This window comes from Protopterus annectens, chromosome 12.part0 (genome assembly GCF_019279795.1).
Source record: "Protopterus annectens isolate FY-2018-M chromosome 12.part0, PAN1.0, whole genome shotgun sequence".
Lineage (NCBI taxonomy): Eukaryota > Metazoa > Chordata > Ceratodontiformes > Protopteridae > Protopterus > Protopterus annectens.
In genome coordinates this window covers 197864305-198152662 of record NC_056746.1, presented here as the reverse complement: position 1 = coordinate 198152662, position 288358 = coordinate 197864305, and the positions used below count along the sequence as shown (strand labels likewise).

The 288358-nt window shown below is 39.5% G+C and overlaps 1 long non-coding RNA gene across 2 annotated transcripts; it reads left to right on the top strand.

Moving 5' to 3' along the window:
- Positions 1-79712: 79712 nt before the first annotated feature.
- On the top strand, positions 79713-259262 carry LOC122817324. 2 transcript variants are annotated; one of them, XR_006367201.1, is made up of 3 exons: positions 79713-79824; positions 183884-183943; positions 259195-259262. It is a non-coding gene; the product is annotated as an uncharacterized LOC122817324 (long non-coding RNA). The 2 variants fall into 2 exon arrangements; XR_006367202.1 differs by lacking the exon at positions 79713-79824 and adding an exon at positions 143051-143107.
- The last annotated feature ends 29096 nt before the right edge of the window (positions 259263-288358 follow it).

The following is a 288358-nucleotide window of genomic DNA, read 5'->3' as shown; positions in this document are numbered from 1 at the left end:
AATATCATCACTATTGTACTTTACAATTTTAATGCAATGTTATTAGCCACAGGTAGCATGCTTACTATTGATGTAGGATTGTAGACGACTGTGGGTTCTGCCCCCACAGCATGTAGATGGATTGCTGAAACTGTGTTGTACTTTAAGTGGAGTGCTGCAGTCCTAAGTGTGTCCTTCTTTGGACAAGATGTCTAGTAACTATGTACCTGTTATCAGTTTGCCATCCGTTCCCTATTGCAATATTACCAGTTTAACATTTGTTTTAATATAACATAGGCAATTTATTTTTCAAGGGCAACAAACACTGAAACACTGAAATATAAAGTTGTTTGCTAGCAGCAACCTTTTCATTAGTTACAGTTCTTTTTAATATTGCATTACTGAGATGACTTTTACTTCTGCAGAGATTGTGTATATTGACTGATGTTGGTGGATTGTAATGGCAGAAGTTTGAGTGGCTTTTTTTGGTTAAAATGTTCATAAATGGACAGTTTGGTCATAATTGAGTCATACATTTTATTTCATTGCTTACTGGAAAAATGATCAAAACTACAAATTTAAAATACACTCTAACAAGTGGTGCTGTATTATACAAGGAGTATAACTGAATACAATCAGGAAGGTGAATCAAAGTACACATGCATGTATGCATGGTCCAAAAAATATGTACAAGGGGCCTACAGTTTGAAAACAAAGCAAAGATAAACTTTATCTGTCACTGGCCTGATACATTTTCTCTGAATGTGGGTTTCAATGAATGTGAGTTTCAAAGGTAGAGAGGTTTACTATCCCTGCTAAGTTTGCTTTCATTGTGAGACTGTATTATTTTATTTAGCAAATATATATCACTACATGTGCTATAAAATCTGAAATAGCAGTTTTAAATTAAATCCAAATATCTATAATCATTATAGAAATAAAGAATAAAATGGTATGCACACTGAGAGGTTTAAATAGTGTTGTGGTAAATGTAAAGAAATAGCCAAGTAATAGCACACTGGAATGGGTGAGAGAGGGATGCTGCATGGGGGGCCCTGATCTGTTACCTTGCCTAGGGCCCCATTTAACCATGATCTGCCTCTGGGTACACTTGTGTACAGTCTGGGCTTTGTCCAGACTATATAAGTAGTGGGTGTACCTGCCCACTGCAGGAATATGCCAGCCACAGGTATACTTTTTAAAAAAAACATATAGGTGTTTTTGAGAAAGAAAAGGGTCTAAGCTCAAAAGAAGATAAAGAGGAAATCAGGAAAAAGTTTACAGAACAAAGAATGCTAGAAAACAGAAATTTTCTAACACAATGAATGCAAAATGGTTTTAATCAAAATGATACACTAAATTTAGTAAAATCCATCAAAAGTAGTCTAGAACCAGATTTGTCATATTTCCCAAAGCACAGCAAACCAGACCTGGAAAGACAGAGCATAAAGGTACTTGATGGGAATGGCTAATTAATTACCTGGGAAAAGTTTTAGCTGCCAAGCAACTGAATGGTATGAAGGATGGCCCTCCACATGTCAGATCCTATGCTACTTGAATGCAGAACTGAATGGTATGAAGGATGGCCCTCCACATGTCAGATCCTATGCTACTTGAATGCAGAACTGAATGGTATGAAGGATGGCCCTCCACATATCAGATCCTATGCTACTTGAATGCAGAACTGAATGGTATGAAGGATGGACCTCCACATATCAGATCCTATGCTACTTGAATGCAGAACTGAATGGTATGAAGGATGGACCTCCACATATCAGATCCTATGCTACTTGAATGCAGAACTGAATGGTATGAAGGATGGACCTCCACATATCAGATCCTGTGCTACTTGAATGCAGAACTGAATGGTATGAAGGATGGACCTCCACATATCAGATCCTGTGCTACTTGAATGCAGAACTGAATGGTATGAAGGATGGCCCTCCACATATCAGATGCTGTGCTACTTGAATGCAGAACTGAATGGTATGAAGGATGGACCTCCACATATCAGATCCTGTGCTACTTGAATGCAGAACTGAATGGTATGAAGGATGGACCTCCACATATCAGATCCTATGCTACTTGAATGCAGAACTGAATGGTATGAAGGATGGACCTCCACATATCAGATCCTATGCTACTTGAATGCAGAACTGAATGGTATGAAGGATGGACCTCCACATATCAGATCCTATGCTACTTGAATGCAGAACTGAATGGTATGAAGGATGGACCTCCACATATCAGATCCTATGCTACTTGAATGCAGAACTGAATGGTATGAAGGATGGACCTCCACATATCAGATCCTATGCTACTTGAATGCACATACCTTCTTCTCTCTCCTCTCCTTTCTACTCCTCAGCTGATATACCCTACCTTACCTTTACCCTTCTGCCCCCCCCCCTTCTGTCCTCCACAGTGCAGTGTCCTTTGTATCCCTGTGGAATCACTGTCTTCCCCAGGTGTTATCAATAAACATTCTAAGGTATAGTCCCCAAGAAAATGAGGTGCTCACCCGATGCTGGGTTCATACCAGGGATAACTTGGGTATGGGGAGGTTGTGTGTGCACAGTAATCAGGGAAAATAGATGAAGGGCTAAGTGGGGCCAGGGTGAGGATGGAGGGAAAAGAATTGGGGATGCATTTGAGCACAATGGTGCTGCTCTTTGATCTATTATCAGGAGATAAATTCTAAATTGCATTGCGTACATGTGTAGCTGTAATTAGAAAGGAGATTGCAGCTAGTAATCCATTGTTACAAGTAGTGCACGGTCGAGCATCACTGCACTGTTAATGGACAAGAAGAAAGATACACTTTACCATCTAATCATGTGGCCGTGGCTAAAATTAGTACTTTGTTTGGTTTCATTGGCAGTAACGTTGTGCTGTGAAAGTTGTCCATTGATGTTGTCATCTGGTGGAAAACTGTATTGGCAGCAGATTAAACATCATGGATGTGTGAGTTTTTAGGCTAAATAAGGGATATTATATGTCATTTCAGTTTTTTTACTGGGACTTTTCAAGACTGCTTAATACCAAGTGAGCCCCATATTGCACCAACAAAAAAATCACTTGAATGAGCTCAACCTGAACACAACCTGCTAACAGAACAACGAAAACTCCAGACTGCAAGTGTCAGCATTACTCTTCATTGGAACAAGACTGCCGGTGATACAGACAGCTAAATATATAGTTTTCCATGATAGAGTGATGAAGGCTACCAATCTCTCATCCACAGATCTGTGCCTCTTCTTGCATTCCCTTCTAAATAAAATCAGCTGTGAGGCTGATGTATTACAAAATTAAAGGGACATACTCCTCGTGTGATGGTGTTAGTGTATATAAACATTCACAAAAACATGCGTATGTATATATATATATATATATATATATATATATATATATATATATATGTATATATATATATATATATATATATATATCTGTGTATATATGGGTCTACCTGATAACACTGACATGCTAAAACACTGACAACAAAATCACCGACACCACAAAACCAAAACTTCAAAAACATGAAACTTCACATGCCTGACAAACCACAATCCCGACAATCAACAAACAAAACAAATCATCCCCTGTCCAAAAAGCACACGCACAACACAACCACTCCAAAAACCTTACAAACCTACATTAAACCTTACATACACAACTATCAATGCACTAACCTTAACCCAAACCCTAACCCTAAGGTCCGCCACTATCGCATACTCACCTAACCCGCGCCCTAACCCTAACTCACTTAACCCGCCCCTAACCCTACAGTCTGTCACTATCGCACACTCACCTCACCCGTGCCCTAACCCTAACTCACTTAATCCACCCCTAACCCTACAGTCCGTCACTATCGCACACTTACCTTAACATGTCAGTGTTCTCAGCATCGGGATTTTCAACTGTCGATTATCTCTGTTGTCGATCTTCCGGTGTCGGTGTTCTTGTCGTCAGCATTGTGGACTTTCAGCATTATCAGGTATATATATATATATATATATATATATATATATATATATATATATATATATATGTATAGACACACATACAGACACACACGCACATACACACACACACACACACACACACACACACACACACACACACACACACACACACACACACACACACACACACACGCCACCACTACAACCAACAACAATACTAACAACAGCAACAACAGAGACCCTGGCTACTTTTTCCCAGAAAAAAATTACATACACTATAGGCAAAAAACAGTGATTGTCCAATGAAAGCTAGTTTGCTGCATGAGTCTGGCTAAGTGACACGTTCACTACTGAGCATTCAGAGAATGTTGCTTCTCTCAGGTAATTTTCTGACACAGTGCTACAGCCCTGCTGAGCAAGATCCTATATTCCAGTGGAGAAAGGGTTACTTAATTTTCTTTATGACATTTTTGGCTGATGGTTAATAAATGAACAGATGGTCAGTGACAAGAAAGGAGGGAATATGTATGAGTAACTAGTTCCTTGTAGCATTTGTATCATAAAAAGTTAGAAAAAAAAGCCGAGCAGCTCAGGTTTCAGTAATGAATTCTGAGTCTGATACATTCAGCTGGTCTGAGTTTTGAACCTTAGAACTTTTATTCACATTCTGTATGATTATTAAGATGGGCTACTTCCATTCACCCTGTAGATTTCTGGGTTAACATGATATACCAGTCAAGAGACTTAATGAGATAAGAGAATAAAAACTTACATCTGATACATACAGTTACCAGTAGGCACAGACATATGCACCCCAGTCCATAATAAAATTCACAAAAAAAAAAAGAGAGAGAAAATCAGAAAATCAGCACAGAACAAACACTTAAGTCAAGGAACATACATTTGTTATGCTATCTGCATGCCTTGCTCTTCACTGGTACTTCATCATGGAGATTAATATATAAAATGCAACAAAAGAAAAACCTTCAGTTAATCATCAAGAGCCACCAACATTCAAAGGGCTTTGTCGGTGTGCTACTATTTTCAGTAATTCGCTATTTAAACTCCCACCCAGATCTTATCATTAATACATGATAACACAGAAAAATGCAATTTGCTACAATGTTTTCAACAAACAGGTAGTACATCGGTGCCCTTCCCACGGTATGTCCCTGAAACGTTATGCAGTACATTGTTTAAAGGGCCTTGAACTTATCCCAGTATGAAACATTGCAGGGATGCTGTTTTCAAAGTATACTTAATCAGATGCACTAGGGTAAAAAAAAATCAAGTATCTTCAAAAGCGCACACTCATCTAATTGAAGAAAATCATGTCTCCATAATAAAATTAGTTAAAACAACATATCAGCCCCTGGATTAGATTTGAAAGCACAAAAAAGCCTTGCAGTTGAAACCTTCTATTCTTCTGTCCAGAACGATGATGCAAATTGCACTTGAGTTGCATTCCCTAGACATAATCTTCATTATTTGATTCTGACTGAAAGCTGCCACAGTCATGTATCCCAATATTCATTGTACAAGGGTAGTCCAACAAGCCAGACAGTAACCGCTGTCTACAGTACATCCAATTTAAAAATGCCCCCTTCCCCATTTGCCTCAGGAGTAATTTGTATTAATTTATCCTTTGTTGACTGGGTTAGTCACGCTACACTAGTGACTTTTTTTCAGGAGTGACCCAAGATGGTATTTATCCTGCTAGGGGAAGTTTTGCCAGGGCATCCAAAAAATTTCCTGTACTCTATTTGATAGCTGCCATGGGATCTTATACATCCACCCAAATTACCAACTACTCAAGCAGGTGTGACCTTGTGATAGGAGTACAGCACCCCTCTTTATGCTATACCAGTGTCAACCAGCCATGTACTTCGTGTGTAACTAGAACCCAGAGCCTTTTATACCAAAGGCAAGTATGCTACCTGTTACACGACTGACACTGTTTGTCTGGTTTACAGAACCATAAATCAAGCATACATTATGGCAGAAACAAGTTCCTTGGATTGACTATGAGCTATATCTGGATGCATTGTGGACCCCGTGATGATATAGCTGAAACAAGGGTCTATATTAGAACATCGAAGTTTCAAAACTTCGAATGTTCTAATATCAACCCCTATTCAGCAAAAGCTGAAAATATCGAAGCAACAGAAAACCAAATTTTTTCCTAGGGAAAGAATTTGGTTGTCCGTTTCTGTTGCTTCAGTATTTTCAGCACTGTGGTGGAAAGTTACGGGTCGGGTTCAGGTAAGTGTGTGATTGAGTGTGGGTTAGGTTAGTTAGGGTTAAGATGCGGATTAGGTATGTGTGTGATTGTGTGGACGTGAGGGTTAGGGCGGATTAGGTGAGTTAGGGTTAGGGCACGGGTCAGGTAAGTGTGCGATTGTGTGGACATGAGGGTTAGGGTGGGGTAGGTGAGTTAGGGTTAGGGAGCGGGTGAGAGGAGTGCGATAGTGACGGACCTTAAGGTTAGGGTTTGGGTTAAGGTAAGTGGATAGTTAGTGGTGTGTGTATAGTTTAGTGTAGGGTTAGGTGTAAGATTTTAGGTGTATGTATGTGGATTGCTGTTTGTTTGGTGTGTTTGTGTTGTGTGTATGTGTTTTGGAACAGCAAATTTTTTTCCCTAGGAAAAAATTTGCTGTTCTGTATGTTCGATGTTTTCAGCATTCGCTGAATAGGGGTCGATATTAGAACATTCAAAGTTTTGAAACTTCGATGTTCTAATATAAACCCCTGAAACAAGACTTACAACAACTGTACTGCTTTGAAAATATAACCTCCCCTGTCTATTTTTGGGATCACCAATATCATCTGTCGAGCTGAATTAATGGAGCTGCAAACAAGCTAGTTTCATTTGTTCTACTTTAACTAGTGTGCTGCTCCCCATGTAATTAGATGAAATGCAATATAAATTACATGAATTTATGATGCTCCATAAAAAAATGTTTAACTCATTTGGCTGTTTTCCAGAATCTACTTCCTGTGCAAAGAAAAAAATCCCTGATCACTAAACCACACTGCACAATTCATACTATTTATGGCTTCATTAGTGAGCTCCGTAACTAGTGCTGAATGGGGTAAGCTATGATTATAATGCCCCGTGATTTAATAGTTTTAATGAAGCAAATAAAGTTTTGTTAAACAAAACTAATGTTGGTCTGAAGTGTTTCTAATGCTGGGTATATTTTGTTTAGACAGGATTCAGAGACAAAAAGGACACTTCGGTGTTGTGTCATAAGCATTAACAGACACTCAAATGATCACATCAATGCTAATTACACCAAAAGTACACTAAAATCAGAGCATAATAGTTGACTTGGTGTGCAAAGTACAAATTAATTTTGATTACGTATCCATAACTCTATTTAGTGTTAAAAAAAGACAAATGCTTCGCACTAAACTCATAAAGTTGAGTACATCTATGACATGGACAGACTATACATTTAGTTATTCAAAGAGAAACAAGAGTTTTAGCAATAATTAGATATCAGGGCTATTCTGTATTATGTTTGAAGAAACAATAACTTTGTTGTACACGTTTATACTGACTGTGAGAATTAGAGTTGTCTTAAACTTGCACTGTGTTATTTATTTATTTATTTATTTATTTATTTATTTATTTGACATTTGTTAACTGGGTTGGTCTGACTGGGCAAGCCCTTTTTCAGCAAAGACCAGAGGAGAAAAGCTCCAGTATTACAATGCATAGACATTTACTAGCACAGACATTTGTTACAAGTTACAGGTCAACTAAAAAAATGAAATAAAATGAGTAAAATATGAATTAAACAATGCACATAATAATATGAATTAAACAATGAATAATATTTTTTTGTGGGAGATATTATCGTCAGGGACTAACCTGGATAAATGTCTGATGGTCATTAATAGAACGTGCTGGAGGGACAGATTCATCACCCAGAGACTCCATATGCTGTGGAACAAAATCCCGGTACATGTGAGGCAGAGCACCTCACTGGCCTTGTTCAAGAGGAATCTTGACCAATGGATGGGAGATCAAACTAAAGGGGTGGTAAAGCCACATAACTATGGGCTAGGCTTATAAATGCCCTTGGGCAGATAGCCTAGTATGAACCTATGAACCTATGAACCTATGATAATAAAGTAAGAACAGTTATAAGTAGATTTAGGAAGTGACCTTGTAGAGAGGGAAGGAGGTGTATAGAGAAATAGCAATTAGTAAAGAATATATTAGGTGAAAAAGTATCAAGATATATACGGCTGATGCTGGTAAAGTGTAGTAGACAAGCAGTAAAAGACGTATGAGGAGTAACAGTTAGGAAGAACAGAGGAGCAGGAGGGTCTGTAATATGCCTGGTATGATATTAGCTACAGGGGGAGCACTCAGTGGTAGTGGAGGTGGCTTATGTTGCGTCCTGGCAGAGGCAAGTCCATGATTTGTGGAAGTATTCTTTCATTGCTATTTTAAAGGAGTTTGTTTCAGTAATACACCTGACATTGTGGGGTAGTTTATTCCAGGCATTTGCAATGGAATAGCTATAGAGTAGTTTTCCAATATTTTTATTGGGCCTGTATACTGGGAGAAGGTTCTGTTGTGAGCTGCAGAGGTAGTGTTTGGGAGTATAGAGGGGGATGAGAGTGGAGACAAGGAAAGGAAGAGGGTTGTCGAAGAACTGAATGAGCCAAGAGAAGTTGTGGTAGTAGGATTTGGTGATGAAATTCCAGCCACTGCAAATTTCTTAGTGCGATGCAATGGTGGGTCTGGTAAGACAGATTGTAGACAAATCAAGCTATTTTGTTATAGGTAAGTTTGAGTTTAGTAAGGATATTGGATTTGAGGTGTGTTAGAATAGGGGCTGCATAGAGGAGAGTGGGGAGTAGATAGGCTTGTGTAAGGGAGTCTGGAGGTATTTGTAAAGTATTTATTATGTCTATAAAGCAGACCTAGTTTTTGATGTGTCTTTTTTATTCACTGCTGAGTGTGAAGGTTGAATTTGAGATGGTCATCTATTATAACACCTAAGAGTTTAGTGTGGGGTTCTGGTGAGATGGTAGTATTATTCAGGAAGGAGACAGAGAAGGAAGATTTATAATGCTGAAGGGAGGCTGGGAGAAACAAGAGGAGTTTAGTTTTCTTTGGGTTTAGTAGAAGTTGGTGGGAAGTAAGCCATCTTTCAACAGAGGAATTCTTGGGTGAGGGTGTGAAGGTTTGTGATGCTATCAGAGCAGGAGATAATTGTAGAGTCGTATTGTATAAGTGTAGAGAGAGGACAGGAAGAGTGGAGATCATTAATAAAGATGTTGAAAAGAAGGGGACCAAGGATGGAGCTTTGGGGTACCCCAGCTTGAACTGGAAGAAAGGGAGAGTAGTTTGATAGCCATCTCTCAGCCTGAAATCTATTTGAGAGGTAGCTGGAGAACCATGATACAGTAGAACTTGAGAGGTTAAGAGAGGCAAGTTTGGATAGTAGTAGTCTATGGGAAACAGTATCAAAAGCATTGGATAGATCTAAAAACAGGCAAGAAGTTTATTAATTGTTATCAAGTGATAAGGTGATAGAACTGATGAAGGATGTCAGAGCAGTACAGTACTGTGCTTTGGCCGAAAGCCATGTTTTGTGGGGGTCAGGAGATTTTCTTGGAGAATATGATTAAGAAGCTGTTTATGGATACATTTTTCGAGGATTTTAGATAGGGAGGATAAGATGGAAATAGGTCTGAAGTTAGAGGGGTCATGTAATGGGATAACAAAGAATTTTTTTCCAGATATCAGGTACAGAGCATTCCTTGATGGATCTGTTGATTAATATAGAGGTAGGGAAAGCAATAGAATTAGCAGCTAGTTTTAGGAAATAAAGAGGTGAGTTTTCAACTGATGGAGAGCATGATTTTAGTTTGGTCAGAAGGGATTTTATATAGGATGTGGGGACAGGTTTAAGGGTGAAGGTGGTAGGACTGGTGGTGATTTGTAATTAGGGGGTAGGTAACTGTATTGGTTTTGGTGAGGTTACGGATGGAGTTAATGAAGTGAGAATTTAGAAGTGTGGCAGACTCAGTGGGGGAGCTGTTTGGACTGGGATTAGGATAAGATGAGCACCCAGGGTGTAACAGATTATTAACAGATTTCCAGAATTTTGGGGGGGGGGGGTTAGAGTGTGGATTGTTAAGTAGTTTATGGAAACAATTCTGTTTCTCAATGATGACTTTTTTTGGTTAAATTGCGGAAATAGATTTGGATTTGTTCCATTTTTTTCCAGGGACTATCTCTCTTACTCATCAGGGTTTTGGGGTCTTGTGTGAGCCAGGGAGCATAATGAATTTTAATCCTTAGTTTTCTGACAGGGGCTAGGGAGTTGAGTGTATCTAGGAAAATGTTAAAGGCAAGAACAACATTCTCCAGGGGCAGCTGTGTATAAACTTGGACAGTGTATACACAGCTGCCAAAGATGGTATACTACAATTACATTTCAGATATGTGAAATGATTAAACTTAGATATTTTCTTCCTATATGGCAGGGTACAAGTACAAGCAGTCAGTGCCCTTATTTTAAGTGATATAACATACAATACATACTATAATAAAACTGAAATGTAACTCTACTTGCGAATTGAAATACAGTTCTGTGTCTTTCACAGAGTTGCTACATGATCACTGCTTAACTTTGATTTCTAGTTATTTTGTGAAGTTACTATGTTTATGGATTTTTTTGTCCAACACCTATTGTTGTGGTCCTTTCCACGGATCCACAACTATCTCTGTAAAGAAATACTTTCAGACGTCTTCCCCATCCTTTCCATTAACATTTCCTCAGCATGATTTTAAGTACTCATATAATGCTTTACTTATTCCTGTAGTGAAAAGAGCCTTCTATTTCCCCTCCATCCTATACAAACTTCTAGTGCCTTTTGTCTAGACTCCTTAAAGCTGTATGATGTCCTTCCTTTTCTCTGTCCTTTAGAAGTGAATGCTGTATGCAAGATATGACCTGAGAGAGCTGGTAGAATATCAGTGTCACTTTTATTTCTGGAACCTCTCTCCTGAGGATTCCATTTGCCATTGCTATGATCTGCTCACTTTGCTCCTAATTCACTCCCACCAACACTACCAAACCATTTTCTGGCTCTGAACTCATGATTTATACTCCCCCAGCTGATAGTTCACACTAAACGTGTTGCAGCCAATGTGCAGTAGTTTGCATTTGTTTGCAATGAATTTCATCTGCCACCTTTCAGCCTTTCCAAGCTATGCCTTACAGTATTTTCCCGCTATCCACTGCTATACCTTTGTTTATGTCATACATTCAGCAGCCAACGTTATGACCAACTGGCTTTCAAGAAGCTTTAATTATTTTATTTTACATTTGTTAATCGGGCTGGTCCAGCTGGATACATGTCCATTTTCAGTGGAGGCCCGAGGAGAAAAGCTCCACTATCTACTACATGATAATTAACAGTAAATTGTCAAATACATACACATATTCACCCATGACTGACAGTATGATACAGAATATTTAGGAATAGGCAAGGAAAAGCTCTACTATCTACTACATGATAATTAACAGTAAATTGTCAAATACAAACACATATTCACCCATGACTGATAGTATGTTACAGAATATTTAGGAATAGGCATGGAGAAAAAGTACACAGTGTAATGGATATACAAGCAAACACAGAACTTAGGACATTTGTATAAGATAGAAAGAGGAAGGTAAAAGGGATAGTGTTGTAGATAGAGTAACAGAATAGATAGAGTAATATAGTAAAAGTTGGTTATTAAAAAGAGGCAATGTCAAGTCGATTAGGGAAAAGGTACAAGATAAAGAGGGCATGTCTTAGTAGTACAGATAATGTTAAAAGAATAAAATTGGAAAAAAGAAAGATATGTTTATAGGAGATGGGAGCCATGATAATCAGCTTGGGTAGTCACAAGAGCAAAGCCAGTGGTTGGTTAGGTAGTGTTTTAGTTTAGTTTTAAATATAGAGATGGAGGTTTGGGATGTTAGGTTGGGAGGAAGTAGGTTCCATTTTTTACCAATTGAGTTGGAGAACATAGATTCTCCTGCAGTATTCCTTGATTGAGAGGTTTGAATTAGAATTTTGCTCGAAGAGCAAAGGTTTTTTAGGTTGTTATAGGGCTTGATAAGGGTGGAGAGCATAGGAGTGTTGCCAGGGTGGTGCAGGGCTTTCTGGGCTATAGAGAGCTGGTAGTATAGAATAAGGTGAGGTAGCTCTAGCCATCCAAGATGGCGTAGGTTTTTGCAGTGGTGTGTTTTATATGGGGAGGATGTGGCAAATCTGGCAATGTTATTATAGGCTGATGTAAGTTTATTGATGTTATATTTAGTTAGGTTTGTGTATATAGGGGAAGCATAAAGTAGCGTAGAGATGAGATGCGTTCTGGCTATGGTAGTTCTTGCCTCAGAAGTAAGGAAGGATTTGATTCTATACAGTGAACCTAGTTTTCTATTAGTTGTTTTTATGGTTGACTTGATATGTGAGTCAAATTTGAGTTGGTTGTCAATAGTTATGCCAAGGAGTTTGGTCGTTTCATCTGGGGAGATAATGGTACCATTGTTTGATGTAAGAGAAAAGTTAATAGGGGGGGATTGGTGTGTAGGTTTGAAGAGAAGCAGTTTAGTTTTCTTAGGGTTTAGAAGTAAACAATGATTAGAGAACCATTGTTCTATGGTTGAGAAAGTTTTTTGGGTAAGGAGGTGTAAGTCATCTTGGTTAGAGGCAGAACAAATGATGGTAGTATCGTCAGCGTATTGAATGCAAGTAGATAGGGGGGTGACATGATGTAGATCATTGGTAAAGATGGAAAATAGAAGGGGACCTAGGATGGAGCCCTGAGGAACCCCTAGGGAGGATGGTAGGAGCTCTGAAAGATTATTGTTCCATAGCACTGCTTGTTTCCTATTCTCAAGGTAGGAAGTAAACCAGTTAAGTGCAATACTATCGAGAGAGATGGATTTAAGGCGGTGCAGGAGTAGTTGGTGGTTCACCATGTCGAAAGCTTTAGATAGGTCTACAAAGAAGGCTGATGAAGGTAGATTGTTGTTTCGGTTGTGATTAATGGATTCAATAAAGGATAGTAAGGCTGTGGTGGTGCTATGGTAGGGACGAAATCCATGTTGGCAGTTAGCTAGCAGATTATTTTGAAGGAGGTGATTGAGTAGTTGTTTATGGATACACTTCTCCATTATTTTTGCAATGGGAGAAAGAAGTGCAATAGGGCGGTAGTTTGAGTATTCAAAGGAATCCCCACCTTTGAAGAGTGGGATGATGTGGGAGATTTTCCAGAGTGAAGGTATGGTACTTTCTTTAATGGTTCTGTTAATTAGTAAAGAGATTGGGTATGCAACTGCTTTAGCTCCAAGCTGGAGATATTCTGCTGGGATTTTGTCGGCTGAGGGAGTGGAAGGTTTAAGTTTTTGAAGTAGGCGTAGTATACAAGATGTGGGTATAGGTTTGAGATGAAATGGTGGTGGGGTACAGTTAGAGGTGTCTAGTAAAGAAGGGTCAGGGTTTTGCTGGCTAGCTAGATTGAGTATTGTAGAGGTGAAGAAGTTATTAAAGGCATTAGCAGTGTTTAAGGGCGAGTCAGGGTGGGAGCCTATTGGGCTAGGAGTTTCTATTTTGCCAGGGGATAGTAGTGAGTTTATTGTATTCCAGAATTTCTTTGGCTGGTGTTGGGAGGAATTTTGTAGCTGGATGTAAAATCCTTTTATCTTGTAGGATGGCTAGTTTAGTCAGGTTTCTTTTTTGTTTGTAAGTAAGATGGTCAAGTGAGTTTCTAGTGGTTCGCCATTTAGTCCAGGCTTTGTTTCTACTAATCATAAGTTGTTTAGTGTTTGTTGAAAGCCATTTTGCCGCTCTAGATTTCATGCGTATAGAGCATGGGGCATGCTGATCAAGAATGGTAAGGAAGGTGTGGTTGAAGTGGTTAACAGCGTCATCTAATGGCAGGGTTTGCAAAGGAGACCAGTTGACTAGGCTTAGTTCATTTTGAAACTGAAGGGGATCAAAGATTTTTTTGTTACGACAAAAACGGATGAGAGGTGGTTTGGCTAGAATAGTTTTGTGTCTAATTATGTATGTTAGTGAGTGGTCACTAAGGTCATCTGGTAGTGTTCCTGAAGTGTATTTTTGGTGGGGATTGTTTATTAGGATCCAGTCAAGTATGGTTTCTTTATTGTTGGTTTTATTAGTTCTAGTTGTAGAATTTATGGTTTGATGGAAACCATATAGGTTGATGTGGGTAGTTGGATAAGTTTGTTTACATGTGTTCCAGTCAATGTTAAAGTTGCCTAATAGTATAGTTTCTTGAGGGAGAGTTGTTGAGAAGCAGTTCAGTAGGCTTTCTAATACTGGAGGGTTGTTGCCTGGGGGAAGGTACGCGCAGATAATATTAATTGCTTTATGTGGATTGAGGGATAGTTTGGCTATTATAATGTCTATGTTAGTGTTATCTGGAGGGGTATAGCTGGTTTTACATATTTCTAGTCCAGTTTTGTATAGAATGGCTACTCCGCCTCCTTTTTTCCTAGTGCGGTCTTGTCTAAGGATGTTATAGCCTGGCGGAATAATTTCATTGTCTTTTATAGTGGATTTAAGCCAGGTTTCAGAAAGGCAGAGGATGTCATATTTATGGACTTCTAGTAGGGCGTGGAGGTTAGGGATTTTGTTACAAATGCTGCGGATATTGAGATGAGCTATAGAGAGTGATTTGGAGTTTGAGTTCTGTAGAGAAGTCTTGGATTTTGTCTGTTGGGAATTACTGGGAGTAGTGAGGGTTACAGGGCCTGGGTTAGGGTGTATGTCACCATCTCTCAATGAAGAAATTAGTTTGGGTGAGGGGTCATAGAAGTTGATGTGCCTAGAGTGAAAGAGAATTAGATATTTAATATGAGAGAGACGATGGTATTTTGGTTCCAGATAAGAGTTATAGTATGTGGCACAAAGATATATAGTGTGTGTGTTTGGATGGTTAATTTGTGTGTGTTTGTTTGGAATGGTACATGTGGAGAGAAGAGGATGCTCATAGTAGGTTAAATTATAGGTGGCAAAGAGAGTAGCTAATGTGGATAGTAGAAGGAATGGGTGGTGTATATGGGGCATGTTCTGTTAATTAGTAGAGTATGTTAATTTGAAGTATGTTGTGGAGGGAGGTGGAGATAGTAATATTAGTGGGTGGGGATAGGAAGAGTCAGTGATTGGACTAGAATATGTTGGGAGGGGTTTAGTGGGGATAAATGTAGAGGTTCCAGGGCGGGTGGGATTTGGGGGCAGGGAGGGGAGCGGAGTGAGCCTGAGGGCGAACGGAGCGGGATGAGCCAAAGGAGTAGAAGAATGCTGAGAAAAACAATCAGCCAGGTGGAAGAAACAGGTATGTAAGACAGGGATAGTATGAGTAGTGTGTTACAAAACAGATATTCAATGGACAGTGTTTATAAGGAGGAAGGTAGGCTGGTGTAGAGAGGGAGGAGGTATATTAGAAGGGAGCTGAGTAGTAAGTAATATAGTAGTAAGGGAGCTGTATAGTAAGTAATAGATCAGAAGCAGGTTTGTAGGGGGAGATATTGTGAGTAGGACAGAGCGTTGGAGTGAGGAGAGCAAGGGCTCAATAGAGTGAGAAGGAGAGATAATGATAGAGATGAGTGTTCAAGGGCACTAAAGGAAGGAGGGTGTAGATCATAAGATAGGAACTGGTGATGGCTGCTGGTAGTCTAGGACGGGTTGGAAGGCTAGGTACGCAGTAACAGATTATTGGGTAATAATAGATTTTACATACATAGGTATTATTTACTGTATTTAGGACGATGGACACCCTTAATGTCAGGTTGCGGCTAGTAGGCAGAGATCTGGATACAGTTCAACTCCGCCAGTAGGGCCAGGAGTCCTATAATAAAAGTCGCTTGGTCCCGATAGGAGGGGAAGCAGATGTTTGATCTCATCATCACGAACATGGGATCACAATGTTCAACACCGGAAGTATACCCCTCACTGGTGAGATCAGATCATAAACTAAACAATTTAATGTTATAATACTATGTTAATATTTTCCACTTCTCCTACCTATTATGATTATTTCTGATGGAATTTAATGACTGACTTATTTTGATAATAAGGGGAGGCTTATTCTATATTTTTGAAATAAGTGTAATGTATCTGTTACATTTTCTTTTAGCATTAAAATTTATTGTTTGTATTAGTTGCCCTATTCTGGTATCAGCTCATTTCATTGGTACATCCCAAGCGCAGACTTTCAAATAGGTCTGCATCAGACACTGCCTTAAAGACCAGACAGAAGTCACCTCCACACAATCTATAAAAACAGAATATAATGTCAGTTCCTGAAGTATTTCAGACTTATTCCGATTTTCAAGCCCTGTCTTTGTTTCTAGTAAGGAGTCGTTATACCTTTCATGCTGCTTCACGTGGCTTGTTTGAAGTGGCGAAAGCCAAACACACTCTGGCTAGGCTTATAAATGCCCTAGGGCAGATAGCCTAGTATGAACCTATGAACCTATACATAATTAAGAGATGTATATTCAATAATGCATCAGATTGGTGAGTTACAAAGTAGTGCAACCATATTCTTGGCATGAGTAGGTGTACCATTTAGAATTAAATGCGCTGCAGAATGTGCTTTCTGACTTTGGTAGCTACATACTGGACAAAGTTTAAATTGTCTGTTACTGTCCTTGGGTTTTTAGTGATGGTATCATTGTTAATAATATGACCATCAAGTGTCATGGTGCTACTTTTTAACATTAACTATGAGGCTGTCAGTCCTGCAACAGGTATGTTATTTTTTCTGTCATCTTGGCAAAGTTTGGCATCTTTTTAAAGTAATTATTTTATACAATTTGAAGACATAAGCATATTTGTTGAACTGCAGCCCATGTCTGGACATGGCTGAGAACCCCAAGGCTCTCTTCAGGAAATGTACGGAGTGTGGCCATAAGCTCTCTCTAACGGATGGCCGCACTTTGTGTGTAGTGTGTTTAGGAGTGGCCCACCTAGCTACAGCATGCTGTATTTGTGCAGGTTTCAATCCTAGAACCCACAAGGACAGGTGGGCTAAACTAATGATGAAATGGCTACTGCCTGCTTTGGGGATGGCTGTCCCCACTACTACTACTACTATGACGTCTACTACTGTTTCTGCCACTTCCTAAGCCTCTGGGACTCAACCTCCTGTCTTGAGGCCTGCAGATGGGGAAAAGCATCACAAGAACAGACCTAGAAAGCGGTCCCTGGACTGCTCGGCTTCGTCTGGGCCTCCTTCAAAATCTAGGACCCCTCCTAGGCTCAGTACCCCTTGGCTCCATTCACCCAGGTATTCCCCAGAGCCAGAGGTATCTAGGCCACCATCCAGAGCCTCCCCTCACTGGCACTCCTGGCCAGTGTCAGTGGCTTCCTCTTCACATTTCATCTGCAGCTTGAGTGAGTCAGAGACAGACAGGATGATGCGGAAGTTCATCCAACCCCAGATCCAGATGGGAGTCTTGCTAGTCCTCTCTCCCTCTGGAGCGGGGAGCTCATAGCCCTTTTTCAGCCCCATAGCTCCTTCTCTGATTGACCCATGGTTTTGGAGTCTTTGGATCTGAGAGCTCTTGGGGTCAGGGGTCAGCACCGATGGTACCCTGTACCTCGATGCTGGCCATTGCCTTGAGCGTGTCGGATCTAACTGGGTTGGATCCGAGCCCTTGGGGCTGTAGCCTCACCATCAGATCTGAGGGGGCTCTGTTGGCTCTGAGTTTGTCAGAGCACAGTCTCCCCCTTGGTATCTCAGCTCCTGCGGGCTCAGCTCTGACTCCCCTGTTGGATCCGAGGGGAGAGGCTCCCTTACTTGTGTCCCAGGATGTCCGCTCTCCTTCAGCATTTGATGTGGTGGAGAGGATCCCCTCAAGTAGGTCGAGACCTCTGACCATTTCCTCTAAGGAATCCACCCCAGCTCCCTTGGTATTGGGTACAGCTCCAACCATCCTGTCATCTCAGAGACAACCCATGCTTGCTTTGCCTCAGGGAGCACCCACTAGGGAGCAGCGAGTCCCCCCCAGATAGTTCCACTGAGGAGGCTCCTTGCAAATGGATGTGTAAAAGGAGGCACTTGGACTCCTTCCCAGAGTCCCTCATGGATGACACTGACCTGGGGAAGGGGAAGATTCCCCCAGGTCACCCCCTGAGGATGTCTCCTTTGGACACATCATGGAACTCCTATGACAAAGAGGGGGATGGTCCACCCAAAAAACAACCAAGGATGAGTCGGTGTTCCTAGAGACATTTGGCATGGCCCAGTTACCTCCTGGGTGTCCCCCCTTGCAGATCCACTGGTGGACCTAATCACCTCTAGAGCATGGAAGGAACTGGACACTGTGGAGTCTATTCCAAAAAGGCCAGGCAAAGTTCTTAGCCCCCCACCGGACAGGACTGGCTGGAGTAAGGGGTCCCCAGTAGATGCTATGGTGGTAGCAGCTGCCACCAAGAAAGAGCTCACACAGGGCCATCCTCCTGACCGGGAGTCGAGGACGGTAGATCGTCTGGGGAAGCAAGTCTGTGCTACAGCAACCTTCACCATAAGGGCGCTGAATTACATGGCGCATGTCATCTGACTACAGCATGACTTAGTCAAGGAAGTCACTGAGTTGGCCCTAGAGCCCACATTGATAGAGGGCAAGAAGATGTTCTCTGCAAGCAGAGCCACTCTAAAAGTGGTTGTGAATATGTCCATGTGCCTCCTTTCCCATGTCACGGAAGGAACCGCCAGGGCAGCCAGGTCTGGGGGTTGCCATGAAGTGCCACACCTAGCTCCAGCTCTGTCAGTTTTCAGAACCCTTCAAGGCATCATTTGCTAATGTCCTCTATGATGGTTCTTCCCTGTTTGGGAAGTCCATGCAAGAGACTCTAGTCCAGAGTGAGAAGTATAAGAAGACACTGTCTTCTGTCAGGCTCCGCTTCTCCATCCCTCAAAGATCCTTCTCAAAGTATTAGTGAGGAGCAAAGAAGATGTGGTTCAAGAAATCTCAGTTCTCCCGGGACACTCAGGACTCACCCCCCCGAGGCAGAGGGGGTTACTATAGATGCCGGCCCAGAGCTAAAGGGGGTCCAAAGAACTTTGGCTCTCGAGAACCATTCTCGGACAGCCCCGCACAACAGCCCTGAGAGGATTCCCAACTGCTCATTTCTTGAGGCAGTTGGGGGCCATCTTTCTTTGCATCCAACAGAGTGGGAGTCTTTTACAACAGACCATTGGGTGTTACAAATCATATACAGAGGCTACTCCATCCCATTTGTGGATTCACCTCCCCCATCAAAACTCCTCCCAGACGTTCCACCCACACAAAGGGAGGAAGCAGCTCTGGAGATAGAAAAGCTGCTAAGAAAACGAGTCATCCAACCTGTCCCCCAGACCAATCCAGATCGGGCACCTATTCCAGGTTCTTTTTAGTGCCAAAGAAAACAGGGGACCTAAGACCCATTCTGGATCTTTCCACTCTGAACCTTTCAGTAGCCAAGGAGAAATTCTGGATGGTCATGCTTCAGTCCATTCTGACCTACCTGCAAGCAGAGGATTGGATGTGCTCGATCAACCTCCAGGATGCGTACTATCATATCAAAATGAACAGGCACTCCCACAGGTTTCTTCACTTCCGGCTGGAGGCCAATCATTATCAATTCAGGGCCCTACCCTCTGGTCTCACCACAGTCCCCAGGGTATTCACCAAAGTCATGGTGGTGGTAGCGGCCCACTTGAAGCTTCAGGGAATCCAGGTCTATCCCTACCTGGATGATTGGCTCCTTGCTGCCCCTACCAAGCATCTGCTATGCCATGCCAGGGATTACTTCCTTGTTCTAGCAAACAGACTGGACATTACAATCAACCTCAGCAAATCATTACTGACTCCAGTTCAGAGCTTAGACTTCATTGGAGCTCGGCTAGACACCATACAAATGAAAGTCTATCTCACCTCAGAAAGGGTAAACAATCTGAAACTTCACATCTCTTACATTCTTCAATCTCTCCTCCCCTCAGAAGAAACTGTTCTGTGGGCCCTGGATTCCATGGTAGCCACTATCAGTCTTCCACCCTTTGCAAGTCTTGACATGAGAGTCCTCCAGTGGACATTAGCGGTTCAGTGGTCCCTTCTGGACCTACCTTTGTCCCAGCCAATATGCATTTCCTGTGCTACCAGGGTGTCACTTCTCTGGTAGACTCTCTCCCAGGAACTTGTCAAGGGACATCCCTTTCTTCCATCCTTCCCCACAACCACAGTGACCACGAATGACTCCCAGATAGGGTGGGGGAGACATTGCTCAGGAAGGACAGTCCATGGCACGTGGTTCCCTTCTGAGACCAATTTGCATATCAACGTCCTGGAGATGAGGGAGCTTCTTGTAGTGTTGCAGGCCCTTCATGCCCATCTTCCTCTAGGAACTATTGCTATTCAGTCAGACAACATGTCTGGTATATCAACAAGCAGGGTGGAACCAGATCCTACCCCCTTTGTCGAGAAGCCAGGAGAGTGTGGGAATGGGTGAGTTCCACCGGCTGCTTCCTGGTGGCAATGTAGATTCTGGGATGATCCAACATTCTGGTGGACAAGCTCAGCAGGACTATTCTGATAGCTTATGGGTGGTCTCTGAATCCTTCAGTGGTGGAACAGATCTTCCTGTAGTGGGGTCAGCCTTGCTGCGATCTCTTCACATCTCCTTCCAACGTGAAATGCAGCAAGTTCTTTGCTCTGAACCCCCACTCAGGGGGAAGTCCCCAGAAACTCACTGGTTCATGCTTGGCCTCCCAGTCTTCTTTTTGCTTTCCTTGTTACCTCTCATTCCAAAGTTTCTTCAGAAAGCTCACAGGCTGGGGAGCACAGTAATCCTCACTGCCCCTTTCTGGCCTCGCTAAGTCTGGTTCCCCTTACTTTGGTCTCACCTAGTAGTTCCACCATGGATCTTGGATCCAGTCCCAGATCTCATTTCTCACTCCTCAGGGATTCTTCACCTAGACCTGGACAGTCTGAAACTCACAGCTTGGCTGCTCCAGTTCCACTAATGATTAGGACTCCTGGTTTATCCTCTCTGGACAAAACCATTCTGGTAGTGGCTTACAAGTCTTCTGCAAGAAAGATATATCATAGAAAATGGAAACACTTCTCTATTTGGGCCTCTCAATGGAAATTAGATCCCTTTACGGCTCCAGTTCTGGCTATTCTGGAATTTCTATCTGGTATATTTCACCAAGGTGCTAGTTGTTCTACTGTTAAAGTCCAACTGGCTGCCATCTCTAACTTCCATGTGGGGGAAAACATGGCTTCCTTAGCTTTTTCCAGGCTTTGTAAGACCTTCCTTAAAGGAACTTTTCTGTTATGACCCCCAGTGAAAGATCCGACACCTCCCTGGGATCTCACCTTTGTTCTGCAAGCTGTAGTCTCCCCTCCCTTTGAGCCAGTGGCATCAGTAGATTTACAATTCCTTTCTTGGAAAACTGCATTTTTGGTGGCTATCACTTCTGCCAGGAGGGTATCAGAACTTCAAGCCTTGTCCATTAAAGTTCCTTACATGGTCTTTCATAAGGATAGGGTTTCCCTGCACACTAACCCTTCCTTTCTCCCTAAAGTGGCTTTAGAAACCAATATTAATCAAGCAATCAATCTTCCTGTTTTCTTTCCAAATTTCCAAAACAGGGGTGAATACAAGTTACATTTGTTGGATGTACATAGACAACTGAGGTTTTATTTACACAGAACAAAATCCTTCTGTAAATCAGACCAACTGTTTGTGTCCTATTCCAAACCGTTCCTAGGTAAACCAATTTCTAAAGTCACCACTGATCACTGGATTTCCCAATGTATCATCCGGGCATATTCTGATAAAGGCATTTCCCTTCTGGGTCAGATTAAAGCCCATTCCACTAGGTCTATGGTAACTTCAGCGGCCTTTTGGTCTAGAGTGTCACTGGATGATATTTGTTCTGAAGCTACTTGGTCCTCATCTCATACCTTCATATCCCATTACAAATTGGACATTGTATCCAGGAGTAGGGCATCCTTTGACTCAGCGGTGCTCTGAAATATCCTTCCATGAGGGCCACCCAGATGTTGGTAGTTGGGGACTCTGTCCCACAGGTTGAAGACCAAATGAAGTAAACTACTTCAGATAAAGAAGTTATGTACTCACCATAATGTTCCATCTGAGTAGTTGTACTTCATTTGTCTTCAACCATCCCCCCCTCCTTCCCCCTGACATTATCACTATTGTCCTATCCTGGTACATGGAAGAGGTGCACGCTAGTGGCTCTTCTGGTTATGCTTGGCTTAGGTTTGTGGGACCCTTTAGTGGTAAGATCCTTTTGGGTTATGTTTTCTGATACAGCAAACTCGATCTGAGGGAAGGAAGGAGCTAGAGGGGCATTATGGGTAAGGGGAGGAGCTTGGAGCTCAGATCAGATGTTAGTGATCTGAATACCCACAGGTTAAAGGCAAATGAAGTACAACTACTCAGATGGAACGTTATGGTGAGTGCATAACTTCTTTTTTTATTTTATTTATTTATTTATTTTACATTTGTTAACCGGGAAAATCCACTGGACATATGTCATTTTTCAGTGGAGGCCCAGGGAGAAAAGCTCCACAAAATAATAATAAAATAGTGTTAAAAAGGAAAAGAAGAGCATATACAAAAGTTAAGAACATTTGCAAAAAGAATCCATCATTTGTAAGTAGATGCAAGCAAGCAATAATGGTACATGCAGATATATAAGTTAGTATGATAAGACAAGTATTGGTATGTAAGAGTCATGATTTTACCCTTAATACAAAGACATGAGGTATTAACCGTCATAGAGTGAAGCAGGATAGTGAAAATGAAGGCTGGACTGTCCTGGACCAGTACAAGAGCAGAGGCAAGTAGCTGTAAATTGTGTTCTTACTGACTTTTTAAAGAAAGATATTGATGGCATGGAAGTTATGTGTGGTGGTAAGGAGTTCCATATTTTGGACATAAAGTTAGAAAAGAGAGAGGGATTCACCTGTTGTGTTGTAGGGTTTAATAACTTCTAGAAGGAATTTATTGTTAGAGCGGAGGGTTATTTTACTAGAGTAAGATTGAAGTAGGTTTTTGCAGTGAGGGAGTTTTCTGAGGATGATGCAGAATTTTATTAGCTAGCATAAGTTGATTGTGCTGCAAGAGATTGGGAAATTCTAGCCAGTTAAGTTGCTTTAAAGCCATGCAGTGGTGTGTTTTATAAGGGGAGTCAGACGCGAACCTGGCAATTTTACTGTAGCAGGATTTTAAGTTTGCTAAATCAGTTTTTTGGGATTGGCAAGGATAGGGGAGGCATATAGTAGGGTGGAGATGAGACGGTTATGTGATATTGTGGCTTTTGCATGTCTGGTAAGAAACTGCTTATTCCTATAGAGGGTACCCAGTTTCTTATGTACTTTCTTAATAGTGTGGGCTATTGGAGTGTCAAATCTCAAATCATTGTCAATCTCAACACCAAGTTGTTTTGTGTGTGCTATGGGAGAAATTATAGTTTTATTACTGGATATTATATTAAAGGAGGGTCTAAGGAGGTAGATCTAGTAGGTTTGAAGAGAAGTACTTTTGTTTTACTGGGATTCAAAATAAGTTGGATGTTGGACAGAAATGATTTAACTGATAGGAAGGAAAGTTGAGCTAGTGATTGGAGTTCATTTAAGGAAGATTCTGCACAAATTAATGTGGAATCATTTGCATATTGTATGACAGATGCATGAAGGGTGGAAGTGTGGAGGTTGTTAGTATAAAGAGAGAAGAGTAAAGGACCTAAAATGGAGCCTTGTGGTACTCCGAATGTGACTATAAGCAGTGGAGGGGGTTCATGCTGCCACAATACTGCTTGTTGGCAGCTGGCTAGATAACTTTGGAACCAAGCTAAGGAAGATTCACTAAGACCTATATCAGAAAGAGTTTTAATAAGTGCACTATGTCTAACCATGTCAAAAGCTTTTGACAGGTCAAGGAAAGTGGCTGATACAAATTTGCCGTTGTTTCTGTAGTTGCTTGCTATATTAGTGAAGGATATAAGAGCTGTGGTGATACTGTGAAAGGGATGAAAGCCATTTGAGTTTGTGGGTATGCAAGTAGTCCATAATTTGAGTATGTAGACAGCTTTCAAGGATTTTGGCTATAGGGGATAGGATAGCTATTGGACGGTAATTTGTAAATTCTATAGAATTCCCTCCTTTATGAAGAGGGATGATATGTGATATTTTCCATATTTCGGGGACAAAGGCTTCAGTTAGGCATCTGTTAATGAAAATGGATATTGGGAGGGCAATGGCATCAGCTGCTATTTGTAAGAATTCTGCTGGTAATTTGTCAGAAGTTAGTGTTGTGGGTCTGAGTTTTTTGAGATATTTTCTAATCTTATCATGGGGACAGGTTGGAAGTGGAATGAGTTGTTGTTACTATGTGATTTACAGACTTATAGGGGGGTTATTAGAGGTGTTTTGTTGATTTGATAGTAAAAATGTATTTTATTTGTGCGTTCTGCTTCTATGCTGTGCTGGATCCAAAGTCTTCTTAAGACACACAGTCTTGCTGTGCTGTTTACTGATGAATCAGAGACACAGAGCTTTGCATGACTCCATCTGTAGTCTGTTTAAAGCACCAAGCCTTTCAAATTGCACACTGATAAATATATTTTGCAGCTATAAGCACAGTTACAGATAACTTATTTTTATAATAAACCACTCGTACTCTTTCTGTCAGTTTGTAACATATATTTACAAAGTTTTCCTTCATTACAGATATGAATGATGACTTCTACAAAATACCTCTCTCTGTCCCTCTCTCACATAACTGAACTACTACAATTGTTATATAGAGTGCTGGTCACGCACATAGAGTTTGTTATTTCCTCTTGGTATCTTTTTTGGCCTTCTGTGAGAAGTTGCATAATGTCTGTTTTTAGACTTTTCTATAGTCCTGTCAGCAGTTCTGCTGATGTGAAAATGCACAAATGCACGCAATCAGAATAACAGAAGTAGGAAAGAAAACATCTGTTCTGTTCCTATTGAAAAACCATCACGTATTGCTGAGTTTATAAAAAAGGATGTCTGTTAATAGATATTTGTTCTGCAAACATGAGAAAATCATGTAATACTTGCTTTCCAATATTGCTTTGTTAGGCTTTTTTTGATGCTGTGAAGAGAAGCCTGTATGTTATACATATAGTATGAATGCCCATTTTACATTGCTAAACTCTATACATATATTCAAGCAAACTTTTTATTCTAAGCTTTATCTTTCAGCATATTTACAACAGAATTAATTTCAGCCTTATATTCATAGTCTCTAACAATTCCCTCTTTTTTAAACATACTCAAAACACTTTATACTGATATTTATTTTTGATTAGATCATATAGAAACACATTAAAAAACAACACTTTTAGTCTTTTTTTGATACATCAAAATGCAATTTTACACAGTTAATACAATGATATTAAGTATTACTACCAAAACTGAATGTATCTAACAACTTTTTCTGCAGACCATTCTGTGAAAATATTTTTATTAGTTATGAGCTGTGTCTGCTTTAGTTTTATTTTTTAACTTGATTAAGTTATTATTTTGCAATCACAGAATTTAATTTATGACTTAGAACTGTTCCATTAACTCTTTTCAACTGTTGAATTAGAAATAGACTAATATATATAAAAGACAAGAACTATGTGCTACTGCAAGCATTTATACACTGATGAAAATATACAGTTTCAATGTTATTTTAACCATAACATTGTGGTTATATTTCTGAACTGCCCATAAACTTTAATTGACGGTGAAATATACTCTGAAAAATGATGTTTACATATTAGTCCATTAGCTGTATGAATACAATATTTTAATATAATTTTTTCTCTAGCTGGGAAAACCAATACTAGTACAGATAAAATGATGGTCCAAAAACCAATGATAAAACTGCAACTTAAAACCAGTGATAATATTATAACTTGACAAATTACTTTTGAACTTATTACAATGTATCCTGTGCAGTATGTATTTACACAGACTGTTTGCTATTCATGCATTTCAATCTAGTAGGTACCCTGGACCTATTTTTTAAACATGTTTTTTCACACATATTCGTTGCTAGATATTAATTTCATTTGTATTGAATTCTTCTGTATTTGTACATACAAAGACTGTAAGGTACATTTAGTCTAATCTTACAAATTTACTAACATTAACATCAAGCAAAATCTTGGAAAATTCTTATGTCTCTTTAGAAGTATCTAGTGGAATTGCCACCAGAGGCAACTATGCTTTTTGCATTCCAACATTGTCTTGCCACAAAAATATTAAAAATAGTGGCCATTCTCGTTCATTTTTTTACATATCTTTACTCTCTCTTGTATAGCTGTAATAAAGCAATTTTAAACCATCTCTTGGCTTTACAGTTTAACAGGTTATAAATACAATTTAATAATAAACAATACAATAATAACTAGCATAAAATATCTTGGACTTTCAGATTTAATCTGTTTAACCAGTGTTTCTTATGCACTAATACCTGTTTTTTCCTCCCCCCTAAAAGAGTATTGTCAAGAAGGAATGAAATATCATTTCTTCCGTAGCTCTGTTTCAGACCCTTGTGCAGTATTGCTTATACAGTCAGTGTATAACTGAGAAAGTGCCCCTCCTCCTGCAGCATTGCAGTATTGTTTATTTGCTTTATTAGGTTAATAAACTATGGACCTTTGTCTGATTTGATCATTTTTTATAATGTTTTGCTGTTTATTACCACTAGTAGGTATTTATACATTTTTGCATAATTTATTTGAACTGTATGTATACTATAGCCCATTTGCTGGCTGTACTTGATGCAACTGAGTTTTGTTTTTTGTTTTTTTTAATTTTAACATTTACTTGCAAACAGATTATTAGTGACATCTATGCACAACTGTGACATTTTATTACAATTACCAAATAGTGTTGCCTGTAAACATTTTAACAATTATCCCAAAAAATACTACCAAGCACACCACGAAAGGTCCTTCCACATATAAATGAAATGTAAAAAACAAAATGGCTGGGAAGGGCCACTTATGCAGACAGCACAGAGATACAAAAAATGCAAATGTCAGTTTGTATATACACAGTACCTGTAGTCTATTGTTAGTGTCAAAGTTCGATATTTCACGCTGTTCAGCTTAAACAACCAACAATAAGCACACCTTGCTTATCAAGCGAAGTTATAAGAGAGAAATTTTCAAGATACAGTTCCAGCTATTCAGCTCCAAGCTCAAATGTGCAACCAAAGCTGCTCACAAATAGTCCTGATAACGTTTAAAACATAAACCTCCGTCTAACAATGCTTGTACAACATCAACTCCAAAGACAAGCGTTAGGGATTCTAAAATGAATTGGTTTTATTAAATAGAACGGCAAGCGATTTCGACATAAGTCTTTTTCAAGCCAACAAACAGTCTTACAACAGGAAGACACATGCTTTATATTCACATCAATTGTGATGTCATTTCCTGTTAAAAATCTTAAAGTCATACTCTCAGCAGAAGTTCATCTAAATCAACTATGTATGTGCTTTGAATGCAGTTACCATATTTAACAGTCGCACATGATATTAAATTTCTCTGCAAATCAGTCTATATACTATTTTAATACATATACTAAAAATTATTTAAAACTTTAAAAAACATTTAAAATATTTAAGAATAAAGTTAATAACTAGCATGCTACCTATCAAAGGTGCATGCTGTACTTCATATTCCAACAAATTAAAGTGGAATGTCTACTGGACTATTTGCAAGACTTTCCACTCAAACAATATGTCTAAATATTCCTTTGCATAGAAATGCAACTTCCCTATGGCAATCCTATGCTGTTTAGTATGGTATAAAATTTAAAACAATTATAAAGGTGAGAACACATATAAAACATGTAAAAAATTATAAGAAAATGTATACCCTATCATAATAATAATATTGTTAGTAGTAGTAGTAGTATTATATCTACTAATTTACAAAGTAATGGGTAGTATAGCATGTATCCCTTAGACCACTGGGTAATCAAATCATTTAGTTTAAACTGCCTATATTTGTATATAATATATACACATTTAACATACAAAATATAATTCAAAAAATATATAATTCATAATGTATAAACATATATTATGGAAGGCAACCCTTTATGAGGCAAAAACTGTCTTTGCTCTCTAACTGGGAAATAAGAGTGACGTGCAACATTTAGTACATAATATGGAGTGTACACTATATACCAAGGTATACTATATAAAGAGACCAACATTTTGATAACCAATGCTATCATATTCTCTGCCTTACGAGTTAGAAGGAAAATCCCACTTGTCAAGGGTAGATATACTACTCTAATATAAAGGCTTGATCTATAGATTTTATGATAGTCAAATGGTTGTCCATCCACTTGGGCATATACGCCACACTAAAACGTTATTGGTGCAATTATCTAATGGAATCACAACATACCAACATTATGATAAAATTTATGATATAACTGTGGTAGGGCAGACGGTAGGTTCTATACTAGTTATATGTCAATACCTAGGGTCCCATTTGCCATAGAAAATTAGCTAGTGATTCACTGTACTAGTGGATCTGTCAGCTATAGATAGTCAGTAGTTTAGGGCTATAAGACTATCTTTTTAATTTTCTAGCTTTTAAGGTAGGTTTTATTGAAACTCTATCATTTATACCTGGTTCTCGATCTGCCCTCAACCTAATTATCCACTTGGATTCCTTCTGTTCTGTCTCATTGAAAACATCTCCACATCTAATAGTCACCGGATTTATTTGAATTACTTGAAATTTAAAATTATGTTCCGTAGAGGTACTCCTAATATGTTTAGACAGAGCATTTCTAGATGAGGCTATCCTAATGTGGTAGAGATGTTCTCTAATTCTATCTCTCAGCCTTCAATCTGTCTTGCCTACATAAAATGCGGCACAGCTGGTGCAGGTAGCCAAGTATATCACATGCTCAGTATCACATGTTGCTGCTGCTAGGAACTCAAATTGTTGCCCTGTTACTGGGTGTACAAATATGTTAGTCTCTTTAACAAATTCACAGTAATTACATCTTCTGCATTTTTTAGTTGCACCTTGGGTTCTATTTACAGTCCTATTATTTAGCCTGTCCGGTCCACAAAGCATCCTATACAGGTTTAGTTTATTCTTATATGTAAAACGAGGAGATATATCTAATAAAGCTGAGATGTTAGGGTCAGTTAATAAGATGTCCCAATATTTACTATATATACCTCTAATATCTTTTAAATCTTGTGTGTAAAAAAGTGGTATCCTAACTGGACAATTCGTAGCACTAACCAAAGGTGTTACCTCTGCCTTGCTTTTTCCATCTGTAAAATAAGGTTGTGCCCTATCATTCCTCAGATTCTCTATCTCCAAGAGGCTTGCATCAATTTCTTCCGAGCTATATGACCAATTCAGGAATTTCCATTTAAGTTCATTAATTCCTGTCTGAAATCCTTGCTGATCTGAACTTAACCTGGATACCCTCATTGCTTGGCCCTTTACAATATTGCCAAATATATGATTCGGGTGCATGCTACTCCGATGTAAGTATGTGTTCCTATAACAGGTTTTCCTATGTATACCTGTATTTAATAAACCATTTGGTAGACTCTGTACAAATACATCCAGATATGCTATACATTCATATGACTTAATCATGGTAAACTTTAAATATTCTGTAGTTGTATTCATATCTTGATGCAGTTCCTCTAGTAATGCTTCTTCAGCTTTCCAAACAAGAAAGAGATCATCTACGGTTGTATAGAACAGGGCATTATCTTTAAATTTGCTTATTTTAAATAAATGCTGCTTCTCAATCAGCCATGACTAGGTTGGCGTAGCTATTGGCACATGAAGTGCCCATAGCTACGCCATCCCTTTGTAAGTAGAATTGATTGCAAAAGGTAAACACATTGTTCATCAGGACTATTTCCATGAGTTGACAAATGACTTCTATTTTGCTATCTGTATATGTACCATCTTTCTTTAGACATCTCCTGATACTAAGTATACCTTCCTTGTTCAGAATGGTTGTAAAAAGGGACTGGACGTCTAATGTAACCAAAATGTCCCTTCCTTGCTTATATGTGCTAAAGGTTTTTTTCATACAGGAGTATCAAAAATTGTTTAGTGTCCTTTAGAATGTACTCAACCTTATCTACTATTGGCCTCAGTAGATATTCTAAATACAGAGAGATGGGCTCAGTGACCCATCCCCTTCCAGCCACAATAGGTCTCATTGGTGGATCTGTTTCATGTTTGTGTATTTTTGGTATACCTTGTATACATGGAATAGTTGGATATTCAACATGGAAATATTTATATAATTCTTCATTGATCTTACCTTCGTATAACATATTTTGCAATTTACTCTCAACATCATTAAGTATTTTATCCACAGTACGCTTATTAATCTTTTTGTAGAATTTATCTTCACCTAACATTTTATTCATACTGACTATATATTTTTCCATGTCCATTATGATGGTTGGTCCACCTTTATCAGCAGGTCTAATCATAATATTCTTATCATTTTTTAATGTCTTTAGGGCTCTTCTTTGTATTGGTTTAAGATTACCTTGCCATTTCCTACTCTGGTTAGTTCTTTCATTCTCATGTAGGTCATTTTCCACCAATTTGGAAAAAGCATCAATAAGAGGATGTAAAGACGGAACATATGTGCTTGGTTTTTATAACAATAATAGTTTAGAAAAATATAAGCCACTTGTCTGGCAATCAGTCTTGTTTTTGATCTTGTTTTTACAACATTTCCTGTAACTATTTATCCAGTCTGGGAAGGTCTGAGTTCACATTTTATACTCTATAAACTATAGCTAACTTTTTTTAGCATTGTTCTTTAAATTATCTGTTAATACACTTATAGTTTGAAATTAGAATGTAGTTCTAAAACATTTAGAAATATAATAAGTATTTGTGATTTGCATAACTATGCATTTATACTACATAAATAAACATTATTTTACAATTAGCTTACATGGATTTCAGTATTTTTTTTTATTTAACTGCCCTGCCATTAATTTTACAAAAACTGTTTGACTAATACCATCTGTGATTTTATTTTTTTTTTAATTCAGAACTTTAACTGTTTGGTGTGGTGTTACTATACAATTATAAAAAATGTAAAAAACAAAATAGATATTAGCTTAACTAACACGTTTATATTTACATTATTTATATTTGCTGTTGTCTGCCTTTTACTCTTGTACATTGTACATTGTGCATGTCTGTCTTGTGACTTTAAATCTTTACTGTTATTAACTATTTTCATTTGATTTTTATACTCTAAAACTGTTGTGTACCTTTTGACTATGCTATCAGAATAGCAGTTATATAGTCTATTTTACTGTACTACTGATAAATGTATTGCTTTAACTGAATGGAAGTGTTAAACATTTGAGAATGATTTGTCCAAACATCAGATCCTACAATCCTACCATGTATATTTAACCATTTTCAAAACATAAACGTATTATAAAATATATTTCTTTTGTACAGATCAGCTGTAGTTTCCTCCTCTTTCCCAATATTCTCTTAAGCTCAGCTAATTTATTTCCTTTCTCATGTAACTGCTGTTCAAGAGTTTCCTCATGGTCTGCCTGATATGTCTCAGGAACCTGTTCTGCTGAATCTAAAACTCCTATGCACTTCTGAAAAGATGTATGTATAACTTGTCTAAGCTTCCTGAACTCATTGTGTCTGTCTTTTAGAAGTTTATTACATTCTTTTGTAACAAAATGTACTAGAGGTTCTATCAGTAACTGATTTGACTGTTGTTGCAACTCTGAAATAAACATTTTACATCTGGTGACAGAACATAACTGTCTAACATCTGAATATAATGTCAGCATATTAACTTTTCTTGGTTCTTTACCATTAAAATTTTTGTCTGTATATTCTAACCTTTGAATAGTGGCATGTACTGTATTTTTATGATATTGTACACACAATAAACATTTTTTATACCAGACATGATTTTGTTTCAGATACCAGTCAAATATTGTAATCCATGTGCATAATGCCTTACTATTAACTTTCCCTAATAAGGTTTTACGTTTGCTAATATAATGTATATACATTTCATTCTATCATTATTATTATTATTATTATTATTATTACCTCTATGGCATTCATGCTGTATGTAACACAAAAAAAAAATCTTACCAGTCAACAGATGGCCAAGCTGCTTTACTGTAGATGGTTGAAAAGTCTCTGTAGTCACTTTGTGAAGTTGGTACAGCAAAACTGGCAGTTTCATTCTTACAACTCTGCATTGTACCTTTTTTGGATAATTTATGGCACTGCTCACCATCCTGCACTGCACTCTCACTCCAGATTTAGACATCTAATGAACTGTATTGCTACAAACTGTAGAAAACTGTAGAAAACTGAAGTACTTCAAATAAACGTTAGTTACTGTGGTTTTACAGGAATGACCTTATACAAGGCATTACCCAATCACTCCCCCTGTTTTGGATACAGGCTAGGAATGTTTGTTAGGGTCACCATTGAAATTTTTATTTTAATTTGCGCTGCTTCTATGCTGTGCTGGATCCAAAGACTTCTTAAGACACACAGTCTTGCTGTGCTGTTTACTGCTGAATCAGAGACACAGAGCTTTACATGACTCCATCTGTAGTCTGTTTAAAGCACCAAGCCTTTCAAATTGCACACTGATAAAGAAATATATTTTGCAGCTATAAGCACAGTTACAGATAACTTATTTTTATAATAAACCACACATACTCTTTCTGTCAGTTTGTAGCATATATTTACAAAGTTTTCCTTCATTACAGATATGAATGATGACTTCTACAAAATACCTCTCTCTGTCCCTCTCTCACATAACTGAACTACTACAATTGTTATATAGAGTGCTAGTCACGCACATAGATTTTGTTATTTCCTCTTGGTATCTTTTTTTGGCCTTCTGTAGGAAGTCACATACTGTCTGTTTTTAGACTTTTCTATTGTCATGCCAGCAGTTCTGCTGATGTGAAAATGCACAAATGCATGCAATCGGAATAACAGAAGTATGAAAGGAAATATCTATTATGTTCCTATTGAAAAAACATCACGTATTGCTGAGTTTATAAAAAAGGATGTCTGTTAATAGATATTTGTTCTGCAATCATGAGAAAATCATGTAATACTTGCTTTCCAATATTGCTTTATTAGGCTTTTTCTGATGCTGTGAAGAGAAGCCTGTCTGTTATACATATAGTATGAATGCCCATTTTATATTGCTAAACTCTATATATATATATTCAAGCAAACTTTTTATTCTATGCTTTATCTTTTAGCATATTTACAACAAAATTAATTTCAGCCTTATATTCATAATCTCTAACAGATAGAGTAAGAATGGTGCTAGTAAAGAATTTGTTAAATTGTGTGTCTATGGTCTCTGATGTGTTATCTGTGGTAGGGGTGGGAGTACCTTTTTTTACCTGGCAAGACAAGTTTGTTTATGGCTGCCCAGAAATTTTGAGATTTGTTCTTATGCTTTATTTGTAAGTCATGGTAGTAGTTTGTTTTGTAACATTTTACTAGTTTTTTAGGTTTATTCCTGAGCTCCTGGTATGTTTGTTTAGTGGCTTGGGAGTTGACTTTGTGCCAGTGGTCCTAGGCTTTGTCCCTGGTTTTGAGGAGGGATCTGGTTTCCTTACTTAGTCAAGGTGCATTGTTAGCTTTGATTCTAATAGTTCTGGGAGGCACATGTCGGTTCAGGATATTTAGGAAGGTGGAATTAAATAGTTTTATAGCCTCATTTAGGTCAAGATGTTTTAATGGTGTCCAGTTATATTTTTATGTCTGTAATAAAGTTGTTGGGGTTAAGTTTTTTTTTAATTTCTGATTAGTTGGTATACAGTTCCTCTGTTGCAATGGGAATGCCATCTAAGAAGAAAGATTATTAGATGGTCACTTAGTCCTTCAGGGAGGCAACCTACATTAGAGGGGTGAAGTGGTCTGTTAGTATCCAGTCAAGGATTGATTTCCTGTTAGTAGCCTTGTTAGTTCTGGTAGAAGTTTGAATGGTTTGTGTAAAACCATGAAGGTAGATATGATTTGTGGGGGTGTGAGAGTTGCAAGTCAGCCAGTCTATATTAAAATCATCCAGGATAATTGTTTCCTGTAGAAGTGATGTGAATGACCAATGGAGTAGATTATTAAGGGTGGCTATATTGCTTCTGGGTGGTATATTGCATCCAACTATGTTTATTAGCTTATTAGTGCTGAGTTTTAGTTGGGCGAGAAGTGTTTCTGCTTTGTCCAGGTTAGGGAGTTTAATGTTTAAACTCTACTGTAAGATAATTTTTATAAAGTAGGTCAATTCCTCTACCTTTTTTGTCAGTCCTATCCTTCCTTAGAATATTGTATCCTGGTGGTATAATTTCACTATCTGTGATGTGTGGTTTAAGCCATGTCTCTGTTATAACAACTATGTCTGAAGTGTATAGGGAAGATAGGCATGCAGGTCAGGAATTTTATTGGAGATGCTTCTAATATTGATGTTAAATAGAAGTAGGTTGGATGCTTTTCTAGGGAGATGAAGTAAGTTCATGGGGTGGTTGGGAATTTGAGTGGTGGGGTGTTTAAAGAAGTTGGTGGACTGGGATTTGGATGACTGTCTCCAGAGCAGATAGCTTGGAGGCTATGTAGAAAATCATTTTCAGGAATTTAGTAATGACCCTGTGATATTGTTGGGAGGGTGAGGGGGAGTGATGGTAAGGTAGTAATATGTAAGGAGTGTAGTCAATGGTACAAGAATTGAATATGGCAGAAGATATACAAAAGTGGTGCATCTGAGAAGGTTACTATGAAAAGGATTGCATGAAAAGAAGTTATTACAGTACAGAGGCCTGTAGAACACCATTGGTAAATCTGACACAGACAGACAAGTAACACTGCAAACAACTTGCTGTGTCCATCAACAGAGAGGTTGATCACATTGTCTGTCCCCACAGTTAAGTCTGAAATGAATACACGCTAAAGAATTAGAGATCCAAGACAGACCCTTGCAATGCCTCACTAGTCTCCTTTTATTGCTGACATCATTCCTGTCATTCTGTGTCCTGCCTTTCAGTCCTGCTTCAGTCCACTTCCTAGGTCTCAGTCCTATACCTACACCCCTGCAGTTTCTCTTGTAACTGCCTACGCATGAACAACTCAAAGACCTCAGTGAAGTCTATGCATACCATTTCTACTGGCACTTGTCAAATTTTTCTGTAACTCATTCATAAAACTAGATTAGGTTTAACTGATATCACCATATGGCCATTAGTTGTCATCCTGAGAATTGTTTTTCTCTTGGTTCCCTCAGAATTACTTCCATGACTTCCCATACCTCTGTTGTTAGGATAACAAGTCTACAGTGAATTACATTTTTCCTGTTTGTGCCTTTCATCTTCAGTGTAACAAACTGCATCTATCCCTCTTGTGTATACCTTGCATGTACCAAATGGACATTTTCTTACTTGGTCTCTTTTATAAAGGTACATTGTCCAGTAAGACCAGAAGTTGTTAACAAGATGTGCCCCGGGATTCAATAACGCCTACACTAAGTGTACACTAACCCCCGGATTTACTATTCCTCTGTGCAGAACTAGCTTAGTCCTGCATGGAGGCAACCATTTAGGAGCAGGATGGCAGTGTGCCATGCATAGTAATGAGGCACGCTGCCTGAGCTCCTAGTCTTACATGGAGCATGTAAGAGTGCAGGGGGCATGTCTTAGAGCAGAGCTCTCACAATATACATGGCCCCACAATGAAGTACAGCAGAAAGGGGTATGAAATGAGTGAGACCGCTCATAGGTGTCCGCATATCCCCGCAACATTCCCCCACATGTACAACAGCAATAGCAAATGCAAAGTAAATGAACAAACCCTTTTTTTAGTTTAAAATCCGATTAAAGCTAACCATAGGTGCGCAGGTGTGCCCATCGCTTAGCTACGGTTAGTGCAGCTTAAATGGCTGAAGAGGTTAACAAGGAAGATATATGCAAATGAAGCAGCAAAGCAATAGTGTAGTGGGCAGAGCATTCGCCTTATCAGCAGCATTCCCGGTTCAAGTCCCACTGCAGCACATACCATTTTCCAAGCCAAAGCATGTTATGAGTAATATTTATGTTGCATAACCCATTAAATAACATATTTTTATTAACTGGAGTACTGCAGTAAATGCACATGTGAGGTGTCAGTGTCATAATCAATAAAACACTAGTAAGCAAGTTTAAGCACCAGTAAGCAGTAGTAAGCATATTTGAGCATTAGAAAGTGAGTTTAAGCACAATTGCGTGGCATAAGCAATGCCTACACTGGTTAAGCAATTCTGAAGCTAACCCTCTGAAAGCAGATGTAACGGCAGGTTAGCAGTGCTTACTGTCATGCAAACCCACACATACCCACTTAAAAATGCTCAAAAGTGCCTTAACCACTCTGTATCCAACAGCCCTTGTTCTGCCCATCAACAAAATAAACAGCCATGCAGTTCTCAAACCCAGGACCCTATACACGATAGTCACAGTAGTTAACCACCAAGCCATCACATAAGTAAAGAAGATTGAGGTATCAGCAAACAAGTCTTCACCATAGTAAAACCAAACTGAACCTGTGAAAGGAATCAGTATACAGAAATATGTGCCTTAACCCACTACATAACATAAATATGTAAACCGGAGTACAGCAGTAAGGCAAGAAGTCAGGTGTAATAATAATAGAGTGTTGAAGTCCCCAATAAAACACAAGGACCCCATACAGTGTACATACACATGAATCATGGATACCAGGCATACATATAAGGTGTAATGAATAATAACTCAATGCCAAAAAGGAATTATAATGCAAAGTCTAATGTAAGCAACGCTAAGCATTGCACAGGCCAGCTTAGGAGGTGTAAGTAATGTGTAGGCCAGATAACTCAATGTGCCTAGTGTTATACCCCTTTAAATTATGCCAACCTTAGGAAAGCAGGTTTGCCCATAGCTTAGCCTTTTCAAAACCGGCCAATCACAGAAAAGTGTGAGAAAAAGTCCCTACTTAAACCCAAGAGGTGGGAATACATCTCATAACTGGTTGTAGCTTCCCCTTGCAGGCACAATGGCAGTAAGGGAAGAAGGTGTGCACTTTTGGACGCAAAGCTGGTGCATCCAGGAGTCCAAGGTCATGGCAGGACTCCTTGTCAAAGACCATGATCAGAGACTGCTGCAAGACCAGTACCAGGGCTCCCAATAAAAGGTGGAGGCATGGGACCATCTCGCCCATGACCTCACCAGTGCTACTGGCATACCTCGAACTGGTGAGCAGGTCAGGCACCACTATGCCAACCTGAAGCGGTGTAACGGGGACCTCTTGGAGGAGTGGCTCTAAGAGGCTAGAGCAGCAGGAGATGTTCCAGTCATGTGTAAGTATCACCCCACTATGTGTGTAATAATTGCCAGCTCAGGTATATCATAGATAGGTATGGCTAAATATTCCTCTTATGTCCCCCACAGCTGCAATGAAGCGTGTCGCGAACCAGGAGGCCCAAGTCAGTTGCCTGGCAAGGTTGCGAAGTGAGGCAGGTCAGTAATACTCATGCATTTACTGTCATAGGAAATAAAACTAAAAGTAGTAGTAAATTAATTCCCTGTATAAAACCTGTATTGTTCAAGACAAGTACTGCATACACTAGAGAATATTGGCAGGAAGAGTCTCATATCGTTTGTATGTCAATAAAAGTGTAATACTCTGACAATAAAGGTCAAACCGCTGGACTGCATGTGTATACTCTGGTATCATATGGTAATGTAGATTAGCAATCTTGTAATAGTACTATGGTATTAAGCACTGTTACCCACACTGTGCACCATAAATTGAATGTGTACGAATGCGTGTATATGACAGGTGTAATCCCCAGAGGCCATTTAGTGCAACTGAGAGACACATAGACAGAAAACAGGGAAAATGCAGACAACAAAACCCGAATAGTACATGCAACTGAGATGTGAACTGTTGATTTTTTTAGCATATACAGCCATGGTTCAAATCCTACCAGTGGTAGAACTCTGCATACAGAATCATACCCCACAACTGTACAGATATGTCCAGAATGCCCAGTAAAGTGGCCCATATCTATTGCCTATCAACCTGTCTCCCTGGGAAATCAGTGGGATGATCCCAGATGTATAGGCAGCAAACAGGAAATACAACTGATTGACACACATCTATGAGAACAAAGCTGGCACACTAGCAACTCCCCAATACCTTATGAGACTAAGAAGACACGTATGTCCCATTTACACCCCAACTTGTTAAGATGTGGACAGAGTGTGTTCAGTAACAGAGTGAGATGCATGTGCATAATAGTAATGTGGAATCTGGTACTGTATGTGGGAACATTCAGGTAGTGCTAATAAACATTCCTCCCACAGGTCTGCCAGACACCAACACTGTGCCCAGGAATACAAGAATGATACGCAGTACTAGTACTGTTTACATTGGTATTGTATGGCAGTGCAACTGATGCAGTTGCTCTGAATAATGAGGTATTACACATCACTGTTGCCCACACTGTCCTATAACATATAACTGTCTACCAAATCTGTATAAGAGTGTTGTAATACAAGGTCAGAATGCAAAAGCACAGGGGATTAATAAGACAGAAAGCAGATATGAGATATACAGCAATATCTATATAGCAGACACAACTGTAATGGGCAGTGTTGAAGTTGTAGCAGACACAGCCATGGTCTGAATCCTGGAAGTGGATGTAGGCTGCGTACAGAATCATACCCCACAACTGTACAGATGAGGCCAGAATGTCCAGTATATGGGTCCATATCAACTGCCAGTCCCACTGGTAATTCTGTGGGATGATCCCAGATGTTTAGCCAGCACACAAGGAATACAAGTGACTGTCAAACACCTATGAGAACAAACCTGTCACTGTAGCAACCCCCAAAACTGTTAGGAGAGTAATATTTCAAGTATGTCCTATTTACACTCCCATCTTGTCACACTGTGACCAGAGTGTGTACAGTAACAGAGTGAAATGTATGTGCATAATACTAATGTGTAATCAGGAACTTTGTGTGGCAACAGTCAAGTAGTGCTAACAAATATTGCTCCCACAGGTACGTCGGATACAAACACTGTGCTGAGAAATACAGACCGTTATAACCTGTACTGGTACTATTCACTCTGGTCTTGTAGGGAATTGTGAGTGTTGCAGTTTCTCTGACTAATAAAGTATCACCAATCACTGTCACCCACACTGTGCTACATAATATAACTGTGTAGGAAAGCCTGTATATGTGTGTGCCAGGTCACTAAAGGTGGAAGAGGGTAATATTCTAGATATGCCCTGGCACACCAGCATGTGGTCAACACATGGCCAGAGTCTGTGCAGAAAGAGTTGGATAGCTATGTGCACAACATCAACCCAGAATCTGGGAGTATGTGTAGAAACAGTTAGTGTTAACAAACGGTCCCTCCACAGGTATACTAGGTAAGAGGTGTATACTGCAGGCAAAACCAGTTCATGGATAACGATGATGACAGCCATATCACTGTCCAAACTAAGGCTACAGAGTAGTGTAGTAAGACTTGTAAGGTACAGATAACAGCACTGACTAGGAAAGTAATGTGGACTACAGGAATATAGTAGCTGTCAACTGACATCTTTCTCTCCACCCCACCATATCTCCAACAATAATCAACATACCCACCCCAACTGATATGTAATGACACCTATGTTCTGATACTGTCCAATTGTATCATAAATATTGTAATGGTTCCCATACATGTGCTATATTGCATTATTCCACCATTGGTGGCATGGTGCCATCAATTAACCTGCATGCTGTTCTTATTACCTCTGTGGACCCATATATGCATGTGTTCTGTTTGCTATGCAACTGCTCCGTATCTGGTGTCTGGGTTAATGGGAATATCCATGCATGCTGTTATACCTAACCCTGGAATATGTTGACTATTACTAACCCACATATGATGCTGACACCTAAACACTACAGCATGTTGGGAAGGCCGGTCCCAGTGGACCCACCTGTCCCACCTCAGCTGACCATGGCACTGGGCACCAGCATGTCTAGGGCCCAACCTGGGACCTCCCTGTACATTGGTCCTGCACCACCTTCGGATGGAACTGCCTTAGGGGATGGGGCTTGCCCCCCATGGGAGAGGGCGCAAACAGGAACCCATCACCCGTCGCCAGGTCTGGGTCATGGTGCGTAGCAAGCTCAACCAGCAGCTTGGTGATCTGCTACACCAGCTGGAGGACCATGTGTCACGACTAAAGAGTCAGGCTGGCCCTGCAATTCAGCCCCCAGCACAGCCACCTTCGGGGCTGTGAAGGTGCAGTGGTGACTGCCCATGGGTGGGGACCTCAGTCCCACTGTTTCCACTAGAGGGCTCATGGGCTTCCAATTTCCCAACACCCCTCTCCATCAAGGTGTTTACTCCCCGCATGTGTCATATACCGCCCCTGTATGCGTCTTGTTTGTCTTGTCTGTTAATCTATCCAACCTACCTCCTCAAATATACCTACTACCCCTCCCCAACATCCCACTCTCACCTGGAAAAAAAAAGGGCAAGCTGTTCCCACAAAAAAAATCTCACCCCATACATAGCTGTCCATTTCACACACATGTCCATTGGACAAATGTAATCCGGTCTAATTGGCATCACAACATATTATTGTTGTCCTCACCCCCTCCCAAGGGTTTGAGTGTCCAAATCTACCTCCAAATTCAGTGTATATGCCCAGCTGTTGCTGTAGAAGAAATGAGCAGCTATGTACCTTCCCTACACCCTTCCTGCACAGCCCTGGCTATTTTCCCTAGTGTCCTTCCCTCTTTGTGCCCCTTTTTTACCACTTTCCTATCAACACCTTTTTCTTTTCTTTTAAAGAAATTAGCACAGGGGTAAGCAGGAGTAAGCACTTTTAAGCAGCAGAAAGCAGGTTTCAGCTTGTTTGCATGGGGGTAAGCAATGCCTACACTGGTTAAGCAATTTAGAAGCTAAATGAGTCTATGAAACTGTAACCAAAAGTTAGCAGTGCTTACCTCCACACAAACCCATGCAAACACGCTTACAACTGCTCAAAAGTGCCTTAGTCACTCTGTATCCAACGGCCCTTGTTCTGCCCAATAACAAAATAAACAGCATCTGCAAGGCTCGACCCAGCACCCTGGACACCATAGACAAAGTGATTTACCACTAAGCCATGTCAGATCTACATAAACCTGATGTATTCACAAACATATCATCCAGCCCAGTCATTCAACAGTACAGAGAGTATATTCAAACATGTAGGTGTATGTGTATGTGTAAATATATTAATATCTAAACAGATACAACATATCTATATATGTATATGTATATATATATATATATATATATATATATATATATATATATATATACACACACACAAATAACCGAGAAAAAATAGATGAATATTAATTAAATGCAAATAACACTTCTATGACTCCAAAAAAATAAAAGAAATGGACAAAAAACTTCCACAGTGGTGTATTAAGCTTTCATTCCTGTTTATTGTATCGGAACTTCTTCAGAATGAATCACATTACAAGGGACCAGATTAAAATGCAGTAGAATACAATCATGAATATTACAAATAGTAAAGTAGCCAATCACAACAACAATAAACAAATAAGTGATGCATAATCAGAGAGTACAGTAACTTCTGTGTCAAACTAGAGGTAAAATATGACACCTTCATTAGAAATAACACTGGCTGAAGTGATGCATATCAAGGACTCAGTGTATGCAAAGGCAGAAACTGTTTGCAGAGCAGCTCTCAAAATATATAAATAAACCAATAAATGTACCAGAGTAGTACTAAAAACTAAAACATCCCTGGAGAATAGACATAAGTATATGTAAGAGCACAAGACAAAAGGGACCACTAAAAAGTGTAAAACATGTGAGCCCAAAATAAGAGCCTGCCTCAATAAAGTACATGCAATAGCATTGACTTTACCTAAACCATTTTAAAGCACATTTGAGGTTCAACGATCTATTAAGACCAGGAAAAAATTCCGCATTTAATCTCAGTTGCTACTTCAAGGTAACAAAGTCTCGTTTGTGGACACTAACATCAGCATAGATGAGCATAATAATTGTTTAAGTCCACTGTACATAGAAAGGACACTTTTCGAAATAACTTTCTTGACTTTAATAGTTCTCATCCCTTTTGTATGAAGAAAAATGTGCTTAAAGGACAATTTATTAGAATCTCCAGGTTAACTAGTGAGGATGAAGACTTTGAATTGGAATCTGATTTTCTGTCATACCTTTTCTTACAGAAGAATCACCCTTATTCACTTATTAATTCAGTTAGAAATAGTATTAGAATGGATAAACACATCACATTTAGACCTATTTTGAAATATGTTTTTATTCCGGTTACTAATTTCCCAGATCACACTACACACTCTCCATATTCCTTAAGCTTCCCTTTACCTATTTGTAGAGATATGAAAGCCCTTAGAAGTATTTTAAAAGACAATTGGAAGATTTTGGTTAGTGACCCTAATATCAGGTTTTCTTTAGGTAATGAGCCTTCTTTTACTTTCAGAAAGACTAAGACACTTAAGTCTTATTTTGAAAACAAGGATCTCCCTTTTCTATTGTCACCTCCTTTAAGAGAGGCCAAACCATCTGGTATGTATAAATGTGGGAAGTGCATTTGTTGCCAATACATTTTCATTGAAAAATGCTATGCCTTTTCCCATTGTAATGTAAAAGTGTTTTTTCCTAGTTATTTTGACTGTAATTCTAACATGGTGGCTTACTGTGCAGTATGTTCTGAATGCTCGTTTTTATGTTGGAAAGACTGTTCGTAAACTAAGTGATAGAATTAAAGAGCATTACTTTGCTATTAGAAACAAAGATCTTTCGAATGCTCTTGGTAAACACAGTTCTACTTGTCCTAACTTTTCCTTGTTTAAGTTTTTCATTTTGGAACAAGTCAAAGATTTCTTTGGGGATGCTGATTGCAAAATTCAGGTTCAAGAACTAAAGTGGCAACTGAGATTAAATGTGGAATTTTTTCCTGGTCTTAATGAATCGTTGAACCTCAAATGTGCTTTAAAATGGTTTAGGTAAAGTCTATGCTATTGCATGTACTTTATTGAGGCAGGCTCTTATTTTGGGTTCACATGTTTTACACTTTTTAGTGGTCCCTTTTGCCTTGTGCTCTTACATATACTCATGTCAATTCTCCAGGGATGTTTTAGTTTTTAGTACTACTCTGGTACATTTACTGGTTTATTTATATATTTTGAGAGCTGCTCTGCAAACAGTTTCTACCTTTGCATACACTGAGTCCTTGATATGCATCACTTCAGCCTGTGTTATTTCTAATGAAGGTGTCATGTTTTACCTCTAGTTTGACAGGCAAGTTACTGTACTCTCTGATTATGCATCACTTATTTGTTTATTGTTGTTGTGATTGTCTACTTTACTATTTGTAATATTCATCCACATCAAGTACAAATATGACTCTGTCATTGTCCATGTTGGTGTGAATGACCTGAGAGGTACCTCCTTGGACTACATGAAAAGAGACATGGAAGAGCTCTCTGATCTTGTAGCCCAGGCAGGTATGACCCTAGCCCTGAGTAGCATTCTGCCATCACCCAGAATGATACCGCAGTACAAGGACAAAATGGTTGACTTCAACAATTGGCTAAGCTTCTGGTGTCATTCTAAGGGGATCCAATATCTGTCTGCTTGGGATGACATAGTCGACAGACCACAATGCTTTGCCACAGATGGCCTGCACCTGTTGCCCCTGGGATTCTGGATACTGGCTAAGGCTCTTGCTGCCCCTATATTGCCTTTTTTAGGCAAGGTTCAAATAACAAATTCACCACCATAACAGGAACAGGCAAGCAAAAACTGAGGGTAATGCTACTCAATGCTAGAAGTCTAAATCTCAAAATGCACTCACTCGAGGCACTTAAAATGGAGAACATCGATATCTGTGCAGTGACTGACACTTGGTTCAAGGCTCCAGATAGTACCCCTGCGCTACAAGGCTATAACTCATACCACACTTTTCGGCCATGTAACCTGGACCGAAACACCAAAGGCGGAGGTGTGTCCATATTCATTAAGGATATCCACACCTCCAGGCTAGTTGCTCAGCATAATGCATTCGAGGTTATCCAAGTGCAACTAACTCTGGGCAAAACTGCAATCCAAATTGTAGCTCACTACAGATCCCCCACCATGCCCCAGGATTCCCACTCCTCTTTTCTTGATGTACTGGAAAATATTAGGGTTCAAACAAACACCCTAATAATGGGCGACTTCAACTACCCCACCATTAACTGGGAAAACTACTCATGTACCAACTCCTTAGCTCAACGCTTTCTGGAATTCATAAACTCCAATGCCCTGGATCAACTTATCCACACCCCCACCAGGGGCAACAATATCCTAGACCTAGTCATTACCAACATGAGTGACTGGTGTTCCACACCTGAAGTCAACTCCTCATTGGTCCGATCTGACCATAAGCTAATCACACTTGACTTCCACATCCCACCACCCCCACCCCCACCCCCTGATGCCCAACCTTCAAAGAAGACATGCCCATTCACGCACACACCTACCTGCATGTCTTTAACATCACTCAACCACGGGGAGGACATGCAGAATCCACAGAGATGGTGCTCCAGCCGAGAAGAGATATGTATAGAAAGTTACATATGTAGTCGTAAAAAATTTCTCCAAAGCCAACTTTATGCTTTTTAAGACAGAAGTGGTGAACTTCATGACACCCGTGCAGATGAACAATACAGTTACAACTGCTGAATCCTACATAAATGCACTCTATAAGCACTTTGCATGGATCGTGCTATCCCAAACAGAACCAAGACACTATCCTTCAAAAAAGGAAGCCAATCTGGTGGTCCCCTGCCATAAACAAACTGTACAACAGAAGGAAGAAACTATTGCAAAAGAGAGTAAAATCCCATGAGTGGAGGAGCTCCCTGGTCAGCCTCAGTAAGAAGCTGAGATCCCTTATAAGATCCTCCAAAGCTAGCTATGAAAACAAAATTGCCACTAATTCTAAGGACAACCACAAAACATTATATAGCTATGTCAAGAATCTCAATGGCAACACCCAGATCTGCTCTGAGTTACAGCACAACGGCATAACATTTACAGAACCAACTGATATTGCCAACATCCTGGCAGATAGGTTCAGTGCTAACTTTACCCCACCCCCCACCCCCTAAAGGGCCAATATCTATACAGGAAGAATGCAGAGTCCCTGTAATCACGACTACGCAGGTAAAAGCTGCATCTCTAAAGCCAAAAACACAGCATCCATGGGACCGGACAACATTCCAGGCTGTGTTTTACATGAACTTCAGAACAAACTGGCTCCCCACTTAAGCACCATGTTCAATAATAGCCTCACATCAGGCTTTGTGCCTACTGAATGGTGCACAGCAACAGTTATCCCACTCCACAAAGGGGGAGCCACCGCTGATCCCAGGAACTACCGACCTATTAACCTGATGAGCCTGGTCTGCAAGGCCATGGAATGTATCATCATGGAACTCATAAACAAAGACATTGGTAACTTCCAAACTCTGGATCCCACCCAGTTCGAGTTTTTGAAAGGCAGATCATGCCTCCTGAACCTGATTGACTTCTTTGAGGCAGTCACAAAAGCCATAGATGAGGGTAAAGTGGTTCACATAGCCTATCTTGACCTCACCAAGGCTTTCAACACCATCCGCCATTCTGGAATTATAAACAATGAATACCAAAACCAAGTAAAAAAATATATGAAGAGGATCACCAAAGGAACACTGTAGCACTCAATCCAGAAAATTTATTGAAAAAAGTTAAGCAGTTTCGTCAAAATCACAAGTCTTCATCAGAACAAGAACAAACAGAAAATGCCATATTTAAATACCCTAACCATGACAGCCATTGGTTGACAAAGCAAACATCATTTCCTGTAAAATAATTAAGCAGTTTAAAAAGACAGCAACACATAATCACAGTAACTACCCACTACAACACACCAGCTGCCACCTACCAACCACATAGACATTAATGTGTTGTGTATTGAGGTATGATTTAAAACACAGTTCTTGAATAAAATCACATAAAAAAGCTGATTTTAGTTTTAATACAGAACTAGTGGATAACTTGTCATTGAGCCCAGGTAATTGACATGCATTTAATTTAATCTGCCACTTGAGCTCTAAATATTCAAGGAAGTCATCATCGTGGACCCAGGTCTACTTGTTCAAGTACAAAAAAATTAAAATAATGTGTCGGATGTACCTTTATATGCTTAAATAAAGCATTGGTTTCTTTGTTTTTTAGTATATCATAGTTGTCTTTATATATTCACATATAAACAGTACATTGAACCATGACACTATCCTTACTATCAGGTCCTGTATGGAAATGGTTCTGGACAACAATTTTATCACTTTTGAGGGGCATTTATTCAAGCAGGTGCAGGGGGTGGCAATGGGCGCATGTTGCACACCGTCATTTGCTAACATTGTATTAGCACAGTGGGAAGACCTCTACGTAATGAACTCTGAATTCAAGGACATGTGGGTACTATATGGACAGTACCTGAATGATATGGTCTTATTTTGGCATGGGAGCGAAGATGACCTGAACAGGTTCTTCGTTTACATTAACAACACCACCAAATTTTTGAAATTTACCATGACCAAGGACCTTGACACCTTGAATTATCTGGATGCTACTATTAAGAAAGATCACTTTAAGGGTAGGTTTACTTTGCACTTTTATAGAAAACCTACATATTCTAGCTCTTTGTTGCATTTTGAGAGTTGCCACCCTCTGCATCAGAAAAAAATCCCTTGTCAAGGGTCAATATGCGAGATTGGCCAGAATGATGTCTGACCAGGATGATTTTATTAAGGAATGTGATGTCCTAATGGGTATGTTGCAGAAAAGAGGTTACCCCTTTAACTTTGTCAATGACATAGCTGAAGAAGTAAAATCAAAAAGAGCTGGGGGTATTTATTCTACACTCTTGGAGAAGCCTGAAGGTTTGAATAGAACCTCTGGTTTAGTAAAAACTGACAGTTTTACTAGGGCATGTGTCCTGCCCTTCACCAGGGATTTTGTTAACATTAGAAGCATCATTTATGATTTTTGGACCATTTTTTGTTTGGATGAGAAGATGACCAAAAGGTTGAGGGAAAAACCTCTTGTGGTTTACAAAAAGGGTACCTCCTTGAAATTCCTGGTGGAGAGAAAAAAGTTAAAGGCAGGCCTTGGTGGAACTTTTAAATGTGGGAGGTGTGGACAATGCCCCTATATATTGGACACTGATTCCATTAGAATCAGGAGCTATGGTAAAACTACTACTACTAAGAAGTGTTACTGTTACACCAAGGGAGTGGTATATATTGCAACCTGTATGGTATGTGAGGGGTACTATGTGGGGAAGACAATCAGAGCCCTCAGACAAAGAATATATCAACACAACTATGATATACTAAAAAACAAAGAAACCAATGCTTTATTTAAGCAAATAAAGGTACATCCGACACATTATTTTAAATTTTTTGTACTTGAACAAGTAGACCTGGGTCCACGAGGGGGGCCCAACAATGACTTCCTTGAATATTTAGAGCTCAAGTGGCAGATTAAATTAAATGCACGTCAACTACCTGGGCTCAATGACAAGTTAGCCATTAATTCTGTATTAAAACTAAAATCAGCTTTTTTTATGTGATTTTATTCAAGATCTGTGTTTTAAATCATACCTCAATACACAACACATTAATGTCTATGTGGTTGGTCATTGGCAATTGGTGGGTTGTAGTGGGCAGTTACTGTGATTATGTGTTACTGTCTTTTTAAACTGCTTAATTATTTTACAGGAAATTATGTTTGCTTTGTCAACCAATGGCTGTAAGGGTTAGGGTATTTAAATATGGCATTTTATGTTTGTTCTTGTTCCGATTAAGTCTTGTGATTTTGACGAAAGTGCTTAACTTTTTTCAATAAATTTTCTGGATTGAGTGCTGCAGTGTTCCTTTGGTGATCCTCTTCATATATTTTTTATTCTGGAATTATAGCTAAACTCACTAAACTAGGTATAAATCCCTACGTCACAAGATGGGTTGCCAACTGACTCACTGACAGAACCCACACTGTAAAAGTTGCAGACTCCAAATCTGACCTCAAAGCAGTAACAAGTGGAGTACCACAGGGTTCCATCTGTTTGGTATCTACTTTTCTGAAGTACAGGCTAACACAGAAGGCCTCTGGCTAACGAAGTTTGCAGATGACTGCAAACTAGGAGCCATAGTCAAGTCCCCAGATGATGTGGACATCCTACAGAAGGGCCTCACTGAGACGGATGCCTGGTGTCAGACCCATGGCCTCAAGCTCAATGCCAAAAAGTGTCATCCTCTTTGGTAAAAACTCTGTACCCATGAACTACCACATAGGCAGCAATCTACTTAACACCGAATGTGTGATAAGAGACCTTGGGACCCAGCTGGACAGTAGTCTCTTCTTTGATAGTCATATTGCCACAGTAGTCAGGAAGTCCTTCTACATGGCACACCTCATCATAAAAGAGTTCTCATCCAGGAAAAAAGAGGTCATTGTTCCCCTCTACTCGACACTCATTAGACCCATTATAGAGTACAACACCCATTCTGGAATGTACCTCACAAGACATCTGCAGCAGCTGGAAAGGCCACAGAAGTACCTCACAAAGAGAATTACTGGCCTCAAACAACTGCCCTACACTGACCGCCTCAAAAAACTCCAGCTTTACTCCATAGCATATCTCCTACTCCGAGGTGATCTCTGCCTAACATATAAAGCTATGTCAAACCCAGAGCTGTTGGGCATGCTACACCTAAAGAAATCCCAATCCCTCTGAGCTACATGCTCTAGGGACCTAAACCTTGTCACCACAATAAACAGGACATGCTGGAGGGATAGATTCCTGTCCCAGAGACTTCCCATACTCTGGAACAGGCTACCCATCTATGTCAACCAAAGTTCTTCATTAGCACTCCTCAAGAAAAATCTTGATGAGTGGATGGGAAATAAAAAATACAGCCCAGGGATCACTTTTGTGTCTCTGCTCAACAGTGACACAGGAAAATAACTTTCTTGGGTGGCGTAAGCCAGGGAATATTTTTGGCTAGGCTTACGTAGGCCCTTGGGCCAATAGCCTAGTACCTACCTATGAACCTATGAAACTATGATTCTATTCTACTGCATTTTAATCTGGTCCCTTGTAATGTGATTCATTCTGAAGAAGTTCTGATACAATAAACAGGAACAAAAGCTTAATACACCACTGTGGAATTTTTTTTTGTCCATTTTTTTATTTTGTTTGGAGTCATAGAAGTGTTATTTGCAGATATATATATATATATATATATATATATATATATATAATATATACATATATATGAATATATATGAACATATATACATGCAAATGCCTATATCTATAGATATATATGTCTAAATATATACAGCAGACTATATATAATGGCAGCAGATATATATATATATATATATATATATATATATATATAGGCATATATGGATATACATCTGTAGATAACAATGGGGAAATAACAAAAACATATACGACCACATGCACCATTAATGGGGTTAAGAGGCCTCAAACAATATATGTCTTGTACGAATAGGTATACCCCCCAACAGCCAAACATGTCCCCCCTGCAGTACACTACCAACTGTTGCAGATCCCATAACCAGGATCAGACACAACATGGGTATCCTTGGATACATATACACAGACACATATATGCAGATACAGATATACACATATATAAATATATATATATATATATATATATATATATATATATATGTGTGTGTGTGTGTGTGTGTACACATATACATATATATATATATATATATATATATATATATATATATATATATAAAGTCTTTCGGCTTTTCCTCAGTTAGGGGTAGCCACAGCGTAACTCCTGTCCGCTAATGATTGGCAGTGGATTTTTACGGTGCCGAGTTACCAGCCTGATGCCCAACCTTCAAAGAAGACATGCCCATTCACGCACACACCTACCTGCATGTCTTTAACATCACTCAACCACGGGGAGGACATGCAGAATCCACAGAGATGGTGCTCCAGCCGAGAAGAGATATGTATAGAAAGTTACATATGTAGTACATGCACACAATATGGAACAGCCACTATTCCTACAGTTACCACCTTACCAACTGGAAACTGTATGTGCCACCCATACAAATGACATTCATTGCTCGCAACATATACCCACTGCGATATCAAAGGTTATATCACCACACACGGGAGTGCATACATGGGAATACTTTATTTGTGTACTATTACAGTTGTGTATGCTATGTCGTATAGATGTTTAGACACAGACATCCATATAAACTGAGTAATGCAACTGTGAAACAGTTATACTAATACAGTAGTCTGGTAAAGTTAAAAAGTGTTGCTGTCCAGGCCAAGGCCATCAAGTAGTATAATAGTAAAGACAGACTGGGCCACAGGATACCAAACATTCAACAGTATGTAATGCAGATGTGTAGTTCAGCATTCGCTATTTACACTTTGTATATAATCCCTAGGGGATAAACACCTCAGTGGATACAATGGGATGTAACTGTTACATAACAAGGCACAACTGACACCATCACAAGCACATTGGCAAACAGAACAGTCTGTATGGCAGGTGGCAGTAGGCCTGCATTTAACCAAGGTGAATTGTATGGTAATGTGCATCCATATACCTTAAGGCAGCTCACCCCTGATGGTCTTCAGGATTTTGGGCTTTCAGGATTCTGTAGTGCTCCCATATACATATATGTATATATAGATATATGGATGATATATAGCTGTATATGTATGCACATCCTATGTGTACAGGTATGCCTATTTATGTTGGTATATATGTAGATATCAGTAACTATATGTGCATACATATCTATTCTGATATACTTACTACTGTCAATATATATGCAGATATCCATACATACATGTGCATATGTATCGCTATCTGTATATGTGTAAACATATATTGCTCTGTATATGTAAATATCTGGGTGTTTATTTGTATATCTCAGTACATATACATATCCATCTATGTATGTCGATATGTATATGCGTATGTCTATATAGATATCTGAATAAGTATATGTGCATATATCATCACCATATGTCCTGAACATGGAGTGTAGCCCTACCTCAGCCCCTGTAGTCCCAACTTTGTAGTGCAAGAGGATGTCAGGTATGTATAGCAGGTATATTTGTAGAGTATTGCTACTGTAATAGGGATTGTTTTCACAGACATGGTGTGTGTGGGAGGTCACATCTGCTTTTAACATGTGCTAGCATGTAATGCTCCTGTGGACTACAGCAGAGATAATGGCCAATATATATGGACAGTCTGACACACTCTGGACAGTCCAGAGGTATACACATAACTCCTTAGTGCAAGACATGTGGACCAATCCAAGTAATGTGGATGTTAACAGCCATGTAGATGGGTATAACATGTAACTTCTGGTATACATGTGCACCCATAGATTATGCATTCACACACCCCTGTCTGTCCTGCCACATAATAACCACTGATAAGGAGGTGCCATGGCCACATACCACTCACTAGATATTGACATACATCTGTGCAGCATCCCACTGCTCTGTCTGGCATACATGACTGTCATGGTGGCCCAGCAGCAGTAAATCTGGTGAGTATCTGGACATTACATCTCACTGGGTAAGTACACTAAGCTGCTAGGGATGTAACAATGCACTGTCCAGGCTACAGGCAGACCGGCTCAACAGTGGCTTACATTTCCTAAGGGGGAATGCACATGTACCTGCATATATAGCAGGCTCTACAGGCATGCCACAGCACAGAGTTACATACACCTGTGTGAAGGTGCATCACCACAACCAATGTGAATACAGCCACAGCTACATATGACATGCTAGCATATTATTACAGTATATGGACTATCTGTTCAACATCAGCCTCATATGTGCCACTCACACAGTAACCCTACATATACTGGGCTGCCACACAGTGTGGTCTGCTGCCTGTCTGTTGTATGGGACATGCGCGTGTATGGTCCTACAAACATGTAAGCCGATAGGGTAACATACACTGGAGCAGCATGTAACATCAGATAGAACAGGACCAAGAACAATGACATCTACCACAGTGTGTACACAGGCCAAGATACATATTAACAATACACACACTGCCAGCAATCACCAGGAGTACACAGACCCCAGTACTGTACACATAACCACGGAATGTCCAGGTTATGTCATCAAATATAACCCCTACTATACATTACATGTGTAGCAGTCTGATATCTCACTGGCTTGTTATCAGATATAGTGTCACTAATTATGGTGTACAGTTCATATGCACTCCGTCATGCATGACATATGTACAAAGGTTGACAGGGTTGTGGCTGGAGACACTTACACAGGGCCAATATTGGCATGTTGCTGTGATAACCTCATACATTTACTGTTGTAACAGGGTTTGTTGCACTATATGTCCTATGAGGGATATGAAGTCAGTAACTGTCACAGCTGTCACAATCTACAGACTGCAATCCTCACACTACCTTCTGCAGTTCACATATAGGTGTTCTGTGGGTAACACCTGTGTGAAGATTGCAGGCCTTTTGGTAAATTGTACAAAGCCACTCTAATAGCTTAAGCCCTGGGCTATACTACCAATTGGATAATAATATTGCACAGTAATAATTAGACACCCTTTTAAGGGCCTTTGAGTAGCTGATAAATATTAGTGAGTGGTGGCAAGGGGTACTACCTTTTAGACTGGGCAAAAAAGGGGCACAGCTGGAGAACCTGTGCCAGCATTCCCCAGGAGTGTCTGCGTGGTTGTATAAAGTCTTCTCAAAGTGTGTGTGTGTGTGTGTGTGTGTGTGTGTCTGTGTGTGTGTGTGTGTGTGTGTGTGTGTGTGTGTGTGTGTGTGTGTGTGTGTGTGTGTGTGTGAGCTACCTGGGAAGGGACATGAAGCACTGGTTGGACAAAGAGGGTGCTTGAGGTTTTAGCTTGCCCACTAGGTTGAGATCTGGACCCTATGGCTATGCTAGTGGGGAGTCTTATTGGGGACCTGGGGAGCAAGGGAGCGACCAACCCTGGGCTGACTGTGATCTCTGTGTGCTCTTAAGGGAAATTGCACTTTACTGTGTGTGTTTGTTATCCTTTCCTCTTATATGAGATGCCCCTCACTGGTGTTAGTGGTGAGGATTGAGGCTTCTTGATTGCTGGGGCAGGGCATCGGCATCACAACCTGAAACAAAAGGCACCACACACTGGCCAGTCTGCAGATGGCCCTACAGATGGGTGTTCCCTCATAAACATAGCACTGACATGGCAGGTATGATAACATGTAGGACAGCCATATCCACACGCACCCTGTTAAACCAGCATTACTCCAAATGCAGTATAGCAGCACTTACAGTCTGTAGTCAGGTCAGGCACATCCCCCTCCTGTGTGTTGGCCTGTTTCCACAGTGTATGTTGTTAGAGGTAAACCCCAATCCATCTCAGATGCTGTTTGGCAAACAACAGATCGAGTTCCTGCTCACAGTAAATGAAAGACCCAATACCAACATGATGTTCCTTGATATTGGTGTGTTTCCATGCAATTGGCTATGGGAATGTTACCACAGCTGTTCCACATGCAATCAGCCTGAGGAGGTCTGCATACTGTGCAGAGGCTATCAGCTGATCAGAGCACCACTTAAAATACACATGCTGCTGCCTAAGCAAAGCAGGTGTAAGTCTCCACATCCACCAAAGAGGGAGTAAGAGAGGCAGACAGAGGCACAGAAAAGCCAGAGAGGGCTGGGAGAATAAAACATAAGCATGTCTGTGTCACACACCTACCAGTACAGGGTATCAAACCCTTGACAACTATGTAGTGCTATCACATGTCCATGCAGTTATTGGATGCGCCACATAGGTCACATGTTGTGGAGCCCTCAGAATGTATATGTGATGGTGAGTGACATCTGCAACAGGGATATGGTAGCTATGTGGTAGGTGTAGTACACGTGCCTGCCCACATGAACAGGTGTCAGTGTCAACACAGCCACACTCTCACAGGGATGCACACACATTGCCACACTTGGCAGGGCAAGGAATACAACTTATTACTACTGGGATTGCCACGACACAGTACTGTGCAGATATCACATGCACCACTGGGGTCATACGGAGGTTATATGTGCAAAGGGTATGTGGAGGTGTCTGAAATCAGACAGCATACTTCAGTATGCCAATGGGGGTTGTAGTGAGTGTGAATGTGGTCATACGCATCATACACCACACACACACAACACAGGTGCCAGTACTGACATGCATGTGTGCACTGCTTCACAGGTGTGTTGTAGTTGACGGTGCCAGACAGCTATACAAGGCTAGGTGATGGATATACCTTGGCATCAGGTCACATGACAATGGTCTGCATTGTGGTTCAGGGGTGTAGTGTCTGGAGCTGCCCACACAGATGGGTATTGTATTCACCATCCAGTCACCTGGGTGACTATTGCGTGTGTCCAACGCTGTGCATTGCTTGCCATGTATGTGTTCCTTAGTCCATGATATGGACAGTGTCTGGGATGTGCACACCTCCCACATGCATGCATATACAGTGACATGTGGAACTGTAACTGGGGTGTCTGGCTCATGTTGTGTACACAGATCGTTATCGTCAGATGTGCCAGTCCTGGCCTCATGTGAAAGGAACTGTTAATGGACAGCAGGTTGGCCCTGCACCTACATTGCTAGCATGATACCAGTATTCCCTGGTGTCAGTGGCATCTGTCCATACAGGGCGTGTGTTACAGGCATGTTATCTATGGGTGGGAGGTTGTCCTAATGGTTAAGGTGTTTATCTTACAGACACAAGGTGCAGGGTTTGATTCTCACATCGGGTAATTGGCTAGGCTTAAAATGGCCCACAAGGGCACTTAGCCCAGTACTAACTTATGAACCTATGTCCTTTGTTGGTCACATTTGATGGCACCACAGGTGTTGCAGGTGTCCAGTGGGGAACATGGGGGAGGTGCACTGTTGGCATTTACATGCCTATTGGACTGATGGACAGGGTGCCATGCCCTCTGTAGCCCCACTGCAATCACACCATGGTTACTATCAATGGGCAATATGCAAGGTACTACCAACATAGCGGCTGTTGCCTAGGCAAGTGAGTGTGTGTGTGTATGAGACATGGGTTGAGAGTGTTCCCTGGGAAATACAAGGGTTGCTAAAGTTGTTCAGCTGGCAATGGTGTCACATTTAGGGGTATATATTTGCAACCCAGCCTCTCGGCTATTTCACATCTGTCATCCCTGTTCGGTGGACATTGTGATATATATTTGACCCACCATATAAGAAGTTTGTAAAACTTGCCTCACGTTGAGTCCAGTTATTACACACTCACAGCCACCACCACACAGGATAAGAATGACAAACACAGACATACACGCACACACACATGCACACACACACACACACACACACACACACACACACACACACACACACACACGCCTGTCATGTCTGGGATTAGAGCACCTACACTACAGCACTACACCGTTATAGGACATGCCACAGAGATTACTGGAGTACTCCTTCCCCAGAGGTGTATTTCACAGTGAATGACATCAGCAGGATTGCCAAAGTAGGGCATTTGAATTGTACTGAGTGTGACCAGCCTAAAATGCATTGCTCCCTACACAGACATAGAAACCACACACAAAACAACCGCATGTGTGGGAATAGAACCCCTACTAGAGTTCTATATCACACTACAGCAGTATGCAGTTATGGCATGCACTACGGAGACTACTGGGCTACAACCTTCCCAGAGATGTATTTCTAGGTGGATGACATCAACAGCCTTACCGAAGTAAAGCATTTGAAATGTAGGGAGTGTGACTACCCTAAAAAGCATTGCTCTCTACACAGACACACACACACACACACACACACACACACACACACACACACACACACACTTGCCAAGTCTGGGAGTAGAACTCCTACCAAACTATTTTATTACACTACAGCAGTACGTAGTTATGGCACATGCTACGAAGATTACTGGGCTACAACCTTCCCAGAGGTGTATTTCTAGTGGATGACATCATCAGCCTTTCCCAAGTAGAGCCTTTGAATTGTAGGGAGTGTGACTACCCTAAAAAGCATTGCTCTCTACACAGACAAAGACAGACAGGCCCACAAACACACTTGCCAAGTCTGGGATTAGAACTCTTACCTAACTATTTTATCACACTACAGCAGTACACAGTTACAGCATGCGCGACAGAGATTACTGGGCTATAACCTTCCCAGAGATGTATTTCTAGGTGAATGACGTCAGCAGCCTTAACAAAGTAGGGCATTCAAATTGTAGGGAGTGTGACTGCCCTAAAAAGCATTGCTCTCTCTACACACACACACACACACACACACACACACACACACACACACACACACACACACACACACACACACACACACACACACACACACACACACAGTTGCCATGTCTGGGCTTGGAACTCCTACCTAACTAGTTTATCACACTACAGCAGTACACAGTTATAGGACACACCATGGAGATTACTGGGCTACAACTCTCCCAAAGGTGTATTTCACAGTGGATTACCTCAGCAGGCTTGTCATAGTAGGGCTATGGGGAGGGCAGTGTGTGTGTGCATCGGCCATAACCCATTCATCTAGAGGTTGACACACCACATGCAAGCACACACAGGATCATATTACACAGGTACATGTATACAGCTGTTAGCTGACTACTTCTTTGTACAATCATGTTGTACAGCTAGCACGTGCACCACATAGTCTGTAATGCTGACAGATATGGTGGCCAGTATCTACAGTGCGTGACATCTGAACCTCATGTGGTTGTGACCCTTTGGCTGTGTGCTGGGCAGGACAGGCCTGGATGACTCCTTGTCACAGTCACCCTCTTCCACACATGTATGTACTTCTACCTTTGGCTTATTATAGTGTGTTGTCCTTAGATATATGTCGGTATTCCTATCCACTGTGTGTGCAAAGCATGAGTGGTGCATACTGAGGAGTATCTGCACTAACATTTGTGACTGCCAGATATGTCTGGTCCACTGGTGTTTGCAAACATGGCCTTCATTTGTTTGTGTGTGAGCCTGCCCAGTATGACCTTTCAGTATATTGTTGACTGACATTGCCTTCATTTATCTAAGTGTGTGAGCATGTCCAGTATGCCCGTTGGTATTGAATGTGTGGACTGAGTCCAGGTAGTCTGTACTGCAGTGCAGACCATTGTGTTGTACACCTACAGGTAGCATACTGTTTCCGCAGGGTATCCATCAGTCATTTGGCATTGACTGTTACTACATTTCTACATATGATAGGGGAGGCACACCTGACTATTTCTACATGTCTATACAGGATTGGGGGGCACACCTGACTGTCAGTACATTTCTACGTTGGATGGGGGGCATACCTGACTGTTACAACATGTCTATGTAGGAAGGGGGGCACACCTGACTATTTCTACATTTCTACACAGGATTGGGGGGGCACACCTGACTGTTATTACATTACTACGTAGGATGGGGGGGCACACCTGACACTTGTTCACATGTGCTATGACTGTACTGGCATGTCAGGTATGCCATTTCATTCTGTATTCTTACCTATCATGCTGACTAGAGGCATACCAGTGTACTACAGATCTTAGCTTTGATGTACCTAGATATTAGTTTCTGACTTCCTACCCTTCAGAACTAAAGTCCCGCTGCCTGACCTGCTGGCTGTGGTCTGTCTGTGTAGGCTGGGGGGAGATTACCCATAGGCATTATTCAGAGGCCATAGCACAGCCTTTATTTGTGTTTGTCTATACGTGTCCTGCTGGCTATGACTGTTGTTGGGTATGTGAACCTCCCTGACTGGCATATGTGAGTCACTGACCTTGTGGGTGTCCCAGTATTGAGGGTGGTGCTGCAGGGCTGCCTATGTCAGATGCACATAGTACACTCCCTACACATGGTTGAGCACAGCTAGTGTAATGTTTGGCATCCCTTTTACTGTATGTGAGAGTCAGAGAGAGGTGTTATTCCCTTGGTCCCGCCTGTGTCAGTGTATGTGCTATGCGTTGCCTCTTTGCCAAGGCCAGGGCATACTGGGCACATCTCCTTCTGCCTACTGGGGCAGGCTCAGGTTGTTCCTCCTCTGAGTCACTCTGTGCCTGTACAGGCCTTGGCAATGGTGGGGGCTGTGTGGCCCTGCCCCATGCTGTTCCTGCTGCAGCTGTTTCCACAGGATCATACTGTGTAACATGGCACATATGAGGACAATTTGGGTACATGTAGCTGGTGAGTACTGCAAGGCTCCACCAGATGTGTTCAGGCACTGGAGCCATGACTTGAGCATCCCAAACACATGCTCTATGATAATTCCGGTCTGTGCGTGTGCCTCATTATGGAGTTCTTGTTCGGGTGTGTGTGCATTTTTGATGGTTGTCATCAGCCACGGCTCCAGTACTTATCCAGCATCCCCCACTAGGTGACCGTGAGGGGTGTCCCCATTGGCAAATCTCTGGTACAGCTGCATCAGATGCCAGATGTGGGAATCATGATAGCTTTCAGGGCAGCCAGCACACATATTCATTATTATGCCATGAGCATCACACAAGACATTTCAGATGGTGGAGGGGAAGCCCTTGCGGTTGATGTAGACCCTACCACGCTCACCAGGTGGTGCTTTGATGCATATCTGCATGCAGTCTATAGCACCCACTACCTCAGGGTATTCTGCTATTTGGTGGAACAGTTGTATATTGCTGGCCAACATTTCACGGGTGTTGGGGAAATATACATGCTCACCGACATGTGCTGACATGACATCCAGGAACTGGTAGAGTACCCTGGATGTTGATGCCTGTAAGATCCCCATCATATCCCCAGTTGGCCTTTGGAAGGTACCTGTAGCTAGTATTCTTAGGCCTACACATACCTTGGTATCCACTGGGATGGGTTCTCCTCTGTTAGTTCTGTGTGTGAGGCGTGGCCGGCACAGCTAAACAATTTGCTGTAGGAGGTCCCTGTCAACCCTATAGTGCTCTGCTATCTCCAGTTCATGTAGCCCCTGGTAGGTTATCCTGGGTCTGTACACTCTTCTCCATCTCCTCACTGTGGGTTGGTCAACAGCATTCACATCCTCATCACCCTCAGCCTCTTCCTCAAGTTGTTGTATGATAGCTATTGCAGCCCTATCATTTTGTTGTTTTGAGTAGGAAAAGTTCCACGCTTGTTTACACCGGTGGTGTAGGGTATGGGAAAAACCAGAGGGGAAGATGTTTGCATAGTTTATAGTAGTGTTCTGGGCTGGGCTGGTCTGCTGCCTGTGTAATTTGCTAATTCTGATACATTTCACCTGCCAGCTACGCTAGTTCTCCTTGATTACCTTCCTCCTGCTGTTTTCCCCTCCCATTGCCTTTCTGTTTAAGCCCGAGGGCGCGCCGTGCAAACAGAGTGCTCAAATGTTAACAGTGCTGATATTTCCTGGTTTATGCATGGATTTCTCCTGCAAATGGGGTGATTTGCATACAGGGGTTTAGTCCGTGCAAGACTAGTGCAGGAACGCTCGTGCATGCCCCTGCAGGCTGTTCCTTGATCACATGGCAGACATATTGCCTGCTAGAGCTCCTGCACTAATCCTGCACACCGTGCAAGGCATATAGAATCTGGAGGTAAGTGTACACTGTTCTGAGTAAGCAGACAACACAGACATAACTCACACCTTCTTCCTCCTAATTTTAGTTTTCCTACTGATATTTTTGCAGCTTTAAATATCAGCAGGGATTCAAAAAGGTTATTACAAAGTGTAGACTACATGTACACTTAATGTAATCTTTCTGAGTGACTAGAAAACACAAAACATGTGTAAGAATTTTATTAAATATATATTGTGTACACTTAGTGTAGGCTTTATTGAATCTAGCCCATTTTATTATATATATATATATATATATATATATATATATATATATATATATATATGTGTGTGTGTTTATCTGAAGAAGCAGCTTGGCAAAACAAAGAATAATTGCAATTTATCATTGTGATATTACTGATGATCTTGATTGCTCAACAACAGTGTGTTGAGAGACTTAGGGACACAGGTGGACAGTGGTCTCACCTTCGATAACCACATCGCCACAACAGTCAGGAAATCCTTCTATGTGGCACGTCTCATCACTAAGGGCTTTTCATCTAGAAAAAAGGAGGTCATTGTCCCACTGTACTCATCCCTCATTAGACCCATTATAGAGTACAATGCCCCATTTGATATGTACCTCACAAGACATCTGCAACAGCTGGAAAGGCCGCAGAAATACCTCACTAAAAGAATCACAGGCCTAAAGCAGATGCCCTATGCTGACCATCTAAAAAATATCCAGCTATACTCTGTGGCATATCATCTACTCAGAGGCGACCTCTGCTTAACATACAAGGCCATGTCAAACCCTGAGCTGTTGGACATGCTACACCTAAAGAAATCCCAATCCCTCCGAGCTACAAGCTCTAGGGACCTAAACCTTGTCACCACAATAAACAGGACATGCTGGAGGGATAGATTGCTGTCCCAGAGACTTCCCATACTCTGGAACAGGTTACCCATCTATGTCAACCAAAGTTCTTCATTAGCACTCTTCAAGAAAAATCTTGATGAGTGGATGGGAAATAGGAAATATACCCCAGGATCACTTCTGTGTCTCTGCTCGACAGTGGCACAGGAAAATAACTTTGGGCCAATAGCCTAGTACCTACCTATGAACCTAGTGGGATTATATAAATATTTGACATAGCTACTATTTTCCCCATTAATGCTGAATTTACCAAATAAACCTTTTTTCCTAAATGTTAATCTATACGTCCTCCACAGAAGACATATTGCTTTCATTTATTTTACCAAACCCTCCCATTGCATCATAACTACATCAGTTTTCCCCAGATTTTAATCCCTAGCAAAACACGTCATTCACTGAAAAATACAGACATGCAATTTTCACCACATTGTTCGAACCCTTACTTTTATCTTTATTCAAGGTTGTTCCCATTTCCTTTAAGCATCCATTCAGACAAGCCAGCACTTCCCTCACCCATATTTTGTTCTTAGCAACTACAGCTAAATCATCTGCTTATATCAACACTACTGGAGTCACCACCTCCATTTGTATCACATATTAAGCATCTTTAATTTTATAAGCTACTTCACTCACTATTTCATTCATTACCAGTGGAGGCAATATTCCACTTCTGGGTCATCCTTATCTTGTACTGAAATTCATCCATATTTTTGCCACCTATTCACTAACATTCTCACTCTGTTATTTTGATGTGCTGACATACACACACTTTCCTAATTCTTTTACCTAATTCATAGTTCTCCATAACATCCCACAAAGCATCACTCCCAAATATATTCAATACCTTACTAATAGCACCTACCATCCATTTTACATTCTCCCTTTTCCTTAAAACATCGTCCACAATTTCTCTCACAACCAATATCAGTTATTGACCTCTCTTCCTCGTTATACCATATATACTTTCTTCCATAATATTCATCATCCTTCTTTTCATTCGCAACTGCATTATTCCCATAAAAATATAATCTGCATTATTTTGTGTGATTGGTCTCCAGTCTTTTTATTTTGTTCTTCTCATCTTTTTTCCATGCACATTTTAATATTCCACTATATAACTCTTCATAAACAAACTTTTCCTTCAACCATTTATTCAGTAAATTTACAAAATGCTGTTTACCAGTCCACTCATTTCTTGTATGTTCCATACCCTTTACATCTGGGCCTGATACTGATTCAGCATTTATTTTCCTGAGTGTTCCATCCAATTAATTAGTAATAATTTCTTTTTCTAATTATCCTTTGACTTCTTCTGGATTATTTTTATTTTCCATCCTCACACTCATATACAGATTCTCCACATGCTGTACTACAATGGTCATAATTTGCTCTTGTGTTCTTTTTCTCTCTCGTTTTACATTTTTCATTTATCTCATTATACTAATATCATCCTTTACTATTTTATCCAGATATGCAGATACCTCCTTCCTTCTCCCCTGTAAATATTATCTCTGCCTAAATGGAAATGCCATATTTTTTTCTTGATTTCTTTTATATATTGCTCTTTCCATATCATAACATTCTTTTGTATTATTCTCTAAATTATCTAATACATTTCTGTAAATTCTCTCATGTTTCACTTTCTCTTCCTTACTTACATCATCCTTCCACTGGAAAAAAAAAACACTTTTTATACTTCTTTTTAAATTCAGTCCACCACTCAGACTGTTTTTTTATAGAAGTCCTTCATGCTTATATGATCCTTTCAAACCTGCAATGCTTCCCACTCTCCAATGTCATTCCATAATTCTCATTTATTCTTTTTATTCCTTTCCTATTTAAATATACTCCCTTTATTCCATCACCTCCATCCATATTGCTACATGGTCTAAAAAAAAAACATCACAACTGTATCACCATCTGCTAACCCCCAAATCTTCTGATAATCCAAAATAATCAGTTTAAGATCTAGTTGCCCATCTTCTATAAGTCCTTTGACTTTTGTTCCACACAGCTACTTTACTACATTTCATCACTTTCTATATTTTTATTTATTTGCATCTTTCACTTTCATTTTACATATTCCCCCCAAATCACAATTAAGTTCCCAGCAATTATAATTTTCATGTTAACCACAGCATAGTCTAATATTTGATGATTGTCTCTTTCTTTCCTAGTTCTATATGCATATAATGCTATAATTCTCTAAACACATTCTGTCCAACTCACATTCACGACACTCAACTTTTCCATCCTTACCAACATTACATTTAATATTGTCACTGTTTTTACATAACACACCAACTCCAGAACAACTTTCACTTCCTAAGTTTGTATTATATTTCCACCTCACAAGTTTTCTGTTTTCAATCTTACTTCACTTACCTTTCATCTTCTAACAGAGTAAATCCTCATCCCATTTAGCACACCATTCAAGCATCCCCCTGATTCTAACAATGCTAATAATACTCTTCACATTTACTGAAAGTACAGTAAAACTGTTTCTTTTCCTTCCTTGTAAGTTCAGGGGAAACATTTTTAAATTTTAGTTTTCTTATTTTTACTATTTCCCCTATTGCATATTTTCCAAGGTTTATGTACGAATAATCCTTGATCCTCAGAATCACATTTTTCATTGGCTAAAACTTCAAAAACATTATTGGTGTCAATCTTTTATTCTGACCTCTCTTCCTGTATGCACTTTCTTTCCTCCTTTATCTCATCCATATTTTTTCTTCGTCTTCTCCTTCTTCTACAGTTTTTTCTTCGCCTAGTTCACCCTTTTCCTCCAGCCTCTATGTTTTCTTTCCTTCCCCTTCTTTTTCATTATTTACATTTTGCTCTTGACAATCCTTCTAAACAGATCCATTTTTTACACAACCTGCATTCAGCTACACACCTTCTTTATGTATGTCCTTTCTCCTCACTGATTACACTGTATCTTGTCACAATCATTAATTAAATGAGAAAAGTCCCCACAAAAAAAACATGATTCAGGCTAACCAGTATATCTTAATATCCCTTTAAGATCAACCAGAAAAATAACATTTGGCAAATGTTTCATCATATTTTTTCTCATTTCAAAACAGCTTCCAACCTCCACTCTCCATTCTATAAGTTTCTGTTATCTCTAACTTTCACAATGTTATCAAAGGTTGCACATAAACCTTGCATGCATTTTTAACATCCTGTTCTTCCGGTTCATCAGTTCTAAACTATAAAGTAACTTTTTTAACATTTAAGTAACTTATTACAGGAAAGCAAATAATTGTTCCATGGATAAATGTCCTTTTTGATACCGTGTTCCAGAAATTTTATCATCAGTCCTTCATATTAAGTCACAAAACGTCTCTGTCCCTATATGTATGAAAGAGAGAATTCCTTGAGCTTCAAAACCCAGAACAGTTAAAAAGGGTCCCATACATAATATCTATTAATGTGTCATTCTTCTTCTTATTTTCTAATCTAATCCTTATTCTCACAGTTTGTCTTCTCTTAAAAAACAGTTTTATTTACAGTTTGTTGCTGCTCTTCTTTTGTTTTAACCACTGCATTCTCTGCTGCCAAATTATCTGATTCCTTCTCCACACTACCATCCTCAGCACTTGAAGAAAAGTTATCTGTCATCTCACCCCCATGAAACAGAACTGTCACCTGGATTATCCTGTTTGATTATTTTTAATAGAACATTCTCTGGAAGCCCTCCTGATACCAGCTCTGTTACCTGCACCGTTCCAACAGACTTGCTTACTTAATTCTCCATTGACACAGCTAAATGCTGTTCATTTGTGACATGCGCCACACAGGAATCTTTGTCTACATTCTGATACTCCATATCGAACAAGTTTTTCTCCAAATTCTCACTTTCTATCTCCAAACTCTCCATTGCTTTTTTCTCCTTTTCCATGCTGAGGCTTCCCTTAGGCCTCTTTCTTGTTGCTGTAGGAGCCCCCAGGTGCCATCTAGCAGTTCCAAAGAGTAGGGGAAGTTCGCAATGCCCTGCCAAAATTCCCCTAGCAGTATAAATACCACCTCAGGTCTCCCCTAACAAGAAGCAACTAACCTAGTGGAATTAACTCAGGCAGCAAAGGGTAAATAAATAAATACAAAATATCTATGTCTATCTGTCTCTCTCTATCTATCTATCTATCTATCTATCTATCTATCTATCTATCTATCTGTCTATCTATGTATCTATCTATCTTTCTATCTCTATCTCCATTTAACATTTTGTAACTAGGTAAGTGAGTTAGTCTAAAGGCTGTTTTCTCTCATCACCCAGGCTGTGAAGGTAAATGCAACAAACATATGTTACAAGGACATCTAACAAGAGTATTTAGAATAGTGATACAATACAATACGTATAATCCAAGAGTAAAGAAGGTATTATAACAAACATAATTACAACTATTAATATGTAAAATATTGAGCTACGAAGATGCACAAATGTATATACAGCAAACATAGTAAATAACAGTAGCAAATTAAAGTCAAAAACAAAAATACAGTGGATATAAAAAGTGTACACACCCCTGTTAAAATGTCAGTTTTTTGTGATATAAAAAAATGAGACCACAATAAATCATTTCAAAACTATTCCTACCATTAATGTGACCTATAACCTGTACAAATCAATTGAAAAACAAACAAATCTGTTAGGGGAAAATATAAAAAATAAAAAACGTACAATAAGCTGATTGCATAAATGTGTGTGTGTGTGTGTATGTGTGTGTGTGTGTGTGTGTTTCAGCTTTTCCCAGTTAGGGGTCGCCACAGCAGAACTCCGGTCCGCTAATGATTGGCAGTTGATTTTTACGTACCGAGTTGCCAAAACTGAAGTACAACCTTCAACGAAGGTATGCCCATTCACGCATGTCTCCACGCAGAAGACACTCTAACTGAGAATCAAACCGGACAGCTTCTTACTGTGAGGTGACAATGCTACTGCAGCACCACCACCGCAGTAAGCTGATTGCATAAGTGTGCACACCCTTAAACTAATACTTTGTTGAAGCACCTTTTGATTTAATTACAGCATTCAGTCTTCTTTGGTAGAAGTCTATCAGCATGGCACATCTTAACTTGATAATATTTGCCCACTCTTCCTTGCAAAAGTGCTCCAAATCTGTCAGATTGCAAGGTCATTTCTTGTGCACAGCCCTCTTCAGGTCACCCCACAGATTTTCTATTGGATTTAGGTCTGGGCTCTGGCTGGGCCATTCCAAATCTTTAATTTTCTTCTGATTAAGCCATTCTTTTGTTGATTTGGATGCATACTTAGGGTCATTGTCATGCTGAAAGGTGAAATTCCTCTTCATCTTCAGCTTTCTAGCAGATGCCTAAAGGATTTGGGCCAAAAGTGACTGGTATTTGGAACTGTTCATAATTCCCTCCACCTTGACTAAGGCTCCAGTTCCAGCTGAAGAAAAGCAACCCCAAAGCATGATACTGCCACCACCATGCTTCACCACAGGGATGGAGTTCTTTTGGTGATGCGAAGTGTTATTTTTGCGCCAAACGTACCTTTTTGAATTGTGGTCAAAAAGTTCAACCTTTTTTCCCGCATGCTTTTGGAAGACTTGATGTATTGTTTTGCAAATTTTAGCCCAGTCTGGGTGTTTTTCTGTGTAAGAAAAGGCTTCTGTCTTGCAACCCTACCCCATAGGCCAGACATATGGAGAATATGGGAGATTGTTGTCACATGTAGTACACAACCAGTACTTGCCAGAAATTCCTGCAGCTCCTTCAGTGTTCCTGTAGGTGTCTTGGCAGCCTCCCTGACCAGTTTTTGTCTTGTCTTTTCATCAATTTTGGAGGGACTACCAGTTCTTTGCAATGTCACTGTTGTCCCATATTTTTTCCACTTTTTGATGACTGTCTTCACTGTGTTCCATGGTGTATCCAATGCTGTGGACATTTTTTTGTATCCTTCTCCTGACTGATACCTGTCAACAATGAGATCCCTTTGATGCTTTGTAATCTGTCTGCGAACCAAGGCTGTTGCTGTAGCAGGCAACTGAGTAAACGTAAGGAAAATCCTACTAGGACAGCTGAACTTTATTTGGGGTTAATTAGAGTCTCTTTAATTGATGGCAGGTGTGTACCCAAGAAGACTGAATGCTGTAATTAAAGCAGAAGGTACTTCAACAAAGTATTAGTTTAAGGGTGTGCACACTTATACAACCAGCTTATTGTACGCTTTTTATTTTTTATATTTTTTCCCTGACAGATTTGTTTTTCAATTGAATTGTACAGGTTATAGGTCACATTAAAGATGGGAAACGTTTTGAAATGATTTATTGTTGTCTCATTTTTTATATCACAAAAATCTAGTATTTTAACAGGGGTGTTTACACTTTTTATATCCACTTTACATAGTTTAAAAACATTGGGGGACTGTGCTAAGTTGCAGAAGAGCATATTAGACACTGGACAACATGTGTGGTACTGTGCATACTGGGACGGTGAGCATGCTGGGGCAGTCTGTGAATGCCATGAGAGCCCACACAGCAGAAGCTATCTCATTTTCATTGTTAGAAACACTTGTGCATTGTTCATCGATCATGACAGCCTTCACTGATGTTGAATGGCTATCAGATATTTTTAAAGGCAACTTAATAGACACATACACAGACATATTCATCCATTAGGGCACAATTAGGACAAGACAGCTTGGCACATATAAATGTGATAACTTTCCTTCCATCAATTTTCAGGTTAGAAATGTCTGGCAAGCACACTGAAGCACAAATACTGTTGCAATCTGCTAGTCCAGTGAAATGTACTAGTCTTTCTGAGCTGGATGCATCAAGCCACTTGGCTACTGAGTGGCACTGGTATTTTATTGTTTCCAACACTCCTGACAAGTCCACAAAATACTAAAAAAAAAAAAAAACAAACAGAAGACAAATCTTATTCTCCATCATACACAAATGTTTTGCAAAGCATGCCTGCAATCTTTAAACATGCATTTGTACTGCCTGATTGTAACCAAAAGTGCATGGTGTATATACATCTGCCAACTCAACACACCACAGGATGCATTATGATAAAATGGCCTGGGTGGTCACAAAAAATATAGAGGACACAGCTGTACTTCTTTAGTTCTGTGACACTCAGGGGTGATGACACAAAGTACCATTTTTGTTAAATGCTAGCATAATGCGTATGTTAGTGGCCAATACACTTTCTGACTAGGTGGACTACAGAAATGTACATTTTGTTCTGCATTGCAGGTGTGCCACAGCCAGGCACTTTTTTTGGTTTTCAATGTATCATGCATGCACAGATATGGCTTGGATATCATATGGAGTACAGCACCAACTGTCTGTAGGATATTAGCTGCAGAGTATCTCACCCTTCTTATTTTTTGATACTCAGCAGTACTCTCCAATGTCTTGCAGTACTTAATAACAGCCAGCAAAGAAATCTTACTGTCCAGTACTATCCAGTGACTTGCAATACTTAACAACAGCCAGTAACGAAATCTTACTGTCCAAAAGTGTGTTTTTCCTAACAATGTCTGTTGTGGCTTTATAAACTGTATCAGATCATATGTTAGTCATTTTTTTTCTGTATCAGCGAGTTTTAAACTGCCATATAGGTTGTATCTTACTAAAGCCACATTTTCGATATGAGGAAAATAAGTTGTGGCTACATTTGCACTGGTAAATATCATTATCTGAAGCAGCACACAGTATATAATTTGCTGCAGTCCTGAAAACTGTATGGAGTTCAAATGTATTATTGAGAGCAGATTATTTTATTTTGGCTTGTAAGAAATGAACAATATATTTAGAAACTTAATTTGTATATTCCTAATGAAAGAAGCCTAAGGGAAATAAAACGCTGTTGTTAACTATTATATTTGGTGAGTTGCTAGTTTCCTAAACAGCAGAACAAATGTAAAGGAAACCAATGTTAAAAACAGATTTAAAATGAAGCTTCCCCAACTAAACATAATATACACATAAGAGATATTATTAGTTGCCAAAAGAAACCACAGTAACTGTCTCACTTCACTCTACTTTTCAGAGTTGTTGGTGAAAGCATGCCTGCAAAGACAGCAGATGGCAGCATACACATATGGATCATTGCTCAGTCCAGTACCTCTTCTATACATGATAGAAAATTTTATACTGACAAAAGACATTTATGTAATTGACAGCTACAGACAGAAACTGAAAAAAAAAATATTTGTATCTTGTCATGAAGTTCCACACTATTTAGACCAGCTAGCAGCACAGTACCAACTAATTATTATTTTTTTCTAACCCTGAATGCCTTCATGAGGGTGTACAAGCTGTCAAGATTTTGAATTTTTGAATAGCAACTTTTTGCTCATACTGTACAGTGAGGGCACAACTAATGAGATTGCAATGACCCTGTCCTTTCAGGCAACAATTGCTTTCACGTAGAATGGAAATAATGAGAAATATTCTCATGTTTTAGAATCTTCAGCAGAATGTCTGTGGCTTTTTGCAGTGACACTCACATATTTGTTACCTATATATATGTTACACCATCTGTAAAAAGTTCTTGGAAAATAATAATGAAACAACTGCGATAATATAGCCTTTAAAATGATATTTTGTGAGTTTCAGGACTTGCCTTCCTTCCATGAGTCAACCAGAGTTAACTAGTGAAGTTGTTTTCAGTGGTTACCGAAGTTATTCACATTCACACTATGAAAAACTTAATATGTTTGTCGTGCACGGAGCTCTGAGACTGTGTTTTCATATTGGGAAAAGGGAAAGAAGTTAATAGCTTTCTTACCTTCAGGCCTGACTGTAACAGGGCTCAAGGAGTGCTTAATAACTCATGTGTACCGTCCTAGCAGTCTTACAATCAGGTTTCATGTCACAGACTAACAATAGACAATGCTGGCTGGCAAAGACCAGAGACAGAAGGAAAAACAGCTTCATTTATGCTTGCTGTCCATGCTTTGCAACTGTCCCAGATATTATCTCATATTGTTGCTTTATTCCTCATAGTTTAATTTTTTTGTCCATCACTAAGGATTACAATCAGCTTTCCTTGATTTTGAACTTTTGTTCCTCCCATTATTTTTGATTTGTCCAGAATTCTTAATCAAAGAAGTTGAGTGGTGTGGTGTTTTATGTTTGACAAAGCTAAATGCTTTACTGGCTTTCAAAGCAAAAAAAAAAAAACACTCTTGAGTTCCTACAGTTTTTGAGCAGATAAAGCTCCATGCACTAACAGGAATTATAATCAGGTCACCAGTCTTGATCCTTTATTATGTGCTCTTGACATGGATAACTAGATTCAATGCTTGAATTAATTTATTGGTATTCGCATCTCAGGCTCATAATCCAGTTCTGATCAGAAACACAATCATAATCCTGTATGTGGTCTCAGGAAAGGAAAAGAGTGCAGCTTTATATGGCATCGCATTGTCAAATAATGGGGAATTTTGAGCCTAAATAGCTTTTTGAACTCAGTGGGTGTGAAGTAAAAAAAGATCTACCTTGCTGTTTGTGTTTTCTTTGCCAACAGATTTTCAGATGTGATAAGTGAGATGACGCAAGAACAAGGAAGACAAATTCCAAAAGGAAGTGTGCACAAAGGTAGCTAACTAGGATAAAAATGCCAACAGAGGTTGAGAAACTGCCAAGCCATGTCTTTTTAATATGTGAAAGTATAGGAATCACTCTCTAGGAAGGGAAATGCAAAATACATTCTGAGGAATGGAAATATTTTGTTTAAAACATAGGTGTTCTTTAAGCTCTCAGCAAATCTTCTGTTTTTTTTCTAAAAAGTGAACCATAGTGTATAAATGGAATAATTGTGTGTATTAGTGTACACAGTGGCTCTGCTGACATTTTTAAATTATCCTCTATGTGATTTGGGTGGTGAAATGAGTTTCATGAATGAATGAATGAATGAATGAATGAATGAATGAATGAATCTGCATACCTGAATGTAGCTTATCTGGAGTCTCAACTTTTCTATTCTGACAATGAACTGCAAAGAAAAATTTAACTAGACATTAGGTCTTGGTATCCCATTCTGTTTGTAACTGTGCTGATATGACTGAATGTATAATTTTGCACATTTTTTTTACAAAAACATTAACAGAAAAATAATGCTTCTAAGAATTCCATTTTTATTTAAAAGATGCAGTAGTACGTAAAGCCCTTTAAGGCAGATGGAAGGGATTGAACCCAAGAGCTGAGGACAATGATGGGTTTGTGCTAAATATGTAGAAAGGAAATGAATAGATGTAGTAAGCCAGGAGGTGTTTGTTCAATGTTAATTCAGTGTTACAGTCATCATACTGATGTAAACAGAGAAGCAATGTTTATGTTAGTTCCATCAGTGATATGGGTTTGAGACCAAGCCTTGGTCTCAAGTTTTAGAAGGATTAGACAGAACACTCTCCTTAAAGAAGGAAAAGGCATGAGCACCAAACCCTACTGCAGTCTAGAGCAGTTCCTCACCATTTACTACTAACATTTCAGTGCTCTGTTTCAACTCCTTGGTCAGTATTGTTAACCACAGTGTAGTATGGTCACTATTTGCTGTGGTGGTCACATCAACACCTATGTCCATTCTGTGAATTATGGTGTATATATTCTGATTTTTTTCCTAGAATTTTCTTTAGCACAGTATGTAAAACCCTCTTTATCTGTCTCTTTACCCATGATGCTAAAACCAGGAACAGCCATAAAACTGTAAAAGGTCCATTAATGAAAAACTGACCAGTTCAACCAGCCATTACTGCTTATGACAGAGGATCAATCCAACATCTGACAGGAATGCTGTTATCCTCCATTTTCTTCCATATGTCCACTAAGGACACCAAAATAATTACAAAACCATGGCCAGGAAGAGTAAAGAAAGACTGACAAAATTTCACAATCCAAAAGAGTAGCCCTGCTAACATGATCCAAGCTTCCAGCTGTCAGCAGATAGTGGCTAGTGAGATGAAGACACAAGGCAGACTATAAACAGCAATAGGTACCTAGCAGAGCAGTGGCTCCAACATCTGAAAACCTGGCCTTGGCCATTAAAACAGTGGCTCCAACATCTGAAAACCTGGCTCTGGCCATTAAAACAGTGGCTCCAACATCTGAAAACCTGGCCCTGGCCATTAAAACAGTGGCTCTAACATCTGAAAACCTGGCCCTGATCATTAAAACAGTAGCTCCAACATCTGAAAACCTGGCCCTGGCCATTAAAACAGTGGCTCCAGCATCTGAAAACCTGGCCCTTATAATGGCTCAGCTGATCATGATAAGCTTAAAACTTGCTGAATTTATGAAGCAGAGGTCAGGGAAAACTAGGGAACTGTAGATGTCCAGTTCAGAGTTTTCAAACCAGCTTCATAATATGGATATAGATATGACTAAGGGAAAACATTCGCTGGCAATTGTGTAGCCCATAATGAGCAACTAGTGGTCCAGCTGATGGATTTTTGAGGGCCGAATAAGGCAAAAAGACTGTTTCTTCATTTGAATATTGGAAACATCAGAGTGAACTGACTGCCTGCATTTTATTAAACAGTAACAAGCTGTTTTAACTGGGTTGCCCGCAGACCATATTTCAGAGGACATAGTGCACAGAGTGTTTGTATATGGAGTTCGGCACGGCACCCTGCACTTTCATGGTCCTGGTTTTCTTGTTTTTTTTTTTTTTTTTTTTTTTTTGGAATTAGTCCCATTAAACATATTTTTTACTACAATGGCCAATGATTTCTGCAAGAAAAGGTTATTGCAGTTGGGATGCCTTCTGCACCCATTTATGCAGACCTATTTATGAGCTATCTGGAAAAAAATATTATTTCTATAATTGCTACAAAATATTTTAGGGACTGCATTTCTTTATGGAAGTGATACATCGTTGGATGCTTTGGTTGGGTTCTTTGACATTAGTTTAGGAATTTTTTAGCTGATTAAATTGTCTTTCTTTTGATGCAAAGTTTACTTATACATATGATTTACTTGTCAACAATGTCTTGGATGTTACAGTGACCACTGTCAGGTTCGAGGTTGGTATAATGGTTAAGGTGTTTAATTCACAGACAGGGTTTGATTCTCATCTCTGAAAGGCAAATTGGATTGGCTAAAATGGCCGACAAGGGCAGCAAGCCTAGTACTTACCTATGAATCAAGCTAATAAAGGGATTTATTTTCATTTCGTAAACATGGCTATTCACATGTGCAAAGTTGCCCCCCCCCCCCCATACACAAACACACACACCACACATTAAATGCAAAATTCCTTTCTCACAGTTGTTTTAGGATTAAAATAGTCTGTAGTGATTCTGAAGTACTAGCAAGGGAGACTATTAAACTGAAAAACAAATTTCTAATTTGGGGGTACAACAGCAACAAGGCCATTAATGCAGCTATGGACTGGTAAGTCCTATCAAAATGAAAGATGTTGTAGACAGCATTAATTTTATTATCACTTATGGTACCAATAATTATAAGATAAGATGGGTCTTAAAAAAACATTGGCATATATTACAACAAGATCCGTTATTTAAGAATTTACTTTCAGGTATTTTCTTTTCATATAAAAGGGAAAGAAACTTATCACAGTATGTTGGGGTACAAGAAGGAGTTTTCTCAAAATGGAAAATTACATGGGCATTGTGGAAGTATATGCAGTTATTTATTTTTTTGCATCTGTTAATTCTTCTATGATCTGTTAATTCTTCTGGGACCTTACGGATAAGATACTTCATCACATCGGACAATGAATTATTTGTTTGGTTGCTTGCAAGCTATGCTATGGAATTTATTTACATATTATTTATTCATCAGGTTAGTCCCACTAGGCTAGTAGCCCCTTTTCAGGGGAGACCCAAGGTGGCATTTATACTATGAGTTTGATCCTACTCTTTTTTGATAGGTGCCTTGAAATACTTTACATCCACCTGAGCAATCACTAATTCATACAGATGAAAGCCTCAGTTTTATGTTTCATCAGAATGACAGCATACTTAGGAGTGCAGCTCCCCTGTATACTAAACTGCAGTATCAACATTCCATCTCAATGATGCAGGAATAGAACCCACAGACTTCTATGCCAAAGGTGAGTGTGCTACCTGTTGTGCCACTGACACTGTGTATTAGCAATGTTAATTACAAAATGGAATGGAATGCATTATATTGCCATCAGTTATACCCTTTAGCCATTTATACTTTTGTTGCTATGACTCATGTGGTAATTGGTCCTTTTATAACAAATATATAGAGACACATAATACTTGATAATAAGGAGTCCCAGTGGATTATTAATTTGGGTGTTATGTTTCCACTAGGGCTCATTGAGTATAGTTATGGGGGAGGGGTTTGTTTTGTTTTTATCCCTGGGTGGTATAAGTAATGTTGTTAAATTGTCAAACATATTAGACACATTTCATTTATATTTGTTATTTAGTTGAATATTCCATTGCCTTACCCCCTTAGATGACAATATTCCCCATTTTTAATTTTTCACTTCCATTTTCTAATATTTATTTATTTTTTATTTATTTCTCTTTGTTTATTGGGAAGTTCTGGCTGGGGTTTATCCCATTTTCAACAGAGGCCTGGGGAGAAAAGTTCCACATATTAGGCAAGTACAAAACACAAAAAAATAAAAAAATTAAAAAAAGACAAAAAAATTACCTTTTGTAAATTACATTAATTTAAATAAAAACACAATTATATGAATACATCTGGAACACATTATATAACATACAATACAGTATATAATACTCAGGCACAAAGATTAATTACTGCTTCCCTTTAGTATTATATGGAATATATGGTGGTGTTTGTTATATATGCATATACTGTTTGAACATGAACTTTGCATAATCTTTTATAAATTTAATTAAATACTATAGACCATTCAGTTTTGTTTAACTTTAATGCTCTTTGTATGGATTCACAATACATATTTTCCCAATGTTTTTATCACATGACTTGTTTACATATTTATTTAAATAGTTGGAGTAAAAATTGGTTAGCACACATTAAAAAGCCATTTTAAGTGAAACCATTGTTTGTAGTGATAGTTTTTGAATAAATCCATTTATATGGTCAACTACAGTGCTGGCCTTTTTTGTGATTTATCCTGGCCTTGGGAAGTGGGAAAACACACTACGTCCTCACCCTTTGCAGTAAAAAAAAAAATACAACATAGCTCTCTATATCCATTCCCCCGCTGTACAAATGTAATACTTCTTTAGTTTATTTTTTTCGTGACAAAATGCACATCGATGAAACACATGCTGATTAAATACATATCTCATATAGGCACACACAGATAGATATAGCTTTAACTGTCTGATGAAGCACCTTTGAGCATGAAAGTACTTACATTTTTGTTAATAATTATTTCCCTTTTAGCCATGACAATTGTGTTCAACTCTTATGAAATTTTGATAGCTTCATCTATAACTATAAATATAGATATAGATATATAGATATAGATAACTGGCTATTATATTTCACATTAGATTCAATATGGAAAGCACAAGACGGAATACTGTATCATTTGAATTTTTAAAAGTAATAAATACTCTGCATATTTTCACACATTTTGTGAATGAGAAGGAAACAGCAAATATTTCACTGATTCTGTTTTTATTCTGTGTAATTGTATGTTTTCAAGCAAGACAAAGACTGTTTACTGTGTAACATAATAGCCTTGCTTATGATGGATGATTCTTTAAATTAAGAATTCCAGTGTTTAGGCTATAGCGGTATGTTAATTATCTTTTAACATACCATTTTCAGAGTATAGCCAAGTAATGAATTTGTAGCATTTTTCTGTCACTGTTGTAATAAAACCCTTTAGATGCTCCTTGCTTCATTAATTTGGTATTTTCCTAGAAAACTGTGTTTTGTGTGTGTGTGTGTGTGTGTGTGTGTGTGTGTGTGTGTGTGTGTGTGTGTGTGTGTGTGTGTAGAGAGAGATTGACATATTAAACTACTGAAAAAGAAGCATTACTTATATATTATTGTTTTTTCCCTTATATAGTATCAAAAATAAAAGCATACTTAGAATAAACAGCTTTGTGTTTCCTGCAGAGTATTTCTTCTGTGTTGTTGTTTAGTAAATCACTGTGAAATGCTACTTATTATATATTTTCAGTTTAACTGTCATTGACAGAATATGCAAAGGCTGGCTAATCACTACAATACCAAAGCACGTACCTCCTAACATTTCAGTATAACATAAGGTTTGTGCATAGCAGTTGAAGTGTCAGAGCTAATCGTTGCATTGTGCTGCACATCAGAAGAAGTCTGCTGAAGTACCAACTCGTTTGAGACTGCTGTTTTCTAGTTTATTTTTTTATTTAAAATAGAAAATGTATATATGCACTATATTTCCTTTATATATTGCCATTTTAAACAAGATTAGCAGAAAAATATTTAAAATCAGTTGTTGATATATTGTATAATTATATAGTTAAAACACAGACACATACACAAAGGTAAACATATAGATCATATAGACCATACTATATCTACAGGTGCTGAGGGAAAATGTCCCAAATGTCAGCTGTCTGAAGCACAAGACACCAAGAAACACTGTGCCGATCATTGTTATCTTCATAAAATTGCTGCACATCCGATTTCTACAAATGTGCAGCAGTGGTTCTCTTCTTTTTGGAAATTTCACCCTTCATTAAGTTGGTGTGACTGTAGAGTTGATATATTTAAGTCTGGGGTTGTGGAGGGATTTCACCCACAGAGTGGCTACAGGGGGCAACCCCCCCTTGCAAAAAATATTCACACTTTACTTGTTCACCCGGTTGAGTTTTCAGCATTGTTTTCTCGTATTTTTGGTGCTCAAGGTTTTGCCATTTGGCATTTCATACTAGAACCTATTCTCATATTTCTATTAAAGACCGCATACATTTTTATATGCTTATAAACAAGTCTTCTAATGGCTCTTTTTGTAGAAATGCTTGTATCACTGTTTAAAAATCAACAAATCTCATTTGGCTGAAATATAATGTGAATGTGAAAAATCACAAAATTAAACAAATGCATGGCATTCTACTGATATATCATACAGATTTCTCTGAAATTGATTCAGACTCACTCACAGCATATTATTTAATCTATTATAATTATTTGTACTCCCTTGGAATTATGGTATACAGTGTTTTTCAGGGCCTTTGCTAGACCAGCATTTACTATTGGGTCTCATAACTAATACACAAGATATGAGTATCAGTTTCAAAATGTTTCTTTGATGGTTTATTTTATCATGGTAGCTTTTGTACAGCTAACATATTTCAGCAAAATATTTTGAACAGTAAACACAGTCATTTAAGAATCACAATGATAAAAAACAAAAGAATGCAGGAGTGTTTTTTTAAAGCTTCCAGTGTAGAACAAAATTGTCAATTATTATTACAATTAAGTTTAACAGCATGGCCTACTTCTTCTAACTGTAGCGCTGACAGTCACAAGTGAAATAAAGTGATTTTGACGTTCTGAAGCAAAAGGAAAATTTAATGTTTTTTCATTATGGCTTATGCATAAAATATTATAAACATAATACGTTGCTGCTCTGTGATATTGAATGACATATTTTAAATTACGGATTTGCATTCTTCTCTGCTTAACTTAATTACAAGGGCCATAAGTTTTCATTCTGTTTTTTGAGTATTTAGTGATTGCCATAATGTAAATATGAGAGGACATCCAAAATATCAAACGGTGGTAAATTTATAGAATTACGTCCTCATTATAATTAGACAATCTGAGCTAGCAAAGGTTTTCAGAGGAAGTCTAAATGAATGAATGGGATACAGAAATAGAAGACTGTGATGATAAAGTTTAAATAACTATATAGACTGCACTTCTAATACTACTTGTTTAAATAAGGTGGTCTGACAGTCTGGTAAGTATCCTTTATGTTAATATTTTTTGACATTTTTATATCTTTACTTCATTTCATGGCTATTAAAACCCTCTTAAGATTACAAACATTTTTCCAGAATTAAATAAATGAAGATTGCTTTTAAAAAACGTACTTCTATTAAAGTGACAGAAACATGTAAGATGAGGAATCTACTTCAAAGCTCAGTGAAAGGCTATTCCGATAATTACTATCCATGTTATTTATGCAATATGACTTCATAATGACAACCTACTATAATTTCATTGGTTGACAAAAATAAAATGGTTTTCATAAAATCAATTTAAGGTGCATTTTATCAGAGTTTATTAAGTTTAGGCCCCATCTGAGGAGTCAATTCCTTTAGTGTATAAACTGTGATGTGAGTAACTGCAATGGCAATATGATGTTCGTTTACTGCCCTTGATATTTCAAAATATACTCACCCATTTCTGTCAAAATAAATGTGTGACAAGATAACAAATAAGAATTCCCTGAAAAGTAAAATGAATATTAAAATAAAACTATTACATTTTATAGGCAGTTTACCTGTAGTTACAGTATAAGTCCTTTACGATCAGAGAATATTATAAATGCAAGTTGTTAACAGACTTGTGGTCACTTAATATGTTAATAGCTATACATTTTATGTATCTGTTTGGTCTAGTGGTAGGACGTCTGCCTTTGAGTAGTAGGTATGTGAGTTTGAAACTGTCCATCCCAAACTTTGGGTTGGGAGGGTGGCCTAATAGTTAAGTTGCTTGCCTTACAAACACAAGGTGCAGGGTTTGAGTCTCACAAGGGGTAATTGTCTAGGCTTAAAATGGCTCGCAAGGGCAGTTAGCTTAGTACTAACCTATGAACCTACTAGGATAAATCACAATAAAAATAATTACTTGCAAGTGTCTGTTGTTACACGCAATTGCAGTTTAGGATTTTCTTTATTTACAAAATGTAATACCTCTTAATCTGGCAGTAGCACTGTTGCATTGTCCTTGAACTGTAGAATAACTGAAATATGCTGCATTTTCCTTAGGCAGATTAGAGAAAAAAAGAAGGTTTCACATACTTATAGTAGAGCACTCCAAATTTTGTAAGAAATATGCACACATTGCTATTAAAATATCATAGTACTCACATAATATGCTTATAGCAAATTATTTTCTATGAAAAGTAGCCTGCAGTGAACTTAACTGTTTCATTGTAGAATATATTAAATGTCTTCCATTATTAAATCCATTTATACTTCTAAACATGATATAAAACATTATTTTGGTTTACTCTGGTATTCAAATTACCCTAAGTCTTTGTAACTAGGTAAAAAGTTTTGAAAATAATCTACAGTGGCAATACTATATGCTGACTGAGACCTGGGAGCTACACATTTGTTGCACCGGGTTTGAATCCTAAGGCCACTGCTAGCTTACTGTGAGACTCTATACCAGTTGCATAATCCTTGTTCTTCCAAGATGGAGCAGCAAGCACATTTTGATTTAATGCATTTTCAGTAGCCAGAAATCTGTAACTAAAGTGTTATCATGTAGATGTCTTCATCCTTACATATGGGATGACCATTTACAAAAAAATCTATATAATTAATCTTGTAAGGGGTCAAATATTATTTTAGCTTATAAATTATTTCTTATGAAACATGTAAAGGATTTTAGCAAAAAATCCCCCTTTTATAAAAATGTACTTTGACTTACATACATAGTAAGAAGATGAATATTCTCAGTTAGTACTATGTTTTCATCAGTGGTTAAACCTTTTTAAGATGAAATGTATCCAGTAGACAATGGTTATTACATAAACTACAGTACTTTTGTTTCTAAAATACTCCTTTTATCTGTTCAGTTTAGTCTAAATCTGACCAGACTGCAGAATTTATATTAAAAGGATATGGACATCATAGTTCAAAAGTGGGTGGTATTTTTAACTGCTTGATAGAGTGTTTAAAATATTTGAAGAAAACTATTCTCCTTTTAATTAGATGCTGTATTTATTCAGTGTGCGCTGACATTTTAAATTCTCTCCAAATCTTTCCTTCCGCCATGACGAGTTTTTCTTTCCCTACGTCTCATGTATGTACTGGAGTGCCTTCTAGTATCTGAAGCTGTATTCATTCTTCAGAGCGTATGCTTCCAGGTAAGTCTTTAAAAAGATGGCTTTTTAAACACATTCTTTTGATCATTGTTAATATAAATGTTAATCGATCTATTTCGAGGAGGCGCGTGAAGTTGCCATTTTTTTGGCTGAGAAAGAGATGCCACCATGTGCCAAACATACAGATGCTGCATGAACTGTGTCACCCTTGTAGACATTCCAAGCTCCGCAGTGGGTAGACATGGCAGCCTTCCAAGATTATCATGGCTTTAATTCATAGGCTTTATGACAGTGAAATAATGTCTCATCAGATGTTTGCCAACACAGCTAAGTGACAGACGTGAAGGGAGAAGTTTATTGCTTTCTTGACAATATCATGTCTTTTTTATTTCAGACATCTGTATATTTTAGAAAGTACTCTGTTGCTTAGAATTGAAACAACATATAAAGTTGCATTGTGTGTCTAAGTGACGTCACTGCCAGTCACAATCAGAATATGATGAACATGAGTGTACAGTTGAACATCACTAACTGCAGAGCCTGTGACCTGCTTTTCTTTCTTCACATACAGCAAGGGATTTTTTCACAAAATCTAAGTCATAATCCTGCCTAAGTGCCAGGACCAGAATGCTGCTACAATAACAATGTATCCTCTGTTTCATGTCCCTCCTTGACTTCTCTCCTTGCTTCATCTTGAATGGAAATTTCTCAGAGAAGTCGATCAGTTCTTGTGCATTTCTGAGGTAAATGACACTTGAATAATTAGTAATTATCTATTCTGTGGTAAATTCCTTTGCTTTAATTTGTATCATCTCCAATATTGTTATGTAGCATCTGGCCCATGATGATACAAGCATGCAAGTGACAGAGCTGAACTGCGATACAAAATAAACAGAGAATGAGACAGGAAAATCAATAGTTCGGTAATGATAACTGGCATCTTTTCTTTATTCTTTTGTTTTTTTTTTTTTTTTTTTTTTTAAAGTGTGTTGCCTCATTCTTTAGCCTTTGCTTTTAATTATTTGTAGCCAGTTTGTTCCAGTACATTTTTCATTAGCTTTGTTCTGCTTTTGTGAGACTGCTGTTTGGTAGTAGCGGTGAGGCATCTTGCCAAGTTTGCCTAATTAAGATTAAGCATATGCTGATTTGCCTTGTTTTCAACTAATGGCAACTGCAAACAATTATTTGTCATGATTGCTGATTGGTGAAGTGAAAGCCATGGGAGTGGAGCATCTTTTTTGTGTGAGTGCGGAGTGTGGATTTTTGTGTTATGTCGGTTCAGGTGGAAGAGCTGGGCATGGTTGTTACAGATCTTGCATTTGGAGTGTGCCTTTCATTTTAATTGAATTTCTACATATGCCTCCCCAGTGTTTACAGTTTTGAAAATGAAAATAAACAGCTTTTCTTACTAGCAGTACTGTGCTCTTTGGGGGGATTTCTCTACAATATCTGTTCATGTCATTATATATTCCTGTTGTTATGACAGTATTTTCTGCTGCTAAAACTGGTGAGAAAATGTATTAAAATTAGAAATAATCATATCACTGATAGCAAAAGAAGGAAATGGTATTTGGATTACAAGTTGCCTAGTTGCCAAGTTGCCTGGGAATCTTGACAGAGGTTATATTAGCACAGTGGCTTTATTTGTAGACTGTAAACCTTCAGCTTCACAGCAGAAGCCAAGAACATCCCAGTAAAGAAGTCTGGCCTCACTCCAAAAAACAAGGCTTGTGGAAAGCACTCTCATAAAAAGCTTAATTGCTTATCATTCTGAGGGGTGGCCTGGGCAAGAGACAAAGGGTTAGATGGCAAGGCTTGATCGGCTGTGAAATAAAACATACATTTTAATTTTCCGTGAAAATCTCCTGAAGGTTTGGGAGTATCAAAATAGCTGTTACTGCAGGCATACTGCCAGACTGGGTACTCCGCAGACAAATGTATGGAACTGCCTGCTGATTTCCTTGTCTAAGGAATGCTTGTGTAAGGTGCATTAGTGTCATTGTAATAGGAATGCAGTGTGTAACTTTACATATACATTAGTTTGGTTAAGGCAATACTTACAGCTGTTGACAGAAAGACATGGTTATAGTTGTTTGTGTGATGTAAAAATAAATTTGTTTGACAAATCAGAGCATATTAAGCAAAGCTGAAAATAATTCTTTTAATTATATATTAATTGCGGATTGCTTTGATATCCATATCTTCTCTTCTGCTTTTGTACTGTTATTCATAAATTATCATTTCAGCTAACTCTGATGTGAATGCTATTAAATAAAAGAAAAGGGACAAGTATGGATTTGGGCTTGGGGGAATGGGTAGTTCTGATTAAAGCAGTATACAAAGTGAATATTTCAGAGAGACAAAACACATACTATGTGCTGGTGATTTCCAGTTTTGTATAAAATTTCACTTTAGCCTCTATAGATTATGATGTCATTTCATGATATTCATATTTTAAAGATCAATAATAAAAAGTATCTTGCAGAGTTTTCTTTTTCTTTCTTTTGTTTGGTATATTGATTGCATTTCTGATCAACTTCAGGACTAACTTAAAGCTTAATAGTTTGCATTGCTGTAGCTTTGTATAGTTGACTCTTGTAAACTTTGTACCCAATAGCAGCTATCAAAGCAGCTATATTACCATTGCATTTGTATTGGATGAATCCATGCTTCTTCATTAACAGTGCTTCATTAACAGGGCGGCGCAGTGGTGCAGCGGTTAATGCTGTCACCTCACAGCAAGAGGTTCTCTGGTTCGATTCTCGACCGGGGTGCCTTCTGTGTGGAGTTTGCATGTTCTCCCTGTGTTCACATGGGTTTTCTCCGGGTACTCCGGTTTCCTCCCACATTCTAAAGACATGCGTCTGGAGCATTTCTCCCCGGGCCTCCACTGAAAACAAGATCTGTGGAACCTAGTCGGACTTTCCCAGTCAACAAATGTTAAATAAAATAAATAAAATAAATTTCTGCCTAGCAGCAAAGGACAAGCACTGTGCAAGCCGTTCATCAGCCTATTCTTAAAATTATTGAGTCCAGAAATGAAAGCCTAGCACTCTTCGGTCTCTTGTTACCTTTAACTGCAGCAGAGGTAGACTTCCAACTGTTTATGCTTGTTTTTCTGAAAAATGTAACTGTTGTTTTTCCTGAGAATGTATGAAATTCACTTGTTAATATAAATGTACTGTGATGAAGCTTTTTCTCCTGGGCCTCTGCTAAAAATGAGCTCTGCCTAGTTGGACTTTCCCAGACAACAAAGACAAATAAATAAATAAATAAATAAGGCCTTCCCTTGGCTGCCCTTTGCATAATTCAGTCGTATTTAGTCAAACATCCATTTTTGTGCACATCTGCACACATACTACAGAGTTTCTTATTTACATTACAATATACTATGCGATGGATTTCTAGCACCTTTTGATTAATACCAACTCTACAAGGCAAACTCTATTAAGAACTTTCAATTTATGTACCCTTAACAGAAAGTTTTTGCACTGAGGGACATAAAGAACATAAAATGTTGCATGTCTTTTTCAATATAATAATATTTATCTTAAGATGTTAAAGCCCTCATATCATACTAAATATAACTCCACACTACTCTGTTTTTACCCATTGGGAATGGCAGCAAATTCTTTGTGTTCACATTTTCCTCTACATTTTATTTACTGACAGGACTTGGAGAACAATTTGAAACTTAATCTGCTCAGACTGTTTTTCTTTGTTAATCAGGAAAAGACCTACCAGTTATAGGTTTTGGTTTTCAGAGATGATGCATTTTTCACTTCATTTTTTAAATGATTTCTTTAATGATACATTATCTAAGCAATGGTTGTATAAAAAACTAGGTATGATAACTTATTTTTAATGTCATCTTAGTGCTGTGTGTTGTATACTTCCAGCAAATATGCTATTTTGTTAGGTGGATAAATTTGTTTCTGTCAAAGACTCCTTTACAGAGCTGACTAAGAAAGAACGTTACTCAGTGCAAACCTACAGACAATTTTTGGAATAGCGAATCAGCCTAAGCAATGTATTTTTATAAAGTGGAAGGAAACCAGAATACAAAAAGGAAAGTGACACAGAGGTGGGAGGCAATTGCAGCATCTGCCCTCATGGTAGCTAGAGGTCAGGATCAGACTGTGGAGCCTCGGGGACCAGCCTTAAATCATTTCAGGATTAATTTACTACTTTGATTACAATACTTCAGGCTGAAAGATAAATTAATGAGTAAAAAGAAGTTCTATACTCCCAATCTGCCTATTATTTATTTATTTGAATTTGGTATCTGGGGTAGAGCGCATGTCCACATGGAACATTTTCAGGTCCTACCTTGGAGTGCATACTCAAGAAACATAAACAGCATGATTGTAGTAAAACTGTATTGTGAAAACACATTAACTTATCAGGCTAGCTATATATACTTTAAAAATATTTTGTCTTATTTATATATAACATATATATGTTCTTCACTGAGTAGGATTTTGTTGAAATGGGCATCAACTTGTGTTTTTTTTTCTTTTTATTAAACGAATCACATAGTTCATAAAAGCTATCTATAAAAAGAGATTGTAGAACAGTGGGGATAAGAAAGTCTGTCCTTATTCTTAATATTGTATAATCTCAGAGTTAGTATTCTGAAAGATATAGGGTGTAGAAGATACAGGGAGCTTGCCCCCTTGGCAAAAATGCTGTTTTTGTAATTTTTAGTTGCAGTCCATAGAATATGACATCCACTGTTTTTTCACTAGAATTAACGTCTGATAATAGTTTTATAAATGTTTACCAATGGGTGAGTGTGTGTGTGTGTGTGTGTGTGTGTGTGTGTGTGTGTGTGTGTGTGTGTGTGTGTGTGTGTGTGTGTGTGTGTGTGTGTGAATACATAATCATAGAGGATATTTGTTCATTGATTTAAAAAAAGCTAAGGCACTAGCACTAAACTCTGAAGTCTTCATTGCTGTAATAACACAACTTTTAGCTAACAAATTTAATGCACCATATCTCCACTTGCAAATTGTGCTACCCTGAGCAGTTCTAAGTCATATCTGAAAAGAGCCACTCATGCTTCATGGGCTGAACCTGTTAAATAATTAAACTAAATAAATACTTTCTCTACTAGACAACCACAATATGTACATCTGAGATGTGGAAAGCATTTTGTCTGAAAAAGTGGCAGGATATGATGATAAAATATAAAGACACACAAAAAATGTACTCTCAGCTAATAAGAGCAATGTGATGTTATGATTTTTGAAAAGCAGTGAAATCTATGAATGAGTGAGGGCAATATTTAGAGAGATGATAAGTAGTCAAGTGCCTGCAGAAAAGTCTGATGCTGCACACGATTGCCACACTGCATTACAACATGAAAATCTGACTTGGGTATATGAAGGCAATAACAAAGTGCATCCAGCTCCCACACCATACACTGCGCACACTTCATGGAACGGCAAGAAACAGCATGAGTTTGGCACACCATGAGAAACTGACTGCTGTGTAAGATCTCCAGTGAGGGTGTGGCGCTGCACAAAACAGTGAAACTGCACAATACAACACATGGTATAGTGTACATAGGATAATAATGTTTAGGCAGTGCTGTCCACATAATAGAAAGTTTAAAAAGAAATTCTGTGGCCTGAGGAAACAACGCAAAAAAAAAATCATTAAGAAAACCATAACATAAATAGAAACATGAAAAAAGTAAAACATGAAAACAACAAACGGACAACATTCTGCAACAGCAAAGTGAACAGTATTAGTGCAACAAGTTCTATGCACCAGAACAGTCTGACAATCATATCCTATAGGCACCAACAGGTAATATCAACAGCTGTGAATAGTACGGTATACCCAGATGAGACAGAGCCAAGGGCATTAGAAAGTAAAAATGATGTGAAAGGCAGTAACACTGCTACCACAATCAAAACCATGCATCGTACCCAAAGCACACATACGCCAGAGTTATATGAAGCAAACAGAAAGGCATGCCTGACATAAACTCCAGCACAGGAACTCTAGAACAAAAAATGTGAGGTACAGAAACATCTGCAATGAGAGAGACAGAAAAATGAAAACTCTACAGTTAACAAGTACCAAGCTCTGAAACACAGAGCAGTAAAGCCTTGATTGTGACCCAGATGACCCAGGATAAGTTAGAGACCTGGATGCTGGATTAGCTGGCACTGGAAGGCGGGAGTGAGTGGCCGATGCAGTGGTGGCTTATCCATGCTGTGGGGAAGTGAAGACGTTCAGCCCAGTGCAATGCCAGCATCTATCAGAAAGCTTTGTACAACATATAGAATATGGGCTGAAATGTACTCTTGTCTCTACCAAACTGCATTCTCACTGTACCCATTATTGCATGTGTGCAGTGGGCTGGAAATGTACTCTTGTCTCTGCCAAACTGCATTTTCGCTGTCCCCATTATTGCATGTGTGCAGCAGCATTTATATTTAGTTCTTGCATCTATGAAAGAGAAAATCCTATAATGTCACCTAGATGACTGCCTCCACCATGATCATAGCAGGGAGGGCTATATAGGTGTCAGGCATGGTGGCATAAAAAGTCCTACCCTCCAAAAATAACAATATGTGTAGTGTCTAACGAGGAGATGAGAAATGTTACTCTATCAGAAGAGAGAGACTAGGCCGTGCACAAATAGTAACATAAGTGCACAACATCTAATGGGAATATGACAAATATGCCCTGCCATGGCTAGATTTACATTACATAACATTTTCTTCATGGCAGAAGGAACCAATGCTTGTATCAGTTCTGCTCTTTGTGCACATTTGACATTCTACCTCGCTTCTGTCTGTATTTTCTCCCTCATCTCTTTTCTATCTGTCTTAGCCCCCCCCCCACACACACTTTTTTAAACCTTTAACTTCACACATTGAACAATGACATGGGCATACATACAGTTACAGAAAAGAAAAATAATTTTAAACATTTTTCCTTAACTTTATGCATTATAACTTACTTTTTTAAACAATTATCATTCACTCATAAATTGCTCAAGTCCTACCTTCCCTTAAATTTCATTCCTCCACTTGAGCATTATTCTGTGCGTATCTTTCTCACACATTCCATTTATTTCTATTTAATTTGCTCCTTCCCTTTTCTAAAGATACAACCTCCAACTCGTTTGCTTCCTTAAAATATTAAATACTTCATTTACAGCTGGTTTAGATTCTGATATCCATTTTCTAGTAACTGCTTTATTTTGGCAGCCAAAAGCATTAAACTTAGCAAGGCCTTATTATATCTGGGCAATTCATATTTTATATTCCCATCTCAAAAGAATGTGTCTCATGCCTTCATGAATGCATCTGTAAATTAAGTCTCTACCTCTCATCTATTAGTCCATTCCATAGGTTCACAGCCCTCTTAATTCAGAAGTACTTTTTCAGATTTTGGGAGCAGTTGCTATCTACAGTGTGCTGCCTGTGCAACTTTTTCCTTCATCGTCCTTCCTGTCCAGGACAATCAATTCATATCTCTCTAACTAGATCTTGTACATCAATATCCTTTCTGTTTCTTCTGGTTTCTAGTGAGAAGCTTTCCAAATCCTTTAACCTCTGCTCATATCTTTTTCCTCCATTCCATGCACCCTTCTGGTGTCTCTTCTTTGAACTTCATCCAAAAGCCTGATGTCACTCTCTTCAAAACTTCCTGAGTTTGGTTTTGAGGCATCTACTTATGTTGACAATAATTATAGCATCAATCTGTCTGGCTTTCAGGTGTCAGACAATGAAACTTCATTACTTAATTTTGGAATGAAATTCATTTCTACTATGTTTCTAAAACTACATGACATCAAGGTGCATTTGTTTAAGTTAACAGACATGTTGCACTTGTGTTTTTTTTGGTCAAAATGTGATGCTAATTTTTGGTCAAAATGTGATGCTAAATGACAGGCAGACCCCAAGACATTAATAGGTGTAGTTTATCAGATGAGAATTTTTCTTGCTACAGTGATGACCAAAGTAGCAATGCTTATTTTTACCTGGACATTAGCAAGATTGTCAAAAATGCATTTTTGTATCTGTTTAATAATAAAAACATTTCTGCTATGGTATCTTTTGAAACTGAGGCATTGGTGTCAAAATTTTATAAAAAAATAAACACTATTTTTGTGATTTCAGTCTAAAGCACAGTGGGTTGCTTTTAGAAATTTGGAACAACTTCTTCTTCTGCTTCTTTTGGCTGCTCCCGTTAGGGGTCGCCACAGCGGATCAACTGTTTCCATTTCTTCCAACCACCTGCATGTCCTCTCTCACCACATCCATAAACCTTGTCTTAGGCCTTCCTCTTTTCCTGTTACCTGGCAGCTTCATCCTTAGCATCTTTTTCCCAATATACTCTGCATCCCTCCTCAGCACATGTCCAAACCAACGTAATCTTGCCTCTCTGGCTTTGTCTCCAAACCTTCCAACCTGGGCTGACCCTCTAATATACTTATTCCTAATCCTGTCCATCCTCGTCACACCCAATGCAAATCTTAACATCTTCAACTCTGCCACGTCAAGCTCTGACTCCTGCCTTTTTGTCAATGCCACTGTCTCCAACCCAAATAACCTAGCTGGTCTCACTACCCTCTTGTAGACCTTCCCTTTCACTCTTACTGGTACTCGTCTGTCACAAATCACTCCTGACACTCTTCTCCACCCACTCCATCCTGTCTGTACTCTCTTCTTCACCTCTCTTCCACACTCACCATTACTCTGAACTGTTGATCCCAAGTATTTAAACTCATCCACCTTCACCACCTCTAATCCCTGCATCTTCACCATTCCTCTACCCTCCCTCTCATTCACAGATATATATTGTCTTAGTCCTGCTGACCTTCATTCCTCTTCTCTCTAGAGCATATCTCCACCTCTCCAGGGTCTCCTCCACTTGTTCCCTACTCTCACTACAGATCACAATGTCATCTGCAAACATCATAGTCCATGGGGGCTCCTGTCTGATCTCGTCTGTTAACCTGTCCATCACTACTGCAAATAAGAAAGGGCTCAGAGCTTATCATTGATGTAATCCCACCTCCACCTTAAACGCATCCGTCACTCCCACTGCAGACCTCACCACTGTCACACTACCCTCATACATATCCTGTACCACTCTTACATACTTCTCTGACACTCCCAACTTCCTCATACAATACCACAACTCCTCTCTAGGCACCCTGTCATATGCTTTCTCTAAGTCCACAAAGACACAATGCAACTCCTTCTGACCTTCTCTGTACTTCTCCATCAACACTCTCAGAGCAAACATCACATCTGTAGTGCTCTTTCCTGGCATGAAACCATACTGCTGATCACTAATCATCACCTCCCTTCCTAACCTAGCTTTCACTACTCTTTCTCATAACTTCATGGTGTGACTGATCAGTTTAATCCGTCTGTAGTTACTACAGCTCTGCACATCACCCTTATTCTTAAAAATCGGTACCAAAACACTTTTTCTCTATTCCTCAGGCATCCTCTCACTTTCCAAGATTTCATTAAACAATCTAATTAAAAACTCCACTGCCATTTCACCTAAACACCTCCATGCTTCCACTGGTATGTCATCTGGACCAACAGCCTTTCCATTCTTCATCCTCTTCATAGCTATCCTTACTTCCTCCTTGCTAATCCACTGCACTTCATGATTCACTATCTGCACATCATCCAATCTTCTCTCCCTCTCATTCTCTTCATTCATCAGCCCCTCAAAGTAGTCTTTCCATCTGCTCAACACACTCTCCTCGCTTGTGAGTATGTTTCCCTCATTATCCTTTATCAACCTTACCTGCTGCACATCTTTCCTAGCTCAGTCCCTCTGTCTAGCCAATTGGTACAGGTACTTTTCTCCTTCCTTAGTGTCCAACCTTTCATACAACTCTTCATACGCCATATTCTTAGCCTTCGCCACCTCTCTTTTTGCCATGCACCATCTCCTTATACTCTTGTCTACTTTCTTCATTTTTCTGACAATCCCACTTCTTCTTTGCCAACCTCTTTCTCTGTATACTCTCCTGTACTTCTTCATTCCACCACCAGGTCTCCTTGTCCTCCTTCCTCTTTCCAGATGTCACACCAAGCACCTTTCTAGCCATCTCTCTTACTAGCTCTGCTGCAATTACCCAGCTATTCGGTAACGCTTCACTGCCACCCAATGCCTGTCTTAACTCTTCCCTGAACTCCACCTCACAATCACCCTTTTTCAATTTCCACCATTTGATCCTTGGTGCTGCCCTCACACTCATCCTCCTCTTCTTGATCACCAACGACTTCCTACAAACCACCATCCTATGCTGCCTACATAAACGTTTATTTTTTCTAACCACTGATAATGATATAAATTTAGTAGTGATGAAGATACATTCATATTATAATATGTACAGTAGACATCTTAATAATGCACAGACTTATTTGGTTGTTGATATAAATCAATATTATGAGAGCAAATCAATGTGTAAAAGACTTAGAGAAAGGGATACATCTGGGATATTTTCAAGCTAAAAAATATTTATTTGATTAGCATTCACAATTGGCTGTATTCTGTTCTTAAGATACACAAAAATGTGAATAATCTCTCTTTTTGTCCTGCTTTGTCTACTCAGGATACTTTGCTCCAACTGGTAGGATGTATTATTAATCATTCATTACTCGATGCAAAATTCTTTAGCATTACCATCTTACATAAACTTATTGGACAAAAATTAAGAATAGTGTATTTTGTGGCAGTCTGGAATGGATTGGCTTGTCCTTGATGTTTAAAGTTTTTATACTAGCATTAAACATTCAGATGGAATGAGGACTGTGTCTAGCTTTTTCAAGATTGCTCCTTTAATGCCCTTTTGGTTGAGCTCGTTTATTTTTGTTTACATAATATATTTTTATTTGTGTACCGTTAATTGGTGGGCACAGCCGCGTATGCTTATTTTGCCTCCATTTATGCTGCTTTACCAGTGGGGACCTTTGAACAGGATTATATCTACAATAAATTTTTTTTTTAATCAACATGTGTATAGATACTACCATTACATTGACAGTTTGTTAGTTATATGTAACAGGGGGCATAGAATTGGCTCACAACTTTATTGATGGTCTTAATAAGAACAACTTTGGTTTTAGGTTTATAGAAAAAGCTTCTGAGACAATTAGTTATTTGGACGTCACACTTTTTTTTGCTTGATGATGGTAAAATTGGGTTGAAAATACACAGAATAACAATGGGGGCTAATGATTTTCAGCATGGGTCCAGCTGTCACTCTTCCACACCATTTCATCTTCAACGAATGGGAAAATGCTAAGAATTAAGGTTATGCCACAGAAAACAAGATTTTTTTCTGAAATTCAACAACTTATTGAAATTTTTATCCAAAGAAGCTATGATAAATTATTACAGGAAGTTTATCATCAGGTCAGGACCTGAGGGATTCTGAGTCTGAGATTCAGTATAATGTCAATAAACAATTTAATAACAGGGTGGTTGAAGATGAGAAAAGAGATACGCTGTATTTTGTCTCAGAATACATTGTGTTGTCTCCGCAGGTTATGAAAATTATGTTTAATCACTGGAAATATTTGTTCAATAATTTTTCATTAAGAAAAAAATTGTATATAAACCCAGGGTTGCTTATAGAAAGGGTAAAACTGTAAGTGACAGATTAATATTCAGCTATTTTGTATATTATCTGTTTGACCTTATCTATGTCCAAAATGCAAGCAGGGGAACTTTCCCATGTGATCATTATACTTGTAAAATTGTCATAAATATGCTTCAGACATTTAATGGTGTTAGTGCGAACATTCTTGGTCACTATGTATTTTGTATATGTTCTCAAATGCCAGTGTGTCATCTGTTTTATATTTGAAAAACTAAAAGACAGAACATGGGAACATCTTAGGGATATTAAAATAGCAAAAGTAGATAGCCATGTAGCTGAACATTTAGCAACATATCATAATATTAATCCATGTAATTTATCTGTCACAGTCTTGCTAGATGTTAAAAACAGATTTGGTGGGGGTTGTGACAGTTATGATTTATTAATGAAAAAAGAAAATCTAGATATTTTAACATTTAACACATTTAACCCCTGTGGCCTTAGCAGCAAATTAAGTTGGAAACATTGAATTACTTAATGGCATATTTTTTTATTGGTGTGTTTGATTGTATTTAATGGATTTTGGGATTGTTTTACTCCCCTTAAGATGCAGTTTATGCCATCAGAACTGGTCTTTGCATAAAGCTGCTGTTTTTAGTTGTTTTACTTCCTATAATATTTGTGGTTGAACATCACCTAGCTCTCACCTGCTCTTCTTGCTGGCTTGCTGCTTTCATGCTGTCCCATTATCTTTAGCCGTTATTATTTTCCTTTTTTAATTACTTTTAAATTCTATAGGTATGATAATTATCTGGATAGGTCTTTGTTATATAGGATACCTCATTGAGACCTACTAAATAAATACAAGTCAAGTGTCAACTGACCTCAGAGTGTCTTCTTTTTCTTTCGGCTGTTCCCGTTAGGGGTCGCCACAGCGGATCATCTGTTTCCATTTCTTCCGGTCCTCTGCATCTTGCTCTTTCACACCAACCACCTGAATGTCCTCTCTCACCACATCCATAAACCTTATCTTAGGCCTTCCTCTTTTCCTGTTACCTGGCAGCTTCATCCATAGCATTATTTTCCCAATATACCCAGCATCCCTCCTCAGTACATGTCCAAACCAATGCAATCTCGCCTCTCTGACTTTGTCTCCAAACCATCCAACCTGAGCTGACCCTCTAATATACTTATTCCTAATCCTGTCCACCCTCGTCACACCCATTGAAAATCTTAACATCTTTAACTCTGCCACATCCAGCTCTGCCTCCTGCCTTTTTGTCAGTGCCACTGTCTCCAACCCATATAACATAGCTGGTCTCACTACCCTCTTGTAGACCTTCCCTTTCACTCTTACTGGTACTAATCTGTCACAAATCACTCCTGACACTCTTCTCCACCCACTCCATCCTGCCTGTACTCGCTTCTTAACCCCTCTTCCACACTCACCATTACTCTGAACTGTTGATCCCAAGTATTTAAACTCATCCACCTTCACCAACTCTACCCCCTGCATCCTCACCATTCCTCTATCCTCCCTCTCATTCACACACACATATTCTGTCTTAGTCCTGCTGATCTTCATTCCTCTCCTCTCTAGAGCATATCTCCACCTCTTCAGGGTCTCCTCAACCTGTTCCCTACTCGCATAATAGCCTAACAGTTATCTATTGCTCATCTCAGAGACACTAAAAAAATTGTAGACCAACAGCTCATTTCTAAGGTAAACTCACAGGTATATAAAAAAGAAAACACTTTACACCGAATTCTCTTCAGTACTGGTCATTTTTTCCTGCCTTAAACCTCTCACCAGAAGTTTAGAAACTGATAAAATGGCGATTTTATAAACGTAAAGTAAAAGACAAATATATAATGTGCAATAGAGTTATTGCTCACCTTAAAACAATCCTTCAAAAATATAATAGATATGTTAAAAATGCTAGGCACTTTTCACTTCAAAAAGATAGAAGGCTAAATAATATGCCTCATAATGTGTTCCCAAATGTTTATGCTAAGGCCTTATAATACATTTATATATATCATTCATAAACTATAAATCAGAGAATAGAATAAACAAGTCTGTTAATGTATAATGAAGTATTCTGCAAGAAACCAGAAACTAAACTGCAAGCTGACAATTGTAAACACATGGAAATCAACAAAACAGAAATACCAAATACAAAATTCTTAATATGTAATTGATTTAGTAGTTAAAGTCCAGACTTCTTCATCTTCTTTTGGCTTTTCCCGGTTAGGGGTCGCCACAGCAGATCACCTGTCTGCTCATGATTGGCAGTGGAGTTTTACAGTGTCGAGTTGCCAGCCCGGTGCCCAACCTTCCACAGAAGGTACACACACACACACATCCACTCACACCTAGGGCCAATTTTAGAGTGTCCAATCCACCTGCAGCATGTCTTTGGGATGTGGGAGGAAACCAGAGCACCTGGAGAAAACCCACGCGACCACAGGGAGGACATGTAGACTCCACACCGAAGGCACCTCAGCTGAGGATTGAACTAGAGAATCTCTTGATGTGAGGCGACAGTGCTAACCACTGCACCACTGTGGCCACCCAGTTGAAGTCCAGACTAAATAGCTTAAAAATAATGTGCCTTAAACATTTTAAATATGCAAGAGTTAGAAGTCATTAGGTGAGTCAATCAACCATGCTTTCCTGGATTTTCATGATATGCTGGTAACCTTCCTGCCTGTGGGTCTTGGGGGGGATGGGTAATAACAGCAACTTAGCAAAGAATCCTACAGTTGCCTGCTTGGACCATGGGAGTCACTCACATTCTATGACCTTGCTAAAACCTGGAACACAGTTAGCCCTGGCGTCTCTTTTGTGTAGTTCTGCTAGTTAATTTTTGGTTCTCATCAGTGCTGAGTCCTGTCCCCTATCCCATGATTTCAGGCTGCCATTGTCCTATCCCCCATCCTATGATCTCAGGCTGCCATTGTCCTGTCCTCCATCCCATGATCTCATGCTGCCATTGTCCTGTCCTCCATCCCATGATCTCATGCTGCCATTGTCCTGTCTCCCATCCCATGATCTCAGGCTGCCATTGTCCTGTCCTCTATCCCATGATCTCAGGCTGCCATTGTCCTTTCCCCCAACCCATGATCTCAGGCTGCCATTGTCCTGTCTCCCATCCCATGATCTCAGGCTGCCATTGTCCTATCCCCCATCCCATGATCTCAGGCTGCCATTGTCCTTTCCCCCAAGCCATGATCTCAGGCTGCCATTGTCCTGTCTCCCATCCCATGATCTCAGGCTGCCATTGTCCTGTCCCTCATCCCATGATCTCAGGCTGCCATTGCCCTGTCTCCCATCCCATGATCTCAGGCTGCCATTGTCCTGTCCCTCATCCCATGATCTCAGGCTGCCATTGTCCTGTCCCCCATCCCATGATCTCAGGCTGCCATTGTCCTGTCCCCCATCCCATGATCACAGGCTGCCATTGTCCTGTCTCCCATCCCATGATCTCAGGCTGCCATTGTCCTATCCCCCATCCCATGATCTCAGGCTGCCATTGTCCTTTCCCCCAACCCATGATCTCAGGCTGCCATTGTCCTGTCTCCCATCCCATGATCTCAGGCTGCCATTGTCCTGTCCCTCATCCCATGATCTCAGGCTGCCATTGCCCTGTCTCCCATCCCATGATCTCAGGCTGCCATTGTCCTGTCCCTCATCCCATGATCTCAGGCTGCCATTGTCCTGTCCCCCATCCCATGATCTCAGGCTGCCATTGTCCTGTCCCCCATCCCATGATCACAGGCTGCCATTGTCCTGTCTCCCATCCCATGATCTCAGGCTGCCATTGTCCTGTCCCTCATCCCTAGCAGCACCATGGTATTTAGCCTCTCCAGATCTGAGAGGAGCCATGTAAATCACCAGTATGCAGACAACTAAGGCTTAAAAGCTAACACATCAGAGGTGGAGTATGTCAGGAGGCTATTTTACCATGGATGGACCTATCCTACCAGATTGATAATTATGGTTAGTACATAGCTCTTGTAAGAGGAAGTCCATCCTCTGTAATAGCAGGACAGAGCCCTGTGCTAATTCTCCTGGGCAGCATCCTTTAGGAGAATATATCTCATAACTATGTCTACAAAGAAAGACCTGGAGCTGGATATCCTATCCAGTTTGTAGCACCTTGTGAATATGTTGAGAAATGTCAGAGCTATAATTTTGATATCTATAGTTTTGTTTCTGAAAATCAGCCTTTGGAAAAAAAGAAGCACACTGTATTTAGTTTAACAAAACTGAATGCAATCAGCCAGCAATCTGACTAAAATAAGTTTGACAATTGTTGACCTATTTTTATTTGAGAGAGGAAACAAAGGATTATGAATCTTTGTAAAGAGATTTTGTCTTCTCATCACAGAACCTCAGCTTTTGTTGCATGTCCATACAATGAAGAAGATCCTACCTGTTTCTGAAGTACTGTGGAAGAAACAGATAGAGATGAATATTAAGTTTAGTCTTGGTAGCAACGTTTGGCATGAAAGAGAGTTTAGTGTGGAGAGCAACGCTGCTTATATAGAATACAAAGTATGGTGATTTGACTGACAAAGTCTGTAGCTCGGAAATTCTCATGACTGGAAGTGCTAGCTACCACAAAATGAAGTTTGTAGAGCCTGCAGGGTCAGATGGAATTGTGGCTAGCCTTTTCAAGTTAAATATAAATTTCAAAAGCAGAACTGGATCTCCTGGGTGTGGACATATCAGGATTGAAGAATTTTAGATTTTCAGAAACTAATGATGAGGTTCTAAGGCTCTCATGAAAATCTGGAACGCCAGCTCTATGCACACTGGTAGAGAATGATCCCAGAATCAAAAATCTGTACAAAATATTCAAACACTGCTGGAATGAGAGCAAAAAGGGTCTATCCATTTTGCAGTGGCCCAGACAGAGAAGCCAGTCTGCCTGTCTTTGTAAGTCTTACCCATGTTAGACTTATGTGAAGAAGAATGAATAATCTAATTACCCTGGATGAGAAAAAAAATGGACTGCTGGCTACTATAGAAATGGGAGGTAGTTAAGTGGGGGAAGTAAATGACTGGGTGTGATTTATTGGCTATATGAGTCAGCTGAGTGCTGGATGAAAATAGTGATATAGTAGTTTCCTCAAAATGTGAGGCAGGAGAAAAGGAACTATATTTGTCAAGGCCAATACAGAGCTGCGAGAATGACTTTGGACTTTTGTTTTTTGGCTTCCTGTTTTAAACGCATCATTAGAGGAAGTGGGGAGGCATAAAGCAGTTTAAGAGCCCATTCCTAGATCAGGGAATCCCTCAGGCACCCTCTGGTGTTGAGAAGAGAAAGATGTTGCTGAATTTGACACTGGCACAGAAGGGAAAAAGGGTGCAGCAAGGCCCACCCAAGTGCTGAAACAATTTCCACCTATGGGCTGAGGAACCACTTATGAGGCATCAGCAGACAACAGCTATGCTTATCTGCTAGTGAGCTGGCCTCGCCTGGATGTGGCTAGTGATCAGAATGTAAATTGGTTGTCACAGCCCATTCCCATATTCTCATGGCTTCATAATGTAAGGAATTGGAATGGGGCCCCCCTTCCTTGCTGATATACCAAACCTTCACCACCATGTTATTAAAATGACGGGTCCAAAGGATTACCCTTATTTCCAATATGATAATGTATAGTGCTGTTCCAGACACTTTGAACCATTTGTCCATTGTAATGTTCCCACTGTAATTTTGATGAATCTATGGTGACTGCTGCCAAATGAGAGTGTAGATTAAAGGGATTGCTCTCAGTTATGTTGAGAATTTGCATATGCCATCTTAGGTACACCTTGCTGACTTTGTAAATTTGCAGGATGAACCATTGAATCTGCTGAATGAGATCACATGACTTGCAAAGTCTATTATAACACTCGCATATGATATTTGGCATGGGGCATCATTCATATTGCAGATGCCATGAGACCCAGCATCTTGAGGCAAAGGAGTGCCGAAATCTTGTTAAGTATGGAAACCTAGTCCTAAATAGAATGTATCCTGTCCACTGGAAAATGTGCTCTGTATTCTACAGAATCCAAGTCGCAGTTAATGACTATGAGCAACTGGGGAAGAACTCAGCTGTGACTTTACAAGGTTCACTTTAATTCTTAGAATAATGAAACCAAGAGCTACCTAAAAAGATAATAGAGCCTGAACTGATGGCACAAGCATGACTCACAGGAGCCAGTGAAACAGGTAAGGGAATACCTTGGCTCCTTGCAACCTTTGGTGGACTGTCACAACAAATATTCATGTAATAAATACCCTGAGGGCTAAAGTAAAGCTAGATGAAAGAGTATGGAACTGGTAATGAGTTAATTCTATCTGGAGAGAAGAAATCCTGTGGACTCACTGGCAGTTTTCATGTAGAGGTAAGCATTTCCATGAAGTCCAAAACAGTACATACAATCTTCTTCAGATAAGTAGGAAACTACTGATTGCATCATGACCATTCATAAAGTGTCTATGCTTCTTTGAGGAATGAAGTTATTTATGTTTCCTGTATATATAGTATTTACCCAAGGTATATGGTCTTTTTTGGCAATGAAAAAATATGGAGTAAAATCTTAACCCATTCTGGTCTGTTTTGGGCCACCTGGATGGCTTCTTTTTGGAGAAGATAAAGGGTCTCCCTTCTGGCAGCTTGCTTTTGATAAATAGGATGTTGGCTAAAGGATAGCAAAGTGGGCATGTATATAAGGAGAACATGTACCCTCTGGATATTAGTGTCTTTATCCATCTGTCCATAGTTATAGACTCCCATTTGGGCAGGTGGAGTGGTGAATGACCCCTGAGTGCCTCCAGAGAAAAAGAGTCAGACAAAACTTCTGGGTTGTACTGCTGACTACCATTAGGTTGGCTACGGCTATCTGTGGATTGATGAGGACCCCTTCCACTAAGGGTCTATATTATAAGATCGAATGTTTAGGTGATTGAACATCTAAACATCGATCTTATAATATTGAACCTAAAACCGTTGAATGTCCCAGGGAAGCATGTCCATTGGCCAATAAAATAAAAAAATAACTTTACATCCAAACTAAGTGGTGGGTCTTTGCCCCCCACACCCCCCCAACATGGGGGTCTGCGACCCCCACAACCCCCTAACTAAATATACCAACTCCGAGATCGCTCTCCAGTACACAAAATGGCAACATTTGGCGAATAGCCAAGGGAAATCTTTCCCTGCGTTAAATCGGCCATTCGCTGTTTTTTGCTTTCGATATTATAAGATTGATGTTTAGGTGTTCGATCACCTAAACATTCCATCTTCTAATATAGACCTTTCCACTAAGAACAGCATGCCTCTGAAAATGACCTTGAGATCTAAGATTGCATCCAAATTGCTACTACTTCTTTCTTTGTTTTATTTTATTTTTATTGTATTTTACCTTTGTTTGTCAGGATAGTCCAACTGGGTTTCGAATTAACACTTTTTCAGCAGAGGCCCAGGGAAAAAGCGCTCCATATATTGTACAATCATTAAAAAATCATGAAAGTTTAAACACAAATTGAAGAATTTTATAAAGTATAATATTACACATAAAAGAGATTAAAGGACAATAAATTTCTCTGTCCCTTTTCTCCCTATTTATTGTTCCTGCTATGAATAAACAACAACTCAGCATTTAAAATATTTTAAATTGACTGTTTCTCTCCACTAGAACAGTACCTTACTGCATTGTGGTGGTTTCACTTTCAAAAAAACTTTTATCCTGCCCTTGCTGCAGTCTCCAATTCAATTTTCTGGCCAGTTGCCTCCCCAAGCTGACATCACCATGACTGTCCTAAAAACCAACTCATGCTGTGATGTCACAGCTCCCTGGTCCTTCCTCTACCCATACAGAAAGTAAAGGTTAGAACAAGAAAACAGTACGAGTCAAGTCTCCTGCTGTGAGCTGTCAATCACAGCAGGTAACAGCTCAAATTACCCTTATCACTTTGACAGGTAGGGAAGTTAAGTGTGAAGAGGATGGGAGATTAGTCAAAGTAATACAATTCAGGCTTCACAAAAAAAAAATGCAGTTTAGCCATTCTAAAAAGAAGCAGCAGTGAAAAGCACTTTGCAAGTCTGTTCTGTGGCCTTTGCACTTTTTGTGTTTTAAGTAGTCATTGACTGGCATGAAATATTACTTAAAATTAACTGACTGAAAGACAGCAGTGTATGCATGTAAAATCAATAAAGTGACAGGAGCTTTAGGAAGAAAGAGGCCTGCATGATGTAACTTTTTACAGATGAGCACTTCATTTTGGGATGCCTAGAGGCTGACTAAACAATCAGAATTACTTCAAGATGCCAGACCCCATGTGGTCAGACTCAGAAAGTAAGTATAAAATATTTAAAAAACTGTAAATAGTCCCAGAGTGGTGGCAAAATGTAGGAAACACCAAACCTTGATGGAATAAACACATTTTTTGAGTCTGTGGGTGCAGTTGTCCTTTAAGCAAAAACAAGTCACACATTATAAACTGTACGAGAATCTACATCTAACATATGCATACACACATATGAAGGATATCTTTATACAGAGAAACAGTTTATGAGCAGAAGTGAGTTTACTTTATGGGAATATATTAGCCTCAGTATAGGGCCTTGGTGTAGTAAAATAATTTTTTTGTGAAAAATTACTTCTAAGAGGAGAGAAAAATTACTTAAGCAAGCTAGCAAAAGTAAGAAAGATATTGTTGAATGAGAGAAAGAAGAAATTATTGTAGTAAGAGATCAGAAGTGTGGAAGAGTATAGCCAAAATTCTTCTACAGATGAGAAGAGATGAACTATTTTAGTATTATGGCAGTCAGCCCAGTTAGACGCAAGAGCAAACCCATCTTCTTTCATGTGACATTTTAATTGTTTTTGGAGGAATTTCCATGCTGGTCTCATTTTAGTGATAGAAGAATGGAGTTCCACATTTCTGAAATGTTGACATTTTTGAAATTATGTTTGTTTGTTTCTTGCTGTGTGTCATGCATACAATACATTTAGTCTCATTAGTGTTGAGGTGGCTGAAACTTTACACCCACAGCAGTGAGGTCCTTGCCCCCTTTATTCATATTCTCCAAGTGTGTTTTTGATTCAAGACCAAAGAAGTGTGGGACATGTAAGGGGAAATTCATGAAAGGTGTCTTAGTGTTCTCAGTAAAATCCATCAACCTGAGACACTTGTGTTGGTGAACTGCAGTACTAGATCATACAGCTCTAGATGAACCATCATCAGTGCTGTACACTACCTGCTTTATGATATTCATTGCACCGGAAACAATTCACGGCTGAGACACCACCTGTTTTATGATATTCATCACATTGGAAATAATTCATGGCTGAGACGCCACCTGCTTTATATTATTCATCACACTGGAAACAATTCATGGCTGGCACGCCACCTGCTTTATATTATTCATCACACTGGAAACAATTCATGGCTGAGACGCCACCTGCTTTATGATATTCATCACAACAGAAACAATTCATGGTTGAGATGCCACCTGCTTTATCATATTCATTACAACAGAAACAAATCATGGCTGAGATGCCATCTGCTTTATGATATTCATCACATTGGAACCAATTCATGGCTGGCACGCCACCTGCTTTATATTATTCATCACACTGGAAACAATTCATGGCTGAGACGCCACCTGCTTTATGATATTCATCGCACCGGAAACAATTCATGGTTGAGATGCCACCTGCTTTATCATATTCATTACAACAGAAACAAATCATGGCTGAGATGCCATCTGCTTTATGATATTCATCACATTGGAACCAATTCATGGCTGAGACGCCACCTGCTTTATTATATTCATCACACCAGAAACAATTCATGGCTGAGACACCACCTGCTTTATGATATTCATCGCACCGGAAACAATTTATGGCTGAGATGCAACCTGCTTTATTATATTCATCACACCAGAAACAATTCATGGCTGAGACAAGAGTTTTTCTTTTAAGGTCTGTCTAACAAATGGCCTAGCAACAGGTGCATTCATTGATAATATTCCACTAAAAATACATCATGTGGTGAGTTTTGGTGCAGAGAAAGCATTCACTAGAATCAACTCGTATTTTATGAGTGGAGTAATAGCATTAATAAGGAGGCTACATGAAAGGGTAGCAGACAAGAATTAAGGTTGGTGGGCTCTTCTTTGGCAAGCTGTATTTGAACAGAAGCACCAAGCAGGGACACTGTCCTTTACCTTTGTTAGTTGCTTTATATAGTGCTATAACTATCGTTAAACTATCATTTAACAATTGGTTGATATGATTAGAAAAACTCAAAAGCTGGAGCTACCCATATATCTAGGTCCTTAAATCAATCTAAAGTTTCAATCACTGTGTGCTCTATTAAATATTAGTTTCATAGTTTAGTACTAGGCTATCTGCCCTGAGGCATTTTCAAGCCTAGCTCTAGAGATGTGGCTTTCGCCACCCCACGTAGTGGTACTAAGGTGTATAGAATAAATTTAGAATACTGTGCCTTTGTCTAGTAGTGACACATTGAAGACCCCCTTACTTATTAAAATTAGTTTACTGTGCCTCTGTTAAGTAGCAATACAGGGGTGACCCCCGGGGTAAACCTACGATCTCCCATCCACTCATCAAGATTTCTCTTGAAGAGAGTCAGTGAGGGGCTCTGCCTAACATGGACTGGGATTTTGTTCCAGAGTATGGGAAGCCTCTGAGTTATGAATCTGTCCCTCCAGCATGTTCTATTCATGTTTGTACTGAGGTTTAAATCCTTGGCTCTCGTGTTTCTTATGGATTTTGATTTTTTGAGGTGGAGCATGTCCATCAATTCCTGGTTGGACATGGCCTTGTATGTCAGACACGGATCACCTCTGAGCAGGCGGTATGCTACTGAATAGAGCTGGAGTTTCTTTAGCCTGGCAGCATATGATATATGTTGGAAACCCTTGATCCTCTTGGTGAAGTACTTCTGGGGTCTCTCCAGCTGTTGTAAGTGCCGGGTGAGGTACATACCAAATGGGGCATTGTACTCAATCATGGGCCTGATAAGGGAGGAGTACAGGGGCACGATGACCTCCTTTGATCTGGATGTGAACCCCTTCATGATAAGATGGGCAAGGTAGAAAGTCTTTCTAACCACTTTGGCAACGTGGGTGTCAAATGAGAGGTCACTATCAACTTGGGTCCCCAGGTCTCTGATTACTTTTTCGGTACTCAGTGGGTTACTGTCTATGTGATAATTTGTGGGTATTTTGTTTTTCCCAAAGGGGATGACGATACATTTCTTGGCATTCAGTTTAAGGCCGTGATTCTGGCACCAGTTGTCTGTTTCGGTGAGGCCTTTCTGTAGGATGTATGTGTCAGCTGGTGTATCGACTATGGTGCCTAGTTTGCAGTCATCTGCGAACTTTGTCAGCCACAACCCTCCCATGTTTTCTTTCACATCTGAGAAGTAAATGCCGAGAAGAGGGGTCCCAGGACAGAGCCCTGTGGGACACCACTTGTGACTGGCTTTGAGTCTGACATGGCTCCCGCAATCTTGACTTTATGGGTTCTGTTCTTTAGCCAGTTTGCAACCCATCTTGTGACATATGGATTTACTTTTAAGCTGTTTAGCTTTTCTATGATCCCCGAATGGGGTATCACCTTTTAATTTATGTCTCATGAATGTCATATGCTTAGTTTTTGATGTATTTATCAACATATTATTCTCCTGTGTTCAAATGGTCAAGAGAGTCAAATTCTTTTGTAGGCATGCTTCCATCTGTAAGACATATAATCATAACCAGTTTACCTACTTTCAAGTCATCTGCATACAGACTGTAGAACACCTTAGATGAAAAAGATAGATCTGGAAGATACATGCCGGGATTCAATAATGCCTACACTAAGTGTACACTGTTCTGAGTGAACAGACAACACAGACATAACTCACACCTTCTTCCTCCTAATTTTAGTTTTCCTGCTGATATTCTTGCAGCTTTAAATATTAACAGGGATTCATAAAGGTTACCACAAAGTGCAGAACTACATGTACACTTAGTGTAATCTTTCTGAGTGACTAGAAAGCACAAAACATGTGATAAGAATGTTCTTGAATTGATATTGCGTACACCAAGTGTGCACTTAGTGTAGGCTTTATTGAATGTGGCCCACACTCTAAATAAGTATGGGCCCAGGAAAGAGTCCAGTGGGATACCCTGACTGTAACCTTGAATTTCACCTGTTCAATTGCTATATGATACTTGTCATGTCCTATTTGTAAAACATGCAGCTATCCATCTTATCAAAAGTACATCAGTACTTAGTTGTTCTAATTTATTGATCAATGTTTTGTGTATGACCCTGTCAAATGATGAAGTTCAACCTATATAAATTGCATCACAGCACAATTTTTCATTCATACCTGTTATTATATTGTTATAGATTATCATGTTACAAGTGGCAGTATATCTATTTTCAACATATATGATATCAAGTCCCAACCTTTCCAGTTCTGATAATAATTTATCTAATATAACCTTCTCCATTATTTTCCACTAGACAGAAGTAAACTTATGGGTCTATATGACTCTGGGTTTGTCCTACTCTTCTTTTACTTAAAGTCAGGTTTAACAAGTTCATGTCTGCAATCTTGAGGAATCTCCCCATATTTATACAACCTAGTAAATAACAAATATAATGGTACTGTAAGCTCATGATGAAATGTTCTCCGGTCATTATTACTAATTCCATCTTCTCCCTGTGTTTTGTTTGGATACAGTTTACATAGATCTTTTTCAATATATGTCACTAGAAGAATTTATCACCCCATTTGTGGAGCCAAACTGCTATTGTGTCTGAAAATAAATTATAGTTTATCAATTTGTATGTCTTTACTCCACTTCTTATGTATCTATAAAATGGTTTCCTATTATGCTTAACATCTTTATATAAATTTTCTTCAAATTTTTTTCTTGATCTTGTCTCACACTATGTTTCATTTGTCTGTCCAGCTTCTTTATTTCAGTTTTCAAAGTTGTTGTTCGACCTCATTTCCATTTCTATATTTTTGTCTCTTCTCTTAATTAAGTATCTTATTCTTATGGAAATATATCCTCAGGAAGTTGTGGGCCTAGATCTTGATGTTAAACATTTTTTGAATATGTGCATTCAAACAGTTTCTCTTTTGAAACTTTCCACACTTCTTCTGCAGTTTTTCCACTGAATATATCAGTGAGTAAGCACACAATGAGCTTTCAACCAGAAATTCCCAGCTTAGAAAGGTGAATCAGCCCTCAGCTCATATGTATAAAAGTGGAATATTATAAATCAAAGTGGAAAAGGATGATGATAAAATGGACAGGGAGTCTGGAAGATAAAGTGAGACTAGAATTTTGTATGCAAGTCATTAAAGAGATAATATCAACCATACATAGTACTGTATTCATAATATAGCTGAAAGTATTTTAAGAATGAAACCAACATAGGAATGGGAAAAGGAGATTTTATGAAATGAAATATATGCAAGTAAGGTGTAGAAAATTGGCAAGAGGGGTTTGGAATTTACTGTTTGAAATTAGAAAAGGAACCAAGGTGTTGAGAGCAAATGACTTGATATGCAAAGGAAATAGAGTGGGGCAGAGTTAATCAGAAATTTGGACTAAAGGTTAGGGATTACCTTCCATATCAGTGACTAAAAGAGACTAGGCAAAGAGAAAAAAAAGATAAATTACTGCTTAGTGAAAGATCAGCTCTGGTAGAAGTTTTAGTTGAATCTAAAAGAGAAGTTGTTGTTAATTAAGAGGTGATTAGTAGAGTGTATAAAATGTTTTATGATAATTATAAGAATCAATCAGAGGAGGTTAGAAAAGACAGGCAAAAGAGAATAAGAAGACAAATTACAAAAGAACAATGGGAAGAAATCTGCACAACTCCCAAGTATGCAATAAAGGCCAGAAGGTCTAGGATTTTTGCATGGAAGTGTTTGCACAAGTATTTTTATTATCCAAGTAGACATCAAAGGATTTTTTCACAGGAAGATAACAAATGTTTGAGATGTCATGGGAAAAAAGAAAGAAAGCAAACTGGGAACTTCTTAAAATGTAATGAGTTGGTAGATTTCAGAAGTTCCTCACACATTCCTTTGACATAAGTTGGGCAACAAATGAAAGTAAGAAAGGAGATCATGCTTTGGAACTGGGACAGAGGTTCTGAATTACCTAGACATAGTAAGACCATTTAATGAGTTTAATGCTAATGGCACCCAAAAAAGCTATCACTGGAAAATATGAATCAAAATTCAGTCCAACTGTAAATAATGTTCTGAATATTGTAATGGAGATGAAAGGGCTTGAGGTGGGATCTTTATGAAAAGGAAGGAACAAATTTCATATAAATGAATGGAATTTGTGGCAATAATACATACACAATAAAAGACAGGAGGATGAGTGAGATTTAATGAAGGCAGAAGCTATGGAGTTTATACAATGCTAGAGTGAATGAAAATTATTAAAAAGAAAACAAATATGTCCATTGCATAATTATGATAATGGAAATTGTTATTACTGTTTTTTTTCTTTTCTATTAATGCATGCGAACTCATGTTGTAACTTAAAATGTGATGATTTAATAAAAATGTTTAAAAAATCTACCAAATGCTCAAGATAGTTTAACACCTTGAAAGAAAATGTGGAGGCACATAAAATCAATTCCTTAAGTGGTCAATTGCTCTGGACTCCTTACCTGGGGTATGGAATGCTGGGCTTTGGTGAGTTAGAGCCTTCTTGAAGGAAGCTGTGAAAAAACAGGGTGTCTGGCTTGGGCATCTTTGACCAGAATTTCTACTGTCCAGGAAAACAGAGAATATGGTCAGCCTTTCCAGGCACAGGGGCCACTGCATTACTATACTTTTCCAAGATAGCATTGGTGGGCCACCTTGAGAATGTCCAAGAATAGAGGGGCTGCCCAGAACAACTGCTGGATAGAATGAAAGAAAATTTCCGGTCTTCTCAATAGAAAGAACATGGGGTCAGACTGGACCTCATCTTTGACTCATTTCTAGGAATTTCCAAAACATGTGGTGTTCAAGGGGTGCTGGAGAGTCTGTGTGCCCCTCATCACTGACAGCAGATAGCAGGCAACTCTGCAGGGGAGTCCAAGTGACTCCTCATGCACAATGTCTTCCTCAGAACCTTCAGAGTAAAATGTTCAAGGTTGAGGTCTCACTGTTCCTGCTGCCGCACAAGTGGCAGGGTCAAGACTAGTGAAAGACTGCTCCATGAGGTAGATGGTGCTAATATCTAGGTGGGACTTAATGCAGAAGGGAGCCACTGCAAAGCAGATTGCTAGTTCAGCATCAAGCTTCACTATGTTAATAGCTTGAAATAACAAAATGTAATGTATTGGCAGGTTTTGCTTTTTTTTCAGAAGTATAAAGGTAGCCCGGGGCCATTATCTGTCATCCAAGCTAAGGTCCAGCAATGAAGTTCTGGAGAGGCTAGGCACCACAATGTATCATAGGATAGGGAACAGATGATGGCAACCTGAGAAAGATTAATGTGCTGAAATGTCAGACAGCATTAGTGCTGCTAGCACTGAAAATGGACTTCATTTTACCAGAGATCTGTAAGAAGAACATAAATCTTCAGTATCAAATAGGACTGATGGAGGATCTCTTGGCCAATAAAAGTTTCTTCTGGATACCTGTAATACACCCCTATTCCCATAATGCACCATGCACCCTACTGTCTCCAGTTTTGTAGTCAGCATTAAAGCTGAAGAGGAAGAAGAAAAAGGCAGTCAGTTAGTGCAGATAATTGTAGCTCAGAGCTGTAAATGAGATGTGTCCTGTACTTATGAGTAGAGGGTATTCCAGTGTGGGTGTAAGAACTGAACAAAGATGCCATAATCTTAACCTTTGTAGTTGACATAAGCACCTTCATCATCATGCTGGGCTGTCCTACACACTCACTAGACTAGATTCAGACCTGAATCTAGCCTGTTATTGATACACTTGAGCACAAAACCAGACATCTTATATTAAGAAGGGTTCCCCTGCATCCTTGTGGCAGAAGAGTGTGGATCTGGCCTTGTCTGAGCTTGGAATTGCTGGCAGAAGGTTCATTGCGTGCTCTCCTATTGGAAAATTAGCTTAAAAGTGTTTTAATTTCACCTGTATTTAAGCCTTACATTTGTGTGTTGCAGAGCACTATGCAACATGGGTTAGCAGTGCCCTATATAGATGCAATTACCTTGAAACTCAAATTTTCCCTAAATATCTGTAAGTGGAACCTTCCCAAGCTTCCCTACTCCACTATGGGCAACTCAGTTGCACACTGAGCAGCGTTGCCACGCTTATCATCCATATCCTTCAATAGAACAAGCACGTTTGTTAGTCTTAATGCAAAAACTGGTCCAACTAGCCCACTCCCTTCCCTAACAGTACATATGGTAAAAACCTGTTATAGTGGATGGGCAGTTTCCCATCCTTTCACTGGCCAGCCTGATTGATATGAGCATCCAGAGGCAATATATACTGACAGCCACTTACTCTTAAAACAAATACCCTATATGAGAGATGTAATTACACAATGAAATTGGAATCAATTCTCTCACATAGCAATAAGCCAGACCTCAAACAGGTTGTCAGCACACGCACATCACCTCTCACACAAAATAAGGTCACAACACATAAACCCACATATGTGGAGGTACTCACTAGAAGCCTACCAAAAGATCACAGACCTCCCAAACATAAACAACTTGCACACACTGCTATGCAAATAGAAACCACTACACATAATAACACATTAACCAGTGTCTCAGCAAATAACTCCCTAAGGCAAAACACCTCAAAACCTAATGTCTTGGTCATAGTTGACTCCTTAGAGAGACACACAGATGTCCCCCTCACCAGGCTGTACAAGGAGAAGGTCACAGTCAGCTGCCTTTCAGGTTCCAGGATCCATCAAATCACACATGTACTCAAGTCACTCAATGATAAGTACAGTTATGACTCTGTCATAGTCCAAGTTGGGGTGAATGACTTGAGACTCACCTCTCTGGACTATATGAAGAGAGACATGACTGAACTCCCAAATGATGTGTCCTAGGGAGGTATGACCCTAGCCCTAAGCAGCATTCTACCTTCACCCAGGATGATTCCACAATATATAAGCAAAAAATGATCAACTTTAACAATTGGCTTAGCTTCTAGTGTCAGTCCAGGGGGATCCAGAATCTGTCAGCCTGGGAAGACATGGTCAACAGGCCACACTGCTTTGCCCGAGATGGTCTGCACCTGTCTCCTCTAGGCTTTCAGATACTGACAAAGACTGTTGCCTCCCCCATAATGCCATTTATAGGCAATGTCAAAACAACATTTCCAACATAACAAAATCCATTCAAGAAAACTCAAGGTTTTACTACTTAATGCTAGAAGTCTAAATATGAAATTGCACTCCCTGGAAGCACTCCTCACCTTGGAAGATGCTGATGTCTGTGCAGTCACTGAGACATGGTTCAAGGCCATGGAGAGCACCCTAGTCATGCAAGGCTGTGATACCTTTCACACGTTTAGACCTCAAAATGAGTATGAAAGAACCAAAGGTGGAGTTGTATACATCTTCATTAAAGCCAGGTACACCTCAAGACTCTGTAAAACCAACAAGGAGTTAGTGAATGAAGCACCTCTAATAATCAGTCAAATAAGTAAACTCAAAAAGAGGTAGCAAACACGGTGAATGAAGAAACTGATAAAACATTTTATTAAAATAGAAACGTAAGTGCTTTCGCATCTCTCAGACGCTTCTTCAAACTTTTACAAAGATGGCATAATCAACATTGCCTTTATATATTCAAATTCACCAATCAAAATTTTACCTCAATTAAATATGCAAACAGCAATTAAGAAGCAAATAGAATTTAAAGTCAACATTCAAATATAGGTACACATTGCTCATTCATAGAAATTATGTATATAATTATTCACCAAACATGTATCTAAAATATATGCATGAATGTATAGGGCATATTTCAACCTTAATAACATATAAATTATATTCTTCCTAAAATAATATATATTTTCCTACAATAATATATATTTGTATAGCAATAATTCACATACATTGTAATCACAAAAATGGCCTGCAGGCAGCAAGACTAATCACTAAAATCTATAAGTGTGTTCAAACATATACAATCAATCTACCAGAATTTCATTCAAAAACATACAAAAAATATACATAAAATATATACATACATATATGCACTATCATAAAAACAACAGTATTATGGTACAAGATAGTTAGTGTTTAAAAAAAAGGTTTCAACACCACTTTGTCATTTAATTAATCTATAGGCTTTCTCAGCCTGCATTCTAATAATCGACTGTATCTCCTTCTTGTCTGCTAGGCTTTTTTAAATTACCTAATCTAGCACTACAGTGAACAAGCTCTATTACTGCAAATGCGAACCTATGTGTGGAGCCTTTATTAAGTACATGTCCAGCCAGTGTGTTGCTCTCATCTTCTTTGTTTATGGCATATAGATGTTCTCTGTCTCACTCCCTTAAGGTGAGATTGGTCTTACGTATATAGAAAGTGGGGCATCTCTTACATGAAGCTAAAGAAAGAAGATCGCTGGTTTTGCAATCAGCATAATATTTAACTCATTCACTCCAATGGAACTCAGGAAGTTTGCATTGTAATTTCCAATGGGAGGAGCCTAAGCCTTTCGAAAGAATCAAATTATGACCTCCCATTTCAAACAAATGTTCACATCTCTGGAACCATAGCAGCTGTGACAGAAGTATAAATGGCAAACCAATCAGCACAAACTATTTTTTCACTAGTAGTATTCTTTAGGTTCTAAGTCTTAAACTGGATTTTATAAGTCACAGTAAACACAGTAACTATTACATTTGTAATATTTAATAAACAACTTATAATATCTCTGCAACCACTCAAGTTACACACATACTGTCAGCAATGTTTTAATCCTCTAGCTTGTGTTTTTCATATGAGGCTAAGGAGTACTGTGTGTGGTGTTTGTTGAGATATTTAGAAAAATGTGAAAATTATAGCTATATAAATTAATATCATAAGAACAGTTAATACCTACTTATCTGCACTAGACAAAGGTCACATATTAATGCAGTTGAGTTTGCCATTGTGTAAGCTTTAAGATGAAATCTTTTAAAACCTTGTACATGGCATGTTTTTAGAATTATTGATGCAAATATGAACAAGCAATATTTGATGCCTACAGGCATCAATAGGAGTTAACTACAGATGCACCTGGAGGTGTCACTTGGATATAATGAGTTAAATTTGTATTTAATGTTAGTTGTGGGATGTATACATATGTTGTCGTTGAGCATGTGGGAGGACTGGCACTGCTGATATTGTGCTAGACATTAAAGTGTTTTGTAGAAATGCTATGCTTAGCTTAATGTTTAGGAATACAGGAGGAGGAACATCATGCTTCAAAGAATTGACTACCTTTTCACCAGTTTTGAATCCACTTTTAGTGGCCTTTGAGAAGGCATGTAAAAAGGATTTAATTGAGATGGCTACATCTCAAGATTAAACTAAGAGGCATAATTTTTACAACATTAATTGGAATGAGCACAAATCATTATTAAGTTTGAAAAATAATAAAAACATTACAATCAGACCCGCAGATAAGGGTGGGGCTATTGTAGTGATGGACACGATTTTTTACAATTCAAAAACAAATGACATGTTGAGTGAAATAGATACATATGTTAAACAACGAGCAGTTAAAATTATTAAAGATGTGAAATCTGATCTATATGAGCTTCTTATGACAGATATGATAGGACAGGAGTTGTACAGGTATTTTTTAGTTGAAACACCTTATGTACCCAGTATCTGAGGACGTCCTAGAATACACAAAAGGCACGTTGATCGCCCCATTAGACCCATTGTTTCCAGTAAAGGATGGCTTATGGAGCCCATATCAATTTATATGGAGAGACAATTAAGACCTATAGTTGATAGGAAGCCCACTGTCATTAGAGATACAGAGCATTTTTTATGTACAATATCAGAGTATGCATTTTAAGGCAATTTTGATCCAGCTGCTTTGTTAGTTACTTTAGATGTCATGTTTTTATTCACTGCAATCCCTAATGAATTGGGAATAGATTTTGTTAGGCTATTATTATATTGTATACTACTTGAGTTAATATTAACTAATAATGTTTTTTGTTTGATGGTCAATATGTATTACAAAAGAAAGAAGTAGCCATGGGGACTCCATGTGCTAACTCCTATGCAAATTTGGTCATGGCATTCTGGTAAGAACATTATGTTTTGAATGATAATAGGTATTCTAAGCATATAGCATACTACAATTTGTTGATGATTTGTTTCTTGTCTGGAATGCCTCTGAAAATGAACTGAGTAATTTTCTGGAGTACATCAATACAACTACAGAATTTTTGAAATTCACTAGGAAATTGTCTTGTGAACTTATAGACTTCTTGGATGCCCTTATATCTAAGGATGAGGGGCAGGTTCACACAGAACAGTATAGGAAGTCGTGCAGAAAGAATAATATGTTACATCGGCAGAGTATGCACCCTATACATATATATAAGAACATTCTTCAAGGACAGAGTTTAAGGGTGTCAAGGATCACCACCTCAGATGAAGTTTGTAAACTGGCCCTAAGTAATTTAGAGAGTGAGTTTTGAGAAAGGGGATATAAACCCCATGAATGTTCCCACTTGAGAGAAGATAGATTTATTGATAGGTTTAATAGAGCGAAATTGTATTTTAGAGATAGAAGGAGGCAACATGGTGAACCGTTGACAGTAAAAACTTCACAGTCTAACTCTTATAGACATAGATTGACTATCCCTTACTCCTTTAATAATAAAACTGTACGAGATATAAAATATAAAAATTGGCAGATTTTAACCGTGGATTAGAAAATTCAAGGAATGGTAGGAAGATGTCAGAGTTTTTCTTACAAGAACAGTAAGTCATTAAAAAGACTGCTGTGTTATAACGATGCAGATAAAAGTATTAAGAAGACTTTATCTCACAGACAAGGGACCTTTGGTTGCAGAAGCCGCAATCATTGTGCCTATATGCTCAACGAATACATGTTTATACATCCCACAACTACCATTAAATATGAATTTAAACATTATGCTGATTGCAAAACCAGGGATCTTGTTTATTTAGCTTTATGTAAGAGCTGCCTCGCTTTCTATATAGGTAAGACCAATCTCACCTTAACTCATAACATCTGAGTTTCACCTCCAGGTGCACTTGTAGTTAAGTCCTACTGACGCTTCTAGGCGTCAAATATTGCTTGTTCATATTTGCATCAATAATTCCAAAACCATGCTATGCACAAGTTTTTAAAAGATTTCATCTTAAAGCTTACAGTATGGAAAACGTAACCACATTAATGTTTCACCACTGTCTAGTGCAGGTAAATAGATATTAATTGTTGCATTTATGATATTAATTTATAGGGATGTAATTTTCACATTTTTCTAAATATCTCAACAACCAAGTAACACAGACAGAACTAGCTAGGCTGATATGAAAGCTGTCAGCCAGATGAATAAAATACTGCTGAAAGTATGTGTGTAACTTGAGTGGTTGATGAAATATTGTAAGTCGTTTACAAAATATTGCAAACATAATAGTTACTGTGTTTACTGTGACTTATAAAATTTGGTTTAAGACCTAGAACCTAAAAGAATACTACCACTATAAAAATAGTTTGTGCTGAAGGGTTTGCCATTTGCACTTCTTTCATAATCCCTATGGTTCCAGAGATATGAACACTTGTTTGAAATGCAAGTACATTGATTTTGTCAAAAGGCTTAGGATCCACCCATTGGACTTACAGTGCAAACTTCCTGAGCCCCATTGGAGTGAATGAGTTAAGGGAGTGAGACAGAGAGCATCTATATGCCATAAACAAAGAAGATGAGAGCAATGCACTGGCTAGACATGCATTTAAAAATGGCTCCACACATAGATTCTCATTTTTAGTAATAGAACTTCTGCACCGTAGTGCTAGATTAGGTAATTTAAAAAAAACTAACAGAAAAGAAGGAGATAAGTGGATTATTAGAATACAGGCTGATAAAGCCTATGGATTAAATGACAAAGTGGTACTGAAAGCTTTTTTATTAGATAGACCGTTAAAACACTAGCTATCTTGTACCATAATACTGGTGCTTTTATGATAGTGCATATATGTATGTATATATTTTTTGTATATTTTTTGTATGTTTTTGAATGAAATTCTGGTAGATTGATTGTATATGTTTTAATGGTTCCCCTTCACATGACCAAATTTCTGTAACCTCAAAATTCATAAGCCCGAAACCAGAATCTCGAATTTACAAAAACCCGAAAATGGGAAGTGGAACTAAAAAAAAACCAGACACCTTTCTAATGTTTCTGCAGGGGGCTTCGCCCCCATTCACCCCCCCACACCCCCCCCTACTTAAATATTCCTACTCCGGGATCGCACTACAGCGGAGGACAGGGAAATCTTTTGGTTTGCGCTATATGCGTAAGCGCAAACCAGAAGATTTCCCTGTCCTCCACTATAGTGCAGTCATGGAGCATTTATATTTAGCTGCAAGGATGCAGGGGGACCTTGCCCCTTGCAAAAAGGTAAGTGAACTCTTTTTTTTTTTTAAGCCCTAAACTTCCCATTCACAATTTCAAGTGAATGGAAGTTCAAGATTCTGGGCTCAAGCTTATGAGTTTCGAGCTTCCATTCATTCGATTTTGTGAAGGGGAACCGTTTTAACACACTTATAGATTTTAGTGATTAGTCTTGCTGCCTGCAGGCCATTTTTTGTGATTACAATGTATGTGAGTTATTGCTATACAAATATATATTATTCTAGGAAAATATATATTATTTTAGGAAGAATATAATTTATATGTTATTAAGGTTGAAATATGCCCTACACATTCATGCATATATTTTAGATACATGTTTTGGTTTATAATTATATACATAATTTCTATGAATGAGCAATGTGCTTTTAAGTGCACCTATATTTGAACGTTGACTTTAAATTCTATCGGCTTCTTAATTGCTGTTTCCATATTTAATTGAGGTAAATGTTTGATTGGTGAATTTGAATATATAAAGGCAATATTGATTATGTCATCTTTGTAAAATCTGAAGAAGCATCTGAGAGATGCAAAAGCACTTATTTTTTTATTTTAATAAAGTGCTTTATCAGTTTCTCCAGTCACTGTGTTTGCTACCTCTTTTTGAGCTTACTTATACCTCAAGACTCTCTTGAACTACCCCATGTACAATTAACTATAGGCAAAATAACCTACCACATCATTGTTAGCTATAGGTTCCTCTCCATGAACCAAGAAAAGCACTCTGCCTACCTGGACTTACTGGAGTCACTCCCCATACAGCCTAATACCTTAGTCATGAGAGATTCTAACTATCGTTCCATCAACTGGGTGACATACATGAGCATGAACATGCTCGCCCAGAGGTTCCTGGACTTTGTTAACACAAATGCTCTGGAACAGAAAGTCTGCAGCCCCATAAGGGGAGCCAATGTCCTAGACATAGTACTCAGCAACATGGAGGGTCACTGCATTCCCACCCTGTGTGATGCTCTTCCTGGTAAGGTTGTACTATAAATCAGTTTTATTGAAAGTAACTGTTGAACCTGTCATCACCACAGGAGCACAAAAACTAAAATAATTTTCCAAAGCAAATTACGGCCTACTAAGTGATAGTATAAATAGTTCTATACTTCTCCCCCTTCCCACAATTACAGACAACAATGACTCCTATGCAGATGTGTACACAAATGTGCTGTATAAACACTTAAGCAACTGTATAGACTAGGCTGTACCTGACCGGATTAAAGCCAGGTCCTCCCAAAACAACAAGCCACCCTGGTGGACCTCAAGTATAAACAGGTTATATAACAAAAGGAAGAAACTGATGTCTAAGCAGAGGAAGAATTCCCTACACAGCCTAAACAAGCAAATCAGAAATCAAAAATCTTGTAAAGTCCTCTAAAGCTAATTATGAAGCTAAAGTAACATCCCTAGCTAAAGATAATCATAAGGCATTCTTTAGCTACGTCAGAAATCTAAAAGGGAATGCCCAGCTAGGTGCCAAAATGATAATAGGTGGTATCACTCATATTATACTAGAGGAAATTGCCAAACTGTTATCTGACAGATTTGGCGCATACTTCACCCCCTTCTCCCACCAGCCATACCCCAAAACATACCTGATACTAGTCCTCTGCCTAGTATCTGTGGAGATCAGGTAATATCTGCACTCTCCAAGGCCAAAAACATGGCCTCAATTTGACCAGATAACATTGCAGCTTGCTTATTAAGCAATCTAAAACAGGAGCTAGCAGACCCACTTGGCATTTTCTTTAACCATAGCCTGACAACTGGCTTTGTTCCAGCAGAGTGGAGAACAGCAACAGTAATCCTCTTGCACAAAGGGGGCATCAATCAATCCTGGGAACTATAAACCCATAATTCTAACTAGCCTCATCTGAAAGGCCATGGAAAGCATCATCATGGACCTTATTATCAAAGACATAGGTGACTTTCAAACTTTAGACCCAACCCAGTTTGGCTTTGTTAAGCGTAGATCATGCTTATTAAACCTAGTAGAATTCTTCGAGAAAGTCACCAAAGCCCTGGATGAAGGTAAGATGGTGCATATTGCCTATCTTGACCTATCCAAGGTTTTGATACAATCCCCCACTCAGATATTATTTAGAAACTCCCAGCTGTTGATTAACCCTTATGTCACTAGATGGGTAGCCAATTGGCTCACCAACAGAACACATACTGTCAAAGTTGGTGACTCCACCTCTACCAGCAGACCTGTCAAAAGTGGCATACCACAAGGATCTGTGCTGGGTCCTTTACTGTTTGGAATCTATTTCTCAGAAGTCCATGCTAAAGCAGACAGCCTTTGGCTTGCCAAGTTTGTTGATGATTGCAAATTGGGTGCAATCACTGAGTCCCCCAGTGGTGTTAACATATTACATGAGGGGTAAACACAGGCAAACAACTGCTGCCAAAGTCACAGTCTAAAACTAAATGCAAAAAAGTGCATTATTTTCCCCTTTGGCAAAGAGGAATTCCTTTGTAATTACAATATTGACAGCACCCCCCGCCAAGTTCAAACCCAGTGATGTCAGATCTGGGAACACAGGTAGATAGCAATCTGAACTTCAACCACCAAGTTTCCACAGTGGTAGGATAAGCCTTCTACATTGCGCATCTCATAAGTAAGGGCATCGCATCCAGGTCTAAGGATGATATACCTCCACTGTACTCGACCCTCACCAGGCCATTAATAGAGTACAGTGCTCCCTTGTGCATGTACCGCACCAGACACCTGCAGTAGTTCGAAAGACCACAGAGGTTTCTCACCAAGGAAATACAGGGCTTCCAAACCATGACTTATGTGGATAGACCAAAAGCTCTGTCACTATACTCTGTATCATATAGGCTGCTGAGAGGTGACCTGGCTTAGCCTACAGGGCAGTCTCTGACCCTGCCCTGATGGAAATGCTGTACACCTACAAGTCAAATGGCACAAGAGTCACTCACTGCAGGGATCTTAACCTAGCCTATGACCTTAACATACTGGATAGACAGATGTATCTCAAAGAGATTGCTGCTGCTCTAGAATAAACTTCCAGTTCACGTGAAGCAGAGCTCCTCATCGACCCTATTCAAGCACAACCTGGACAAATGGATAGGCGACCACAAATTCACACTGGGAGTTGCTCCCATGTCCCTCAGACAGGGGTAGTCAATGTTTATCATAGACTCACTCTGCAAATTACATCCATCTAACCAAGGACAACTGAAGTAACTCAGGATTAACATGGCTAGGCTTGTAGTAGCTCTAGAGATGCTAGCCTAGTAACCTCCTATGAACCTATGAACCTCACCTTTCCTGTATGTGCTTCCATCCATAAGTTATGTGGGCTACTGTCAATGTCTTGGGTTTGCCAAGCCAACATAAAGGGCCCTGGCTATTTCATTGTTACGCAAACCTCTGCTTGTATGGTGTCAACCAACTGACCAGAACCACCACCTTCCTAGAGTGGGCAAACTGTGACCAGCAACTCTCTGTCATCATTCTTTGCCTGGTTCTTCCAGCACCCATGTCACTAGTATCTCCTCTTATCAGAGCTCCCAAATGTGGGCTCATTGGGGAGATTGATATGAGTTGGGACTTTCATCCACATTCATCTTCATAGGAGGAGGGGGTCAGTGTGATCAGGTCAATGTGATGCATTTCACACAAGCACTCTCAAAGTCTCTTAGGAAGAGGCTCTGAATCAGAAAATTCCAGGACTGTTTTGGGAATCTAAGTAAGTAGAAAAAAATTCAAGAAACTGAAACAAAGATGGAAGAGAGACAGAAGGCTGGGAATACTACCCTGGCAAAGAGGATGGTGTAAAACTGTAGTGGGCACTGATGGTCCTAACACATACTCACTCACTGGCCTGATGGAAGCATATATAGGATAAAAGGAAGCAGATGATGCCTTCATGCTGGCCTTCTGACATCCAGCAAGCCTTCATGCTGGATGTCAGAAGGGCCAGACAGTAGTGTCCTTGATACCTGGAAGGTTGTCTCTGGAAAATACAATGCCAGGAAGGCAGAAATTACTAGGAAGGCAGGGCATATACTTAGTCCAATAATGTCTATCCACCAATACTGTTGAGACCAATGCCAGTAGGACTGACACTGGCAAAAAAAGTGCATTGCATTGCATTAACAGGTGTTAATTGAAGGAGCAGCTGAACTACAAACTGTGTGGCCAAAGAAGCTGGACCTCACAGGGAACCAATGGTCGACTAAACAGCTGTTGCCAACCAAATTCACACTTGACCAATGGGATGGAATTCATACAGTGTGCATGCTATTTTGTTTGGCTACCACAGACATCATCCTTATATGCTATATTTTGTTCAAATCTGCACAAAGTGCCATTTGCATATGCTTGCCATTCCTTCAGGGAAATACTGTATGGCATTGTAGCAAGTGTGGATAAAGTGATATGCTAGCTGTTAAGGTCTGCATACATGATATAATAATCTATCTTCTAATACTTTTCTTTCAGTAGCTGTGAAATGATGATGGCATAACATTGGTGACCCACTGCTATGTGTTGTACACCATGCTGTCCATCCTGCTTGGAGACAATTGACATGTGCTCATGCTGTAGTCCTTACAATGCAAGGCATACTACTAGATATGATACCCAGGTCATGCCAATATATAGCAGCACTGAGCATGTTGAAACTGCTGCATGTATGGATGTATGTTTAGTATCTCTTCTTGCTTATTTACTGCAGACTCTGATGAAGAGGAAAGAGAGACCTGACAGCAGGAGTTCTGGGAGGAGGTTTTGCAGATAGTTTAGAAGGAGATGCAGAGGGTCCTGAGGCCTGTCCATTCACAATTTGTAGAATTATGCCAGTTGATGGACTACATGGAGAACTGTGTCAGAAAGCTGTGACCTATTACAAAACCTTTGGACAACCATGTCATGGGAAAGAGACAGAGATGTCCTGACAAAGCCAATGTCAAGGGGAAGATTAAGCATCACTCACTGCATGGATTCCACAAGTTGTAGAAAGACCACAGTGTGCTGGTGCACAACAAATTGTGCCCCTTTATACCATCATCTGTTCTTTGCCACCATGGGGATTAAGCCAAAACAGTGGCCCAAAGACACCATTCACAGTCTGTGCTGCTATGACCTGAACTCAGTGGATGTCTCTGGCACATCCTTCATAGGTGCTTGATGGGATTCTTGTTGCATTATCCCTCCGGTGTCATCACTGTGACAGGAATATCTTAGGGGAGGAGCTGAAACAGGCCACCTTACTTCCTTCCCTCATTATCTGAACACTTCTATCTTGCCCTCTTGTAAACACAGATATTGTTTTAGCTCCTGGAACACCCATTGGAACGCTGACCAAAGTCATATGTTTTCTAATTTACTGCTGTTCATTTCCATGTTTTTATATTATTGTTATGTATTATAGTTATGATCATTTTTGATATAGCTGTTTTGCTTGATGTTGCATGTCTTGTTTAGAATTTATGAATGTTACTCAGTGTGTCAGATATTGCCTGTCTGTGGCTATGTTTATCATCTTATCATTTGCTCAGCAGCATGGACTTTTCTAGATGGTTTTGTGCGTGCGTATGTGCGTCTGTGCGTGTGTGTGTGTGCGTGCGTGTGTGTGTGTGTGTGTGTGTGTGCGTGTATGTGTGCACACATGTGTGTTGCTCCTTGATCAGGGTTCACACTCAGGATACAGATAATAATAGCAGTTCTGTTAATTTGAATCATGGCTATAAATGTGCTTTCTCTTTCTTATAGGTTGTTACTTGTATGTTATTGCACAATTCACTGCTACCATCTGATAGCTCACTGCTTCATCATTAATTTGCCATATGTCAGCAATACTCTGTGATCATTGGGCATCTCTCTTGGTGCATGATTCACAAAGGTGTCTGTGCCATAGGGTTTGGTATATGCCAAAACTAAAGGATAACCATCCTGCGAAACTTGAAGACGTCCCTGCAGCTGGTTGTTTGGCAGGCTTTTTAAAAGCTTTAATCCCAAAAGTATCTTATACATTAAAATGATCTGGGTGCTCCCCTACCTCAAAACTAAAGGATAACCATCCTGCGAAACCTGAAGATGTCTCTGCAGCTGGTTGTTTGCCAGGCTTTTTAAAAGCTTTAATCCCAAAAGTATCTTATACATGTATGTTGCTAATACCTGCCTTATCATCTTTACCTGTAATGCCTTTACTTGCTTGGTGTCCCCCTCCGTGTGAGATCCAAATGCAGACCACTACCCGCTACTCTCCATTTAGTCTTTGGTTACCTGACCTCTTACTTTCAAATTAGCCTCATGCCTACCACTCCCAGTTGCCTTTTTCCCTCTGACCACTAGATGGTAGCATTCTATCAATACATATTTTAGTATTTAAGTACCTAACCCAAAAAAAACTTTAACCTATTTTGTAGTGATAATAGTCCTACTCCCCTTGCTAAACACTTGGAAACTTCCCTAACAGCTTACTAATTTTTTCTCTCATATTTTGTTAGGATAACACTTTTTTATCCTTTTTCACCCTAATTTCTTCATTTTAAAGCCAAAACACTAAAGACATCTGATACTTTTTTTTTTCTGCTGTACTCACCATATCTGGAATCTTTTCCCATCCCCTGTTTTTCCTTATTTTCTCCTGTCACAGCCCCATGTTCTGGCCACTACCCCCTTTTATATCCCCTCCCCCTAGCTGGTTACCACCCCTGAATTTACTTAAACTGGATATGCTTTGTGGCGCCATTTTTAAACTCTTTACCCCAGCATCCTCATCTCCCTGGTACTAGGTCTGCGTTTAGGGCTGTTTGACTCTACTCATGGTAGGTTGGATTGCTTGTGTATTTATGTTTATGTTTAAGATTGCCTGTTCAGAGACTGTATTTTTCTAGTTTTTTCATAAGTACAACCTAATACAGTGTTGCCTTTCATGTCTGACTGCTGTACTTGGCCAGAGTCTCATTTGCTTAAGAGTTGCTTATTTCACTGTTTAAACTTGTTTCTAGCTTCTCATAGTTTATTTCATATTGCGACATTTGTACGCTAGATTTGGCTTTATTTTACTAGTTTTTGGTGCTAACATTAATTCATTAAGGCACCAGTAATAGACCTGGGTCAGAATTAATCTTGCGATGAACCCCTTAGATTTTATTAATCTGAGCATGGATAAAGGTCATCGTTCACAGAAATGTGTTTGAGAAATCTAGAATTCCCCTTTATAAATTAGTAGGAAAAGTACCTTTTAACCGTAGAGCTGCTACCTGGTTAAACTGCTTTGTAGCTTAACTGAAACTACACCACCAACGCTGTAACAGCACCCGATACTTCATCGGGGCTTGTGGCTGATATTTAAGGAAAAATATTTTCTACTGTGACCACTGTTCCCTGGGTCTCATTCTATTATATAAGCTGTACTTTTCTACTTTCTGCTGCTAATCTCTTGACCTGTTTAGGCGCCAAGACCCCCCATTAAAAGTTGCATTTGTTTTTATTGCTTTTATATTTACCAAACCCTAAGGGTTCAATTTTGCTTTGCTTTTCAAGTTAGGGGCCAGCAGTAATAAAGTGAAATACAGCGATACTGTTCTTGTGAACGGCCAAATAAAATAGGTGCCAAATGTATGGTGCTTTAGCAAGTGGGTTATTTTTGTCCCTAATACCCCCTAAATTGGTTATTATTAGGATAACCCATTTGTAACTCTAGAGCTTGCATACACAAGGCATTTTTGACTCTTGAGATTAGGATTGATTAGTTCTTGTGTGCGAGTGGTTCGTTAAGTTAAATAGACAGCATGTGTTTGTGGTGGTATTAATTTGTTCTTATAGAAAGGTTTTAATTCTGATATCTAGAATTGTATACTGCGAGAGCTTGTATAGGCGACAGGCTTATTCTCACGTTTTGGAGAGCTTACAATGCTGCTTGTCTAAGCGAATTGGCTTTAATTAGGCTACTACCTATTTATTATAACTTTTTACTGCATTTCCACTTCTTTTAGCAAGTTAATTTTTTTTTAATGCCACAGAGACAGCCTATCCTGCTACTAATCTCACATTTGATTTTTCTTTTTCATGTTCAGAAGAATTACAACCTATTTTAGCTTCCTTTCCTGTAATTAATATTTGGCCAGCATAGGTACTGCTCTAGTGACAATGTATTTGAATTGCATGCTCAAACTAAGATAAAAACTGCTATGGTTTTTTGCTATATCTAATTTACATTTGTTTTCCCTTGTCAATGTGTAATTCATAGGTTCATAGGTAAGTACTAGGCTATCTGCCCAAGGGCATTTATAAGCCTAGCCAGAATGTGTTGGCTTTCGCCACCCCCTTAGATTAGTTCCCTGTGCCTCTGTCCAGCAGAGCCATCAGTTCCCTGCGTCACTGTCCAGCAGAGCCATTAGTTCCCTGCACCACTGTCCAGCAGAGCCAATGCAGTGATCCCCGGGGTAAATTTTCTGTTTCCCATCCACCCGTCAAGTCTTCCCTTGAAGAGTGTTAGTGAGGGACTCTGCCTGATGTATATTGGAATCCTGTTCCAAAGCATGGGGAGTCTCTGGAATAGGAATCTATCCCTCCAGCATGTCCTACTTATCGTTGTGGTGAGGTTTATATCTCTAGAGTGTGAGTCCTCATAAGTGGGTATAGATAATTCCTGATCAGAAGAGGAATCAGAAGAAATAGAAACCTGATCTGAAGATTCATAATCAGTGCCTTGCCTAGGCCTCTTAGCAGGAGGGGGATGGGTACCCCTGATCAAGGTAATTAAATCTTCAGCCATTTTGATAATTTGTTTTTTAGGCATTGGGGCCTGTACACGTGGCCCAAGCATCATTTTTTTAGACATAGAAGTAGCTTTTGGCCTTAGTTTTGAAGATGGCATCGGTTTAATATACAAATCTATAGGCCTGAAAACACCCTCAGAAGCTGGTGCCTGCTCAGCGGCTCTGGACTCATCTAAGGTAGAGACATCTGCGGGTTCAATACATAAAGTATCTTGCAGCATACCGGATTCTGAATGAGTCTCAGTAGAGGCCTACGAATCAAAAGTAGCGGGTATCAGGGGCTGCAAAAAGCACCTCGCTGAGTACCGGCGAACTGGCGACTGGCTTAGGAGAAGCCTCGTCGGTTTTGGACCTCGACGGTCTGTCTCTTTTTCTTTGCGTTTTTAGGTATTCCGGTAGTCGGATTGCTAACCGACGACATTTCTGGATAGTTAAATCTTGAGCCAAAATATTTAGAAGCAAAAATATACAGACGTTTAATCGTGCGTTGATTAAATTGAGCACAACACCGACAGCAAGGCACATCGTGGTCAGGGCCTAGGCATGGAATACAGTACAAATGGAAATCCTTATGAGGTATTTGCTTCCCACTAGTAATACAATTATTAACTTTTACTGACATCGGTAAGTAGCAAGAAAAAGTTTCCCCAACGGGGTACTTAGCTTTTAGTTGAAGACTTCGGTTCTGAAACTCGAAAGCGAAAAATTTCAGGAGTCGGCTGACTGGCACTTGCGAACTGCTTCTGCTTCGGGCACCGTGCAGCAAGAAAGACTGATGTAATGGCATCGGCTGCATGTCTTATACCCATGACGACCTGACATCATGAAAGAAGGGACAGCAACCGACGCATGACCAAAGACTTTGTTAATCAGGCCGACTGAGGGCAACCTGACAGTTGAACTGTGCATGTATTTTTCTTGTTTAATCCTTTGCTAAACTGTTGACCTGTGATATTCCATCCCTTCCACCTTAAATTGAAGGTGTATAGGATATTGTATTTTGGGTTTGTGTGATAGTTTTAATATTTAAATTTTCTCACTGCCTACACTAATTTGTTTACTTGACCCCCAAGACACTGCTCTCTCCTTCTACCTTTTCTCTAAATAACCATTAATTTTTTTTCTCCTTTATCCTTCCAATCTCTCTCCTCTTCTTATCAGTATTACACTATTTCTAGTACTTTTAAGGTCTTTTTCTCCTAACTCTCCCCTCTTCCTCTCACTCTGCATACCCACAGCTTCCTAACTCTGTATTTCTCTCTTCCTCTCTTGTAGTAAAATGATCCAGGTGCTCCCCCCCTGCCTCAAAACTAAAGGATAACCATCCTGCAAAACCTGAAGATGTCCCTGCAGCTGGTTGCTTGCCAGGCTTTTTAAAAGCTTTAATCCCAAAAGTATCTTATACATGTATGTTGCAAATACCTACCTTATCATTTTTACCTGTAATGCCTTTACTTGCTTGGTGATCCCTCTGTGTGAGATCTAGCAGCCAAACGCCGACCACTACCCGCTACTCTCCATCTAGTCTTTGGTTACCTAACCTCTTACTTTCAAATTAGCTTCATGCCTACCACTCCCAGTTGCCTTTTTCCCTCTGACCACTAGATGGCAGCATTCTATCAATACATATTTTAGCATTTAAGTACCTAACCCAAAAGACTAAAACCTATTTTGTAGTGATAATTTTAGTCCTACTCCCTTGCTAAACACTTGGAAACTTCCCTAACAGCTTACTAATTTTTTCTCTCATATTTTGTTAGGATAACACTTTTTTATCCTTTTTCAACCTAATTTCTTAATTTTAAAGCCAAAACACTAAAGACAGCTGATACTTTTTTTTCTGCTGTACTCGCCTTATAGCTCTAGCTCACTCTGTTCGCCCTTCGGGATCACTCCACTCCCCCACCCTACCCCCAAATTACACCCACCCATAATGCAGCTAACCTTATACTTATATTAGCCACACCCCTACTTACATCATCCAATAGCTTATTCAATCTCATTACATACTTAGCACTCTACTCCCTCTCTCCTCTTTATTTCTTTCCTTCCTGCTAATCCTTTTAAATAGACCCACCCCTAACTGATGCTCCAGATACCCACATACTCTTAGTCTCTGTGAAACCCCTATCAAATTCCTTTCACTATGTCCATCCCCAGCTTAAAAACATACTGTAATCTGCTTCTCTTGTCAATAATTCTTGCCACTCTCCTTCTATCCTTCAGACTCACTTGCTATGAAGCACTACACTTTAATAATTTCCATCCCCCCTTAAAACAAACAATATCTCTCTCCCCTTTAACTTCGAAATTCCACAGTAACATTATATCCTCATCAGCCTACATTCAACCTCAGTTTCATAGATTAACCCATTTCAAGTATTTCCAAACCAAAAGAATCAACCCTATTTTATATATACTCCTGAAATGTTCTCATATCCATCAACAGTACCTACTGCTACATGGTGACATTCATCCAAACCCAGGTCCTATTACCAACAGCCCTGATTTCCAACCCTCCCATCTAACCACTTCCTGTAACCCCTCTTCTACCAAAAACTATCTTTGCATAGCCCTCCTCAACATACAGAGCTTAAATAATAAAATTAGCCAGCTACATGCCCTGTTAGATTTTTAATCTTTTGACATCCTCTGTCTAACTGAAACTTGGCTCAAACCAATCACTAAGGACAATGATATTATCCCACCAGGCTATAACATAATTAGATTAGACCATCTAAACAAAAAGGGAGGTGGGGTAGTGATACTGTTTAGATGTGAGTTGCAACTCTCTACACTAGATATCACTCATCCCTCACCTTCCAGTGTTGAGATCTTAATGTCTAAGCTTCTAATTAATGCTAATAAATCCATTTATATTATTTGCTCTTACATCCCTCCCCCCAGGTAACAACATTAATACCCTTGAAAGTATCTTCTGCTGGCTCACCTCAAACTTCCCACAAGAAACCATACTCCTTGGAGATTTTAATATAGACTGAAAATGTTGTACTTCTGAAAATCCTACTACTCACATAAACCTTCATGGCTTTTATCAAACCATCACCTACCCTACAAGAACACATAAACCCAGCAATAAACAAATGACTCTAGACTGGATTCTAGTTAACAGTAACCCCCAACTATATGAAACAGGCATACTTCCCAATGATATCAGTGATCACTCTCTTACCTTTATAACTAAACTAAAAACCTCAATTCCTAATCAAGTAAACTTCAGAACCACCCAGAACAAAAAATATCTAAACCCAGTTAACTTTCAAGCAGAGCTTAGAGCTTGCAATTGGACTCTCCTAAAATACTTACCTCTTGAGGAAGCTGCCTCATACTTTAACAATAAATTCTTACAAATCCTAGAGCACCATGCCCCTTCTTGTACAATCAGAATTAGGAACAAACCAGCTCCCTGGCTCTCAAAACAGACAAGGCACAAAATGCAACTGATAAATAAAATTTGGACCAAATGGAGAAATATAAGAAATCCAACTGATCACTTAAACTTTAGACAGCTTAGAAATGCCACAAATAAATCAATATTCCTTGACAAAAAAACTACTACCTTAAATTCCAACAAACCCAACATCAAAACCCAGAAAAAGTCTGGTCAGGAATAAATAAATTACTTCTTCCTGGTCACTCTAAAACACCTACCCCCTCTAATTTGACTCAACATTCTTCGATCCAAATTGCTGGTACTTTTAACAAATTCTTCTCTGAAACTGTCCAATCTCTTGCTAATACCTTACCACCAGTGTCAACTTCTCACCCACCTGTGTCAACGAATTCACCACCCCTATTACATCTGCAACCTATTCCAACATTCCTCATACACACCCTTCTTCTGAAACTTAAACCTTGCACCCTATCAGCTGACCTCCTTCCTGCCAAATATCTGAAATTGGCAGCTGGAGTACTTGCCTTCCCCACTTCCATCTTAATTAACAGAACCATTATAGAAAGTTCTAGACCAAATATCTGGAAAGTCTCTCATATTATCCCACTCCATAAGGGAGGAAACTCAAATGAACTCTCAAACTTCCGCCCCATAGCCCTACTCTCGCCTATAGCAAAAATTCTGGAGAAATGTATTCATCGTCAGTGCCTTAAACATCTCCTCCAAAATCACCTACTTGCAGACTGCCTACATGGCTTTAGACCATACCATAGCACTACAACTGCACTCCTATCCTTTTTCAGACAGTACAAATAAAAATTGTAACAACAACCTCCTATCCTCTGCCCTTTTTATTGACCTCTCCAAAGCATTTGACATGGTGAATCATGAACTATTGACAGATACACTTAAATCTCTCTCACTGGATATCCTAACTGTCAAATGGATTACATCCTATCTAGAAAATAGACAACAAGCAGTCCTCTGGGACAATGAACTATTCTCTCTGCTCCCTATAACTCTAGGAGTCCCACAAGGCTCTATTCTGGGACCTCTCCTCTTTACTATTTTCATCAATGATCTAACAACCTCCCTTCCACAAACCACCTGTGTACAATATGCCAACGACTTGACATTAATTTGTGCAGCCTCTTCACCTGCCAAACTTCAAACCAGGACCCAAAAAATATTTACCTAGGTTGAAAACTGGTTCCAGCAACGCTGCCTCCTCCTTAACCCTAAAAAAAAAATTACTATTATTCACTCACACTCAGAAATAACCTGCCATTAACTTCACAGTCACATCTAACAATGGTACCATAATAGCTCCTGACATAACCACCAAACTTTTAGGGGTAACAATTGATCACAATCTTAACTTTGACACACATATTAACCTAATGATTAAGTCAGTGACTAGAAAACTTGTCTCCCTTTACAGACTTAAACCCTTTCTCACACCTTCAGCCAGAACTACCATTGCCCAAACTCACCTACTTTGCACCCTCCTCTATGCCTCCCCAATTTATACAAACCTCTCCAAAAGCAATTTCAATAAGTTGGCAACATCTTATAACAACATAGCCAGATTTGCCACTGATGCCCCATTTCGTACCCATCACTGCAAAAAATCTCAAATTGCTTGGATGGCTTGAACTGCAAAGCCAGTTTCTTTTTCAGCAACTCACGATCATTCATAAGATTCTGCACCATCCCTCAAATACTCCCATACTCAGAAACCTTATTAGCCCTTATCAAAATCTTTTAACGTTAAGATCTGCCAACAGAGTACTTGTTTCTACCCTAAAATCCAGTAATAAATCTGGGGACTGCCTATTCACTAACTCTATTGGTAACTCTTGGAACAAACTTCCAAGGGAACTAACAACCCTTACATCCACTCCACTTTTCAAGAAACAACTAAGAATCTTCCTAAAATCACAATGGCTATGTCCATGTCCCAATCCTGACTGATATCACCCTTGACTGACCACTTTTTAGGTCTATAATTATGTACTCCTGATCTGTTGTTTCCTCTCTTGGAACTCTCCTCAAGCAGTTGTTTTTCCTAGGTTAAATAATAAAAATAAAACTCATCACCACCCTTGTATGATATGTTCTATGACTGTGCTGTTTTATTAGTCTGCTTACAAAATGTGTTTTATGTGTCTTGGATAATTTAGTTTAATTAGTCTAAAAGTTCACTACAATATGTTTATATAATTCGTGTTATTGTTTTTTGGAGCTTTTCTCCCCGAGCCTCCACTGAAAATGGACATATATCCAGTCGGACTTTCCCAGTCAACAAATGTAAAATAAATAATAAAATAAAAAAAAAATATGATATTGTTTGTAAATCATGTATTTTGACAAGTGGAAGCAGATGTGTAGGACCCATAACTGCAAGTCCTGTCTCACTGAATACAAAATTATGAAGAAGAAGTCTGAGTTTGTGGTACCTCAGAAAATTCCCCACTTGTAAAGAAGTCCAAGTAAATGGTACCTTAGAAAATCCCCATTACTCTGCCGTACAGAAATCTTGGAGTAAATACATATAAATCATAGTGGTGTGGATGGAACAGAGGGACAAGCCTCCTGCAAAAATAATGTAATGATACTACAGTAAATTTTATATTCATTATAATTTACTTGTTATTCATGGTATTCTATTCACAGAAATAGTTCTTACAATTATGGGTCTCATACTTCTGTCATGCAGCCTTGGTAAATGTACTATGCCTTCTGAATTTTCCCTTGCTGCACAGTTGCATACAGTATGTGAATCCAGCTACCTATAAATGTTGCATAGTGTTTAGATGCATAAAACATCAGTATAGGTGAAGGTAGAATTTCCTAATAAGAGTAACTGCCTAACAAAGAGAATATACCAAACATAAATCTTGAAAGTAGAGAAGAGATGTGGGAGGAAATTCATAGTTCTGATGCTTGGAAGCTCAAGTTGCCCTGCATAGATTGGATGAATTGCATTTTGCCAGTTTAATACAGTTCACAGTCATGCTCAAAACGCATGGCCATAGATCACTTTAAAGTAGGATTTGCATGACTATGAATCACTCAGCTGAGTAGTTTGGAGATCTGCCCTGCTGAGCACCCTCCGATTCTGTGCAAGTAAGTGTTACAGTCAAGTCAGCACAGGCATAGACACATACAGATGGTTAGTACTGAAACCCGACAGACATTTGTTAGTTAAACACACACACACACACACACACACACACACACACACACACACACACACACACACACACACACAAAGACATGTACAGATGCACACAGAAACATCTAGTGCCAGTGCACTCTGCATACATACCATAACAATAAACATCATCGTAACCACTCACACATAGTACTAGTAACCACACAAACACACACACAAATATACCCATACAAGCACTCCATTGCACTGGTTATCTGGACTGGCAATCTGAGCAAGGCAAAAAGCTGTTCTGCTTCACCTTGCTCAGATTCACCCATTGAAATGTATAGATGCACTTGGCTAAATTGCCACATACAGTGACACATTTTGTGCACTATTCTTCTGGAACTTATAGTAAAGACATCTTTAAATCACTGTACTATGTATGAACACTTGCAGAGCAGCTCACTGGAATATGCAATAGCCTAATTTAAATAAGCCACATCCCAGAATACTGTGTTTGTATGCAGGTCCAATAAGGATCACTGCTGAGTAGTGCTAGACTGTTGTATGGAGCAGTGAAGGTATACAAATCAAGACCCTATTGCACACTATACATAGCCATTTTGCACATCTTTGCAAGCAATCAATGGATTCCAGGCATGATTATGATATCACATCTAACTTCTAGCCTTTGTTCTGCGGTGGTGGTGCTGCAGTAGCGTTGTCGCCTCACAGTTAAACGTTGCCTGTTCGATTCTCAGTTACAGCGTCTTCTGTGTGGTGATATGCGTGAATGGGTGTTCCTTTGTTGAAGGTTGTGCGTTAGGCCTGGCAAGCCAGCACGTAAAAATCTACTGCCAGTCATTAGCAGACCGGAGTTCCGCTGTGGTGACCCCTAACCGGGAAAATCCAAAAGACACAGTCATCTAACTTCTAGCCTTTGATTGTTAAGTTTTTGAATTCAAATGCCTTTATATGGATGAGTATGGATAGCATGATTTAATGCCATCTTCTATGAACTGTCATAGGTTCATAGGTTCATAGGTTTATACTAGGCTATCTGCCCTAAGGCATTTATAAGCCTAGCCCAAATTTTTATGGCTTACGCCACCCCTTATATGAAAAAATACTGTGCCCATTAGTTTGTTGTGCCTCTGTCCAGCAGTGACACAGAGATGATTCCCAGGGTAAACCTACGATCTCCCATCCACAGGTCAAGATTTCTCTTGAACAGAGCCAGCGAGGTGCTCTGCCTCACATGGACCAGGATTTTATTCCACAGCATAGGGAGTCTCTGAGTGATAAATCTATCCCTCCAGCACGTCCTATTTATATCCGTGCTAAGGTTTAAGTCGCTAATAATAATATTTTTATAATGTCAATAATATTTTTCAAACAGCAAACTGATTTTAGGTTTTAGGCTAAGAAGAAACTGACCTAACCACACACACAGTAGCACAGAATGCAGTCTAGGCCCAGCCAGATACTTTGCATTCCATGGATGATTTTTTTTTTTTGTTGATGTTAATTGTAATTAAATAAATAGTTTGAACTAAGTTATTTTCTAGTCGTTACTTAATTTTCTAGATTTCAGTGCATGCGGTTTAATTTAATTAAGATAAGAGGGCATGCTGTTGTATGGGTTTGTCTAATAACTGACTAAATAATATATATCTGAGTAGTGAATGGAAATGTAGCTATTAATAGTGAGATAAAGGTTGCAGTGCCTTTCCCAGTGACACTATTTACTATTGCTAGCTGCTGAATATTGAATACAAATCACTTGTGACCTATATTCAGTGTAATTATGTTTAGCATGGGTACGTGTCAGAGATGTCTCTACTAGCACTACAAAATGTAGTTTCCTGTTTTAATTTAATTTGCATTGTTCAAACGTAATTAAGCCAGAATCATGATGGGGAGGACCAGATCTCTCAGAATTTGTAAACATTTACTTAATGAAATTCACGCAACTCAGAGACTTTATAATTCTAAGGCCAGGAATTTAGCTCTGCTGTAAATAACAGACATACTGAATCTTTTCCTTTTAGTGAAATTCAGTGGAAAGGGCTGCTTTCATTTTACATGGGAATATAGGCACTGTCCATAAAAAATGTGGGAATATAGGCACTGTCCGTAAAAAAATGTGGGAATATTGGCACTGTCCGTAAAAAATGTCATTTGCATTAAAGCTTTGCCAAGTCGGGGGTTGGCTTAATGGTCAAAGTGTTTAACTTTACCTCAAAGGCAAGTGAGTCTCTTCTAGTTCATAAAAAAAAGAAAAAATAAAGCAAAAGTAACTCTGCAAGAGAACTTGCTTCATTGTTTTCTGTCTGCACCCCCACAAGTCAATATTATTTTTATCTCAATTTATTTATTTTTTTTAGATTTTGCCACACCACTTTTGATGTTCATCATTGGATATCTGATGCAGTACCCTAAGCTATGTGGGTTATACATTGCCAAGGATATGACAACCATCTAGCTTCTAAAGCTAAAGGGTATCTTCCACACAGCCTAATCACTGTACAGCTTGAGGGGAGAGGTATAAAGTCAGCAGTCAGGGCACCAAACCATCAGGGCATTCTTGTTGTTGAGGCGCTCTTTTCCCTATGAGTTTGAGTGCTTCACCAAGGCTAGGCAGATAAGTACCCCACTAGAAAAAAAAATCTACCTTTTTATCAATTTGTCTGAAGAAAAAAGTTATTCATTTCTGTCAGCATTTATCATTAAGGACTACAGCTGATAGTTTTAGTGGTTGTCCCCCCAAAAAAATACATTAAATTTACATTTTCATTTAGTCGCCCCATATGGAAATTCCTTTCAATGTACTAATTTTTCTTTCAGAAAAGACTATGACTAGAGGTTTTGGGGTTATTAAAAATTTTACCTCAAAACTTCAAATCTCCTATCATGTTGTACCACAGACTCTTCAAAGCTGCAATACCTGCTTGTCAGGCACGTTTTTCAGTAGAGCATGGACCAAGCTTTGGGTTTTCAATTTTATTTTATTTGTATTTTATTTTCTGGGATAGAGAACTGATCTCTGTAGACCTTTGTCAGACTCACCTTGGGAGCAGTGGTTAAATGACTTGCTCAGAGTCACATAGTTAGGCAATGGATGCTATGGGAATCAACCCTTATACTACTGGACCACAAGAAACAGCTCATTAACAGCTCCTTAATCCTTTAAGAGAACTGCCAGATTACTTCCAGGATTTTTTTCATCTCCAACTCCCATCCGCTAGAAGATGAAAATTGTTTGGGAGCCTGGTTTTCAAGCCAGTCTACTCTTTGCCCCAACCTCCAATGAATGACTCTGCTATGGCCAGTTCAAGTACCTCAGATCTCTCATTGATTTCTCTTGATCGATCTGGATCACCTGTCCTCTTCATGAGGGAGCAGATGATGCTCTACTATGAAGCTGCCATAAAAGTCTTGATTCCTGGGGAAGGGACACATCCACAGGTTAGTGTGTTTTTTATAGGTGAGAAGGTCTCCCAGAAAAAAAAAACAGGCATTTCTCTTCTCCTGTTTCATATAGGATGGACAAGGAGGATTGTTTGGGTTTTGCTAAGGGCTTATTGTAATCCTTTTAATCTTTATATTCTGATTCTTCCCAGAATTGTAAGGGAAAAAGATTTTCCTCTCTGATTCTCAGTCTGATTGATAAGAATTAGATTTAGATTGCATTTCTCAAGCATCTATGCCTAAGGAGGGGGAATCAGATTCTGAAGAAAGTTGTCCTTTAGATTCCTCCCAAAAGAGTTGTTTTTTTTTCCTGTTACTATAGCCAGAAAGAATTATTTCAATGGGAGCAAAAAAAAAAATCCGGAATCCCAACAACAATATTATGACTTATTACAGGTGGATTTTCCTCAACCTGCAGCTATTCCTCCTGTCTTGCGAGTACTGGAGGATACCTTCTTGGCAGCCAGTAATTTTTCTGACAGTCAAACTCCGCTCACAAAAAGTCTGATAAATTATCTAAAGTTCTTCAGACACACATAATTTCTCTTCATAAACATCAAATCAGACCCTGCAGTAATTTCCTTGGTAAAACCATCTTCTGCCAAACATATTTTGGCAGCTAACCCTATTTCTTCTCACAACAATAGCAAGCATTTGATAGATTTGAGAAGAAACTTTCTTCTTCTTCTACCTTAGCCGTCTGAATATTGAATTGTCAGGATCACATGTCCAGGTTTCTGCTGGCTACTTCTCATAATATGAGAAAGTTAATGATTTATTACTGTTATTTGTTTATTTATCATTGCATTTATTTTCCAGGATAGTTCAAATGGGCAAGAAACCAGCCCCTTTTCAGTGGAGGCCTGAGAGGAAAAGTTCCATACATATTAATAATTGTTTATAGTATAAAGATTAAGTACATTTGAAAAGAATGACAATTATAGTGAGAATGCAAAGTAGATAATACCCAAACAGCAAAACACAGTATTTTTATATTAGAGATGGAATACATTTAAGTACTGTCGTATCTGGATTGCTCTGACAGTCAGGAGGCAAGCCTTTACTGAATAAAGAAGGAGTAGGGGGTGAGGAAAATAAAACAGGAAGACAGAAGAATTGGTATTTAAAGAAGTGATATTATAAAGGGCACACTAAGGTAAGTAAATAAAGGAGAAATTGCGTATGGCTGTATAAGAGCTCATTAGAAGGGAGACAGGAAGTAGTAGTGGGTGAGAGAGTTAAATCTGTTAGTTGCATAACGAGGAGAGTTATATGAACAGATACGTGTCTATTAGGTACTGCTTTAGTCATGGTTTAAAAGATTTTGCGTTTTCCAGTAGTCTAAGAGTGAGAGGAATAGCATTCCAGTTTTTAGAGGGACATGAGGAGGAGTACAGACAAAAATATCATGGATCAGCATAAAACCACTCCAGGGGCTTCAATAAACTCCATGTAGGCTTAGCGCGAAGCCTACACAGAGTTTACATGTTAGTGCCATGAGCAGCAGTGCTAATTGCATATGCATGTCACGCATCACGCTTACATGAATACAAGCACGGTTTCGTGTCTAGCAACAGTGTTGCTGGTAAGAAAGACACGGTTAGCAACATGGTTGCCTACAAGCAAACTTGTTCTGCGTGATCGCACAGGCAGCCACAATGATTAATATAAGGCAAATAATAAACTTATAACATATTATAAGAATGTTTAGTCAGTGCTGAGTACTGTGCAAACATGTTTTAGGCATACAGAATGTTTTGGAGGTGATCAGCAAGGGTACATAGACTAAATTGTATATAATTATTCTGGGGAAGTGTGTGTATTGAAAGGGACACACAGGAATGAACACAGAGGAAGAGGACAGGAGAAACATGGTAATGTACAGCAGATGAAGGCATGTCAATGTATTATATGACAAATAAAAGACAATTATAGCATGAGCAGTAATCATATATGTACATAATACAGTACATACTGCTGTGAACACTTCATCTGTGGGTATAGCCATATCATCACACACTTATTGTATATTATGTGACTGTCACACAAGGTGACCTATCAGTGGACAGGATTCTTAGTGATATAAGCTTCCTGACATGAGCAATGGAAAGGACATATATCAAGGATAGTATATACAATAGGGATTAGGTGCATATTCTGAAACTGTGCAAAATGAGTTGCCTGAACATGAATGTTATGTCAGCAGTGGTCTCAGTCAAGCGGGACACATAGCAACAGGCTCATGGACAGCGGTATACAGAAGCAAACACAATCATGGACAATATCAGCATAATACCACCATTAATCCCATGTCTTTGGTATAACATATGTGACTGTGAGTGATTATAGATGGTTCTGCAAGAGCACACTTGTACAACTGTCATGATTTGTCAGCAATCTATGAGGGGAATCAAGCACACCTTCCTCAAAATGTAACATCTGCCAGAGGTGTTAGGAGGGACACTGTTCCACACATACTCAGGAGTTGTGTTACATACAAGGGACTAGTCAACACTGTGGCCACATGCTGGTGGACATTCTGCATATCATCTATGTGAATGCACAGATCACATACCACTTGGTCAGCTCATAGAGGTGTGCTGTCTATATTATAGTTAACTTGTGTATTTGCTTTTAACACTTAACTAGTCCCCCCATGAGTTTTGTTCATCTACTGTGTCTCCATAGCTGTAGCAGGAATCCTTTGTGTGTGTTGATACTGTCTATATTATACCAATACCACAATTTAATTCAATGATTGTTCACAATCTGCAGTCCCCCACTTAGTTGGTTGGACAAAGGATGTGTAAGTCAGTCCTGACATCTGAGACTTCAATAATGAACAGGAAATGCATAGCACAGAGCCCTGAGGTGCAGACCATATTACTAGACTCTTGATGTAGGTTAGTTAACACACTTCAGCATGTTTATGTGTCATGTATGTACTCCTGTGGTCTACCCACTTGGCGATGTAGGTAGTTATGGCCAGTTGTGACAGTTTCTCAGTAATACGTCAGTGTGGATTTATGTCAAATACCTTGGCCAGGTCCAGTTATGCAGAATGATAGTGTCGTCATCATGTCTGCTCTTGTTGACCTTCTTGAAGACATCGAACAGATGTAACAGACATGATGTACATGACATTTGTTTGGTACACAGTTAGGATATTACCTGTGTACTTTTAGAGATGGTCCATGATGACTTGTTGGTCTACCTCACAGATGAGGAGTGTCAGGGTGGGTCTATACATGCCTGCATCAGGTGATGTCAACCCCAATCAGAACAATGCATATTGATGTCCCCCCTTCTATGGGAATATGGACTGTCTGGAGGCTGTGTCAAAGTATGGATCCAACTGTGTCTGGTAGGTCCATGTTTTGAGTCACATTATAGTCAACATGTGATGTTATTATTTACTTGGTTCTATTATATACAAGCCAGTATAGTTTGCATTACTTTTTACTTCGTTGATTGCTGTTGTCTAATTGTTTATAATACTGTCAATTATCTATTAATGAATGATGTATAAATAGGCTTAATGGTCTGTGGGTTTTAGGTCTGATGAAGCAGTCTACTACTGTGAAAGAAGTTACCTGTCACCATTAAACGTTGCTTTTCTTCATACTGTGAGTTGTTTTTTGAGTGATTTTGAGTGCCTTTGATTCAACTTTATAGTTGCCATGGTAGTCGCTGGGTTTGTTTTGTTATGTTTCAACCTGTGATGCTGTCAGGGCCCATTTATTAGTGTTATTAGCCATAGAGAGATGAGCTGCCCTCCTTAGAATAAAAACTGAGTAATGTTCGCAGGTATACTTTGGCTGATGGCCAGTGGCGACAGGGGGGTAATGTGAGAGACAAACTGTCAGCTAGCCGATTGTCTATTTCCTACAATTGTGTATGCCTTGTGACATCCACGTACAGATCTATGCTTATTTGTGTATTCTCCTTAACATTTCATATTTATTGGAATAAATGATTTATGAAAAGACCTCCAAATGCAGCCTTGATCATTCATCGCATTCCTCACACTGGTACTATGTGCACTGTCATACAACTGTACCAATGTCATGTACTTACATCAATTGCACAACATATACCAATATGCATTTCATGGGCAAGCTGTTGCCTGATGCCATACCAGGACACATTAGTGATCAGTTGTTTGTGGCTTGTGCAGAACATTTCCTGATACAAATGGTAATAGTCACACAGTGGTGCTGCTGACCACCTCAACAATCCTTGGGTATAGCAACACAACACATACAGTGAATTCCACAAGGTTGCAATTGAATCAAAACATTAATACACTGGTTGTGTATATCACAACATAAGATGTGTACAAGACAAGACTTATGTGACCATGTAATCAATATGAATTTAAATTGATGGCTGTCACAAAACATTTAATGATGGTATGTAGACACATGCACACTTGTGCCATACTGCAAGTGTCACTGTGATGGCAGAATGTGAACTGTGTAGAAGGTTGATCTTCTCCACTACAGTAGCACATATTCTAATATGCCAACAATAAACATAAAAGTGTATCATACTATGTCAACTGTTCTCAGGAGGCATATTACTGCAGCTGTTATAGAAGGAGCATGTACTGCAAGGGCAGCAATGGCCATCAAAACCTTAGCTCACATCACAGATTGTAGTACCCTCTTGTAGCCATACTTTACATCCACACCTCAATACAGCACGTTAATGACAGCAACATTGACATGCCAGCTGTTCATAGTGTCATAATAGCCAACATCACATGAAATACTGGCCATTATAGCATGTAAAAACAAATCCCTATATCTATAATATGGAAGATGGTAAGACTATTGTATGTATGTGTATATTTGTTGGATTGCATTACAGCCTGCCACTGTCTATCTGGGACATGTATACCACACCATGACAGAATTAGGAATCACACATGCGGTTATCTGGAGATGGCTTGCAGAGGCTAATGGAAGGACACTGCTTCATGATGTGTGTATGCATATTTGACATGAGAACATCCTCCACACTTCTGCAGGAAGGATTTCATGTGGCCAGAAGAAAAAGGAGGATGGTGGATGCATGGGGCTGTGTGAAAGATTCCCCAAGTGGTAGTGAAATGAATAGTGATTCCAAAGATTATACACTGACTAGAGAACTCAGTATTTAACACAAACACCATGGCACAGGTCTGACTTTTACAGTGCTGTTGGACAATGTATAGTGGATGACATCATCATTGGATATTTAAGAGAAGATGTTGGGAGGCCTGAAGGAAATGCATGCGTATTCATGTACAACTGACAAAATATTTGTACTCCATGGGACTGTATTGATGACTGTAAGATACAAAGTGTCACTCTTCTGACTATACACACACAGACCAGTTGGCCACAGTTGGATTAGAATCCCTACCTAATTAAGTACACCAACTACAGAACTCAATATTTAACACAAGTGCCATGACACAAGTCTGACTTTTACAAAGCTGCTGGACAATTTATAGTGTATGACATCAACATTGGACGTTTGAGAGAAGATGTTGGGAGGTCTGAATGAAATGGATGTGTAGTCATGTACAACTTACAAAATATTTGTACTTCATGGGATTGTATTGATGACTATATGATATGCAGTTATACTCTTCTGAAAAGACACACAGACACTCACACACACACACACACACACACACACACACACACACACACACACACATGCACACACATGCACACACATGCACACACATGCACACACGCACACATGCACATGCACACACACACACACACACACACACACACACACACACACACACACACACACACACACACACACATACAATGCCCACAGTGAGATTAGGACCCCTACCTAGGTACACCAGCTACAGAATTCAGTACTTCATGCAAGTGCCACAGCACAAGTCGGACTTTTACAATGCTGCTGAACAATTTATAGTGGATGACATCATCATCGGATGTTTGAGAGAAGATGTTGGGAGGCCTGTAGTAAATGGATGGGTAGCCATGTATGACTGTCAAGATATTAAAGTTCTGCATGTTAGCAGATTTATGAGTGTGCAAAGTGTAGTATTTCCTATTTTGTTTCCAATGTGCAGGTATACATTAAGAGACCGCTTTACAAACTACATGCAAACAATTGTCCACATTACTGCAAGTATTAGACAATCTGAATGTGTATTGTCAGTATAAAGATGTACATGGTATGCAACAAAGAATTATTTTTATTTCTGTAGTTTAGTTGAAATATTTGGAACAAGTACTGTGAGACCAAGTTTCAAGTGCATGGGTGGAGGTAACACACGGCTATAGTGTAAATATGTGTTTAATCATTAAAAAGTATTTTTACATGGACTTTAATGGGATGAAATGGGATGAAGACTAACTATGTAGTAAACATAAGTAATACATGCTAATATGCACTTTCCAAGCGGTTGGTTTGCGCAATCGATGACAAAGTGTTTGAGCATGCCGAATACACATTAATGATTCCTACTTGAACTTGAGAAGTACTTTTCCATACTGGCTATAGTAAACACATCTAACAGGTACTATGGTGTTCATAAATAGTTCATATCAGAAATGTGTCATAAATTGTCTAACCTTAAAAAAATATTTATACTGATTTCCCCATTTGTGTTTAGTTAAGCGATGAGCAAATTCTGGCCTCTGTTTCATTGATAAAATTATCAGAGTTCTACTGGTTTGCTTACCCCCATGCAAACATGGTAAGTGGAGGGGTGTGGCAGTCATCACTTTGGATAGTACTGAGAGTAAGAAAAACACCTGCTGCTTAGCTGACTCTGTGGCAGTAGGTGTAAGTGCATTGAGATATTTATTTTGAGCCCAAATGATGCAGGATTTGAATCCAGCTGTATATAATAATTTTAAATAGGTAACTGTACCATGCCATAGGAGGTGAAGAGCCATTTACCATCACTAATCACTGAGAGATGATGCCAAACTCCTCGCAAATGAGGAGGGCAAAAAGTGAAAGGCATCATTAGGGATTTATTATTTACATGTGTGGTGTGTGATTCTATTTTTTAGCCAGATTAAAGTGGTAAAATGGGGTGGATAGGAAAGTGGTGAAATGGGGGCAAGCAGGGGGAAGAACAAAGGGAAAGCAATATAAGAATGTACAGGAGGGAGGTAGGAAAGAACCATAGCTATCCACTTCTTCAACAGTGTAAAATGAAAATATGTATAGAATAGTGACTGACTTTGGACTGTCATTTCAACAAAGAGGGGTGACAACAATGCAATCATGTTGTATAACCAATTGGACTGAAACAAGTGTGTTCAGAAGACATATGTGCAAAGTGGAGAGCTATGTATGGGACAATGTTTTTTGTGGGATAGGCATCCATTTATGATTTTTTATTTCAGTGAAAGAGGAATGTTGGGCAATGGACATAGATATTTCTGGGGTCAGTTAAGTAGGGTAGGTGAGGAAGCTGATGCAAGAAAACAGGACAAACAAGGTAAGACAAAGGGAAGGTGAGGGACACAATAGGTTGGGGGACACCATGAAATGGGATAGGGAGGGGACACTGGATGCCCATCAAACATGGGGACACTGAGAATCTAGTCCTAACCCACAGAACTGTCATCATTGGCTCCTTACTCCGCTGGCTGTTGGAGTGTTTGATGTCTTTATTTATGCACCATAATAACATCCTCTACATCTGGCGGAGGCATACAACAATCCTGTTCTCCTCAACCTCACACTCCAAGCCTGGCATCTCCTTGTGTGTGACAAAATCCCCACCTCTGCCAGCTCTCCTGGAGGATACCACTGCACCAGCTGCTGGGGTAATGCTACCTAATGTGCAGGGCTGAGGTAGTGCAGGGGCAGTACAGGCAGTACTGCAAGGATGGGTGTTAGATGTACTGGATGTTGGTGCAGGAGCTGGTGGAGTGGGAGCAGGCTGAGACACAGTAATTGAACTACCTCTCTGTGCTGTAAAGTATTTTGTGAGTTGTCAGAATTGATGATATCAAAATATTGTGACCACACATATAAAAATAAAAGACAGATAAGGGTTGGGGTAAAAAAAATTAGTACCATCATATGTGATACACACAATAAATTAGTACAATATAAAGAATTTATTTCTAATTTACATTTAAGTGTACTTTTTAACAACTACAAACTATAACTGAAGATTGCTTCAAGCAATCTTTACAATGTGCACATATTGCACATATGCTTTATCAAATAATACAGATTAAGTTAACAGCATGGCATGTATGCCACTTCTGTTGAAATGATTCTGTTATATTTTTAAATGCTTTTACTATATATTTGTTACTTATGAACCCCCAACATCTGACTACAGTATTGCAACTTACTCCTACAGTTGGCTTGACTACAGACTGAAGCATGCATGTTTGATTTTACAGTTAAGATATGCATGCTTAATTTGCTACTACTGTATAGAAAAGCAATACTTTAGATACAATAATAGTTATTTTGTGCTGCATACATACCTCTTGCTTCCCTCAGTCTTTCTAAATGCACAGCACAAGCTTTCCTGTTCACTGTTATGTCCTGATTGGCTGTAGAAAGAAAAGGAGAGAACAAGAGAAGAGCATTATGCATACCAGTCTTGCCTATATGCAGCTTTCAATATAATTTAAATTCTCTTTATCTGTATACTTACAAAACTGTGAGATGTTAGCAGTCCTAAACTAATCCAGCCACTGGTTGAGTGCATCCTGCTTTCACCTTTTTAGGTTATTAAAGTGGTGCCTGCACTGCTCCCCAGTGTGTGGAATGCCAGTCGCACTGGAGACAGCCTTGGCCAGATTATTCCAAGCTTGAGATTTGTACTGCGACCCCAGTATAATCCCCTTGCAGCAGCTTTCAGCTGTGGTGCTTTACAAAGAGTCCAATACACACCCCACCATTGAGCCCTAAATTGAGCACCTTCTCTTCTACCTCCAGACATGTCCACTCAAGGCAAACAGCAACAGTTAAGAGTGTTTTCTTGCCAATTTGTGTTATCATGCTTAATGCTAGTGCGTAAACCCTGAATAACCATGCCAACCAAGTTTGAGCAACATTAAGCAGAGAGCAACAGTATCAAACACATAGAAAGGCAGTTTATGAACTAAGGAGGATAATGTGACACTTGGCATTAGTTTTTGGTATGGATGCCGCTGTATCTGTTAGTTGATTTCACTTTGCAGAAATGTATTGAGGGTATAAATGTTATGATCTGACACATTTTTGTGACTTTACATACTGATAAATTAATCTGTAGAATGTGGGATTCAAACCTATGCAACATAGACAAAACATTGATGATTTTTCATCCTTGCCATGGAAGAAGTGCTTATCAGACATACTCATTAATTATATATAAATGCACATGACAGAGTGAGGGGTTAGCCATGAATGTGTGTGACCTGACAAGTTCTGGTTTATACATTCACGTGTGTATCAGTATCATTGAAGTCTGAAGTCATTCAAGGTGAGAAAAGACAATGATAATAGCAGAAACCTAATTGTCAGTGTGCCCTCAGTCACACATCAATTCATATGAGCTCCAGTGCTATGCATATTTAGTTATAATTATGTTTACATTATTTTATTATTTTATAAAATTGTTTAAACAAGTATTACTAAAATTGGGAGTGTACTAAATTAGAACTCTGGCTATGTAATTGTACAACCATAATTGTACTGATACCCACAGTTACACATGTAATATATCTCTGAAATCCTGTGAATACTCACAGCACATGCTATAGGTAATTGTTCATCTGTGTAAGCATTTTTCTACTGTTAATTTTTATATAAAGTAAAGTGGAAAATCAGTCAGAAAAGTTTGGCCTTAGCTAGATTAGAACCCAGGCTCACCTGTATTGTTCCAAAAACATGAATCTAGAGCATTTCTCCCCGGGCCTCCACTGAAAATAGGCTCTGTCCTAGTCAGGCTTTCCTGGTCAACAAATGTTAAATAAATAAATAATAATAAATAAATATAACATTAACTTACAACTGTTGGCACAGGATCAACTAGGCAGTTGCATATTTTAATATTCATTCTCTGTATATGTGATGGCTGCTGTTCAACACCACTTAGCATGTCTGCATGGTGGCAAACCACACATGATGCAATGTATCCATTTTGAAATTGTCTACTGTCTGCTTCCTGTCTGCAGGTGTTCTGAACCCGCAGTTGTTGCTGACCGCTGCACAAACCTGCAAAGAAAAAGAGGTAACAATGTATTTTTTTTTTTAAATTGAGAATGCATGCTTCTGGTGCGGGTCATTAGACCATGGTTTTGCATAGGTAAGCAATGTGCACATGTGGCAAGCAGAGCTGCACATGTATTAACATTTAACATTAAAAGATAAATGTGGGACTTGAATCATGATCTACAGATACTATTTACTGTGTGGTTCATCGTATTTAGCTAGTGTGCTATACCCACATTTGATTCACAGCTGTAATTTATAGTCTTTGTCATACAAGTAAGTTAAAATTACATTTTAATGTATTTATCCATTTCACCATGTTTGCACTAAGCCGCTCACTGCACAAATATTAATATTATATAAAAAACACAAATTACAAAATACAGCTTAACATACATTAAAGATTTTTAATCAACTCTGGATTCAAACTGCCAGACTACTGAACATAAAACACAATAAGAGTGCCTTACCTCTCTTTGCCACAGAAAAAGATTTGCAGCAGGAATGAAAACCATTGTGCACTTAATCAAGTCCCATTTCCACTACAGTATTATAAAGACATATGACACTTGCACACTCTCAACTGTTTGCACATGTGTTGCTTACATATTTAGTCCAATGAATTATCACACAACCATTTATGAATATTGTTTTCACCAGTGCAGGTCTGTCTTATGTGTGCTGTACTCTCACACTTGCAGTCTATAGGGCATTATGTATCATTGTCCTTAAAGTGTATAATAATATTACATGACAGCAAAATACGTTTTTCATTAGATGAAGTACAGTTTGGCTATTAGTGCACTGAAAATGAAAAATGTGTGCTATTCACTTCCATTTCAAAGCATGCTACAATTACTTCTACACTTTATAAGTGTATCCTGACTGGGTCTATGGGAAACTTGTATGTAATCAGTGGCATGTTGTAGCACAGCATTCAGGAATTCATGTAGGATCCTGGATGCTGATGCCTGTGATATCCCCAGCATATGCACTATTAGCCACTGAAAGGTTCCTGTAGCTAATATTATAAGTGCTACACATCATACCTTAGTCTCCACAGGTATGGTTTCCCTCATTTTGCCCTTTTCGCAGTTGTGGACAAGAGAGGTTGCAGAGTTCCTGTAGTGTTTCTATCCACTCTGTAACACTCTACTATGTCCACATCATGCAGGCCATGTTAAGTTAGCAAAGGTCTAAATACCCTTCTTCTTCTTGGCCGGGGTCTATTTGCAGCAGCAACAGCAGCATAGGCTTGTGCCTCTTGCACATACATATGTATAAGGGCAACTGTAGCCCCTAACATTGTTTACATGTAGAGAACCTTCAGTGGCTGTATTCCAATAGGTTTTGGAATTCACAGGGAAAACCTACACAGAGCCTACATGATTGCTTTATAGATTGTTGAATAGCTACTCTGTCTTAAATTGGTTGATTAGCATACAATTCAGATGCTTACACTGTAATTGACATGACAAGATGTTTGCCATGTTTGCATGACTCTACATAGCACATAGGGATGCTTACTGAATACAAAATGGTGTGCTACCATGTGCGCATCTTAACACGATGTGTACATGGTCTTAGCGGAATGTGTAGGCTTTACTGAATCTGCACCATAGCAATACTATTCAAATAATACACCAGAAGACACATCGACAACTTGAGACTTTTACTAATAAAAAACAAAAAAATGAAGTTAAGTGCTTTCATTCAGAATAGGAACTTTTTCAGAACTAATATATCAGCCTCAATCCAATAAATTTAAATGTTTTTATTTTAAAGACATAAGTCAAACCCAACCAATAAAGGTTTGAGGCTAATTAATAAATTATTTTCAATAATATAAACATACATTCTAAAAACTAAGAATATAAAACAGTACCTTACTTGGGCATCCAATTTGTTTAATACCATATCTTATTTGCATAAAACATTGCATGAACTTACTTTTAAAATGCATTTGTTTGTTTAAACCTCATTGTATAAAAAATAATATAAATTAGATAAGCAAAGAGCTCTATTATTTAAGAACTGCAGCATATAACAAAAAGTTTAAAAAGTGTAAATATATATATATATATATATATATATATATATATATATATATATATATTTGTCATACAAGTAAGTTAAAATTACATTTTAATGTATTTATCCATTTCACCATGTTTGCACTAAGCCGCTCACTGCACAAATATTAATATTATATAAAAAACACAAATTACAAAATACAGCTTAACATACATTAACGATTTTTAATCAACTCTGGATTCAAACTGCCAGACTACTGAACATAAAACACAATAAGAGTGCCTTACCTCTCTTTGCCACAGAAAAAGATTTGCAGCAGGAATGAAAACCATTGTGCACTTAATCAAGTCCCATTTCCACTACAGTATTATAAAGACATATGACACTTGCAACTCTCAACTGTTTGCACATGTGTTGTTTTCATATTTAGTGCAATGAATTATCACACAACCATTTATGAATATTGTTTTCACCAGTGCAGGTCTGTCTTATGTGTGCTGTACTCTCACACTTGCAGTCTATAGGGCATTATGTATCATTGTCCTTAAAGTGTATAATAATATTACATGACAGCAAAATACATTTTTCATTAGATGAAGTACAGTTTGGCTATTAGTGCACTGAAAATGAGAAATGTGCGCTATTCACTTCCATTTCAAAGCATGCTACAATTACTTCTACACTTTATAAGTGTATCCTGACTGGGTCTATGGGAAACTTGTATGTAATCAGTGGCATGTTGTAGCACAGCATTCAGGAATTCATGTAGGATCCTGGATGCTGATGCCTGTGATATCCCCAGCATATGCACTATTAGCCATTGAAAGGTTCCTGTAGCTAATATTATAAGTGCTACACATCATACCTTAGTCTCCACAGGTATGGTTTCCCTCATTTTGCCCTTTTCGCAGTTGTGGACAAGAGAGGTTGCAGAGTTCCTGTAGTGTTTCTATCCACTCTGTAACACTCTACTATTTCCACATCATGCAGGCCATGTTAAGTTAGCAAAGGACTAAATACCCTTCTTCTTCTTGGCCGGGGTCTATTTACAGCAGCAACAGCAGCATAGGCTTGTGCCTCTTGCACATACATATGTATAAGGGCAACTGTAGCCCCTAACATTGTTTACATGTAGAGAACCTTCAGTGGCTGTATTCCAATAGGTTTTGGAATTCACAGGGAAAACCTACACAGAGCCTACATGATTGCTTTATAGATTGTTGAATAGCTACTCTGTCTTAAATTGGTTGATTAGCATTCAATTCAGATGCTTACACTGTAATTGACATGACAAGATGTTTGCCATGTTTGCATGACTCTACATAGCACATAGGGATGCTTACTGAATACAAAATGGTGTGCTACCATGTGCGCATCTTAACACGATGTGTACATGGTCTTAGCAGAATGTGTAGGCTTTACTGAATCTTCACCATAGCAATACTATTCAAATAATACACCAGAAGACACATCGACAACTTGAGACTTTTACTAATAAAAAACAAAAAAATGAAGTTAAGTGCTTTCATTCAGAATAGGAACTTTTTCAGAACTAATATATCAGCCTCAATCCAATAAATTTAAATATTTTTATTTTAAAGACATAAGTCAAACCCAACCAATAAAGGTTTGAGGCTAATTAATAAATTATTTTCAATAATATAAACATACATTCTAAAAACTAAGAATATAAAACAGTACCTTACTTGGGCATCCAATTTGTTTAATACCATATCTTATTTGCATAAAACATTGCATGAACTTACTTTTAAAATGCATTTGTTTGTTTAAACCTCATTGTATAAAAAATAATATAAATTAGATAAGCAAAGAGCTCTATTATTTAAGAACTGCAGCATATAACAAAAAGTTTAAAAAGTGTATATATATATATATATATATATATATATAAAATAAAAATATTTTGAAAAGCATACCTGTTAATATTTGTTGCATAAAACCTATATTTCTTAGCACACTTCACCATCCATTCCATCCATATTTTGCTGGCTATTAATGCTAGTATGCTAATCAAAAATTTTTTATCATTTCACCCTGGTGGCTGGGTGAGTTAAGTTTAATCTGCCAAAATGTCTTTCTTGATTCCAATTTCTCACCCCACAAACCATCCCTAATATGTGAGGATTTCTTCAAAATAAAAAAATACATTTTTTTATCATTAAACTTAACAGAATGTTTAAAAAGTGCATTCCATTTGTTTCTATTTTTATTAGTGTTATTGTGCTCATAAATTCTTAATTTCAGTTGTCTCTCATTCTTGCCAGTGTAAAATGAGGAACAGGTAAGGCATGTTGCCACATATACTACCCCTGCAGTATTGCAATTAAACTTGCCAGTGTTCATCAGCAGCCTTGGATATGAGCCAATCAATATGTTAGCCCCATCATAGATGAGTCTACATTGTGGGCACGATCCATATTTTGTCATCCCATAGCATTCTGTTGTGGGGGTGGATCTCTCAACAAAGTCCTTCATGTTCCTCCCCCCGTTGTATACAATATTAGGATGATCCCCAGCTTAACTTTCAACTCATACATGTCTACCATCAATTTCTAAGTTGAACTAATCACTTTATTTACCAATCAAATAGTTTCCCAAAATGGAATAATCACACTGTTCTTGTACTTCTCATTGCTGTCCTTTTCATGGGTACTAATCACCTCCTTACTTGTTAAAATAGGGGTATATCTTCCATGTTGATGTGTCACCACATCCTGAGATGTTTCTCTAATCATATCTGCTGGATAACCTCTGGCTAAGAACATATTATTAATGGTTTCATCTTCTTACAAGTCCAGCCTAGATAATCATACCAAGTTGTCCCTATAATAGGTTTGTCCCTATAATAGGTTTGTCCCTATAATAGGTTTCTTTTTGACATACTTAGATGGCAACTACTGGCTTCTGACAATCATTCAAAAAGACTGCAACTGGCAGTGGAAGCCCCTTCTTTCTTTGTAAGGGATTCTGCCACACCCCCATTTTCCTGTTTTCGCCTATTCTGGAGCAAATGCTGTCTCAAGGGGTCATAGTACTGTTACCCCAGATCGAACAGGAAAATGGTGTCAAAGAAAGTAGGAATGTGGCGACTTGTCCTAGACCTATCTTTTCTAAACCTTCATATAAAAGTCCCAGAATTCAAAATGCTCTGTCTACAGTCTTTGTTACCTCTCATTCTACCGTTCAGGGTTTTTTTGGTAACTCCAGATTTAAAAGATGCTTATCACCAATTATAGTTCTCAAAGATTTCCTTTTGAGATTTAATTGTCTGGTTTATATTTTCACTTTTCCACCTTACTCTTTGGTTTGTCTGCAGTTCCAAAGTGTTTACAAAGTGCCTGGCACCAGAAATAGCTCATTGCAGGTTGCAGGCCTTTCACATTTTCCAGTATTTAGATGACTACCTTATCTTTGCAGATTCTTTTAAAACCTATCAAGAATCTCTGGCTTGAGTAAGAAACCTTTTTCTCAGTCTGTGGTTTCAGGTGAACATAGAGAAATCTTTCATTCTGTCTTACAGGATAGTATTTCTGGGATGTATTCTGGATAAAGCCCTCATGATGGCTTTTCTTCCTCGGGATAATGTAAAATTGTACAAGGAGAAATTTCTGATATTCTCCAACCAGTCTTTGACATCTGCCAGGGAATATATTTGGATTCTGGGTTTCATGGCCTCTACAATTCCCATGACTCATTTGGCCATACTTAATATGAGGACAATTCAATGGTTCTCCAAATCTGTTTGGACCCAACACAAACTCCCCCTATAATTTCAGATTCCAGCACTGGGGTTTGTAAAAAGGGACTTACTCTGGATGATAGACCAGATATCTCTCAACCCAGGTCTTCTCTTCTTCCTTCCATTCCCTACTCAGCCTGTAACCATAGACTTTGCATGGGTGTGAAAGTTCAGAGTCTGTGGAACAAGCAGGACAGACTGAAACACATTAATGAAACACATTAATGTCAATGAAATGATGGCGCTAATAAATATTCTCAAAGCTCTAAATTATCTTTGGGTTCCAAGCCCTCTATAAGTGATTATGATGAGCACAACAGTGGTGTGCTACATAAACAAACAGGGGGGGACAGATTCTACCCCCTTTGCAGATGAGTTATTGTAGCCTGGGAACTAGAAGCTCAATACAATCTATCCCTACAGGCTACTTACATACCCTGCTCGTCACCAGAAATCTCATTTCTGACATAAAGCTGTCTGAAAATCAAAGAAACAAGCTACCAGCATGTCTCAATGGCAAGACAATGAATAAATCACCTGAATGTGAATCCTGCTTGCCTGCTGAGTAAATGGAGGCCTGACCATGATCAGACCATGACTGCATTCTGGGTCACACCTGAAATGACAATAGTGCATAGTGGGTGTCTCGCCCAATTTATAAAAGAAATATCTATGCAAGAAAACTTGCTTTGTTATTTTGTATCTGCATCCTCACAGGCCAATGTCAATTTTATGGGTAACCATTTGTCAGGACCAGTTAAAGTGAGTCTCAAAACTCACAGACTGAATGGCTGAAAAACAGACTTACATATACTAAGTCCAAGACAGCCATTTCCTGGAACATTCTGTTTTCTCCGAGGTATGGCAGTCTCAAAGTTGGTAAATATAAATTCATGAGGGTGTGGGGCATTTGTCCCCTGCTTGACCCCCCCCCCCCCCCACACACACACACACACTGCAAAAAAGAAGTTTAAGGGAGAAGAGCTGTCTTCGAGATTTGCTGTTTTCCTGAGTTTTCGGTCTTTATTTTTGGCTTTTCAGCACTCAGCATTTTGAGTGTCAACATTACAGTAGGGAGCCATTTTATCTCCATTACTCTTTCTTAGATTTGTTATGCTTCTCCTACTTTGCACCTGTCTATACACAAATATAAACCTTGAGCACTCCACAATGTAAAACAATACTAATACAGAACATACAAACATTGACCAGAACGTAGTATTAACAGGACACAGTTAAATAAAAAACAATTAGTGCTTTTGTTCCTTGTTGCAAAATGGAACTTCATCAAATGTTCAAAAAAATACTGATAATATATTTTTGTTAAAAGTATCTATCCAATCACAGGCAACTAGGAACAAACAAACCACCACATAACCCACATCAGTTAATCACATTTCACATTAGAACAACACAATATACACACCATATATAATATATATGTATCTATGCATGCCTCATTAACAAAAGAAAACACAGTGAACCATCACAAACACTTAAAACACTTTTTGTATTTTATAATTTATCAGCCTGTAGAGCCAAAGCAGTACATAAAGAAATATTTAACTATTTATAAAGTGCAAATAGTTTGGAGTGTTTTAAGTGTTTATGAAGGTAATAATGAGAAAGAGAAGAACATTCATTATAATTGCATAGAAATAAAAGGTTCCTGGTTGGAGGAATTGGATGAATTCTATTGGATCAAGAAATTCACCTAATGTGCATGTGGATCAGTAAGTAGGTGGACTTCTTTTAGTTACTAGCCAATGGAAAACAAATACTCTGTCACTTATTTCCACGAGTTTACCATATTTCCACTTTTTTTAATGTGACAGTCATCTTATCTGGTCCAAACCATACTCCCTAAATGCTATTCCATATCGATAGATACTTTTCCTAAATGTAAAATTTCCTAGATGACATGTCTATTTGGCAATATATCGGCTGTTTAAATTCATAGGTTCATAGGTGTGTGCTAGGCTAATGGCCCTGGAGCCTTTACAAGCCTAGCCCATAGGATTACCCTGGCATCATGCACCCAACCTTAGTTCCCAGTGCCTCTGTTGAGTAGAGCCACTGGAGTGATCCCCGGGGTGAATTTTCTATTTCCAATCCACTCATCAATATTTCTATTGAAGAGGGCCAGTAAGGTGCTCTGTTTGACATGTATGGGAAGTCTATTCCATAGCATGGGCAGTCTCTGGGTTATGAACCTGTCCCTCCAGCATGTTCTGTTGATTGTGGTAATGAGGTTGAGGTCTCTGGTGCATGTGGTGTGGAGGGATTGGGATTTCTTTAAATGTAGCATTTCTAACAGAGCTGGGTCAGACATGGCTTTGTAAGTCAAGCAGAGATTGCCTCTAAGTAGGTGATATGAGACAGAGAATAGTTGGAGTTTTTTGAGTCTGTCCATACAGGACAAGTGTTTAAGGCCTAGGATCCTCTTTGTGAGGTACTTTTGCGGTCTCTCCAGTTGTTGCATGTGTCTAGTGAGATACATGCCAAATGGGGCATTGTACTCGATGATTGGCCTAATGAGGGAAGAGTAGAGGGAGACAATGGCCTCTTTCTTCCTGGATGCAAAACCCTTAGTAATGAGATGTGCCACGTAGAAGGACTTTCTGACCACAGTGACAATGTGATGGTCAAAAGAGAGGTTGATGTCAACCTGTGTTCCCAGATCTCTTATAATGCCTTCTGTGTTCAGTGGACTACCATTGATGTGGTAATTCATGGGAACTGGGTTTTTCCCAAAGGGGATGACGACACATATTTTGGCATTGAGCTTAAGGCCATAGTTCTGACACCAGTTGTTGGTCTCAGTGAGGCCTTTCTGTAGGATGTCAACATCACTTGGGGAGTTAGTAATGGCTCCCAACTTGCAATCATCTGTGAACTTTGTCAGCCAGAGTCCCTTCATGTTGGCCTGGACTTCTGAGAAGTAGAGGACAAACAGGAGAGGACCCAGGACCGATCCCTGTGGGACTCCACTCATGACTGGTCGGCAGTCAAACTTGAAGTCAGCTGCTTTCACACTGTGGGTTCTATCTGTGAGCCAGTTTGCAACACCCCTAGTGATATAGGGGTTGATGCCTAACTTGGTGAGTTTTTCTATGAATCCTGAGTGGGGAATGGTATCAAAGGCCTTGGCTAGATCAAGGTAGGCTATATGAACCATGTTGCTTTCATCCACAGCTTTGGTGACTCTCTCAAAGAAGTCGACCAATTTGAGCAGGCATAATTTACCCTTCACAAAACCAAACTGTGTGGGATCCAGAATTTGGAGATTCCCTATATCCTTGTTTGTTAGGTCCATGAGGATGTGTTCCATAGCTTTGCATATCAGACTTTTCAGGGTAATGAGGCGATAGTTCCCAGGGTCTGTAGTCACTCCTTCATTTTGGAGAGGGATGACTATAGCAGTGTGCCATTTGATAGGGACAAAGCCTGAGGTGAGGCTGTGATTGACCAGGACACACAGGTGAGGTGCCAGTTCACTCTGTAGTTCATGTAGAACACAGCCAGGGATATTGTCAGGTCCCATAGATGCTGTGTTTGGCCTTGGACAGCGCTGTTTTAACCTGTGCAGCAGTAATACTGGGTGCCTGGCAATCTACTGGTATTGTGATTGGTCCTTTGGGGGGGGGAAGAGGACTAAAGTTGGCACTGGATCTGTTGGCCAGTATAGTGGCAATATCTGTTGGCTCAGTATAGGAGGCACCATTGTGCAGTAGCTCAGAGCAAATCTGGCTATTGCCGTGGAGATTCTTTACATAACTATAGAAGGCCTTGTGGTTGTCTTTACTATCTTCTGCAATTCTGTTTTCATTCCTAGCTTTAGAGGATTTGATGAAGGATCTCAACTTTTTGTTGAGGCTGATAAAGGAGTGTTTCCAGTCTTGGGACGTCACCATATTCCGCATCAGTTTCCTCCTTCTATTGTATAGTTTGTTTATGGCAGTGGACCACCAGATTGGCTTCCTTTTTTTGGAAGAAAGGATCTTGGTTCTATTTGGTATGGTGAGATCCATGCATTTCTGTACATGTTCGTACAGTGCATTGGTGTATGATTCGGCGGTCATGCAACTATTCTCCTTTTGCATGGGTGCCGTGAAGTTAGCCACCTCTGTTTTTAGGAGCGCAAATTTAGCTTTGGAGAAGTTTTTCATGGTGGTAATCTTTGTGGGGGGGGAGGAGGATGTGGATTTCCAAGGTGATTAGTTTGCGGTTGGATCTAACCATGGAGGAGCTGACTATTGGTGTAGAGCAACAGTCGTCCATGTTAGTAATGACCAGGTCAGTGATGTTGCTACCTCTAGTAGGGGTAAGAACAGCTCGCCCAGGGTATTGAAATTAATGAATTTCAGGAAACGTAGGGCATGAGTAGTTTTCCCAGTTACTGGAGGAGTAGTTGAAGTCGCCTAGTATGAGAGTGTTAGGTTGGACGCTAATATTCTCCATGGTGCTTAGGAATGTGGAGTGTGAGTCTTGGGACATGGTTGGGGACCTATAACAGGCTACGACATGAATTGCTGTCATACCCAGTGTTAGCTGCTCTGAAGTATCTCTGATGTGTTATGTTGGGCTACCAGTCTGGAGGTGTGTGCATCCTTTATGAATATGGAAACACTACCACCTTTTGAGCTTCGGTCCAAGTTCTGGGGCCAAAAGGTGTGGAATGAGTTATAGCCTGATAATGCAGGGGTGCTTTCTGCTGCCTTGAACCAGGTCTCTGTTACAGCACAAATGTCAATGTTCTCCATTTTAAGGAGTGCTTCAAGCGAGTGCATTTTGAGATTTAGACTTTTAGCGTTGAGTAGCATGACCCTCAGACTGCATCTGTTTGTAGCTGTTACAGTGGTAATTTGGTCTTTGGAATACCACCTAAAAAAGGCAGTATGGGGGGGCAAGATCATTGGCCAGTATCCAGAAGCCCAGGGGTAACAGATGCAGGCCATCTTTGGCAAAGCAGCGAGGTCTGTCAGTCATGTCATCCCAGGCAGACATATACTGGATCCCCTTGGAATGACACCTGAAACTTAGCCAATTGTTGAAATCAATAATTTTCTGCTTGTACTGTGGAATCATTCTGGATGATGGTAGGATGCTGTTCAGGGCTAGGGTCATACCCGCCTGGGCTACATAATCCGAGCGCTCCTCCATGTCTCTTTTCATGTAGTCCAGGGAGGTACATCTCAAGTCATTTACACTCACATGTACAATGACAGTCATATTTGTACCTGTTGTTGAGGGACCTGAGTGCATGCGTTATGTGGCAGATCCTGGCACCTGACAGGCAACTGACTGTTACTTTCTCCTTACTCAACCTAGTGAGTGGGACATCAGTGTGCCTCACTATCGAGTCACCTTTGACTAGTGTGCTGGGCATGCTGTTTTGCCTTAGGGGCTTTGGTTAAGTGGCACACTCTTTAGGAGAGCTATGTGTCTCGTGATTAGTGTTGTGTTATGGTGGTCGAGTGTATTTCTGCCTTGGAGGTCTCTGCTGTTTGGGTAGATTTTTACTGAGAGCCTCCACAAAGGTGGGTGTGTGGTTTGTGTTTTTATGTGAAGGCAGTGCTGGTGTGTATTCTGGAGGGCTATGTGTTCCATGTGGTGTGGTGCAAGGGTTGACCTTCTCCTCTTGATCAGCTATTCCAGTCTTGGCTGGAGACTGCGTGGCTTCCAGTTTGGATATATAAGTGCATCTCTTGCAAGTCTGAGTGTTGGGAGGTAAGCGGAGAGGGTTGTTGATGTACATGAGGCAGTTGTTACATTGCCTCAGCATGCCCAAGTTCACCAGGTTAATAGGAGATAGCACAAGGAACTGACCTTTAGACATGCCTGGAGGGGTGGCCATTAATAATAAGTACTGGAGCTATTTCCTTGTAGAACATTTAGTGCTGGTAGCACTTTTGTGTGCTACAATAATTGCTACAAGAAGTCTGGTATGGTAAAGTGCTAGACTAATAAGGTAGTAAAAGTGCAGGAGAGGAGAGAACTAGCAGATCTAAGGGAAAATTTGAAGACCAGACTTTGGCACCTCTTAGAAGCTTACAAACAATCCTGGATACAGCAAATCTGCATCTGGACTAGACTAGTTACAGGGAAGGTGGGAAACAAGTGCAAACACGGGCTTTTAAACCATAAGGTTGAAATACATGGAAAAACTGCCCAAACGGCCAATAAACTACAAATTCTGGGCCAGAAACCACTCCTCTTGTGGTAGATAGGCTACCTAGTGCTTACCACTCCCAATGATAAGCTAGAAGGCTTCTCTCCAACACAAGAAAGGCTTGGGGGGCTCAGAAGCTTAGTCTGCACTTCAATTTTTCCCTTAAGAAAGCTCTACTTTTAACAAAATCAGTCTATTCGCTTTATCATAAGCCTAGCACTTGCTCCTAAAACCTTTCTTTTAAGTGAAGCACCCTTAAACTAACGTAAAGACTACATCCACCTGCAACCCATGCTAATACCCACTTCCCTTCAAAGTCCTCTCTCTGACCCAGTTACACATCACCCCCTTATACTATTCTGGCATGTCGAGTGGTATATTACTGACGTCCTCTCCAGTTCAGCTGGTTAATCTGGGAATCCTGAGACAATGTTACAATTGTCTCATGGATACAGACAACCCTCTCCTCCTCCCAACAAACACAAACACATGTGAGAGATGCAACTATATAGCCAAACTGGAGGCTGAACTCTCTCAACACAGGACTAGCAAGACCAGACAAGAGGAGAAGGTAACCACACACACAACAAACCCAGTCTCACATAAACCAACCACAACTGCAAACCAAACACATAATAACACAAAGACATACTCGGAGGCTCTAATAAAAAACTTACCGAAACAACAGAGGCTCCCAAAGCAGACATCCAAGAAAACACCATCTCAAAACTCTGCACATGCAACACATAGTACACAAAGTCAGTGTGCCAAACAATCACAGCCCTTAAGGCGAAACACCATGCCTGATACACTATAGGTGACTCTATAGTCAGACACACTGATGTCTCGCTTACCAGGCTGAACAAAGAGAGGGTAATGATGAGCTGCCTGTCGGGAGCTAGGATCTGCCACATAACACAAGCACTCAGGTCACTCCAAAGCAAGTACAAATATGACTCCGTCATTGTCCATGCCGGCGTGAATGACCTGAGACGTACCTCCTTGGACTACATGAAAAGAGACATAGAGGAGCTCTCTGATTATGTATCCCAGGCCGGTATGACTCTGACCCTGAGCAGCATCTTGCCCTCACCAAGAATTATGCCACAATACAAAGACAAGATGATCAGCTTTAATAATTGGCTCAATTACTGGTGTCATTCTAGGGGGATCCAATGTCTGTCTGCTTGGGATGACATGCTGGACAAGCCACGCTGCTTCGCAAGGGACAGCTTGCACCTGTCACCACTGGGCTTCCAGATATTGGCTAAGGCTCTTGCCACCCCCATAGTGCCTTTTTTAGGCAAGGCTCAAAAGACAAACCCACCACTTTAGAAAACAATAAAGGAAAAAAACTAAGGGTAATGCTGCTCAATGCCAGAAGTCTAAATCTCAAGATGCAGGCTCTCAAAGCACTCCTCAGTATGGAGAGCATCGATGTCTGTGCAGTAACTGAAACCTGGTTCAAGGCTCCTGAGAGCACCCCAGCCCTACCAGGTTATACCTCGTATCATGCATTTCGGCCCCAAAACCTGGGCCGAAGCACAAAAGGAGGGGGAGTGTTCATATTCATTGAAGACACCCACACCTCCAGGTTAGTGGCAATGCACGAAGCATCGGAGTTTTGACGTGTTGTTTTCTTGGATGTCTGCTTTGGGAGCCTCTGTTGTTTCGGTAAGTTTTTTATTAGAGCCTCCGAGTATGTCTTTGTGTTATTATGTGTTTGGTTTGCAGTTGTGGTTGGTTTATGTGAGACTGGGTTTGTTGTGTGTGTGGTTACCTTCTGTTCCTGTCTGGTCTTGCTAGTCCTGTGTTGGGAGAGTTCAGCCTCCATGTGCAACTAACCGTAGGCAAAACTGCTATACAACTTGTAGCATGCTACAGACCACCCTCGCAATCTCAGGAACTCCATTCAGCCTTCCTGAAGACACTGGAGGATATGAATGTCTCACCAAATACCATCATATTGGGAGACTTCAACTACCCAAACATAGACTGGGTGCATTACTCAAGCCCCAACACCCTAGCCCAAAGATTCCTGGAATTCATCAACTCAAATGCGATGGAACAACTAGTCACCTCCCCCACAAGGGGAAATAATATACTTGACCTGATCATCACAAACATGGGGATAAAATGCTGAACACCGGAAGTATACCCCTCACTAGTGAGATCAGACCATAAACTAATAACCCTAGATATTCATATCCCACCTCCACCCCCAGCACAAAAGGCCACAGTGAGAAACTTCTCAAAAGCCGACTTTACACTCCTTAGGACTGAAATGGTATCCTTCAAGCCCCCTGGGCCAGTGGAAACCACATCCCACACTGCTGAATCCTTCACAAATGCTTTCTACGGGCATCTCCAAGAATGCATGGATCATGCAATCCCAAATAAAACCAAGACCCTTTCCACCAAAGGCAGGCATCCTATCTGGTGGACCCCAGCCTAAACAAACTTTATAACAAGAGAAGGAAGCTACTGCAAGACAGAGCAAAATCCCATAAAGGGAAGGCATCCCTGATCAGCACTAGCAAAAAACTACGTTCGCTAATAAAATCATCAAAGGCCAACTTCGAGAGAAAAATCGCTAAGGACACTAAAGATAATCACAAGGCCTTCTTCAGTTATGTTTGAAACCTGGGCAGAAACCCTCAGATATGCACAGAGTTAGTTCATAACGGCAAAAAATACACTGAACCCACAGATATTGCCAACATATTGGCAGACAGGTTCAGTGCAAATTTCTCCCCTCCCTCTCCCCCAAATGAAGAAATAAATATCTCAGCTGAATGCAACCTCCCTGAAATCTCAGATGTCCAGGTGAGAGCTGCCCTCAGCAAAGCTAAAAATACAGCATCCATGGGACCTGACGGTGTCCCGGGTTGCGTGCTATGTGAACTCCTAGAGGAGCTAAACCCGCACATAAGAATGCTGTTTAATCTTAGCCTTGCTACAGGATACATCCCTGAACACTGGCGTACAGCTACAGTGGTCCCACTCCACAAAGGTGGCACCTCTACAGACCCTGGAAACTACCGCCCCATAAGCTTGACCAGCCTGGTCTGCAAAGCTATGGAAAGGATCATTATGGAACTCATAAATAAAGACATCGGGGACCTACAGACAATTGACCCTACCCAGTTCGGCTTTGTAAAAGGCAGATCCTGTCTTTTAAACCTGGTGGACTTTTTTGAAACAGTCACTAGAGCCATCGATGAAGGCAAAGCAGTTCATACAGCCTACCTGGATCTGGCAAAAGCTTTTGACACAATACCCCACTCAGGCATCATAGACAAGCTCAACAGCTTAAATGTAAATCCGTTTGTCACAAGATGGGTTGCAAACTGGCTAAAGGACAGAACCCACAAAGTCAGAATAGCTGGAGCTATGTCAGACTCTAAGCCAGTCACAAGTGGAGTCCCACAGGGCTCTGTCTTGGGACCCCTCTTGTTCGGCATTTATTTCTCAGATGTGCAGGCAAACATAGGGGGGTTGTGGCTGACAAAGTTCGCAGACGACTGCAAACTAGGCGCCATAGTCGACGCACCACCTGACACATGCATCCTCCAGAAGGGCCTCACAGAAACAGACGACTGGTGCCAGAGTCATGGCCTTAAACTAAATGCCAAAAAATGTATAGTCATCCCCTTTGGAAAAAACAAAGTACCCACAAATTACCACATAGGTGGTAATCCATTAAGTACGGAAAAAGTAATCAGAGACCTGGGGATCCAAGTTGACAGTGACCTCTCATTTGACACCCACGTCGCCAAAGTGGTTAGAAAGACCTTCTACCTTGCCCACCTTATCATGAAGGGATTCACATCCAGATCAAAGGATGTCATTGTACCCTTATATTCCTCCCTTATCAGGCCTATGATTGAGTGCAATGCCCCATTTGCTATGTACCTCACCCGGCACCTGCAGCAGCTGGAGAGACCCCAAAAGTACCTTACCAAGAGAATCAAGGGTCTCCAGCATATGTCATATGCTGCCAGACTGAAAAAGCTCCAGCTCTATTTAGTAGCATACCGCCTGCTCAGAGGTGATCTGTGCCTTACGTATAAGGCCATGTCCAATTCAGAATTAATGGATATGCTCCACCTCAAAAAATCCAAATCCATCAGAGCCACGAGAGCTAAAGGTCTAAACCTCAGCACAAATATGAATAGGACATGCTGGAGGGACAGATTCATAACCCAGAGGCTTCCCGCACTCTGGAACAGGATACCTGTCCATGTTAGGCAGTGCCCCTCACTGACTCTAGTCAAGAGAAATCTGGACGAATGGGTAGGTGATCGTAGGTTTACCCCAGGGGTCATCTCTGTGTCATTGCTAGATAGAGGCACAGTAAACTAAATTTAATTTAAATTGTACACTTTTGTATCATTACATGGGGTGGCGAAAGCCACATACACTTTGGCTAGGCTTATAAATGCCCTAGGGCAGATAGCCTAGTACTATACTATGAAACTATGAAACTATACAGTCCTGGATACAGCAAATCTGTATCTGGACTAGACTAGTTATAGGAAAGGAGGGAAACAAACGCAAATGTGGGCTTTATCTTCTTCTGCATAGACATTGACAGATTATATTTCCTGTATTATATCTAGCTTAGATTAACATTTTACATATTCTTCTTTTGTAAATCATTTTTATTGATAGATAGGTTATCCAGTGTTTCAAATAAGTGTGTTTCCACCTGCTTTTATGGGGCTAGAGGTGTGTTGCGTTTGGATCTTTTTAACTATTGCCTCTGTTATCTATAACTTGTTATCTAAATGGATCTCTCACGCCTGCTTTCATGAAGCTCCAATTACATAGATTTCAATTCAAGGCAGTTTTAAAACTGTGCCTGTTTTTGAAAAAAAAACAACAGGCATTCAGTTCTTAAAATACAAACACATGGAAATAGAAGTTACGGGGAATATTGTTGTTACAAGATCGTTTGCTGTTTGGGCTTTGTTTCTGTTGTTAGTGGAGAGTAGTCACTTTAGAAAAAACAACAAAAATGAATAACAAACATTTTCGCCCTATATTAAACTCAGATCTTCTTCAGATTCAGGTAGTCAATCATTGAAGTCCAGATTAAACTATGAGGTGAGCATTAAGGTACAGTCTGACATGTCAGGCTGGTGGCTGCAACTGTTTCTGTTTTCAGGAAAGCATTCCAGATCTTTGTGGAGTCCCTTCCACCTGTTTAGTTGCACAGTAAAAACCGTGGGATATTCCATCTGGATTCTGAGTTAGTAACTGTAGGGCAGACCAGTTTTCAATTATTAATAAAGGAACAAATGGTGATGATACAGAAGGCAATAATAAATTAGACAGGTACATCATAATAGTAATAATAATAATAATAATAATAATAATAATAATAATAATAATTTAGGCAGCTACCAGATTTAGGAGTTATATATTGAGATGAAAAAGCAGAAATGAAACCAGAAAACTGAAATGACTAAAAACAACAGAGTTGGCTGAACCATTGTCAATAGCTTTCTCTTTGTCCATTTTAAGACTGGACCATAATTTCCATCTAGCTTCTCTTTTATCTTATCTAAATTATCCTTAATAAAAAAACTGTATCATATCCTCTCTCTCCACAATAATTTATCTAAAATTTTCATCTGTTCCAAATATATTCCATCTTCACTTATCAGTCTAGATGCCCTTATAGCTTGCTCTCTTATTATACCTTTTTTCAGACTAACTAGATGTGCACTCTCCTTGTGTAGATACATACTAGTAAACTCTGGCTTCCAATAAATACTTGAATTTTTAAATAATAAATAAGTATAGTCTAATGCTAAACTTAGCAAAGTAAAAAGTGATTCTATATCCCACGTGGCTAATTTGAATTTTTGTTGATAAGGGGGCAGGGGTGGTAATTATGGATAGTAAACATTGCAAAAAATAAGATTGTATCAAATGAGAAAGATATAGAAAATTATAGCGTTGATGTCTAGTATTGTTCAGTGACTGTCCTGCTCTCTGTTTTGTCAAAAAGTTAAATTTTCAAGGGGCAGGGCAATGTTTCACCATCAAGCTAAAATTAGGGACCTCCCTTAAAATCCGTGATAGTTGGAAAATATGCTGTAAACTGTACTTTCTCTCATTAAACCTGCCCCCTCTTTTTAAATTACTATACAGGCACATATTACACAGTTAGGAGATATTGGTGTAGACAAGCATATAACATTTATTTATTTTATTTATTTATCTTTTTATTTTACATTTGTTGACCAGGCTAGTCTAACTGGATACATGTCCATTTTCAGTAGAGGCCCGGGGAGACAAGCTCCAAGACCTATACAAAAATATGGGGAGATAAGCTCCAAGACAGATACAATATACAATATAAAAAGTTGCAACAGTCCAAAGTGAAACAGCTGTTGGTAATATAAAGTACGGTACTCATCATAAGCATAACTCATATAGTAATAGGTAAATATACAAGATATGTTACTATATACATATATACATATATTTGAATTGTCATGACATAGTCCTTGTTTTCTTAAGGATAAGTCTATAAAGGTGAGGAGTATTCATTAGTGTAAGGGAGAAAAGTTAGTCAGAGTTAGTACAAGGGCATAACCAGTGGGTATGGAGGAATAGTTTTATCTTCTGTTTAAAAAGAGTTAATGAAGACAGAGAAATGAGTTCAGTGGGTAAAAGATTCCAGTGCTTTCCAACAGCATTAGAGAAGAGGGAGTCTCCTGCCAAGTTGTTGGCTTTGCAAGTATTGATAAGTATTTTGTTGAGGAGCGTACATTCTTAAGACTGTTGTAAGGGGTAATGATGCTAGTGAGTATTGGTGTGTTGGTGGGTTGGTAAAGGGTTTTATGGGCTATAGTAAGCTGGTGAAATTCAACTTGGTTTGGTAATTCAAGCCATCTGAGTTGCTTTACATTAAGACAGTGATGTGTTCTTAATGGAGAGACAGTTGCAAATCTGGCAATATTATTATAGGAGATTGCCAGTTTTATTTAGGTTGTTCTTAGAAAGGTTAGTATACATAGGTGAAGCATAGAGTAGAGTGGAGATTAAGTGAGTTCTGGCTATAGCGGTCCTGGCTACTGGAGAAAAAAAGGGTTTGATTCTATAGAGGGAACCTAATTTTTTGTTGATTGTTTTTACTGTGCTGTTTATATGAGTATCAAAGTTAAGGTTGCTATCTATTGTTATTCCTAGAAGTTTGGTGGTAGGTTCAGGAGATATGAGAGTGCCATTATTAGATGTGAGAGAGAAATTTATTACGGTGTACTTTCGGGTTGGAGTAAACAGTAAAAGTTTAGTTTATGGGGGGTTTAGGAGGAGGCAGCAGTTTAAAAACCATTGTTCTACAGTATGGAATGCATTTTGGGTAAGGGACTGTAGTTCAGTTGGAGAAGAGGCTGAACAGATTATTGTATAGCTGTCTGCGTATTGAATGCAGGTGGTGTGAGGAATTGAAGAGTGGAGGTCATTGATAAAGATGGAAAATAGGAGTGGGCTTAATATGGAGCCCCGAGGAACCCCAAGGGAAATGGGAAGATGGTTAGATAGTTTATTGTCCCATAGTACAGCCCTGTTGTCTATTGTCTAAGTAAGATTTAAACCAATTAATTGCTAGAGGTTCAAGTGAAAGGGATTTCAGTATATTTATGAGGTGCTGGTGATTGACCATATCAAAAGCTTTAGATAAATCAATAAAGACTGCAGAGGAAAAAGTATTGTTGTTACGGTTTTTGTTAATGCAGTCTGTGAAGGATAGGAGGGCAGCGGTGGTACTATGGAAGGTCTGAATCCATGTTGACAATTGGCAAGTAAGTTATTTTGGAGAAGGTGGTTAAGTAGTTGCTTATGGATGCATGTCTCCATTATTTTTGCTAGAGGAGATAGTAGAGCTATAGGACGGTAGGTAGAAAAGTCATAAGAGTTCCCACCTTTATGTAGTGGGATAATATGAGAAATTTTCCAGATAGATGGGATGGTTCATTCACTTATGATTCAGTTAACAATAATGGAAATGGGGTAGGCTATGGCTTTAGCCCCTTTTTGCAGGTATTCTGCTGGGAGATGGTCGGCTGAGGGGGTGATAGGTTTTAGTTTTTGGAGAAGGGAGCAGATAAAGGACGTAGAAACTGGTTGTAACTGAAAAGGTGGAGGTGGGCTTGTCACAGTTGTAGGCAGTTTTGAGGTATCTGGAGAAATTTGACTAACAAGAGTTTGGATGGTGTCTGTGAAGAAAGAATTGAAGGCATTAGCAGTATAACTGGGATTTTCAGGGTTAGTGCCTTGTGGGTTAGGTGTGCTGGATTTTCCTGGGTATGGTAGTTTGTTGATGCTAGTCCAAAACATTTGTGGTTTTCTTGGTAAGTTTGCTGTATTTGGAAATAATAGTCTTTTTTGGCTAAGAGAATGGCTTTTTTTGCAAGATTTCTAAGTTGTCTAAAGGTTTGGTGATCTGTAGGATCCTTAGTATTACGCCATTTAGCCCAAGATTTGTTTCTATGAAGGATTTTTTGCCTAGTAGCATTTGAGAGCCAGGGGGCAGGCTTAGTTTTATTTCTAACAGAGCGAATTGGGGCATGTTGGTCAAGGATGACTAAGAATGTGGAATTAAAGTATTCCACAGCTTCGTTTAGTGGGAGTGATTTAAGTAGAGACCAATTACAGTGTCTAAGTTCTGTTTGGAAGAGTTCAGGGTTAAAATACTTTTTAGTGCGTATTGTCCTGAAAGTGTTTGGAAAAGTTAGGTTGGTTTTGTGCCTGATAATATAAGTTAGTGAGTGGTCACTTAGGTCATCTGGGAGGGTTCCTACTCTGTATGTTTGGTGAGGAGTATTAGTCAGAATCCAGTCTAAGGTACTTTCTTTGTTATTGGGTTTATCAATTCTAGTAGGGGAGTTCATATTTTGCGAAAAGCCATATAGGTTAATGTGGGTAGTAGTATAGTTTCTTGTGGGAGATTAATAGAGAGCCAGTTAGGGATATTTTCAAGGGTATTAACATTATTTCCTGGAGGAAGGTAGATACAGATGTTTCAGCATTATTGTCTGAAGGTGGTTTAAGGTTTGCAGTGTTGACTTGTAGCACTGCTTTATAAAGGATTGCTACCCCTCCTCCCATTTTGGCTGTGCAGTCTAGTCTAAAAATATTGTAGCCAGGTGGGGTGACTTCATTTTCTTTGGTTGTAGGTTTTAGCCATGTTTCAGATAAACATAGGATGTCAAATAGGTGGACATCTAGGAGGGCGTGGAGGTGGGCAATTTTATTATTGATGCCACGTATGTTGAGATGAGCTATATAGAAACAGCATGCACTTTTTAAAAATAATCATTTATTTTGTACAAAGAGATATCCTGCTATTATTAAAAGAATTTAAAAAGGCAATTTTATCATGGTTTATATTTATTTATTCTATCAAAAGGCCTTTTTCCCACAATGCCTGACTGGCTGAACATTTTTTTAAGATTTTTTTTGGGGGGGTCTACAGCTGTGGAGGAAGAGCCAAGATTATGGAAGCTGACACACAATTCTAAAAACTCCTGACTAAATCCCTTTAAGCGGGCATCCTCTCAGCCATCATTTACCTACTGTAAGGTCACTCTGCAACTCATAGCAGACAGTGCTTGCAGACTGAGTCATATAATGCTCCCTATAGATCACTGTTATATACCAGTTAACAATTACCATTAAAGGAGAGTATAAGATAACAACCATACAATTGTTCTCAGTGACTGTGCAGCTTGTGTGGCATCAAACTATGCTACACACCACCTAGACCAGTGCCCATTTCCCTATGCATGATGTTAATGAACTTCTTAATGCTATGCATGTGGGGAACAGGTAATCTGACATGTGGTGCAGAGGTTTAAGGCACTGATCTATTGAAATGCCACAACCTGTACTCCAGGTTTTACTTCTCATGGCATCTGTCTGCTTATGATGTACATCTGAAGCAATACTGCATAGTAGAGGCCAGCTGTGCACATCTACAGATTTCTCCACAGCCTAACTGAATGAGGAGGATGCTGGCATTGTGCTAGAATAGCCAAGAAGTTTGGCAGATGTTACCTGATTTCCTATACTCTTAGCAAGGTTTTAAACACTTGATGATTAGAACCTATGGAGCATTGAGCCTTGTAGACTCATTGTAATCTACTGCAGACATAAAATTTCTGGGAGATGTTCATAAATAAGTAAATAAATAGATGCTATATTTGTACATGTATTTCATATTATTACACCTCTCCCGCCTATAGTTTCACAGGTTCATAGTTAAATACCAGGTTAGTTGCCCTTGTGGGCCATCTTAATCCTACCCAATTTCCCTTTTTGTGGTCAAAATAACCTATCCCATTTGGTTATAGATTGGCCTCACCCATCCCTTGGTTGATAATTATGTATCACCCCTAATGAGAATAACTGGGATCGTACCATAGATAATTTGAAGGGACCCATGCATAGCATAAAGCATTTAGGAGCTGCCTGTCTCCATTAGTATTATAGGGGGTAGTCCTGGCGTAAATTTTCTGTTGCTCATCTAGAGATCTAAGTTGCACTTGAAAATGGACAGGGATGAACTTGGTTTTATGTGGACAGGGAGTCTGTTCAACAACAGTGGTATCTTTTGCGAGATATACCTGTCCCTCCAAACCATTATGTTGATGTTACACAAGAGGTTTAGATCTCTAGACTTAGTATTAATTATACCATTTGACTTACTGATGTGCAGTAAACCCATCAGTAATGCATTGTAAGATGCCTTGTATGGTAAACACAGGTCATCTCTTAGCAGTTTACAGGATACTGAGTATAGAGATAGGGCTTTGAGTTGGTCCATGTAGGACATGTTGTTTAGGCCCTGCATCCTTTTAGCAGGGTATCGTTGTGAGCATTCCAGTTGTTTCATGTGTCTGGACAAATACATGCCAAAGAGTCATTATATTCAATGTCTGGCCTAATGAGGGCTGAGTAAAGGGGGACAATAACATCCCTAGATCTAGACACAATCCCTTTGCTTATAAGTTGTGCAATATAGATGGACTTTCTTACAACAATAGACACATATTGGTCCAAAGTTACATCACTGCCAACATAAGTTCCCAAATCCCAAATAACTGGGTCAACTCTTAGGGGTATATTGCCAATGTAGTAGTTCCCTGGGATAGATGACTTCCCAAGGGATACAATAATGCATTTTTTGGAATTTAGTTTCAGTCCATGATTTTGGCACCATTTATTTATCTGAGACAAACCTTCCTGCAGGATGGCTAAGTCATTTGGGGATTCAGTGACTGCTCCTAGCTTGCAGTCATCTGCAAACTTAGTCAGTCAGAGCCTTTGGTATTAGCTTTTACTTCAGAAAAGTAGATGCCAAACATGAAAGGTCCCAGCACAGAACCCTGGTGGACTCCACTGGTGACTGGTCTCTTTGTAGAAGTAACTTCCCCTATTTTGATTATCTGAGTCCTAGCTGTGAGCCAGTTGGCAATTCTGTGGGTGATACAGGAGTTTATTCCCAGTTTATTTAGCTTTTCTACTATGCCTGAGTGGGAATTGTGTCAAACGTTTTGTCCAGGTTGAGGTATGCATTATATACTGTTTTGCCTTCATCCATTGCTTTGGTGACCTTTTCAAAAAAATCTACCATGTTGAGTAAGCATGACCTGCCCTTGAGGAATCTATACTGACATGGGTCCAGTGTTTGGAGGTTGTCTTGATTGATTAGTTCTATGATAAGTCTTACCATGGCTTTGCATATGAGGCTGGTCAGACTTATGGGACTGTAATTGCCTGGTTATGTAGTGAAATTAATATAGCTGTTTTCCATTCGTTTGGTACAAAACCTGTATGGAGTCTGAGATTGAACAGAATTGCTAGGGGTTTGGCTAAATCATGTTTCATGCTATTTAAGATGCATCCAGGGATATTGTCAGGACCCATCGATGCAGTATAACTGCTATCTTTAATCATGTTATGCAGATATCAGTATTGCAGACATTATGCAGGTCTATCTTACTGCAGACATTGCTTTAGATAATTCTAGATGCTTTGGTCTGTATAAGTGACAATATTTCTCAGTCATGATTTGAAATAATAACTACATATACACATGCATAAATTAAGTAGTGGTGCAGCAGTAGCTTTGTTGCCTCACAGCAAGAAGTTCTCCAGTTCGATTCTCGGCTGGGGTGCCTTCTGTGTGGAGTCTGCATGTCCTCCCTGCATTCGTGTGGGTTTCCTCTGGGTACTCCGGTTTCTTCCCACATTACAAAGACATGCGTCTGGAGCATTTCTTCCCAAGCACCTGCTGAAATATGGCCTTGCTCCAAGTCGGACTTTCCCAGTAAACAAATGTTAAATAAAATAAATAAATAAATAAGTAGATAAGTGTGCTTGTTTGAGTATAGGGAGTATGTCTCGGTAACCTACAAAAAACTGCTACAAAGCAAAATTAAACAAAGCTGGACAAATGACAGAAGAAGCATGCATGGTTCAGCTAAGTGAAGCACACTAAATAAATACACAGATAAGCACACAATTCAGTATAAGATACCATTCTACAACAAGTAAAAACTCTGAAACCTGCAGCATAAAAATGAAAAATGGATGCTAGACAACCACCTAGCACTTAATGCCTCTAAAACCAAAATCATGATATTTACCCCTTCCAAAACCACCACCCTAGACAAAAACACTTTCGCTATCACCAGTCAGAACAATACACCTCTTGAAATAGTATCTAATGCAAAATTACTAGGAGTCCTCATCGATGATCAGCTCAAGTTTCTACAAGTAAATATCAAAAAAAACTCGTAAGAAACTTGGCATGCTCTATTGTCACAATCGTTACATCTCTCCCTCTACTAAGTTTATTCTCTCTACCACATACCTCATCCCATCACTGCTATATGGTGCCCCACTCCTTACTAACCTGCAATCCTCCCTCAAGACAAAACTGTCCTTCTGTTACAATAAAATTTCAAAATTCACAACAGGCTGCAGATCTTCTACACACCACTGTATTGCCCTTCATAAACTGAACTGGCTAGAGCTACCCAATTACCTCTCCTATATTCAAATTATCCAAGCACACAAAATTATCTTCAGTCCCTCTCTTTCTGCCCCTCCCTTGCCACTACCCTTAAAATACATCAACCTGATAGACTCCTAAGATCTAACTCCCAAAATCTGATCGAACTGCATAAACCTTCCCACCCACCAGGCAAACATCTTCTGTTCTTCTCTCTAGCTCACCTCTGGAATTCACTCCCACCTCTTATCTGTACCACTGGCAGCCTCTCTTCCTTCAAAACTTTACTTCACTCCCACCTAACATCCCAATCAGAACGCTCCTGTTCCCATCCTACATAAAGTCCCCCAACTTAAGCTATACTCCAAGAGCTAATACATCTATAAATGTCCTCCTGTTGTTTTTAACTATGTTAAGCAACTAATGGCATTAACAAACTTTGTATATAACTTTGATTGTCTTTTTTAAAGATTTCTCTGCTTTTGCATTTTACTAATGACATTTACCTGTATTGCTGTACTTTCTATTGTTATAACTTGCTTCTATTACGTAATTTGTATTTTTTTTTTTCTGGAGCTTTTCTCTCCAGGACTCCATTGAAAACGGGCTCCTCTTTGCCCAGTGGACCATCCTGGCAGACAAACTGCAAATAAAAAATAAAAAATAACTCGCAATCTTCCACCTGCAAAATGAGAAACAAATGGACACAATGAGGAACACTACCTTTCATAATGTGCAACAAATGGGCAAAATGAGGAGCACTAGAAGTGCCCTATGTAAGGCCTTTCATAGGTTCATAGGTTCATAGGTAGGTACTAGGCTATTGGCCCTAGAGCCTATATAAGCCTAGCCAAACAGTACCCTGGCTTTTGCCACCCAAGAAAATTATTTTCCTGTGCCCCTGTCAAGCAGAGCCACAGAAGTGATCACAGGGGTGAATTTCTTGTCTCCCATCCAATCATCAAGATTTTTCTTGAAGAGTGCTAATGAGGAGCTCTGTTTGATATAGATAGGTAGTTTGTTCCAGAGTATGGGAAGTCTCTGGGACAGAAATCTATCCCTCCAGCATGTTCTCTTTATTGTGGTGACATGGTTTAGGTCCCTAGAGCGTGTAGCTCGGAGGGATTGGGATTTCATTAAGTGGAGCATGTCCAACAGCTCTGGGCTTGACATAGCTTTGTATGTTAGGCAGAGATTGCCTCTGAGTAGGCGATATGCGACAGAGTAAAGCTGGAGGTTTTTTTAGACAGTCAGCGTAGGGTATCTGTTTGAGGCTGGTAATCCTCTTTGTGAGGTATTTCTGTGGCCTTTCCAGTTGTTGTAGATGTCTTGTGAGGTACATACCAAAAGAATGTACCCTGCTATAACATGTCTTTCAAATTTGTGCGCACACACACACACACACACACACACACACACACACACACACACACACACACACACACACACACACACACACACACGCACATGCACACTCAAGGTGGGATGGAGTGGATTTTTAGGTCAGTGATATTACAAAAATTTTGGACAGCTCATATGCAGCCATATCTCTCAACTGTCCAGATTTTTGCAGAATGTCCAGATTATTTCCTCAAATCTTTGGCCTGTTCGTCACAAAATTTATGGTTTTCTGGAAAATCTCAGAAGACTGAAATCACTAAATAATATAATACATTTAAATTTTGGACTTCATATTCTTTTTAAAAAATGCATGTTAATACAAATTCTGTTATTCTTGCAACTTTATAAGTTTATAGCAATATTTAAAATCTATCCCTATTACTTTGCCCTTGTCCCAATTATTTTAGGTTTTGTCCAGATTTCTTGCTCTACTCTAAGAGGTTGAGGGGTATGTGTGAATACACTGCTCTGGTCTGATTTACAAGCTATGTGAATACACTGCTCTGGTCTGATTTACAAGCTATGTCATCCAGCAGACGTGGTCTTATATGGCCTAGGCCGTAAGCTCAGCAGTTACATTATTATGTTACACTGAGTTAGGATGGCAAAATATTAAACAATATCAAACAAACCACTTTTATGAATGCACAGATGTATACGTGTGCTATTTAAGGCCTGCTATTCAATATGTCTGATCTGACGTGGGTCTTTGAACTGCTTATCGGATCCAACTTAGTAGTATCGGTGCTCCAGCCTCGAGCCCATTTAAGAATTCTCCCTCTCATATTGCATGTCTCCCCCCTAGTTTCCCCAGATCCCATTTGCTGCATTTGTGATAAGAAGCATGATCACTAGCAGCTAAGTGCTCCATCTCATTTTTGTCTCTTTCTCTGATTTTGCTTAGATATATGACAATGACCTCCTTTTTTCTGAATGAAAAGCCCTTAATGATGAGGCGTGCCACATAGAAGGATTTCCTGACTGTTGTGGCGATGTGGTTATCGAAAGTGAGACAACTGTCCAGCTGTGTCCCTAAGTCTCTCATCACACTTTCGATGTTTAGTGTACTACCACCTATGTGGTAATTCATGGGTACATGTTTTTTTCCAAAGAGGATAATTATACATTTCTTGGCATTAAGCTTGAGCCTGTGGCTCTGGCACCAAGCATCTGTTTCTGTAAGGCCCTTTTGTAGAATATCCACATCTTTTTTTGATTCAATAATGGCTCCCAGTTTGCAGTCATCTGCGAACTTTGTTAGCCATAATCTCTTAGTGTTGGCCTGTACTTCAGAAAAGTAGATGACAAACAAGAGTGGTCCCAGGACTGAACCCTGAGGTACTCCACTTGTCACTTATTTGGAGCTAGATTTGAAGTTGGCTACTTTTACAGTATGGGTTCTGTCAGTAAGCCAGTTGGCAACCCATCAAGTGACGTAGAGATTTATGCCCAGCTTAGTAAGTTTATCTATGATTCCAGAATGGGAGATGGTGTCCAAGGCCTTGGTGAGGTCCAGATAGGCTGTGTGGACCGCCTTACCCTCGTCCACAGCTCTGGAGACTGATTCGAAGAAGTCAGTCAGGTTCAGGAGACAAGATAGGCCCTTCACAAACCCAAACTGGGTGGGGTCTAGTGTTTGAAGGTTGCCAATGTCTTTGTTTATAAGTTCCATGATAATGCGTTCCCTGCCCTTGCAGATCAGGCTCGTCAAAACGGTAGTTCCCTGGATCCAAGGTGGATTCCACCATTGTGGAATGGGATAACTGTAGCTGTGCACCACTCAGTGGGCATGAAGCCTGAGGTGAGGCTATGATTAAACATGACACTTAGGTGAGGTGCCAGTTCATTTTGAAGTCCATGTAGTACACAGCCTGGGATGTCATCTGGTCCCATGGATGCTGCATTCTTAGCTTTGGAGAGTGCGGTTTTTACCTGTGTGGCCATGATTACTGGAATTTGGCAATCCTTTGGTATTGAGATGGGCCCTTTAGGGGGTGAGAGGGGGGGTGAAGTTGGCACTAAATCGATCTGCCAGGATATTGGCGATATCCTTGGGATCAGTATATTTAATGCCATTCTGTTGAAGCTCAGAGCAGATCTGAGCATTGCCATTTAGATTCCTGACAGATCATATTATTACTAGTAGAAAATTGTTGCTGTTCAGCTTGTTGCTTCCATATAATATCTGCTTTTTGCTATTATCAAACTATCTTTATGCTCTTTTTCTCTTGGCGTTCTACCGCCACTGATTTCTTGTTCTTCCAGTCTACAGTAAGGTTTTACATATTTCCATAGCTATTTACATAGATGTTTAGGTTGTTAGTTAGGTATATTAAGTAGTTTACATGCTCTTCTACTACTTTCTGTTAATATCTGTTACTCAGCAACTCTCTTCTAGCAGTCTTAGTTCTCAGAATTTTAAGCTCATGGCTTCTTCAATTCTAATAGTAGAATTTATTCGCTTCCATACGGGAATATTTCAGAGGCTTCTTCAAGTTCAATGGTCACAGAACTTTCATACTCTTTCAAGAACGTAATCATCAAAGAATCATGCAAAAGGGATCTTTGGTAGTGGTTAGAAATCCCCAATGGTTTGGGCTGGAAGACATTTGAGTCCAGTTCCGGTGGAAACAGTGAGCATAGATGCACCTTCCCTTGGGGTGGGGGCATCACAAAAGGAGAATGGTTCAAAGTCAATGGATAGACAACAAGGCCAATCTTCACATAAATATTTTGAGTTGAGGAATGCCTCCTAGTTCTGCAGGATGTACAGGACTGCCTTCTACAGGCCATAATATCTATCCAAGTGGACAACATGATGGTAGTTTGGTACATCAACAAACAAAGCTGGAACTAGATCCTACCCTTTATGTCAAGAAGCTGTGAGAGTCTGGCAATGGATGGTAGCCTCCCACTACTTTCTGACAGTAACACTCATCCTGGGAGTACTCAGTTGCCTTTCAGACAGGCTTAGCCATGAAGGTATTCAGTCACTAGGGCACTCCCTGCTGTGATCTGTTTCCTACCCCAAACAACAGCAAATAAAGCAACTATTTTGCCATTATTCCCCCTCTGGGACAACCACCAAGGGATGCTCTGACTCAGCAATGGACCCCTAGGCTCCTTTATGCTTATCAACTTCTTCCCCAATGTCCATATTTCTACAGAAGTCTATGAGGTGCAAGGTAACAGTTACATCATTACACCCCCTTTAGCCCAGACAGATTTGATTTCCACTTCTAAGGCCTCACTTGAAGAAGCATGCTTGGCTCCTGGATCCCATTGTGGATCTGATCTTTCACCCCTTTGGGAGCTCCACCTGGACCTACATAGTTTGAAAACAACTATTCGGTTTCTCCAGTTCCAGTGATAACTAAATATGATTCTCTTTCCATGGAAGCAGTCAGAATATTAACAGCTTCTCAGAAAACTTCCACTTGAAAGATCTATCGTAGCAAGTGAAAAATATTTTTTTCTTTGGCCCACCCACAAAACATTGAACTTTTCTCAGCCTATGTATCACACATCCTATGCTTTCTTGCATCTCTTTTCTATTCAGGCTCTAGTTTTTCTACTATTCAGGTCCAATTGGAAGCAATTTCTTGCTTTCACATTGGGTATCAGGTACGTTCCACAACCTCACACAAACTATGCAAGGCATTTCTAAAAGGAACTTTTATATTAAGGTCACCAATTAGAAATCCGGTTGGTCAATGGAACCTGAATTTTGTACTGGAGGGTCTCACAAAGTCAACATCGTCAGCAGAGCCTAAATGCTTCTGTTAAAAAAAATATTTTCTAGTAGCCATTACTTCAACAAGAAGAATTTCAGAATTCCACACCTTGTTCTCCTCTCCTTCTTACTTGGTTTTCCATAAAGACAGAGTATCTATGAGGACAATCCTTCTTTTATTCTCAAAATGGCATCTGAGTCAACTATTTCACAACCCATTCACCTACTGGTCTTCTTTCCAAATTATGGAAACAAAGTAGTAAACCTACTGCATAGGTTCAGAGTTCATAAAGAAGCATTAGGCTAGCTGACATTTTGGCCATTTTAAGCCAGGCCTATTTCCCTTCCAAAGGGGAGAATCAAAGTCTGTATTCAGTGTCTATGAAGTAAAACCTTAACCATTATACCAAGCTCCAACCATTGGATGTACATTGACAATTGTGTTTCTACCTTCACAGAACAGAACAGAACCATTCAGGAAAGATGAGCAGCTTTTAATTTCATTTGCTCAAAACAAATAGTGAAAAAGTTGTCTAAGGTATCCTTTTCAAGATAGTTATCACACTTCATCACATTCATATACACTTAAAAACAAACCACTTTCTGGTAAACCAAGACTTCATTCTACTAGAACCATGGCAACTTCTACAGCCTTGTTCAGACCCTATTCATGAGTTGATATTTGTGAGGATGCAACTTGGTCATTCATGCACACTTGTATTACACATTATAAACTGGACTGCACCTCCAGGACTAGAGCATACTTTGGTGCTACCATCCTAAAGGGTCTCCTGTTATGATATCACCCAGGATCCCCATAGCTTGGGAGTCTGACACACATGTTGGATTGGATGGACTGAATGAATAGGATATGAAAGTTATGCACTTACCATAATGACAGATCCTTTCATTCCAGTCCACCTGACATGACAACCCTCCCACCTTTTCCCCTTTCCTATTCTGTATGGCCTGAAGGATCCCCTGGTTTGAGTCCATCGGGTCCTTGTCAGCACAGATTACTTGTACCTAAGTCTTAAAACATCAAACAGGATCTAAGGTAACTTAGGGTCAAGGTACATTATGGAAAGGAAAATTCTTAAAGGGGCTCACAGATGGAGTACTGGTATTGCCAAGTCAGATCTGACAAGCAGCTTGAGGACCCACATGTCAGATCAAACTGACTGGAATGAAAGGATCTATCATTATGTCATGTACATAACTTTCATTTACAATATTATTGATTGTTTTACCAAGTTGTCAAAGTTGTATCCGAATAGTGTTTTATTATTACATGCAACATTGGGAAATGTGAAATGTGACCCTTAGTTGACAATTACTGTAATTATTTAATTTTTGTTTTGGTTGTATCTCAACAGAAGTCCACAGACCTGTAAACATTTGAAATTTCATTTTGCAAAATTAATAATTAAAGATACACCCAGTACCAGGTTTGATGTTTTCTTTTGTCAACCCTGTTTTCTTAGTATTTGGATCTATAACTCAGCTTTTTGTGTGTACATGGGAGGGGTCATCAATGTTAATAATATCCATTTATTAACCAGATAAGCCCAATGGTCACATAGTCCTTTTTTATGGGGTGACTCTGCAGCATTCCTAGATTAAGTGACTTACTCAAGGTCCCACACTAGGCAGATGATGTCTGAGGGACTCAAACCCTCAACCACAGGAGCTATAATTCACAGCCTTAAACTACTGTACCAATTGGCAGACTGCTTGTAATGGCATGCCTTGCATGCTAGCTTGCAGTCTGAATTTATAGGTGTTTGCATGTTTACATCTGACACATCTACAAATTAAAATTGCCTTTAATATCTTCATTAAGACCTTACTTTCGTGTCTTAATACAGTGCAGTTTTATTGTTTATGTGAAACTGGTTTCTGGCTTCTTATGAATTTTGTGACACCACTGGGCTACTGCTAATGACCATTTCCACAAAGAACTGTTGGATTAACCTTTATAAAAGTCAGGTGGCTTACATTAAATCCTGGCATACTGTCCAGTTAGACATCAAGGCTGGGGCAAGTCATAAGCTATTGGATTTAATTACCAGCTAGACAGGATCACGTCTTCGTCCATTTTACTGATATCTATTCTACTGGATACTTTCTGACTTATTCTTTTAAGAGGAGGTTGTCTGTCCAGTGACCACTTGGTTATTATAAGCCTGTGATGTCAATTTAGTGTCTGTTCTTTTGGCGCGAAGCCTTTCAAATTTCAACTCACAGTGCATTTTGTTGCTTGAAACAATCTGCTACTTTCTGTTTCAAAGTTCTGCAGTCTTGTAAGTCTTATAATAAATTTCTCCTCTTGGGTTCCAACCTTTTCAAATGCCAGAAGTGGAATGTCTTTTTTTATTAAAACCTGAAGTTTCGTTGGGCAAAGCACATCAAAAGCCAAATGCAAATTACTGTACTACAGTTTATTCCCAAATTGAACACTGTTTTGGAATGTTTGGTTGATTTTATTGTTTCATATACTTCTAAGGTGTTTTGGCTACAGGATCTCAGTTCTGTTCCACAGTTAAAATGAATGGTATAAAAAAATCGTTGACTGAAAATTGCAGGACATTTGCAGAACACAACTGCCCTGCAAAAATAGAGACAGGTAAAAACCCTGCTTTCTTCTGGCTATTACTGTGGAGTTAATCAAATTACACTATATTTTTTCCTAAAAACAATTGGTTAACTTTCTGTTTGGATTACATGCTGCTTTATTTACTCTCTGGATTTTATATTTTATCTGTTTCAGCTTTTTCATTAAAAGCCTAGAGCTATCCTCACTTTATCCTGAAGTGTAGTCGCTGATTTTATGTATTAGGGAATACAGATAGATACTTATCTGTTTGGCCTTTGGACCATTTTTATTCTTTAATCATTATGTTCTGCCACATTAATTTTGCTCCCTTGCAATCCTTTTTTTTTCAGTTAGTCCAAGTGATTTTTTTTTTTTTTGCAAATTAGTTTAACCAAATATTTTGTTGATTTTGTCCACTGAAAACTGATTATTTTTATTAAAATGGGTACCTTCTTAATTGTCTTCCTCCTATATGATGTTCCTTGCTTGTTTTTTTTTTATTTCTATGTTAATCATTGGCATAGTGAGGAATTATCAATTGGGGGCGTAGGGGTCTCATTTTGACTCTCCCAGTTGTGTTTAGAAAAATTAGAACGAGTCACCATTTGTCACCACGTAAACATTTCTGAGATGCAGGTTCCACTTTGGGTCTTCAGAGGACAGGATTCATTTTGTCTCCCTGTGAAACCCAGGGTGAATATTACTTAAATTTATTTCCTTGTTGCAGTTACTCACACCAAAGAGCAGTGTGCTGGTAATCCAGAGAAGTGATTTTGTTCATTAATTTTGACAATCCAGCCTTGCCATCACTGCTGCCCTATTTCAACTTGCCAGAAAGTGTGCACACCTTATGCACATTTCATGTTGTTCTCCTTATTGCAGTCACATGCTGTGCTTTATGATGAAGCTTGGGCAAAAGCTGGAGCACAGATTGCAGAGGAAACACCTTCTCAAAAACAAGCATACAATGGACATCTGTTATATAGCTTACTTCTTGAAAATATTGAAGAAAAGACTGGTTCCATCTAGAGAGATTTCCACATGATTATTCCATCCAGATATCCTCTTCTGAACCATCAGTCTACAGATAATCAGAGAGCTCTACACTACATTGTGATAGGGTGGCCTTGATTACGCATGCTGTTCCTCTGGGGTGCATCCATTGTGCATGCAGTGACCCTATCATGACTGCCATGGATATTCACTGGACAAATATTTTCTATGTTTGCAACAAAGAGACCATAGATGGTTGTTCACTGCTAGGGTATATGACATATCATAGTGTAGGCTAGATTCTGAACCTACCAAATTGATCAGAGCCTGTCTAGAATCACTAGGTCCAGTTAATTTCTTTTTCATGTGATTTTTTTTGCACGACACCCATCCCCAGGAAATTTTTCTAAGTTCTCCTGTCCTGGAAAATTACCATCCCAACTATAACCTTCTCTTTATAGGTACAATTATTGAGAAAATAGCATATGTACTATTTTGTTTACACAATCTGGTGACTCGGGTTTCTTGAAACAATGTGGGAACTGAATGATTTACTGACTCAGTATAGATGAATGGGATACACAAAAATAAGTCTATATTAAATGTAAGGAGGAACATGGGAACAAACATCTGACATTAGATAAGGTTGACTCAGCAGTGGTTTGTAATATGCCTAGTGTCCATATATTCCCACTAATTAAAATTTTGAAAAAAAAAAAAAAAACAAGACAAAGAAGCTCAGACTGAGAACTCTTCCACACAGAAAGAAAGCAGCTAATTATCAGTTTGAGCCAAATGGGGAGGTTGATTTGTCTTCTATTCTCACTAGACAAAACAAGGGGTTCAAATTAACTGACACTCCTGATGAAAAAGGTATTAGTACACAAGAGGAAAAAAATCAAAAAATTCACTGCAATCATTGTGATCAAATTCTAGAGGCTGGGGAAGATAAGATAATAGTGAGTGATAGGACAACTAACAAATGTTTGGAAAAACATTGTCAGAAAAGAGCCTTCGCAATTAAATGTCAGAAAATAATGAGTACGGAAATATTGACATCAACAGGAAAAAGAGAAGAAGAAGATGGAGGAAGTAGTAGTGTGAATGCCGAACACCCTGCTATTAAATCAGGTCTGATTATAGACAATTAAGACGAGATCCTAGCGAAGAAAAGAAGAATGAAGCAGAACTGAGGGGAAATCAGATTTTAGTCATTGATGAGTCATTACTGAAAGGGATAAGGAATATGTTACCAAGAATCAAGCATAATAAATAGTATTACTGTTTCTTCCTTCGGTGGGGAAGATGGAAAACATTAGACTGACTTAAAAAAACTAAAAAAAAAAAAAAACAAAGAGATATGACATTGCTATAATTTTAGGTGGGTCTATATCAGCATTTCGAAAATGTAATAGGTCGAATCACTAAATGTCGAACTGAAATGATCGACCTATTACATTTTCGAATGCCGATAAAAAAAAAACAAAAACAAAAGGGTGTAGGCAGGGGGGCAAGCCCCCCTGCACCCCCAAAACCCCCCCGCTACTTAAATATACCAGCTCTGGGACCACACTACATTTAGGTAAATGGAAATCTCCCCTTGCGGAGATTTCTGTTTACCCATTCAACGTTCTGCCCTTTCAGCATTCTCGATGCGACAATATCAAATTCGATATTGTCAGCATTCGAGATGCTGATAGGACCCTTTTAGGTTGCCCTGACAATGAGTAGGTTACCTGAGTTGGGAAGGGACAAGGGGTTTAAAGTTTTATTTTATGACATTCCATCAGTCCCTTGTTACAGAGATAACTTGTTAAATATAAATAGACAATTTACTAACATAATCAAACAACAGAGTTTATACCTCTTCCTGCTAACATTATGTTATGTGCAGAAATAGTAATCAATGTCAAATAATTTGCCAGGCAGAAAATCCATCTAAGTCATCTAGGAGATAGATGGACTTATGTCAGTTGCTGGTTGTGGTTAGGTCTTCATTAAGACCTTGGTTTGCTGCATCATACCCTTCACAATCTGGATTCATGTCTCTTTGGGAACATTTGATCCCCCTTATTTCACTTCACCTAGTCCGTCTTGCTAGTGGGGGGCTGTTATTTATTTCTGGAACAAACCAGAAAGCTTCAGGTTGCCAGTCTTTCACTAGCTGGGAACAATTTCTGCAGAATTCACTATATTCCTGGATGTGAGCTTGCATTCATAAGGCTTCTTTTAGGAGGTCTTACCATAATTGTAGTTGCATCTATATAAATCCACATGGGGAAAGGGAGAAAGGCAAAGAAACTTAATGGTGCTTTATCAGATTTTATTACACTTGTTTTTTATCATCAGTTCACACACAGACACACACACGCACATACTCACACACACACACACACACACACACACACACACACACACACACACACACACACACACACACACAGTCTCTCTCTCTCTCTCTCTCATAAACACATGTACATACACACTGTCCCTCTACGTGTCTGTGTGTATGTGTATATTTGTGTATGTATAAATATATATATATATATATATATATATATATATATATATATATATATATATATATGTGGATCCTTATCAGAAGCTTGAGTTCGATATGGTCAATACCATATGATCGAGTTTCTGAAAACTCAAAGCTTTTGAATGCCGATCGCGGTAGAGTGAGGATCAGGGAATTTACCCTTTTCCATAGTGTAGTGCGATCTTAGAGTTGATATATATATATATAATATGCAGGTAGTATGGAGGACACAGCCCTCCACATGGGGGGTGCAGGAGGGGTTGCCCTTCTGCAAAACAGAAAAAAGGGAGATTTTTGTTGTTTTATGAAGTTAAAGTTTTTGGAAACTTGATCATATTGTCTTGACAATATGAATTTCAAGTTCTGAAACCTAAAGCTTCTGACATAGACCCATATAGGTGTGTGTGTGTGTGTGTGTGTGTGTGTGTGTGTGTGTGTGTGTGTGTGTGTGTGTGTGTGTGTGTGTGTGTGTGTGTGTGTGTGTTTACATATATGTATACACATATGTACATATGGTTATCAGTCATTTAATGTGTCTTAGTGCATAAAATCAAATATCAGAAATTAAGATTTCTTTACAGCACAATCAATACCTAAACCCCTCCACAAGAAAATCCCTAGCATCCACATACCTTCTCCCCTCTCTCATATACAGTTCCCCCATACTTATTAACATCCAAGCCTCCCTAAAATCCAAACTGGAAGCCTGCTATAACAAGCTATCTAAATTTGCAACAAATTTCAAATATTCCTCCCACCACTGTAAGGCACTTTGAACTCTAAATTTGCTGGAATTACCAAATTATCTCAACTTCTTACAGCTTACGACTGCGCACAAACACATCTTCAAACCATCTGACTGTCCATCCCTTAATTCCATCTTCAACTCCTACCTCCCTAACAGGCCCGTTAGATCAGAGAACACAAATTTACTCCAAGTTCAAAAGCCTGAGCCATGTCCTGGACAACTTATTTTCTCTTTCTCCCTTGCCAAAAAATGGAATGCTCTCCCATTATCTCTCAGAACAACTCTTAACCCTGTCAAATTTAAATCCTCTCTACATTCATACCTCTCCACTACTTGGAAGTGTACTTGATCATAATCCTATACTAACACCCCCCATAAAACCTTATAACTCTACTCTTTACTAGCCTATTAACTCCATATATGTTTGTGTGTGTGCATGTAGGTATGTATGAGAAGGCTGTATGTTTAGCTATAAAACTTGTTTAGTAAATTGCCAGGTATGTATACCGCAGTGGTACAGCGGTAGCATTGTTGCCTCACAGCAAGAGGTTCTCCTGTTTGATTCTCGGTTGGAGCCCCTTCTGTGTTGAGTCTGCATGTCCTCCCCGCGGTCGAGTTGCCTCCAAAAGACATGCATGAATGGGCGTGCCTTCACTGAATGTTGGGTGTCAGGCTGGTAACTCGGCACCATAAAAATCTACTGCTGATCATTAGCAGACCGGAGTTCTGCTGTGGCGACCCCTAACCGGGAAAAGCCGAAAAGACAAACAACAAGTAAATTGCCAGGTATGTTATTACTTTATAATGTGTTAAATACACAATACTGTTAATTATATTACTGTACTTTATGATACTACTGTCTTTGTACCATACAATTTCTATTTTACTGTGGAGCTTTTCTCCCCGGACCTCCACTGAAAATGGGCTCATTATGGCCCAGTGGACTTCCCCAGTTAACAAACTGCAAATAAATAAATAAATAAATAGATTTTATGTTTTAATAAATGTTAAATATATTATTTATTGTTATTCTTGTCCTCATTACTTAATCAATGTTACTTTTTTGTTTCTCCATGGCTGCCATGTAATGGTTTTAGTAACAGATGGCTTATTCAAAACAAGAAGAATAAGTAAAATAACTTCTAACATGGGCAGTTTGTTAATGTATTTGCATAGTTATTGCATCAAGTACAGTATTTACTGTTTCTTTAAAGTCACATCTAGTAGGAGAGATCACTTCAAGAGATAAGCAGTGAACATTTAATCATTGAAATGAATGGGATAAAGAGTACAGAAAACAGTGTGACATTTTCTCTTTTTCCCCAAAGGTAACCATTCTAGTTTCAAGCAAATAAATGATAAGCCCTGAAATATTAAATTCCTAATTCCTTTTTTTAAATATCTTAATCTCATGCTACCTAATATCATAAAACACTTTGTTATATTTATTATTCACCTGTGAAAAATTGGGCAAACATAGTTTTAGCAGACAAGATTTCTTCCACTGGTCCAGTAATAAATTGTCCTCTATCAAACTCTCATAACATCTAATAAGGAGGTGAAAGTTAAGACAGAGTGATAAAGAGAAAAAATTATAAACAAAAGTATACTAGAGATATGCTACAATATTTTCTATACTATTTCAGAACATTGACTGAGATTACAACTCTGAATGGCATCAAAATAACCTTCCAGCTATTATTTGTGAGGGGTACTGTCCCAACACCCCCAGAAAGGAGTTTGGTCTCTGTATCTCTCAACATATTATTTTAACTTGAATTACCGCATGGTGGAAGTAAAACTAATCATATCCTAATTTTTTGTGTTTTCATATAGGCCTTCTGAGACTACACTGTTGAGGACAGAAAATTGATTATTAAAAAAAGATGTTGCCTTGTGAGAGACTAAAGGTTGTGACATAAAGAAGTAAGGAATCAGATATAGAGTTGTTTAATAATTAATTCAGCTTGACATTCATAAAAAGAGAGACCCAGTGGAATTTATCCTAAGGAACTGTATGCAGAGTTAGTACAACCTCTCATTACTCTGAGGAGCAAAATACCGAAAGAAGATTGGAAGAAACAGATATGATTTCATAAAATGAGAGCAAAGGAAAGTCAGAAAACCATGCCAGTTAGTTGGCTTCGATGGAGCCTAATTAATGAAGATAGCAAGCTGTTAACATGCAACTTTTTACGTACCTAAGGCTAGTGGACTCAACAGTAAAGTGACCAGTAGTTCTCTTTGATTCCATTGCAGCCATTTTTTATTTACAAATGATTCCTGCCTGCGTTATTAATGCAGAAATATGACAGTTACTGAATGATCTGTTTGGAATCATTGTGATGGGCAATGCAATGGCTTTGACTGACAAAGTATCACTTTAGGTGTCATTCCCTCTATAGATGATGACCTATCCTTTCCAGGATTCCTAATTTGGTTGTAGATATTTTATACTCACTTATTGTAGGACTGAAAGGTATAAATAGTGGTTTATCAGGCTAGATAGGACTGTGCTACTCAGACAATTGAAAGAGTTGGCCCTGTGGATTTAATCAGGTAGTTAGTCATGTCTGGGCCTTAGTAGATTTCACTGGGCATTGTTGGTGATCAACACTTAGCAACTATGTAGCACTGCTGCAAAAGCTTTTGAGATTGCTGTCAATATGTTCTGGAGATTCAGATATATGGATTTCCTGTTCCATATTTCTTATTTATGGTAGCTCTTTAATTTCATATATTGTTATAAAGTGGTCTTTGTGGCTCAGGCTATATGTACTGTCTGTACTTAATTCTTATTTTTAGACATCCAACTGTTAAAGGCAAAATGTGTTCATAGTGTGTTCCCTTGACTCTGAAATCTTTGAAAAGAGGGAGTTGACCCCACACATCTGTGAATTTCTGTAACAATACTAGATGGCATTAGCAGTGGATATAATAATATTAGTCTGTGTCTGGTCAATAACCATGCATTTAAGACTGAGTGAGCAAACATTTCAATATTTGTCTGAGCTCACTGTTAATATGCTTGGGAGGAATTATGGGGCTGTGTTTTTCCATGTGGTATAAATGAATGAATGATTACTGGCTATATCTGCTATGGTTTCATACTCTTTTATTTAGTGTGGCTGTGTAAATGCAATTAAATGTGGGAAGTCATTTCTTCTTATTTTTTCCTGTTAGAAACTGTTATGTTTTGGTCTAATGTTTTTAGTTAACTCTAGGGGCTGTCATTGTTTCTCAAACTGGGTTTTGAAGAACGCTATGTTTTTAGCAAAAAGTTAAACCTACACCTGCTTCCTCTTATCTCTTTTTCCATCTTCAGTTGTACCAGCAATCTATGCTTTACTTATTGCTTGATGTGTTGGCAAGGATAAGTCCTATGTGTTAGACAGAGGAGTAATGGATAATGCATTTCACCAGAAGGGGTGCATTACCATAAGCTGATCACCTAGAACCATGGCCAGCTATACTAGGAGAGTGGGCTGCTGGGGTTTGAACCTACATTTCATGTGTGTGTGTAGCATAGTCTTTTAAAATACTAGACTGAGAGAAGCACATCCTCATGCACAACTGTTAGCCTATTCCTGTTCATCCCTGTTAAACCTCATCTATGAAATGTAAACCTGCTCCTGTCTGTCAGCAATGATGTACTATTCAATCTGGCAAGACTAAAGCACACTTCACAGCATGGACGTTATGTTATTCTACTGCCTTATGCTGTCAGTCTTTAAAAACATTATTTAACACAGTGCACATTGTTTTCTTCTTATTTTACAGCTTAAATTCCTAACTTTAAAGTGCCAAGGAGTCTACAACCATCAAGTGCCACATTTGAGAGTGAGTCTTTCTGAAGTTATGTTTTGTGTTATACATGTTTAATGTGCTTAACATTTATTTATTTATTTTGCATTTTTTTAATTTTAGTAGCTGGAGTATCCAGCTATTAAGAAGCAATTTATAGTGGCAGCACAGTACGAAATACTCTTACATATCATGCAGAGAATGCTAATACAAAATGAACAGGTGCAAGATTTGCTAAATATTAGAGTAATCATAGTGATACATTTCAAGTGGCAAGTACATGTCTAGAGACATATATAACAGATTAGTGCTAGAAAATGATATAAAGTAAAATAGATGTCAGACAAAATGGAGATGTACAGGCTTCATGTTACTTAGTTTATAGTTCAGCATGGATGTTTTCAGCACAGTGCAATATTACAGTGTAACAGACCAGAGAGGTAAATACAGCAAATATGTAGATATGCAGGCAAAGCAGTAAAGCTGCACTATCATCCTTCAAATTGAGCTTGGAAGATTGGATGGGTAATTATAATATTACCCTAGGATTGACTGGCCTAGCCCTCATGGAGGAAGGGGATATGGCATGTGTGTATACTGGTAAGGGGTAAATTGTCGCGAGATTAAGTTGTCCTGAAATTTTTATGAATCCTACTAATTCTATTTTCCAGTTTATGGTAGACATATATAAATAGTCAGTTTTGTAAATATTAATAAACCAAAAGAAAAGTCTTGATATTTGCGAGGCACTGGCTAGGCTTTGCCTAGTTGATACACTGGGAAAGTAGGTTACTATCTACATTCTTCCTACTTGCTGACCAAATGTTTTTATTATGTTAGCATAGTTACCAACTGTTACTTTTTGAGCTGAGAAAAATTCCAAGATGCGTTTTTTTTTTTCTTCCAGGACTGGCTTTATCTAAAATATGCCATTGTGATAAAATTAGAAGATCTTGGTTAGTGTGTCCGGATAGTTTCTTAACTGAGAAAAATGTTAAACTGAGGTTACTGGAAAGTTTGAACAGGCGTACAACTGCTTTCACTTATGACATTAAGTTTTTTCACTCATCACTAAAACTTTACTTTCTGCTAGAATCTAACAATAACAAAGTAAACTGCAATGCTACAGTCATGAAGCTTCTAATACACTGAAACATGTTAAAGTATTATATAATTTATTTATTTGTTTGGATATTTACTTAGTTATTGGGGGATGCTACCAGAATGGCTCTTGACCAGATAGTTTGGTTTTTAGAGCCTTATTCAGTCTCCTGGGCATATATTTATTTATTTATTCTTTAACTTGGTATGTGGAGTGCTCTGACCATGAGAATGTATTTTTGAGTTATTACTTAACATAGTTATTTTTGTTGAGTGAAAGTATCCCATTGAACAAATGGCCATGTATGTGGGGCTCAGTGGAGGTAAGTACCAAATAGTACAAAGACAACAAAATGCTAGCATCATTCTTATAATGTACAGATATATGAATAACTAACATATCAGTGCTAACAGTATAGTATGTTGCTGGTACAGTTTTAGAAATATAATAGACTTGACAAGAAGACAGAACAATTAAAGGAATCTGTGTCTGTTGTTAAAGGAAGTAATAATCATATATAGCACCAAGAAATTATTAAAACAGCAGTGCAAGATATGTTACAGATGATCGAGTTTAACATTGCTTACCATTCATACACAAATACACGTACTGATAACAGTATGTATGAAGACATGCATGATGTATACAGTAAAGCAGAGAAAAGTAATGGAGTGTTATATTTATCTAATAAGAGGGGTAGTTAAAGACAGTGTATAAGTTCAGCCACAGACAGTAAACTAGACTGGTTATTTCTAAGTATATTCATCTTACTGTTGGGATATAGGTCTTCCTTCAGTTACTGCTTTACTTACTTTAGACATGAACCAGATGGAAGCAAAGCTGCAGTAACAGTAAGCTATTGCTGCAAGGAAGGCTTCCTGCCTTATAGGTTATCTTTATGAAAATTATTAGTAACAATCAGACTCTGAGAACTGCTTATCTTTTTTGATGATAGAGTTGTCAGTAGCTGCTTTCGAAGATCTCTTATCCAGTTTCAGACACTGTCAGGGTAATGCACAGAATACAGTCTCCTGAGGCCAGCTGTAAACCATTTATAATCGCCATTCTGTTTCAGTTTTCACTCACAGTATTTACTGCACATTTAGTGTTTAGTATATACAAATATTTACAGCAGGGTTGCATTCCTGTATAAATAAATTCCATCTAATCTTTATGACTAAGCCTATTAGAGGAAGAGGGGAAAGTGTAATTGTTTGATTAATTTGTAACAGTGTAAGAGGGAAATAGTCCAAATGTGCACAAACTGCAGACACAAGGATGATTACAAGACAAGACTTCACCTGTAATACAACATTTAAGCTGGTGGCCTTTTACAGATTGTAAAGATCACTGGATTCACCCAACAGATAAGCATTAGGGGTATTGTAGCCCAGACATACTGCCTTCACAGACATTTCACTGATATACTTTCCTTCACTGTTTTAGCCAGATACACTTTATTTATTCAATTAGTTAGTTATTTAAAGCTTTGTTAACCAAACAAGTGGGCTGATCCAAAGACCCTTTTGAGCCATGAGCAGGTGCAGAGGTACGCAGTAAACAGGGACACAGTAAACACGTTTATATGTATGTACATATTAGCAGTTGGAAGCTACTCACTAGATTCTGGCACTAATTGAAAAGTCATTGAAGCACAAAGTTTACAGATTAGTGTTGGCTGAGGTATTCTAAGAGTTTTTTTCTTAAATTTAGTGATTTGCCTGAGTTAGGACAGCTGGTAGTGTCAGTTAACTGGAATCATTTTGCTGAAGCTTTTTTCTCCAACAGCAAGGCTAAAAGGAAGTGGTCTACAAAGGGTAAGACTGATGTTTTCCTGTCTTCTTAGGGAGTACGTTGTTTATATTTACAGTTTACCTCAGAGGGAAGGACGGAAGCTGTTATTTAATATTTGTCAGAGAGGAATTAAGCAGGCTGAATTGAGCAGTTGCACATAACCAGTTAGCTTTTTGCAGGGTGGTGCAATGGTGTTTCATCTGTGAAGAGATGTTGATAAATATACATATGGCATTTAAAATAGTTTTTATCTGGTTTGTGTTGTAAGCTGAGTAGCTGGAGATGATGGGCATGCCATACTCAGCTTTTAACTGAAGCACATTCTTTGCAATAGCCTTTTTCTCTTCTAGGGTAAGATGGCTAAAGATGGAGTAAGAGACCTTACATTGTGTCAAATCGTTTGAGATGTTTGTGTCTGTGTGCTGCTTGAATGATGCGATTGTGTGTAGGATGGGTCTGCGGTATCTTTATATGTTAACTGAGTTTATGGTTTTCATTGGTTGTTGTTGTGTCTTTTGGCTTTTCCCGGTTAGGGGTCGCCACAGCGGAACTCCAGTCCGCTAATGATTGGTAGTTGATTTTTACGTGCCGAGTTACCAGCCCTGACGCAGAACCTTCAACGAAGGTATGCCCATTCATGCATGTCTCCACGCAGAAGATTTCATTGGTATTGTTTTTTATTAGTAGAGGGATAGAAGTGGTTGCTGTCTATTGAGTTCCAAAGAACATAGTTGCTATTTCATAGATGTTGAGTGTGAGCTGGTTCTTATTTAGCTTATCATGGCTCACACTTTCAAAGGGTCAGCACAGGTCAATGAATAGAGTTCCTGTCAGACAACCTTTAAACATGGAGCAGATTTTGTCTTTTACTGTATAGATAACCATAAGGGTATTATGTCCACTTATAAAGCCATGCTTATACTTGATTAGTTGGCTATATTTGTTGATATGCTCAAATGCCTGGTCATATATTAATTTTTGGAATGTCTTGGTGACATGACAAAAAATGGAAATAGGGTTTAAAATTTCAACTGCTAAAAGGTAGTGAAGTAGGGAAAATGGGAATTATGAGAAAGTGCTTAAATGGGGAGGCCATTACCTGTGATGATTGGTATGTTAAAAATATGTGCTTGAGGTTATGCTAGCTGTTTAGCAAGTGGCCTTATCACTTTATCAAATGCATTAGCTACTGAGCATATTGCAGACAACAATACAGATTTCCATACAGGATCGATCGAGGCCTGGGCTAACAACAACCGCCACCAGAACTGTTAACCAATAGGGTGCTGGCAAAAATTGGGCTACTGTTGGCCGAAGGAGAAGAAGAAGAAGCAGATGAAGAAGGCATGCCCGAAGGAAGGAAGAGAGGAGGAAGGTTAGGAGTGTGGTAGTAAAGGTAGGAACTTTGAATGTTGGCAGTATGACTGGTATAGGGAGAGAGCTAGCAGATATGGTGGAGAGAAGAAGGTTGATATATTGTGTGTGCAAAAGACCAGATGGGAGGGGATTAATGCCAGTTGTATTGGAGGTGGGTTCAAATTGTTCTATCATGGTGTGGATGGGAGGAGAAATGGGCTAGGGGTTATCTTGAAGGAACAGTATCCCAAGAGTGTTTTGGAGGTGAAAAGAGTGTCAGATAGAGTGATGTTTATGATGATGGAAATTGATGGTGCAATGATGAATATTGTTAGTGCATATGCTCCACAAGTGGGGTGTGCAATGAATGAGAAAGAAAAATTTTGGAGTGAGTTGGACGAAGTGGTGGTGAGTGTACCCAAGTGTGAGATGCTGGTGATTGGAGCGGATTTCAATGGACATGTTGGTGAAGGAATAGAGGGGATGAGGAAATGATGGGTAGGTATGGTGTTAAGGAGAGGAATGCAGAAAGTCAGATGGTAGTGGATTGTGCAAAAAGGATGGACATGGCTGTGGTGAGTACATATTTTAGGAAGAGGGAGGAGCATAGGGTAACGTACAAGAGTGGAAGAAGATGCACGCAGGTGGATTATATCCTATGCAGGAGGGCCAGTCTGAAGGAGATTGGAGACTGTAAAGTGGTGACAGGGGAAAGAGTAGTTAGGCAGCATAGAATGGTGGTCAGTAGGATGATGTTGGTGATCAAGAAGAGGAGGAGGCGTGTTAGAGCAGTGCCAAAGATCAAGTGGAAGTTGAAAAATGGTAATTGTGAGGTGGAGTTCAGGGAAGAATTGTGACAGGTACTGGGTGGCAGTGAAGAGTTACCAAATAGCTGGACAACTACAGAAGAACTGGTAAGCGAGACAGCAAGAAAGGTGCTTGGTGTGACATCTGGACAGAGGAAGGTGGGAAAGGAGACCTGGTGGTGGAATAAGGAAGTACAGGAAAGTACATAGAGGAAGAGGCTGGTGAAGAAGAAGTGAGATTGTCAGAGAGATGAAGAAAGTAGACAGCAGTATAAGGAGATGAGGCGCATGGCAAAGAGATAGGTGGCGAAGGATAAAGATAAGGTATATGGAGAGTTGTATGAAAGGTTGGACAGTAAGGAAGGAGAAAAGGACCTGTACCGATTGACTAGACAGAGGGACTGAGCTGGGAACAATGTGCAGCAGGTAAGGGTGATAAAGGATAATAAGGGAAACATACTTACAAGAGAGGAGAGTGTGTTGAGCAGATGGAAGGAGTACTTTGAGGGGCTGATGAATGAAGTGAATAAGAGAGAAAGAAGGTTGGATGCTGTTGAGATAGTGAATCAGGAAGTGCAATGGATTAGCAAAGAGGAAGTAAGGACAGCTATAAAGAGGATGAAGAATGGAAAGGCTGTTGGTCCAGATGACATACCAGTGTAAGCATGGAGGTGCTTAGGAGAAATGCCAGTGAAGTTTTAACCAGATTGTTTAATGAAATCTTGCAAAGTGAGAGGATGCCTGAAGAATGGAGAAAAAGTGTTTTGGTATCAAATTTTTAAGACTAAGGGTGATGTGCAGAACTGTAGTAACTACAGAAGGATAAAAGTGATCAGTCACAGCATGAAGTTATGGGAAAGAGTAGTGAAAGCTAGGTTAAGAAGGGAGGTGATGATTAGTGATCAGCAGTATGGTTTCATGCCAGGAAAGAGCACTACAGATGCAATGTTTGCTCTGAGAGTGTTAATAGAGAAGTACAGAGAAGGTCAGAAGGAGTTGCATTGTGTCTTTGTGGACTTAGAGAAAGCATATGACAGGGTGCCTAGAGAGGAGTTGTGGTATTGTATGAGGAAGTCTGAAGTGGCAGACAAGTATGTAAAAGTGGTACAGGATATGTACAAGGGTAGTGTGACAGTGGTGAGGTCTGTGGTGGGAGTGTCTGATGCATTTAAGTTGGACGTGGGATTATATCAAGGATCAGCTCTGAGCCCTTTCTTATTTGCAATGGTGATGGACAGATTGACAGACAAGATCAGACAGGAGGCCCTGTGGACTATGATGTTTGCAGATGATATTGTGATCTGTACTGAGAGTAGGGACCAGGTTGAGGAGACCCTGGAGAGGTGGAGATATGCTCTAGAGAGGAGAGGAATAAAGGTCAGCAGGACTAAGACAGAATATATGTGTGTGAATGAGAGGGAGGACAGAGGAATGGTGAGGATGCAGGGGGTAGAGCTGGTGAAGGTGGATGAGTTTAAATACCTGGGATCAGCAGTTCAGAGAAATGGTGAGTGTGGAAGAGAGGTGAAGAAGAGAGTACAGGCAGGGTGGAGTGGGTGGAGAAGAGTATCAGGAGTGATTTGTGACAGACGGGTACCAGTCAGAGTGAAAGGAAAGGTCTACAAGAGGGCAGTGGGACCAACTATGTTATATGGGTTGGAGATGGTAACACTGACAAAAAGGCAGGAGTCAGAGCTGGACATGGCAGACTCAAAGATGTTAAGATTTGTACTGGGTGTGATGAGGATGGACAGGATTAGGAATGAGTATGTTAGAGGGTCAGCTCAGGTTGGACAGTTTGAAGACAAAGCCAGAGAGGTGAGATTGCATTGGTTTGGACATGTGCTGAGGAGGGATGCTGGGTATATTAGGAAAAGGATGCTAAAGATGGAGATGCCAGGTAAGAGGAAAAGAGCAAGGACTAAGATAAGGTTTATGGATGGGGTGAGAGAGGACATGCAGGTGGTTGGTGTGACAGAGAAAGATACAGAGGACAGGAAGAAATGGAAACAGATGATCCACTGAGGCAACCCCTAATGGGAACAGCCAAAAGAAAAAGAAGACTACCTACCAAGCATAGGGTTGCCACCTTTCATTGTGACTAAAACTGGAGTAAGGCCCCACCCCTCGCATCACCTGTAACCCTGCCCATTTCTGTCCCTCTCCCGCCTATTTTGTGATGTCACTATGATGTCAGCTGACAGGAATGCCCTCTTTTTCCACTCCTGCTGCCTGCTTTCAGCCAATTTACTATGCTTTTCTGTAAAAAAGCATAGTAAATCAGCCGATTTAACAAACTCTGATAGTCTGTTTCCTTTTTTGAAACAGAATACCCGAGTTTGTACAATGTTTTCTGGACTACCAGAGAATCAATTTGATTTCCGGATAGTCCTGAAAAAAAATGGATAGGTGGCAACCCTAACTGAGCACCTCTTATTCGAACTCTGTTAAGAGAAATTTTATTCTGTCAAACAATCATTTCAGCGAAGTTTTTTCCAAGGGAAAAAACAGTGGGCCATAATTGGGAATTTGCCCTTTTCCCCACATTAATGCAATCTTGGAGTTGGCATACTTAGGGGGGATGTGGAGGGTGCAGCCCCCCACCAGGGTGGGTTTTAAATAGTGCAGTTTTTGTTGTGTTCACTGGGTTGGTCAACTGTTTCTTTCCCCTGGGAAAAATTTCATTGAACTGATCGTTGGCAGAATAAGATTCCCCTTAACAGAGTTCGACAAAGAGGTGTTTGTTAAGTAGTGCTTTTGATAAAGTGATATATGAGGCCTGACGAGCCTTGTCTGCAAAGCTATGGAGAAGATCATAATGGAACTCATAAATAAAGACATTGGGGACCTACAGACACTGGATCCTACCCAATTTGGCTTTGTCAAGGGCAGATCCTGCCTCTTGAACTTGGTCGACTTTTTCAAAACAGTCACTAAGGCCATTGATGAGGGTAAGGCAGTTCACACAGCCTACCTTGACTTAGCAAAAGCATTCGACACAATACCCCACTCGGGCATCATAGAAAAGCTCACCAGCTTAGATGTAAACCCATATGTCACAAGATGGGTTGCAAACTGGCTCAAGGACAGAACACACAGGGTTAGAGTTGCTGGTGCCATGTCAGACTCTAAGCCGGTCCCGAGCAGTGTCCCACAGGGCTCAGTCCTGGGTCCCCTCTTGTTCGGCATTTATTTTTCTGAAGTGCAGGCAAACATAGGGGGATTGTGGCTGACAAAATCTGCAGATGACTGCAAACTGGGCACCATAATTGACAGTCCATCAGACACAGACATCCTCCAGAGAGGTCTCATAGAAATGGATGACTGGTGCCAGAGCCATGGCCTTAAGCTAAATGCCAAAAAATGTATAGTCATACCCTTTGGGAAAAACAAGGTAACCCCTAATTACCACATAGGTGGTAATCCATTAAACACGGAAGAAGTTATCAGGGACCTGGGGACCCAAGTTGACAGTAACCTCTCTTTTGACACTCACATTGCCAAAGTGGTTAGGAAGACCTTCTACATTTCCCACCTGATCATGAAGGGATTCACATCCAGATCAGGAGAGGTCATTGTACCCCTGTACTCTTCACTTATCAGACCAATGATTGAGTACAACGCCCCATTCGGAATGTACCTTACCCGACACCTGCAGCAGTTGGAAAGACCCCAAAAGTTCCTCACCAAAAGGATAAAGGGGCTCAAACATATGTCATACGATGCCCGACTGAAGAAACTCCAGCTCTATTCAGTCACATACCGTCTGCTCAGAGGTGATCTGTGCCTGACATACAAGGCCATGTCCAATCCGAATTAATGGACATGCTCCACCTCAAAAATCAAAATCCACCAGAGCCACGAGCAAGAGACTTAAACCTCAACACGGATATAAATAGGACGTGCTGGAGGGACAGATTCATCACCCAGAGACTCCCTACACTATGGAACAGAATCCCAGTCCATGTGAGGCAGAGCCCCTCACTGACTCTGTTCAAGAGAAATCTTGACGAGTGGATGGGAGATCGTAGGTTTACCCCGGGAATCATCTCTGTGTCACTGCTGGACAGAGGCACAGCAAACTAATGGGTATAGTATTCTCATCCTAAGGGGTGGTGAAAGCCACACACACTCTGGCTAGGCTTATAAATGCCCTAGGGCAGATAGCCTAGTATGAACCTATGAACCTATGAACCTATATACTCATTTAGCAAATATATATATATATGAGAGAGAAATTTTTTTTTTGAAAAAAAAAACAGTGAATACTATTTGGATTAGGGTTATATTTTATATCCTGTTTTTTAAATATTTGATTGACTGCCTTATGTGAGATTTCCCTGAAGTAGAAAATAAGAGTGCTTTGGAAAGAAGCGGGAGAATTTACTGTGATTGTGCTCAGGACAGGTGACTGATTGTTGATAGGAACTGACATACCACTGGATAGTTCTGTTAGCATTCTGGAAATGAGTAAAGATGGATTGCAGAGGAAGGGATGAATGGAGAGTTATTAGTGTTTTGAAGAACTTAAATGTGGTTTCATTCAAGATTTTCTTGCATTGGTAGTTCTGCTATTGTAAACTATATTATCTCTCTAGTTACTGTTCAAAATGTCTTGGGCTGAGATGTAGAGGCTGGAAGTATAAAGTGCATGCATGAAGCTTTCACTGTGTTTATTCCTAGTTTGCAACTGTCCTTTAGATATGGAAATGTATGGTAGTCCTGAATATTTTAAGAGGCAATCTGATGTCCATACGTTATCTCCGTTGTATACTGTGGACCAAGCCAGTCTACTGAGGACAGAGATTGCTTTACCCTCTTTGCATTTGGTTCTAACTTTTGATTCTACTATTTTTGGAGGTGAGTTTGGAGCTTCAAATAAGAGGACTTCCTGTACTGGAAGATGACTGCTGAGGCTATTTTCACCTTCATGCTATAGGAAATGTTGATAAAGAGGTCAAGAAAATAGACTTACATGTGTTTAGGTTTGGTCTAGTCGAAGTGAGAATCATTTGAATTAGATCTTAATGTGAGAGGAAATTATTAATTTGTTTACCTTGGTATAAGTCAACCAATACAATGATTTTATTACTCCTTCCAGTATGTTTGATTATGTTAGTTATTCTTCCTTCAAATTTGGAAAGTGTAAATGAAGGGAAGATTTGTACCACTGCCACAAACAGCTATTGATGGTTGCTAATTGTTATTGAAGTGAGGGTCCAGTATGGATGTTTCTGAGATGGGGAGATGTTCATCATTCCCACTGCTTCAGTGGCATTTTGGGTTATCTGTAAGGTATCCCTGTACTGGACATCTTTCAAAAGTTCAGACTCACTCCCTCTCTCTTCCTGTAACAGCTGTTTGCCTGAGCATATCCTGAGAGGGAAGCCTTCAGGTATACAGGAAGTGAGTACTCAGTCTTTTTCTGCCAAACAAAGAAGAAAGTAACAGTCATAGGATCCAGTTCTGATTTTCCTGATTTACTGCCCAGATAAGGCCCAGTTGGGACCCCCTTCCTCATATTTTTTATTAGATTTATTATTCTCTTTCTGTTGTTATAGGTTCATAAGTAAGTACTGGGCTAGCTGCCATTGTGGATCATTTTAAGCCAAGCCAGTTTCCCTTTTTGAGCTCAAATGAATCTATCTCATTTGTTTAGAGATTGGCTTTACCTCTCCCATGGTCAATAATTATATATCACCGCTAATATTTTACTGTTCTTACTCTGCTTTAGTTTCTTCTTTTTCACAGGAAAATATTTCAGAATTTGGATTTTTCAGCATTTATACACTGTTTACTATGTGGATGACTTTGCTCTGTATGTTTTTAACATCAGATTACAAGTTTACAGTGAATGACGTTATTTGAATGTACTTTGGAGATTTTACCCTCTGACAAGAAAATATGGTTTTAGTTGCTATTATTATTTTATGGCAGTTTAATGTGGTTAAACTGTGTGGAACAAATGCATTTTTAACATTGGTTTGGCAAACTTGTTTCTTTTTGTGTATTTAAAATTCTTTAACATCTATCAGCTGAGAATGTTGAACACATTTCATACTTTTTTTTTGTAATAATAGGACAGTTTGGCAGAGTATAGATGTGTGGGAACATACTTATTACTAGAAACTTTAAGTGCATACTGTGATACATTATCCAAGTACTATCAGTTTATTATTCTAGCTAGTGTTTTCTGCCCTGACTTGATGAATCCTAACTCTGGTACCCTTCCTCATCAAATCCAGTTGCAGATAAAAAGAAAAAAAACAAAATAAAAATATGATGCAGCTTATGGTTAGTGATTCTTTTGGGGCCACTGCTTACCCCCGCAGACCACTTACCTTTTGTCCCATCTCCCTCTAGTGTAGCTATGCTGGCCAGTAGGGTTCCTGTCAGCAGACCGAAGATGCATGTTTCCGAATGCATCTTGGCCGAACTGAAAACACTGAAATGGCAAAATATCGAAGCGGCATGTAAGCGATTTCTTTCCCTGGGAAAGAATTTGCTTGGTCGCTTCAGTACTTCAGTAGTTTGATATTTTCGGCACTGTAGTGCGGTCTCGGAGTTGGTATATTTAAGTAGGGGGTGGGAGGGAAGCCCCCCACTTAATGTTATATTTTAAAGTGTTTTCTTTGTTATTTTTTTTTTTTTTTGTTGGAACAGCGATTTTTTTTCCCTTGGAAAAAAAATTGCTGTTCTGACAGTTCAGTTTTGTAAGCTTTCACTTACATGGAGTTGATTAATCACTATTCACTTACCTAAGCATTTGGTGATCTAATATAGACCCGGCCAGTATGGACAAGGGTTAGACACATCCTCTGGGGCTGTTCCAATACCTGGGCAGGTATGGGAGAACCAAACCTTTTAGATGCAGGAGTAATCCAGAGTAAGATACTCTTGCCAGATATAATACTCTATCCCCAGATATTTTATCTAGCAGTGAAATTCACAAGAGAAAGAAACAGAAGCTTCATCATACAACTGATAATCAGATTATAGCTGTTTATAAGGCTGATGTGGTTTCCCTGGCTGAGAGTGTTCTGCAGACAGCTAATTCTGGTAATTGTGTTCCTATACATAGCTCCAGTGCTAGTTTGTCTAGAGGCCTTTCTGTTGTTTCAGAGAATGAGGAGGAATCTGATGAGGACACTGGTGATTTCCTAGATGACACTGAGTCCAGTCACTCTGATTCTTTGAAAGATGAATCTGAGCTTAACTCTAAACAAGTGTTCACATTTTCTCAGATGATTCTTAGCTTTTGGGATGTTTTTGCATGGGAGCAGTAAGGACCTACCCTACAGCTGAGCATGGTGTATGACCTTATAAAGGATGAGATGCCCAATTCTGTGGCTATCCCCACTCTATTTTCAGCTGTAGAGGATATTTGTAATGTTGTTTGCAGGACACCAGTATATATTCCAGCACTCTCATATAATATATACAGTCTCTGCAGATATGACAGGTTTCTTTTCTCATTTGACTGCTAACCCAGTTGCTACTTCCTCAGCTTTTTGCTCAACTAAAAAGTCCTTGACTTCATCTAATCCAATGCCCCCTGATAAAGAGGAAAATCGATTGACCTTCAGGGCAAAAGGATGCCTCTTTCCAGTAAACTAGCCTCTAGAATGTTAAATCATCAAGGCTATAGGTGGAAATTTATTTTACATTGTCTGTACAGTTTGGATGATTTTGCTGCATCCTTACCTGCAAAGCGAAAGTCTCATATAAATGAAATTGTTACTAATATGATTCAAGTTTCGAAATATGCTTTGAGTTGTACTTGAATGTGTTGATACAGCCTCAAGTAATGTTGCTTATTCTGTTGTATTATGATGGTGTGCTTGGTTTCATAATAAAAACTTCTTTGGTGGTTTAAAAGCCAACATTTTGAATGTTCCTTAACTTCTGAATTGGTGTTTAGGCACCCATTACGCAGATTCTGATACAGTGGTATGATAAAGGCCAATTGATGCATGGTGTATCTACTATGTTTTATGTACCCAAGGTCTTCCCAAACAAAGTGTCTTCTTTCAAGCAGCAGAACAAACAAAAATCCCAGCCAAACAAAGTCAGAGCTCCAAAAGGAAATGGCAGGAGGATAATTTTTTGAAACCAAACAATAGGTGCTTCTTTTATGAAACAGGATCAACCTCTTGCAAAGAATGACTATGCTGAGTTTCAGAACACACCTATTGCTAAGTTACAGAGCACCCCCTATCCCCCCACTGTTCCTTAGTTTCCTCCTTCCCCCGGCTCTCTCTCAACCCTGAGGCCTGGCTGCAAATAGTCTCAGAAAATGGCTTCTGAGAATAATTTAAAGAGGATACACTTGGCAGTGGGTAGAAATTTTCCCTTTCAGGAGAATTCCCTCACAGCCACGATACCAGATCAAGCTGTTTCCTCCAGTGCTCTATCCCATGGTATAAGGAGGGGTCCTAGAACCAGTCCCTGCAATACACAAAGGCAAAGGATTTATTCCAGAATCGTTTTGGTACCAAAAAAGGAGCACTTTCTAAACACCTTTATAAAAGTTCCGAAATTCAAAATGCTCACCCTGTAGTCTGTCCTAGCATTGCTTCAGACCACTGTTTCATGTTGACGCTAAATCTCAAGGGTGCTTATTATTATATTCTTATTGCTCCCAATTTCGGGAAATTTTTGAGATTTGCTCTGTCTAGCTTATATTATCGTTTGCATTACCGTTTGGGCTATCTACTGCACATTGAGTATTTACAAAGTGTCTGGTCCCAGTAGTTGCATATTGCAGAACCCTAGTCATCCACATTTTTTCTTATTTAGATGACTTCCTGATTTGTTCAGATTCTGTATCCAGGGTCACATCCATCCTTTCTTATCTTGTATTCAGACTGAACCTTCAAAAGTCCTTCCTCATACCCTCTCAATGAATTGTTGATTAGACACAGTAAAAAGGATAGCCTTCCTGCCAGAAGACCAAGATCTGACTTGTTTGGGCATTTTCTTGGATTTCTCTCTTCTAGACATGGCCTCAGCAACAGAGTTCCTCAAAATTACAGGCCCTATGGCATCAATGATCCTCATGACACCGCTAACCAGACTATACATGAGAAAAAAATCAATGGAATTTGAAGAACTGTTGGATCCAGCACCTTCATTCCTTCAACTTCCAGGTACCAGTACTGGGATTTGTGAAACAGGAACTACAGTGGGAGAGGGATTAACTGTCTCTGAATCCAGAATTCTGTCTAGATCTACTCTTCAGATTTTGCGTTAGAAGCAGTGTCCATGGGAGTTCATGTGCGAGGCTTATGGTGTCCTCAGGACATGAATGTAAAAGAGATATTGGCACTGATTAATGCATTAAAAGTTCTTCATCACTTACTAACTCTGGATCCTCTTCTAATGGTCACAGACAACACCATAGCTCTCAACCTGGAAACATCAAAAATCTGGACAAGACCCATGAAAAATATGTACAAATCTATACAATGATTAACATCAAATTTGCATACATAATTATGTAACCCCGCCCACTCCCGTAGAATTGTGGGATACCAACTTTCAAAAGCAAACTGAAGAACAGCCAACCAAAATATGGCACCAGAGTCCAAGTTCCAAGCACATGACCTAGCTTTCATGAGATGTTAATACCAAAATTAAAATAATGTTAATGTTAATACAGTATACCTCAAATAAATAGTTCTATATTTTGCTGTATTTCTCTTGCCCAAGTGTATTCCCATCATTAGTTTTCCAACATCCACTGCTTGCATAGCCTATCAACATGATAGCATCTAACTCCATTTCTAATTTATTAATGTAAATAAGAGAAATATTCCAAAATGTTTATAACCTTCTGAACACAGCATTCAGTAAGGCAAGCCCTGGAGATCCCACACAGATGTTTTCATTGTAGATACCTGCCATTTCCTGTCAGCTTACATATATTACTTTCTTTACTAACACAAAGCATACTGTCCAACAGATCAGTCTGAATATTAGAATAACATTACTATTAATACAGTGTACATTAAATAAGTACTTTTATATCTGATATCTTTGTTTAAACAAGAGCATTCAGTATAATTTTATTCCAGCATACACTGTTTCCCTGGGTCTGCTAACTTGAAAGTATCGACTTTGTGTTTTACTTAATGTAAATATGAAAAATATTTCATATTTTCATAATCTCTTGCAAACAACCATCAGTAACTCAAGCCCTGTACATCTGATAGTTGTAAATGTAAAGAATTACAGCAAAAATACCAGAGTTCTACATAGTGTCTTCGTATAGAAAAAGTGCTTAGATGGTGATTACAAAATGTAAGTAGCCATGAACATAGAATGTACTGTATTGCCTCTTACTCAAAACAGTGCAGAGATGGGCTGCAATTCCAGAACAGATGTGTATTCAGTAGTCATCTATTATATGTAGCTTATCTTTCTAATTCTATGACATCACAGTAAGAAAAAGCATTCACAGCAATTACTGTACTCTGCATACTGTTCAAAAGCTCTAAATAATAACTCGGTGGACAATTTTCTAACCTGACATGCTACATCTGCTAAGGCAGATCACAATAAATACCACATCAAAGCAGTTACAAAAAAGTACCATAACAAATACTTATGGCAATAATAAAGTATTCATTAATCCACTGTACCCAACCCCCACCCTGGACACACACACACACACACACACACACACACACACACACACACACACACACACACACACACACACACACACACACACCCTCTTCATTCAGCCAGAGGAGATCTTCACAGAAAAGGTTTCCTACCAGAATCTCGTTCACAAGTGCAGCCTAGAGCCAATAAAGCAAATAATTGGTTGCTCGTGATTCCCGAATGCCTCCGCTTGCAAGTGCAGCCGTCCCTGCAGGTAGAGCCAAAGAATCCATTTCAAATAAAGCAAATAACTCCATTTCAAATGTGCAAATAACTGTGAAATTAAGCTCTCGTTTGAATAACTGTTTCCAGCTCGCACTCGCAGATCATGGAAATGCATTCTAGCCAGCAACAGCCGTAAATGTGCCCTTAAGCTCATTTCCGACAGGCTGGTAGCCCCGACGGAGCTGGCATCATCGCGCATGTGATGACGGCAGTTCAAAAAGAAAACGGGGAAAAAATTAAAAATAAAAAGCTGGGAAAAGTCAGAAATGGAGGGCTGCCACTCGGGAATCATGGCACCCCAGTATTTGGACCCCAAAACTCAGTAATAACTGAGCAATTTAGTACAATTGGGAGGCATGTACAACACTACCATGATGTGATACCTTAATAAGCAAGGGGGTACAAGGTTATACCATCTTTGCCAGTTAGCATAATAGCCGGGCTGCTGTCCCTACAGTATTCTCTGACGCTTTAGGCCTTGTATAGTTCCATCAGAGCAAAATACAGTTTCAGACAGAATAAACAGATCCAGGAGAGATCCTCACAAGTGGAAGCTGCATGTAGAGGTCTTCGAGGACTTGATGCAGATATGAAGAATACTTCAAGTAGATCTTTTTGTCTTCTTGCAAAACAGACAATTGAAAAATTCCTGTTCAACACATCCTTGCTGCCATGCTTGGAAGACAGATGTTCTATCATTCTCATAGCTGAGAACGTTCCTGTATACATTTCCACCATGTCCAATTAATCCCTAGGTATTTCTACAGATTCAGAAAGAATTACCAGAGATGATTGTAGTAACCCTCTTTTGACGCAGAAAAAGTTGTTTTTCTCTTTTAATGGAATTGGACAAAGACAATTACCACAAGCTTCTTCACAGACTGGATCTGCTCATACATCATCAGGAGCAAATGTTATACCCCAGCTCAGAACAATTGCAACTGACAGCCTAGATTATTCTATTTTGATACATTTTAGGCACTTGTTCTGTGAGGATGTGAAACAGGTATTTAAGGAGGCAAGTCAACCTGAAATTAGATATTCTTAAATTTACTAGTAGAAGAGGTTTTCTAGGTGGTGCCTACCTAATAACAGAGGTCCAAAAAAGATTCAACCCTTCTGGTTTTGAAATGTTTGTGTCAGGTATTTAGAGATGGTTTGTTATACGCTTCTATCAATGTGCATCTTGCAGCCATCTCAGCTTGTCTGCGCATAGATCTCTTTTTGTGGTCAAACAGTTTATGAAAGGAGTGTTGCACATGGGACCTCATTGAAAATAAATTCCTCGTCCCTGGGATCTCAACTTTGTTCTTGAAAAATTAACCTTACCACCTTTTGAACTTGCGCTCAGGCTGATTTATGGTTCATTACTTGGAAGTCTGTTTTACTAATTGCTCTGACATCCACAAGGGAGGTCCCTGAGCTGCAAGCTGTTATGTTGGGGCAACCCTATTTGATTTTTAACAAAGACTGGTTTGTGTTCTGCAATAATACATCATTCATGCCTAAAATTGTTTTTGAATTGACCTTGAATCAAGCCATCAATCTGCCAGTGTTCTATCCTGATTCAAAAAGCAGAAGAGTGAAGATTCTACATAGAATGAATGCACAGAGACAGCTCAGGTACGACCTTGACAGAACAAAGCCTTTAGAAATGCTGAACAGCTGTTTGTCTCCTATATCAGGGCTAACAAAGGTCAGCCTGCCTCTAAGAAAACTACTGCATGATGGTTGTCCTCTGCTATGGTTTTCTGTAATTCCCACCATGGTAAATCCCTTCCAGGCAAGCTTAAGGCACAATCTACTAGGGCTTTATTCTCTTCGATGGTATATTCGAAATGGATGGATTCTAGAAATATTCTAGAGGCAGCAACCTGGTCCTCTATTCATACTTTCACAAAGCACTACAAACTGGATTCACTTCCAAGGTCCAGAGGAGGCTTTGCAAGGACGATACTCCCAGGGCTGCTTGATCCTTATCCTTCAACCCGACAGGTAGAGTAACGTTTGTGAATCTACCCAAAGTGCCCCTGAGAATTACTTACCTGTTGTTTGTTTGTCTTTTCGGCTTTTCCCAGTTAGGGGTCGCCACAGCGGAACTCCGGTACGCTAATGATTGGCAGTCGATTTTTATGGTGCCAAGTTGCCAGCCCAATGCCCAGCCTTCAGCGAAGGCACGCCCATTCATGCATGTCTTTCGGAGGCCACTCGACTGCAGAGAGGACATGCAGACTCCACACAGAAGGCACTCCAGCCGAGAATTGAACAGGAGAACCTCTTGCTGTGAGGCAACAATGCTACCGGTGTACCACCACGGCAACAGTGGAAATTTTAATTCCTCACTGCCTCAGTGGCAGCACCCATCCACCATTCCCCCAGACTGTTATAGTTGAGGTGGTGTTCAACCTTTTTGATTCAGTTGTTGTTGGATTTGGTTTTCAAATTATATTGTGATTGGCTGGAATTGACTGTTGCTAGATGATTCTGTGGAAGCATAGAAGCCTGAGCACTCACTTTCTGTCACAAATGAAGGCTTCCCATTCAGGATATACTCAGCTAATCAGCTGTCACAGGAAGAGAGAGATGGAGAGGACTCTGAGCTTTTAAAAGCTGGCCAGTACTGGGTTACCTAGGCAGATAACCCAAAATGCCACTGAAGCAGTGAGGAATAAAAACATCTACTGTTGCAGCTAAATAAGACTTATGCAACTGTACTTTGCACGCTATAAGGGATGCTGTGATGCTTGGATGTTTAGTAACTAATAACATGACTCTTCCACCTGACATTTTGCCTCTACAATTGTGTGGAATATGTGGAAGTTTTTGTTAAGAAATGTTGAGGACATGTTAGGTGACTTTAGCCATGTTTCAGTTTTAATTTGGGCATTGGGTTTGTTGGTGGTTAGCCATTGATCTGTGCAATAATTTTTTTCATAACACTCTGGGCATTAAAGTTAGTGATCCTTAGACCTTTATTCTTTGACCTGTGACTAGCTAGGAGAGATGACATGTTGCTGATGTGCTGGGAAGAAGTCCTTTGGGGTTCACCTGTGAAGTGTTGACCATCGCTGACCATCATTGGTATCATTCTGAGAAAGAGGAGAGAAGGAACATGGTATTTGGTGACTGGAATTCTCATGCTGATATGTGTCATGGCTAAGTGCATTGCTGCAGATTAGTATTTGGTTGCAGGATTGCCAGGGGATATGTGTGGGGTGTATGCGAGAAGTTATTGACTGTGGTTAAGTAGTATGGCTGTGTATGAGGTTGGAGGTGAGAGGAGTGAGGACCTTGATTAAGGATTATCTTCCCAAGAAATAGCCAGTTTGAGCTTCAATAAATAATTTCATTTAAGATGCTTTTCTATCAATTTTTGCATTGGTGTGAATAATTTTGGCACTAGCTTTAATTGTACTAAATATTGCTGCTTACTTACTGGGGGTGACTAACATTAGTATCTGTGAGAGGAAGTCACTGTGTTGTATCTTTATGCAAGCTGTAGTGCATGCCTTTTGTAAATTAACTAAGTTTTTGTATGGGTTACATGCAGAGCTACATACCTCTCAACATCTTAATGCAAGAAATCTGGACAAAGGCCCAAAAATTACTCTTATAAACTTTAGAAAACTGCTACATTTACTGGAGTTGTGTTAGCATGCATTTTCTGATGGATATGAAGTCTGAAACTCAACTGTATGAAATTATTTAGTGACTTCAATCCTCAGTGATTTATCAGAAAATCAGAAATTGTTTGAGAAATAGACCAAAAATATGAGGCAAAAATCTGGACATTCCATGAAAATCTGGACAGCTGAAAGGTAGTTGAATGAATCTACAATGTGTAAAAGTGTTGCTAGTGATGTGGTTGTTAAAATAACTGTTGCCAGAAGTTGTACATAGTTATGTTTGTGTGTAGAAAGTTTTATCCTAATTTTGTCCATGCTAGGAAGCTGGACAAAGGTCTGGAATGGTACCCCGAGCCTGTTTACAGGAAGAAGTAGTTTAGAAGAAAGAGAGAAAAGATGTTGAATAGTGGAATGGGATAAGGTGTCTTTAATGCAAGGAAAGAAATTCATTACTTAGTTTAAAAGAAAGGAAAGGGTAAAGATGTGGGAGATGTAATTATGATGCGAGAGATGTGAGGGTTTTAATTAAGAAGGGATAGGTGGGGAAGGGAAATTAAAGTACAGTGGGTGACCAATTGTGTAGGAAGTGCAATACTGGAAGAGTTGGTGTGAGGTTCTGAAGGTACGGAAGTCTCTGAGGGCTAAAGTGGGAGTGGTAGGTAATGATGTGATGTTAATGAAAGGACTGAGGGTTTAGGTAGGAGTGTAGCAGGTAGAACTGCAAACAGCAGTTAGAGAAAGCTCTAATGTCAACAGAGAACAGGCTAAACTCCTAGAAGGTGACAGGAGAGAGAGCACAGCACTTCAAGGAATTACTCAGGGCTGTAGTACCTCAGGAAGAAAAGGAAATAGGTGGAGTTGAAGAAGACTGGCAGCATCTTATAAAACCATTTATGAGGACTACAGAACAGATATGCAGCCGAGCCAGGTATGGAAATAAGGTACATAAAGAAAGCCAATGATGGAATGCAGAAGTCCAGGAAGTCATCAAAAGAAAGAATCAAATCTGTGGAAACCCCATGATAGATGCAAATAAATATCAGAGATATTTGCAGTCATCAATACTTGAAAGCCTTAAACATCTATGGTACCCAGGACCTCTTCAGGTTTACACAGACAACACCACAGTAATGCCGTACATAAACAAACAGGTATACCAGATCATATCTCCTTTGCAGGCTTACTGTGATAGCATGGGAGATAGCAACTCAGCTTGATTCACTTTGACTCTTCAGGCTTCATATATTCAGTCAGAGCGGAACATGACTGCAGACAAGTTAAGCAGGACCAGAGCAGGCACCACCCTCAAATGGAAAATGGAAAGGTCATCCTAGGGACATCCCAGCATTATTCCAACAGTTGGGAACATCTCTAGTAAATCTGTTTGCCTCCTCTAAGAACAAACTAAGGAAATTTTGCTCTGGGACTCCTTGCAATTAGACCTGGAAGAGAGTTGCTTTCTCATTCATGGAATGAGAAGGCTCCTCTATGCTTTTTCACTATTTCCACTGATATCAAGTGCTCTTCTAAAGATCCAGATGGACTTTGAAAAGTTGTGGTGGTTACTCCCTTTTGGCCTAAGCAACAATGGTTCTCCCTTCTTTTCAATCTTGTCAAGGGCAGTTACAACAGGCTTCACCATAGACTGGATTTGCTCACAAAATCCAAAACAAAAGACACTCAATACACCACAGCAGAGTGGTATACGAGCTAATAGTACTGAATAACCAAAAAACTAATTAAAAGTAAATAAATAATACTTTAATAAGCAATAAAAGCAGGGCAAGCGCTTTTGTGGTTGAAGACAGCGCTTCATCAGACCAACAGAGCACAAAATAAGAGGATTGTAACCAATCAGCATGCAACAAAGCAATCACATGTGCAAAGTTCATTCAGAAAAAGCCACTTCATTCATAAAACAGTGGCAAATCAAATCATCAGCTAATAACAGTAGCCAGTTTTTCCTGACAATATCACAAACAATCCCAATGTTACTAGAAAAAGTAATAGTAAGATATAAAGAGGCATTGTGACCAGCATCATGGAGGGTCATATTATTATCATACTCAGCAAAAAAAGGTTTGGCAATAGTCTGCCTCAAAGGAAGTAATTCATCTGCAGCTCATTGTTCATCCCTATTCGAATATCCACGGGATAAGAATTCCTTAGAAATTGCACCCACAGTACCAAAAGCTGTTTGATCATCATTACTAAGTCTAAGAGTTCTAAGCAACTGGCCCTTAACCACATTTCTGGGAACGTGTCTCAGATGCATACTAGCTTTATGTAGAATATTCTTCTTCTTACAGTTTAGTTTTTTGGTTATTCAGTACTGTTAACTTGTATACTATTCTGCCGTTGTGTATCGAGTGGCTTTTGTTTTGGATTTTGTTGCTTGCTTTTTACGACTCGATTTTTACCTGCATACTGGTCAGTCCTTATTTGCTCACACAAGACAGTATTTATTTGATACACCTCAGTCTGAAAACTTTTCTCACTGCTGGGATGATAGAATTTTGATACCTTTAGGCATCTTTTGAGAACATGTAACAGATACTAAAGGAAGTAACTGCTACTACATAATCACATATGTGCAAGTGGAAAACATTTTTGTTGGTGCCAGTCCAACAATCAGGACCCTCTTCAGTCACGGCTGCCTCTGGTTTTTGATTATTTGTGTGAGCTACTGTCCTTTGGTGTTTCTTATTCCTCTATTAAGACACGTTTGTAAGCCATTTCTGTTTGTCTGCCCTTAGATCCCTCCTTTCTAACCACTCTAAAACAGCTTTTGAAAGGAATGCTGCATATGCTTTCACTTTGGAAACAGGGCCCTCTTCCTTGATATATTAACTTTGTGCTTGAAAAGCCAATTCTTTTTCCATTTGAACCAGTGCATCAGGCTGAATTCAGGTTCTTAATACAGTAGAGTGTTTTACTGAGTGCTCTGACTTCTGCTAGTAGAGTGTTTGAGTTTCAAGTATTTCTGGTGAGTCAACCTTATGTCATTTTTCACAAAGACAGGGTTTCTTTAAGAACTAACCCTTCTTTTATAGAGTTCATAGGTTAGTACTAGGCTACCTGCCCTTTCAGGCCATTTTAAGCCTAGCCAGTTACCCCATGTTAGAATCAAACCCTGCACCTTGTGTCTGTAAGGTAAACACCTTAACCATTAGGACAATCTCCCACTCTAAATTAGTCTTCGAGTTTCTTTACCCTGAACCAAAGAAAAACAGAGAAAGAATTCATCATATTTGGGTGTCCACAGGTATCTCAGATATTACCCAGATGAAACACAAGCCTTCAGTAAAGCTGATCAACTGTTAGTCTTCTGTGAAGGTAAGAAGAGAGGACAACCAGTGTCAAAGTAGACCATGTCCAAATGGCTGTCTCATGCTACTGCCTTTTGTTACACTCACCATATTAAGTCACTTAATCATTGTTAGAGGCCATTCCATGAGGGCTTTGGCTTCTGAGGTGGCTTTCTGGAAAAGGTTGGAATTTGGAAGTGTTGTAGAGGCAGCAACTTGGGCCTCTATACATACTTTTACAAAGCATTACAAACTGCATTAATTTTCCAGGTCCAGAACAGACTATGCAGGGACCATTCTCCAGGGGCTCCAGGATTCTTAAAGTTAATTTGTCCTCCTCCTTTCTTACTTCTAAGCTATGGTAATTGACCCAAATATCTTAGGTTATTGCAACAGTGATCTAAATGTTGAACATAGTGCAGTTGTATAAGTAAACTTATGCATAGCAGTTGATAATAGATCAATGTTGCAGTAGCTGCCCCTCCATCCAGCACCCTTATTTTATCTGTTTTTTCCTTTCTTTTTGTCACTAGAGTGTGAATCTGTATATCCTTCTGTATGTAGTTTACTGTTGTGTCTGTTTCCTAGCATTAACCTTTCAGTGTCATTAGTTAGAGTACGTTAAAGGTATATTTAAGTTTTGAAAGCTAGCCAGTCCCTGGGGTAGGACCACAATTGCTTACACTACTGCAACAGTAATCTGTTAGAACATTCATGTTATAGTAAGTCTACATACACAATTGTACTTGAGTTTTGTTGCCTTAATAAAAAAAAAAATAGTTGACTTTTGCACTATTATGCATGCCTGGAATTCTATCATTATCATCTTCATTATCATAATCATCACCATGATTTCCTGTTTTCTACATGTGGTCAGGCTGTTGTAGCAACTGACACCAGCTCTACTATTTCAGAACCTTTCTTCTACCATCATGCTTGACCATCACAAGTCTTCTGTCACAATCCTCCTGGCTGGACATCCTTGTTTTATCTTGCCTTCTTCCTTTCTATCCCAATTCCTCTTCACCAAATCATCTGTTTTCCTGCACATGTGACCAAAGCACTGTAACCTGTTGTCCTTGACCATCTTTTCATCTGGGACTACTTTGGCTTCTGCTCTGATTCCTCATTTCTTCATCTGCCCCACAGCATACATCCTACCATCCCTCTCAGGCACTTCATCTCCAGCACCTTAGGCTTCCACAGCTACTATGCCTTCACTGCCCAGATGACTGTGCCATACAGAAGCACTGGCCACACCACTGTTTTGTACATGTTACTTTTCAGCTTGTTCTGCATTCTTCTGTCACACACTACTCCTAATACTGCATGTCAGTTGGTTGCAGTTTCTCTGATTCTAGCTCTGACTTTCTGTTCCTGACTTTCCTTCTCCTCAACCACCCCTCTCAGATAAACCTGCTCCACTATTTTCTTTCCATTTTTTAAATTTTCTTCTGATTTCCTCCATTTGCTGCTTGGACACCTGTCTTGTATGTACACATTTTCATCCCATGTTCCTTCAGTTTTGCATTCTAGTGTTCTATCAACTGCAGACGTTCCTTTTTCAGAGTCTGCTTACAGTGCAACTTTACCTACATACAGCTGCATTATTGATAAGTTCTTCACCAGCCTGTTAGCCAATGTAGTGCATCACCAGTATGAACAGCAGTGGTTTCAGAGATGAGCTCTAATGTGCATCCATTCTTACTGGGAATCCAGGGTCCTTGTACATAGCCTACACTAATTCTACCTATGTTTTCATGATGTCAAACCATCTCAAGACTGCCCAACTCAGCTTTCTTGGTACCTTGTGTGACGCTCCACCACTGGCCCAGTAATCAAGGAGCCTCAGTCCTCACCACTGGCAACAGTGGGGGATGTACACACTGGGAGGATGACAAGTACACACACAGTAAAGTGCAATTTCCCTTAAGAGCACACAGAGACCACAGTCTGGGGCTGGTTTATCCCTCTTTCTCCAAATCCCCAATAAGACTCCCCACTGGCACAGCTATAGATTTGCTATCTCAGCTGAGAGGTCAAGCTAAGAACTCCAGCACCCTCTGTGTCCAACCAGTGCTTCGTGTCACTGCCCAAGTAGCTGACACGCACACACACACACACACACACACACACACACACACACTCGCTGAGATTTTATTTATACATAAACGCACACACACACACACACACACACACACACACACACACACACACACACACACACACACACACACACACACACACACACACACACACACCTGGGGAAAGGCTGGCACAGGTTTACTAGCTATGCCCCCTTTTGCCCAGACTATAAGGTAGTTTGGACTGCCACCAGCCACTCCTTATCAGCTACTTTAAGGCCCTTAACAAAAGGTGTCCAATCATACTGTGTAATGTTAATATTAATCCAACTTGTAGTTTGACCAAAACAAGGCTATGAGAAGTGGCCTGCACAGTGTCACCAAATAGATATGCAAGTACTCTAAGAGCTTAAATATCTGTAGACAGACCAGCCACAATTGAAAGGTTTAAATATATTTAATAATAAATAATAAAAGAACAAGAAAATACTCAGTAAACTATCACAGTAATGTCAGAGTTCAAAATCACAGAAAATATTTAAAACAACATTACAGGACAATCAAATAAATAAAGAAAACATCTAAGCTATAATTCACTATATTTCTAACTGTATCTAAGAGAAATAACTGTACCCTAGAGTTACTTCCAGTGCCAGGTAAGACAGATGTGGTGAGTGGGTTCCCAGATGATGCTGTCAGGTCAAAAGACAAAATACAAAATGCCCTGTCTCTCTCTCTTAGAGAGTTCCTAAATTAATATTTCAAATATTACTGCTGGGGTAGCTGACAGCATGGCATCACTTCTTGTCATCTGACTATCAGTTCCCAGTTAAACCCCCATTGCTAGAAACTACCAGCATTTAGCAAGTCCCTGTGAAAACACATAAACAAGGGCCCCTCTCAGATCTTTTGTCAAATAGTGGAAGCCATAAAATAATTCACATTCCTCCACATATAAAGACAATGCAAAAAACTTCTAGTTCTAGACAATGTGTCTGTTACTGCACTGAAACTGAGCGATAACATCTTTTGTTTATAGCCCAGCTATAATGTAACAACCTCAGCCATTCATCTGATGTTTTGCACATTAATCTCCTGTGTTTCAGTCTCCCCTGTTAAACAGTTACAATAGTGTATAAAATATATTTTCAGCATGTCTCTACAATATGACATACAGTTCTAATACATTTGTAACACAGACATATGAATCATGTTGCTATTCACAAATGACATATAATTATTTACAACGTTCCAGCTAGCTGAGCTTGCAATATTTCCTTTTGTGACATCCTGGTATATACTTCAAGTCTATGAATACTCAGTTGGACTCTTTTCTCACCTCCACCTTCTTCACCACTATCTGTCTTACTGGAAACATTGTGTCAGTTGTGCTGAATCCTGACCTGAATCCAAACTGATCATCTTCCATCTTACTTTCTATTATTCTGCATATGCATTTATCACTCACTCTCTCCAGCACTTTCATGAAGTGTAAGTAGTTTGATACGTCTGTATTGTCCACGCTTTTGAATGTCCTGTTTGTTCTTGAGGACAGTGTCACTGGAATGCTTATCCTCCAGTCATCTGCAGTATGCATTTCTCTCAATACCACAAAGACTAATGCCAGAAGCCATTTCTTCCTTTACTCACCCAGAATCTTGATTAGATCTGTGGTGACTTCATATAAGCCTGCTGCTTTCCCAGCTTCATTTTCCTTAGTGCTGTGCTTACTTCTTCTAGAGTGTGTTCTTTGTCTTCATTCATTGTATACTGTGCATGAGGCAGTACAGCTTCTGAACCAGTTTCTTCACTTTGAATGTGCTAGAAGTGCTCCTTATATCTGCCCTTGATTTCCTCTGGACTAGTGAGCAGATTGATGCTGGCATCCATTATGAATGGTGTCTGATGACTGTCTGTTATTTTTCTGGCTTGCTAACTGATAGAGCTTCTTTCTGCCTTCTGTTGAGACATTTTCCAAATGATGGTAGAGTTTTCTCTGATACCTTGTTCTTTGCCATTGTGGTTGTTCTTTTAGCCTCTTTGTTAGCCAACCAGTCTTATATCTTAGCCTGGTCCATCCTTTCTATCTCTCATGTTCCCCCACACTCCTTCCTTCTTTTGAAAACTTTTTGGACTACTGCATTCCACCAAGAGCTCTCCTTATGTACATTATTTCCATACATGGCTTTGCCACATACCTGTTCTCTAGTCCTCACACATGCTGATTTGAGATGCTGCCAGTCTTCCTTCCCTCCACTTATTTCCACTCCTTCTTGAGGTGTGAGAGCCCTAAGCATTTCTCTGAACTTCAGTGCCTTCACTCCAGTCAACTTCCAGGTCTTCACTGTAGTCTCTATTAACCTTAGAGCCTTCTCTGACCACTGCTTGTACTTGACTGTGTCCTTCAGTGATTTATACTGGGGGCCAATGGTTTCACTGGGAATAACTTTGCAATCTCTGATTCTACTTCATTGCCCATTCCTTAGTCGGAGGAAGTCTACTTGAGATAGATTTTAGCCACTCTTGTACATGATCTTGTGACAGTCTTTCTATGTGAACTATGTGTTGGCCACTATCAGGCCATTTTCTTGAGAAAAGTCCAGAATGGCCTCTCCTTCTTTTATTCTATTTTCCCACCCAGGTACCTAGGCAGTCCTTTTATCCATTTTCTGTCTGTGCTAATATGAACATTCAGGTCCCCCATAATCAACACCAACTCATTTTGTCCCACTTTATCTAGTAGATTGTGCAACTGCTGCCCAAATGTGATCCTTCCCTCACCATCACAACCCTGTTGTGGGCCCTAACCTTACAGTGGAGTCTGACTGCCATGTATCTGTCACATATTCTGATAATATTCCTCAGTGTCTCAGAAGAATACGTCTCATCAAAATTCCCACACCGGTTTTAGTCTGTCTTCACCCTGAGTAGTGGAGTCTAGATCACAAGCTAAGTGATTTTGTTGCACTGCCCTTCCACCTTGTCTCCTGGATAAACCAGGGTGTACACTTTCCTTCTTACTGCCATGTCAATCACTAACAAGCTGCACCCTGAAAATGAACCTTTATCCTATGTAGCAATCCTTGGCAGGTTGATTGATTTTTATGTCCAGGAAAACCCGTGCTGGACAGCTGGACACCAGCCAGTTACATATTGACCTAGGGCTGCTGGGCTTTTTGTGGCAGGCTTACAATAGCCAATAGAGACACATAGATCTTTGCCACTGTTAGCAACCTAACCCTGAACTCACTTATCCCTGTAAAATACCCATGCCTCATTAGTTCATGTGACCAAATCACCTAGACCCAGTTTTTACACCATCTAGTGCCTTGCCCTAACAAGATGTGTAGTCTGTGACCCATGTTCTCCTATGTAGAGAATACAGCACACCACAGCTGATGACTAAAGTAGTTGTTCCATGCAACTCTTCCCTGATAGGTGCTACCTAGAGTTTGTTCTGATGCCCAAAATTTTATTCAATCTTGGGTGAGATTCTTGAGGTGGAAACACCCAGCATGTTTTTGGTATGTGGGAGAAACCACACAGAGAAGGGGGGAGAACATGCAAACTCCATACAGGTATTGATCAAATGTCAGGATAGAACTCTGTACCTTGTGCTTTAAAACCAAAGGTCTTAACCATTATGTCAACAGTGTATTGGTGCCACTCCCTTACTAAATGAAACCATCTTTAAGGATTTCTCCAGGGCAAACCTACTCCAACATTTAGAAGACCTATGCAAAATTCCCAACAATTTCCCACAAATGGAACCAGCTGAGAGGGATGCTACATTCACCTTCAACATTTACCAGAATGTAAACAGCTGTACAGGGAGGGCTATAACTCACCAACCCAAACTATAATTATAAATTTAGGAATAAACCTGTATGGTAGAACTTCTACATTAATAAACTGCATAACAAAAAATGGAAAATAATGAATACGTTTGAGAAATCCCCATCACTTAACTCAAGACCACAGTGAAATATGCTAGGAAAGAGCTTAACAGCACAATTAGAAAATGCAAATCAGAGTACAAACTTAAGGTCACTACAGATACCAACAGAAACTACCACTCTTTCTTCAGTTATATCAGGAAATTAAGCAAAATATCAACAATGCACTGAGCTCAGCTATAATAATAACAGAGATTCCTGTCCCAAGGATACAACCAAAATATTAGCAGACAAATTTAGTACTAACCTTACCCTATCTACCCATATAATTGCACCCACTATCCTTGAAAATGTATGCTGCCCTGTAATCACCTTGAAGCAAATCTTAGAATCCCTGTCAAAAACTAAAAATGTTTCTACGGGACCAGATAACATACCAGACAGCATTCTCATCAGCACCAAATATGCAGTATCCAAGCCTGTACTTAAACAGTTCATCCATACCTCTCAATCTCGTAGAGCAAGGAATCTGGACAAAGCCATAAATAAAAGTGGGACAAAGGCCCAAAAAGAGAGGCAATTTTAAATATTGCTCTTACAAATTTAGTTGATAGAATAACAGGTTTTGCTTTAGCATGAATTTTTCTGAATGATAATGAAGTCTGAAACTCAAATATCTGTCATCATTTTCAAACTTGAATCTTTAACAATTTACCAACAATTTGCCAGAAAACCACAAGTTTATGAAAAATGGACAAAAATATGAGGCCAAAATCTAGACATTCTGCAAAAATCTGTACAGTTGAAAGGTATGTGTTCATCTTCAGCCTGTCCACAGAGTTTGTCCCTAATGCCTGGAAAATAGCCACTACGAATTCTCTACACAAGGATGGCCTCTCTACAAAAAGTTAATTATAAGCCCATCAGCCTTATATTCAAAACCATGGAATATATTTAGTAGAAATCATTTATTCAGACATTGCCAATTTAATTAATCAAGACCTTTCCTAGTAGACTTCTTTGAAAAGATTATAGAGGCTGTGACCTGGCCATGGCTTTTGACACTGTCCCCCATGTTGGAATTACTGAAAAAATAAACTTAATGTAAACCCCCTACATTTTCTGCTGGATTGTAATCTACCTTTCCAACATATCCAAGTAGTGAAAGTTGCTTGTATGTTCTCTGAACATAAAGTTGTAACTAGTAGGGTACTGCAGGGATCAGTGCTGGGATTTCTCCTGTTTGGGATGTATTTTGCAGACATCATAGTCAATATCCCTGAAGTATGGTTGACCAAGTGGGCTGACAGCTGTAATTTGGACACTGTTATCTGCTCATCTATTGATATAGGCTAGAAGTAGTACCAGTACAAGTGAGTGAAGGGTACAAAAACACAATTTGCTATATAAGGTGGAAGTTAAGTAACAGAGTGGCAGTATTCAGCAATTGAGCAGAAGTGTTTCGCTATTAAGTGGGGTTTAGCTTAAGTGTTAACTCTTGGGCAAAGAATTTTTGTTGGTTATAGGCCATGCACCTCTTCAGTGGCTCTGCGTATAGGAAGACAGCAGCTTGCGAGGCGGGCTTTGCAACTCTAGCTTTTACAGTGTAAAACTGTGCATCACTCAAGCTGACATCATATAAATGCAGAACTGATACTTCTATGCTGGAGAGAGTCCTGTAATATAATGGCTGCTTTGCCTGTTTAAAGCACAAGGTAGAGCAGTGAGAAAGGTAAGTCCATACTCACCTCATGTTGTACACTGGAGGATGTATAGTTGGCAACAGATACAGGGCTTACAGGCAGGGAAGAGGTAGAAACATGACAGTAAAACCAGCTGTATATGAGTCTTGAGCTGAACAAATTTATAAGGGACTTTTACTTAAAAAAAAACAAAAAATAATATATATGTATCTATCTATCTATTTATATTTACATATATATATATATATATATATATATATATATATATATATATATAGTCTTTTTTATTTTCAAACTGTAGCACACTGGTTGCTGCAATGTAGCAAACAGTTAGAGTTTACACCAAACATCGTGCACTACAGTGCTCAGGTTTGACTACAAATGTAATACCGGCTTTTAAAAGCCGGTATGTATTAAAGAGTGAACTGGATTGGTCAGTCACATCCTCCCAACACTTTGCACACTGGCAGTTGCTTCTCTAGCCCCACCCTAGCTATGCTACTGGAGCTGTTACTGCATATGCTGTGAAGGTGCTAAACGGAAATACCTGTGTGAGTCTTGTACATTTCTGGGCAAGCCTTGAGAGTCTCTTAATGTGTATTGTGATGCATTGGAATGAGGCTATTCAGAACTATTTTCCACAAAGCCTTAAGTATTGTTTTAAAGACTGCACTTCAAGTTTTCAATTTCTACTCGTTTTGCCAAAAATAGCATGCTTTTGTTCACCTACCCTGTAAGCAAACTTGTGCTGAATCTTGAAAACCTGATAGCTGGGAGTCTCTATGACTATGATTGAACTGAACTACAGCATATACATATACATATAAATATACATATATATATATATATATATATATATATATATATATATATATATATATACATGTACATATGGATCTACTTTTAAATATTGTATTACCATATCACTGAACTTCAACTTATTGAGTGTGTAACTTTGTAAGCTGACATTACCAAAAGTTAAAAAGATTGAGTGTCAGAATGTCGCGATGTATTGGGTTAGTGCAATGCTTTTTGCTGAAATAGTGAATTCTCTCTTTAAGATTTTAAAGTATGTGAAAATCAATATGGTAGATGTTTCTTTGCTATGTGATGGTGTTTCCAGTGATGTTTTTGGAAATGTATGGCTGAAAGAAGAAGAAGATCTTAAAATATTTACAGGCATGTGTTAGGTAGATAAGGAAGTATTTAAGTGAGAAAACTGTGGTTATTCTAAGTATGTACATAGTGTTAGATGCACAGGTAAAGCAGCAAATGTATGTAGAACTTAAATATTGTATGAGTGGTTTACCCTATTCTTCAATGTAGTGCAACCTTGGAGTTGGCATATTTAATTAGCAGGGGGTGTGGGGGGTGCAGCCCCTCACAGGGGGGTGCAGGGGGTCATAGCCCCCCAGCAAATGGGTAGGACATGATAAATAATTTAAGTGTTTTACTGGCTTCCATATTTTGGGACTCAATCTTCTAATATTTTAAGAGTTTTTGATATTGTGAGATTTGATGTTTTTCTTTTTTGGTAATGAAGGTTTACAATGTAAAGGTCATGATAATTTGAAGTTTGGTAACATGGTAATAAGATATTTTATTTATTTATTTTTTGTTTAACATTTGTTTACCAGGAAAGTCTGACTTGGAACAAGCCAATTTTCAGTGGAGGCCCAGGGAGAAATGCTCCAGATGCATGTCTTAGTAATGTGGGAGGAAACCAGAGCATCTAGATGAAATCCACATGAACAGAGGGAGGACATGCAGACTCCACACTATTTGAAAGTAGACACATACACACACACACACACACATATATATAAATATATATATATATATATATATATATATATATATATATATGTATATATGTATATATATATATATATAGGATCTGTACTCTTTATCAAACGGCATTTCACCGAAAGTGAAATGGCCAAGCACACTTTTGCAAAAGTGCTTATCACCAATAAAGCACTTTCAGGAAAGTGTGCTTAAATAAGGATAGCAATGTGGGGAGATGGCTGTTGTTGAGATCATAGCATAGTGGGGATAAGGGACTATTCCCTTTTCCCCACTGTAGTGCGATCTCGGAGTGAGAATATAAAAGTAGGGGGGAACAACTCCCCATATGGGGTTGAAGGGGGGGCTTGCTTTAATGCATCAACGTTAGTACTGTGTTTTTGTTTTCTTTTTTTATTTTGTTGTTTTCTAGTTTTTTTGACACACTTTAGCGAAAGTGCTTTTTCGGTGAAAAGCACTTTCGCTAAAGTGTGTTCGGCCGATGTGGTTTCGGTTGTTTGAGCTTTCACTCAATAGTACGAGATCCATATACATATATTATATGTATATAGATATATAGCTATATTTACATAGCTAGCTATATCTAGCTATTTATATATCTATATATTTAATATTATTTATTTATTTTACATTTGTTTACCGAGACAGTCCGACTGAACACAGGTCCATTTACAGCAGAGGCCCGGGGAGAAAAGCTCCACAGTAGGTAACAATAATCAGAACATGAGTCAGACAAACACATATCAACGATAATAGTGAACTGAAAACAACATGGTTAACATAAAGTGGCATCAAACTGGAGCTCACCTGTTAGAGTTCTAAACAATGAAGCATATTTACAGTAAGTGTAATAGGAAGACGTTGTGTAGAGTTGTAAAACAGCGAATATCATGTAATACATGGACATAGCCAGGTATTCATAAGATGTGATTTAAGTGAGTTTTTAAACTGTGTAGTAGTGGAGGCAGAAGTCAGAGAAGGAGGGAGGTTATTCCAGGCTTTAGCTATGGTGTGAGAGAATAGTGCTTTCTCTGCAGTATTGTTAGCCCTAGAAATACAGAGGAGTGATTTGCCAATAGAGCAGAGAGGACGATTTGCTATGTAGTGAGTGAGTAGTTGACTTAGCACTCGGGTTTTATCTGGATACTTCAGAATATTGTAGGTGATGACTAGCTGGTGGCAGCTGAGTAGTTGAGGAAGTTTGAGCCATTGTAGCTCCCTTAGAGCTTGACAGTGATGGGTTCTGAAGGTGGAGTTGTTAGCAAACTTGGCAATTTTATTATAACATGACTCAAGTCTGGCAACATCAAGTTTTCTGATCTGGGAAAGAATTGGTACAGCATACATTAGAGTGGACAATAGATGAGTATGGGCTAGGGTGATCCGTGCCTGATCTGAGAGGGACTTTTTGTGTCTATATAGTGTTCCAATTTTTTTATGGACCTTTTTGATGGTTTGTGAAATATGGACATCAAAGAGAAGGTTTCTGTCAAGTTCTACACTGAGGAGTTTGGTGTGGGCAGAAGGAGAGATGGTAGTGCCATTTTTGGAAGTGATTGTAAAGGAAAGAGGGGTAGATTTAGATTTATTGGGAGTAAACAGGAGCAATTTAGTCTTGTTGGGGTTTAGGATAAGTTGGGTATCAGTAATCCATCTTTCCACAGAGCTAAAGGATTCCTGAGTGAGTTGTTGTAGAATGATAAGTGATGGTGCTGAGCAGATTAGAGTCGAATCATCTGCATACTGTATAAGTGTGGCATGACGGGTGGAAGTATATAGACTGTTAGTGAATATAGAGAAAAGAAGTAGGTCTAATATTGAGCCTTGTGGTACACCTATGGTAGTTTCAAGTAAAGGAGATAGTACACCTTGCCGTTGGACAGATTGCTGCCTATCTGACAGATAGTTTTTGAACCAGGCAATAGTAGAAGTGGTGAAGGATAGGTAGGCCAGAGTGTCTAGTAGTATGGAGTGTGAGACCATATCAAATTCTTTGGAGAGATCTAAGAATATAGCAGATACAAAGTTATTGTTATTTCTGTGTTGGTTAACCAAGTTAGTAAAAGAGAGAAGAGCAGTAATTGTGGTGTGATGTGGACGGAAGCCATTTTGTCTGGTGGAGAGGAGATTATGTGTGTTCAGGAATTGCATAACTTGAGAGTGAATACATTTCTCAAGTAGTTTAGATTAGGGAGATAGAATGGCAATGGGACAATAATTTGAGAAATTGTAGGAATTGACACCTTTATGAAGAGGAATGATATATGAGACTTTCCATAGTTGAGGGATATAGGCTTCCTGTATGCAGCGGTTGATAAGGATAGAAATAGGGCAAGATAAGGATTCAGCGGCTATTTTTAGGAAGTTAGCAGGTAGACTATCAGCTGCAAGGGTGGCAAATTTCAGTTTTAGGAGGAGTATTTTAATTGTAGAGGTGGAAACAGGTGAGAGAGTAAATGAAGGAATGTTTGGTTGGGATGTATGCATAGTTGTTTTTGGATAATTGGGAGGAGAATGTCAGAATGGACTCCGTGAAATGGTAATTGAATTAAGAGGCTATGAATTAGTATTCTTGGAGCTGGGAGCTGGAATGGTAGTTTTGCCTGGTTTAGTAGGAAGTTGATAGCTTGCAAAAACTTTTGAGGATCTTTTGAGTGTTTGCTTTGGACACCAAGGAAATAGTTCTGTTTATCAAGTTTGGTTTGTTTCTTGGCCTGATTCCTAAGTTGTAGGTAGTTTTATTTGGCTACCCTCTTTCAGATAGTCCAAGCCTATATATATATATATATATATATATATATATATATATATATATATATATATATATATATATATGGGTCGTGTTCATTGACCATCTGATCAACTTTCCAAAACATTGAAGCTTTTGTATGTCCATGGCTGTGAGGATTGGGGAATTTACACTTTTCCCCACTGTAGTGCAATCTCGGAGTTGGTATATATAATATGCAGGGTAGGGGGAAGGCACTTTTTGCTATTTTGTCTTGTACGACATTTTTGAAAGTTGATCATATGGTCTTCACCATATGAAGTTCAACTTTCTAAAACTTCAGTCTTCTGACATAGATCCATGTAGAGATATAGAAATATCGATATGTGTGTGTGTGTGTGTGTGTGTGTGTGTGTGTGTGTGTGTATATATATATATATATATATATATATATATATATATATATATATATATATATATATATATATATATATACATACACACACACACACACACACAAACCACTTGATACTAATGTAACAAGAGGCTTGCTACAGTTAAAATACCACACAATATGTGCTTCTGTGCTTCAGATGTGACAATAAATGTAGTAGCAGCATTCATTTCTGAATGTCTGTACTGACCTAGTGCCCCATTGGCACCTGCTGAGCATGCCCTCTAACACCTTGCACCTGGGACAGCCCAATTTAATAATAATAATTATGCCTTTTTTTAAAAGCACCTTCTGTTCTTCCCTAATTGCATTCATCCCTATCTTTAAAGTCTCCTTTCTCCATTCACATGTTGGCTTAGTTCTTAGAATACTTTCTGCTGCTTTATGAATATATAATTCTGTGTGAATGTTGTTATTCTCCTTAAGGATCTGCATCCACAATCCCAGTCTCTCCTTATTTCTTGAATTTCCCTTTCATCTCCTTCCACTTCGTTTGTACCTTTCTGCTTGTGATAATGTATATGAGCCTTAACTCTGTAGCTCTAAAATATCCTATATCAGGTAATCCTAAACCACCTTGTAATGGAAGGATCATCTTATCCCACTTGACCTTTGCCCTTTCCCCTCCCAGATAAATTCTTTCAAGTCTTTATTAATTATTGTCCACAACTTCTCCTCTTGTTGATAAAAATATGCTATCCATATCCCTAAAAAAGAGCTTCCAGTTTTTGTATTATCTTTTGTTTAGTCTCTTCCCACATATCCTTAGCTGCCGTAACAGCAAAGTTGCTCTGTTTATTAGACAAATATGTAAACGTGTGTGTGTGTGTGTGTGTGTGTGTGTGTGTGTGTGTGTGTGTGTGTGTGTGTGTGTGTGTGTGTGTGTGTGTGTGTGTGTGTGTGTGTGTGTGTGTGTGTGTGTGTGTGTGTGTGTGTGTGTGTGTGTGTGTGCATATTTATACATAACACACACACTGACACATATACTTATACATATCACAGACACACACACACACACATATGTGTATGTATATATGCATATATATAAAAATATGTATGTGCTCTTATGTACTGGAGATGGTTAGTTCTTGTCTAAAATAAAATTTCTGCCATGTTAGCAGTGAGGGTCATCATAAGCTCTGCTGCCACTGGAGTACAGTGGCCGATTTTCTGTTAGTAGAGCACTGTCACTGAAATGTAACAGTGTCTGCCGACACCTTTGATATGCATTCCAGATGTCTCAGAATTGTGTTACTTATGGTATTCATGCTATGTAGGTCATCTCGATATGTACTGTGCCCAATGTGCCTTCTTTGTGTACAGCAGTGTATCGTTTGTGGAGCCATACTGCAGAGCTACCTGAATCAGGAGGAAACCTCTTTTCTAGTAGTCTTCAGGGCAACCATTTAAAAACTCTCTGCTAGATCAAGTCCTGAAATATGGGGAATGAATGGCCAAAAGAACAGACTTACACATACTGAGTCTGAGAGGCCAGTTCTCAGAATATTCCCTTTTCTTTGAGGTATGGCCATCTTGTATTTGGTATATAGAATTTGGGGGGTATGGGGTGCAGGAGGGGCTTACCCCCTGCAAAAAGAAATTTAAAGGAGAAGATCAATTTTTGTAATTTGTTCTACTCCTGTGTTTTTGGTCTTTTTTTGTTTTTTTTTTCTGCTTGTCAGCACTCGGCATTTTGAGTGCAGACATTTAAATAGGAAACCAGTTTTCTATTCGTTTGCCCTATAGAGTGAATCAGCAACTCTCAACAACTGAAAACAAAATAAATCAAATTATTTTTAATTTTGTCAATGCAGCATTTTAAGCCTGTTTGTGATACTGAACACAACAGTTTCATTGTTAGAATTCCGGATTAAATTTGATTTTATATAGCAGCTGTTAAGCACAGAGACATAGGTGTTTCCTCTCCCACATTTATTCCTAAGTTGCTTCAACATTTCAGTTATTTTTAATATAAATAAAAGTAAATTTTAAGGTAACTATATTCTATAACTTCTGTAATACTGTAAAATATTTATGCAGATTCCAAAGACACATCTCATTTAACTAGGGCTACTAAAAAATTGCCATGTTGAGCTAACTTATTATTTTTATGGCATTGAGTAAATATTATTATTATTCCTTTCATCCATCCATCCATTCATCCATTCATCCATTCATCCACAATCCCTTTTTCCCATTGTAGCACATGGGGGTCAGGGTGTCACTTCAACAGTGACAATCATCTAGAGCCAAGATTTACACCGCCAGGTGGTTAGACCTGCCATGGTAGTTCATACACATCACACACTCGCAAGCACACTTTTCTTTTTACAAGTAAACAGATGGGAAGACATTTTTGAAACCTTACTTTTAATTTCAACGAGATCTGGCATGTTTCTTGCATTCCAGCTTTGAAGCAAGTATCAATTTTCAATCTAAATTATCAAGGCTATGAACTGTTAATAAGCTGCTGTCTGTGGTCTAGAGTTTGATTCACTCAGGCTCTATTTTCCTGTTGTGTCACTCTGAGCAGGATTTATAATGAGACAGTGCTCCTGGGACAAGTCTGAAAGGGTATATGTGATTCACTGTTACCCCAGTTAACAAGTGCAAAATAAATAAATAAACATGTGTATGTATCATTGTAGTTTGAAATGTGGTCCTTAACTTGAATTATGTGGTCTGCCTGAATTATGTCTGCTATACCATGCTGTTATAATGTATATGCATTGTAGGCATCCAGGGACTTATACAGTGGTAAAGTGCTTGATAATGCACACTTTGTCAAATCTCACATTTATAGAATGGGTATCTGCAGTCAGAAGTTTACTCTTGCCCTGAGATGCAGCAGCCTTGGAGATGATTATAATACATTTGGGGCTGTAGAGTGCAAAGCCATGCCTACTCCTGCAAAATTTTTCTGGTTTGTGCTTTATTAAAAGTATATAGGTTCAGCTGGCTCCTTTGAATGAAATAGCCTGATTGTCATTAATATGTATTTCACATTCAGGTTACCAAAACCTGATATAAAAGGAATTCCATCATGCCAAGAATCCATTGAGGTACAATAGTACATGAAAGGTTTAGAGAACCATAACCATAGGTAACTAGAATCTAATTCAACAGGCTAATTTTCTCAGTGTAAAAGAACTTGGATTAAGGTTTGAAAACTACCCACTTATTTTGCTTTGTTATATTATAAATGCTTTATAAACTTAATTTTAAACAGTATATATATATATATATATATATATATATATATATATATATATATATATATATATATACATACATGCACATACATATACACACACAGATATATATATATATATATATATAGCTATATATATATATATATATATATATGTGTGTATGTATATAAATATATATATATATATATATATATATATATATATATATATATATATATATAGATAACTCGGATGTAAAATGGCAGGCGCTAGGACCCCTGATATACTGTAATAAGTTTTATTTGGAGTCACTGTGTTGACAAATTGTTCAGAGAATGTAGTTTTCTGCATCGGAAACCCTCCTGCTCCAAACTAACTAGAAGCGTCCGCATCATAAATACAGAATATTTCATTACTGCTCTGGCAGTCTTAGACCAAAAAGACTGTTTCTGCTGAAGCAGCTCTTTACACCACCAGTTACAACTAATTATTGTTCATTGAGTCATGACTCACACAATCATAATTTGATGAATGGGCAAGTATTTGTTTTCTTGGATGAGCACACAGACCCATTTAAGCTCATTTCCAACTGTGAATCTGGAGGGCAAATAGAAAATCACAAGGGTAGTAGATGAATTTGTAGTGAAAACAAAAGTCATGCACGTGTATTCTTTTTGTACAAATTAATAAATATGCTTAGTCTGAAGATATGCAGACTGACAGTCTATAAAGGAATTTATTGACTGACATTAAAACAGATAGCAGTAGCTAGAACCACACGTTTAGAATTACCTTTGGTATTTGCATTCTAAAGATGCACCTTTGTATCTCATAGTCCTCAACTTATTTTTGTATGATCCTGTATTACCTTCTTGGGGAGAAGAACCTCATCATTAATGCGGCTTAACATTTTATGAGCATTAAAAGCAGTGACTGGCAAGAACAGTATAGCAATAAGCTCCTGCTGCTAGTAACAATTCCTTTGAAAATGGAAACAGTTTTGTAAAGGAAAACTGTCATATGTGAGACACAAATAAACAGTGTGTGCAAAGGAGGAGCTTTGAGTATGATTTAGTATCTGTTTATCATCTTTAGAGACTTTTGCTTGGATTCATGTTCCAGTACTCATACTACTGTGAAGCATTTTAGGGGTGATGCACTCTTGAGGTGCCTTTCTTCAGATGAGATGTTAAAACAAGATCTCATCTGACCTGGGGGGAGGGTAACTTAAGCGGATGTTAAAAGATCCCATGATACTAGTAAAAGAGTAGTGGAATTTCTAAGTATTGTATAATTTGTATAAATAATGATGTGAATGTATTGTTTTTACATCATGTAATTTGCACTATTGTATACAGTTTGATTGTTAATGATATTCCTTCAAAATGAATACAAATGTTTGCTAAAAAGAGAGAAGTGGAATTTTCTTGGAGTCCTGGCCAAGTTAGTATAAATCCCACCTCAGATATTACCATAAAATGAGCCACAGGCCTTGTAGAACTAAAACCAGCAACAAAAAAGTAAATAAAGTGTGTGAAAATAAAATAGGAAGTAGCCTGTTTTGAGAATGGAATACAACTCTAATAACTAAGATCCTACACAAACCCAAAGGTTTATTAGAACATTTATTTAACCATTTGTCTAATGGTAAGATGAAATGACACTTCTGGATTCTTTTCATCAGTGACACAAAAAGCATGTACAGGTAATAGAATTAAGCATGAGAAATATAATTCTGAAAAAATAAAAAAGTATTAAAGAATAGGAAATATGATAAGATAAAGGTTAAAATCAGTATCCCGGAAGCAATTAATGGAAGTACGGATACAACACAATCAGCTGACAAATGTGCATAATAAATAAATATCTGGAAAGAACGGCAAAGCTTCAAGCCAGATTTCCTATCACAAAGACATAAAACCAGGTAACAAGCAGTACAAACTAAGCTTACCTATATTTCATAGCTGCCTAGAAGAAATAAAATCAATAACACAGGAAGCTGGCTTATTTGGTGTTCAGTGCCAGTCCCCAATCTGGAGCCCCTCAACAATAGGTTGAGGAGCAAAAAAAAAAAAAAAAAGAAAGAAAAGAAAGAAAGAAAAGGTCCCTTCTCTGCTATGACTCTCCAACTCTCCTCCCTCCTCTAAGAAGAAGAATCAGATCCTAACCTAATGCCTTCCAGCCTGAATGGAAGAGCAAAACATAAAAAGGGTTGCTTCTCTATCTAGGGGTCCTCCAGGTCCCTCACAATCTGCTGTATCACTGTAGCATTTACAAATTTACAAGATGAGTGAAATTTAAAAAAAAAAAAAAAAAAAAGGATCCGTCAGGTAATGCCCCTGTGAGACTCTACATATGTCAATGAACAATGACCAAGGTTTTCATAAAATGGAAGGTGATAATAATGTATTGTATACATTAGGCGATAAAAGTACAAACAGGAATGGCATACATGCAATATGCTTTAATATGCTTTAATGCTGGCAGTGTACAGGCATACTGTATTATTAAGTACACAATATACCCATGTGAAAATGGGTCTATATTAGATAAACGAAAGTTTATCTTACCGAATGCTGACATGAGCGAAAATCCCAGAACCCGAAATCGCAATTGTGAGATTGCGGTATAGTGAAGATGGGAATATTTGTCCTTTCCTCACTGTAGTGCGATCTTGGAGTTGGAATATATATTTACCGGGGAGTGTGAGGGGCACATCCCCCCACAATTGCAGTTTCGAGTTCCAGGATTTTCGATCATGTCAGCGTTCGGTAAGATAAGCTTTTGTTTATCTAATATAGACCCGTGAAAATGTGTAATTGGGAAGTGAGAAACAGATGACAATACTAAACAGGAAAAGGGCATTGCAAAAAATAGGGAATATCAGAAATTATATTTTAGAAGGTGAGAGAGAATGGATTAGGCATCCAGCCAAATTTGTGACCTACACAGAAGGAGGTCAGGAAATTACGGTATGCTAGCAGTATCAGCATTACATGTTAAAGGGAAGCAGAGCATATCCAATCAGGAGGTACAATAGCGAGTCGATTATCTGAATATCGATTATCTGAAACATCAGTTATCCGAATGCAGCCTTCCAAAGTTTTCGGTTAGGAAAAATCATAAAGTCTGAATATGTAAACATTATATGTATTCGCTTGTGCATGTTTCTTGAGCTTGTATCCCACTCATGTGTGAAAAATATTCTTTATTGTCCACTAGAATCGCTGAATGGTTGAAAAATGCATTCACTGCATTCAGAAAAAAACAAGATTTTAGAAGCTTTTATCTGATTCAATTATATGTTTGATTATCCAAACAGTTTGAGCATCCAAACTACCCTAGATCTCAATTAGTATGGATAATCAACTGTCTACTGTGTATAACAGTAACAGATTTATCTTAGGGAGTAATCATGAAGGGGGTGATACATTAAGTAAGGGGGAAGAAAGTTGCAAAGAAAGTTTTGTGAAACATGCCTGAGTGGTCAATGTATGTGAAGTTGCTAGTGCAGACAATGATTTTGTTATTGGTAGTTGTAAGAGAATATAGTTGAGAATGTCTTATTATCCAAACCAAGTGACACCCATTCAGAAGTGTAACTGAAACTCCTGCAAAGTTGTAACATAATGAGGGACTGCATAAAAACTAGAGCAAATGTCAAAACCCACTGTGATGACCCACCACTGGACGAGTAATCAAGGAGCCTCAATCCTCACCACTGGCACCAGTGGGGGACGTAAGATGGGAGGATAACAGGTACACACACATTATTTCCAGATGCAGCTCTCTGCATCAAGTACAATTTCCCTTAAGAGCACACAGAGACCACAGTTAGTCTGGAGCTGGTTTCTCCCTCTTTCTCCAGATCCCCAGTGAGACTCTCCACTGGCACAGCTATAGAGTTGAGATCTCAGCTGAATGGCCAAGCCAAGACCTCCAGCACCCTCTCTGTCCAACCAGTGCTTCATGTCCCTGCCAAAGTAGCTGACACGCACACTCTCTTTGAGGTTTTATTTACACAAACACACACACACACACACACACACACACACACACACACACACACACACACACCTGAAAAAGGCTGGCACAGGTTTACTAGCTATGCCCCCTTTTGTCCAGACTATAAGGTAGTTATCACTGCCACCAGCCAACTCCTTATTGCCTGCAGCTATTTTAAGGCCCTTAACAAAGGGTGCCCATTCTTACTGTGTAATACTCATATTAATACAAATGGTAGTTTTACCAAGAGCAAGGCTATTAGGAGTGGCCCACATAGTGCCACCAAATAAATATACAAGTACTCTCAAAACTTAAATATATCTAGAGAGATCAGCCACAATGAAAGGTTTAAATAAATTTAATAATAAATAATAAAAGAACAAGAAAATACTATATATTCACATTGACCCCAGAGTTCAGAATCACAGGAAATATTTAAAACAACATTGCAGGACAGTTTCAAAAAATAAATAAACTATCTAAACTAAGCTTTGCTATATTCCTGAATATATCCAAGAGAATTGCACTATTCCCTAGAAACTTACCTCATCACAGCATGTTGTGGTAAATACAGAATGCACTGTCTCATTCACTAAGACACTCCTCAAATTAATATCTCAAATGTTACTGCTGGGATAGCTTGCAGAATGACATCATTTCTTGTCATCTGACTCTATCCCAGGTGAAACCCCCACTGCTGGAAGCTTGGCAGTATTTAGCTCCTACCTGTGAAAATGCATAGACCTCAGATCTTTGGCAGATGCTGGAAGTCATAAAATAATTGCATTCCTTCATACTTTCAGAGGTAGTAATTAGTTCACTCTGAAGACAATACAGAAAACTCCCTAGTACAGACATTATGTCCCTGGCCTAGCCTATAAAGTAATTTAATTTCAGCTATTTTTCTTAAGTTAACATCCTGTATTCCAGTTTACACTGTTAAAATATATACATTTAAACAGAATAGTGTGTGTACATTTCTGTTTTCTTCCAGCAGGGCATACTGTGGTTACATTTTAAGCACAAGCACTTTATAAAATACCTTTTTAACATGTCTGTACAGACCAGATTGATATACACAACATGCAGTTCTAATACAGTTGTAACACAAGCATCTTATATAAATCATGTTGATACCACAAATTACATTTATTTATTTACAAAATTCTAGCTAGATGTGCTGGCAGTATCTCCTTTTGTGACACCCACTCTGACACCTTTACAGCAAATTTGCAGGGGGACTTTGACCTCTACATTAATGAAATAGGAGCTGCATCTCCATACCCTGTTAATTATATAGACTAACACTGAAATCAAATGTACTTTTCATTAGAAGGAATACTCCAAAATAACACAACCTTGGGCTTAGTATATCTTCCCTCATTTTCACATTTACAGGCTTGTTCTTTCAAAGACTGCAACTACTGTCCTAAGAATATCATAATTTGAGAATGAAGTTGGGGGGGGGGGGCAGGGACAGTGTGCTTACAAGAGGTACAGGAGTGGAGGTTTCAATTAGGTAAGGTACGAGACACCTTATGAACAAGACAAAGATAGTGGTTTAAATTAAAGTAATTGAAATATTAGGATGCAAAGTGAAAGCTCCATTCTAAGAATAACCGGAAGTTATTTGGTCCTACTGAGCATCGAAGCTGTTGTAAGGACAGGATGAAAGGGGCAGTTTTCCCAGGCACATGGAGTTAGGGGACATGATTAGCTGCTTTGAAGAGTGCCGATTAGTCCCTGGCTAGAAATACAACAAGCAGTCTCACAGTGCATTTAACAGCATCTGCTTAAATGGCAGTCAGTGTGTAAAGACAGCAAAGATTTATTATGTATGTACGTAATAGCTCATTGCTCTGCTCACACCCAGACCTCTTCTTAAAGCAAGATTTTTTTTGTTTCAAAGTAATGGGACCTTCACTTGTACAACATAGCAAAGAGCCCCCTGTTTGCCACACTGTAGAAATTAAAGTGCTGTTACACGTAAGTATAAGTAGTGACTGCAGTATGTGAACTGAACCTCTTGAGAATTTGTTTGTTTTGGTCCCCAACTTTGGTTGAAGGCATTTTTCTTTTGGTCCTCAACTTTGGTTGGGGGGATTTAGCAAATGAAGACATGGCCAGGGCACTGACTGACCTTACTACACCTTTGAGTATTGGGCACTCGTTAACCATTGACAGAGCATCACATCTTTGCAGATTCTGTTGAACCGTGTCTGCAGTTTATTGGTATTGGTAGCAGAAACTAGCCACAGTGAGAATATTTACTGCAACTATGGAGTCAGGACCACTTCTGACAGACAAGACCTGGCCTTAAGAAACAGAAGGCTGCTAATATTGGAGTTTGGCTTGATGTGTTTTTTTTTCCAAGTTTGTTATATAGGAAGCTAACATAGACTGGAAAATATGCAGAAAGTTAGATCAAACTAGTTGTTGAGATATTTAAATCTGTGAGCTATCTGATTGCCAGCTTTATGGAACAGACAGATATAATTCAATAACCATGACTGAGGAGATCAGGGATCATGTAGTGGGACTGAAAAATGAAGAAGCCTGAGATGAAGGAGGGAATGAACAGCCTTAATGTTGACTCAGTCATCCTAAGAACAGGACAGATGTTTTCTGACAGTGGCCCCAAGTGGAGGACAGCAATCCTGCCACTGACAAACAACAGTGAGAAGTAAGTGAAGACAGATCATCTGTACAGAGAGTGTGACAGCACATACTGATGTTACTGCACTCTGTGTGAGTGGGGGGGGTAAGTCTAGGTCAAAGGGGAAACCCTCCACTATCATTAGGAGAGTACCATTCCATGACACTCTTACTTCCTCTTCACCTTGTTGGGAGATTGTGTAGAGGCACTAAGGCCTCATTCATGAAGTACATTTAAAGATGTGCACCAGTCCCAAAGAGCAAAATATTAGCAGCATTGAATTCCATATTCCTTTCCTTGAAACATCTGCAGGTTATCAGGATGTCATTATGAAGTTGTGTGCTGAGGACCATGGATCATGAATGAGACATTGGCTACCTTCAGTACAATGTATTCTACCCACATTGTTGACACCTCTAATGACAGTACAGCCTGCATTAGAGGCCTCAGGCTCCAATCTGGCACTCCCCAACATAGCAGATAGACCCCAGACCCTCTGGAGCTCCTCAAATGGACATCTTCAACAATGAGGGTCTCTTATTCCACTTCAGACTCCCTTACCATGGACAAACTCAGAAAAGCCCAGTGGCTACCTTATTAGCCTCAACAAAAAGTTGAGATCCCTCATCAAAAACTCTAAAGCCAGCTATGAAGGCAGAACTGCAGCAGATACTAAAAACAACCACAAAGCCTTCTATAGTTATATCAAGAATCTCCATGGCAATACCAAGGTTTGCTCTGAGTTACTGCACAATGGTACCTCCTATACTGAGCCAACAGACATTGCCAACATACTGGCTGACAGATTCAGTGCCAACTTTACCCCTGTCTCCCCCCCAAAGGATCAATCATGATACCGGAGGAATGCCAGGTACCCAGCATTACTGCAGCACAAGTTAAAGCTGCATTGTCCACGGACAAGAATACAGCTTCCATGGAACTTGACAATATCCCTGGATGTGTACTACATGAACTACAAAGTGAGCTGGCACCACATCTGTGTGCCCCTGTTCAATCACAGCCTCATCTCAGGCTTTGTCCCTACTGAATGGTGCACTGCTACAGTCATCCCTCTCCATAAATGGGGAGCAACTACAGACCCTGGTAATTAGCGCCCTATTAGTCTGATGAGTCTGATATGTAAGGCTATGGAGCGCATCATCATGGACCTAATTAACAAGGATATAGGGAATCTCCAAACCTTAGATCCCACACAATTTGGTTTTGTGAAAGGTAGATCATGCCTGCTCAACCTGGTTGACTTCTTTGAGTCAGTCACAAGACCTGTGGATGAGGGCAAGGCAATTCATACAGCCTACCTCAATCTGGCCAAGATCTTTGATGCCATTCCCTACTCAGGAATTATTGATAAACTCACCAGACTTGGCATCAACCCCTATATTACTAGGTGGGTTAAAAATAGCTCACAGATATAATCCACAGTGTGAAAGTAGTGGACTCCAAGTCAGACTGCTGACCAATCACGAGTGAAGTCCCACAGGGATTGGTCCTGGGTCTTCTCATGTTTGGCATCTACTTCTCAGAAGTCCAGACCAACACAGAGGGACTCTGTATGACCAAGTTCACAAACAACTGCAAGCTGGGAGCCATTATTAATTCCCCAAGTGATGTAGACATCCTACAAAAAAACCTCACTGAGACCAATGACTGGTGTCGAAACCATGGCCTTAAGCTTAATGCCAAAAAATGCATTGTCATCCCCTTTGGAAAAACTCAGTTCCCACTAATTACCACATCAATGGGAGCCCACTGAACACTGAAGGCATTATAAGGGATCTGAGGGCACAGGTTGACAGCAACCTCTCCTTCGACCACCACATTGCCACTGTGGTCAGAAAGTCCTTGTATGTGGCACAACTCATTACCAAGGGTTTTGCATCCATGAAGAAAGAAGTCATCATCTCTCTCTACTATTCCCTCATTAGGCCAGTCCAATCATCGAGTATAATGCCCCATTTGGTATGTACCTCACTAGATAGATGCAACAGCTGGAAAGGCCACAAAAGTACCTCACAAAGAGGATCCTAGGCCTTAAACACATGTTCTACATGGACAAAAAACTCCAGCTATTCTCTGTCTCATATCATCTACTAAGAGGTGATCTCTGCTTGGCTTACAAAGCCATGTTTGACCCAGCTCTGTTAGATATGATACATCTAAAAAAATCCCAGTCCCTCCACACCACACACTTCAGAGACCTCAACCTGATTACCGCAATCAACAGAACATGCTGGTGGGACAGGTTCATAACCCACAGACTGTCCATGCTCTGGAATAGACTTCCCATACATGTCAAGCAGAGCACCTCACTGGCCCTCTTCAAGAGAAATCTTGATGAGTGGATAGGAAATAGAAAGTTCACCCCAGGGATCACTCCAGTGTGTCTACTTTATAGAGGCACTGGGAACTAACGTCGGGTGGCACAATGCCAAGGCACTTCTTTGGGCTATGCTTGTAAAGGCTCCAGGGCCATTAGCCTAGTACACACCTATGAACCTATGAATTTAAGTTATCTGTGGAAGACTTCATTGTAGGAGGATGTTTCTTTCCCTGCATTCCTCCAATGACTCTAAATTTTGGAAGTATTTGGAACTCTTGCATCAATAGGAGGATGCCCAATGTCCCCATTTCCATACAGAAGAGGAGGCACCGACAAACCTGCAGAGCTACTCAACAGCACTCCTACACAGCAGTACCTTTTACGGACATCCTAAAGGATTCAGCCAAAGATATTTGGGAAAACTCTGACACAGAGATCCTAGTTTCAAAAAGGTGGACATCTTAATGGATGCCACTAATGCTGTTTGGGAAGGCCCTAGTTTGCAAAAATCTAATGACATCCTCCATCCCCAAAGTAGTAGGTCTTTTGGACTGAAACTCCCAAGCCTGACAACTCCTTAGACTCTGTCTATCATCCAGATAAAGAGTAAAGAAAGATGGACAGACCTGAGAGATGAGATTATGTGCCCACCACCTTTGGTACACTGGTGCTAAATCACAACACTGGTAGTAAATCACATCACTCGATATCACTGATAAAAATGCTCCATAGAGTCATGCAGATGCTGAATGGGCCTATTACAGTCAGAAAGTAAATTGAGAATAGTCCAGTGCCAACCTACACAAAGTGTAGTAACCAGGAACCAACTAAAGGCACTTGTGAAGAACCAGGCAAACCAGAATCAGGCAGAATTGTCACTTTTATTCATGAACTTAAAAACACATAAACACTTAACTGATTCACCATGTTTTCATCTCAGCAAGACTTCATCAGAAAACGTGGTGAATGAGTAGTGCTCATGTGTTTTTAAGTTTATGAATAAAAGTGACATTTCTGCCTGGTTCTGATTTGCCTGGTTCTTCACAAGAGCCTTTAGTTGGTTCCTATTAAAGTCAGGTTACTGTCCTATTTCTTGACCAGCTCGTAATGTGCATTTTTATAATGCCACTGAGGAGACTGATGGAATCACTGTATCTGCATTGATATGATCTGGTATACTTAACTTCACTTAATGCATTTCTCTAAGAACACCAAGGAGACCTTTATGGTCTCTCTCTTTCAAAGTTCATATGTTTTTGGTCCACAAGTAAAAACCACCTTGAAAATCTGGAGAAGGAGGGCAAGACCCTCACAGGTATATTTTAAATTTCAGTTTTTCTAGGATGCAGAGGAGCCAGTGACAAATGCAGTTTATAGGTTCATAGGTTCATAGATAAGTACTAAGCCAGCTGCTTTGTGAGACATTTTAAGCTTAGTCAGTTTCCCTTTTCGTGACTGAATTAACCTATCCCATTTGCTGTTAGAGTACCCTTACCCATCTCATGGTAGATAATTATATATTACACATAGTGAAAATAACTGGGATCATGCTAAAGATAATTTGAGGGGATCCATACATGGCATGATGTCCATTACTAGTGCAGGGGGCAGTCCTGGAGTAAATTTTCTTTCTAATACCCATCCATAGAGCCAAGCTGATCTTGAAATGGACAGGGATGAGCTTTGTTTTACATGGATGGAGAGTCTGTTCCAGATTAACAATATCCTCTCTGAGATACACCTGTCCCTTCAAATCACTCTGTTGATGTTGTGGAAGAGGTTTAGATCCCTAGACTTTGTATTTCTGATGGTATTTGACTTGTTGATGTGCAGTAAATCCATCAGTAATGGGTTGAAGGTTACCTTGTATGCTGGACACAGATCACCTCTTAGCAGTCTGCAGTACACCGAGTATAGTGACAGGGCTTTCTGTCAGTCTAGGTAGGACATATAATTTAGGTCTTGTTTCCTTTTGGTATGGTATCTCTGTGGGTGTTCCAGTTGTTGCATCTGCCAAAGGAGGCATTATACTTAATGGCTGGCCTTATGAGGGTTGAGTAAAGGACATCCCTAGAGCTAGACACAATATTTTTGTTTTATAAGCTGTGCAGAATAATAGGACTTTCTTATGAAGGTAGACACATGCTGATCAAAAGTAATGTCACTGTCCATGTAGGTTCCCAAATCCTGAACAACTGAGTCAACTATTAGAGGCATATTGTCAATGTGTTAGTTCCCCAGAATAAATGACTTCTCAAGGGATACATTAATGCATGTTTTTGTATTTAGTTCCAGTCCATGATTTTTGGCACAAGTTATTTGCCTGGGACAAACCTTCCTGCAGAATGGCCAGCTCATTTGGGGATCCAGCGACTGCTCCTACCTTGTAGTCATCTGGAGACTTGGTCATCCAGAGCCCTTTGGTGTTGGCTTTTACTTCAGAAAAGTAGATTTCAAACAGGAGAGATCCCAGCAGTGAACTCTGAGGGGCTCCACCTGTGACAGGTCTCTTTATGGAGGTACCTTCCCCTATTTAGATTTTCTGTATCCTATCTGTGAGCCATTTGTCAGTCCCGCGGGCGACATTGTTTATTTTTCCCAGTTTATTTAGCTTTTCAACTATGCTTGAATTTAGGCACTGCATATAGCTTAAGCCCCAGTACCAGGCAGGTGGGATGAAGCCCACTTCCCAGGGCAATGCTTCATGGGTTCATGAGTCTAAAGATAAGGGTTCTCATTAAAACATAGGAGACCATAGTTTGCCTGGATGAAGAGCAGTAAACCTGAGGCTATGCTTAACTTTTCCTCTCTGGAGACAGTCAGTGGAAATCTGTCCCTCTACATGTCTGTAAGGAAGTCCATCACCACAGACAGGTGGATAAGAACAGTAATATTTACAGCATACAATATTGCTTTCCAGCCACAATCTGTTTCTGTATTCCTACATTTGCCCAGCAACCCTCCCTGTCAGAAAATCTCCACAAGTAAGTAGGTTTCCAACACATTATCAAAAAGAGGCATCCAATAGTCCTATTAGTCTAAAGAAGATTAGAATTCTCCTCCAGATTCCTTTTGTTCCCCAAAAAGACAATGGACCTCTGGCCATTCTTAGACTTAAGCAGCATAAACACCTCTTTTAAACACCTTTATTAACATCACACATTACATAGTGATATCAGTACACATTTACTTATAAGAGAAAATAAACCATTACAAACTTTATTTTTCTTTTCATGAATTATGCATATGTTTTTTTCTTAACAACTATTTAATTTAGCATTACATTGATTGTGCAAGTCTTGCTTTCCCTGAAATTTCACTCCTCCTCCTCCTCCTCCTGAACATTATTCTGTATATGTTGTTCTCACAGAGTCTATTTATTTCTATGTAGTTTGCTCCTTCCCTTTTCTAAAAATCTCACCTTCGATTCTTTTATCTCCTTTACAACATTTGATAATTCTGCTACCAAATGTAAATTTTTTATTTCCATTTTCTAGTAATTACTTTTTTGACAGCCAACAACATTAAACTTAGTAAAGCCTTGCTATGTCTAGGCAATTCAGGTTCTATATCCAGCTTAAAAAGATAATTTCCTTAGTTAAAATAATTTGCTTCCCTAACATTTTGGATAAGGTACTCTGTAAGGAATTTTTAAAATCTACCAAATTGTTGCTTTCCCCAAAAACATATGCCCAAGTACCTCTCTCTTTCCCTTCACGCCTCCAGCAATTGCACTCTACCTGTGGAAACATTCTCTTAAGTCTACTTAGGATATAAAATATCTATGATTTTGTTGCATACTTGTGAGTCATACAGATATCCTCCCATCAAATCTTTGTATATTGCCCTTCCATTTTCACTTCCCTGTATTTTCTAATCTCTTCTGATTGATTCTTACAGTTATTATGCTTTATTTTATCTACCCTACTAATTATTCTTTTTTTAACTGCAACTTCTGCTCTAGACTCAACTGTAAAGTCAACCAGAGCTGGTCTGTCATTTACCGCTCCTCATAGCTCTCAAAATCTTAGAGCAAGAAATCTGAACAAAACTGTAAATAATGAGGGACAAAGGCCCAAAAACAGGGACAATTTTAAAATATTGCTCTTATAAACTTTGAAAGTTGATAGAAAAACAAGTTTTGCATTAACATGAATTTTCTGAAGGATATGAAGTCTGAAACTCAAATGTCTGTTATTATTTTCTGACTTCAACTCTCAGTAATTTGCCAATGATTTACCAGAAAATCACAATTTTTTGAGAAACAGACCAAAAATATGAGGCACAAATATGGACATTCTGCTAAAATCTGTACAGCTGAGAGGTATGATAGCTTCTCTGTCTCTTTCTCTTTGCCTAGACTCTGTTATCAGTCCCTGATAGGGAGGGCAGTCTCCAACCTGCAGTCCAAACTTCTGCTCAGTCTCATCCCACACTGTGGCTTTTTCTTCCCTAGTTGTGGTGCTGCAGTAGCATTGTCGCCTCACAGTAAGACGCTGTCCAGTTCGATTCTCAGCTAGAGCGTCTTCTGTGTGGAGACTTGCATGAATGGGCGTAACTTCGTTGAAGGTTGTGCGGCAGGCCTGTCAAGCCGGTACGTAAAAATCAACTGCCAATCATTAGCGGACCGGAGTTCTTGGTCTCTTTGCTAATTTTCTCCAATAAATTCCATCTCCGTGTAAATTTCCTATGCCATTAATTGCAGTCATCCCTATTGGTAAAACCTCCTTACCTATTTCCTGGATTTGCTTAGTTTTCAAATATTTTCTGCTCTTTTGTAAATATAATATTCTATGTGTATGTTATTGTTCTCCAGAGCCTGCATCCAAAATCCTACATTCTCCTTATTTTGTCAACTCCCCCTGTCCCAACATTATTTTTTTCAATTTGAATTATAGTCTTCTGCTTGTTAATTGTATCCACCTTAAATGCGTAGCTCTGAAGTATCCCTTCAGATCTGATTATCCTAAACCACATTGTTCTGTATAAATATATTTATCCCCAAATAAACCTTTTACATGGTCAGTCATTCCCTAGCTATCAGTTAGTGGCTACATGTGCTCTCTATTCTTTCAAGACACATATTACACATCAAGCTCAAAAACAGAGTCAGGGAAGTACTTATCTTCTGAGTGGGAGACAGTCATTTCCAACTCTAGATGCTCTCATTTAGTCTAACCTTTGCCCCAAGGATGCTTACCAAATCCTTTATTGTGATTAACAGCCCACCAGAGGCCTTGGCAAATCCACATTTTCCCACATCTGTATGATGGGCTTCCCATTGCTCCATTAGTATGGTCTCTAATCACCTCCAGTGAGTTCCTGATCAGAACGTTCTTCTCTCTGGGTATCACTGTAAACCTAATGGAGTCTCATCTCCTTTTAGGCTGCCCATATTCAGTGGTTAAAGTCTGGACCCCAGTCATTGCTGTGCTTTGGGTCAAATATTTTCCCCACATTCCTAGGTTTCCATGATTTTAGATTCTAACAAATGCTAATAAAAGTTTTGTATCAGCTATGCTTGAAGGTCTAGAGTTAATGGCTGCAGTCATTTCAGTGGTGTCCAAGGGCACTTCATCAGACAGTCAAAGTCCAATGGTATCTGAAGTTAGACCCTGTATACCACTAAATCAGGATATCCACATTCTGCAAATAGCACCTTCAGTGGTGAATGGAAACCACCAACCTTTACTATGTGAATGCCTTTTCTGTTTCCTACACTGCGACCTTAAACGCAATGGATGCATCTGCCGAAGGGTTGGGAGAGGGAGCATTACAAGGACAGACAGTCCAGGACATATGGATGTCCTACACATCCTTGAAATCAATGTCCTACAGATAAGGGCAGTCCTCCTGATTATGTTTACCTTCCAGGACTCCTTTACTCAATATAGTAGTGGTTCTGTATATCAGAAACAAGAGGAATGCAGTCTGACTCCTATGCTGAGGGTATGGGTGCAAGCTATTCAGTCCAACCACTTTCTGGTAGTCAACTGCATTCCAGAAAAGACCAGTTCCTTGGTGAGCAAACTGAGTATATTTATGTTGTGGCTGCTGGAATGATCCCCTCAACCTTCGTGTGACTCACAAACTGTTCTATTTCTTGGGCAAGTCTTATTAGAATCTGTTTGCTTCTGCAGCCATCACCAAGTGCAGCAGTTATTGCTCTCTGCTGCCTCAATAGGGAGGATACCCTGGTCCACAAATAGCCCACAGGAGTTATTTACTCATTTCCCCTATTTCCTCTGATGATGAGGGTCATCCACACAGCCAAGGTGCACAAATTAAATATCATTGTCATAGCCCCTTACTGGCTTTGGCAAATGTTATTCCCACTGTTTTTGCCTTATCTGTTGGAGAAATATTTAAGCTTGTACTCCACCAGAGCTTTTCTGACTCACCCCCAGGGCAAGTCTCATCCAGACATTCACTTTCTCAGGCTCAAAACTTGGTTCCTCCAGTTCCATTAGTTGCCAATAGCCTGTATCTGTCTGCTAGAGTACTTCAAATCATCTCATCTTCTCAAAAGCCCAATACTTGGAAGACATATAGTAACAGGTAGACTCCTTTTCCTTATGATTCTCAGGTAAGGGACCAAACCTCCTCTCAGCTCCCATTACATCTATTTTAGATTATTTCTCTAAGAGTTGATTCAGGCATGAGACATTCCTGTATTAAAATCCATCTTGTGGTGATGTGCAAGTTCCATATGAAACTGTCCTCTACCTCACTGGCATTGCTAAAGTTATGCAAAGCCTTCCAAAGGACTTATTTCTTGTAAGACCTCCCCTTTGGGATCCTATGTTCCCTTGTAATTTGTACTTTAAATTACCTTACCCCTGCCTGAGCCTGCAGCATCAGATGAGCTGAAGTCCCTAGCAGGAAAATGTTGTTTCTAGTGACACTCATTTCTGCCAGAAAATATTCTGAGATGGACGCACTCTCATTCAGTCCTCCGTATCTGTTTGTAACTCTCCAACCAGTCCATACCCTCATCTGTCTTTTCTTCATTGTAAGGACATGCACTGCCAATTAAAGTTTTACTTTGAGAGTACCAAGGGTGTCTGCAAGGAGACAACAGTTATTTGAAACTTTTCCAAAAGGAAGCTTCTGCAGTAAATTTCTAGGCTAACCTTTTATAAGTGGTTATCTTACTGTCTACAGTTTTGTCATAATAAAACAACAAGCCCATCACAACAGTATATAACAAGATGTTTCACATGTGCATTTGCTATATCTGTAGTCTTTAGTTCCATACTTCTGGATGATATCTGCACAGCAGCTGTTTTGTCTTCTCTCAAAACTTTTGCAGGTACTATAAGCTAAGTGTGATGCCCAGTTCTAAATTTATCTTTGGGGCTAGTTCTATCTGTGGATGTTTTCCAAGAGAAGTCTGTATAGAGTATTTGTCTGGAGCTTTGTCCACCTGTTATGGAGGATAAACATCTTGTTATCACATATAAAGGTTATGTACCTACCATAAGGATAGAGCTGAAGAATCAGGACCATCCTTTACACCATATCCACCAACTTGCCCCTACCTGTGGTGCAGCTGGTGTACAGTTATTTCTTCTGTTCTATTTCTGATTATTATGTTATTATATTATACCAAAGTTCTAGAAAGTACTGTTACTAACTACAGTTGTTGTGTCTTTTGGCTTTTCCGGTTAGGGGTCGCCACAGCGGAACTCCGGTCCGCTAATGATTGACAGTAGATTTTTACGTGCCGAGTTGCCAGCTCTGACGCACAACCTTCAATGAAGGTACGCCCATTCACGCATGTCTCCACACAGAAGACGCTCTAGCTGAGAATCGAACAGGACAATGTCTTAACTGTGAGGCGACAACGCTACTGCAGAACCACCACCGCAGTTTACAGTATGTTGTGGAATACGGATGTTGTGGAATAGGGAATGAGGCTTAGCAGCCTAGGAAAGTTGTATCTACGGGGAGGTCCAAACATCTCTGACAGTAGTCTTATCATTATCAAGGTCAGACCTGTTCTTACAGGTCAATAATTAGTGTAAATACATAACTTTTATTTTCTTCTGTACACATGTATGTCCAGCCAATTAACCATATGCAGTCTAGGATGTCATGTGGAACCAGTCACAGTGCCTCTCACAGTTCCAGGTACCACACTTTTCTCTGAAATGACAGAACCAAGATTCATCATTATTTTTCCTTTTTCTGTAAAACTGATGTTGTAAGCAACTTTATTAACAGCATCAATATCAATAACACATTGAAACATTAAAACAGAACAAACATTTTGAAAAGCATGCAAATAACAATAGCTGTCTTTACAGAGCATCTTAAAACATAAAGACACAAACAATTTAGGATTTGGTCTTAACCGAAAAGGTCTTTAAATCCATGTTAAATAAGTTATTTTTCTCCATAATGAAAAATATCCATCACTAACTCTAAAACTCCTCAACATCAGCCAAAGCACTAGAAGTAGTCTCCAGTACAGAATGGCATGCACTACTTTATCTGGGGTGCATATAGTACCCAGCTGCAGACCATTTTGCCACTTATCCAACATGGTCTATTTCTTACAATCAATTACTGCAGGCAACTCCATTTCCTAATGGGAGTTAATAACTCAATGACTTATGAAATCTGAGGAGTTGGTTAGATTCCCACTCTCTAGTACACATTTTCTTTGCTAGAAACATCAATACATTCAGAATTCTATTTCCCCACTACTAGTACTTAAATATGTTCTCGATACAATTAAAAATAGGGTCTAGGATAAATTTATTGGTTCAGAGAATAGAGTGTCATGTATGTCATAGTGATCTTTTTTAAATTCTGTTAGAAATTATTATGACCAAAAATGTGTAACCAGTTTGGCAAGATGACTGCTTATAGGATCATAGGATCATAAGAAGTTACTAGGCTAATGGCCCTAGGGCTCTTACAAGCCTAGCCAAGTTCTAACCTTATTTCCTTGATCAGCACCTATTGTCCCTGTCCAAGAGGGACACAGGTGGAATCCCTGGGGTGAATTTATGGTTACCCATCTAATCATACAGACTGTGTTTGAAGAGGGCCAATGAGGTGCACTGTTTGACATGAAGTGGGAGTCCATTCCAAAGGTGTGGTAACCTCTGGGAGACAAACCTGTCCCTCCAGCAGGTTCTATTAATGTCACATACCAGATTAAGGTCTTTAGAGCAAGTACAATTTGACTTACGGATATGCAGCATCTCCAATAAAGCAGGGTCAGAGATTCCCTTATATGCAAGGCAGAAATCGCTTCTGAGTAGTCTGTATGAAACAGAAAATGACTGATTTCAGATGATCCACATAGGACAGATGTGAAGACCTTGAATTTTCCTTGTGAGGAACCTTTCTGATCTCTCCAATTGTTTCTGTTGCTTGAAAAGTTATATACCAAAAGGGGCATTGTACTCAATTATGGACCTGATGAGGGAAGAGTACAAGGAAATTATAACTTCTTTTTTTCTGAAGGCAATGCCCTTACTCATGAGATGAGGAATATAGAATCCCCTTCTTACCACTGTGGAGACATGGTGATCAAATGTAAGGTTGTTGTCAACCTGTGTGCCCAGGTCTCTCACCACTGAGCGCATAGTTAGGATGTTGCTATTGATGTGGTAATTAGCAGGAACATCGCTTTTGCCAAAATGGATGTAATACATTTTTTGGATTGAGTTTAAGGCCATGACTTTGGCACCAATCATGTGTTTGTGTAAGACCATCTTGTAGGATTTGACATCATTTGGAGATTTTATGACCAATCACAGTTTGCAGTCATCAGCAAACTTTGTCAGCCACAGACCTTTAGTTTTTGCTTGTACTTTGAAAAAATAGATTCCAAACAGTAGAGATCCTAGGACTGATCCTTGTGGAACAGCACTGGTTATATAAATGCTGTTGGAGATGGATTCCCCTATTGTGTGAGCCAATTAGTGACCCATCTAACAATTTAAGGGTTGATACCTAGCTGGGTGAGATTGTCAATGATTCCTGAGGGGGGAATAGTGTCAAAAGCCTTGCCAAGTCTATGTAAGCTGTATGCACAGATTTTCCCTTAACCAGGGCCTTGGTGACTGTCTCAAAGAAGTCCACCAGGTTTAACAGGCATGGTCTCCCTTTGACAAATCCAAAACTGAGTAGGGTCAAGTGTTTGGAGATTACCTATATCTTTGTTGATAAGGTCCATAATGATTCACTCCATGGCCTTGCAGATAGGGCTAGCCAGACTAACAGGTCTATAGTTCCCAGGGTCAATGGAAGCACCACCTTTGTGCAGGGGAATAACTGTGGTCATTTCCCATTCAACTGGCCGAAGACAGTGCTTAGACTATGATTGAAAAGAGTGCCCAGTGGTGTTGCTAATTCTTGTTGGAGCCCATGTAGGATGCAGCCTGGGATGTTATCAGGTCCAATAGATGCTGGTTTGGCCTTAGAGAGAGTGTTTACAACCTGTTCTTTAGAGATACAAGGTAGGGGACAGGTGGCAAGAATGTCATGGGGTGCATGTGGCAGGGTCAGGGGATTGAAGTTTTCACAGAACCTGTCGGCCAACAGGTTAGTTAAGTCCACAGGCTCAGTATATGTGGTATGATTAACTACTAGTTTGGCATAATCTGGACCTTTCCTTCATACCTCTGGTAAAATGGATTAGATCCTGTGTACATTCTGTGAAAATTAGATTGGGTGTAAAATAATTTGTATAAAACCAGGCAACAAGTTGCTTGCAGTAAAGTAAAATAATTTGTACAAAATCTGCCATCAAAAGACTATAAATCTCTGAAATGTATCTTATGGCCACAACAAGGGTCCCCGTTGTTAATGAGTAATTAATACTCCCAACTGTCTCTCCCAAGTCAGTAAGTATCTTTTAGAAAAATATTCCTTAGTACTATACTGTCTTTTGGATTTTCCTGGTTCGGGATCGCCAGAGCAGAACTCTTGTCTGCTAATGGTTGGCAGTGAATTTTTACAGTTTTGAGTTGCCAGCCCGGCACTCAACCTTCAAGTAAGGCACACCCACTCACACATGCACCTACCTGCATGTCTTTTAAAGTGAATTTGACCACGGAGAGGACATGCAGACTCCACACAGAAGGCACTCCAGCCGAGAATCGAACTGGAGAGCCTCTTTCTGTGAGGTGACAGCGCTAACTGCTGCACCACCGTGGCTATATTCCTTAGTACTTACAAAAATTGTGTGTGTGTGTGTGTGTGTGTGTGTGTGTGTGTGTGTGTGTGTGTGTGTGTGTGTGTGTGTGTGTGTGTGTGTGTGTGTGTGTGTGTGTGTCTGTGTGTGAGTGCGCGCATGCATGCGTATGCACACAGATATATATCTACATTTATAGGTTCATAGGTTCATAGGTTCATACTAGGCTATCTGCCCTAGGGCATTTATAAGCCTAGCCAGAATGTGTTTGGCTTTCGCCACCCATTTTAAATTTATTTTGCTATGCCCTTTTTCGAGGTTAGTATACTGTGCCTCTGTCTAACAGTGACACAGAAGTGATACCCGGGGTAAACCTATGATCTCCCATCCACTCATCAAGATTCCTCTTGAAGAGAGTCAATGAGGGACTCTGCCTAACCTGGACTGGGATTTTATTCCAGAGTGAAGGGAGCCTCTAGGTTATGAATCTGTCCCTCCAGCATGTCCTATTTATTTCAGTGCTGAGGTTCAAGTCTCTCGAGTATGTAGCTCGATGGGATTTGGATTTTCTGAGGTGCAGCATGTCCATTAATTCCGGGTTGGACATGGCTTTATACGTCAGGCACAGATCGCCTCTGAACAGGCGGTATGTCACTGAGTAGAGCTGGAGTTTCTTTAACCGGGCAGCATATGGCATCTGTTTGAGCCCTTTGATCCTCTTGGTGAGGTACTTTTGGGCTCTTTCCAGTTGCTGCAGGTGTCTGGTAAGGTACATCCCAAAAAGGGCATTGTACTCAATTATGGGCCTGATGAGGGATGAGTAAAGAGGCACGATGACGCCCCTGATCTAGATGTGAATCCCTTCATGATTAGGTGGGCTATATAAAATGTTTTTCTAACCACTTTGGCCACGTGGTTGTCAAATGAGAGATTGCTATCAACTTGGGTCCCCAGGTCCCTAATTACTTCTTCTGTACTTAATGGATTACCACCTATGTGGTAATTTGTGGGCACTTTGTTTTTGCCAAAGGGGATGACTATACACTTTTGACATTTAGCTTGAGGCCATGGCTCTGGCACCAGTTGTCTGTTTCTATGAGGCCCTTTTGGAGGATGCTTGTGTCAGCTGGAGAGTCGATTATGGCACCCAGTTTGCAGTCACCTGTGAACTTGGTCAGCCACAGTCCTTCCGTGTTGGCCTGTACCTCCGAGAAATATATACCGAACAAGAGAGGTCCCAGGACTGAACCTTGTGGGACATCACTTGTAACTGGTTTGGAGTCTGACATGGCTCCAGCAATTCTAACAATGTGGGTTCTGTCCTTGAGCCAGTTTGCAATCCATCTAGTGACATAGGGGTTTATATTTAAGCTGGTGAGCTTATCTATAATGTCTGAGTGGGGTATTGTATCGAAGGCTTTTGCGAGGTCCAGGTAGGCTGTGTGGACCACCTTCCCTTCCTCAATGGCCTTGGTGACTGTTTCAAAGAAATCAACCAGGTTTAAGAGCCAGGCTCTGCCCTTAACAAAGCCGAACTGGGTAGGATCCAGTGTCTGTAGGTCCCCAATATCTTTATTTATGAGGTCTATGATGATCCTTTCCATAGCTTTGCAGACCAAGCTAGTCTGGCTTATGGGGCGATAGTTTCCAGGATCCGTTGAGGCACCACCTTTATGGAGAGGGACCACTGTTGCTGTACGCCACTCTTTGGGCACATATCCTGTAGTAAGGCTGAGATTGAACTGTTTGGGTTTAGCTCTTCTTGGAGTTCATGTAGGACACAGCCCGGGACACCGTCTGGTCCCATTGATGCTGTGTTTTTTGCTTTGGAGTGGGTGGCTCTTACCTGAGCATCTGAGATGTCAGGGGGGCAGCACTCTGCTGGGATAGATATTTGCCCTTTTGGTGGGAGGGGGGGGAGAAGTTTGCGCTGAACCTGTCAGCTAGGATGTTGGCAATGTCTGTGGGTTCAGTGTATTTTTTGTCATTTTGGACTAATTCTGAGCATATCTGGGAATTACCACCCAGGTTCCTAACATAACTAAAGAAAGCCTTGTGATTATCCTTAGTGTCCTGTGCAATTTTTCTCTCGAAGCTGGCCTTAGACAATTTTATGAGTGCCCGTAGTTTTTTGCTAATACTGATTAGTGATGCCTTCCCTTTTTGGGATTTTGTTCTATCATTTAGTAGCTTCCTCCTTCTATTGTATAGTTTGTTTATGGCTGGGGTCCACCAGACAGGACATCTGCCTTTGGAGGATTGGGTCTTGGTTTTATTTGGGATTGCATGATCCATGCATTCCTGAAGGTGTTCATAGAATGTGTTTATAAAGGATTCTGCGGTCTGGGCCGTATTTTCCACAGGCCCGGGGGCTTTGAAGGATTCCACCTCAGTTTTGAGGAGTGTGAAATTTGCTTTAGAGAAGTTTTTCACTGTGATTTTCTGGGCAGGGGGTGGGGTCGGGATGTGAATATCCAGTGAGATTAGTTTATGGTCTGATCTTACCAGTGAGGGATACACTTCTGGTCTGGAGCATAGAGTCCCCATGTTGGTGATGATCAGGTCCAGTATGTTTTCCCTCTTGTGGGAGTGGTAACAAGTTGTTCCATAGCATTTGAGTTTATGAATTCTAGGAACCTTTGGGCTAGGGTGTTGGAGCTAGAGTAATGCTCCCAGTCTATGTTTGGGTAGTTGAAGTCGCCCAATATAATGGTGTTTGGAGAGACCTTCATATTTTCCAGTGTTCTCAGGAAGGCCGAGTGGGGTTCCTGGGTTTGGGAGGGTGGTCTGTAGCAGGCTATAAACTGGAAGGCAGTTTTACCCACTGTTAGTTGCACATGGATAGTCTCTGATGCTTCGTGCTTTGCCACCAATCTGGAGGTGTGGGTATCTTTGATGAATATCAATAATCCCCCTCCTTTTGTGGTTCGGTCCAAGTTTTGGGGCCGAAAAGCATGGTATGAGGTATAACCTGGTAGTGCTGGGGTGCTCTCGGGAGCCCTGAACCAGGTTTCTGTTACTGCACAGTTATCGATGTTCTCCATGCTAAGGAGAGTTTCGAGTGCATGCATCTTGAGGTTTAGACTTCTGGCGTTGAGTAGCATTACTCTTAGTTTCTTATCCCTTGTGATACCTATGGAGGTGGGTTTGTCTTTTGAGCCTTGCCTAAAAAAGGCACTATGGGGGTAGCAAGAGTGTTGAGTGTAGAGTATTATATATATATGTGTATATATATATATATATATATATATATATATATATATATATATATATATATATATATATATACATATGTATATATATATATATATATATATATATATATATATATATATATATATATATATATATGTCTTCTGTGTGGAGACATGCATGAATGGGCGTACCTTCATTGAAGGTTGTGCGTCAGGGCCGGCAACTCGGCATGTAAAAATGTATTGCCAATCATTAGCAGACCAGAGTTCTGCTGTGGCGACCCCTAAATGGGAAAAGCCGAAAGACACAACAACAAATATATATATATATATATATATATATAGAGAGAGAGAGAGAGAGAGAGCGTGTGTTGTGCTACTAATAAAATTAATAAGTTACTATTATTAGTTTTCAGTGAAAGCAATATATTACTATTACTTATTACTTTTCAAATAAAGTAATATTTTACTATTACTAGTTACTAACTATAGTAATGCATTACTTTTACATAAGTATAGTTTATCAATTATAATATTGAGATTTACTCACACAAGTAAGTACATGCATACGATTATTAAAGTTGTATACACAGTGTTACAGTGATGATGAATAGCATTTAACAGTTGAAAAACTCCAGCAGACTACTCTTTATAGCTAGAGAGTCACAAATAATAATTAAACCAAACCATACACAGCCAGCAGCACAAGACCTATAAAAACCTATCACATTTTGTCTATTTTCAGCAACTAAAAATTGAAACACAAAAATAATTTTAAATAGAACATAAAAAGAAGTTATGTACTTACCATAACATTCCATCTGAGTTGTTGGTTTTTCATTTGTCTTCAACCTGTGGGTTTGGATCCGACATGGGATCTGACTTGGGATCCAACTCAGCCATATACTACAGCTCTAGGATCTGAAAATCTGAGCTCCTCCCCTATCCATAATGCCCTGGTCTCCCCTCATCCCCTCAGATCGAGTTTTCTGCTCACAATGTATCTATTGTGTACAACCAAAGGTTATAAATATATATATCCCTAAATAGAATAGAAGAAAAAGAGCACTTCAGGAGCTCAAACAGATAAAGGGATGTCCACATCCATATCTGTCAGGTCTTAAAAATTTGGAAGCGAGTCGAGGGAGGGGAAGTTGAAGACAAATGAAAAACCAACAACTCAGATGGAACATTATGGTAAGTACATAACTTCTTTATCTGAAGTTATCGTTTTTCATTTGATCTTCAACCTGTGGGACAGAGTCCCCAACTACAGAACTCTTGGGAGGCCTCTTGGAAGGATAATACGGAGCACAGCAGAACCAAAGAAAGCCCTGCTCCTGGAAATAATGTCCAATTTGTAATGAGATATAAAGGTATGTGAATTACACCAAGTAGCTGCAGAACATATATCATCAATAAAAACTCTAGATCAAAAAGCAGAGGAAGTGGATACAGACCTGGTAGAATGAGCCTTGATTGGTACAGGTAAGGGTATTATTCCTTAATGAAATAAACAAGTGAAATGCAGCTTGTAAGCCAATTAACCAGAGTCACTTTGGAAATTCGTTTCCCCAAATTAGCTTTCAAGAAGGATATAAAGAGCTGGTCAGACTTCCTGAAATGTTTAGCCCTATCCAAATAAAACTGTAATTGTCTATGTACATGTAGCATATGGTGTTTGTATTCCCCATTGTTTTGAAAATTGGGGGAAAAATAGGAGATTGATGACCTGATTGATGTTAGCCTCAGATGCAACCTTGGGCAGGAAAAAAGGGTTGGTATGCAAAGACCCTCTGTCCCTTAGGAAAATCAATTAAGGTGGATCAATAGATAACGCTTGAAGTTCAGACACTCTTAGCTGAAGTGATGGCTACTAAGAAGGCAATCTTCCATAACAAGAACTTCCAATCAACTTTAGTTGCAGGTTCAAAGGGAGGTGCAACCAGTGCTTGCAAAATCATAGTGAGGTCCAATGGAGGAGTGGGATTCTTGATAGGTGGGTGAAAAAGAAAAGTGCCCTTAAGAAAGGTCTTGCACAACTTAGATGAAGCCAAAGGTGATGAATTTTCCTCTATGTGAAAATTAGAAATGGTTGCCAATTGTACTTTCACAGTAGATAAACTAGCTCTATTACGAAAAATGGATGCTAGAAAATCCAAAACAGCAGGAATGGGAGCCGTAAAGGGATCCATATGATTCTGGTGAAAAAAAAACTTTTCCATTTGCTGTTATATACTTTCCTGGTGGAAGCTTTATGTGTTGCAACTAAAATTTTTCTAACTGGGGAAGACAGCCCATGATTTCTAGCCATCATTAAAATTGGAGCAATCAAGCGGTCAATTTCAGGCTAGAAAAATCTAGGTGAGAGCATCCCAAAGGATGAAACAGAAGGTCAGGAATAGGCTCCAGAGTCCATGGAGGACAAACCAGGTGAGACCAAAGGAAGGGAATTAAACCCTGTCAAAGCCAAAATTAGTGAATAAGGATTACTTTGCTCTTCAACCTCTGAGCTTTCTGGAGGAATTTTGGAATGCGAGTAAGAGAAGGGTAAGCATAAAGCAGACCAAGGGGCCAAGAATGGACTAGACCATCTCTTGGTGACTGTCCCTGAGGAAGGATCAGGGCAAAAAAATCACTGCATTTTGTGCTGGAAGGAGATGTAAAGAGATCACAGCAAGGTTGACCCCATTTCTGAAAGATCATGTTTGTGGGTCTACTTTACATGGTCATTTTTTTTACAAAGCCGACTTTCATAAGGCCGAGACCATATTATCGACTTTCGGAAAGCCGACCATGTAAAATAAACACAAAAAACACAACAAACACTTACCTTTAAACTGTTAGCAGGGGGGCTAGCCCCCCTGCACCCTCCATAACTTAAATATACCAACTCCAAGATCACACTACAGTGCGGAAGAGGGACATTTTCCCATTCCGCACTGTACGGAGATACCGGTTCCCCATGGTCAGCTTTTCAAAAGTCGATCATATGGTCTCAGCCTTATGAAAGTCGACTTTGTGAAAAGTCAACCGTGTGAAGGGGACACCATGTTTGCCACTGAAGAGCTCCATTCATGAGGCATCAGAATGGTCCTGCTGAGCCTGTCTGCTAGAATATTTGACTTCCCTGGAATATGCATTGCCACTAGAAAGCAGTGGAGGAGATTGCCCATTGCCATAACTTCATGGCCTCTTGACATTAGAGGTAAAACTTGGTTCCTCCCTGCTTGTTGATGTACCAAACAACTGACATGCCCTCTGTCTGAATTGCAATGGTTCCAGAGGGAAGAGAGGTTTGAAGGGCTTGCAACTCTAGGAGCACTGCTCTCATCTCTAGGACATTTAAATGCAAATTGGTCTCTAATGGGGGCTAGGTGCATTGGACTGTCTGACCCAGGTAATGCCCCCACCCAAACTGAGAAGCATCCATGGTCACTGTGCCCTTCAGGGGAGTAAGGATAAAGGAGCAACCTTGTTTGAGAACCTGCAATTGAAACTACCAGAGAAGGGATTTTTTGCATACTCAAGATAGTCTGACCAGGTGATTTAAATGATAACATAGGAGAGACCATTGGACTGCTAGTGTTCATTGAAGTATTTTCACATGTAAACAAGCTGTAGGAACAAGAATTATGTTGGCAGCCATGGATCCCAACTCTCTTAGAACAAGACATGCTGGAGGTGAAGGAATGTATGTCTAAAATCTGTTTGACATGGCGTCTGAGAGTGGAGACCCTGTCTGGTGAGAGAAGAGCTAAGCAATGTGTTATGTACAGATGAGCTCTAATGAAGTCTGTCACCTGGACCAGATGTAGATGTGATTTCTTTAGACTGATGGAGATGCCCAAGGTTGAGGCTAGTCTCTGGCTTGGAGGAGTAGATGCCTGGTGGGAGTAATGAGGAACCAATCATCCAGCTAGGGAAACACAAAGAATCCTTGCAGTCTCAAGTGAGCAGCCACTACTGCCATGTATTTAGTGAACACCCTGGGGGCTGTGGTGAGATCAAAGGGGAGTACTCTAAACCAGTAATGATTGGCTCCAAGCCGAACATGTAGAAACCGTCTGGAGTGCCTGTTCATTTTGATGTGACTGTACGCATCCTGAAGGTCTACCAAGCACATCCAGTCATCTTTCTGCAGGAAGGGTTGAGTAGACTGAATTGTGACCATTCGGAAGTTTGAATTAGCAACTGATTTGTTCATGGTAGTAAGAGCCAAAATGAGTCTGTGGGCCCCATTTTCTTGGGCACTAAAAAGAATCTGGAATAGATGCCTGATCTGAGCTGGCATTGGGGGATGGTCTGGATGACTCTTTTTGCGAGCAGCTTTGAAATTTCTAATGCTGCAGCCTCCCTCTGATTGAGTGGAACATTGGGGAGGGTCTTGATTAGAGTGGGATTTTGGAAAACGGGTATGACATAACCTCTGGATATGATGTTTAGCACCCAACAGTCACTTTTAATGGCTTCCCAGGCTGTTAGGTATAGAGATACACATCCCCCGATTGCCTCCAGAAATGAGCAGTTGGGCAATCCTTCAGGACTGCTGATTAGGCATGTCCATGAAGGTATCTTGAGACCCTTGGTTCATCAGCCCCCCTCTGCCATGAGGACAGCATATGCCATTTATGCCATTTCCCCTCTGCCTCTGGAGGGAAGAGTCTCCCTGTGATTCCTGGAAAGGACCTTGTGATCTTTGGAACCACAACTTTTTACCACCATTTTGGTTCCTTGGGAAGGACCGCTGATGGATGACAAAGCAGATTCCAATAGCAGACAAGGTCTTTCTGTCCTTCTCATTCCAGGAGAGTGTGTCTCTAAACGTAGGACCAAACAAGGATGATCTGTCAAAAAGGGCGTTGGTGAATAATGCCTTGATGGGTTCCATGAAATCACAAAGCTGCATCCAAGCATGGTGCCTAATAGCAATGCCTGAACCAGCCTCCTGTGAGGCATCTTCTAAGGCATGCAAAATTAGCCTCATGGACATATTCGCTATTGAAAGAAGGGTGGCCATTCTGGGAAAAGGTCTTCTGTTCCTCTGCAGGCATGGACCCTGGAGTAGGACTAGAGAACTCTTTGACCAGGTCTCTCTGCAGTCTGGTCTAGTCTCAATGCTCACAGTAAAAAGGTTGCTGAAGTATACACACACTTACCAAACCTGTCCACCTTTCTGGACTCCCTGTTAGGGGGGGTGGACAGAGGAGCTTTCCTGGGCCAGCTCCTTCTTGGTGGGTGCTGCAACCACCATGGCATCGACTGGGATGCCCTTAGTCCAATGGGGTCTATTAGATGTGGAATTAAGGATTTTGTCCAGGCGTTTAGGAGTGGATTATGCTGTGTCTGGCTCTTTTCATGCCCTGTGGGAGATCAGGTCAATAAGGGTGTCTGCGGGGGGGACGGACACCCAAGGTATATGGGCCTGACCCGAAGGCTTCCATGAACATCAATTTCTTAGTGTTAAGGTTTTGGGCAGACCACCCACCCTTCAGGTGCTGAATCTGTCACCAAAGGTCAACGAAATTGGTGTCTTCAGTGAGGGAGTCCTGGAGGGAACCTAAGTGCCTCCTTTTGCACATACGTTTGTGATGGACCTCCTTGGTGGGGTACTCCAGGGTGGTATCGGAAGACTCACGGTGTTTCAAATGGGAAGAAGCCTGGATGCTCCTCTGGGTTGGCTGTCCAGGAGGTTACAGAAGGGATGACTCAGGCACAAACTCTCCTGAAGAGTGACCAGACTCCAAAGAACGGAAAGTTGAGGCTGTCTTAGGTATGGAGAGAACCCTCTCAACCACTTTGAATGCTGAGAGCAAATAGGGATCCAAGAGCACATCCACTAAATTCAAAGCTGTCAGAGGAGAAACCCTGTGAGCTCCCACCACTCCCGGACCTGAGTGGGGAGTCAGAGCTGAGCTATCAAGCACCAAGGCTCCAAGGATGAGAGACAGCTCCGAAAACTTTGTCTCTGAGATCAAACCTTTGGACCCGATGCCACGTTACAGCTCCAAGATTCACCCTGCTCAGAGATGGTCAGGGCCAAACCACTCAGGGTGACTGTCAGAATCAAGGTAACAGTACCTGTAGGCTCTGATGTCTTGATTCCCAGGATCCTCGGACCCAACAACTCTGAAGCTGGGGGTCAGATCAAAGAAGGAGAGATGGGAACAAATGACGGCTGACGGCTCATGGATCCAACAGGGAATGGAGCAGGCAAAACCTCCAGTTGAATCTGTGCCTTGAGAAACCTCATCAGCATCCTGTCAATCTTGGCTTCAGAAAGGCTTTGAGAGGACCTAATGGAAGACATCACAGAAGGTGGCCTGGAAACTGGCCTGGGAGACTGCAATAAAGGGGATTTGGGCCTATTAACATAATCAGATCCAGGGAGAACCTTGGAGACAGGAGCTGAGAAGAATCTTTACAGACAATCAGACCTGAGTCCTTAGGATCCGATGTCTTGGCAGTTTTCCAAGGAGGTTCACCAGCCAAAGAAGGAGCTCTGTCTGGTGACCATTTCTTTGGAGGGGGTTTGAGCCCCTGAAGTCAATGGTGTCATGGAGGAGGAAGAAGAGGATAAAAGGCCCTTTAAAATAAGCTTATTCCTCATATCAATAAGAGCACGCTGGTTGAAGCCAGTGCATATGGTACAGGAGGAGTCCAAAGGAGAGGGCCCTAAGTATACTACACACTCTGTGCAGGCATCTGATTGAGGAATCTTATGCCCACACATAGCACACTTTTTAAAACCAGCTGGCTTTTCTGACATAATGAAAAAGAAGAAAACAAAACCCAAGGAAAGAAAAGGGTTTATTTTTTTTTATATACCAAAGAAGGAAAGAAAGAATTAGGAGCAGAAGGAACCACAAAAATAAATGGACCAACTGGGTTTCTCAAATTAGAAAAAGAGGGTAGGGTAATATTAGAAAGAAATCCTACAATAGGGAATAGAAGAAAAAATAGAAGAAAAATTTTTAGAAAACATGAAAAAACTCAAAGGAGCTCAGATGATTGTAATCCTGATGCTGATGAAAACACGGCAAATGAGATCTAAAGAAGTTAGGGGAGAACAGGCCATTATGTGTAAGAGAAAAGCTCAGATTTTCATATCCTAGAGCTGTAGTATCTGGTCTAGTCAGATCCGATGTCAGTTCCAAATCCACAGATTGAAGATCAGATGAAAAACAACTTCAGATCAAATAATTGTCAAGACAAAAGTTGGTTGATCATAGATCCAAAAAGTCCTGTTTGGTGCAGTGGATTGGGGTGTCTGGTGTTAAACCGATGAGTGGTGAGTTCAATTCCAATTGATGGTGGCATAGAGAACCAATGCCATTCATTATACAGCAAGGTAAGGATATGAGCTCTAGCGGGCTAAATGTCCCAGTGCTAGGGGGTGTTTTAGTGGGTGAGAGTCCCACAGTACCAGGGCAGGGCTGGAGTATGGTCATCATTAGCTTACACCTCTCTGCAGTGTTAAAAAAATGAAGCAAATTTTGCTCCAGACTAATTCTTATGATCTATTATGAATGCTATGTGCTATGAGTTGTGCCAACATTATGTTGTAGTTGTAATTTTTTATCCAAATTTCCCCTTCAAAGTATCTATTACCACCTAACATCTAATTACTGTTCATACTATCTAGAACCCCCAGATGTTCTCCATCACTCTTTAGGAGGCATTATCACCCATGTTGAAAACCACTTCTTTAAGCAAAAGTAACTCATGGGTAACGCACATTTAAGTTACTAGTTACTAAGAAAGGGCACTTTTCCGTTATCGGGGGAACATTGAAAATGCGGTCGCTGAGCTACGTATGTACACAGAAAAGAAAATGAACAAGGTCAAACAGATGTTGGTTCACTTCATATATCATGTACAATTTTATATATCTTTATGTCACAGTCACTGTAATAGAAGTTTTTCATACCTGTAGCTCTGACACTTTTTTTCCTCCTAAGTCTTCATTTTGAATAGTTTGCAGTCAGTACGTTAACATTAACCAGTTGTTGTGTAAGAGGTGACATAATTTCCACAGAATGCCTTTCTACAGTTGCTCACTGCTGATGTTGGGTGTACTTGTGCATATATATACATTTTTAAAGTCCTTATAGATTTTCTTGTCTGGATTTCACCCCTAGACTGTCAGTGGACGTTGTTTTCAATCTGTGTGATGAGTATGAGTATGTACGCTGGGATCAGAATCTCAGTGAGATATACCAGCAGATTTATATGTCTGACAAGCTGTCTTGTCTGCAGCTCTGGCAGTAAAAGCTGAGACCTCAACAGCTACAACTGTTAGAGTTAAATTGCAACTTGAAAGCATTTGGACTTGTACTCCTCACACTCGATAACACCTGTCTTCTTTCATGCTTAGTTCTCAACATATTACTTAAAGTATCAGATATAAATAATAAAGTTAGGAGAGGAAAAGTCCATATTTACGGGCGCATGTATTCATTGTTATTCACTTAGCTATTGGAACCGCATTTCCACTGTTGCCCCGATAATGGAAAAGTACCTAAGAAAGTAATATATTACTGTTACTTAATTACTTTTTTGAAAAAGTAACTAGTTATATTACTAGTTACTAAAAATTGTAATATATTACAGTAATATATTGCATATTGTAATATATTACTCCCATCACTGTATATATATATATATATATATATATATATATATATATATATATATATATATATATATATATATATAAAATCATCTCTAATTTCCAAAATCCATTGAATCTGCTGGGGGTGATCCTGATGGTGAAGTTCCCTATCTCTTGAGCTAACATTTTGTATATTCCCTTACAATATATCTTCAGACTGAATCAATTTTGAAAATCCTTATGGTACAAAATTCTACTGTTAACTAACAGTTGCTCAGAGAAAGTGAAATTACCAATTTGCCTAATTTCATTCTTCCCTTCTTAGAGCGAAACATTTGGTTTCAGCAATAGGAGTCGGATCAGGTAACCAAGTAAGAGAGTTACAGAAAGTCAAAGCACATTTAACGTGGTTTGATTAACATCAAAGAAATTGCCAAACCAGGGCTATTAGGCTACCCCTGGATATTCATTATTTATTAGTGATATTCTGTAGGCCCTTCAATTAAGACTATTGTTAACTCCTTTCCATTACTAATAAAGGATGGAGACATTAACCCATGAAAAAGCTTAAACTTAATGTCTGCCAGATAAAGTTCAATATTTGGAAGGACCAGGCTCCTTAAATTTCCTGAAAGTGTAAGAATTTTTCATGCTGTCTTAGATTTAGAGCCAGAGCAATACAAATGTTTTGGACTAACTGCATCAATCTTTTAAGACAATTTGCCTGTGAAGGTATTGGCAGTTCCTGGGTATAATTAACAACCAATGGAAGGATAAACTAGTTAACAGCTTGCACCCTCTGGGTCATCCTGATCCATTTCAATAAGGGAGGATATCCTTCTTAAAACTTCCCTGAATGCGGGAACCTACCTATGTTAAGCTACCTACATCTGACATAAAAGGGAACTTTTCTGTGAGTTGCAGACTAGAGGAGTGATTAATGCAGATAGTTCTAGTTTTATCTCTATTAATTTTATACCACCCTAACTGCCTAAAGAGATCCATTTCCTGGAACACCAACTCCAGATCCCTTTCTTGGTTAGCAAGAAACACTATTCAATAATTGATGTGTAATGTGATCTTTCTGATGACATGCTCCAGTCCGTACCCATCAAATAGTTTGTGTCAATTTAATTACTAAGGGCTCTAAATATATTTCAGACACCCATGGGGAAAAAGGAAACCTTGTCTAGTTATTTTCTATGTATTTTGAATGGTTGTGAGACCTAGAACCTCACCTTAATCCTTGTCTTTGACCTAGAAAATATTTTTTTGAAAACTGCAGTGAGCTGTGAGAGAAACTAACAACATCCCAGAGCTTAAAATGGGAATGAGCATTTTACACTGTTAAAGGCTTCCCTGGATAAGTTACATATGTCAATAAAGAATATACTGATTAACTTAGTTTCTGGAGTTCTACAGCTGAGAGATGTGTCTCCTGTAATAAAAGTATACTAGGCCTATAGTTTTTATGATTGCAAAACTAGTTCATTTTATTGGGTTAACCAAGCAATTAATCCATGCATCCATCCATGCATCCATCCATCCATGCATCCATCCATGCATCCATCCATGCATCCATGCATGCATCCATCCATGCATCCATCCATCCATGCATCCATCCATGCATCCATGCATGCATCCATCCATGCATCCATCCATCCATGCATCCATCCATGCATTCATCCATCCATGCATGCATGCATGCATGCATCCATCCATCCATCCATCCATCCATCCATCCATCCATCCATGCATCCATCCATGCATCCATCCATGCATCCATGCATTCATCCATCCATGCATGCATGCATGCATGCATCCATCCATCCATCCATCCATCCATCCATCCATCCATCCATGCATCCATCCATGCATCCATCCATCCATGCATCCATCCATGCATCCATCCATGCATTCATCCATCCATGCATGCATGCATGCATCCATCCATCCATCCATCCATCCATCCATCCATCCATCCATCCATCCATCCATCCATCCATCCAGAACCCCTATTTTTCATTTTGTTCCATGATAAAATGGAATACATCAGATTGTTAAGTGAGGAAAAACTCTGATTACTTTCCATGCATCTACATCTCAGTGGTAAACACACACAGACAAATCCGACACTGGAAAGATTTTAATGCAAATCACCTTAAGCAAACAACAGCATCTTTTCAATTGCATCATTAGCTTGTCCTAGAGAAACTGAAAGAAAAATAGTAACAAACAGCAAACATGAAAAACCTAAAAAAAAAGAAAACTGGTTTAAGATATTTAAGCGCTTAACTATTTACAATAAAAAAACACAGACCAACTGCTTCCAAAGAGGAGGCAAAACCCCTCTACTAGTATTATTTAGAATGAATATGCACTGCCAAAAAGCCATGGATAGGAGCAATTATCCAACAAAACTCCAGCATGCATCACCCTTTCCCAATCTCTCCTTCCCTAACCTGATAACTTTTTTATATAGATGATTTCTTTAGGCTGTGTTAACCTCAATCCCAAAGTAAGATTAATCAAAAGCAACGTGTATTGTATGTGTCACAGTTCAAGTATATAATGAAAAAACACGGAAAAAAGACATACACAAACAAAAATGGTGCCCATAGGCCCTGAAAAACAAAAACAAAAACAAAAACTCTCAGTCCTACAGCAATCTTTGTAGTAAAACTCCATCTCTCTAGTAAATTAAATTCAGTTTTATGTTAAACCATGCCAGAATATAAAGGAAAACAAAGCAATTAGTTATTAAGTTTGGAAACCTAACCCATGATTTATACATGACAAATCACATAATACATGAAGGCTAAGGTTATCCTCAGCAAATACCAACAACATTCCCAGAAGCCATAATAAAACAGCCAATCAGCCAAACAAAGGTCTAGATGACAACTATAAGCATGCACAAGGACGCGTTTCTACTTAAAGGGACCATAGTGAAAAAATAAAAGTTATCACTAAGAACAATATAAGCTTTCTGCCAAAACCTATAAGCCTAAAAAAAAAAAAAAAAAAAAAAAAAAAAAAGAAATAAAAAATCTGATTCCAGTCAGTTAAGATATCAGTACTCCAAGTACCCCTTAGGAATAACGTGAGGAAGTCAGGTAGTGAGGAAGGTCCAACAGTGGCCAAATTCTCATTTCTCAGCAAGCCTGTTCCATTGGGCACTATTTGCCTTCTTCCAGAAGAGAGGGAATAGGTCCAAAACCTCTCTGTGACTTTCCAAACCCCCCCCCCCCCCAGAGTTAGCAACCCTGGAGAGGTGGAGAATCCTGTTCAACCACACATCGATCACTGGACATGCCGGTTTCAATCTCTTCAGGACTTCAACTGGTGTAGAGAAGACAGAGAGCCTCCAGGTAGGTGGACTTTCAATTGAGCAGAACAGAGAAGCCTACATCGCCAGTGAGACTGAAATAACAAAATATATTTTATAAATATAAATGTGTAAATAATGTAATGAAGAATACAAAATATAAAACCCTACTCTCTTTTCAGTAAGTGCCATGAGATATTTTGCAAATCCAAACGTAAGGCAAGTACTACCACACTGTGTATGAAGCAATTTCACTTTATTAAAACAATAAAAACAGTATCATAAGTGCTTTCGGGTAAATACCTTCATCAGATGATAAAACACTAGTAAAAACATAGTATCTAATATAGTATAACACAACCAAAGAAAATCAGTAATTTACCCTCCTTTTTCTGGAGCTGGTTTGAAAGGGACATCATTTAATCCTGGGGCTTTGTCAGCTCCCAGTCTAAGAATCCATTGCATCTCTTTGTATTCAGTTTCATTATACAAGTCACCCATTCTTTGACTTCTATTTACAACACATATAACCATAAAGGCAAATACATGATTACTATGCAATTCTATATGCTTGTACAGTGCATTGTGTTATTTTCTTAACCTTATATCTGATTGATGCCTAAAAATTCTAACTTTAAGTCTGCAATGGTTTGTTTCATTGGTTGTGTTGTACTATATTATATGCTATTTTTTACTAGTGTTTTATCATCTGATGAAGGGATTTACCTGAAAGTGCTTATTATACTGATTTTATTGTTTTAATAAAGTGAAGTTGTTTCATACACAGCGTGGTAGTACTTGCCTAACTTTTGGATTTACTATTTGGATTTTTTTGGCAGTAATTTCAGTGGAGGAGTCCTTTATTTTTTCTTCTTTATTTTACTATGAGATATTTTGCATCCACCAGAGTTACTACTAACTGAGGAATGTGGGGCCTCAGTAATTTCTCATCTAAATGACAGCACACTCAAGAGTGCTACCACCTCATTAGCTGTACCGCACTGTCAATATTAGAAATGTAATTCAAGCACAGAGAGTGGGAATAGAGCCTACAGCTTTCTGATCTTCCAGCATGAAAGGCAAGTGTGCCACCTTAGAGCTACTGATTAGCAAAATAAGTGACTAAACAAAACCTGTGATAATTCATTTTCAGTTTTCATTATTTTCCAGTTTTAACCACAAATACTTAATCAAGAGGAAGTCAATTCCATCCAGTTTATTGTAGTGTATTGTGTTGTTCATTACAGGTAATGGAAGAAATGTTAATCTTTTTAGAGGAACGAGAGAATGCGGAGTCAGAATATATACAACAGGTAGGAAAGCAGTCAGCATTTATTATATTATCTATTAATATGAAATGCAATAGCTGTAGGCACAGCTGCTATGGCATTTCACTGTCCTTGGGTTTAAACCACAAGCAGTTTTTTTTCATAAGTGCTTTTTCCCCATGTGTCTATCAACCATCAATACCTCCTACCATAGGGCTGAAGCTCATTTGTTCTCAGAGGCAGAGGCCACTTCCTGCACACAACTGAGAGCTGACCACAAAGATCTGTCTTACAAACAGACATGTAGGAGTTTGTACCAATGCTGTGAATTGAACTTCCTTCCTGCTGCCATTGGACAGCATCCTTGTCCCTTGGCTTAAGAATCAGTTTTCACCTTCCAGAACAGAGCTATCCATTTATCAGGGCAGACCCTAATTTTCCCCAAGCTCAGGAACTACTCAGTACTGTTACCTTCTTTCATCCCTCCATTACTGAGAGCATTGGTTATTAAGGTGTTTTTACTTAAAGACCTAACCCCACATCTTGGTGAATGAAGTGAGCACCCTCATCACTGTGGGAGCTTCCAGTGCCCCCTAGGATGCATACACACTCATATACATGCATCTCAAGAACTACCTTCATTGGCTTCAGAAGACCAAGCCCATGTTCTCTAGGTAACTGCCCTTATTTGTGCAAGCCTCCACTTGCAGGGGTGCAATTTGGCTACTAGAAAACTACCAGTCCCTCCCCTCAGGATGTGCGAGTCCCAAGCCACCCATTTCCATTCTCCCATGCCCAGCTCTTCCAGCACCCAAACCAGTATTCAAATTCAGATAATCAGGGCTTTTATCCTTCTACACCACAGATCTGCAGAGGAAACCACAAGCAGATGTTATGGTCATTGCTAACCATCATGTCATAACAAATCCATGTGTACATGTCCATCCAAGAACTAGAAGAAGCCAGGTTAGCTTGATTTGGCATTGGATAATTGAGCTATTAAACTAGAAAATAACTGGTCTGGTGGCTCCATACTTAATTTATACAGTGCTTATAAAACCCATGACAAATTGCTTAGTGTGTTAGCATGTGAAATGGTTTGCAAGAATAAATTATGGTCTGTTACTTTCTGTTACTCCAGAAGGAGTACTAAAATATTCTTTTGCATATTGCCCTAGTGCAGGAGTGATGAAACATGCCTTCAACTATTACTATAACATTTATGTTCACTGGGGTAGTATAGAAAACAGGCAGCAATATTTCCATTTTGTTATTAATGTATTAGCATTAAAGGTACATGCAGCTTCACTAAACTAAATACTTGCAACCCATTTCCTGAACCACGTTAATGCGATATACTCCCATCTTAAGCTTACATCCAGTTTCACTACTATCCATCCTTAAATAAAACCATAAACAACATATCAGTTACAACCCCTTCCACTTTCCCAATTACACTGTCTAGTTCTGTCCCAGAAACCTAGACTCCTGTCACTTACTTTCAGAACTCTCTCACTACATTCACTGCATTCTCCGCCTACTAGTCAAACACAACTCCAGCTACACACTCCCTTTAACTCATCTCCTCCAAATTTACTAAATCTGAACAAATCCACCTCTAACTTCTGAAATACCTCTATAACTCCCCCCCCCCCCCATCTTGCTCATACTCCTCCTCAGAGCCAACGTTGAACCAGTTCAGGTCCTTCCCCCCACACAATACCCACAACTTTTCCCGACACATTCCAATCTCTCTCTCCCCTATGCATTAATTAATGCCCAAAGCATCTCTAATAAACTTTACAAAACACATTCCTTACAAGCCACTACCCTGACATCATAACTGTCACTGAAACATGGCTCAAACATACCAACTTCAATTTTCAGTACCTACTCCCCTTAGTCAAATATCTCCCAAGACCCAAGAACTAGAAAAACACATTAACACCTTAATCCAACTATCATTGCTCAAGCATATGTCTCCTCAGACACTAAACCCATCTGGATCCTCTTGGAAAAACAGTCACTTTTTAATAGCCATTTTTTTACCTTCTAATAGCCATTGTTTACTTTCCTCCTCCTGCCTTTTTGAACAATTTACATTACTTATTCTTACTATCACTTCAGCTTCCTGCAACTATGAAATCACAGTTATTCTGATTTTATCCTAAACTGCTTAAGTCTTCTGAGAAATAGCTTTGCTCCACTCATAGCCAATATCAATCTTATGCAGTTAGTCAATGACTCTACCCATCCAAATCTCATGACCAACAACCACTCCCTCCTAGATCTGCTAATCACTAACAACCCTACCATTATCTCCAAAATATCTGTTCTTCTACCGAGATTCATTAACCAGTCCCAATAACCATCCAAATTATCCACTAGTCACCAAAGCTGCCTCCCAAATTAATTACCTTCAGACCCAGATCTACCACCAGTACTGAAAACCTCAAAACACACTATCACCTGGTCTCCCATTACCAACTTACAGAGCCCCAACTCAACTGCCACAGCTCTTGCATATATGCGCCTTCAACTTTAAGACAAATTCTTCCCTCTCACGCAGCACCTTTTTAAATACAACAAAAGTCCCTGGCTAACCGATGAACTGAAAGTTCTACTTAAACAAGCATACAATCCATGATCTTCATGGAGATGAAAGCGCTCGACAGAAAATTGTACATTACTCTATACATAACCTAAATAAACAAGCCATATGCAAAAACAAAAAAAAAACTATTTCATGCATAAACAACTTCCTCTGCTAGGCAAACTCAGGAATGTCTAGCAAGAATTAAATCTCACAGACCATAAATCCACCAATCCCACCTTTTGCTCTATCACCATCCAGACCTCACAAGACAGACTCCCAATCTCTGACTTTCATAAGAAATTTAGCCACCTCCCTGGTTCCCCAACCTCTACCTCTGCTCCCCACTCACCCAACCTCCCACCCTTATCCCCCTCTTCTATTTAAAAAAAAAATCACTGTCCTTAAGCCCCTCTTAGAAAACATCCTAGACAATGCACCTCTTGGTGTAGACAGCCTACTCGCTGTTACATCTGAATCTGCAAAGACTTCCTTACCACACTTCTTCTCTACATTTATAACCTCTGCTTAACTCAAAACATAATGCCAGCTGAAAAACATCTGTTGTCAAATCCCCTTCTCAAACATTCTCAGTCAGAAAATGCCTCCCACTTGCTTCTTATCTCTGTCCTCCCTACACTTCGGGAAAATATTTGAAAAATGAATCCACAACCAACTGCTCACTTGCATCCAAAAGTACAATCTCCTCTACAGCTAATTTACTACATTTTGCATTGTTATAAAGCTTTTTTTTACTGTTTCACTGCATTTGTGTACTGTTTTATACTGTTTTAATTGTATTTTCATTGCTAAGTAGTTTTTCATTACTGTAACTGTATTTTGACTGAATTACTTAACTGTAAACTGCTTTTTTCAAACTTATAATTGTATTTTCTGTTTGTGAGTGCTCTATCTATGCTTTTCTGTGCATTTTCTTGGAGTTTTCTGTGTTCTAGTCAAGTAGCATAGTCTGGATACAGGTTTGCTGCATCCAGGCCTGGCTGATTTGCTTGCTGAGTTTCCTGGCAGCCATCTTGTGCTGGTAGGAGCCTACCTTCTCTGTTAGTGAGAGCAACAGGGCTGCCTTACCTTCTCTAGCATGAGTGATTAGTTGAAAATGCAGGGGCTAGCAAGATTGGGTAGTAATCCGAGTTTCTAGATTCTTCAGTCTTTTCTGATATTTAAACAGTGCATTTCCAGGGGGCTGTACTTGTTTTTACACTGCTAAAATAACAGTGAAAGAATATTAGAACATTGGGGGGAATTTTTAACAATAACAGTAGGACTCCTATGGGTGAACATTTTAATGTGGCACATTTGGATTCTGACAAATCTTTTTTCTTCAGTGTGTTACCTCAACCTATGCTATGTAGATGGGGAGATTTTAAGAAAAAGCTGTTGGAATTAGAAAGCAAAATGATTTTGAATTACAGGACACTTCATCCTAAAGGCCTGAATCTCAAAGTCACTTTAGGTTAGTTAAAGTTGGGTTGTACATTTTGCATCTTGTTTTTTGCTCATATTTTGTCATTTATAATGCACATTGCTATTTATAATGCATTGTTATGAGAAGTTTTAATAAAGTGAATATGCAGTATTATATATTATATTTAAATATTTAAGCCTTAATTTATGCACTTTACACTTTAAGAAAGTTAATTGAAATGTAATTGGGGGTTGCTCTGGGTATAAATTATTAATTTGTTCTTGTGCATGTATCCCTGAAGGCGAATAGCAGAGGTACCGGATCTTGTGGTTTAAACAGTAAACATTTTGTCTTTCGCTATATGTCCACTGTTTGTTGTGTGCATTTTTTAATTTGTTTTCTGTAGTATTTTATCATGTCTCTAGATTGGGCTGACATGATTCCAGGTGTATTTTAAACCCCCACTGAACAAAACAAGTTGTTTTTTAACAAATTCCTTAAGGAGCAGGAAGCCAAACTTATTGATAGAGATCTTTGGATGTCAGCAGAAGAAACTAACTTCAATGTTCAATTTGAACATCTTGATAGACTTATGGTTAAGGAACTTAACCTTTTTTTAGTCAATAAGTTGTTGGAAAAATATCTGGGTTTGGGTATTACACCTAGAGGTTTAATCGTGGACAAGCTCCCTGCTTGGGATTTAATTGATGATGAGACTGACCTGTTGGAGGAGTGGAAACAGGTGCCAGTAAATTGTACATTAGGATGGTTTTGGGTACTTGCTAAGAGGAATGTAAGAGGTAATGAGAGGTTGCAACATAAAATTAGTGAGATGCAATGTAAGCTAGCCAACAAATCTCCCGAGTCAACTTTTTCTGTTAAAATGGGAGAAATTAAAACCAAAATATAAAAAAGTTGAAATAGATACCATCCAACAGAAAAAGAGAAAACTTACTCAAGATATGGGTGATTTTCATAGTGATTTGGTCTGTGCATGGCAGCCCAAACCACATTGTGGGAGGTCTAGAACTGCTTTTCAGAAGCCGTTTGAGGCTGTGTCAATTAGTAGAAATTCTTCAGCAGTGTCAGTGGAATCCTCATCGAAAGAAAGTGTTTCCTTTGAGAATATAGAAGGGGAAGATGAGTCTGAACATTTTCAGCAATCTGACACCCGAGAAAAGAAATGTTTTTTTTCATAGAAACAACTGAAAGGGAGAAAGAACCTCAGGAAGAACAGCAAGACGTAGCTGAACGTTTACCTCTCCAGGTGACTTTTATGACAATTTGCTTTTTGATGATGTGTCCTGCAGTTCTTGACCTTGGTAACATCGTTACATTTGGTGAGGCTATTTCCCGCTTTTGCTAGGACTCAAACTGTTTTTTGGGACTGTAGGTAGTAGTTATAATAAATGTTTGCAAGTTGTCAGTTTATCTGACATAATATTATTTGAGTCAATGAGAAATGTTTTATATAAAGGACCCAGGTTTTTCCTATGAAAATTCCTGATTTGTTAGATATTTCATTAAACATTAAAACATTTTGTAGAAAGTTACATTTGAAAGTATATTTTGATAGAAGAGGGGATGGAGTTGACGTAGAAAAACTGTGTGATATTATTGATGAAGATGATTCTTTGTTAAATGTTTCAGTTTATTAAATTGAATGTATTTTCAATGATTTGGAAAGTGACAATGATAATTTATCTTTAGGTTAAGGTCAACTTGCGGTCCCACAGCTCCCTACTGAAAAATGTTTTTGTTCCACCAAAATTGCCATCTGCAGTGTGTTTGTTCGAACAAGTGTTAAGTAAGAAAGCTGAATTTGAGCATTTTAAATTTGTGAAGTCTAAACAAAATTACAACCTTACAAAGGATGAATGGGATGTCTTGAAAGCATTAACTCATTCACTCCAATGGAGCTCAGGAAGGTTGCACTTTAACTTCCAATAGACGAAGCCTAAGCCTTTTGACAGAATCAAATTATGTCCTCACATTTCAAAAAAAATGTTCTTATCACTGGAACCATAGGTTTTATGAAAGAAGCATAAACTGGAAACTCTTCAGTAGAAACTATTTTTGTAGTGGTAGTGGTGGTGCTGCGGTAGCGTTGTCACCTCGCAGTAAGACGCTGTCCGGTTCGATTCTTAGCTAGAGCGTCCTCTGCGTGGAGACATACGTGAATGGGCGTACCTTCATTGAAGGTTGTGCATCAGGGCTGGTAACTCGGCACGTAAAAATCAACTACTAATCATTAGTGGACCGGAGTTCCGCTGTGGCGACCCCTAACCGGGAAAAGCCGAAAGACACAACAAAAGTAATCTTTAGGGTCTAGGTCTTAAACTAAATTTTACAAGTCACAGTAAACACAGTAACTATTACATCTGTAATATTTTGTAACAACTTACAGTATCTCAGCAACCACTCAAGTTACACACATACTTTCAGTCGCACTTTATTCATCTGGCTGAGAGTTTTCATGTGAAGCTAAAGAGCTCTGTCTGTGTTACTTGGTTGTTGAAATATTTAGAAATATGTGAAGATTATACCTATATAAATTAATACATAAAACAACAGTTAATATCTAGTTACCTGCACTGGACAAAGGTCAAATATTAATTCAGTTGAGTTTGCCATTGTGTAAGCTTTAAGATGAAATCTTTTAAAACCTTGTACATAGCATAGTTTTGGAATTATTGATGCAAATATGAACAAGAAATATTTGACAGCTAGAGGCTTCAGTAGGAGTTAACTGCAGATGCACCTGAAGGAGTCACTCGGATGTAATGAGTTAAGAGGTTCTTTGAGGATGTATGTGTTTAGACAGGGTAACAAAGGAGGCATCTGTGTAGTTATGTTGAGAGCCAATATTGTAAGATGGTAGAGGATTTGCTATTAGTGGAAAATGATTACATAAAATTGGCTAGAAACCCAGTGGATGAGTTTAATGGAGAGCTTCTAAAGTTATTAGAGAGAGGTGAATGACTGGGTTTTTTGTCTAAAGATAATGTCAAGAAATTGTACATTTCTAAGCCATGTGATCCTTATTTTTATGCTATTCCTAAATTGCATAAAAATGTAAACAATCCCCCAGGTTGGCCCATAGTGTCCGGTGTAGGCTCTTATTTACAAAAAGTTGGAATATTGTTGGATTCTTTGTTGAAAATTTTTTAGTTAATATTCCAGCACATATTAAGAATACTCAACAGCTGTGTGATGAATTGAGCAATTTAAAGTGGAAAAAGGACTATTATTGGGTTTCCATTGATATTACTGCATTGTGTACTTATATACTAGTGAGATGGGGTGTAGAAGCTATTTGGGATATCATGGGAAAGAGCCCTCATGCTGCCTTTGTTGTTAGGTTGTTAGAAATTTGCCTAACACACAATTACTTCAAATATAACAATGAGGTTTTCCTACAGAAGAGGGGATGACAATGGGTGACCCCTTTGCTCCAACTTATGCTATTTTGTATATGGGGCATTTTGAGAAGAAATTAATTTATAACATGGAATTTTTTAGTAAAAATGTTGTCATGTACAAATGATATATTGAAGATTTATTATTTATTTGTAGGGGGCACCCCTTGGAGTTCCAGTCTTTCATCAAGGACTTGAATAATAATGAACATGGTTTGGCATTTTCAATGGTTTCAAATAGAACTTCCATTCAATTTTTGAATGTTGAATTTTATGTGGACCATCAGTTTAGGATACAATATAGGTCTTTCAAAAAAGTAACTGCAATGAACAGTTTTTTGCATGCTGCTAGTATACATCCCCCCCCCCCACACACACACACACACCTTTTGAGATTTCTTCCTTATGGAGAAAATCATGGTTTTGTCAGGTGCCAGAATCCGCCACATCACCCATGCACTCAAGTCCCTCAACAAGTACTGCTATGGCTCTGTCATAGTACATGTTGGCATAAATGATTTGAGATGTACCTCTCTGGACTATATAAAGAAAGACATGATTAAGCTCACCGAATATGTGTTCCAGGCAGGAATGTCACTAGCCTTAATTAGCATTCTAGCATCACCCAGAATGATGCCTCAATACAAACAAAAAAATGATTGACTTTTACAATTGGATTAGTTTCTGGTGTCATGCAAGGGGATCCAGTACCTGTCAGCCTGGAAAGACATGACTGACAGACCACGATGCTTTGCCAGAGATGGCCTGCATCTGTCTCCCTTGGACTTCAGGCTCCTGTCAAAAGCTCTTGCCTCCCCCACAGTGCCTTTTTAGGCAATGTCTTGAGGTCAAAACCACCAACATGAGAATCTCATCTAAATGCAATTTAAAGGTCATGCTGCTGAACGCTAGGAGTCTCAACGTGAAACTGCACTCATTGCAAGCATTCTGAACCCTGGAAGATGCTGACATTTGTGCAGTCACAGAAACATGGTTCAAAGCTGCTGATGGTACCCCAGCCTTACCTGGCTACTCATCCTGTTATACATACAGACCCCAAACTGAGGGCAGTAAAGCCAAAGGAGGTGGTGTTTCAATATATATATTAAAGATATGCACAGCTCCAGACTGGTCAAACAGTGTGACACACAGGAGATGTTCCAGGTGCAGTTATTGGTTGACAAGACCCCTATTCAAATCATAGTTAGCGACAGGCCCCCAATGTTGATTCAGGAGGCCCATGGCACCTATCTTGACTTCCTCGAATCTATTAAGATTCAACCCTCTACCCTGATCCTGGGCGATTTTAACTACCCAACCATCGACTGGAAGAACTACTGGCGCAACAACACAAATGCTCAAAGATTCTTTGACTTTGTCAATGCCGATGCCTTGGACCAGATGGTTGATACCCCCACAAGAAGTGGCAACATCCTGGACTTGATACTAACCAACATAGGAAACCACTGCAGCATCCCTGCAGTGTCATCATCTCTGATAAGGTCAGACCACAAAGTTGTCACTTTCGAAGTCACCATCCCCCCCCCCCAGCTAGGGTTAAACAAAAAAACTTCTCCAAAGCTGATTACAATCTCCTGAGGGAAGATCTAAACAGCTTCATAACCCCCTTCCCAACAGTAGGAGCTGGCACTAATGTGCAAACCTACACCAAAGTGCTATACAACCATTTATATAAATGCATGGATTCAGCAATACCTGACTGGGTAAAATCCTCTTCCTCAAGGAAGCGTAATCCTGTCTGGTGGACATCGGTTATAAATAAACACTACAACAAAAAGAAAAAATGCTGACCAGGACCAAGAAGGAACAGGTGCCAAATTGGAAGCAATCTTTCTTTGGCCTAAACAGGTGCAAATAAGGGTATAAGTGAAGTCCTCCAAAGCTAACTTCCAGTTCAGATTGGCCACATCTGCTAAAGACAATCATAATGCCTTCTTCACATACATCTGCAATCTAAGGGGAAACACCAAAATCTGCTCAAAACTGATGGTCAAGAACACCACATGCACAAATGCCGTGGATATAGACAACCTTCTGGCAGATGGGCTCAGTGAAAACTTCACCCCTCTGTCCCCCATCAGTAATCCAGGATATCCCCAGCTCCTGCCCCCCACCCTTATCTCTAGGGATCAAGTCATTACCATCCTCACAAAGGCTAAAAACACAGCTTCCATGGGACCAGAATAACATCCCAGGATGCATCCTGCATCAACTCCGGCAGGAACTTGCCCTATTCAACCTAAGCCTGAGTACTGGTTTAATCCCAGCTGAGTGGTGGATGACATCTGTCACCCCTCTGCACAAAGGTGGAGCATCCACTGATCCAGGCAATTATGGACCCATCAGCCTAACTAGCTTGATTTGCAAGGCCATGGAATGCATTATCATGGCCCACATTAACAAGGACATCAGCAACCTCCAAATGCTTGATCCCACACAGTTTGGTTTTGTCAAGGGGGAGATCATGCCTGTTAAATTTGGTGGACTTCTTTGAGTCAGTCACCAAAGAAATGGACAAGGGGAAGACAGTGCACACCACCTACACTGACATCACCAAAGCCTTCGACAATTTTTGCCAATTGGGCATAATAGATAAACTATCCCAGCTTGGCATAAATCTGTATGTGACCAGATGGAGGTCTATGGCTGACTAAGTTTGCAGAAGACATAAAGCTGGGCATTGTCATCAACTCCCCTAGTGATGTAGACATACTACAGGAGGATCTCTCCCAGACAAATGACTGGTGCCAGAAACATGGCCTCAAACTAAATGCCAAAAAATCCATCATCATCCCCTTTGGGGAGAGTGACGTCTCCACAAATTATCAACAAATTATCACATTAATAACAATGTCATAAGCATGCAAGCAGTTGTGAGGGGCCTGGACACCCAAGTAACAGCAATCTAACTTTTGGCCACCATGTTGCCTCCATTGTATGGAGACCTTTCTATATGGCTCACCTCATTAGTAAGGGTATTTCTTCCAGGAAAAAGGAAGTCATAACTTCCCTGTAATCCTCCCTTATCAGGCCCAGCATCGAGTATAACACCCCTTTCGGCATGTACTTTGCAAAGCACATGCAGTAGCTGGAGAGACCACAGAGGTTCCTGACCAGGATAATCCAGGACTTCAAAATCTGTCCAACATGGATAGGCTAAAAGTTCGGTCCCTCTACTCTGTCTCATACAGACTCCTCAGAGGTGATCTATGTTTGGCATACAGAGAAATCTCTGACCCCACCTTAATGAATTTGCTGCATATCCACAAGCCAAACTCCACTGTGACCTGCATGCAAAACCTCAACTTGGTCTGTGACATCAGTAGGGCTTGCTTGTGGGACAGATTTGTCTCCCAGAGACTCCCCCATCTGTGGAATAGACTCCCTGTCCACATCAACCAGAGTACTTCATTATCTCTCTTTAAGAGGAACCTGGATGACTGGATGGGAAATAGAAAATACACCCCTGGGATTCCACCTGTGTCCCTGCTGGACAGGGGCATTGGGTGCTGACTTGTGGGGAACATGGGAAAATGTATTGGCTAGGCTTATAAGGACTTCAGGGCCAGTATCCTAGTAATGCTATGATCCTATGATGCTATGATCCTCACTCTTAATCAGCTTTGATTCTGGCCCAGCACTATAGTCACTTACAAATGACATCCTTCTCAACATAGATAAAGGAAGCTTTTCAGGAGCAATCTTCACTGACCTTACCAAAGCTTTTTGATCTTACTGACTTCCTCCTCCCCTTCACTCCCACCAGGAAAACAGAGTTAGCTCTAACACTGTATCTTGCTTCCAAGATTTCTTAACTAGGAGGTACTTCAGTGTCAACATCAGTTCATCCCTATCAGCCCCAGCACCCCATACTCAAGGACTACTTCAGGGCTCAGTACTTGCTCCATTGTTGTTTTCAATTTTTGCTAAGAAACTACTCTCTGACCTTCCTAACCTTCCTATCTCCTTATACTGATGACATGGTTATTCTTTGATACAATCCCTCATGTTCAACCATTCAAATCCGGCTTTAGTCTGACCTCTCCACTCCCTTAATTCCTGACAAAACAACCATACAAAACAAAAAGTATGATATTTGGAATCTCACAAAAGCTGCAAAATACTTCTAAAAAATCTCAGCATTGCACATCACAATGGTAACCCAATAAGAACAATCACCTCCTTTAAATATATAGGTTTATGGCTGAACCAGTCACTTACCTTCCAGGAACACACTGAAAACACCAGGAAAAATATCAATTCTCTTTTGCCTGGTCCTGAAAAATATCACCCTTTACAGCCAGACCAGCTAGAGCTACAATAGGAAAAGGAGTTGTCCTTATTCAGCTTGAATATGGGTTCCGTACCCTAGCCACATCCTCTAAAAAAAACTCAGCCACTCTACAGTCCACTGAAAACAAAATCTGCCCATCCCCTTCCCTAGAACCCCACTGCACCATCATCTCCAAAGCCAGATGTCTTCCAGTTACCTATGTGCTACTACTAGGGTCTTTTCTTTTCAAACTACTTCATCCAGGTGCCTTCCTGTCTCTTGCTGCCAAACTCCATTATACAACCACCTTAACTTCTCCCATATGACTTCCTCTCTCCATCACCCCCCCAACCAAACTGTACTGTACTGACCACTCCTTCTCTACTCTTGCACCCAAACTGTGGTAAGCCACCCACCCAACTGAAAGAAATCTCCTTTTTTCCCACTTTCAGAGCAGAACTCAAAAGACAACTTCATCAAAAATCTGAGTGCAAGTGCTTTTCCACTAGCCATATCACCTAACTCCCCCCTTACCTACATCACTTTTGCTTTCATCCTCTGTTCTCACCTGCTTCTTTCCTCTCATATTTGCCACTAAAGTTAATCCATATTTGTTTTTCTTCTTTGTTAATAATATTTGCTCATTTTTTTAATTGTATACTGGACTCTGTACCTTCTGTGATTATGTTTATGAATTCATTCTGTTTTACATTTCTTGTATACTGGACTCTGTATCGTCTGTGATTACTCTGTTTATGAATTCATTCTGTTTTAGTATACTGGGCTCCGTATCTTGTGTGACTACTCTATGTTTATGAATTAATTCTGTTTTACATTTCTTGTACTGGACTCTGTATCTTCTGTGATTACTCTATGTTTATGAATTCATACTGTTTTACATTTCTTGTGAATTTCTTCACCTGGGCTGAACCTACAAATGGTCTACTGTGCTCAGTGTACAACCTGGTAAACAAACTAAATAAACGAAATAAAATGCATGAATTCACTTGTTATACTGTCAGCGGTAATGGTTTTGTTCATCTGCACTCTAGCATAGGGACAGGGACGTGTGCATTCACATATTAATTTGATGGCAAAAACATTTTTAGACGTTTCTCAGCAGGTATGAATGAGGTTTAGCTGTTACTTTAGTGTGCATAGGGTCACAGGTAAGTAGTAGGTTAGCTGCCCTTGAGGGCCATTCTAAGCCTAGCCAATTTCCTTTTTGGTGCTTGAATTAACCTGTCTTATTTGGTGTTAGACTGGCCTTACCCATCCCATCATCAATAATTATATATTATCCCTAATGAGAATAACTGGGATCATGCCATAGATAATTTGAGGGGACCCGTGCATGGGATAAAGCATTTAAGAGCTGTCTCTATCCATTAGTAGTACAGGGAGCAGTCCTGGAGTAATATTTCTAATACCTATCCATATATCTAAGTTCCCACTTGAAAATGAACAAAGATGAGCTTTGTTTTACATGGATGGGGAGTTCCAGAGCAGTGGTATCTTCTGTGAGATATACTTGACCCTCCAAACCATTCTGTTTACATTGCAGAAGAGGTTTAGACCCTTAGACTTAGTATTTCTGATGTTGTTTGCCTTGTTGATATGCAGTAAATCCATTAGTATTGGGTCAAGGAATGCCTTATATGTCAGACACAGGTTACCTCTTAGCAGTCTGTAGGATACCTCACACATTGTTCTAGTGACAGTATTATGTGTGGTCACCTAAATATCCCTGGGATTCAGAAATGTTTACCACATCATGGTAAGTGCATTTGCATAATAAACAGCCATGTACAGGGAAGTGGTGATTCAGGCACACATGTAGCCCAGTCAAGCTTGGCCACAAAATACTGTGGCCAACATACTATGTAAATTATGGTATAATGGCATGGAAATTAGAAACATCGTTATAATGAGTGGAATAGCAAATACAAATGAAGGTAAGCAATATGGCTGCACAACTCAAAAATGTCTACATTTTGCATAACAAAACTGCCAGAATTGCTGTCTTGAGTTACAGGAGAGAAACCACGAGCGAGTAGCCACCCTCTGTATTTCTGAGTTAGTGATTTGTGCTGGGTGATTTTCAACAAGGCCATATTATTGATGATGGCAGATATGTCCTGGAGCCATAGCTAATGACATCAACAAGAAACCCACAAGCCATTTCAGAGAATGTATACACACTGCCCTGTCACAGACTAAGATTATTACTGAATGATTGTTTGAACTGTTTAAGGCCCACTTCCACTCTCTAGACGTCTCTTGTGGTGCACTGCAGTATGACCCTGAAACATGCACTAAATTATTTGCAGTTTGTGTACTATTACACAACGTATTGCTATGAAAACATAGCGTGAGAGGTGAGACATTTGGGAGGAGGAAATCTCAGACTCAGCAGTGGAAGAGATTCCTGATAAGAAGCATTTGAGGGAGCCAGCTACAGTGAATGGCTGTGCAAGGTGAAGGCAGGCACAGTATGCCACTGTACTGACTAAGGGAGGTGAAGGCAGGCACAGTATGCCACTGTACTGACTAAGGAAGGTGAAGGCAGGCACAGTATGCCACTGTACCGACTAAGCGGCAATATCTGGTTCATCACTATGGGCCAGATTAAACAAAACAAACAACAGTAATAATGATGTATGCAATAATACCACCATGCACAGACTGACCACATTGTGTATCAGACACCCAGCTAGCAGACTACAGAGGGCAATACACATATGTCATCATATGCATGGGTGGGGATGGTTACGATGACAAGTGTGAAAACAAACAATGTGTGTATGGAGGGTTACTGATGGTACAGGCTAATGATGTGAGAGTCTGTGAACCTCATGGACAGGTGAGTGTGGACAGCCAGGAAGACTGGGCAGGGTGGAGTGGTGTGACCATGGTATTGTGGCTGGGCAGAGTTGGCATTGGTGATGGATGAGTGTGTGTGTGTGTGTGTGTGTGTGTGTGTGTGTGTGTGTGTGTGTGTGTGTGTGTGTGTGTGTGTGTGTGTGTGTGTGTGTGTGTGTGTGTGTGGCTGTGCATGGACACAGCTCAACAGAAGATGGATTACCATACCTAGATGTGATGGGCAAGTCTAAAGTATCTACAAAAGATCTATGTGCTGACCATGTACAGCCTTGTCCACAATGACACCTTCTCCTGGAAAGGTCACAGGTAAGATCGACAGCCTGCACAGTGGATGGAGGTCTCTGTAAGCATGAACTGTGTAATGTGTTATGCATGAACACCCCCATCTACATCTATGTCCACAGCTTCCCTGCAGTATCCTTAACACTGGATGGAGGTGTATAGGTGGTAGCACTATAGGATGAAGATGGTCTTCGGCTTCTCATGGTGGGCTTCCCAAGCAAAAGTTAAGGTAGTCTAGCCAACATACCTTCTTAGGGTATAGCCAATGGATATTCGAGGTGCTCCTTGCAGTTCTGCTTCTAAGTCCATTTCTCTTCTATGGATAACTGAGCTGTATGGTTCCACAAACAGACATGCCAGGAACTCTTCCATGTTTACTAATGATGACTCTGTCAGCAGACACTAGCCTGTGGTCCTCTGCACCTGTGCCGGGGGGTTGCCTTCTTGGGGGTATGTGCAATCATGTTGGTATTCATTCTCCAAACCTGCTCATAGTTTCTATTTTGACAGTCAGAAGCACTGATTTGCTGTAAACAATCTCATCAGAAATGCTTATCAAAAGCCTCTTCAGATATCATGCTCCAAAGGATCCACCGACCACACTCAATGAGGGCCTGCCCTGCTTGGGAGAATTTCCCCTTCTGCTGTCTCTTGGTGTCAGGCATGACTAATTGCAATATCAAAGAAATATACATGTAAGTTGGTGGCTTGTCATACACTGTACACCCATACCTCACACATAAGTATACCTAGCATTCACATGGTCTGTGTTATGTGACATCTGTGATGCAGCACAAGCCACCTACAGAGTTGCCCTCCAAGTACCACAGTCAGTATAGCATGGTGATAGGTGCCATTTTACACATGGCAGGAGGCTTCATTGCTCTGCAAAGGAAATCATGTAGAAACACAGGGATATGTAGAAAAGGTCATCTTTTCTTATAGGTTCATTGGAGGTTACTAGGCTACTGGCCGTATGGCCTTTATAAGCCTAGCCACGTTATAAGCTTGGTATAACTAATTTTTTGTGTGTCAGAGCAGCACACCTCTACCTAAACTGTGGATGGGTGCAGGTTTTCTTAAATGCATTTTGCATGTCCCCTGAATTGTGGAAGTGCTACAGGTCCAGCAGTGCAATTGTCTGCATTGTGTGACAACTGCCCTGCCAGTAACAAATACTGTTTATGTCAACTATAGTACATCCACCCCCACAGATGACATTAGTGCATGTGCAGTCCAACAGTAGGCTAAGGCCTATGCCAGGACATCCCTCAGGATGTCAGTGCAATCCCCTACTGTTTTGCATACTTAGGTATGTGTGGAGGTCTCCCTTTCACAATCCCAGTATCCCAGTATAGACATGCTGCATCAAGCTACAGATGTAATAAGAAGACCATAAATCCTACAGAGGCCTTATGATCATCCTGTCCTACAGCACTCCCCGAAGTAGATGATACATTTATGTTTGTTACAAACCCCTGTGTAGCATAATTAGGCTAACATACTTAGTTAACTGCATTTTACTTCCCCTTCACCTATAAAGACTTGCATGTTCTTCCCCACAGCCATGCTTTATCAAAGGAGATGACTCTAAAAGGTATGTGGCCACGACATTCATGCAGCCACACCATGGACTGCTATGGCTTACATTGTCTACTGCAGTGATACACCCCTTGTATATGCCGGTTACAAGTCTGCTTCTCTTTCCACAACAGAAAAATCACAGCTAATGTGTGACTGTCTCCCTGGCAGACAAACCTTTACTACTCTAAGGCTTCACATGGAATTATATTTAATGCACAGCAGTAATTTTGCTTTACAGTATACCACAGTGTGTAGGGCAGCATATACATACAAATACGTACATATAAATATGTCAGTTACAAGGAATCAATCAGAATACTTGACATGACATGGATATCAACAGTGACTGTGACAAACACACAGTAATCGGCCTATTCAAGGCCTATGTCTCCCATATACTACAGCACACATCAAAACTTCCTGTCTTTCATTTATACTAGTACATAATATCACCTGCCAGTAACCTAGCAACCTTAGCACCCTTCAAGACAAATCTTGATGATTGGATGGGAAATAGAAAAATACACACCGGGGATCACTTCTGTGACTCAGCTCGACAGGGACACAGGAAAATAATTTTCTTGGGTGGCGAACGCCAGGCTACCTTTTTGGCTAGGCTTATATAGGCCCTAGGGCCAATAGCCTAGTACCTACCTATGAACTTATGAACCTATACAGTGTCCCTATTCATATTATCTCAGACAGAATTCACCTGCACCCACTAACTCAACCCCAGACAGTAGTTCCACAAACAACGTACACATACAGCATATGTTCAAAGCAGTAAAACAAAACTTGTAGGCACCAGTCTTTAATCACTTACCTCATCTGAATTGTGTGTAACTGTACAGAGTTTCAAGGTCTCACCCCTAACATGTCACCCTGCAGGTTGCTTTATTTCAAACTTCTGTTTTTATCACCCACTTTTGGGGCTCCTAGCTTGGACATTATGCTAGTGAGCCTATTTATTGCAAATATTTCTGAATCACATTTTTAGCTCATTGTGCGCCTGACTAAAGCTGTGCTATGAAGCTTGTACCACATCATGCACTCACGTGAATATTTGTGAAGTGCAGTGCACATGTGTAAGTGAGTTAGTGACCCCAGTTACACACCTTACATACCATAGTCCACACTAAAGCACTATCCTGCCAAGTCATGCATACCCCTCAGTTACACACCTTACATACCATAGTTCACACCCAAGCACCATCCTGCCATGTCATACATACTCATACTATGCTATGCTGGCACTGTGGCACTGTGACATAGGAAGCATCCCTTTTCCTTGCTGCTGCACATCAAATGTTAGCAGTAGCAAGAAAAATGTGCGTGGGCACAAGATAGCTGCAATATATATATATGTGTGTGTGTGTGTGTGTGTGTGTGTGTATAGATATATATATATATATAACCAAATTGGCATAGGTGTTGGCGCAACTGGTGCCCATGGCCACACCTCGTGTTTGTCTATATATATATATATATATATATATATATATATATATATGGATTGTGACATGATACATGGCTATGGCTTCTGAAGCCACAAAGAGTGGCAGAGCTCACAAGTTGTGTTGTAAAAAGAGCAAAATATTTCTGTACCTGATGTACAGAGACCACTGGGTGTGCCTGTTGGGGGACTTCTTATGAGAGTCCAACATACAGACAATGATTGGTACAGTCTTACCAGGGACATGACCTGCTACTGGCATCTGCTACACTGGCACCATATAGTGACCTGAAGAGGTGTCAGTGGAAAGAAGAGGGCATGGAAAGTGCCCCTGAGATTTTCTGGAAGTATACAGGACAAGTCATTGCACTATTATTTTACATATACTTAAAAAGACCCTTTATCATGTTTTTGCTGCTTGTTAAGATTTTCCAGCTCTGGAGCAGATTGAGATAACAAGTTGCTGTATTTGAGGACAATGGAGCATCTGTCCAGATGCAAGGATATGTATGATTACTGTCAATTTCTGTATGGTATTACCAACTGCTGCAGTTGAGTGGCGGCAACTGTAACACCCATATGTGACACCACTACATACTGCCTGATGTAGCCTCTGTATATATTCTGGCATAGTAACTCATATGCACACGGGTATGTTCTGGGGATCCACTCATTCTACATTTGCAAACATATTCCCAGCTCAGTATGCCCATAGATCATGCCCACTGCCACATGATGCCTGATATACAATGCAGTTGGTCTACCTCCATGCTGTTGTCCTTGGTTCACAGCTAGGCATCCTATGGCATGCAGGGTACACATCTCAACATATTGGCCATGTGCTGGCCCACGAAATACCCATATATATATATATATATCACTTCCAACTGGCATACCCATGGCATTCCTATGTTACAACAGCTCTGTCCTATAGTACATATCAGCTTACATCACAGTGGTTGCCCACCATATACTAATAGCTGCCTTTGTTGCCACCACTGTCTTTTCTGCCTTTGATACAACATATTGGCATAGTATGCCTGTTGGCTTGCTTAGTTAGTAACTCAGTTGATGTACTTGTCATCTGTCTTTGTGTTTGCCCCATATAACATACATACATAGACACACCCACCCACACATCTTCCATAACTTCTTTAGCCAAAAACACTATCCTGTCATTAGTGCCACAACCCCTGCCTGGAGCCAACTGGTACAATATTCCTGCAGCCTTGTGTGCACATCTTCCGTTAGGACCACATGACATTCTACACCTACTTAGCATTATGGCCCCTGTTATATTAACATACCTAGCAGCTAATTAATCTACCTGTAGACACCTGTAAGGCTGATCATCAGACTTAAACAAGATATTATTTTTTCTCTCTTTCTTTGTCAGTATCCTTTTTTTATAGTTTTATTTAGTGTTATTTTTTATGTTTGCCCATTTATGTTGCTATTTTATACAGTGTCAGATGCAGCTGTGCCTTTGGTGTGGCAGTAGTCCCCACTCTGCTGTCACACCCACCCTTCTGCCAGACATCCATCTGCATCCAGGCCTGCTGCTCCATCAGGTGATGGCAGTCATGTGGTTGGGAGCAACCTGGATGTGTCTTTGGTGGATTCTGGCAGCCAATCACTGGAAGAGAGCATTGCAGCTTCCTCTTGTGACCCATTTTGTAACCCAGTGGAAGTTGAAGGAGTAGATGGGAGACTTTGTGGACTGGTGAATTGATGGGTGCATTATCTGCATGGAGATCTTCCTTGTGTGACAAGCAGAGTCTCACCACTGCCAGGTACTGCGTAGTTTGCCATGTGAGGCAGGATCCAACAGGGAGGGGATTATGGTGGTGACTGACCTATACCTGAGTCTCACCTCAGGTAGTGAAATTGGAAGATAGGACCCCATCCCATCCCCAATCTTTAAGTTCCCCTTCCATGTGTGTCACTTCCATCCCAGTTTTAGTCCAGTCCTCCCCACCACCATGTGTCCACTCTATATGTGTGTCTGTCTGTTGTCAACCCCCCCTCCCCTTTGTGAAAGTTGCTCCTGTGTGAGCATTTGGGTTTGATGTTTGTGAACCTCTGTTTCAGTAAGTATATCCTCTTTCCAACCCCTGACTTCCCCTTACATCTTCCCCATCTACTCTTCTTGGGAAAATAGTCACCTGTTGCAAAAAGTATAGCCTTCCTCCCCTTTCCTTTACCCACTACCACACTTTCATTCCCTGCATCCTTCTGTATAATACTCTGCATGGTCTTCCCTATTTCTTACTTTCCTATACTCCAATTTTCTCCCCATTTCTATCAATAAAACTTAATAGGGATCTTGCTGTAAGCCACATATTTTGGCAGCCTTAGGAAATCAGCAGTTCTGCTACTTAAGTTTTTGTGGATTTGCAACTACTGTTAAGAGGTAACAACAGTGCTATATTATACAAATCAGAGACATTCAGAGAAAAAAGTAAAAAAAAAAAGTAGTCAGGTTTTAATGCATTAAAATAGCTCAGAATACGGACGCAATGAAAGAACTGAAGTACAGTTAAACCATAAATTACCTTATGATGTTACAGTTTTCCAAAACTCCAAAGAAAATCCAGGAAAACTCAGCACTGAGAAAGAGAAAACTATGAAACAAAAGCAAACAAAACAACATGGTTGACCTAGTACTCTGTTTCTGGTCTGCAGTAGTAACACCTGCAGAAATAATTTGGACTTGAATATTTTGGGGTAGTACAAAATGGGAATGTTGATTATAATGACTCACTCCAAGATTTGAATTATTTATTTTTTAGGTTTAAATACTTGTTTGAGGCGGTAGATTCTAAATGATACATGTATAATTTTCTGACTGTTATCACTGCCTTTGAACAAGTCTTAACAGAATAATTTATACACATTTGTAGTTTTAACAACTGGGGGAATTAAAAGTAGATTTTTTTAAATCTTCTGCTGAGATTTATTCAGCATAGTGTAGCTTAATATTATTCTGCCATCCAACTCACCAGCAAGAAAAGGAATTAAAGATATTGCAGCCATAGTCAGCTTTATGTCCTCAAATGTAAAACATAACACTACCTCTCTTAATGTGGAACTAATGTGCAAAACATATAATGAAGCTCATAGAATGGCTAAAATGTATGATTTGTACTTACAACAAATGTAAAGGTGATTTTCAACTGCGCTTACCACGTGGGGTTGATGCATGTTACTCCACTCCTGTTACACAGCGCTATGGTAACCCTTGGTCTTTCACTTTCACTTTAGAGGGATACTCGCAGTACTTCTTGTCCATCAGTAGCTCGCTTGGCTACTAAGTCGATACTAGCCTGTAATGACTTAATTTAATCAGTCTAAGGCGGTCTGGGTTCATTTTCCTGGAAAAAGATCAATATTACTTGTATGCGCCTGATTATTTGTTTTAAATTTCTTTTTTATGCTTTCCTCCTGATTATTTGTTTTCATTTCTTGCCATCCTCTTTCTGCCCAGATGAGCGGACTTGCTTTTGACTTACACCCTTTTCTTAACTGTTACTTCTCTATAGCCTGAGGGAGTCTGCGTCTCCAATTTGCCAGCGACACATTAGTTCGGTCTGGTGAAACTGTTGGTGTAAACATATCTCAGTGCAAAAGTGCTTCTAACACACTTTTTTAACCAGCGCATCTTAAACAGCCTTCTAACTATCTCTTATTCAACCTAATTATGCACTGAAAAGCGTACATTTGCGGCTAATATAAAATCAGTGCTGTACACTAATATAAAATCAGTGCTGTACGGCTAATATAAAATCAATGCTGTACACTCCAACGCTTAAGTGGTAACTTAGCTGGAGAACCTGGAACCCTCTCAGTTACACTTACCATCAATAGGATGGCATTCCACAATTTAAGGCAGATCTAGCAGGGTCTGCGTACTGGCTACTAACAGCGTTGGGTGAGGACTGAGCTTGCACCTAGCCTCCCTTCTCAACTCGCTTTTTCCTACTGCAGTGTCCTCTGAATTAGCGTGGGTAGTATAGCTTATTTTGCCCTGTTTAGATATCATACCTTAGGAGCCATCTTGGGTAAAGTGAGTTTTTGTTTTCATGTATTTCTATTTTGTCTGCATAACTGCTCTACTGAATTATATGCATTCTTGAAAATAGCCTATTACAGTCCTTATGTGCCATAGCCTACTGCATAGATTATTGTGTTTCTGCCTGTTTCCTATACTGCACATGTTAACAATATATGTGAACTAGCCTGTTACCTAAATTATAATAAGTGTTAAATGTTAGTCTAACGACTGAATTTCTGCATTGCTATATTAACTAGAAGGCTTTTACTTCTGAAATGAATAATGTGCTGCATATTTGTATTGTCTGAAATTCCTATATCTTGTATCCAAATTAACCTGGTTTCTCCCTACTCTATTTCTTTTTCTTTTCTCTCCAACCCTCCCAGCTTTCTTACCTTCTAACCCTGCTCTAAGACTAAAGGACCATCCCTGAGTGATGAATAAGGACAACAGGCAAACAATTCCAGCCTCTCCAATAAGAAGTAAAAGCTATTTGCTGTCCTATACCAAAGCTCTGTACCTTGGGAAGCAACAAAGTATGTGTTTCCCCCACCAAGTAGTAAAGCTGATACTTTCTCAAAATTTTTTTTTCCCAATATGTATTAAAAGTCTGCTACTTAGCCAGGTTATCCAGCAGCCATACCCCTCCTTAGCCCTGCATAACTCGTTCTCTTGGCCTTGCTTATCCACTTATAACTGTAAAGTGCCCCTTCCTCTCCCTCTATAATAGCTATCTCTGATCTCAGTGTCTCCCTCACCCCAGCATAGCTCCTACACACTTCTTTTTTCCTTCCAGGCTAGCTCCCTCTACTAGTCCTGCTTTATATTTTCACCCTTCTTTGTCTCCCTGCAATATTTCCCAAGTACAGCTCTGTTGTACTAGACTGCGTATATACCTCGTAGTCTACTTGCTGCAATCCTCTACTTTCTGCCCTTTGCTATCCCTCTTCTTCACCACTTCAGATTATCTCACCCTACACTCACCCTTACTTACCAGTAAGGTGAATTTCAGTAGCCTGCTGCTCACTGATTGTTCTCTCAGACTCTCTCCTCCTTACCTGTCTGAACCCACTCCATTCGCCCTGCAGGCTCACTCCGCTCCCCTACTCTGCCCCCAAATTCCACCCACCCCCAGCACTCCTACATTTATTCCTCCATCTCTCCTCCCACTTATTCCAATTATCCAATAGCTCTTCTTCATCTTACAACTGCTCTTAATCCACCCACTCTTAATTTACCCAACATCAGCCTCTCCTATTCACTCCTCCTACCCAATCTCCTCCCTCTCCTCTCATACACCTTCTCTATCACCTCTCTCTTAATATTCCTATTCCCTACATCCCTTACTACTATATTCCTGCCTCCTTCATATAACTTCAGACAAACCACTTCTCTCTCCAATTTCATTCTTCATCTTCAAACATACTCTCTACTTCAACTGACATTCCTATCTCTCCTCCCCCTTTGCATAATCATGGTTTCCTCAATCCTCCAGCAACTCACAGTCCCTTGCTTCCTCCTTCTCTTTCTGATTCCTTCATGCTATATCAGCTCATACTCTTCCTTTGCTTATCAAATTCCACCTACAAAAATAACATCCACTGAAAACTCCCTTCACCCTAACTCTTACTCTCACTTCCATTCTATCTCCTCCTATCTTATCCCGCCCAATCAACTCTACCTGTTCCACTATAAAATCTTTTCCACTACTGCCAATACATTTACACACAAAATAACCTTACATCCAACTAAACTCTCAATCTGTAAACCTAAATCTCTTAAATATTTTCTATTTAACAACATATTCTTAGCTGGAGATATCCACCCCAACCCTGGCCCCATTCTTTCCGCTAACAATAATTGCCCAACCCCATCCTCTCCCCTCCCAAACACATTGAAAATTTTCACCTTGAACTCCCAAAGTCTTAATAACAAAGTCCACCTTTTCCAGGCTTGGTTAACCCATAACCAACCAGATATCTTAGCCATTTCTGAGACTTGGCTTAAACCCCATATCTCTGATTCAGAGATACTTCCCCCTGGATACCATATTATTAGAATCGACCGACCTATAAAAAAGGTGGTGGCTCTGCCATAGTTTACTCCAAATCACTAACTGTAATTCTCCTCCAAATTCCAGTTCCTCAATTCAAAAATACTGAACTTACAGCCAGACTACTGAAACTAAATAGACACAAAAATATCTGTATTATTGCCCTATATATCTCCCCTAGGAACAATATCCCTATCCTCGAAGACATTCTCCAATGGGCATCTACTAAAGTTAACTATGAAACATACATCTTAGGTGATGTAAATACTGACTGGAACAAAATTAACTCTCTCTCTCCTTCCCAAGCCATCAACCTTTACAACTTCACTCAAACAATACACCATATAACCCAACCTAACAAAACTAACCCCCCAGGATCCTCTATTGACTGGATCCTAGTCTCCAATCCAAATAAAATCACCAATTCTGGAACAATTCCGGACACTATTAGTGACCACCTCCCAGCCTTTATTCATCACGCTACCAACTCTTCTCCTCACCAACACCAATACATCCTAACTCATAATCTTAGTAACTTTAACCCTACAACCTTCTCAAACCTATTCAAACAAATTAAATGGCAAGACCTTAAAACTCTCCCTCTTGATGCTGCCATTGACCACTTCAGCTTTGTTTCCTTAGATACGCGTAACTCTCTTGCCCCTATCAGAAATAAAAGGGTAAAAATAAATACTGTTCCTTCATTATCTAAACATACTAAACAAATTATGCATCAAAGGGACAAACTATGGAAGCTATTCCAAAACAATAAACTGCCCAACACCTTGCGCCAATATCAGCAACTACATAACCAAGTAAAACAACAAATTACCAAGGACAAAAAATCCTATTACACCAACCTCCAGTCTAATAATAACAACCCCAAGAAATTCTGGAATTCAATAAACTCTCTCCTTAATCCCAGCTACAAAAATAATCCCTGCCCTGACCCAAGTAAATCTGACCTAGAACTATGCTCAGAATTTAACTCTTTCTTCATACAAACAATATCTGACCTAACCAAGACCTTCTCTAGCAATAACCTATCTAGTTCCCCTATCCCCCCCCAATTCCTCCAATAACCCTCCTCTCAGGTTCGAGCTTAAACCTGTCTCAACTAAGTTTATAAAAAGACTTCTGTCTAAACTTAAACCCTGCTCTAATGCCCCTGACAATATTCCCTCCACTTTCCTAAAATGTGCCACAGATGGGATAGCTCTCCCAATCAGCATCATTATTAATAGATCTATTAATGAATGTTACATCCCCAAACTATGGCGTTCAGCGTACATCCTTCCTCTTCACAAAGGAGGTAAGAACACCAGCATCACAAATTTTCGCCCTATTGCTCTACTCTCACCAATCTCTAAAATCTTAGAAAAGTGTATCCACTTCCAACTTATGCCTTTTCTAACCCAAAACCATCTTCTTACACCAACTCAACACGGCTTTCACTCTGGCCATAGCACTACTACTGCTCTACTTTCCTTCTTAGAAACTATCAATCAAGCCCAAGATTCAGGTCACCTGGTTTCTACTGTTTTGCTTGATCTCTCAAAAGCTTTCGATATTGTTTCCCATAAACACCTTCTCCTTCATCTATCAAACCTGCATCTCTCATCTAACTCTCTATCCTGGTTCTCTAGCTACTTATCAGATAGGTCTCAGGCAGTCAAATGGAAAAACTCCATCTCCTCCTTCCTACCTATACCAACAGGTGTACCACAAGGATCCATCCTAGGACCCATGCTTTTTAATATTTTTATTAATAACTTTCACACTGCTATCCCCGATACCAAAATTATTCAATATGCAGACGATTCAGCCTTAGTCTGCTCTGCCTCAAACATCGCTGAACTGCTTCTCAAAACCCAAGCTGCCTTCTCAACCACTGAAAACTGGATGCGCCAAAACCACCTCTCCCTTAACGCTAACAAATCCAAAATTCTCTTCTCCCCCAGAAAGTCTTACTCCTATGACAAAGACACTTTCAAAGTCCTTAGTAACTCCAACTCCACTATTGAAGTGGTTCCCTCTGCCAAACTTCTCGGTGTTATAGTCGATGAATTCCTAAAGTTTGACATACACATTTAACAAAATATTAAGAAAACCCACCAAAAACTAGGCATGCTATATAGGAATAATCGCTTTCTCTCTCACTCCACCAGGCACACTTTGGCCACTACCTACTTTTTGCCCTCATTATTATATGGAGCTCCTCTCCTAACCAACTTGTCATCCACTATCACCTCCAAACTAGAAAGCTGTTACAATAAAATCTTTAAATTTGCCTCCAACTGTAAAAATTCCACCCATCATTGCCTTTCCCTTCAATCCCTAAATTGGCTTGAACTACCAAACTACCTAAACTATCTGCAGCTCACCACAGCACACAAACTTATATTTCAGCCATGTAACTGTCCTGCCCTAGCTAACATCCTTCCACCCTACATCCCCAGTAGAACTCTCAGATCCAAACATCAAAACCTGATTGCTATCAATAAACCAAAAAGTCCAGCTGGCCAACTTCTCTTCTCCTTCACTATTGGAACTCTCTCCCCTCCAATTTAAGAACAATATCAAACTCTGAAAATTTCAAAACTCAGCTTTTCAAACATCTGTCCACTAAGTGAAAATGCTCCTGTCTTCACCCTACCTAAAACTATACAAGAACACACCGATATCCTACCTAGAGTGTAAGAAGTTGAGGCAGTGCATATAGTCTACCCCACGTAAAAATTATCCAAGAACACATTGATATCCCACATGGAATGTACCCTTGCTCTCAAAATGTCCTACAATTATTTATCTTTGAAACCCCTTGTGTAAATACTGTAAATAGATTTTCTTAACTCTCTTCTCTATGTGCTTATATAATGCATTTTCTCAAATTACTCTATAATTATATAATGCATTTTCTCAAATTACTCTATAAGAACAGCTTTATAATTGTATAACCTTTTTAGACTAACCTTAGTGAAGTTGTATTTGACTATTTTGTAATAATAGGTTCATAGGTTCATAGGTTCATACTAGGCTATCTGCCCTAGGGCATTTATAAGCCTAGCCAGTGTGTGTTTGGCTTTCGCCACCCATTTTAAGTTAATTTTGCTATGTCCTTTTTTGAGGTTAGTATACTGTGCCTCTGTCTAACAGTGACACAGAAGTGATACCCGGGGTAAACATACGATCTCCCATCCACTCATCAAGATTCCTCTTGAAGAGAGTCAATGAGGGACTCTGCCTAACCTGGACTGGGATTTTATTCCACAGTGAAGGGAGCCTCTGTGTTATGAATCTGTCCCTCCAGCATGTCCTATTTATTTCAGTGCTGAGGTTCAAGTCTCTCAAGCGCATAGCCCAATGGGATTTGGATTTTCTGAGGTGCAGCATGTCCATTAATTCCAGGCTGGACATGGCTTTATACGTCAGGCACAGATCACCTCTGAGCAGGTGGCATGCCACTGAGTAGAGCTGGAGTTTCTTTAACCGGGCAGCATATGGCATCTGACTGAGCCCTTTGATCCTCTTGGTGAGGTACTTTTGGGGTCTTTCCAGTTGCTGCAGGTGTCTGGTAAGGTACATCCCAATAGGGGCATTGTACTCAATTATGGGCCTGATGAGGGATGAGTAAAGAGGCACAATGACCTCCCCTGATCTAAATGTGAATCCCTTCATGATTAGGTGGGCTATATAAAATGTTTTTCTAACCACTTTGGCCATGTGGTTGTCAAATGAGAGATTGCTATCAACTTGGGTCCCCAGGTCCCTAATTACTTCTTCCGTACTTAATGGATTACCACCTGTGTGGTAATTTGTGGGCACTTTGTTTTTGCCAAAGGGGATGACTATACACTTTTTGGCGTTTAGCTTGAGGCCATGGCTCTGGCACCAGTTGTCTGTTTCTATGAGGCCCTTTTGGAGGATGCTTGTGTCGGCTGGAGAGTCAATTATGGCGCCCAGTTTGCAGTCATCTGCAAACTTGGTCAGCCACAGTCCTTCTGTGTTGGCCTGTACCTCGGAGAAATATATACCGAACAAGAGAGGTCCCAGGACTGAGCCTTGTGGGATGCCACTTGTAACTGGTTTGGAGTCCGACATGGCTCCAGCAATTCTAACCATGTGGGTTCTGTCCTTGAGCCAGTTTGCAACCCATCTAGTGACATAGGGGTTTATATTTAAGCTGATGATCTTATCTATAATGCCTGAGTGGGGTAATGTATCGAAGGCTTTTACGAGGTCCAGGTAGGCTGTGTGGACCACCTTCCCCTCATCAATAGCCTTGGTGACTGTTTCAAAGAATTCGACCAGGTGTAAGAGGCAGGATCTGCCCTTAACAAAGCTGAACTGGGTAGGATCCAGTGTCTGTAGGTCCCCAATATCTTTATTTATGAGGTCCATGATGATCCTTTCCATAGCTTTGCAGATCAAGCTAGTCAGGCTTATGGGGCGATAGTTTCCAGGATCCGTTGAGGCACCACCTTTGTGGAGAGGGACCACTGTTGCTGTACGCCACTCTTTGGGTACATATCCTGTAGTAAGGCTGAGATTGAACAGTAGTTTTATGTTTAGGTTTAGCTCTTATTTATTTATTTATTTTATTTATTTATTTAAATTTGTTGACTGGGAGTGTCCGACTGGACGTAGGTCCATTTTCAGCAGAGGCCCGGGGAGAAAAGCTCCACAGTAAAATAAACAGACGGTAGTTACATTGGATCACATAGCGATTAACAATTTAACATAGCAATTACTTACAACATATTTACAGATGAAGAACATAGTACATCAGTAGACAACTAGAATCTTTATCTGTGAAGTACATAACAGACATTAACAAATGTTACAATGAGATGTTCCTGCTGTATAATAAGTACTAGGCTTAGCTTGCTTGAGGTAGTTAGTGGAGTGGAAAGAATGGTAGTGGTTGGATGGGGTGGATGATATTAGAGTGGGAGTTGCAAGGGCATAGCCAGCATGTTTTTAGGTGCACTTTTAGTAAAGTTTTGAAGTGGGTGCATGATGGTACGGAGGTAATTGTGGGTGGGAGTGAGTTCCATAATTTGGCTATGGCGCAAGAGAATAGTGCTTCACCAGCAGAGTTA